The sequence below is a fragment of the Hippocampus zosterae genome, chromosome 15 (assembly GCF_025434085.1).
Source record: "Hippocampus zosterae strain Florida chromosome 15, ASM2543408v3, whole genome shotgun sequence".
NCBI classification, from domain to species: domain Eukaryota; kingdom Metazoa; phylum Chordata; class Actinopteri; order Syngnathiformes; family Syngnathidae; genus Hippocampus; species Hippocampus zosterae.
The window spans coordinates 15,835,637-16,073,506 of record NC_067465.1 but is presented as its reverse complement, the minus strand read 5'-3'; the positions used below and the strand labels follow the sequence as shown (position 1 = coordinate 16,073,506).

The 237,870-nt window shown below is 43.5% G+C and overlaps 6 protein-coding genes and 2 long non-coding RNA genes across 14 annotated transcripts; 5 read left to right on the top strand and 3 right to left on the bottom strand.

Annotated features, from left to right (window-relative positions):
• The first annotated feature begins 829 nt into the window (after positions 1–829).
• On the top strand, positions 830–23,826 carry abhd3 (abhydrolase domain containing 3, phospholipase). Its single transcript, XM_052088527.1, has 9 exons — positions 830–1,235; positions 7,864–8,027; positions 11,185–11,367; positions 14,172–14,217; positions 17,470–17,582; positions 20,567–20,740; positions 21,503–21,551; positions 21,900–22,065; positions 23,100–23,826. The coding sequence occupies exons 1-9, from the start codon at positions 1,074–1,076 to the stop codon at positions 23,279–23,281; spliced, it is 1,239 nt and encodes a 412-aa protein (XP_051944487.1). The 5' UTR covers positions 830–1,073; the 3' UTR covers positions 23,282–23,826.
• A 5,339-nt stretch (positions 23,827–29,165) lies between these two features.
• On the bottom strand, positions 29,166–232,082 carry greb1l (GREB1 like retinoic acid receptor coactivator). 6 transcript variants are annotated; one of them, XM_052088351.1, is made up of 35 exons: positions 231,967–232,082; positions 68,189–68,410; positions 63,387–63,491; positions 63,127–63,310; positions 61,590–61,749; positions 61,336–61,515; positions 60,898–61,074; positions 60,575–60,751; positions 60,381–60,503; positions 54,017–54,139; positions 51,977–52,114; positions 51,713–51,838; positions 51,253–51,372; positions 50,492–50,680; positions 49,000–49,299; positions 47,927–48,055; positions 47,069–47,203; positions 46,638–46,835; positions 46,387–46,564; positions 45,608–45,797; positions 43,678–43,811; positions 42,234–42,576; positions 41,981–42,096; positions 40,382–41,153; positions 39,325–39,442; positions 39,115–39,261; positions 38,684–38,823; positions 38,136–38,297; positions 36,737–36,941; positions 36,449–36,611; positions 35,768–35,995; positions 35,547–35,688; positions 34,889–35,089; positions 32,308–32,446; positions 29,166–31,048 (listed from the first exon to the last, which is right to left on the bottom strand). In XM_052088351.1, the coding sequence occupies exons 4-35, from the start codon at positions 63,193–63,195 to the stop codon at positions 30,885–30,887; spliced, it is 5,886 nt and encodes a 1,961-aa protein (XP_051944311.1). In that variant the 5' UTR covers positions 63,196–63,310; positions 63,387–63,491; positions 68,189–68,410; positions 231,967–232,082; the 3' UTR covers positions 29,166–30,884. The 6 variants fall into 6 exon arrangements, with proteins under 6 accessions (XP_051944311.1, XP_051944314.1, XP_051944313.1 ...); XM_052088354.1 differs by lacking the exon at positions 63,127–63,310; XM_052088353.1 differs by lacking the exons at positions 68,189–68,410; positions 231,967–232,082 and adding an exon at positions 98,727–98,753.
• Positions 33,006–33,589, top strand: LOC127616821 (uncharacterized). The gene is made up of 2 exons (XR_007967208.1): positions 33,006–33,162; positions 33,200–33,589. It is a non-coding gene; the product is annotated as an uncharacterized LOC127616821 (long non-coding RNA).
• On the top strand, positions 40,023–40,239 carry LOC127616820 (uncharacterized). The gene is made up of 2 exons (XR_007967207.1): positions 40,023–40,093; positions 40,130–40,239. It is a non-coding gene; the product is annotated as an uncharacterized LOC127616820 (long non-coding RNA).
• On the top strand, positions 103,713–151,228 carry rock1 (Rho-associated, coiled-coil containing protein kinase 1). 2 transcript variants are annotated; one of them, XM_052088383.1, is made up of 34 exons: positions 103,713–104,597; positions 123,649–123,730; positions 127,331–127,431; positions 129,002–129,139; positions 130,131–130,306; positions 131,159–131,243; positions 131,343–131,487; positions 131,571–131,709; positions 132,177–132,268; positions 132,977–133,136; positions 133,238–133,313; positions 133,383–133,471; positions 135,954–136,002; positions 136,127–136,262; positions 136,347–136,438; positions 137,082–137,328; positions 137,415–137,521; positions 138,042–138,192; positions 138,831–138,991; positions 139,073–139,257; positions 139,825–139,894; positions 139,984–140,087; positions 140,182–140,347; positions 140,420–140,513; positions 141,257–141,345; positions 141,830–142,021; positions 142,103–142,268; positions 145,270–145,340; positions 145,420–145,508; positions 145,591–145,669; positions 146,470–146,728; positions 146,804–147,011; positions 147,997–148,067; positions 149,684–151,228. In XM_052088383.1, the coding sequence occupies exons 1-33, from the start codon at positions 104,505–104,507 to the stop codon at positions 148,046–148,048; spliced, it is 4,143 nt and encodes a 1,380-aa protein (XP_051944343.1). In that variant the 5' UTR covers positions 103,713–104,504; the 3' UTR covers positions 148,049–148,067; positions 149,684–151,228. The 2 variants fall into 2 exon arrangements, with proteins under 2 accessions (XP_051944343.1, XP_051944344.1); XM_052088384.1 differs by lacking the exon at positions 147,997–148,067.
• usp14 (ubiquitin specific peptidase 14 (tRNA-guanine transglycosylase)) lies at positions 158,089–170,248 on the top strand. The gene is made up of 16 exons (XM_052088503.1): positions 158,089–158,226; positions 160,110–160,255; positions 161,218–161,250; positions 161,332–161,436; positions 162,586–162,689; positions 162,756–162,814; positions 163,745–163,875; positions 163,950–164,030; positions 164,097–164,179; positions 164,259–164,373; positions 165,167–165,232; positions 166,041–166,133; positions 166,211–166,339; positions 166,414–166,483; positions 168,723–168,830; positions 169,398–170,248. Exons 1-16 carry the CDS (start codon positions 158,211–158,213, stop codon positions 169,553–169,555), a joined length of 1,497 nt encoding a protein of 498 aa, XP_051944463.1. The 5' UTR covers positions 158,089–158,210; the 3' UTR covers positions 169,556–170,248.
• thoc1 (THO complex 1) lies at positions 170,459–177,492 on the bottom strand. The gene is made up of 21 exons (XM_052088465.1): positions 177,384–177,492; positions 177,117–177,190; positions 176,987–177,047; positions 176,841–176,910; positions 176,352–176,470; positions 176,220–176,268; positions 176,046–176,141; positions 175,786–175,868; positions 175,420–175,493; positions 175,233–175,341; positions 175,015–175,149; positions 172,684–172,784; positions 172,539–172,605; positions 172,218–172,268; positions 172,070–172,140; positions 171,904–171,999; positions 171,741–171,806; positions 171,427–171,510; positions 171,212–171,359; positions 171,049–171,133; positions 170,459–170,828 (listed from the first exon to the last, which is right to left on the bottom strand). Exons 1-21 carry the CDS (start codon positions 177,429–177,431, stop codon positions 170,551–170,553), a joined length of 1,965 nt encoding a protein of 654 aa, XP_051944425.1. The 5' UTR covers positions 177,432–177,492; the 3' UTR covers positions 170,459–170,550.
• On the bottom strand, positions 195,636–198,441 carry LOC127616764 (aquaporin FA-CHIP-like). The gene is made up of 4 exons (XM_052088578.1): positions 197,960–198,441; positions 196,821–196,982; positions 196,581–196,661; positions 195,636–196,155 (listed from the first exon to the last, which is right to left on the bottom strand). The coding sequence occupies exons 1-4, from the start codon at positions 198,314–198,316 to the stop codon at positions 195,976–195,978; spliced, it is 780 nt and encodes a 259-aa protein (XP_051944538.1). The 5' UTR covers positions 198,317–198,441; the 3' UTR covers positions 195,636–195,975.
• Positions 232,083–237,870: the final 5,788 nt, after the last annotated feature.

Genomic DNA, 237,870 nt, shown 5'->3' with positions numbered 1-237,870 from the left:
TATATACCTAGAATTAAAAATGGAGCTGACTGCCACATTTAGGATAAGGTATAAACTGCTCAAAATGAGATAATACAAACAGCAAATAGTGTTTGTAGTTTTCATTATGCAATGGTTGACTTGTTTTTACATGCATATTTCAAAAACTATACTATTATAGTTTATTATAAAAACTATACTATTTTGTGCATGATAGATTTTATGATGATGTCATTGACTTACACTATTTTCGATGTAGTAAAATGGTACCTGTTTTGATATGTGGAAATCATAGATCTGACAAGAATCTTGATGAGTAGATGTAGCCGAAACTGTTTTTCCCCCCAGTTTCCACGACAGTGTAAATAGATCACACGGATTTGTTCAGAAGCACATCTTGTTCTGTAGATTCTACCATAGCCCAATAATAACACTCGATATATTTAAAAAACAAACAAACAAACAAATTAACTAAATAAATAAATAAATACTCCAAAACGAAACATTTTTAACAGATAAAAACAAATACTGTACAAACAAACAAACCGGCAAAAAACAAATTAAATCTAAGTGAATAGAAAAAACCACAAAAGTCAAAAGGAAATAAACACTAAATATAATGACAAATGAAAAGGTATTCTAGGCTAGCTGTGCCTCCCATTGAAGACAAGTGCGAAAGAAAATACCCCTACGGCTTGCCAAGGATATATTCAGCTTTGCAAGGGCATCAAGGGGTCAACGTTATCTGGACAAATAGCGCCATCGCTCGGTCCGCTATATACATACACCCAACACTCCATGCCCTCCCCTCCAACCTCATCAGGTCCCCTTGGCTGTCTCCTGCCTGCAATGCAGGAAGCACACACACACACACACACACACACACACACACACACACACACACACACACACACACACACACACACACACACACACACACACACACACACACGCGCGCACGCACGCTCAACAAGGGCGAGCGCTTACGCGCAATCACGCGCACGCGTACGCGCACCCACGCATAGACCCGGTCTGACTGTCAAGCCGGCCGCTGTTCTCGCTGCCCAGCGTCCCTAGAATCGAGGCGCCTTGCAATGATCTCGCCGCAGCTGAATTTGGATGTTTTGACGCGGGACCTGTCTCATTATCTGGAAAACCAAGTGAAAGTTGGTCTGCTGGGCTCGGGAGTGGGGCTATCTCTAGTGCTCGGTTTCAGCGCGGCGTACACCTGCTACTACCTCATCTCGGTGGCCAAGGTAAAGCCGTGCTGTGTGCTTATTTCTATGAGGGATTATGAAAGTATTCACACGTTTCGTTGCACGGGCGTGCAGCAGCAGCGGCGGCGGCAGCCTCTATGTGGTCGGAATGACGCTCGACGAACTGTCTGCCGCTAAAAACTGTTTTTGTTTTCGTCCTTATTGCACACTTTAATTTGATGATCCCATTCCTGAAGTACATGACATATGCATCCACATGGCTAACGCGGGCGCGCGCACACACACATGCAATCAATGTCAAGGCAATTACAGTTCACCGGATGTCTCAATACTGTAAAGCTAGCTCGAGTCCGCCCTCTAGTGTTCATCATTATTAGTGTAAGTTGAGGGGTTCGTTGTTTGTCAGTGGATGGCTCTTCTTTGGGAATGACAGATGGAGAGATGGAATCCTTGAATGCAGTTTATTATGTAGCCGAGTCTCTGGAAGGACTAGGCTGGACACAAAATAATTTTTATGTGGGCTTTATTCCCGACTGAACAAATTGTACAGCTTTAAGATGAAAGTCTGAGATGTAAACTGAATTTTAAAAGAGTTCGAAAAGGGCCCACATCATTGCCTCCTTTCTCACATCAAATAAACTACTTTTCGGTCTCTCTCTGAGTAGCCTACGCAGTTCACGCCTCAAAGTGGAGTCTCGCACTCCCTCCACGAACTGGTCTCTAAGAGCTATCTGAGCATCAGATACCACATTAGGACTGTTGGAGCGCTGAATTGAGCAGTTGGGAGAGAGCATGGGAAAATTCGCGCAATTCTTCTCCATCAAGTTGTCTGCGAGCATAAAAAGCGTGTAGGATTTGCGGTACCGTACGTTTTTCTTGAAAGGCTTCATGCAAACAAGAAAACACATCACTGGGCGTCTTAGGTTGCCCTCGCATGCAGTTGAATCTCCTCCAGGGCTGAACCTTTTAACAGTGAAAGAATGAAGTCTGGCAGCCCGGTAGTCCAGTGGTTAGCACGTCGGCTTCACAGTGCAGAGGTAACGGGTTCGATTCCAGCTCCGGCCTCCCTGTGTGTTTGCATGTTCTCCCCGGGCTTGCGTGGGTTTTCTTCGGGTGCTCCGGTTTCCTCCCACATTCCAAAAACATGCATGGCAGGCTGATTGGACGCTCTAAATTGTCCCTAGGTGTGAGTGTGGGTGTGGATGGTTGTTCGTCTCTGTGTGCCCTGCGATTGGCTGGCAACTGATTCAGGGTGTCCCCCGCCTACTGCCCGAAGACGGCTGGGACAGGCTCCAGCACCCCCCGCGACCCTAGTGAAGATCAAGCGGTTCGGAAAATGGATGGATGGATTGAGAATTAAGTCTACTTGGTCGTTCGTCCTCCTGTAGACCTCTCTTTCTTATTGCCCGTTCTACTTCCTCTATAAACTCATCAACAGTGTCAACATCTTTCCCAATCTCACCAGAAAAAGGTACAATATGTTCTTCCCTTAGGATGTAAACAATTGATCTGGGCTGAACATTACCCAAATTTGCAAGGCTTGACATGATAGCCTTGTGTTTTTGACTGAGTTCGCTAATTTGCGACTGTAACGCGGTCACGCAGTTACCTTCATCACCCAAATGTAAGGAACTTGGGTAATCCTCGCTGTCCCTGCCAGGATGGCAGCTGCTTGCGCGTCGTCCTCCGACATTTTCAGGTCTCCGTTGCAATGTATTTAACACAGCAGAGTGCAACAGTCACAAAAAGTCAATCCGTTTCTCTTCTGGCAGCTTTGAAGACTCCCTCGCGTCCAGTGATGCATGTCGATGCGAGGCTGTTCCACATTCAGCCACACGAACCACAGGCTGTACACAAAGGCCTTATTCCATCGACACTCCACACTATGGCGTCAGGACTGCTTCACTTCTCACCACTACTGTTGTCTGTTATACTATAGTGCAGTGGTCACCAACATGGTGCCCGCGGGCACCAGGTAGCCCGTGAAGACCACTTGAGTAGCCCGCCAGTGCCTGGACATTGTGATTTGCTAGTAGAAATTATGATTTAAAAATGCAAACATTGGCAGTACTGTGAGACATTTCGAAACACGATCAAAGTCTGACAATTTAAATCATCAAGTATTAAAAATAACACATCCTCATATTATTGAAGGTATTTTGGACAAATATGTTATTTCAGACGTGTATCAATTTGGTAGCCCTTCACACAATCGGTACACATGAAGTTGCTCTCACCCTCAAAAATGTTGGTGACACCTGCTATAGTGTGTCTATTATACACACTATTCACTACAATCTCAGAACTTAATAGGGAATCCCACTTCTGACACCAAAATTGTGTAGCCAAGTCTCTGGAAGGACTAGGCTGGACACAAAATAATTTTTATGTGGGCTTTATTCCCGACTAAACAGTGAGAAATTGTACAGCTTTAAGATGAAAGTCTGAGATGTAAACTGAATTTTAAAAGAGTTTGAAAAGGGATCTAAGAGATCAAAGAAAATCATTTAACACTGGGGTGCTCAAACTTTTTGGATCGAAGATCTACTTTTTGATCAACTAACCTCCCGGGATCTACCCTTACCGGTACGCGCGCGCACGCACATACACACACGCCCTGATGAGAAACAGCCTGAAACTGAGGCATGCGACACACTTTTGCAGCCTGTTAACTATCGTAGCTCACACGTACCGTTTTAAAGTGCTTCCCTGGGCCCTCCTAGATTCCTATTCTTTGCTCGTGACCTCGGTGAATTGTACATGAACTACATCCTGATAGATCCTGATCTACCGGTAGATCAGGATCTACCTAATGAGCACCCCTGATTTAACAGATTAAAGACAATTACGCCACAATAGACAACAGCAATGGCTTGTCGATATGTTCTGGTGTGTTGGGTGTGTACAAAGCATGTGGACAAACACAAATGATCTCCCCTGCTGTACAGCTGTTCACACGACTCACTAGTGGTAGATTTCAAACTCCAAACCAAACCACTCCAGATATTGTGCTCTGAATATCGCCAGGGTTACGATGACGATCATGGGTGTATCAAGTTGGGACAAGCAGTGGGCACAGTTCAGCGACTACGTGCATGTCACCCTTACTGGTCTGATTCTCTTCAGTGCTAGGAGTTCAAGCTTCATGCTGCTATAGTTCTGATCATTCTTCTCAGCACCCTAAGTCTACGACTTGCAAAAGCTATCACCTTCTTCTGACCCGCTTGTTTTTGATAAAGGACTGCACCCAAACCTAAATTGCTGGCATCTGTCTCGAGTATGAAAGGTTAAGTAAAGTCTGCATAACCTATTGTGGGTGCACTTGTGAGCCGTTTTTTTTAACGCTTCAAAAGCCTGTTGACCCTGAGGTGTCCAAGCGGACCTAAACAACTGGCTAGCCCTGGCCCGACTATTTTCTGCTGCACAGGTGCTAACAACGTCATGAAGCGGTCCGGCGATCTTAGAGAAGCCTTCTTATCTCCTATAATAGCTACAAAAGCCTAAGAAAGACCTGAGTTCCTTTACTATAGTAGGAATAGGCCATTGTTTCACTGCACTTATTTTATCCGGGTCTGTTTTTATGCCTTCCGCAGACACCTGGTGACCCAGAAACTTCACTTCCATTTTTAGGAAGTGACATTTCTCAATCTTTACCTTAAGGCCTGTGTCCCACAATCGCTTCAGAACTGTCTCTAGTCTCACGAGGTGGTCATGGAAGGTTGGTGAGAAGACCAGTAGGTCATCCAAATAGACCAATACGATCTGAAACGCCATGTCACTCATTGTAGTCTACATTAGTCGCTGAAAAGTGGCGGGTGCATTACACAACCCAAAAGGCATTCTAAGGTACTCATATAGACCAAAAGGTGTGGTAAATGCCGTTTTGTGTTTATCCTTCTCGTACTGCCACCTGATGGTACCCACTGGTGAGATCAAGTGTGGAAAAGAACTTGGTGCCACTTAGAGCATCAGGCTTTCATCGATATAGAGTTGAGCCTCCTATAATCAACGCAAAGTCTCAAACTGCCATCTGATTTTCTGACCAAGACGACTGGTGAAGCATAGGAACTTGAACCCTCTTGAATAACACCTTTCCTCAACAACTCTGATATATGTTCTTTGACTTCCTGATACTGAGTAGGTGGGATGCGACGGTATGCTTGGTTGACTGGGATTTCATCAACCACGGGAATTTCGTGTTTAACCCTGTCAGTAAATCCCAAGTCCTCGTCTTGTTGAGCAAACACATCCGCATACTTTGTCAGGAGCCCCCTAAACTCTGCCTGTTGGGTCGTTGTACCACCTATGTCCAACCGGTCTAGTAAGCCCTGTACGTCACAGTTTGACTTTAGAACACTTTTCCGACTAATTGTGACTTCCTCGTGGTTGGCCGAAATCTGTCGAAAATTTACTTCTAAGGGATCGCCTTCCCTACACTGACACTGACTTAGAATACCTAGCCGTGTTCTTGGAGCTAACCAGATGTCCTCTGGAGACAAGTTAACGACTTGGACTAGGAAAACATTGCTGTGGGAAGGGACTACTGTTGGTACCACAATCAATCCTCCTGGTAATTGGCTATTTCCAGGTTCAAGCAGCATGCTTACAGCATCATTGGACGACCTCTTTAGGCCCCGTGCGTAGACTGTTGCGATGGAAAAAGACGGTACTCTTAAGATTGCTTGTTCCTATGACCCCAGAAGCTGAAACCTTCTCTACCAACTCTGTTTCTTGCACGCGCTGAAAGGCCTCTTTCCAGGCAAAATCCAATTCACCACCCAAAGTGGTGTCGAACTGTGCCAATGCCAATTGTTGACATCGCTTGGTAATGTTCATTCCAATAATTCCCTGAAAAGATTTGCCAGCCTCATCTGTGCTATCTTGGATAACTAGGAATCCACACTCAGGGATCCTGACTCCCATTACCTGCACGTCCAACTCAACATAACCTAAATTGGGTAGAAGCAAGTCTGAGAGACAGGTATCGACTGGTTAAGCGGAATGCAGCTTCGGTGGTCGCCGAGACAAAAACTCGGGCATGGGAAGAGTTCGATGAGGCCATGGAAGCCGACTTCCGGACGGCTTCGAGGAAATTCTGGTCCACCATCTGACGTCTCAGCAGTGCACCACTAACACTCTGTGCAGTGGGGATGGAGCGCTGCTGACTTCGACTCGGGACTTTGTGAACCGGTGGGTAGAGTACTTCGAAGACCTCCTCAACCCCATCAACACGCTTTACTCTGAGGAAGCAGAGTCTGAGGACCCTGAGGTGGGCTCTCCTATCTCTGTGGTTGAAGTCACCGAGGTGGTTAAAAAGCTCCTCGGTGGCAAGGCCCCAGGGGTGGATGAGATACGCCCGGAGTTCCTGAAGGCTTTGGATGTTGTGGGGCTGTCCTGGTTGCACGCCTCTGCAGCATCGCGTGGTCATCAGGGAGAGTGTCTCTGGATTGGCAGACCGGGGTGGTGGTGCCTCTTTTTAAAAAGGGGGACCGGAGGGTGTGTTCCAACTACAGAGGGATCACACTCCTCAGCCTCCCTGGTAAGGTCTATTCAGGGGTGCTGGAGAGTAGGGTCCGTCAGGAAGTCGAGCCTCAGATTGAGGAGGAGCAGTGTGGTTTTCGTCCCGGCCGTGGAACTGTGGACCATCTCTACACCCTTAGCAGGGTTCTCGAGGGTATGTGGGAACTTGCCCAACCAGTCAACATGTGTTTTGTGGACTTGGAGAAGGCGTTTGACCGTGTCCCTCGGGGAGTTCTGTGGGGGGTGCTTCGGGAGTATGGTGTACCGAGCCCCCTGATTCGGGCAGTTCGGTCCTATACTGCCGATGTCAGAGTTTGGTTCGCATTGCCGGCAATAAGTCGAAATCGTTTCCAGTGAGGGTTGGACTACGCCAAGGCTGCCCTTTGTCGCCGATTCTGTTCATAACCTTTATGGACAGAATTTCTAGGCGCAGCCGAAGCGTTGAGGGGGTCCGTTTTGGTGGCCTCAGTAATGTATCTCTGATTTTTGCAGATGATGTGGTACTGTTGGCTCCTTCAAGCAGGGCTCTCCAACTCTCACTGTAGCGTTTCGCAGCCAAGTGTGAAGAGGTTGGGATGAAGATCAGCACCTCCAAATCTGAAACCATGGTCCTCATTTGGAAAAGGGTGGACTGGCCTCTCCGGGTCGGGGGGGAGATCTTACCCCAAGTGGAGGAGTTTAGGTATCTTGGGGTCTTGTTCACGAGTGAGGGCAGAAGGGAGCGAGAGATCGACAGGCGGATCTGTGCAGCGTCTGCTGAGATGCAGACGTTGTATCGGTCTGTCGTGGTAAAGAAGGAGCTGAGTGAAAGGGCGAAGCTCTCAATTTACCGGTCGATCTACGTCCCAACCCTCATCAATGGTCACGTGCTATGGGTCATGACCGAAAGAACGAGATCCTGGATACAAGCGGCCGAAATGAGTTTTCTCCGCAGGGTGTCCGGGCTCTCCCTTAGAGATAAGGTGAGAAGCTCGGTCATCCAGGAGGGCTCAGAGTAGAGCCGCTTTTCCTCCACATCGAGAGCAGCCAGATGAGGTGGCTCGGACATCTGGGCTTCCCTCCTAAAGCTGCTGCCCCCGCGACCCGACCCCGGATAAGCGGTGGAAAATGGATGGATGGATGGATGTTTGCTTGTATGTTTTTGCAGAAGCCGCAGCTCATTTCAGGAGGCAAGAAGTTCTACCAGTTCCTGCACGAGCAATGCCCCATCGTGTCAGAGACCTACTACCCCACCTTTTGGTGCTGGGAGAGCCGCATCCAAACGCTGCTCAGACCCTTTGTCACGGCCAAGCCTGGAGTGGCCTACAGGAAGTGAGTCCTACACTGGCGTTAACTCTTACACAAGAAACAGATCTGAGATTTCTGTTAAGACTGAACTGAGTGGAGCTGTGTTACACTGGGAGGCATTCTGCCTTTATTCTCTATTTCACAACTAATCGGAGTCTTATCCTTCAGCAAAGCTCAGAGGACAAAAGAGGCCATTTGTGCCTTTACTCTGCCAATGTGCAAAAATACTTACCCTTGTCGGGCGAAAACACAAATTGTGTCCCTCCCTCAAACCGTACTTTAAGGTAAAAAAATGGTGGTAATTATAATTTGGAGATTGACCCAAATGTGCCATCATAAATTCCTAATACCATAAAGTTTCAGATTACTGAAAGTTGTCAAAAGACATCATAGGGAGCATTGACTACTCATTGTCATGCTTCATCTGAAGTCTTTTTTAATGATTTATGTTGTCTTTCTAGTGTTATCATTGGTGATATTACAAGGACATTTGCGGTGGTAATCCACATTGTTCCCGTCCTAATGCTGTTATCAAAAGTGACAGTCACATTTGCTGGAGTTATGTTTCAGAATAGTACAGCCCCCAACCACCACCTTAACACCCCTCCCACCTCCCATAATGAAGTCATTAAGAGTTAACTCGAGGTCAAAGAGGGTGACCAAAGTGCTTTGTCTCTGGTGGTGCAGGTGAAGCAATGCGGCGGATGCGCAGCCTCCCTCCCTTTCCCCCCCTGCTCCCTTTCTTTGGCCTCCAGGTGCATATTTCACAGAGCTTCTGTAATTTCATGCTCCCTGTTCTAAAGGTGTAATGTACTCAGGCCAAGGTGGACCGGAATGAGAATTGATGGAGCATATAAGGATCCGCAAGCCCAGTGCGATTGGTCCCTCTTTTATATTTTACAAAGCACACTCGTGACTTTATGATCGCTGGGGAAATGAGCCAGCTGTCAGCAAAGGTTCTGTGCCGTCATCCATGTCCTCCATTTGGCAGTGCCACAATCATAACGCCCGAGTAATCACTTCCTAAACAGTATGTCAGGTTCATCTGTTGACATTAGTAAAATAAAACACCACTCAGTGAAGGAAGCAGAGACACCAAGTTCATTTTGCTAGCAAGAGAATGAAAGAAGACTGGAGGACAATCTCACCCAACCTTATCCGCAGTCCTCTTGCCCCTCTCGATTTTGTTATTGAGTACAGGAGATCCCTATCATACTTGTTCTGTGAAAGCTCATGTGTCGTGTGCCATGCAAGGCAAAGCATTTTTGCTTAGTCATTTAATTTGCCCTCTTATCAGTGTCATCATGCGTCAGTCGTGGATCTGAAAAAGGTCTCCTGGGCCTCAATGTGTGTCCAAAGTTGTCTCCACCCAAACGTCTTCACTATAAACAGCCTTTAATATGTTCAACAAATGTATCACTTCTCACTGTAAACAGCTCCAACAGAAAAACAAGCAAATGTATGATAATAGAATTGCTTTTCGAGATGAAACAGAATTTAAAGGAAACGTATTCTGCTTTTCTTTCACAATCTAAAACACTTATCAGGTTTATTACTAACATGTCCATGGCATGGCTTGACAGCCAGCGTGGGGAACAGGGCTTCGGTTTGGCATGACTGATTTAGAGTGCCTCGGCGTTGACCGTGAGTGTGCACTACTGGACGGTGTGCACACAGACAACGGTGGATGTGCGTGCAGGGGGAGAGTTGTTTTTTTTTTATTTTAAATGTCCAACTTGACACCCAGCATGTGGAAAAGGGCCTTGTGTGGGCATGGCTGCTTTAGTTGTGGCATTGTGGAAAGCCACACAATGCCGCCGCTTTAGTTGTGGCATTGTGGAAAGCCACACAATGACCTGGTGGGATATAATACAGTCAGTCATGCCTTCTGTCTGATAGGTTGTTTTCTTCAGGTGCAGTGTTTTCTTCAACATCAAAACAGAGGTACATTAGTGGGCTCGCATCATTTTCCTCGTGCACAGCTGTCAGGTCATGATCACAGTATGACCAAAAATTACTGAAAGTGATTACATTTTTTAAAAACTGCACACTCCCACTTTAATTGCGCCTTCTCCATTTGCAGTGAAGTGAACGGCGGCATATTTGTAGCAAGGTACCACTGTACTTTCTTGAAACTAATTACAGTCGAGACCAAGCCTACCCACAAAAAGCGAAAATTAGCATTTAAGTGACACCAACAAAATACATCCTGGGATTCTTTTTTTTTTTAAACTGGCAAAAATTATTCCAAAAAATGTTCATATACATTTAACATACATGTTTAGTATGAAAAACGGGGAGAAAATGGGAGATGAAAAAAAAACTATCCACAAAAACTTTGACAAAAAATTGGTTAAAAAACAGTAGGCGGGGAGGCGGGGTTGGACAGAACTTGTCACAGTTGTGTTTCAGTCTGGCCAGCAGGTGGCATTAGCGGACTTCTGTGCACACCTGCTGCCAATCTATGATTAGTTACACTCTGTATTTAAGGACCCCTCTGCTATGCACATGTTGCTGGAGTATTGCCTTTGCCTTGCTGCTTCCTTGCTCGTAGACTGCTTTTGCTATTTACCTTGTCGTGTTTCGCTTTTTGAACTCTCTGTATCAAGTATTTTGTAAGTATGGTTTTTATTTTGTTATTTGGCTTTCGCTTGCGTGTAGTTGTTACATTTTTTGTTTGCCTTCGCGGTTCTTATTTTCACCCCTTGCCTTTTGTGCAAGTGCTTTTTGTTATTCGTTTTTGTGCCCTCTGGTCCTTGTTTTGACCAGCACTTTGTTACTTGTTTGGCAGTGTGATTTTTGTATATTAAACGCTTTTTGCTACGGAGACCTTGTTTGGTGTCTGCACTTCTGGGATCCCAACTTTGTTTCGGCTTGCCCGAACGTAACGGAACTACTTTTCTATTCGTCAATGCTTTGGCAACATTTTGTGCCATCTTGGGGCATGACAAAAAGAGCAGAATAATAGTCCTAGCCGTGCGGATATGTGTGCTTTCCGCAGCAAAGATTCCACAGAAGAGAATGCAAATTTGTGCATCGCAAACTGCAAATTGGCGAGCAGTGACTGTGTTTCGACGCGTGTCTTACAATGAATGGGCTGGGTAAGCGCAAGACGATCAAGGTATAGGGCAGCGGCCATAAAGATGTGCGATGCTGACTGTTGTGCCTCCTCTCACCGCAGTGAGCTTATTAAGGCGGCAGATGGAGGACAGATCTCCTTGGACTGGTTCGACAACAATGACAGCCTTGCTCATCCCGACCCCACCTCCAGACCCACCGTCCTCCTCCTCCCGGGGCTAACCGGCACCAGCCGGGAGTCCTACATCCTGCACATGGTCGAGCAGAGCCAGGATCTGGGCTATAGGTGGGTGGTCTTGGCCTAATTTGCAATAGGGAGGTACACCAAATGGAAATAATACAGCACACCAGGCCTCATTTTATTTATTCAAGATGCAGATGTTCTGTCCAGAGTACACACAAATGAATCTTTCAGTAGCCCGATCACATAGGGACTTGGCTAAATTACCACATCGGAGCCATAACAGATTTTGCCACATGTAATAGTGACACAAAAAAGAGCCAGTCATTGAAATAAAAAAGTCCCTTGTGTCTTTTAAACAGTTATCCAGCAAAATTGACATATTGGAAATGTAAAATAGCATTAAGGTGGCATTGATCTGCCTTTGGCTTTCACACACAACTTAGGGAAGAGATCCCACAAAATCGCCATAACAGAAAAGATGCCTTGAGCCATTTGTCCTTTTACACCAAAACCAGCAGGAAGTTGGTGTGATTCTACAACTAGTAGCATCTTTCACACAGACTGCAAAACTGCCACATTAAATGCATAACAGAAGATATTGCTGAAAATCGGTGCGATTTCAACTGGAAACACAGAAAATATGCAATCATCGACATAACCTTTACTCCCTAGTCTGTTTCCCACAAAGAGTATGTGAAATTACCGCATTGAAGTCGCTCAAAGTCCGTGAGATCAAACACTCTGACACAAAAGTTAGAAACATGACCCGCTCATGTAAATGGCCCCAAAATAAGCCCACAATCTTTTTCACACAGACAAATAAAAATGTATTATTAAATCACATTTCTTTGACAGAAGACCTGCCATTTATCTACCTTTGCCTTTTACACAGAGCCCAGCAAATTGGAATGTTGATCAGATAATTGGATGCGATCAGCTCCAGTGTCTAAAAGGCTTCTGCATTACTGTGCAAAAGCACACACTATCCTGCCTTCCTGGGTTCTGTATAAAAGGCAAAGCGGCTAATTACAGGACCCTCTGTAGTTGCACGTTCTCTCTGTGTGAGACTCATTCAGGGCTTGGGGTTATTTCCACTTGCCTTGTGTACTTCTGTGAAAAAGGCAAAGGCAGCTTTTTGTAGGATCCTCTGTTACAGTTGTTTTACAGGGTCTCTGTATGAAATGACCTTGGGTTATTGTTGGTGACGGGTACAACTCCACGCATTGCTGATTTTGCCACATTTGGGAAGCTTGGTGAACTCAGCATCTCCCACCCCTCATTCCTGAGTGTGTGTGCGTGTGTGTGTGGCTTAATGACTTGCAGCTTATCCTGCCACAAGCTGTGCAGCTAAGCCCACAGCAGCTTTTGAGTGCATGCTTCAGTATGTTTTTTTTAAAATCAAAACCACCCCCACCTCTTTGCTCGTGTCTTCAAGCCCCACCCCTGCGACTGAGTTACACTTATGCAGTCCCTTCACATAATAGATGACCAGCCAGGGACGATGCTGATGCATGTCCACCACACAAGCAAAGAAGGAACATTTCTATTAGAAAGCGTAAGATGTGCGCCTGTGTTTTGTTTGTGGATCATTTGAAAATTCGATGCAATAAACTTTATCCAAGGCTAGAGCTGCTTATGAAATAAAACGGGATTCACAAACCTAACCTGATTGGTTTCCACTGTCATGAACGTGGTGGTGGTGGACGACCCAAAAATCAGGCAGGATGGACAATGAAACAACAAAGTAAATCTTTTGCGAGTTACCGACTTTTCAGAAGTGTGAGAGTGATCACTTCTGCAATCTGGGCTGACTGTTTCCTCACAGTAAGGCTGAATGCAGAATGTCCTTGCCAGTGACTGGATGCTAGGCTGGGTGAAGATCTGTAACCACTGTCAAACGGCGGCCGGACTACACTGTTACAAAATTTGTTCCTGCCATTGGCCCAGCAGTACGTCCAGTGAGCTGGAGACCCTCCAAAACTATACACCGCATAGTAATCAATTACCTACATAGAGGCAAAAAAATAATTGCAAAAAGTGTGCTATAATTCTTGGTTTATTTTTTATAAAAACGCGTCAAAGTTGTTAAAAGGGGAATTTGCAAATTTAAAAAAAAACACTTTTTTGCGGGGTGAAATTTGTCAGATTGAAACAGTCTATGACTTGACTGTGACATGATTAAAGTTGTCTGTAACTACTCCCACAGTGGCAGAGTCCTCCCTCTTGCAGAACCGCCAGTCTAAACCCATCTGTAAAATTGCCACCATCAAGGCTAACCCAACGCTGTGCAGGATTTGCAGCTGCCACGAAAATAAAGCCCTACAGGTTCTACACAGGTCCTCTTGTCTAAGAGGGAGGAAATTTCATCTGTGCTGTATATAGCACATTTGACAATAAAGTTGGACTTGATACTTGATGTTATGAAAGACATTTTGACAAATGTTTTTTTTCTGTTCCGGTAAAAGTTGTCTTCTTTAACGGAACTGAAAAAAAAATTAAGTCAAAAAATTTAAACCACTACTTACCGGTACTATATATTTAAAATGAATGTCTGATGGTGTCGTTTATACATGCTAGACTTCTGTGCGTGTAGCTTGAGTTCAGTTTTGACCCTGCGAAAGTGAGCGTGAATGATTGCCGCATGTGCTTCATCATTTACTGGTGCCCAGTACATGCAGTAGTCTGCCTCTTCCTGAATATCAGCTGGAATAGATTGCATAGTACTCTCAACCAGGTAAGGTAATTATAGAAAAGGGGTAGATGGCTGTATTACCCAATGTATACATACACCACATAGACATTATGATCATAGCAAATTGTTTCTGTGCTTGTTGGAGCTGTCATTAAAGAGTTAAAAATGATTGGTGCATTAACATTTGTACATGTCTCCATTTTGTGCGTTTCAGAGCCGTGGTTTTCAACAACAGAGGTGTGTCGGGGGAAACTCTTCTGGTAAGAATCCAAAACTGGGTCACAGTTTACATGCAACATTCAAAACCAAATGGTTTCAACCAAACATTTTCTGTTTTATAAAGAAGTCCGACAAATCTCCAAATTAATCATTTCTCCATTATGTTAGTACATCCCCCGAGACTTTAGTTTGATGATCGTTTTAAGGATTACCCCCATCCAAGCACTTTTGTGGCAAAAAGACAAAATGGAACGACAACCGGGCTGCTCAGTACATTACGAGCATTCAATTGTGAATAATGTACTGATACTAGGTAGCCAAAAGTATGGTGGCTACTGCTAATTGGCATGAGTGGTTGAAAACGATGCCTTTGTTCTGCAAGGGGGGCTAGTTTTCAAACATGTTTACTCCTCTCCTCCACTCTTCTCTTCTCGCACAGTTGCATGATCATTTGTGGTAGCTAAAGTACAGTTTTGATCAAGAGGTCAGATGACCATCACTACGAAAAGTGACACACAATTCGAAAAGGCTTCGTTCAAATATAAGCTTTTTTTTTTTTAAAGGAACTTAAAATAATAATTATATTCATTGTATTAAGTTTGGTAGTGCTGTCAGGTGTTATGCGGACGTTGTATCGGTCTGTCGTGGTAAAGGAGCTGAGCCAAAGGGCGAAGCTCTCAATTTACCAGTCGATCTACGTTCCAACCCTCATCTATGGGTCGTGACCGAAAGAACGAGATCCCGGATACAAGCGGCCAAAATGAGTTTTCTCCGCAGGGTGTCGGGCTCTCCCTTAGAGATAAGGTGAGAAGCTCGGTCATCCGGGAGGGGCTCAGAGTAGAGCCGCTTCTCCTCCACATCGAGAGGAGCCAGATGAGGTGGCTTGGGCATCTGATTCGGATGCCTCCTGAGCGCCTCCCTGGTGAGGTGTTCCGGTCATGTCCCACAGGGAGGAGACCCCTCGGAAGACCCATGACATGCTGGAGAGACTGTCACCCAGCTGGCCTGGGAACGCCTCGGGATCCCCCGGGGAGAGCTGGAAGAAGTAGCTAGGGAGAGGGAAGTCTGGGCTTCCCTGCTAAAGCTGATGCCCCCGTGACCCGGCCCTGGATAAGCGGTAGAAGATGGATGGATGTCAGGTATCATGGCTGTATCTGGATTTGAGGTTATAACTGTTTCAGGAAATGTACTTTTAATCTTTGTCGGTCAAGAGACGGTGTCACTGCTACTGGCAATGATTATGTCGGGCATAATGCCGTATTTACTTATGTATTTTAAGAACCAGGGACACAGCTTCATAGGGCCCAGTCCCTAGTGTCACATTGAGTCACCCTGGCCACCCAACTCACAAATATCTGACTAGGCCCCTGTTAAGCACCCACCCTCCAAGAAATGGGAGCCGGCCAAGCTCTGGCGATCCGGACACCTGGCTTAATCCTCTCCTCCTGTATATTTAGCCAACATAAGGGGCTGAGGTGCGATATTGCTGCATCAGAACACAGTTCTTCTTGGCTACATGAGCAACTGCCAGACAGTACTGCCTGTAAAGTCTCACTGAAACCAGGGTTCATGAAGTTTAGTCCAGTTTATTGTGTGCAACCTTGGCACTGTCCATCGGCCACAGTGGGGGGTCTTTTGTCCCTTGTTTCAATTGGTAATTGTGCACCTTTCTGCGCACATGATTTAGCATTGATACGCTCTTGTGCTCATTTTCTGTACGAGTTAGAGCGCCATTGTGCATTGTTTAAACGAGCCAGGCTTTTAGAATGGCCCCGCTGTGTACCACCGGGTCAAATTTCAAGGCCTTGTGAGCCGTTCCGTTACAATTAAATAGAGAAACAATTAACCGGTGTCACTTTGCAACACAAAATTTAGTAAGTATGTCTACCTTGACAGGTTGCTAAAAGTCCCAGGACCCATACCCGAAATTTGGCTCAAAGCCGCTATTGTGGGCAAATTCCAGGACTCATACTTTGATCAATTCACCCAAATGAGCCTCAGGATCGGCTTTTCTTGACAAATGGGAAACCCTAAATCGCAAAGCCTTTTCAACAGTGCCATCTCCTGTGGGTGGAGCATTAGGTCAAGTTTGAATCCCTCTTTAAATATTCCGATCTCCCGTTTTCGCCTCAGAACCACATCCAGAGGAGTTAGCATAGCTCAGCTTCCCATGGCTGATCTTGTCATGTTGTTCAAACAGGCTGAGCAGTTGAATTTTTAATATGGACAAGAGCGTTTATGAACTGAATTAATTGCAGTATTGACCCTTTTTTTTCCTTGAGGGGAAATGGTCAGACTTCTACAGTATTTCAATAGTGTGTACGAAGGCAAGACCACACAAGGGAAGAAGTAAACAAGAATTTAGTGGTTAGCCAGTCTCTACTTGAATTTTAATGACGGGTCCTGAGAACTTCCGCAATATCAGGAGAAACGGAACAAACGGGCGTCCTGCCCATGGAAGGCATTGAATGAATGTGGTACATTGCGACGTAACAAGTCTGACAAGGCGAAACACAAAGAAACAAACCCTTGCATTGACTGTGCTGGCATTATAATTGAGCTCGCTTTGTATTGTGGGAAGAAGTTGTGAGCCCTACGCATGTTACTTTTTACCACCCTCACTGAGGATGGTAAAAAAAAAAAAACTAAAATGTAACAATGCTTCTATTTATTTTTGCTGTCCACGTCGTTCATTAGGGCCGCTACTGGTTGCCGGGCAACATTGACAAAATATTGGCACATTCTCGACATGCCCACAAGTTTGTTTGAATGACAACTGATGGGGTTATAATCCACTTGAGAAACAGCTCAGTCACGTTTTGCCTTTTCATTTGTGAGCAAGTCCAAATGGATGTTTACAGTGTTGCCTACCACGTCCTCACTATGCCACCCATTAACAAAAAAGAGTTTTTGAGATCACCTCTATTTAACCAGGTGATCTCATTGAGATCAGAGCACTCTTGTGTAGGTACGAATGAAAATGCAGCAAAGACCACATGTCTTTTTGGCTTCAAAAGAGAAGTAAGACTTCTGAAATAACATTCCTTTTTAATTTTTTTTTACATAATTGACATGAGGTTTAAAAGAGAATCGTCGAGCAATACACTGAGATACAATTACTTTAATGCCCACAAATGTGGGAAAGTAGAGCTACAGTCACGATGCACTTTTCAGTCGTTTATTTAAGAGAAAATACATACTCTACTTGGTGTCTGGGATGACCATAAAAATCATCGTTTCTGTCCAAAAGATGGTCAAATTGACAACGTTGTCTCAACGCCCTGTACCTGCAGACACCTCGGACCTACTGCGCCGCCAACACGGAGGACCTGGAGACCGTAATCGAGTATATCCACACGACCTACCACATGGCACCTATCATGGCGGCGGGAGTGTCCATGGGCGGGTAATGAAGCCACAATCGCTCTATTTGCTGACAAATGTTGACAAAGGCGACTGAAAACCGCCATCGGATGGATTAGAAAGAGATTAACATTACTAGCTCGACAAAAGGGAAATACAGTGTGCACGGATCACTCACATTTATTTTGTCCAGCTCATTGTGCGCTTTGGCGAAGTCTGAGACATAAGGTACAAATGCATATTTCCTCAAACTGTAGCCTCTACTTCAGTGATGATCCCAACCACTGTTCTATGAGCAATTATCCAATTTTAATGAAAAGTATCATTTATTTACTACAAATAATACAGTATACATGTTCATCTGTCTATCAGTAATAGTGATAAGAAGATAAGAACCTTTATTTGTCTCACAATGGGGAAATTCCCAAGTTACACCAGCAAAAATTATGAAGGGGAGAACTAGAAGAACAAAACGTATACAAGTAAACATAAATAATAAAATATAAATAAAGCATGTTCAGAATGGGTGAGTCCAGGTTTTCAGGTCTGTCTATTCAATAGCCTGACAACAGTCGGCAGCGTGGGTGTATTAGTCTCTGGCTGAAGGAGCTGCCCAGTGCTCTCAGGGTGGCCTGGAGTGGGTCGGTCCTTTTGCTTGGCTAGCATCCTCCTGTTGCCCACCTCCTCCAGAGTGTCCGGCGAGCCAGGAGAGAGCTGGCCCTCCTGATCAGTCAATCCAGTCTCTCTCTGTCCTGGGCTGAGATGCTGCCTGACCAGCAGACTATGCCATAATGAATGGCTGAGGCCACCACAGAGTCATTCATAGAAGGTCTTAAGGAGTGACCCCTGAACTCAACTCAACTGTATTTATAGAGCACTTTCAAACAGCTATTGCTGCATACAAAGTGTTGTACATGGAGCAACATATATCTCCATGTACTCCCCAAACCGCAGTTTTCTGATCAGGAAAATAACATTTTCATAACATTGCCCATTCCTGATAACAGCGTCCGCGTTGGTAGACCAGTCTAGTTTATTGCTGAGCAGAACGCCTAGGTACTTGTTAGACGTCACCCTCTCTATGTCCGTACCCTGGATGTTCATCGGTGCAGGTGAAGTGCTTCCTGCAGAAATCCACAAACCAACTCCTTCGTTTTCCTGGGGTTGATTTGGAGGTGGTTCTGCAGGCAGCAGTCCACGAAGTCCTCCGTCAGGACAGTCCAGGACAGTCCTCTGCAGCGCCCGGGTGCTGCAGAGAAGCCTGTCCGACTCACAGCTCTGTGCCCTCACGTACTGTGGCTGTGAGGATGTATTGTAAAAGAAAAAATAACTTTCACTACATTGCACGAAGTAAAATTAACCAGTGTATATAATGCACACAATCATATCTTTGTGTTCACACTGAACAACTTGAGACATATCATTATTTCAAAATGCAGGATATTTTTTTTGTGAAAATCTTTGTTCTGTGGGGTCAGGCAGGGTAATACGTTTTCGGATTTTTCATGGCAGTAAGATTTCATGATCATTTGACTTCTTTTCATGAATGACATTAGTTGTTAGAGCAAGTTTTATTTTTTCCAGAAAATATTTAATGTTTAAAAATAAGTTTGAGTTTTTGTTTTTTTCTTTTTTAAAGGTGTTTTTTTTAAGGTAATGAAGTAAACTTCTCTTTAACGATTGAACTTCCTTCTTCTCTTCTCTAGCTACAGATGTCCAGCACTACCAAAATAAATGGATTTAAAATCGCATTTTAAAAATGCAGGACATGATTACTCTGATTTGTTTTATTGTTAGCTTTAGTTGGGAGTATAAACGTGAAATGTAGTTTTAGTCGGTCATCATTTTTTAGAAGCATTTTTGTTTTTATTCGTGAACAAGAGTTTTTTTTTCAATTTTAGTTTGTCATTTTGTTAATTTTCATGAACTACAATTACCTTGTGTGGTGCACATGAGATTTTTATTGGTAACTCCACAATGTTGTGTGCGTCCATGTTTGGGACCTTTTGTTTGACATTAATTGTAATGTATTGCTAACATTGTTGATTCGTCCATTGATGCATACAAATGAATTCCTTCCTGTCCAGAGACCTTCTGTGTCTTGAGTTGAGCAAATCAATGCCCATGCTCACTTTTTACCAAAATGACCCTTTGTCACGTTTGTCTTTGCTTGCTATGGCTATGAGATCATATACATAATACAATATAATGCATCATGTTTTATAAAGCGCTTTCACAATGGCTGCAGCTGTAAAAAAGTGCTTAACAAAACTCTCTCCTCATCCTCAACTTCAGCAGCCATCCATCCAGCCGCACCAATGGAGACTGTCTGTGTGTATGTATGTAGGACTGTATATGTATATAGCAGACTATGGTTTTGCTATGGAGTACTCTCTCAGCTTGGTTGCAAGTAGATGATGTTTGGGGTGGGCACATTCAGAGCGGAAAGGTTGAAACAGTTTTATCATTGCATAGCAGATTGTCCATTTTTTTTCTGCTCGGATAACTGCAAAAATTCCAGCAAGTCAATGAAGGCAAAGCCTTTGGTAAGGCTAATAATGGTGAGAAGTTATGTTAAAGCTTCCTGGAAATTACAGTGGAACCTCCTGAGTTTACTGCATGTTTAATTGGTTCCATAAATTCTATTTACCAAGCAGATGCGTACATAAAAAGCATGTTGGTAATGGCTAGGGTAAAAAGACAACAAGTGTGCCAACAAATCTTGCCCACTGTTATCTATGTGGTTGTGGTTCTTCGAAGGCTGCATCATTTTATTTTATTTTGGCTTGTGTTCCCGTCCGTGCAGCATTGCGGTTTACTTACTGCAGGCCCTCAAATCAGATTTTTATTTTAAGTGTTTATGTGTCAGAGGTTCATTGTATATGGTTAACTCATTCACTCCCAAAGACGTTTTTAAACGTCTTTTCAGGGTTGGTCTAGAATTGGCTGGTACTGAATGAGTTAATGTGGATTTACTCTCCTTTTTATATTTGATTTAATTTCAAGTTTTCTTCTTTGTCCCTTCAGGATGATGCTGGCTAACTACTTGGGGCGCAAGGGCCAGGAGACGTGTCTGAGGGGGGTGGTGGTGTTCTCAGCTGGCTGGGACGTGTTTCAGTGCACAGCGTCGCTGGAAAAGCCGCTGGACCGCTTCCTCTTCAACTCCTACCTCACCAGCTGCCTGCAAGCCTCGGTGCACAGGTCAGCCGCTGGGCCAAAGTGGGATTAGCGCGGCCGCTAGCTCACTGCTAATGCTATAAGGCAGCCTTGTGGGGCTTTAGCAGTCTGGAGATGAAATCATAAATGGCCATCACATTTTTTGCTTTTTAAATTTATTCGAATCTGTGACTGCATGTTCACAAAAGGTGTGTGTGTGTGTGTGTGTGTGTGGTTAGAGTTGGGTTTAATTTTCAAATGTTGAGGATAATAGATGAGAAGTTTATTATATTAATAGTCCATTCATCCATCCATTTTCGATCCGCTTTATCCTCACAAGGGTTGCAGGGGGTGCTGGAGCCTATCCCAGCTGTGTTTGGGCAGTAGGCGGGGGATACCCTGACCCGGTTGGCAGCCAATCGCAGGGGACACATGAACGAACAACCATCCACGCTCACAATCACCTAGTGACAATTTAGAGTGTTCCATTAAACTGCCGTGCATGTTTTTGGAATGTGGGAGGAAGCCGGAGTACCTGGTGAAAACCCACCCAGGCACAGGGAGAACATGCAAACTCCACACAGGGAGGACAGAGCCGGAATTGAACCCTGCACCTCTGCACTGTGAGGTGGAGAGAGCGAGAGAGAGGAGAGCTATGTAGCTATACATATGAATATTATGTATGTGTGATTATATGTGTTATCTTATTAGTCATGTATGAATAACTGTACTGTATTCATAATTCATTTATTTTAGTAAGAATGTCATACGTGAAACATTACGCATGTCTGTTCATCTGCCCACCAGACACAGACCAGTGCTTGAAAAGTGTTACGACATCGACCACGTTATGAAGGTTGGTGATTTTTCTTACTCGTCTTTAGCCCCTTTCACATTGCCTGTTAAAAAAAATGTTTGGTCCACCTTATTGTCCAGGCTCAATGAGATTTGTATTTATTTAGAACTTTTCCATGCTGTTATATGGAAGCGCACACAAAGTCAGTGACATGCTAGGAAGGGTCACTGACCATTTTGAGAGTGAGAGCTCCTACATGTCACCTGATTGTGTGAAGGGCAACCAAATTGACTCATGTCTGAAATAACTGGGCTGGGCTACCTGGTGCACCACGTTGATGACCCCTGTGCTAGATTATGATTGTTTTTTTCCGATGAAAGAGGCTTACTGACCCCATTCTCGTCTCAGGCTAGGACCATCCGAGAGTTTGACGAGAGATTCACATCCATCATGTTTGGCTACGCCACCAACGACGACTACTACCACGATGCCAGTCCGGTCCACAGGCTGCAGTCTGTGCAGGTGCCCATGCTGTGCCTCAACGCTGCTGATGACGTCTTTTCCCCGTCTCACGGTAAGAGCCTTTAAAGCTTATAGATCAATTTCAATGTCTTTTAATTTAAAGTTAATGTCCGCTGCTCACAAAAATGCACGATGACCTGAACAGGTGAACTTAATTCGAGGTTTATCCTAAAATTTCACTCAAATGCCGAAGTTCCTTCCTCTGTGTGAGTAACTCATATTATTTCTGTAATATGAAAGGATTTAAAAAATGAATTGCACTGTTAATATTTTTTTTACTGATTTGTTATGAATGATTCTGTGTCAGGAGTCACATAACTAAAAATGTTAAACTCAGAATTCTTCTCAAATAATACTTTCCCAAATTTATAAACATTTCATGAACTACATTTTCATAAATAGTTTTGCCATTAAAAAAAACTGCTATTTCACCTTTCATGCACATACTGCATCATACTGGACGTGCATCTTGTTATAATTGTGATGCACGTCGTACGCACACACACACGCAAGCACATTCTAACAGCAGTGGAAGTCGACACATCGTTCAAATGTCAGGTTTTTGTCTTTAAAAAAATCATTTCAGAACTTTTTTTATTCACCATTAACATGACCCATAACCTGTACAAATCAAACCACTGACAAAAACAGGTTATTTTGTCATAAAATGTGATTGGTTAATTCAGCCAATTCCCAATTGCAGTGGATGTGCACACTTCTGCAACACATTTTTTCAGTTTTAATTTTACTGCTTTACTTGCAAAAACCTCAGGTTTTTTTTTTACATTTTTACACGATTTTGTTCACCATAATGGTGACAAAGGTTTTAAATGATTATTATTTTTGTTTTTTTACATCACAAAGAAATTTTTGAAAAAGGGTGTGTAGGCCTTTTATACCATTGTAATAAGATGTATATTTTATCTTCGTTGAATGAATGATTACCGGTAATTTAATAAACATATTCACATTTGAATTCACTCATTTCAATGATTTATTGAACTGAATTAATAGCACCCAAAATGTAGGGAAAAAAAATCTGCATGCAAATGAGTCTTTTATTTTTGTTGTGGTCGTGTTTATCAGCCATCCCTGTGGAGGCAGTAAAGCAGAACCCCAACCTGGCCATGCTCATTACCTGCCACGGCGGCCATATTGGCTTCCTGGAGGGCCTGTGGCCACGGCGGAGCACCTACATGGACCGCGTCTTCCACCAGTTCGCCCGCGCCGTCATCGAGCAAGGCGGCGGACTCAAAGACCTCTCGTGAGAGCGGAATCAACCACCGCCCAGTCCTTTCTTGCCAAGCTGCATTCCATGCGTCCTTCCATTCCCTCTCCATCCCTCGATTGACATTCTTCCTCATTCCTCCCCATCTCTTTCTTCCGCCATACTCAAAAAAAACATTGTTCTGATCTGAAGGGCACGTCCGATTAGCTGCAGTCATTTGATTCATGTATTCCTCCATACAATTATTGATTGTGACATTGGAAAAAAAGGCTAAGTGTTTCGAACATTGTTAAACATGACAACACATCCTTTTCACATTCAACAGTAGGATGTTAGCCCTCAGGGACTTTTTGTTTTGTCTCATTGGATTATTTTAAGGTTTCCGCTTTCATTTGAAAGGACTTTTTGGGGGGATTTATAATTTTTTTTCTCCCTAAAGCTAAAAACACAAGATTGCTTTCTGGATTGCACAAGGCTTAACTCCATTTCAATGCCTGTCAGCAACTTTGCACAAATTCATCGACCATGTACTTTGAAATACTTATGCAGGTTTTTATGCATTTTAATTATTGTGACACTGTCAAATTTCCCCATTGTGGGACGAATAAAGTATATCTTATCTTAAAAAAAAAAAACTATGGTCACTTTAAAAGAAATGAAGTAAAATGAATTCATGTATTCATTTACACATACATATACACACTGTGTATATATTTATTAATTTATTTGTAAATTTCCCCAGTGTGGGACAAATAAAGGATATCTTAATTAAAATGATTCAATTCAGTTGCATTCGGTGGGCTTATTATTCGATTAAATATGGCTTGGCTGTAGCTTTTGTCATGTTTCTTAATATGCAACACCAAGTAAAAGCTCTCCAAAGCCCTAATTAAGCAACTAATCATCAGCGATGTCAAATTGATTTCAATCTCTTGTGCATCTCCCATAAAAGACAATTCGATATCTGGCCTGTTAAATGTGGTGCGATGTAAAGATTTGAAAATGAGTTGGATCGTCAAATCACAACTTAATTTTCCGAATGGAATTGGGTTTTGTTACCCCCCTAATCTATAGTACATATGATGCATTTTTGCTGATGTGATCCTTTTTATTTCATTCCACTGCTAAATAAATGTGAAGTCAATTAAAAAGGGTTTAAAGTGTGAATTAATTGATTGATTTCTTTTTTTTTTGGGGTGACTAAAACTGTGATTCTCCAACTTCACCACACGGCACACCACATACATGGCACTGCAGGCATGTGTCTTTAGTTTTTTTGTTTTGTTGTTTGTTTTCAGTGAAACTGTAATTCACCTACACTAGCTTTAGGGAAGCTACATAAGGCAGCAAGGCGTGGCAAAACGTCTTAAGATGCCAGACTTGAGATGTGGATATCATCTACAGGCATTCATCTTTTTCATCTATTTAGTTAGTTGTCAGTGAAACTGTGATTCACTGAATACATCTGTGCTTTCATCCACAACCATCAAGGAATGTGTGGTAAAAGTCCACAAGATGGCAGGTGCTTTTGACATTTTAACGTGCAGCAATAAGATTTGAAAGCAAAGGTTTCTGACTTGTACATGCATATAATTGACAATGAGCGTAAGATGTGCAATTGAATAAATGGTTCAAGAGTCTCCATTAGTCTGCCTTTCCCTGTACACTCCAAAGATGGCATTCACTTGTGTTGATGTGACAGTGTTCTCTCGCTTATTGTGGTTAATGGGGAACAGAACCCCCCGCAAAAGAGGAAAATCCGCAAAGTAGGTACCTGTCCAGGTATATGTACATGTGTGTGAGTATATATAATATTTATAAGGCCAAATGTAATGGTATATATGCATGTAGAAGTAAATGTTTGTCGTAATTAACATTACTTAATTCTATGTACTTATAAATATACAGTATATATACAGTACAGTATATATATATATATATATATATATATATATATATATATATATATATATATATATATATGTATATATATACAGTATATAACAGTTTATATACTGTACACATGTATAGGTTTGGTTAGGTTAATGTATAAATAACAAAATACAGTAAACATAAACAGTGACTCGCTGTTGTTTTGCTGACTTTCGCTGCGGACCTTTTGCGGCATTTTCGCAATTTATTTATTTATTTGGATTAATATTTTTGATAAATCCGCGATGCATTGAATCCGCAATAAGTGAACCGCGAAGGAGTGAGGGATCACTGTAGTTCCTCACAATTGACAATGAAATGGTGCGTGACGGGAAAATTCCCTGTCGCCTTCCCCTTTATCTCAAGTGGAAACATGTTTTCTTCAATGGTTTTAATGTTTCTGTATAATAGTGATAATTACAGCTGTATAAATTAGACTAACATTGCCTGAGGACTGAAAGAAATAAAGCCCCCATCTCCCTTTGTTTATTAAAGAGTTTACTGCAGGGGTGCCCAACCTTTTTTGACCCAAGATCTACTTTTCGATCAACCAACCTCCCGCCATCAACCCGTTACAGCACGCCCTGACACAAGCACGCATGCAGTGATGACCAACACCCATAACGAGAGATGAAACAGGTCAACTAAAGTAGACACCAGAGTTTGTTAAAAGGAAATCGCTGGCTAACTTTCATTTTAACTCTTGTAGCTCATGTGTACCGTTTTAAAAATGTTTCTCCAAACACTCCAGATTGCCATTCTTTGCCAGTGCCCTTTGTGAATTATACATGAAAGAAACTCTGAATGATAACAATCATAACAATCAAAGATATTGCACAACAGCTCTGATCGCAAGCTGCAATTGCAGACTGCTGACCGCTAACAACTTTCGGTGATGCAGATCACAGGCCAACGTAGGTTAAAGGTGACATGTGACCTGCTTTTTTATTTTATTTTTTAAATACTGTTTGTTAAAGTGAGACTGATACTATGCACTAACACAAAATACATCATATTAATAACACGCACACAAACACACAAATGTTTTGGGTTGTCCACCTCCCCCCCCCTCGCGATCGACTTAGAACCATCGACGTAATGGGCAACCATGCTTTATAGCTTGCTTTTTCTCTGTCTTTACCACTCATTTATATCATTTATATACACTTATCTTCGCCTAACACTAAACTGAATTGTAGGCTGAAATCATAAAGTATTACAAATTCAAAAAAATTAGTCTATTGGCACCATCATTAAAGATATAGAAATATAATATAATAATCTTTCTATAAACTTAACTTGAATGATTGATATTAACCTTGATCCTATAGTAAATATGTAACGTCCATTTGAAGGTGTCACGTCCCGTGTTTGCCAGCAGGGGGCGGGCTTTCTGCCCGCCGTTTACACACCTGTCACCCATTTGGGAGTAATTGCTCAGCCTTTATTTGGACGCTCTGGCAGTCTACTCACTGCCGGAGAATTCCACGCCGCGCCAATATTCTCTCGCTCAATTTACTATTTGGATTATTCGTTGCCTCTCAGCCTTGTGGCTGTTATTACGCGCCATTGTTCCTCTTACGTACGAAATTTATATAATCGTCTAATCAGACCTTCCTTGCCATTTGTTTTCCGCATGTGTTTTCTGTTGTTCTCTTTATTCTATCCCTGGTCCTTATTTTGACCAGCGTTTTTTGTTATTCTCCCTGTCGGGTATTTTGTGTTCGTCATTAAAGACTCCTTTTGTTCTCTGACAAAATCTCTTTTCGTGTCTGCTATTTCAGGGATCCACCTTTCAGTTATTTTGTTGTGCACGAAGCGATCATTCTATCGCTTCGGGCACAACGTGACAGAAGGCACGTTTACGTAAAATATAATTCCTTTCCACATAAAGTTCTGAAGACTTTATTACAACAGGAGGAAAAGTCTCAACCAAACGGAAAGAACGCAAACGTGACTGAAACTTCAGACTTGTCCAGTTAGTCATGAAAAGCAAGATCCAAAGGTTTGCCAGAGAGCTGGGGGTTTATTTTCCCAAAGAGCAAAAATGAGGAGTGAGCGCGGCCTCTGTCCTCCTCCTCCTTATGTGAACTTCAGCAGGAGCCTGAAAATAGCCCAGTGTTACATCACACAAAGGCTTTAGGTTGATGTGCACTCATATCATACTTTGCCATTGAGACAGCAGAGTTCATATAAAGAAAGGACGGATTCCCTTGTGTCTAAACACACTGTGCGGCTTGAAAGGAGAAGCATCCATTTGTTGTGGTGTGTGTGTGTGTGTGTGTGTGTGTGTGTGTGTGTGTGTGTGTGTGTGTGTGTGTGTGTGTGTGTGTGTGCGTGCATTTCATTTCCTTTATTTGTCCCACACTGGGGAAATTTACAGCCCACAGCAGCAAGAATGTGGGTAGAAAGAAGAAAGAAGAAAAAACAAACAAACACCGTAAATAAATAAAGTAAAATGACGAAAAGAAACTCAAACAGGGATATGTGCTGCTGGAGAAGCAGCCATATAATGTACATTTTACTATGGAGTGGCGGACATTAAGATTTCAATAACCTTGGCAGTATCGTTATTAGTGATTGTACGAGCGGTACGTCTGTTAACGGTACAATTACGATACAAGATGATTCACTCCACAATTCACCCTCACCCTTGTAAGTTAAACATAGTGAATCACATTGCATTTGGAGTGAATCGTATTATTCCTGAAAGGGTATGGCCGGGGGCATATTATTTAGTTCTCCACGTCTGTGTAATGTTGATCATCCACTAAAAAGTGTAAATCTAAGGAAATTCTAGAATCTCTGGAGTCCTGAAAATTACATATTGTGTCTGTAATTAAAACAACACCATATTTTTTTTTAAATAGGCAAGTTGGCTTAGCTTAAAGCTAACAAACAATCCGTGAACACAATAGGTACATAAATACATTCTTTATTCTCTGCAAAAATATTACTGCCATGTGCTTAGTCACTTGAAGCAGTTCTTCGTTTATCTGCATGACTGTATCATACTGCCCCTGGTGCTGGAAAGACACACACAAGAAGAAGCTTGAATGATGAACACACAGTTTCATTAATCATGTTGAATTTAATGACATTAGCAACAACAACAAAAATACATTTTCGAAGAGGCTGAAATGGATTAATGGGATTGCCAAGTGTTTTGAGAGGATTTGTTTATTTCATTTTGCCTTTTATTTTATAAATTCACATCTGATTTCAGAGCAGCTTTGTTAGTTTTTATTGATTCCAAAATGCTTTGTTTTAGTTTAGTTTTTATTAGCCTTATTATAGTTTTTGTGCAACAGAAAAAAATAAATAATTGTTGTTGTTACCCTAGTGAAGTGTCAACATAGAGGACAGAAAAAAACAAAACATTTGAGAAGTCATTTTATTTTTATTATTACATTCATCAGTTTCGCACAACAACAACAACAACAAGGACAACGGCTCTGCTGAGACAACATGAGGTAGATGCCGAAGGCTATCGCCGTGCTGCTTCTCTCTGCAAAATTGCGTGAGCAAGTTGCATATTATTCAACGTTTATTCACGTGGACCTTTTGTGGGGTAGTAGACTTCTGATCACCACATTTTCAGGGGGCTGATTCGATTGGTTTTCATTATTTGGTTTGGCAACTTGTTTAGTGCAAGTTTACTCCATTTCCTTACGCCTCAGTAGATTCACTCGCTCTAGTGTGCATGCAATTAAATACATGATTATCAGTCCAACAAAATGCAGCGTGAAATAAATAACAACTCCATGGTTAGCGCATACAGACGCGTGGTTAAGGACACATCTTAGGTAGATTCTTCCTGCTCACAGAAAGACACCAAAACTGGGTAAAAGTTACAGACACACACACAAAAATCTACAACGGAAACTCTTAGCTAGTGAAGGGGTGTGGGAGGGGGCACGATAGAATATATTATTAATAATAATAATAATATGGTAAATTTTAAACAGTACAGTCGTCTATTTTTCTGGGAGTTTCTTGTTTTGTTTTTTTTTTGCTGCTGTTTGTTTTTGGCTCAAGCGATATTTTCTTTTTTTGCCTGGTTTTCATTGGTCCACGCATGAGCGAGTGTCACTTCTCCTTAAGGTATAGTGTTTGGAAAACCCTGAGCACAAACTCTTAGAAAACACATTCTCCCTTTCCCATAGACAAGGCTAAGTTTAAAAGAGACATATTATGGAAAATTGACTTTTTCATGGCTTGGATACAAATAGTCTGGTTTCTGGAGTGCCTGTCTACCCAGTGTAAATGTGAAATTAAACAACCAAGTAAATCTTTGGTCTGCCTATTTCTGAAAATGTGTCTGAGCGAACCCTTCGGGAGTTCTGCATAAAAGCCAAGCCCACACCAAGTTTGTCCCCAAATGACATGATCGGTTTGGCTGGGGAAAGAAATATCCACAGGTCCCGATGATCCAGCATTGTCAGACCCCAAAGTTACCCTATTTTCCGCACGATGAGGCGCTTCGGCCTATAAGACGCACCATCAATGAATGGCCTATTTGAAAACTGTTTTCGTATATTGGGCGAATCACATTATAAGGAGCATAGAATAGAAGCTACAATAGTGGCTGTGGTTGCATTCTGCATCCACTTGATGAAGCTATGTTAAAGGGAATACAATACAATACAATACAATAAGGCTTTCCACAAACGCTGCAGCTGTAACAAAGCGCTTTACAGAACAGTGAAAATACTACATCCAAGAAATCAGAATATTGATCCATATATATATATATATATATATATATATATATATATGGCGCATGGGATTACAAGGAGCACTGTCAGATTTTGAGAAAATTGAATGCTTTTAAGCGTGCCTTATAGTGCGGAAAATACGGTACGTTAATTAGGATTGGCTAACAGTGATAAGCAGCAAAGTTAATATTGTGACATTAATATAGATAATATGTCTCCTATAAATTCGATCTTGAACAAAAAGCCATTGTTACATGGAATACAACGATATATGCCAAAAAGATTTGTTATAGCCTGTGTGTGCGGCAGTGGGAGCTGAGGTGGGGGTGGGGGCTTGTTAGTGGTGGGTCAACCATAAATCTTTCTGTCTCCCGTCGATGAAAAATGTTACGGGTATTGGTAATGAAGAATGGAGCAGCCCGCCTAAGTAAGTAGACAGTAAGTTTCAAAGTGTTCCGTGGTAGGTAAGCAAACTGAACATTTTGTATTGGATTCCATTACATACTGATAGGAAATATTTTGTGCAGTTCAAAACACACAACAGCTCCATTACAGTATAACATGCTGGGGCTGCAGAAAATGCGCTGGCTCGCTCCTCTATGGCCCACCCTACCAAATAATGCACTTTGAAGACAGCATGTACTGTCATATGTCCACTCGGCAGTGTTTTGTGTGGAGTTGTCAGACAGTGAAAGGCATGACGGGACAAGAAAAAGGTGCAGCTCGACGATGTCTTTGGTGCCAAGAAGAAAAGTAAACAAAGTGAGAACATGTAGTCCCCTCTTATTCCCATAAGTCTAATTTTCCCTTTTAAAAACCCTGAGCTAAACACGTACGTCCACGAATGGGCGCACTGTGGTTTAAAATAAGTCGATGTACAATCATAGCATTGCATAGCGTCCATTTGGCGAGCACACGCGTGTCCTCCCATTGCGCGTTTTGATGGCAAGAATGGCTGGCATTTGCTTTTGCTTTGCTCTTAGGCGAGGTGGTTCAAACGTGGCGTCCAGTGAGAAAGTACAACGGCCGGTCCTCGCTGCAGTTGGCCGTCTGGAACTCGTCGCGCAGGCGGAACTGCCACTCGTCCTCCAGTTCTAGACGCACGATGGTCTGACGCAGGGAGCTGCGGTCCTGGCAGATGACGCACAGTGTGGCGCCTGTAGGATGCCGTCGCAACACACAGGTTTTTTTAGGGCTAATTCCAATCTGGGTGACACACTAATCGTTTGATTCTTTAGGCAAGTGACCAAAATCCAGCGGCAGTGCGCGCATTTGGTACTGAGGCCTTTTGTCAGGGATTTCCTGAATCAACCTCTTTTAGCACCATTATCGCGTCGCATAATATAAACCATCAAAATTATTCAAAAAGCCAATATAACAACACACAACCCTGCCACGTACAGTACATCATCTGGAAAAGGTCAGGAACAATAATAATTAGTACAGCACTAATTATTATTGTTCAAAAAAGCGGTTCAAAAAAATTTTGATTAATTAATTGGGGTCAGTAATTGGTTAGCGGTAATCTAATTAATCAATTTTTTAATCTCATCTAAACATTACTGCAAAAAACCCTATTTTCATTTTAAATTCATTACCTTATTTAGGCAGATCAATAGATAAAAGAAAAAGTGGCATTATAAAGTGATGTTATTGTTTTTCAGCAGACTTGTACAGATGCAGTCCTCGCCATTTAATTCTGCTCATCAACTCGAACACAGGAAGCCAACACATAAAAAGCGCTATTAGAAAAAGGCAAGCCACCTACAAAAATATAAAGGCAGAGATTAAAATTTAGATTATCGAGATTTTTTTTAAAAAGCACTGAGATGTAATTAATTAATCGCAATTAACGTGATAATTTGATACCTCTAATAATAATTGATGAAAAGATTCCAAAATGAAATCAAATATTCAGATTCAGAAAACTTTAAATATGTCAGAGAGATCGTGATTATTGAATGTATTACTGTGTAAAGATTCCCGCAGGTTTTTGGGGTTGCTCAAACAAGCTTTGTTCAGACCATCCAAGAAAAGAACCCCAAACTGGCACCTTAAAATTCTACAACTTGAAGTCAATCAAACACACTGAATCCAATCAAGCAAGAATATTTTGTTTTTATGTAGAGTATATTGCTATGTAGTGCTATATCAAAACTTTCTGTTCAGGCTTTTTCAGATTTCTGGGGTGGTGCATTGCCCCAGTAGACCACCAGAAGAGATCCACCCCATGCACATCTCCACATTCCAAACAAAACAAGAGCAACTTGCAGTAAGCTTTCATTCTTTCATGACAATATATTTTGTATATACATTGTTGCTGACAAACTATATTATGGTCCCATATTTCTGAGACCAAATTAACCAGCAATGTCACAGGAATTTGAAGAATTTTAAAAGATCGTGAATAAATGACCTTTGAGGAAGCGGAACTTCTTGAGGAGTCCAGAGACGACGAAGGAGTCGCAGAGGTACAGCAGGAGGCCGCTGAACACCAGACCCTGGTGGTTAAGGTTGGTGGAGTGTGGACGGGAGTTGATGTAGCACACGGATATCTGACACACACACACAACACAGCAGCGCTAAGTCCAGTGTAAGTGAAACAGTGTTTGTGTTTCAAATAAGTCCCCAACACCCCAAACGGGGCAAAAATGGACTATACTTACCGGTACATTTTCAATTTTTTCTGTGACCATGCCCGTGACGTTCTCCATTGAAATGGATGGAAATGTCATTCATCCATACCAGCCCTCAAGAAATGATCAGGTTTCCCTTAATTGCTAATTTTTGTTTGTGCCATGTTTTTTCCTCACTTTTGCCCGCTTCACCTCCATTTTAGGGACAGAGAGCCAAAGGTTAGACCAGTGGTTCTTAACGTGGATTCGATCGAACCACAGGGGTTCGGTCAATCAATCTCAGAGGTTCAACGGAGCCTCTGCTTTGGAGGTTCAGACACAACCAACTCAACACGCCAATTTGTTATGACTCGCCCGCTTGGCTATCACTGTCCGCAGATGATCACATGACATTGCTTCACCAATCAGTGCTGCGGGAAATTTAGTTCGCTCAGTACCGTATTGGCCTGAATATGAGACAGTCTTTTTTGCATTGAAATGAGAGTTAAAAAGTGGGGGTCATCTTATATCCAGGGTCTAGACATTATACCCATTCACGACGCTAGATGACGCCATATATCATTGTAGCGAATGCAGAACTTGACGCCCCAGGCCAAAGTGAACCCCTGTCACGAAGAATAAAAATAAAAATAGCGGTAGCACAAAGAAAAATAAAAAATAGCGGAAAGAGAGAAAAGAGAAAAAATAATAGAAGAGATAACAGAAAATGAAGAAACGTAGCGACAATCTGGAGAAAAGTGGGTCAAAGATCGGCCAGGTTAACTGGTAGCTGAGGAGAGCTTATGATGTAATTTACATTTAAAAAAACAAAAGCTATTCATTTACGAATGTGATTGCACTTTAGTTTACATATTTAAATGTTCAGATATTAAGATTTGAATGAGGCAAAAAAATATGCTTTTTCACTCAAATATATTGTTAGAATCATTTGTTTCAGATGTACTGTAATTATTTTCTGTATAAAAATTAATTTGGTGTTCAAAAAGTCTTTTTTCAAACGTGAGTCTTGAAAAAGAGGGGGTCGTCTTATAATCAGGGCCGTCTTATATTCGGGCCAATACGGTAATCAATGTGTGACTGTCTTGATAGTACGTCACGTAATTTTATTAAAAAATGTTTTGATACATGTTAACTATGTCGAGCAAAAAAGAAAGTGGTCAGATAAATATGTGCAACATGGATTCACATGCATCACGGAATCTGATGGACCCAGCGTCCTTGCTGCATGATTTGTCATGCCAAGTTGAGCAACTCCAGTCTCACACTGGCAAAACTGAGGGAGTACTTCTTGAAACTGAATGGAGATGGGGAGTACAAGAAAATAATTTATGTACTTTTTTCAGTTTTCATGTCTTGAATTTTAAATCATATTCTTATTTTTCACTAATGAACGGTTCGGTGACTGCGCATATTAACTGGTTGGGTACTGTACCTCTAAAAAGGTTAACAACCACTGGGTTAGACATTATTTGAACACCCTGTGCAGGCATGACAGTCCGACTCCTTCTGTTTGAGGGAAGTACATACTGTTGGAGTAAAATATCCCTCATTGTGGGTTCCGGTTTATGGTTCCGCTATTTCGCCATAATTATATTTTGGTGGTGGGGAGAGGCACTAAGAACGCAATTTTATTTTGAGATTTAGCTCCATTTTTAGCCACTGAGTGAGGGCACATGAAAAAAAGGTGTCACTTCGCACCATTGTTACTTGAAAGTAAGAGATTATTATTGAAATCCTCTCCCATCCTGCCTTTTACACCTACAGAAAGCAATGGCTGCAAGTTATAGTCATGTTATAATAAACATCTTTGGACATGATTATCATTATACAGGTATAGGGTGGCCCAGTCCAGTGGTGAGCGCATCGACCTCAGTGCAGAGGTCGTGGGTTAGACTTCCTTTGTGGAGTTTGCAAGTTCTCCCCGTGTCTGTGCAGGTTTTTTGTGGGTACTACGGTTTCTTCACACATTCCAGAAACATGCATGGCAAATGCATGACAACAAATTGTCTCTAAGTGTGAACGCAAATGGTTGTTCGTCTGCCTGAAGACAGCTGGGATAGGCTCCAGCAAGAAACCTTGTGAGGATAAAGTGGATTGCAAAATTGATGTTTCCATGATTTCAGTCTTAAATTAAATGGACTTCTTACTTTCCAGGGGTCAATTTTACAAAAACTGGAAAAAACAAAACAAATAACAACAAAAAACAAAAACAAGGTAACTCCTTTAAATGATGATGGTGGGATGTTGTGAAGTTCACTGCTGCCATCTAGTGGCGGAATGTATGACGGTCACTAAGTAAAAATTTCGTCTTTGTAAGTTGGGGCACTTGAAAGTCAAGGTACCGCCGAGTTCAGTACTTACCTCCGGGCTGATATTGAGGTAGCTGTCAATGGACAGTACTGGGTTGTTTGGGTTCTGAATTGCTTTGGGGAACAGTCGGTGGCTGCAGCTCTGCAGGAACCTTTCCAGCAGGAACTGGGCCGGCGCATCCAGCAAGGTCTGCTCGCTGTCCGGGGCGCACACATACTGCGAAGGGCTGATGGAGGTCGGGTTTTCGATTTCCTGGAGATGGAGCACAAAACAAGGGAAAACACAAAATTGATAGCAATCACACTAAATCTCAAGGAGGAGTTTGTCTTTGAGGTATCTTTGGAAATGATGAAAATGAACATAAAATGTCACAAACAAGATGGCAGATCTCCTTTGTCTTTCGGGGTATGGTCCCCCGAGCCTTTTTTATAGGTCGACTCCAAATGATAAAGTGATAAACGACCAAATTTCATGGCACGCATAAAACAGGCCGCTGGGGCTACACTTCTCCAGTAAGGCATATTTTAAACCAAAATGTCAGCCATCCTGCGTATTTTCGGGCATAGCTTATTAAGACTTTTTTTTAGGGGGGGAGCAGGGGTCAACTTCTGAGAAGTGTGTCTACCAAAATACACACTACCAATTGAAAATGACTTCCGAGACAGAATTTTTAGAATTTACCACTGCATGGACATATGAAGGCGCGCACCATGAGTTTGGGTTTCACCATGTAGTCTTGGTTACCACCGACTGGAATGTGCTTTTTCATCAAGCTGAAGCAGTTAAAGCGACACAGCAGGAGTCCGCTGCTGTTGACCCGAAGATTGAAGTCCACCTCCTCACAACTGTATCTGACGCAAAAATATATATAGTGTATATATATCAGGAAAATAGATGCCGAACAACCTAAGCAGCTGCCTCAGGTCTTACCGATTGAGGTCGTACTGGACGTTCTGGGTCAGATCCACGTTGAGCAGGACAAAGTCGTGGAGGTGGCCTCTGCTGAAGGGCCGACCAGGAGCCTTGCGGGCCAGGCTGCTGCTCCACTTACGGGCTCCACACATGGCGTAGAGTGAGATCTTGGGCGTGGTCTCCATGTGCTGCAGCACCGCTTTCAGGGACACGTTGGTAAGCGCTGAGCCACCGTCGGATGTCTCGCTGCAAGAGCCGAGCAGTTGACTAAGACTATAACAACAGACTTCTACAAAGGCACAACGGTTGAACTGCTGTCCAGTCCATGGAGGATAACAAAAGACAGACGGTGCTATTTTAAATCTGGAGTGGACTGAACCGTTAACTGCGATTTATAAAATCAAAATACAATTTTATTTGCAGTTTATGGATTTACTCTGTTAACCTATCCTACTTTTTTCGCTGCTTCAGTGCCATCTGGTGACATCTTGATGCCGGGAAACTACACTGGAGCTTCATTTGGACAAAAATAGTACTTTGCCATCATCTGGTTCCATTTGTAGGCAATCATAATCCTCTGTAGGATGCGTCGATTTTTGCAACAGAACTCAGTCCCATTATAACAGACCTCATAGCGTGGAACATTGGACTGCCCCCCCCCCCAAAAAAACAACAAAAAAGTTAATATGTAGGTACCACCTGTTGTCAGCGGGCTGCTGGACGTTCCATAGAACACACGAGTCGTCCATCATGACAATGAAGGGCCAAACTTCCTGCCGCTTAACACCTTGCTCCTCCCACCGGTTCCTCTCCAGCTCCAGGTTGTGGTATGACAGTTCCTTAATCATGAAGCGAGCGGCGCCTGGAACAGACACGAACACTAACATATTACACGTGGATGTCTATTTTTTTTTTTTTTAAAGAGCATCGTTCTCATCTATAGCATTTATATGATTGGCTGTCGTACAAATTGTGACATTCACTTACCAACTCCGGAGTTGTTGAACATGGCGGGCAAGACAAGCAGGATGTGGTTGGGCCAGTGCTTCCGGTAGTGGGGCATCTCAAAGTGCTTGACCACCAGGATGTGCAGGTGAGAGGCGCCCTCCATGGCGTGATAGATGTTGAGCAAGCCGTGCTCCTGGCGCCCCGTCGTTGGTGTGAAAATGGGGCTCTTCAAAAGGTCGGGGTCCTTGAGGCCAAGATGAAAGACCACCGGAACGTTACAATGATTACTTCCTGTATGCTATGAACAAAAACTCACCTGTTTATCTAATTGCAGTTTTGGGGAAAATGAAATATTGTTTATTTATTATGAAATATTGTTTGTGAACCTACACTTTCTTGTACAGGAATGCTGGCTGACTTGCCCTAGAAAGTCAAATAGCCAGGAAGGTTAATTTCCTAATTCGTTAACAAACAAGGTACTTTAACTCCCTTTATAAAGATAACTAATGGGGACAAATTGCTAACGAACATGAAAGAAAGATAGGAGGTATCATTTTAATGTTAGAGTCATGTACTGTACCACAAATGCAAAGTGAGTCTCTTGGCAAAATTCTGCTAAATAACAAGCTAGTTAGCTGGCTAACTTACTAATGACAGTGTTCAATATCAGTATTAAAAAGAATAATAATAATAATAATTCTACCTTCACGTCATGTAAATAAATAGATAAATGTCTATTTGTTATTTAGCAGGATACTCCCAGCTTCATGGACAGATGGTGCCATTTTCTATGATGGCCAATGGCAACATAGTGAAATAAAAGGCAAAAAATTTACAATTTCCCCACATAACAATTGAAGTTTCTTTTAATCAACTTTAGCTAGCTAACTAGCTAACTATACTCAAAGTACTTACAAATGATAGTTTCACAAAAATAACTGCACCATTTTGCTTCTCGACTGGAGTGTACTATTCACACCCCGGAGATGAGAAGTAAGTAACATTTTACTTTTTGCTTTTAATGACTTTTTCGTTGGCTAACGTGAAACAAAAATTAGTTTGGTAGATATGGTGTAATCCTGCTAATTAAGTAATTGCCAATCAAGCTAGCTAAATTGCAAACAAGAAGCAAACTAAGTAAATATGACACTCAGTAAAGCACATGTGAAATGTACAATTCACGTCATAACGACCAATGTGAATGACAAGAATGACTTGTGTAATGCAATAGAAGCTAAGCAAAGTCGAATGTAATAATAGATATAATGTGCAATACTACTACTTAGACTACAATTCCATTCATAAGCTTCTGCATTACCATGTATCTTTTGCTTGAAATGTCTTTTATTCAAAATTTTTCATATTTTGCTGATATAAGGCGAAGTATTGTGCTTCTAAAGGCTGAATGTTTTAATTGGCCCGCGGCTTTTAAACTAACCTTGGTGGAGACCAGAGGCAGGCGCATGCTCTCCAAGTGGCTACCCTGTTGACTGAAGACAAAGTGCTGCTCCTTGTCTTTGGGAATGACAAATTGGAGCTGGACCTCCTCACCGAGCATGGACGAGCAGAAGGTGAAGGCGTGGAAAGTGCACTCGGACAGCTGTCACCCACACACACATTGAAAGCATTGAAAGAGTGATGCACGTGAGGTTGAGGACATGGTCAGCACTTGAAGGCGTGCTTACGGTAGTTACCTCTGTACTCACGATTTTCAATTTGCTTGTCTTATAGATACGGCTTAGAAGTGTTTTTCATAGACATTGATGATCACATCAAGGTTCCAAATGGCACACAATGAACTAAGTTGCTCAACGGTGTCGGAATTTGTGGTCACGCAGCCCAAAAAGACACACTCAGTGCTGTACCTACTGTCTTTCATTGGATTATTTAATATTTCTGGACTATAAGTATGTTTCATACAAATATTTACTGTCATTCTAACTTTAGTACTGCACTATAATAGGTTAGTGATAGACACTCACTCACCTGTGTTGCAGGGCTGGCGTCACAGTAATGGTGACACTGCTCACAGTGATGAAAGGCGTTGTGAGCGGCAAAGCGAGTGAGCCGTATGGACTTGGTCTCCCGCTTGGCTTCCGTTCGGCATCCATCTTCTTTCTTCAGCACTGACACCAAAAAATCCCATATGTGTGAATGCATCACAACATCTGGATTCAATTTATTGACCGTCTCAACGTGACAAAACTCTGACTACACCACTAATAAACACACTCTCTTACATATGTCATTTGACCAAGGCAGAGCATGGCAATGGCTTGAATGGTGAATTTAGCCCATGCCAGTCAAGTACCAAATGTTATGTGAGGTAAATTACTTCCCGCCTGGAAATACCCCCTGCATCTATTGTTGACAAACATTGTGAAAACTAATGTCCATTCAGCCATAGTTGTGCTCACCTCTGGAGCACTTCGGCTTCTTGTTGCAGTGTACGGGGCTGGCCTTCCTGAACTTGGAATCTCGGGGGTTGGGGTCAAAGGGAAGCTTGTGCATGTCCTCGACGTCTGGCCACTGGGCGTTCGCGGGCATCACCACCTCTGATGTCTCTGTAGCGTAAAACTCCTGATTATAGCTGACAGCCTAACGTCCAAGTGTCAATCCTCTGTTACCTTCAACTGCCTCTTCCTCGTCCGATTCCTCCTCATCGAACACGTCAACCTCCAACAGTCTGATGAGCATTCGGAAGAGGATACGAAGGAACTGGAGGTAGGCTCCCGTTTTCCCCACCTGGCAAAAAGGGGTGAGCGGAACTTTCATCAGTTGACAGGCCACACATAACTGCCCACGATATCAGGTACAAGAGCTGTATCCAAAAAATTCTGCCTTCGCAAAGTTTCATTGCCCAGTACAGTTGGAGCAATAATAGTTCATTAACTATCCATTACATGAACAAATGAGGGCAACCCTACGGGAGATGGTCAGCACAACTGCCCTACAGTTTTGAGCTTCTGGGTCGTGCTCTCGGCTCAGGCATGCATGGGTTTGCTCCAGGTACCATGGCACATATACAATACAGTATACGCGTGTGTGTATGTGTGTGTGTGTGTGTGTAAATGTGTAAAAAAAAATCATATTTATGAATTGAGGGTTAGGTTCAGCAAACAGGTGGAATTTTTTTCTGATATTGTACAAGCCTTTGACGGTCAAACCTCATCAAAAAATGAAAATATCTCAAAAATATAATGTGCTTGGAAAAAATACTTTTGAAATCAGCATAAACAGTTTAGGCACACTTAAAGGGATTGCTGATTAAAATTTGCATGGTTTATTTGTGATGTGATTTCAAAAAATAATAATAATAATTTCATGTCGGCAAGAAATTTTGTTCAAAGTCAGCTGTGACAGGCCACTTCACAGCTTTGACCAGACTGAGGATAAGTGCTCAAGAATGCATCAAATCGAATGTGAAATCAGAAGTCTTAGAAGAGCGTTACACTCAAATTTAAATACAGTACTTTTGTCCAAATTAAAGAGTTGGATAATGGTGTGTAAAAAGGCAAAACAAATGACAATCTATACACTTACAGTAAATAAATTCATTTGACAATGATCATGACACAGAAAGAGCAATACTGTACCCTAAGTGGGCCACAAAATATTGTTTGACATGTGTGCCCTATTGGGTCAAAATTGGAACAACCGAAGGGAGTCTGTTCAACTTCCTACCTGTGGCGGTCCGCTGAGCAGGAGGCGTCGAGGGTGCGGCGTGGACGGTGCCTCGTAGTCAGCGTGGTGCTGTTTGGCGACGGTCCACTGGCGATAGTAGGCGCTCTGCTCCTGGCCGTGCAGGCCTGAGGTGACGGGGGGCCTCAGCGGGCTGCTCCAGGCCACGTCGGCGTGGGGCAACAGCGAGAAGGAGCTGAGCTGGCCTCCCGAGTCGGCAGACAGCAGATTGTACGCCGGCCGCGACATGATAACGGTACGCGGCGACACGCGCAACGGCTTGGATTGGCGGCCGCACTGCGTGGACTGGCTGGGACGCTGCGTAGACGAGGAGGAGGGCGACGGCGAGGAAGATGAGGAGCTGGAGTAGAGCGACGGAGGGGCCTTGGAGGCTTTGGGAGGGTTGGATGGGAGCTGGATTCCCACTGAGTCGCACTCCTGCTTGAGGCCCGACGTGTCCACACCCTCCGGCGCGCAGGCTGGAGGTTTGAGGGCGGCCTCGGCGTTGTCGGATGAACTGACCCCGTTCTCCACCAAGGAGCCCGAGGTTCTGGTGGCCGCACTGCCATTGCTCTGAGGCCGCTCCAGCTCCTCTCCGTCGTTCACGACAGCGACAATCTTCTCCCCGTCTGACTCCCGAGGGCCAGCTACTTTGGTCGGTTCCTGGACCACGCCCACGGACACGTAGGTGCAGGCCAGGCCTACCTCCTGCTCCAGGGCCGTACGCGTCAGGTAACTGGAGTCAATCAGACGCAGATCGCTGTATTTCAGAGACCTAGAGAGGAAGAAGGGGAAGATTGTAGTTTAAACTGATAGCGTTTGGAGCCACAAACAATATTTTGTGGCCCACTTAGGATACAAATCAAAAAAAGTATGTGCATATGTTTACACATTGATGTGGCCAAGACTCTCTTTACCTTTCACTTACAACCCAGGCTACACTTAGCTCCTCCCCAACATTCAAAGCTTGTCAATCGGTCGAGATGGATCAATTCAACATTCTTCCTTGCCACCAATTACCGTGTTATCCGCACTATAAGGCGCACCTTCAATGAATGGCCTTTTTAAAAACTGTGTTTCATATATAGGGCGCAATGCATTGTAAGGCGCATAGAATAGAAGCTACAATGGTGGTTACAGTTTCATTATGCATCCAGTAGATGGAGCTACGCAAAAGGAATACAATACAATACAGCTTTATTTATATAGCACTTTCACACCTGCTGCAGCTGTAACAAAGCACTTTATTTAACATTTAAAATACAGATACTATGTCCAAGAAATCAGAATATAGATCCATATATAGGGCACATGGGATTATAAGGCGCGCTGTTGGTTTTTGAGAAAATTGAATGCTTTAAGATGCGCTTTATAGTGCGGAAAATACGGTATTCTTTGGAAAAGGTTTTGCTCCTTTCTAGTCACTTTCAGAAAAGAGAACACAACATGAGTGGAGTAAGTTCCACAAGGGAAATCATGTGGGATGCTCATGTTAAGAATGATTTTTGCCATGAAACTTCAGTATTGGAAGCGCTGTCATGAGATCCCGCAAAACTTCATCGAATTGTAATGTATGTAGAAAAGGTAACAAGATCAAATTGCCTAGGGAAGGTCTCTCCAAGGGGGTCTTTCCCCGTGAGAATGACGATGCAAGGAAGACCCTCCAGATCCTCGTAGGTGAGGGGCACCCAGTCTTCGTTCTCACATCCACGCCAGGCCTGCAACAAAACACAATTGACAGCTAGGATTTTGACTTCCAGTTCGTGGTGGCCGTGCGGACCTGGTTTGGGATGGACACAGCTGAAAGAATCTTGCAATTTCCTTGGTGGAGGTAAAGATGAGAACTGCATCTCACCCGCAGGCGACAAGTGAAGTTCCTGTGCAGAATGATCTCCGAGGCGGGGCTCCCCAGCAGCACGGCGAAGCACAGCTGGAGGCCCAGCTTGTCGCGCACGTCCTCCAGCCGCTCCTGCGCCAACATGGCCAGCTGTAGCGAAGGCACGCGCACCAGCAGCATGTGTCCGCGACCTTGCGAGCCCTCCCGGCCGGGCGCGTTGATTAGGTCTTCCACCATGGCCAGGGTCTCGGGCGTGATGTGGTCTCTCAGCGACGGCGAAGAGGTCAGCGCCATCATGGCCTCCGTGTACTGCTGGATGAGCAGGTAGCTGCGGATCACCATGCTGTGCAGGTGGGGGTGTCTGTCGCCACAAAACAATCTTTATTAGCACATCAGGTTGTACTTCAAGCAACAGTTCTCAAACTGTCCGCAAGCTGTAGCTTGAGGTCACCAAAATCACTTGCAATGTTTCCCCTCTAAATCACAAATTTTCAAGACGACTTTTAAGCATTTATGTTTGTGTATGTAAATATGAACACTTCTCTGTTTTGTAAAAAATTTACAAATATTTATCAAAAATCTCTCTCTCTCTCTGAATCTCAATCTAAAAACATTGTGGGGTGGTCCGGGAGTCGACTGGTTCGCGCGTCGGCGTCACAGTGCAGAGGCGCAGGATTGGATTCTGGCTCCGGCCTTCCTGTGTGGAGTTTGCATGTTCTCTTCATGGGTTTTTTCCAGGTGCTCAGGTTTCCTTCCACATTCCAAAAACATGCTTGGCAGCTTCATGGAATACTCTAAATTGATCCGAGGTGTGAGTGTAGCGCGGATGGTTGTTCATCTTTATGTGCCCTGCGATTGGCTGGCAACCAGTTGAGGGTGTACCCCGCCTATTCCCCGAATACAGCTGGGATAGGCTCCAGCATGCCCCGTGACCCTTGTGCGGATAAGCAGGTCAGAGGATGGATGGGTAAATGGGATGGGGATAAAAATATTCTTGCAAGCCTGAATTTAGAGTTGCGCAACTTTGTTATAGTACCACAGCACGGAGGTCTCCTGGAAGCGATATAGGGTAATTAAAAGCAAGAGGAAGAGGCATAGAAGGTCCTCCATTCATGTAGGCTGCAGTAACGGTCATTCCCACAGAGCACAGAATGTGAGAAGGCATACACTGATGCCGAGGACAAGTACCGATACTTGATCATGCATCTCATGAAGTCTTCCAGTAGCGATGAAAATGTATTTGCAAATACTCTTCAAACACACACACATTTAATGTGAATTTGGTTAAGTTCTTTTCTATTAATCAGGTCATGAATAGGTAGGCTAAAATTTTAAGAAAAAAAAATTCCCACAGGATTTAGAAATGAATGTCGTCATTTGTTTAGGATGACCAGAGAGTCAAATTTTGGGAGCCAAAACTTAGGAGGACCCCTAATTGAAGTTATTTTGAGAGCTGTTGGACCTGTGCAGAAGTGTGTGGACCATTTTCTCAAAGGCATCGTCACAGCGCAGTATAGGGCTGGCAACGCCCCACTGCAGGGACCTGCTGTAGTCGCCCAGGCCAAAGTAGGCCAACTCGCCAGGAGAGAGCGACCCCTGTTGGAAGATAAAACAGACAACATAACCTCTCAGCCCCTTCCACATTGGCCCTTTAAAGATAGATACACACATGCTAATCATTTAGCCTACTTGAAGGATTTTTCCCCCTTTCCCATCAAAGTCAGAAAAAGGCTCAATAGTTAGATATGTCTTCAAAATGGAGGTTCTCAAACAGGAGGTCCTGGACCCCATGAGTCCACAGACCTAGCATGGGGGTCCACAATTGCAATTTGTGTGTGTGTGTGTGTGTGCGCGTGTGTGTGTGTGTGTGTGCGTGTGTGTGTGTGTGTGGCAGGGGTTAGGGGTTGTCACACACATACACAGAGTCTGGGTTGGAAGTTGGTCTCCAAGTGGCCACTTTACATCATCTGCAAGTGGAGATTCACAAGCAGTTCCTTATTAACGTAATTTACTCACGCCTATCTCTTGCATGGACTCCAAAAAGCGAGTCTGTTATACTTCTGCCATGTAGACCACACGTCTCACCTGCACTGAATTTAACACTGAGAGGGAATGAGAGGAACCACTTTGAGTGGCTGGGAATCAAGTTGACTGGATTCACTCCCACAACGGCGCTAACTGTGCCTATCTACGCAAATACCAAAACGATTAACAGACAGCAATTTACGCTAAACTTGCCATGCACTAAAAAAAGTCCAATCCCATAATTTAGACACTTTTTTTCCTCTAAAAATATGATTTTTTTTCCCTTAAAATGGCGACTTCTGTCCTCCAAAGCAGCGGCCCCCAACCTTTTTTGACCCACGGACTGGTTTAATGTCCAACAATATTTTCAGGGACCGGCCTGAATCTAGTATGATGGATAAATACAACAAAATAATATGATATGAACTGCATGAAAACTGGTATTTTCTAAACACAATAATAAACACCAATCCTGACAGAGGAACGTCCTATCTGGCCGCAACAGTCTCTGCTCGCAGCGATACATGCCTTCAAAATCAGATACACCCCAACTACAAGGTGCATAAAAACTACGACTCACCATCGCCACATATTACACAGAGTGTGCATGGTGCGTGGGAATTTCCCATTGAGATAAATCCGAATTTTAAGTAGGATTCCTGATACTGTCTATTAAATGTAGCCTTCTTTTTCTTGAAAGTCACAGGCTCCTCTTCTGTCTCCTGGCTGGACCTTTTCACCTTCCCAATGAAACTTTCCAGAGACGTTTGTTTTTTACTCATTTTGCTAGCTCCTGGGTTTCATTTTAGCGGTAACCTATCACGTGACTACTAGTGTAGACGGATGTAACAGAGAATCCAATAATTTTTCAAAATAAAACATATTTCAGATTCGAAAATTTAAAAAACGGAAGTAATGCAAATTCTTTATTCTTTCTGTGTTGCCCAGTACTAAATGACCTACGGCCTGGGAGTTGGGGACTGCTGCTCCAAAATACTCAATTTATTAATTCCTGTGATATTTAGGAGGTCACATGCCATTTATGATTAATTGTCATTAGGATTATGAAGGCGTGCCTGGGAGAAAAAAAATCCCGCTTGGAAGTGTTCCCTGGACCCAAAATGTTTGAGAACTCCATCGAGGCTTGAAAAATCATCCGTTTGCATCTAAATCAGGATCATTTGGACCTGGCAAACTTGTGCTCAGCATGTCTGCCTCACAGTCAGGAGGTCCCATGTACAGGGATAAAATGCCCACTAGGAGGCGCGGTTGACTACCACAGAGCTGCAGTTGGCATCCAACCATGTAATCCTAATCCATCAAGAAAGAAACGAGTTTTTAACAAATATATATTTGCAGACACTCACCAGGCTTTCATTGGAGGGCCAGTGCACCTCATTGTGCATGCTGATGCGGGACTGGTGCGTCTGCAGCGTGTACGGGAAGCAGCTGACCTGCAGCACCAGCAGGTTGACCGCATCCAGGACCTCCTGGCAGTTAACCACCCGGTCAGCCAGACCCTGCAGCTCTCCATGGCATACAGAGCCTGACAGAGCACTGGTTCAGTGGGAAGAAGAAAGTCCGATGATTTTTAGCATCGTCAAAATGAATGATACACAATGACACATCCCACATGATATCCTCTTGATTTTCCCATCTAGTTTTAGCATCATCCAGCTAAATTAGAAATTAGTAAAGCAAAAAGCCAATTTTCTAGCTAATGAGCAGGATAAATGTATATTTAGACAAACTTCTTAAAAACGTCAGTCGTCATGGAGAAAATTGTACTTGGCCGAATTTAGAACAAAAACTTGAAAAATTGTGTTTGTTTGATAGTAGCAGCTTACTTCCTGACCACTTCTTACTTTATGAATTAATCTCTGTCTGCATATGTTCCTAATGCTTGCTACTTGAAACCATTATCTGATCCACTTTATCCTCATGAGCTATGCATACGGTGTCTGCCCTTGATGCATTTGAGATGATTTACTCATGTGCAGCTGGAGATAAAATACAACTTCAAGTGACCTGGCCCACATATATGCAAACTTCAAGGTTCTCCCTCCTCCTCCTTTTGTTTTCATCAAAAAACAGACCAAGGCCAGACAGTCAGTCAAAATTATTTCTCAAATATTGTGTCTGGTACCTGGTGAGGTCGACATGAGAGTTGTCGTGGATTAGGACAAACAGCGTGTATGGGTTCTGTTTGACTTTCCTCATAAAGGCCTCCATCTTGGCATGCACATCGGTATCCAGTCGCACTACGTACTTGTCGCACTTCTGGGGTGGGCACGACTCTTCCATCCCCAAGTCTAACAAGACGCCTACGGGGGAAAAAATGAATGCATAGTGTTCTGCAAGATGATTTTCATGTATTTTATATATTTTTGGACGTACCTGATTGTCGGATGCGCTGTGCCGTCTGGTTGACCAGGATGTAAGAAGGCGGTACCAGAACCAGGAAGTCCACTTTGCAGAAGCGGCCCAAGTCCAGGTTCTGGCTGCCCGAGTCGGCGATGGAGCAGACCTGCGAGAGGAGGCGGCGCGCCACACTCAACTGCGTCGGAAAGATCTGGAAGATCTTGCTGAACACTTCTGACCCAAAGAAACAAGAACAATTCTGACATTATGTGGAGTGGGCATCTTTCAACAATGATTAGCGCTCTAGTAGTGTCTCGCTCTCTCACTCCTTCTCTCTTTCTACACATGTATGTATATTTGTATTTGTAGAGCTTTTAGCCAGCTGAATGATGCAATTGTTGTCTCCTGTCAAGTCAAATACTGACGCAAACATTGTTGCGGTTTTTTCGGTGTGGTTCGAGAGTCACCTCTGTCCGAAGGTGGTGACATGCTGGCGGCCTCCTGCGAGTGGATGTGGTCAGTGACATCGCCCTGTAAGGGCTGTATGACCTGGCCCTTCCGTCGCCGCTGATACCGCACCAGCTGCTTGTCCAGATTGTCCCCTGCCAGCACAAGCCGTTGGCATGGAAACACACGAGCGCGCACGCACACACAAACAAGCATGGGAACATGAGCAAATGCCAAACGGCATACAGCGGTACTCATGTATAATGATGCAGAGTTGATTCGCAAACAATTTGAAGAAACATTTTACTTATTTTACTATTATCCATTGTAAATTAGTTAGTTAGTCAGTAAGTAGCTATCTAGCTAACTAGCTAGCTGGATGTTTTTTTTAATGATATTCTGCAAATATACTTCCGCTTATTGTGACGATCCATCAATGAATTATGTCATGAAATTGACCAAATCCCAACTCCCCTATTTTTTTCACAGAGAATATTGAAAATATAATAATAAAATAAGAAGAAAAAGAAAAAACACAGACAATAAATCTCTGTCAATTGTAACATGACTTTTATCCCAGTAAGATTTCATCAGATCATCAGTTAGCATTTCCTTACATTTTGCCTTCACCTTAAACTGTTTAAGTGACTGTTCACTCATTCATTTAATATGATCAGATGCTATGAGTATTTCCTCTCATTTTGTTCTAATATTTACTTTCCTCTGTAATCGTTCACGGATTCATTTTGGAGACAGATGCAAATATTTCAGGCAATTCTTTTTTAACATGTTGTGCTTGAGAATTATATTAGCACAAAAAAAAAGTACAGAACTTGTCCATGCTCTTTCAAGCTACATTTGGTCAAATCAACGCTTACCTAGAGAGGTGGTTTTGAAGTGTGACACCAACACGCTGACTTTGCCAGTGATGAGTTCGTAGCTGATCTCCTTCAGGAACTCGTTGGTAGTCAGCATGCCCTCCGCTAAAGCCCGTGCTTGGAACTTTCCTGTGGCGAATACATTGCGCTCTTAGTTGTGAGCCATGTCAATCTCATCTGCTCAGTTCATCAAATAAAATAACATCAAATAAAATAAGAAAAAATACAACAAAATAAAAATAATAGCTTTATGATCTGAGTGAATAGGCTTGTCTAAACCGATGTGTTTTGAGGCTGGATTTGAAATTTGTTCATGAGTCTGTATTACGTAGGTCAGCGGGGAGTGTGTTCAAACATTTGCTAGGGGACTGCTTCCTAAACGAAGCAGATTTCATATTTGCCTCACAAGTTGGCCCCAGTGACATAAGCATTTTTTTCTGATCCCTGAATGGTTGGTCAGAGCTCGTTTGACCAGCCAAACGTGTCGCAAACTGCACATAATATTTGGTGAGTATGATGTATTTCATTTTGGACATTTCTGAAGTGTTTTAGAATCTATATGCGGCACAATTACTGTATATGCTGTAATACAATGTTGCCCTGCTATTCATGGTTGAAAGGAACCTGCCACATACAGCAAAAATAAGCAAGTAATTCACGCACACGCAAAAAGGCTTGTAAGATGGCGGCGAAGCATTTTTTCTCTCTTCAAAGATGCTACGACCTGACGAAATGAAGCGCCTCCAGTCACCTCAACATTGTTCGCAGAATTTGTGAATAGGCACATTTGCGAACCATGATGATGCTGGGCTTGACTGTGATGCTTTTTTTTGTGTCATATTTTTTTTTCCCTCTCCCGACCCAGTGTTTTCCTTTCTGAACTCTGACTGTAAATTTCGTCATTGCGGGACAAATAAAGAATATCTTAATCCTAATCTTAATCGTATTGATGGGAGTTTGATATGATAGTGCTGGTATTAAGAGGTGCAGCCCACACTGTAGCCTGGTACCAAATGTATAGCCCGCCACTATTTGATGCAGAGTGTGAGATGCTCATAATGTTGTAAATATACCTAAAACCATCACGCAGAACTCGTTGCCACTCGTCTTGGAGGAGTATATGATGACCACGTAGGTGGGAAGAGACTGCTGGAGGTGGGGACCCTCGCTGAGGGAGCGCAGAGACTCACAAATACCCTCGCCCAGTGAATTATGGGTTAACACCACTTGGACGGCGCCCCCGGAAACGCTGGCCTCCAAGCGAGCCAGCCAAGGCAGCTGCGACGGGGAGATGGCGGGACCACCGGGACAGCAGAGCATGGCTTTCAGGACAATCTGCTCCAGCTCCTCCCGAAGGGGGATTTGCTCTGGACCTGCACAACAGGCATGTACACCGGCTGTTAGTGTATTTGTTTATCTGGAGTCATGTTTCTGTTCATCGCTTAAGGGTCATTTGATCTTGTGACCCTTACAGCTTGTTCATAGCCACTTTTAAAGACGTAGTGCTCTTTTTCTATCAACGCCATACATCCTGTGTGGTGCGCAGCGGAACAGAGGCTGGTTAGACCCGGGAGTTGCTCATTCCTCAGAGAAGTACAAGCCGGCGGACCAGAGCAGGGGTCCCCAAACTACAGCCCGCCGGCCGGATACTGCCCGTCAGCACATTTGGCCCGGCCCGCTAACCCTCCTGTTGTCCTCAGGTCAAAATGACCCGTCACTGTGTTAAAAACGCCCCCAAAACCCCCCTAACTGCAAACAGCGGTGTCTACAAGCCTACTGGAACTTACAAAAGGTTTATAAGGAAGGAACACAAGAACTTTAAGAGACTGCTCATATGTATGTGTCAGAGAGATTCTGCTCTGACAACTGAGCTGAACTTTTATCTGTTAAGATAAGTGCATGGCACAACAGAAAGTTAATGTTCCATGGCTTTTTTTTCTATGAAGAACCCAGAGAGAGTTATTTAGTTATTATTTATTTCCTGTTTTTTTCTGTGAAGAACTCAGAGAGGGTTATTTAGTTATTATTTATTTCATTAATAGTGTTATTATTTGTTTCCTGACTTTTTTTCTGTAAAGAACCTGGAAAGGGTTATTTGGTTATGTGTGGCTTTCTGGAAAACAATATATTTTTTAAGCTCCCCTACGATCGTCACACTTTTTCTGTTACAAATTGACACCGGCCCCCCATCAGAGAAGGGAAAAGTTATGTGGCCCTCACAGGAAAAAAGTTTGGGGACCCCTGGATCAGACTGAGGGAGGTCTGTGCCATGGTGGGAATGTTCACAGCCAGTCATGCGCAATCAAATGGCTCTTCTCATTCACTTTAAATGCTGTGCGCCTGTCGCGCACTGACCGTCTCGACATGGCGGACAGATGACAACCGGATTTTAACATGGGCAAAGCAGGCACATGGGGGTCCAAACCAGAAACCAGAGTACCTGGAGAAAACTCATGCAGGCACGAGGAGGAAGGCCGGAACCAGAATTGAACCCCGCACCTCTGCACTGTGAGGTTGATGTGCTAACGTTGTTGTTGTTGTTGTTGCATGGATTTCACAGCTTACCTAGACGTGCCAAGTACTGTAATGTGAGCAGAATCAAGGTCTCCACGCTGAGCTGCTGGCAGTTGCTGCTAAGGCCAAGGGTCTCCAATGTCTTCTCACTCAGCTGGACGTTCTTGTAGCAGCCCACCAGCAGGGGGCTCACCACCACTTCCCCCACATTGCCGTAGAAATAAGGTAAGGAGCCATGCCCTGGATGGACAACAATATAGAGTAACAATGAATCAAAGAGGGAAGGAAATCTGTTCAATTGAAATTACATTCCTGCATTGTATAAAGTAAATTATTGATGAAGGACCCTGAAATGCTAACAAAGATCAATCTCGCAACTTTTATTTATTAACCTCTTCAAATTTGAACTAGTGGAAGAAATTCCTCTGCATTTTGTTGCAGATGCTGTTTACCTTACAAACAAATTGGACAACATCCTTAACAACACAGCGGGTAATTCAGGCAAATACAGGAGCTGTGTATATACAGTATATACATATACAAGTGTAAAACGTGATGCTGTTTGGCCTTGGTGGAGGTCAGATGCCTTATTACTGTTTAGGCGAGCAAGATCAACCTTCACCACCTAATTTTACAGCCTTTATCCACTGCGGCCTCGACTGTGAAAGGACGAAAACCAAGCCACGGCTGTGTGAACGAGACATGCTGACAAACAACAGACATGGCAGAGAGTGGGTGTCTTCTCTTCATTCCGGAAGCATTTTGCTGGATTTTAGTAGTAGTAGAGAGGACAAAGAAGAGGAGTCTGGTACCAATGAGAATGACGGGGCGAACCCCTGCACAGTTGAATAGGTTGTCTGGGATGATGACAGGCTGAGGCTGGATGACGCCCGGCCCCGGGGGCTGAGGAGAAGCCCCGCCTAAAACAGAACCTGAATAGTAAAGAGGGGAATGAAAACACAGTGATTAGCTAATATTCTCTTCAGGTCAAAGACATTTTGGCAAGCAGGTTACATTTAATCAGAGCAGAATCACATGGGAGATTTTTTTTTTTTCCCAGTACTTCTATCTCCATGGAGATAAGAGGGTGACTCATCCCTAAACGACCCCAGAAGGTCAATAATGTTGTTTTGTCATCCTCAAAGCAGATTTGGAGAGATTATTAGAAAAAAGCCTCCGTAAACATGTCCGCTAAGGCAGACAACAGACTTTGAGTCGGATTCACGGGTCTTAGTGCAAAGCCACCGCCCCCCGATAATATTCCAAACCGACCTGCAGGGCAGACGGCGGGTCGGATGGCCGGCACGGGGACAGCCATGGGCGGAACCGGAACGTTTGAAGTGGGATGCCAGCTCCGATGGCGCTTCTTGGGAGGGCCAGAGTTCATGGCGGATGACACTGAGAGACATACACACGTACACACACACACACACACACGCGCGCGCGCACACACACAAACCCCCACCCCAACAAAACGCCATCAAAATTGTCGCATGTTGAACGTGGAACACAAGCGACAGAGGAAGGAAGTCTTACCTGGACTGTCTCCCAAGTCGGCGGCTCGATATGCTTGGCCCTGAGTTCCTAAGGTGATCTGGGAGGGGTTGAGTAAGGCGGGACGCCCGTCCACGGCCAGGCCATTTGTCGGCCCGTTTACCCTCAGCGCAGTGGGAACTGGAAAATTGCGAGGAATATGTTCTTAATACAGCATACCATATTTTGATGGCCCCAAACCAGCACAATAAAATGAGATCCAATACATCTGCCCTTTTGTTTACGTCACTGCTGTCAAACTCAAGGCCCGGGGCCAGATCTGGCCGGCCATATCATTTTATGTGGACTCCCGAAAAAAAATCATGTTTCAACTTGCATGATCCTTGCTAAAAAAATGTACTGAAATGTCAATTTGTCATGTGTAATAAATGACATTTATATTTTGCAATAATTTGGTTATTCTTACAAGTAATAATGCAATAATAAGATTAAACATCATAACGGCCCTCCGAGGGAAGACGCAACTCAAAATTGGTCAAAGTGACAAAAGTGAGTTTGACACCCCAGGTTTACATCATAAAGAAGCACAGTTTAACATGAATTGAACATTTCTCCATGAATTATGATTTTATTTGTTTTAAAAACAAGTAAAAGAAAAAATAATCAATGTTTTTACAGGTTATACATTTAATTGAAAATGTTTCATTTCACTTTTCTTTTACATTTTGTTTACACTGACAGAAAATATTTTTTGACACTTTCGTAGACCATTTCCTTTTTGTCCCTTCAGAATTTAGTTAGTAGTTGTGTTGAGTGTAATTTGTCATTCATTCCAATGAGTTTTGACTATTGGTTACATTGCCATTTTTGCCATTTGCCATTTGATATTTTTGTTGAACATTTCTGATTAAATGGTTCCCCCCAGCCCCACCTTCTTCAAGTCATTAATTTATTTTAAAGTTCATTTATAAATTTCTCGATTGTTCACCAGAGAACATTTCTTTACCTTTAAACACTTCTCAGTGAGTAACAATTTTGATTTTTTTTCCTCCCGTGTTTCTTAATCTAGTTTAACTCAAGTAAATGCTTCATTCATTTCACTTTCAGTTGAATAAGTTTTAATTGCCAGAACGCATTTATGAACATTTTAATTGGTAATTTTAACAATGAATAATAAATCTTTCCTCTGCCCAACAGGATTTTACCTCAGATTTTTAAATTAACATTTTCATTTATTCCCAGACATTTTCATTCAATCAATGTTATGTATTTTCATTTATTTTATTTGACATTTTTCACACATTTGTAAAATACTTTTTCATTCATTTGACATGTGGGTTTTTTTTTAATTTTTCTTTACATTTCCGGAAAGACTCATTTTCATTCAACCGAGGAATACATAAATCTTTATGACATATTTCAGGCCCATACAGGATGTTAGCATATAAAGGAGGTACATACTTGAAATTAACTGTATTTAATGGTTCGGCCTTGGCAGAGGTCTGTTCTTGACTGCGTGTCGCTGTAGTTAGTTATCATCAAGCACATTATTTGTATTCGAGCTGTCATAATCGATCAGTGTGCGTATAGTAATTAAAGAGGCAGGCGCAACAAGCTAAAGCTGGTGGTCAATAATATGAAAGCATTTTAAAATGATCCCTCTGAGTTCCAATCCTTGAGCATCGATTACCAGTGAACCAAGAGGACCCGTTGCACGCTCATATTCACCGCATGCACAACAGACCAAAACATCCACGCCCTCCATCACCTTTTGCCTGTCAATAACACACAACCTTGTGAAGGTAGTGAATAATGGATAGCCAAACCGAACAAGTCATTACAGCTTCCCTTCCTTTGCTATTGATTGCCGCACACGTGTGTGTGTGTGTGTGTGTGTGTGTGTGTGTGTGTGTGAGTGTGTGTGTGTGTGTGTGTGTTAATCTCCATGGTCAGCCATGGCTCCATCTGCCTTTCGCATGAATTGAGAAAAAAAAACAGCAACCTGTAGCTCGGCAACCTTTGACAACCTAAATCTTTCTCGACTTTCTAGGAATGACGTGAGAGCACAGTTGGCTTCTTCACCTATCGGAAGTGTCTTGTTTCCAGGTGTGGAGGCCAGAGGTTTGATGAAGCTGCACTCTCTGCTCAGGTCAGAACTGCCGAAAAAGACAGACGAGGCTGGTGTCATTCTGGTGGGTGGAGAATCTGGTGGTGATGAGGGAAAAAAAATCAAGAAGAAAGCACGGTTAATAAAGGAGGTGTCTTATTGGTCAGTGAAAGACAGTTGCATTTTTGTTTACAATGCCAGAAAGCGTTTTTAATAATTTTTCATAGAATGATTTTACACGATTTTTTTTTCTTACAGTGAGGATTTTTCCACCCACTTTGTTACTGTAGTTTTTTAAAGTTGCTTTTGAAATTTTTGAATTTGAGTTTTACATTGCCAGGGAATATTTTTTTTAATCATTAAAAAAATCCAGTGATGGAGATTTAAGAATCATGTTTAAGCACTTACAATCCTTCTAAAAAATCATGTAACAAACTAAATAAATAAATAAAGTCATTCATCGCTGAGAATTGTTCAATGACAATGTTTTCAAATGTTTTCTCAACTCAACTCAACTGTATTTATAAAGCACTTTAAAACAACCACTGCTGTACACAAAGTGCTGCACATGAAGCTAATATCATATATACAACAATAAACAATAAAACAATAAATTACTAAGGTAATTAATAATTTTCTAGCAATGTAAACAAAAATTATAATAATATAAATTGGAATCGTAAATATAACATTTTGTAGCGCAAGCATCATGAATGAAATTAAATGGGGAAATTTCTTGATGGATAATTCTTGAATATCAGGAAATATGCCAGAAATTATACTTGTCTACAGGATCAATAAAGGAGTCAGAGTTGCGTTGTATCAGGAACCATATTTTATATTCAATGTATCCTGAGCCATATAGTAAGAATATTTGGTACCATAAAGATGAGGAACATATTTAGTACCTTGTATAAAGGGAAGCATATTTGGTATCTTAAACATCAGAAAACAAACAATACTTGAAACTTTAAGCATTAGGAAATGATCATATTTGATACTGAATGTATCAGGAACCATAGCTGGAATCCTAAGGATCTTAAACTATATGTGTTCCCTTGTATGTCATAAGATGTATGTATAAAAAATATTGAATAGTTTAAAAAGGTACCATATTTGGTACCATGCTTATGGGGAATCATGCATGATCCTCTAAGAATCAGGAAAAGAACCATATTTTTTACCCTATGTATCAGGAACCATATTTGGTCTCCTGGGGATCATATTTCATACCATAAGTGTCAGAAAAGGAACTGTATATGGCACCGTATGTATGAGGAGTGGAACCAAATCTTGTACCATATGTATTGTGAAAGCAACCATGTGGTACCTTTGTGTCAGAATGGCAACCATATTTGGTACCTTTCATCAGTAATGAAAGGGAAGCATATTTGGGACCTTCAATATATATATATATATATATATATATATATATATATATATATATATATATATATATATATATTAGGGATGTGAATCTCAGCACTGAGGACGATTCGATACACATCACGATCCACTGCCAGCGATGCGATACTTAAACGATACATGGAATTTTCTGGCGATACGATGTGATACGTTTCACCGTCGTCACGATTGCGATACGATTCGATACACATTAAGTTCAAATCAATGCGATACGATACAATGCAATTTGTTGCGATAATGTGCAATTAAACATGATGCAAATAAGCAAAGAAAAAAAGCTTTTGAAAAGATGGAATTCAGTATGGTATTACAAAAAGGATACCACTTTATTCCTTATAAAGAGTAGAACTTGTAAAACAACTTATTTAAGCCCTTTCACAATTGGGTTTTGTGCAAAGAAAATGTAAACAATTTGGCACCTGAGACTCACAGCTATTGCTATAGTGTAAACACAAACAGACTATTCTCACTGAGTGTCTTATATGAAATATAATAATAATATATATATGTATATGAATCTATAGCGCAAGATGACCACCCATCCACTGTAAGTGCAACTCTTTGCGCACTGTTCAGCGACACAGTAATCTCACTTCTCACTTTGTTGTACACATCGGGAATATGTTTGTAAGTGAACACAGACCTGTCTGGTATATACCTGGGTTCCAAAACGTGCACGAGCTGTCTGAAACCCTCGTTGTCCACCACGCTAAGGCTGGAGGTCTTTGCATATGAAATAAGCAGTGGCCTTAGTTATAGCCATTGCGCGGTCACAGTGAGTTGCAAGGGGACTCCCAAAATAAGAGGCAATTTTTTTCTGATCCTGACCTGGTTTACCAAGAGTTTCTCCGGTGTCCGACGAGGAACTGGGCGGGGAAGCGGGAGGGAAACTTGTCGGTGATCTGGTGCCATCGGTTTAAGTGGGTCTGCATATTTGTGGTGCTGCCGTTGTATGGCTTCTTAGTGCGACATTCCTTGCAAATTACGGAGGTTTTATCAAGCTTTCCGTCTTTCTTTTCGAAGCCGTAGTATTTCCAAACATAAGATTTGAATGTTGCGGCTGCATTAAATATAGTAGTTTCCTTGCTGCTGCGTGCGCTAACTTCCATAATGTTTCGCTAGTTGTGTACTGGACTGTATGTGACGCACGGCTACCGTCCGTATTCAACACAAAACGCAAAGCAATGATGGTGCATTCATTGCGCCTAGGAAAGGGCAGATATGTGACGTTTAACATGAATAAAACGGCGCTTGAATCCGATTTTACCGATACCCATCAATGCATCGTGATGAATCGCGATTTCACCCGTCAATCGCGTCGTACCCAGTGAATGAGCCGATGCACTCGGATCGCGCACGTGCGCATCGATATATCGATTATTTTCCACACCCTTAATATATAATAATAATTCAAAAAAAAAAATTCCTCATCTCACCCCTCGGGTGGTGTCCGTCCCTCATTCAGCTCGGGTCCTCTACCAGAGGCCAGGAAGCTTGAGGGTTCTGCGCAGTATCCTTGCTGTTCCCAGCACTGCACATTTCTGGACTGAGATGTCCGATGTTGTTCCCGGGATCTGTTGCAACCACTCATCTAGTTTGGGGGTCACTGCCCCGAGTGCTCCGACCACCACAGGCACGACTGTCACCTTTACCTTCCAGGCTCTCTCCAGCTCCTCTCTGAGCCCTTGGTATTTCTCGTGTTTCTCATGTTCCTTCTTCCTGATGTTTCCATCACTTGGGACCGCTACATCCACTACAACGGCTTTCCTCTGCCTTTTATCTATGATCACGATATCTGGTTGGTTCGCCATTGCCATCTTGTCAGTCTGGATCTGGAAGTCCCACAGGATCTTCGCTCTGTCATTCTCCACCACCTTCGGAGGTGTTTCCCATTTTGACCTTGGGGTTTCCAGTCCATACTCCGCACAGATGTTTCGGTAGACTATGCCAGCCACCTGGTTATGGCGTTCCATGTAGGCTTTCCCTGCCAGCATCTTACACCCTGCAGTTATGTGTTGGATCGTCTCAGGTGCCTCTTTGCACAGCCTACACCTTGGGTCTTGTCTGGTGTGGTATATCTGGGCCTCGATGGCTCTGGTGCTCAAGGCCTGTTCCTGAGCAGCGAGGATGAGTGCCTCTGTGCTGTCCTTCAGGCCAGCCATCTCTAGCCACTGATAGGACTTCTTGAGATCAGCCACTTCAGTTATGGTCCTGTGGTACATCCCGTGTAGGGGCTTGTCCTCCCATGATGGTCCCTCTTCCAGCGCCTCATCTTCTGTTCCCCATTGTCTGAGACATTCTCTGAGTACGTCATCCGTTGGAGCCTTCTCCTTGATGTATTCATGGAGCTTGGATGTTTCATCCTGGACAGTGGCTCTCACACTCACTAGTCCCCGGCCTCCTTCCTTTCGGCTTGCGTACAGTCTCAGGGTGCTGGATTTGGGATGGAACCCTCCATGCATGGTTAGGAGCTTTCGGGTCTTAACGTCCGTGGTCTGAATCTCTTCCTTTGGCCACCTTATTATTTCTGCAGGGTATCTGATCACTGGCAGGGCATAGCTGTTTATTGCCCGGGTCTTATTCTTGCCATTGAGCTGGCTTCTTAGGACTTGCCTCACTCGCTGGAGGTATTTGGCCGTGGCCGCTTTCCTTGTTGCCAGTTCGAGGTTGCCATTGGCTTGCGGTATACCAAGGTACTTGTAGCTGTCCTCAATGTCTGCTATTGTTCCTTCAGGGAGTGAGACCCCTTCAGTGCGGACTACCTTTCCTCTCTTAGTCACCATCCGACTACATTTCTCAAGCCCGAATGACATCCCGATGTCGCTGCTGTAGATCCTGGTTGTGTGGATCAGGGAATCTATGTCCCTTTCGCTCTTAGCATACAGCTTTATGTCATCCATGTAGAGGAGGTGACTGATTGTAGCTCCATTTCTGAGGCGGTATCCATAGCCTGTCTTGGTGATTACTTGGCTTAGGGGGTTCAGTCCTATGCAGAACAGCAGTGGGGAGAGTGCATCACCTTGCTATATGCCACATTTGATGGACACTTGGGTAAGTGGCTTGCCATTGGCTTCAAGTGTGGTTTTCCACATCCTCATCGAGTTCGCAACGAAGGCTCTTAGGGTCCTGTTCACCTTGTACAACTCCAAGCATTCAGTGATCCATGTATGTGGCATCGAGTCATAGGCTTTCTTGTAATCAATCCAAGCTGTGCACAGGTTGGTACGTCGGGACCTGCAGTCTTGTGCGACTGTTCTGTCAACCAGGAGTTGATGTTTGGCTCCTCAAGTATCTCTACCAATGCCCTTCTGTGCTTCGCTCATGTATTGATCCATGTGTCCACTTATCTTAGCCGCAATGATGCCTGACATGAGCTTCCATGTTGTGGAGAGACAGGTTATTGGCCGATAGTTGGATGGAACTGCACCCTTCATGATCAGGATCGTTCGCCCTTCGGTTAGCCATTCTGGGTGAGTCCCATCCCTCAGCAGCTGGTTCATTTGTACTGCTAGGCGCTCATGGAGTGCTGTGAGTTTCTTTAGCCAGTAGGTGTGGACCATGTCCGGGCCTGGTGCTGTCCAGTTCTTCATATCTGAGACTCTTTCCTGTATGTCTGCCACTGTTATGGTAACCGGGTTCTGTTCAGGGAGGTTGCTGTGCTCCTCTCTCAGGGTCACCAGCCATTGTGCACTGCTGTTATGTGCAACCTCCTTCTCCCATATGCCTTTCCAGTACCTTTCAGTTTCCAGTCTTGGTGGGTCGGCTCTGTTGTTAGGAACCTGCCAGTGAGCGTACACTTTCGCAGGTTGTGTTGCGAACAGCCTGTTTATGCGTCTGGCCTCATTCTCTTTCGTGTACCGCTTTAGGCGACTGGACAAGGCTTGGAGCCTTTGTTTGGCAGTTTCGAGTGCTTCAGGTATGGTCATCTGGATGTACCTCTCGGGTATCGGCCTTTTCATCACACCTCTCTGGGCCTCCGTCAATTGACTCACATCTTTCCGGGCCGCCTTGATCTTAGCCTGCAACCGTCTTTTCCATGGTGGGTAACGTATCTAATATATATATATATATATATATATATATATATATATATATATATATATATATATATATATATATATATATATATATTCATTCATTCATTTTCCGTACCGCTTGATCCTCACGAGGGTCGCAGGGGGTGCTGGAGCCTATCCCAGCTGTCTCTGGGCAGTAGGCGGGGGACACCCTGAATCGGTTGCCAGCCAATCGCAGGGCACACAGAAACAAACAACTATTCGCACTCACACTCACACCTAGGGACAATTTAGAGTGTTCAATCAGCCTGCCACGCATGTTTTTGGAATGTGGGAGGAAACCGGAGCACCCGGAGAAAACCCACGCAGGCCCGGGGAGAACATGCAAACTCCACACAGGGAGGCCGGAGCTGGAATCGAACCCGGTACCTCTGCACTGTGAAGCCGACGTGCTAACCACTGGGCTACCGGGCCGCCCTATATATATATATATATATTGCGCGTCGTCCCGCACGCTGTCTGTCCTTCCGTCTGTCCCTTTTCAAAACGTACCTACTTCACCGCGCCGCTGCGCGCCGCCACTGCGCCGCTCAGGCAGTGGCTCACTACGATCGCGCGGGCATCTTAGCGAAAAAATGTTGTCTACCCACAAGCATTGCAATGAAATTGTTAGTTATTTAGTAGAGCTAAACATCTCTTTATTTTCGCGATAAGCAATGAAGATGAACAAAAAGTTGAACCAAGCAACAACACATTTGTGGGCCGAAGGCCGAAGGCCCACCTTACCAGCCTTCCGCAGCTAGCTGATGAGCCGCCCGGAGGCTAGTATATATATATATGTGTGTATATATATATATATATATATATATATATATATATAGGCAGCATTTTAGCTCACCGGAAAGGGAGAAAGGAGACGATCCGTTTCCACCAGTTCCTCCATTTTCTTTGCTGCTGACCGAAGATGACGAGCTGGGTTTGGATGTGGACGCCCCACTGGAGACAGGCCGCGTTTTAGAATCTGGAGAGAAGATGACAGGAGCCGTTTGCGACACGGAAAAAAGGCCGCTGTCGGATTGTGGTGTTTGCTACCTTTCCAACAGATGAGGGGTCCTTTGCACAAAGCACCCTGAGAGTTCTTCACCAGGTAATACTTTAAGTGCTTCTGCTTCTTGGGCTGCGTGGATAGCTTCAGATTGATGTGGTTGGAGAACTCAGTGAAGTACCTGAAGCCCTTCTCGCCGCAGCCCACGCAGTTTCCAGAAAAACCTGCTTGCAATCCAGAGGAAATTGTTCCCGCACTCAAAACAAGACGTCGGCAGTGTGAAGTCAGTGGTGGGACACACAAAATTGCTGCCAAGCTATACCAGTCAGATGATGCGACAGGCTGTCCAAACAGGGAACAACACACTGACCTAAAAGTGCATTTTTGCCATTGTCATCTGGCAAAAAGCGGCGGTCCACGGCGCACACCAGGATGTGATCGGCCACGCTGGGGGACTTGGCGCCAACCAGCTCGAAGCCCGTGGGGACGTCAATGGACTCTGTCGCCATGGATACCAGGCGCAGGTCCTTGCCGGCTTGGCAGAATCCTGTGAGTGGAATGTTATTTTGGTAATTATTCTTACTTTAATCACGGAAATAAACAGCTGTGCATGATGCCTTGACTTACAAAGCCCTTCAATTGAAACTATATTTGCTCGTTTTAGATGCAACCTTGCATGTTAGTCGTCATAAAGCATTTTGTTCCTGAAGTATCACTATATTAGTGATCAAGGGCCCATTTGTTTCCAAAATAGCCGAGTTAAATAGAGTTAGAAAGAGTGATCTTCTTTGTGGGTGTGGATTATAACCTTCCATGGTGCAGCAGCCCTCTGGCACAGGGGTCTGCATGTAGGGTAACGGGGGGCTGTTGCTGTCTGAGTCGTCTTCTTCCTCCAGCTCCTGGGCATCATTGGACGAGTGGCTGTGGGTCAGGAGCTCCTGGCCAGGCAGCTCACCGCCGTGGAGCTCCACTTTGGGTTTGATATCCGCTAAAGGATTATCATCATTATATCAGATTACACCTGCTCATGTCTACCTGTGAGAGAGTACGCCGTTGACTGACCATCCATGTTGCCAGGATAGGGCTCGGGCTTAAGGTAGAGCTGCGTGAAGATGGGCTGCGGGTCTCCGCTGTTGGAGCGTAGTGACGCCTCGATGGAATTGTGAAGAGCCTCTTCGAAGCGAGCAGATTTCAGCTGCCCGGCATAGGAATTCCCCATGATCTGGCCGAAGGACAACATTGGGTGAACCAATCACGCAGAAACAATGTAAATTTATCATTTGTGGAAAGTGAATGGTATGAGGTTCCCCATGGTTGGCGTATATCTGCATCGATTGTTAAATATTGCAAAACTGTGTAGCGCTACAACACAGATTTGTGTCAAATGAATTGAGCGAGGTTTCTTATGTTGTGCAAGTCAGCACAGCAATGCATTTATAAGTGAATGAGTTTGCTGTGGCTAGCAAATATAGCAAGTCAACATGTCTACCAGTACAGTTTTCATCGGAAATACTTAATATAGATGCAAGACTGAGCTGTGTTTCAGTATTTACCCCCCCCCCCCCCCATAAATAAATAAATAAAATTGGACGGTCTTTGCAGCAACAGGCAGAGGGAGCAAATACTTCAAACCTGATCAGTAGCCTGCCAAAACTGGATGCAGACGACATCAAAACAGGAAGCGCGTGTTCTGTTGTGGTACCATTTGTGCGAATGCTAAATCGTGCAGGAGCACTGTAAACTAGGAAATAACAAAAATATTGTGATATAGCTACAATACAAAGTGGTGGAAAATGAATGGAGTGCCCGCAACACTGATCAGTGAAAAGTGGATAAGTGGAAATAGGTCATTGCTTCAAATTGTTTCATAAAAGCAAAAGTTGGCGCATGTATGGATTTATGTTGTTTATTGTCAACCTTGGAATTATGTATAGAGCAGAAAAGTGGAAAGTGAGTGGCATCACATTGACTATGTCAGTGAAGCTTGCACAAAAATCTCACACCATCATTCATGTTTAATGCACCACCAGTTTAACTTTCAACACAGAGCGGTGGGCAGGGAACGGAGTGAACTTCCTCCTCCTGCCAGACTTATCATGTCAATACATCTGCTTTGGCCATTGTATACAGTGCGATAATGTTGAAAGGTACCACACATTTGTGGTAGGTAGATCGAGTGAGGTTCCCAATGTTGGCCAAGTTAGCACGCATCTGTGCGTTATGCATCTATGCATTATTTGTCGTAAAAACTAAAATATTGTATAACAAAACCTGGCACAAAGCAAATGGAGTGGCCAAGTTAGCACGCCAATCTATAAATGTTCAATGTAAACTCTCTGAATCGGTTGAGCGCAATTCGGACTGAGATTCATGACTAATGGCTGAGTCTGTCCATCAAGAAGTATGTGTTGTGCATGGGAATGATTGCACAGCATTATACGTCGAAAAAAAATATTTGCGGAAAGTGAAGGGAGTCATGTTCCAAATGTTAGCCAAATTAGCGCTTCATTCCATCTGCGTCATCCTTCGGTGAAATACTTGAGGGAGGGGAATAGAGTGAGGTGATCCTAGGCTTGTGAAGTTAGTGCAGCCTCTCAACTTTGTTAGGTTCAGTGTGTGTTTGGACATGGTGGATGGCCTTCACTGTTGTTACAGTTGCCTTGCGCATCTGGATGCAAATAGCTTTGGCTCTGAGTCTCCACCGGTCTCTGGCCCAGTCACCGTTTTGCTTGAGTTGCCCCGAGGCCTGCTTCTTAGGACAAGCTGTTGTGACGTCTTGTAATCTTTTAACAACGGACTCGCATTCATGGGCGGTGGAGGAAGGAGACGACGAAGAAGTCGTAGAAGGCGGCGACTCACGTGATCAGTGTTGGCAGGCGTGAAGCAACTTGTTCACCGCAGCTTCATGCTGGGTCGCCGCCGCTCAGCGCTTCAGTAAAGACATTTTATTCACAGCTCTGACACCTGAGGGAGGACCACACTATGCATTAGCTGAGAAAAACATTGGACAGACAAAGGACTAAGAATACAGTATATACCATTTTGGGTCGAATAAATAAATAAATAAACAAACAAATGAATGAATGAATGAATGAAATGAATAAATAAATACATATTTAAATGAGGTCTGGGGTTTGATTCTGGCCTCGGCTTTCCTGTGTGGAGTTTGTATGTTTCTCACCATGCCTGCGTGGAGTTTTCTCTGGGTACATTCCAAAAAACATTCATGGTCGGTTGATTGAATGCTCTAAATTGTCAGTAGGTGTGATTGTGGGTGAAAGGATTGTGCCCTGCAACTGGTTAGCAACCAGTTGAGGGTGTACCCCACCTACGGCCCGAAAACAGCTGGGATATGCTCCAGCATGCCTGCGACCCTTGTGAGAATAAGCAGCTTGGATCATGGATGCATGGATAAATGAATGAAGAAGAATGTTATTTTCTATGATTCCATTATCTAATATTTACATACACTTTATGCTCGCAATATTACAGCGCCATTAAAAATGAATTGCCCCCTTCTAAAGTTCTCCAATTTTTTTGCAGTTTCCCCGCATGATCATCAAACAAATGTAAATATAAGATAACCTAAGTCAACATAGAAAACAGTTTTTGAATGGTGAGTTGATTTATTAATGTGTCAAAAAATATATTCAAAGCTATATGACCCTGTGTGAAAAATTACTTGTCGCCTTATTAAGTCATGAATTTACCATTTTAAAATTCATTTTCACTGACCATGCCAAGCTCGACCTTTTCAATTAAGGAATCAACTCAGCCAAAAGGTATCCAAAAAGCTGCAGTAAAATGTCATGATCCGATTCCAGAAGAGCTGAGAAATAAAGTAATTGACATCTCTCAGTCTGGAAAGGTCTACAAAGTCATTCCAAAGGCATTAGGACTCCAGCGAATGTGAGCCTTTATGCACACAATGAGAAAGTGTGGACAGGCCACAGAAATGACTCCAAGACCGCAACTACAGCTCATCCAGGAGGCCACAAAGGAATCCTGGACAATGTCGTAAGCGTTCACAACTCAACAATGAGGAAGAGACTGGGAAAACATGACATTAATCAGCGATGGCTGTTCGAAAGTGCTCTATAAATACAATTGAATTGAATCGAATTAATAGCAGAGTTCTGCCGCTAAAACCACTTCTGACCATAAAGGCTAACCTTACTTTTTCAAAAGACATTTGAATGATTCCAAAGACTTTTGGGAGAATATTCTATGGACTGGCAAATTGAGAGTTGAACTTTTTGGAAGGAACTGTACATGCCTCATTACAGCAGGCATAAATGCAACATACCATTTCAGAAAAACAAAATCATACAAAAAGTCAAACATGGTGGTGATCGTGTGATGGTCTGGGAATGCTTTGCGGCTTCAGGACCTGGACAGGTTGCTATGATTGATGGAATCATAAATTCTGCGCTTTACCAGAAAGCCCAGAGGAAAAATGTTTAGCCTTAAGTTTGTGACCTCAAACTGAAGCCCATTTGTCTTGAACAAAACAAAAGGTCAAAGTCCAGACTTGAATCTGATTGAAATGCTGTGGCCTAAAAGGCTGTTCATGCTAGAAAATCCCTAGAGCAAGGGTGGGCAATTCCAGTCCTGGATGGCCGCTGTCCGACATGTTTTCCATCTCTCCCTGTTGCAACACACCTGACTGAAATGATCAGATCATCATCCAGCTCTGCGGAAGCCTGATATTGAAACTGTTCATTTGAATCAGGCGTGTTGCAACAGGGAGAGAAGGAGGATGCACGCAGGATCGCGGGCCTCCACAACAGGAATTGCTTACCCCTGCCCTAGAGTGTTGCAGAATGGAAGCAATTGTGGAAGGAAGGGATGGGTCAACATATCGAATAACGAATAAAGGATATCTTATCTTATCTTATATCTCCACAGAAATGTGAAAGACTCATTAGTAATTATAGAAAGCACTTGATTTAATTTATTGCCAATGAGAGTGGCCCAACCAGATATTAGCTTTAGTGGGCTATCACTTTTTCATACAGGCCATGTACGATTCTTTTTTCCTCCCTTAATGACAAATTATTTCATATAAAATGTGGTTGTCAGTGAAAACGTGTAAAAGCCTGTAACTCAAAGTGTTCAGCGACATAAGAACTCTAAGTGCATAAATGAACTCAATCACATTATCAAAGAAAACAAATGTTCCAACGAGATTGTTTTTCAGAAGCGTCCAGCCCTACTCTGCACCCATTAGAGATTATTTTCCATGCGGGTTATCATGATCATTGTTTTGGAATGGCGGTCCAGCAAGGAGAGAGAACACACTTGCGAACACCTCGACCGTGATCGGAGAGTCGAAAGGAACTGCTGTGCAATACCTCAGCCCGCCTCTGGGCTATTTCCACATGACAGGGATGTTTTAGTTTGCGTTGGCTGCACATAATCGACCTATGCTGCTACTTTGACCCCTTGCCGCAGTATTGTTTAACCACTCAGCCTGTGACATAACACAAAGCAAAGTCCCCCCAGTCCTCCTACACTGTCCCGATTGACCCCGTCATCACCAAAGCGGGGTCCAAGTCCTTCAAGTGTACACACGTTTTGCACGGGAGCTTGTCTTTGTCAATGATTAGCTGGCTTTGATACAGCCAATCAAGTCAATGTGTCAGCCAGGAAGCTCCTCTGTGGTCACATTCTTCTCCTTCTTATGTCCTCACTTGATCTTGTGTCTAACCAAGTGGCTGCAAGTTCAAGCTACGCCAGCGCACCGTATGTGCGGACCTGTTCAGACTGTTATCCGACAAAGCACGTGGAGATAGCTCCAAAGAGATGACCGGGCCATAAAATCAGAACAAAAGCCCCCAAAAATCTTGCCCGAAGCGCCTAGAGACGTCCAGTTTTTCCAGTCATGACCCCAGGACGAACTGTACTTAGGAGCGCAGCAGGAATGCTGTGGCGTAAATGGGCCCACCGACCAAATAGTCTTCATTCCAGTTCAAGTCAGGACCACGATCCTTCAGCCGACTTTTCCTTTTCCTTTCAAACTGAGCATTGCCCCTTTATTGTGTTTCATCAGGGTAACACTTGGTATCATGCACCTGTATGTTAAATGAAATGCAGGGAACTGTGTGTTCAATCTCTATTTAAAAGAATATTTTGATGTAAAACACATACTTATGTAATTCACTTATTTGTCAACTTATTATTTACGTATGAGTCATTCACCCAAAATAAAGTAAGCAAACATTTGATTCATTCGTGCTGTTTGGTTCAAAAGCCACAGAAATAATAAATACTATTTTGAAATATTTACAAAATCAATTGTAAGATATAACATACATTTGTTTTTGTTTTTTTAATTCTGATAAGCCACTTTGCTTATTCATGGAAATAATGAATAAGTGAAACAGACATAAATAATGAAAAATATATAAGGTTTTAAACTCATACAAGTCGTGATAAATACAATAAACAAATAATGAAGTAAAGATATTTAGATCTGAAAAGTTAGATATTAAGATAATGATGATGATGATGATGATAACGACAACGATAATATTTTAGTGATTAGCCTGCTTTTAAGTTGATAGTCATCATAGTTATCATCATCATCATCATCATCATTAAAAATTTTTAAAGATTTCAAAATATATCTTAGCGACAGGCACAATTTTAAATCTCTGAAAAATAATAACATGCTCACAAATATTTTGCGAAACAGGACTCTCATAAGTGGTAAATTTGGATTGAAATGAATGAGTGAGAACAAATAGAATCAAAAATCGTCTGTCGAAAATTTGATTTGTGATGAGCCTGGTTATAAAATAATTTAAATATTCATAAGAAAATTGAATACAACCATTTTTAAATTTTGACAAAGGAAAAAAAATTGATAAAAAAATAAATAATTTATTTAATTAATTTAATTTAAAATAATTTATAATCCATAAAATGTTTGGCTCTTTTGAGCTGAGTTGCAAATGAATGAAAATATGTAGCTGGATTAAAAAATCTAAAATAAGAAACATATTTAGACTAAAACAGAATAATCGCTAACTTCATTTAAATGTGCACAACCAAGACTAAGAATTTCTTCAACTACAGGTTTCTCATCCTAAATGTATGAAATGCTATTGGAAGTTAGGTGAAATGGGAAATTGATTGAAGGGTTTTAAGACTGATGCATGTGTGACATTAAAAAAAAAATCTGCCATCGTTAACCTCAAGCTAATGTTTCAATACAAACACTTTGCATGAATGCTTTTCTTTTTGTACACACGCAGTCCTCTTTTTCTTTCTCCCTTATAATTGCATTAAACAGGAGCAGGGAGGTTGCTCACTTAAGTTGAATTGCAGCTTTCCCATCTAAACCGGCACACTTTCACATTTTTTGATATGAACAAAATAGAGTAAGAAGTAAAAAGGGGGAGCTTCACTGCACCGTTGGACTTTGCTCGTTGCAACATTGGCCCTGGATAAGATGTCACACGCATATTAAATAAAGCTGGATAAGCATCAGGAGTGTTCATTGTCATGCAGGAAAGAGGCTGCTGTTAACATCAGAAAAGCAGAGGAGGGGGGGAAGGTGGAGGGGGGAGAGAAAAAGGACTAACATCTCACCCCGTCCTCTCTATGAGGCGCTAAAAGCCTCTCTCATTAGAGCTGTTCACAATAGTTTGCTCTACCTTGCATGACTTTTTGAGGCTTCCGAAATCTCAACGTGTGCCGCAGAAATCCCCCAAAAACTGCTCCTCTGAAGTGTTAGTCCATTGGAAGTAAATCCTTGTGGAAAGTCCAGGCAGGCATGTGGAGGAGCTGTGTGCCGTCTCATGACACACACACAGTCAGTCAGTCAGTCAGTCAGTCAGGCAGTAGGAATCTTCCTTTTTCTCTCTCTCTCTCTCTCTCTCTCTCTCTCTCTCTCTCTCCCTCTCTTGCATGCAAACAAACACAGATAGACCCCTCCCCCCACCCTACTCCCCCGAGGTGCCCTCCTCTCTGTCCTGCATGTGCCATTTGCCAAGGAGGAGGAGGAGAATGCATTCATCTGATCTCCTGTGGTGACAGATGCTCTGCTAAGGCATTGAAGGGGTGGGGGGTGTCTTAATGGAAATAAAGATGGTTAAAAGAGGGGAAGGATGGGAGTGGGGGGGGGGGGGTCCTTCACCTTCCTGTGGTCTGCCACGCGTGACCACCCAGCACGCTGGCGTAGGCCACTGTGTCAAGTTTGGTGAATTAAAGAGCACGGCATTGGGAGTGGGGGGCGGAGGGATTGACTTTGGATCGAAACACTTTAACATTTTATTTAGTGTGGGGGTGGGGTGGAGAGTCAGGGGTAGGTGCAGTTGAATCTGCCGGCAGGCAGCATTTTGTCACAGCGGCCAGGATTGACCCCCACGTCAAACATACAGGGATTGGGATTTTGGAGGGGGCTGGGTGGGGTGTGGGAGGCGGGGGGGGGGGGGGGGAACTTTCACTCTACTGCTATAAATACCAGTGAGTCATCCTCTGCAAAATAAATACACAGAAACGAGCGACAGGCGGATGTTGATGTCAGAATGAGGGATTTGGTGCCGTTATCTCGCCATGTCCAGGAAATAGCCCTCACCAATGACATGCAGGGTTCACCCGCAAATACTGCTTGTTTCAGGATTATACAATTCAGTGGCACTCGGTAGACCTCCGCCTAGGTCCAGCATTCTTATTTGTCCCCTTTTATAGATGCATTCCTCCTACATGTCTGATTTTCATTACAGTGAACCCCTGCTGTCTCAGTTCATCTTTTGTTTCAGCCTCCATTAAGAAAAAAGCAGGAGGTAATGTCTCTAAAAGTGGTTGGAAGTTTTTTAAAGGAGCAGTTAAATGACAGGGTGGACAGCGATTTCAGGGGCATATGTGAAATATTATTCAGAAAATAGAATGTACATAATTTAAAATTTTCATCGAATCACTTTTGTGGAGGGTAATACCGTGTTAATAAAACATTTTGCATAATTTCCCCCTTGATGATATATACTCTAGTTAGCTGAGGAGTGTGTCGGACATGCGCAAAGAAGGTCTAAAATGAAAGAAACCACCATTATTACTACCATTATTCTGGTTTTAACCACTGGGAAGTAATTTTAGAAAATCCCAAATGAAATATTTTTAGGTCACAAGTAATTAAACAAAATACATTTCATTAAGTATGACAAAAGTCATTTGTATTACTTCAATTCGACAAAGTAATCGTTTTCCCAAAGTGAGATGCTGACGAACAAAAGTGTGACATAATTAAAAGACAACAAGAGTGGGGCTCACTCTGGAAAGTGTACAACACCAGTCAGAAATCGATTAGGAGAGTTGGAGGAAGAGGAGTTTGTTGGCAAGATTTATATTGGACCATACATGTACGAGCCAGATGCTCAGGATGCGGAAAATGTGACCGAACGACCGGACATCGTGATTGGATGAATGGTAAGCTATTTCGGCTATTCGCTATTAGCCTAGCGTTGTTGTTTGCAATTTGTTTCCATCCATCATTTTCTAATACACTTATCCTCACGAAGCCCACGGGCGTGCTGGAGCCTATCCCAGCTGATATCAGGTAGGTGGCGGGGCACACCCTGAACTGGTTGCCAGCCAATCACAGGGCACCCAGAGACGAACAACCATTCACGCTCACACTCACATCTAGGGACAATTTGGAGTGTTCAATCAGCCTGCCATGCATGTTTTTTTCTGAATGTGGGAAGAAACCGGAGTACCCGGAGAAAACCCACGCAGGCACGGGGAGAACAAACTTCACACAGGAAAGCCAAAGCCAGAATCGAATCCTGTGAAGCCGACGTGCTAACCAGTCGCCCATCGTGCTGCCCATGTTTTACACTTTGAATCAAATATTTTCATAAACAATAGCGTTATTGTAAGTCATTGAATATCACACTTATTTTTTATGCAAATCCAGTTGGAAAACAGAGGTCTTCGAAGTGCTTGTAATAAAAATGCACGTCGAAACCAGCGTGAAATTAATTCGCTTTGCGTATCGTTCCAATGTCCATTTACATGCCCTATTTTTTATTTTATTTTAGCATCTCAACCGTTTGCCTGAATGTGAACAGTGTCTCCCCACAAAGCTCCAAATAACTCAATAACAATTGCAAAGAGCAGTTTACGGGAAAATCAACAGTACAACGACTGACTGGAATTTTGTAAATGACATCACTCGCCGGAGATTGCCGAACCAAAGCATTTTTGTGAAGCACGTTGCTATGGGTCTAACTAAGAATCTGGGTGGTTTACGTCAAAAAATAACGATAAAAAAATGAACAAACGTATGCTTGAAATCGTTTTCGCTCGAAGTATGACTCAAAAGATGGTTGGACAAGTTTACTTCACTCTTGACCTTGAACAGTTGTGTTATTGTGCTCCAGTCTCAAGATGACCGACTGATTCTGAGGTCACCAAATGCACTTTGTAGTGACCCTGTTGAGAGTAGTGTTGCAAAGTTCCCATTGTGCAATATTTTGGACCACTTTTGAACACTAAAAGGCCTCTTTGTGTGCGCTTTTCCTGTCCGCTAATGAGCCGAGCCAAGAATTTGTCGGGTAAACAGAAATTCCGGATGGCGGGGAAGCACAGTTTATAGCTTTGTGCCAATATTTACCCGTACACATCAGCCAATGACAAGAATCTTTGATAGAACTGAATGCATCCCGGATTGTGTACAGTAAATGCCGTTAGCCCCCATGTTCCAGTTCATTACCGCAGACGCTCTCAAAGAGTTGTTTTAATCAAGTTGTCCGCAGTTCTTCGCACCTCGCCTCCAATGGTTATACGAGGGGCAAAGTCAGCGTGAGGGGGAACAGCTGTAAATGCCTCGCCAGCCAATGGCTGCCTCCATTAGGGAGGCTTTCACACGCTTGTTTTTTTTTTTTAACCGCCACAGTTGTCCAAACATCGGGCTTTGGTTGGACTGTGAAAGAGTGTCAGGACTGTGGCGTTTTTCTGCTAATAACAAGTGCATATACAGTATCACAGAGGAAAAGTGAGCCGACGTTAAAGCGATGGGAAAAGAGCTGACAGTCCCTGACTTTGACAAGCATCCTAAATAAACCATTTAAAACACAGATAATGAGTAGGCCTTTAAAAAAAACAACAAAAGAGTGCGGATTGAATGGCTTCCCGCCCCTAGAGCCGTCCCTCAGCGCCGGTCGCATTGAGCCCCCTTTCCCAGCTTGCGGCCTGCACAAAAGGTGAAGGATCTCCGTCGCCAACTGAGGAATGATGAGTCACATGACGCCACCAGGGGGGAGGGGCATGGGGAGAAAGGCTTCTTCCTCTCGGGGATTCCCAGGGGAGCGCCGAGTGTTTTTGTTTTTAGCTGACTCAGCAGCCGCCCAACAAATGAAAGAGCACTTTAGTGGCCCATTATCGAAAAAAAAAATCATTCATCCATTTGTTCAGAGTGATGGAACACACACACACACACACACACACACACACACACACACACATACGCACAGGGAAAAGTTGAAGCACGAGCTGCTGATTATAGGCTGTGTTCAGAAATGAACGTAACTGTAGCGCCTCCCGCGGCACAAGAGGACAACAAAACATCTGATTAGTAACTACATTAAAGTTTTTCTTTATAGATTAAAATGGCTTCCTTTAACCAGATTCCCACCTCACATTGTAGCCAAAGGTACAATCCTGGTGGGTTCATGTGCCTTTTGGTGATGTAAATCCTGGAACGTAAAAGTGAGCTGCCATGTCTACTGTCCTTATTTTTATTATTACAAAGTATTGTTTAAATAAATATGGATTGTATATGGATTGTATTGTATGGTATTATTCACCATCTTCTAAATGGAAGACAAAGATAGCGAAAAAAACTGTCATGGGATTGAGTTTATTTATTTGTAGGAAAGGAGATCTCTGTTCAAAATTTGACTTGAAAAGAGGGTCGAAGGTCAAAGGTTTCCTCCTCTGCATTAGTTTCCCTCCATGTTCAGCTCAGATCATTTTAACAATATGCACAAAATATTTTACATTATCAACTTTTTTTAAAAAATATTAGATTACATAAACCATAGGGGGGTTGGACGTGTCGAGGTGGTTGTGAGGTTGACTTAAAGTCGAATTATTAGCCATATAGGTTGACCATTTTACTGTAGCCCTCTCTGAAAAATGTGTGTGGATGGGGGGGTGTCTTGGTCTAACAGCTGTGGCGACACGTGGCGACTCTGACACTGCACTATGAGGAGCATGAGGTTCAACTGACAAATCCACAGATGAGCAATGAGCATCAGGTGGGGAGAGGAAGTACAGCGAGCGAGCAAGGTGCCAATTAACACATCTCCCCTCACGTACCGTCACCAAAAACCAAAGCGCAACAACAGCAAGCAAAACAAAAACAGCCGCCCATGCCCAAATTCTCGCGTTGGGACGTGTGAGGACTCGCGCATTGCGATCCTCGGATCTCATTTCCTTATAAAAAAGCCTTTGCGGATGCCGCCCCGCCTTCGTTCTTACACCCCTGACCCGACACCGCCTGCTGGGCCCTGAAGTGCAAATGTGCGCTAGTGAGGATAGCGGTTGAGCTAAGGTCATGCCAAACAAAGGCATACATTCCCAGTGAATGCCATTGCTGAAGTCGTCAATGACACAGAGTGGAGATAATAGCCTCGGGCCTTCTCTCTCTCTCTCTCTGTATCTAATGGGGTGAAGCAAGTTTTAAAAGCTGCTGTGGCCAGAAGGAGTGGGGGTCAGAGAGTTGTGGGCAGCGGTGGGGGTGGGTGCAGGACTTAAGCCCGAACAAAAGGAGCATTTGGACACATGAAGAAGTCATCATCATTAAGCCACTGGAAGTTTACTGTCCAGTTATAAAGCTGATTTCAAAACCAGGGGGTGAGCTAAGGGGAGGGTGGAAGGAGGGCTGAGTGGGAGCAAGGGGCGGGGGAGGGAGGGGGTTGCTAATTCTTAAGCCTTTGTGGCCGGATTGGAAGAGGTGACCTTGCCACACGCGGGAGCCTAATTATTATATCAAAGTGGATTTCCATTTTTCTTACATGTTATGAAAAACTGAAGTGGTCGTAAGCCACTCGCAGGGCATCATTTAATTATGCATGTATTGATTCTTACTTTTTTTTATACTTAAGCTCTCTTTTTATGATTTACTTTTTTGCAGATCATAGAGGAACTTTGTACTGTAATTTTATTTATTCACTGTATTTATTTACTTATTTGAGTTGGTGCAACAAAGCCGATTTAAAAAAAAAAGTGTAATTCTGCCTTTTGAATTGAAGAAGAAGAAGAAGAAGAAGAAAACCTTTATTAGTCTCACAATGGAGAAATTCCAGCTTCACAGCAGCAAAGTTATGAAAGGAAGAAGTAGAACAACAAAAAAATAGGAGCTGCTGGAAAGGCAGCCACTCTCGCGGCGCCATTTTGAAGTCAAAATAACAAAAATAACAACACAACACATAGGACAGAGACAGTCGTGCAATCTTCACCACTTTTCTGCATACACTTTGTTGTCTGAAGCAGTTATAGATGAAAGAGGGAGGATCAAAGTGTCCTTTTTCCAGTGGATCAGAGACGTCATGCTGAAAATGTGCACACGTCTGCTACAAGCTAAGTTTTGAAAGCTGTAGCATCCATTGACGAAAAGAGATTAGTTCACTTCTCCTGTCCCACATAATCCGCTTCAAACTCCAAGCCGCGACTCCCAGCTCCAAATCCGCATCGGCACTCCGCGCCAACGCTCCTTTCTTCTCATCGTCGGCTCCTCAAGACCTCCATCCATCCAGCCGCAGACCGTTCAACAGCACCGATCTCTCCGCTGAACAAAGCGGGGCTGTGAAAAATGCTGCCCATTACAGGCGCAAGACACAAGCGCCCCGGGACTGTCCAGCAACGACAGTCAAATGGCGCCGACATTCCTCCAGTCAAAAACAGTGCTGGTATACCCATGCTGCCGAGAAGGCGCAACCACCAAGCACAGAGTCTCCTCCTTGATCAATGTCATGGCCAAAAAATGCTGAAAAAGGTCCACATCAAGTCCACACGACGTAACAACAAACACAAAGTGACAAAAGAAACACAAGAACAACAACAAAAAAAAAACTTGGGTCGTCATTTTTATTTTGCAGAACAAGTGTAGTTTATTTTTCATTTAATTGATGTACAAAGGGGCGGCCCGGTAGTCCAGTGGTTAGCACGTCGGCTTCACAGTGCAGAGGTACCGGGTTCTATTCCAGCTCCGGCCTCCCTGTGTGGAGTTTGCATGTTCTCCCCGGGCCTGCGTGGGTTTTCTCCGGGTGCTCCGGTTTCCTCCCACATTCCAAAAATCTGCATGGCACGCTGACTGAACACTCTAAGTCAGTGGTCACCAACATGGTGCCCGCGGGCACCAGGTAGCCCGTGAAGACCACTTGAGTAGCCCGCCAGTGCCTGGACATTGTGATTTGCTAGTAGAAATTATGATTTAAAAATGCAAACATTGGCAGTACTGTGAGACATTTCGAAACACGATCAAAGTCTGACAATTTAAATCATCAAGTATTAAAAATAACACATCCTCATATTATTGAAGGTATTTTGGACAAATATGTTATTTCAGACGTGTATCAATTTGGTAGCCCTTCACACAATCGGTACACATGAAGTTGCTCTCACCTTCAAAAATGTTGGTGACACCTGCTCTAAGTTGTCCCTAGGTGTGAGTGTGAGTGCGAATGGTTGTTCGTTTCTGTGTGCCCTGCGATTGGCTGGCAACCGATTCAGGGTGTCCCCCGCCTACTGCCCGGAGACAGCTGGGATAGGCTCCAGCACCCCCCGCGACCCTAGTGAGGATCAAGCGGTTAGGAAGATGAATGAATGATGTACAAAGATTGGAATTCATTTTTTTCTAGTTTACAAATGATTCGCTTTTCGACGATTTTTCGCTCACTAAAACAAGCACAAAGCTGTTTGAGAACAACCCCTAAATAAGCCACCATGTGGTCAAAGAAGAAGTGTTCAATGTGTAATTAGCCTGAAATGCTTTTATTTTGAAGGCCAGACTTAACAGTACTGAGATCCATCGCAACTTCGTGGTTCACTTATCGTGGTTTCAGTGCATCGCGGATTTTTCGAAAGTATTCATCAAAAAAAAAAAAGATTGCGAAAATGCCACAAAAGGTCCGCGAGAGGCAGCGAAAGTCGTTATGTGTTGTGTTTATTATTTTACTTTATGTTAACTGTTTTGTTAAGCGCTTTGTTACAGCTGCCGCTGTTGTGAAAGCGCTATATAAATCAGCATGTATTGAATTGTATTGTATTGTAAAACATAGAGCAACATAAACAGTACTAGGTCTATTTCATGTTTATGTTTGCTGTATTTACTGCACATTCCTTTTTTTAATAATTTTGAGCATGCAAATACTTGTTTTCTACTTTGTTCCACTTCTTCCCTGCACACTTTGCTGCTGTAAATTGTAAATTTCTTCATTGTGAGTGAATCAAGGTTTTTCTTATATTATGTTATTTTGTAATTTATATACTAACCTAACCTAACTTATACATCTTATATGTATATATTAGTATATAGCATTAAGTAATGTTAATTATGACAAACATTTACTTCTACATGCATGTATACCATTACATTTGGCCTTATAAATATTATTTATACTCATACACATGTACAAATACCTGTACGGGAGGGATACCTCCTTGATGGATTTTCCTGTTTCGCGGGGATCTCGGTCCCCATTAACCGCAATAAGTGACGGATCACTGTTTGTAACATGGTGATGTTGCCTCAACTTGTGTAATGTCGCCATGTAGACTGGGAAGCTTGTTATTGCCCTGAGTTGTTATTAGAAGGCTGAATTGTGGAATACGCCTTGCCGTCTGTTGTGGCTTCTTAATTCCACAAGAAATTCTGAGATGTTGTGATTAAGAAGGCAGAAAACATGCTAGAATTCAAGAGTGAACTTGGCTGCTTCTTAGATTCTCATCCTCGGTATATAGACCATGAAGAGTCTGCAAAAAACATAAAAGTGGAGATTAACATTCATTTCTCCACTGCATTAGTTACTTTAATTCATTCATGAAATCAATTTATTTTGTAGCTATTCTCTATAAAAAATGTGTCTTTTGTTCATACATTTGGGTCCCTGGAATGGATGAATTGGATTTACCGTGCAGTCTGTCCTATGGAAATAATTTCTTTAGTTTTCGGACTATTCATCCTACTTGATGGAAGGGGCTAATCACAAAAATTGAGCTTCACTTACATTTTGCAGAGCAAAGCGAAATCCTTTCCTTAATTTACATTTAACTGATTTTATTTGGTGGATCAAAGATGATTTTTAAAAAGTGTTTCATACTTGTCAATTTTGATTTTGCAGCCCAAAGTATATTTTTCAAATGTTTTAAATATAATTTTTAAATGCCATTTAATTTTATTTGTGTAGTCATTTCCATTTTAGATGTCAAAGTGAAAAGCTTATCTCCTGTATATTTGGATGTATATTTTTTTTGTGTGTGTATATTTTGAATTGTATTCATGCACTGATTCTGAAGCCCAAATGAGAATTTTACAAATGTATTTTTATTTTTTTTGCAGATCACTGTGGCTTGAATTTGAGTTATTTTGAATTATTATTATTATCATTATCAACAAGCCATTTAGAATTATTATTTTGACTTCGTTTTAGCAAACATTTCCAAAGATGGAAGCCGAGTATTTTCCTGCAGTTTTTGCGTGTGCATGAGAGCATGCGTGCATGACTGTGACGCTGCCTTACAATGCTGATCATGACTGTGCAATAAGAAGCAAGAAGGCTTGTCAGTGAACCCCATCTGCATTTTACAACACTGACGGGTTGAATTCCAGTTCAGGCCAAGCCAGGACAACACACACACGCACGCACACACACACACACACACACACACACACACACACACACACACACACACACACACACACACACAGGACCTTAATGCCTTTATGGACTCATTCAGGGCTGCCATATTGAACTGAGTTCTATTTCATACAGTAAACCTGTCAGTGGTCGTGGTCAAATGTCGGTCAATGGTAAAGGGTGAGGTGGGTTGAGCAGAAAATGTCATTTGAGGAGAGGGGGTGCAAGGGTTAAATGGACAAATGAGGTTCTTTTTTTTTTCTTTTAACCAACAAGTTTTAGGGTGATATTTTACTCAAACAGCAGATATCTGTTGACGCTTGACTAGGCCTTGCCTCCTCCTCGTTCCCCAGGGCTGTAAAATGTCACTGGTATTTGTTAGAGGGTGTAAAAGGAGAGCAGTGCATCACATTGAGTGTGCCAAGACTATCAAAACATTGCCTCTTATCAGATGACTGAAGAGCTCACGTAGGGGTCAGGTTCCAGTTTGCAAGGGAGGCCATGCTCGAGCTATGACAAGCAAGGATGTGCGAGGGGGTGCTGTGGATTCCTGGACACATGCCTCTTTTCCCTTGATGCCCAAAGTGTCCCTTTGCCACATCCCCCAATTTGTGATTTTATTTTATTTTATTAGTATGCTTGTTTGTGAAAGTCGGTCTATTTACCTGTAACAGCACAGTTGATCCTCGCATACCTGTGGTTTGGCACCTGAGGATTTGCATATTCATATTGTTTTTTGGGGTTTTTTTAACCCCCCCCCCCCACACCCCCAAAAAAGATATTTTGGATTTTTTTTTTTTTTGGAGAATATAACACATTTCCGCTCCATCTGGCCAGTCTTTCTCTTCTATGTAACTGAGGTGGCTGAAATATTGCAATGAATCGACTTGGATGGTCTCAGTAGCCTTAGTGGGGCAAAGGTGGTCTTCTCTGTGAAACGACTTGGATTCAATTTTGTTGTTTGGCTTATTAAGCCGCCCTTCACAATGTCCATCTGTCTGCGGGATGAAGAGGTCGACAGCCAGCCCTTCATTCAGGTTTACTGTCACTTTGCCCTATCAGCCAGGTATTGTATGTGTGTGTGTGTGTGTGTGTGTGTGTGTGTGTGTGTGTGTGTGTGTGTGTGTGTGTGTGTGTGTGTGCGCGCTTCACCAACAACAAAAGCCTTGGATCCACATGCCCATTGTCCGATCAAGACAAAAAGAGTCCTGCTGATGCATGACGGGAATGAAGCACGTCACCGGGGGCAACTGGGGCTTATGAGTCAGGCCGTAGTGTATCCGTGCGTGTGCCTGGTAAAGATGAAATGGGTGGGTGGGTGGGTTGTTTGTTGGTGGTGGTGGGGCGTGGGGGTGGTGATTGGGGTGTAGCGGGGGCAGGTGGCTGCTGACGCAGCACTGCCGCACGCCCGGGGTCAGGAAGAGGGACATGATGGATCCGGCTGACTGCTCCGCTGAAGGAAGTCGGTGGGGAAGGGGGAGGAGGGTCCGCGCGTCGAGATGCTGAGAGGCCTCTTTGTCCACGCGTCACTCACAAACGATTCAAGGTGGCCCAGGGAGGAACAAGAAAGGAGATGCGCTATTGTGGAAGACGCTTAAGACACACAACAGACTTCTTTCTTCCCACCCTCACAGACAGTTTGAGTGTGGACTGCAACGAATGGGACCACTTTTAATACAAAAAGTATTGGGACACCAATGTGAAAATGGAGGAAAAGAAGCAGTTTGATGCAAGTACATTTCTTTTAAATCAAAATGCACTTCGGGGTGGGCGGGAAGTGACATTGATCTGCAAGATTTTGCATTTGTAAATTAGAACAACCAATTCCCAATGTGGAATTACATTTTTTTTTTTAAATCTCAGATTGTTCCGCAGGTGGGCGGCCTGGTAGTCCAGTGGTTAGCACGTCGGCTTCACAGTGCAGAGGTATATCTGCTATATTAGAAATTGTTTGAAAAAAAAAACCTTTATTGATTTCCTTTACTTTGTGTTTAAAGGAAAAATTTGCCCAGTTCTGATCCCAGTTCTGTACTTCCTGTGTGGAGTTTGCATGTTCTCACGTGCCTGTGTGGGTTTTCTCCGGGTATTCCGGTTTCCTCCCACATTCCAAAAACATGCATGGCAGGCTGATTGGGCGCTCTCAATTGTCCCTCGGTGTGAGTGTGGGCGAGGATGGTTGTTCGTCTCTGTGTGCCCTGCGATTGGCTGGCAACTGATTCAGGGTGTCCCCAGCCTACTGCCCGAAGACGGCTGGGATAGGCTCCGGCACCCCCCGCGACCCTAGTGAGGATCAAGCGGTTCGGAAAATGGATGGATGGATGTTCCGCAGGAAACTAATATTCGTGAATATATTATTTCCCCTGCGATTGGCTGGCAACTGATCCAGGGTGTCCCCCGCCTACTGCCCGAAGACGGCTGGGATAGGCTCCAGCACCCCCCGCGACCCTAGTGAGGATTAAGCGGTTCAGAAAATGGATGGATGGATGGATATTATTTCCCTTTGTCCATGGCATTAAAATAAGTCAAATCTCTAAAAATTAACATCAACTTTGGTCTGTCATTTGAAAATAAAACGTAGGTCCACGATAGAAATTCCCCTTTTAACCGTCTGAAAATATATCAACCAAAAAGCTATATCAATTCAACTTTTAAAGGCAAAATAAACTACAATTGACTGTCAAATGCCTTTCAAAATGAGTCCAATTATTTCCCCGACACATTGGCTTCCTGCTTACTTCAGCGCGTGTCAGTCGCTGCTTTAGTTCCACCGGATTTGTCACGCGAAAAAGCTGGCACGTGGGTTTGAGGCGCATTGACCCTATCCATCAAGTCAATAGACTGATCCGCACATATATCAATACCGAATTATTTTCCATGTTTTCCTTTGTCTGCGCTTGACCTGCAAGCACTCACCCGGGGAGGAGAATGAAAGGAAGAGAGAGAGAAAGGGAGAGAGCCAGAAAGAGATAATGACCTCCCCCCGGCTCAGCGGAACATTGAGTCCTCGCAGCGTGCGGGCCTGGGTCTTGGTCACCGTAGCCTTGGGCGATCTGTGAGTGCTGACGGGGAGACAAAAAAAAAGTGCGCAGGCGGGCGAGCCTCTCCCACGCAAACGCTGGCAGCACAAATACGCGCTGACCTTCGGTTCCATTAGGAGGCTGAGTAAATGTCCTGTTTGGGGACGCCATATTTTTGAATGTATGATTCTGTGTGTTTGTGTGTGAATACAGCGGGCTGTGGTGACAATGGTGTTGCCTTGAGAGTGTGTGCAGCTGCTGTAAGCCTGACACAGCTGGGCGGAATCATTTTCCATAACTTCAAGACCTGGTGGAACTATTACAGCTCGCAGGGCCAAAAAGATTGGGTCGCACCGTACTCTGCTGACAAACACTAGCATTAAATCATGAAAGGATAAGCTAGCGGTAGACTGGAGCGAGTACTGCCAAGCCATTCAGCAGACATCTACATCTACAACAAGGCCGAAATTGCACTAACATGGTTACCAAGAGTATTGACAGGAGAAGACGCGGTAATGTTACCGCTGCTGCTGAGTTGGGCGCTCTGGAGCGGATGAAACGCGTGACCGCCATCTCAAAGTGATTGCATGCTGTGTTTGCAAACATTTTTGCATATTGGTCGCGCTTCCTCCCTGAGACTAAATTCCTTTGTGCATTATTGACACCGCATACCCTGTAAAGTAGCGGTGCCCAATACGCCGATCGTGATCGACCGGTAGCTCGCGGATTAGTCCCAAGTCGATCGCGAGGGGTGTCGAGGAAAAAAAAACGACAACAAAAAAACATTTTGTGTGCGTTATTAATATGACATATTTTTCTGCTAGTGCACACTGCACCCTTAGCATCGCATCAGTCTCACATTCACAAATGTATTTAAAAAATAAAATAAAAATGCAAGTCATCTTTAACTTACCTTTAACCTGGCCCATAACCTACATCACACGAAGTTAGCGGTCAGCAGTCTGCAATTGCAGCTTACGATCAGATCTGTTGCGCTATATTTGTTATTGTTATTACAGTCAAGACTCGGTTTTCGAACGTCTCCGTTCTCGACCAAATCGGGTTTTGACTAAAAAGTTCAAGTTTTTTATGCCTCGGAAAATGACCGAAAATCGGTTCTCGACCAAACTGAGCACACTTGAATGCGCCACTTGACTTCTCTCGCCTTCCTTACACGAGGAAGTGATGCTTTTATTTTTCAGTTTCGTTCATCTTGGGGGCCATTATGGCTGTTGCTCATCAGGGCATTTGTGTGTAAGTGCATGAGTACGCATACGTGCGCGGTAAGGGGTCGATCGCGGCAGGTTGGTTGATCGAAAAGTCAATCTTAAAAAAAAGGTTGGGCACCCCTGCAATAAGAGTTGGGGGGTGATGGAGCCGATGCCAGGTGACTTTTGGCGTAAGTTGGACTACACCCTGAACTGGTTGCCAGTCAGTCACAAACAAAAGTTCCCACCCACATCCACACCGTCACTGAGTGCTACCCGCAAACAGGCGAGAGTGCACCGCCACACCATTAGCAACCCTTAGACGGAAATTTATGTACCGTAATTTGCGAGTTTTGCAAGTTGCCCTGTTGTTATCCTTTCTTGTAAAATGTCAACAAACTTTTGCGTGCCATGTTTCTTCCGCGCTAGTAAATAACATCGCTATGCAATGTGTGTGATGACGTCATTTGTCTCACGCAGGAATTGATAAGGGAATCGTTTAAAAAAAATGGCAAACGATGTCAAGGAAATCTCGGAATGGGTTTTCAACAGGAGACGATTTTCGATTCACATCCCGAGTTCTATGGCACGGTTGAACCTGTTTTGTTTTGCATAACATCAATTTATTTTCAACAAAATCTAAAAATCAGGAAGTTGTCAGTTTGATTTGACACTTTTGTTAATTTATTACAAAAGACTCTTACATTCATGGGCGACCTGGTATCCAGTGGTTAGCACGTCTGCTTCACAGTGCAGAGGTAGCGGGTTCGATTCCAGCTCCGGCCTCCCTGTGTGGAGTTTGCATGTTCTCCCCGGGCCTGCGTGGGTTTTCTCCGGGTGCTCCGGTTTCCTCCCACTTTCCAAAAACATGCATGGCAGGCTGATTGAACACTCTAAATCATCCCTAGGTGTGAGTGTGAGTGCGAATGGTTGTTCGTCTCTGTGTGCCCTGTGATTGGCTGGCAACCAATTCAGGGTGTCCCCTGCCTACTGCCCGAAGACAACTGGGATAGGCTCCAGCGACCCCAGTGAGGATCAAGCGGCTCGGAAGATGAATGAATGACTCTTACATTCAGAGTCAGTTGTATGTGATTTATTTTGGACTTAAATTCTCTTCTACACTGTGATTGTGCCTTTTTGTCAGAAATGAACAACAGGTCTTTCTTTAAAATTAGCAGTCATTGGTTAAATAAAAATTGTATGTATCAAAACTAAATGTCACCACTATTTGACGATCGCCGCTGGACAGCTCCGGAGCGCTTGTTTTTTGCGCTTGTAATGAATGGGGCAACATTTTTCACAGGCCCGTGTTGTTTAGCAGCTATATCGGCACTGCTGGACAGTCTGCGCTAGTGCGGTTGGATGGACGGCTCATGGAGCCAAGGATTAGAGAGGAGCGTCGGCGCTGAGTGTGGATGCGCAATTGGAATTGAGGGTCGCCGCTATGGATTTGAAACGGATTTACATGGGACAGGAGAAGTGAACCAATCACTTTTTTGTCACTGGACGCGACAGCTACTCATTTACTGTCAAACTTAGCTTGTAGCAGATGTGTGCGCATTTTGAGGATGACGTCTCTGATGCACTGGTGAAAGGACACTTTGATTCTCTCCACTTTCGTCGAGAACTGCTTCAAACAACAAAGTGTGCGCAGGAAAAGCTTTCATGACATTTTCATGTTATGGTAATTGTGTTATATTAATTTGTTCTTTTAAGTTCACTTATTTGTAAAGCATTTTGTTACATCAATAAAAATGCATTGTATTAGATTGTATTTTATGTATACATACTGTATGCATATTACATTATATCATTTCTTTCAACTACCGGTAATACTCGTTTCCAGCTATTGAGGTAGGTTAGGAAAAACATTTGGTTCATAACTGAGAGAAAAGCAACCACAATCAGCTCACCTCCAATATGTTCTACCCCTTTTTATTGTTGACGTTTTTACACTAAATGTGCTCTCTTTAGACATGAAGTGCCAGTCCATCCAACAGAGAGGAAGGCCTCCACCAAATTCAAAATGGTTTATCTTGGAGGGGAAAATACAATAGTGGCAGCCAAAACAATGAGCATCCACCTGACAGACTTTCCGACACAGCCGGCGGCACAGCACACAGTGTACTCGCTTCCTGGCCACTGTGTCTGGGGTTGGCATCTGTGCGAGGGGGGAGGAGGAGGGTGGCCTTGTGGGGGGGCGGGGGGGGGGGGGAGTCGGAGTAGTGGATAAACGGTGGATGGAACAGCCTGTGAGAACACACTGTTCTAAAACAGAACATTGCGAGAGGCAGATCCGCCGCTGGATGCTTTCCAGGTCTCAATGGCAAGTGTGAGGATAACATTACTAAGTGCTCGAGTTCACATCGGAGGCCCGAAGAAATGCACACACAATCCTCAACAGTTGATATCATTAGCCAGTGGCCCCCAACATTTTTTTTGTGCCTCACAAAGCAGTACCTTTCGCCGACCGACGTAGAGACAAAACACAACTCACCATAATTGAATGTAGTTGTATTTAGTTGTTAGGCTTCAATGAGCAAGGTCCCATCGAGAAGGAATGAAAGAAAATGACACCCTAAGTGTCATACTTAAGCCCACTCTATCATTCCTTTGTTTCAAATAACAATTGAAAATCAAAAAGAGACTTTTTGTTATGTGCTTTACAATGACAGACTTTTCGCAATTCTATTTTAGGCTCAGATCAAAACTACTACAGTGAAAAATGGGCCGCGGGGCTGAGTTTAAGTTTAATAGTTCATTGGTCACGTTTACATGAGGGGACAAGCAGATTGGAAAATGGATGGACATTGAGTCCAGCTACAAAACTGCACCCCTGATATGGTGTATTTTTGCCAGAAAAGCAATGTTGCAATACTTTTCTACCAGCCCAAGTGTAAATAAAATGTGACCCTTGTAGGATTTTTTTTGCATTAATTAAAAAGCCTGCTTGTCACGATCAGGTTTTCCTCATACCACTAAGTCAGCCATTTGTGGTATGTAGCTCAAATGTGGCCAGCAAGGTCAAGAGTAGATTGGGGTTGTTTTCAAAGATTTGGATTCATTTTGAATAAAAGAGTCCAACCAAACCAAATGACATTTTTTTTCAATAAAATAATTTTTGTTAAGTCTCCCTGCGTGGCCCGGTACCAGATGGCTCACGGCATAGCGCAGTGACTCGGGACCGCTTCCATGTGTGCGTGTGAGGCCTACTTCGCCTGGTTATGCCATCACACGCTCGACCCATTGACTTTTGTTGTGGACACGCTCCCTGATGAACGAGACAGGGCGTCATTGCGGTAAAAGCTTGACTCGTTTCTTTCACTCAGGGAGTTATCTCATCTTTGATCCCGGTAATAAGGGTGCACTGCACAGCTGGACAAAGTACAGTGGAAGCTCAAAGACTCTCTTTCCAAAGGAAATTGAATTCATTGGAGCCAAATCATCACTGACAATATTCTAAGTAACCAATGTGTAAAAGCACTTTTAATGGTAATGTAAAAAACAATGGAACACTAAATCTGAACAATAATGTTTATATCTTTTAAGTGTAAAGAGAAGTTAACCACCGTTTATATTAAAACATAAAACTGATCCAAGAAACAGTTTCAAGAAGATTGTATTTTCCCAAGAAAACAAGTTCCCTGGTGCTCTCATCTCATGTATGCCAAGTCAAGTCAAGTCAACAGTATTTATAGAGCACTTTCAAACAGCCATCGTTGCATACAAAGTGGGGGGTTCAAATAAATGGTCCGTGCAGACACTCCCTTGAAATCCAATTTTTGGTATTTCGGTATGTCATCTCATCGCCAACTATTCAATCAAATAGCTGGATCTTGCTGAGATTGCAACTCAAGATGTACATGGAGAACACTGTGCTCCCCCTGCTCCACCCATCACTTGAACATCATAACATCTCCCTGACTGCGTTTGCAAAATGACAAACAGCTGCTCAAAAAGGATGAATTGGCTGATAATCGTGGCTCTAAACAATGGGCGGCTGATGGAATCAAATCAAGCCGCTTCCTGCAGGTGAAAGGAAGATATAACAGCTGATGGTGGTGCTGCTGCTTTCGGGAGAGTAGCCCCCACCCCCGAGGGATCAATGCACATAAATGGAAAGGGTCACAGACCTTTGACATCTCCTTTCAGCCGGGGGAGGGGTTTGGGCCTTTGTGGAACTGCCTTGAAAGATCCAATTGTCGACTGCGTCAGGGGTCTTCATACAGTACAACACGCTTTGGCTCAAAGAGCGTCAGCTCAACTGGATGCCAGCCCGCATCCAGCTGCCCAGCTTCGTCTCTCCCACGTGTTTTAACCTTCAGTCCATTGTGCTCACTCCTCATCCTCCCCTTGGAAACCTTATCGTCGCCTCGCCTCCACTTTCATGCTTCAACGGATGGCCTTGGACAACCGGTGTGGTATATCGGCCAATTTTGCAGCGAAGGAAAACTTGCAGGAGCCGTCAATCCCATTTGAATGCTTGGCTCCATGTGAGGGGAAAACGTTAACATCGGACACTTCTATCAACAACGTCTGTCTGTCGGATTAGCGTAGCGTCGGGACATGAGGAACGCGGTGTTCCTTGCATTCTTGACCTCTGGTTAAAAGTTTACAAGTGTGTTGATCCAGGTGGAAAACATCACACACATCAGCAGTGACATGCTCCACTAAACCAGAAAGCAAATGTCAATGCTCGACAACTAATGGACAACACGGCATGACTGAAAACAGTGCTTTTTAAGTTCATATCAATATGCACCATATATGGTTCCATGACCCAAAATACATCGGCCTGTCTGCTCCCTCCCTCCTCCGAAAAACACAACATATTGTAGAATACTGTACAAACACCAATATTCCGATCAGTTACCAATTTACGCTTTGTTAAAAGAAAAAAAAACACAACTTGTACTTTTTGTGTCCTAAACAGTCATTGACGCTGGAAAACAACATTACAGACATATATCAAGTCAAGTCAAGTACAACTTTATTGTCAAATGTGCTGACATTTCTTCCCTCTCAACCAGACAACAAGACAACTAGAGGTAACAATCTTAGTGGCACAAAGCAAGCTATGGTAGTTGTTTTTACTTAGATCACAGGTGTGAAGCTCAAGGCCCGGAGAGATATTGTAAGCATTTTATTGTTACCGAACTCTCATGAGAGTAAATTAAGCAAGAGTTGAATAAACCATTATTCTTGACTTTTTTATATGCTTTCACAGTCATAACGGCCCTCCAAGGGAAAAGGTAACTAGAGTGTGGCCCACAACAAAACCGTGTCTCACACCCCTGACATATATTTTTAACGATTATATTTTGTTACGGGTCAATTTGACCCATTTCAGTTTTTGCATTGACTGCCAGAGACCCAAGTGCGTATAGAGCAGGAAGTTTCTCTCATTCGACTCGTCACTATTCTCATGTCATTTCTTTGACCAACATACCAAAAATGAGCTCCAGAGGATTTACAGCTGAAGAAGCTTCATCACAGAGTTTGAACTTGGATAGTGATGCAGAGGAAGAGATTTCTGGCAATTTTGGCATTAAAATGTGGGCAGCCTGTGATGCAAAATCGAGTTTGGCAGGGAATATGCTAGTGCATCCTGGAACGCTACCTGGAGGAGCATCTGAGAAGAATCAGATGATGCATGTGGTGTTGAAGATGAGTGAAAGACTGCAAAGTCATAACTTTGTTACAATGTACGGTCTTTGAGATGAAGTTCAGGGGAGAAAGCTGACTATGTTGGCAAAAGTCAGAAGAAATTCCCAGTGAAATTCTGAAGATGCAGGGCACACCTCTGCATTACTTAATATTTGTTTTCCCTGAGAAAGCAGCAGTTGTTTCATACTGCCCAAAGAAAAACAAAAATGTTCTTGTAATGAGCACAATGCACACTGATGCATCTCTGAGCTCAAGAGAAGACATGAAGCCACAAATGATCCAGGACTACAACTCCATCAAAGGGGGGCTCGGCAATCTGACAGCACACATCCAACTGCCAGTGCAATACTTTGTAGATAAAACATTGAAAATCACAGAAAAGTTAAATGAAAAAAAGAAATTTGACATTGAAAAACTTTCACTAAACAGTTCTTAAATATACTGTTAGGATTAAAAATCAGTTGTCGGTCTCTTTTCTAAATGTTTTCATCATCTTAAAGTTGTTACAGGTATAACCTGTGGGGTTGTGTGGATTTTTACAGTATGGGTCAAAATGACCCACAAAGTAATCAATGTGATTTTTTTTTCAATATAATATGAGGGTTACGTTGGGGTCCCATATTTGGAGCAACCTTTCTCTTCTGTAAAAAGCAGAACCACCAAATTTCACCACCACAAAACTTAATCAATATTTTGTTGAATTGCCCAAATGAAAATGTGATCAGGGTGGCACGGTGGACAACTAGTTAGTGCGTCGACCTCACAGTGCAGTGGTCGTGGGTTCGATGCATGGGAGGTTGACTGAACAAATAGTTAACGGGTTTACCCTGCCTACTGCGCAAAGACAGGTGATATCCCTTTTCCACCCCCCCCCCCCCCTAAATACTTGGTGCTCATTTGGTGCCAGGGCCAGTACTGTGCTTAGTTGGAGCTTAACAAGTTCTTACAAACATGTTTGGTTTTCCAAATAGCAAAGTAGGAGCTATGTCATTATGTCATCGTAAAGTGTCCAAACGTCACTGCTTACGTCAACGTTTATCCAAGATGTCTGCGCTATTAATAATAATAACAATAATACGGCAGCCCGAGTGTTTAGCGTGCCAACCTCACTGTCTAGAGGACGAGAATTGATCCTGGCTCCGGCCTTCCTGTGTGGAGTTTGCATGTTCTCCCCCTGGCTGCGTCGGTTTTCTCCGGGTACTTCGGTTTCCTCCCACATTCCAAAAACATGCATGGCAAGCTGATTGAACACTCTAAATTGTCCCTGGGCGTGAGTGTGAGTGTGGATGGTTGTTCGTCTGTGTGTGCCCTGTGATTGGTTGGCAACCCGTTCAGGGTGTCCCCCGCCTACTGCCTGAAGACTGGTGGGATAGGCTCCAGCATGCCCCGCGACCCTTGTGAGGATAAAGTGGTTCAGAAAATGGATGGAAGGATGGATAATAATAATGCGTTATTAGCATCTGCTAGGCTATTTAGCAAGGCATTGATTATACTTGTATGTGTGTATGTTGTACACACAAGTCAGGGACATACAATCAGCAAATGTGTCTATCTTTCTTAATCATTGAAAATGATCATGAGGCTGGCTGCGAATCACAGATCGCAGGCTATCTGGGAACACTCTTCTAGTGGAACACAACTGTGCTGGCGTTCACAGCTCAACAGTTTGTGCAGGTAGTCATTCCTCTCCATCTGCGATCGTCTTAACCCCTAATGTAGTTGGTGCCAGAGTATGGCTCAACAAATAATTGTGGCCATATTCAGTACTGGTTTCAAGTGCCATAGCTAGAGCTGGAGCCAATTTTGGTGGTGGGAAAAAGAAAAAAACTCTTGCTAACCTGGGCACTGGCCCCGGAATAGCACTAGCACAAGCGTGGTGGAAAAGGGCCACGGGATAGGCCTGCAACCTTTGTGAGGATAAACAGATTAGAAAACGGATGGATGGATGAAAAAGTTATCAGAGCATTGACTTTTGAGTTCACCCAACATTCAAAGGCTAATGTATTGAAATACGGATTTAAGCTACCAGTTATGGTTGTCTGGCCAGCTAAAAGATAACGTTGGTCAACAGCAAACTTGAATCAAAGCTACCTTTACGTGTCCCGAAATTACATTGATTTTAAAAATGTATGTATCTTGTATCACATCAGGTTTTCTAGATAGTCATATATTTTTTGTTTTGAATTTTGGCCTATAAAAGCTTGTGGAATACAGATTTTACCATGTGTTGTAATTTATAGTCATGACATATCAGAAAACAATTCCACCTGTTGCTGAACAGAACCCCCAATTCATAAATATTTACAAAATATATCATTACATACATCATGTGTTACATTATTGTTATCATATTGTATTATCAAAACCTGACGGAATAGAGAAGAAAAAAAACGAGAACAAATTTGGAATTATTTGAATCTCTGATAAAAAGAATTTTGGGTCAAAATGTGTCATGTGTACTTTTGAATCGACACTGGGTGACCAAATATGGTTCATTGCTCAATCGAGGGGAAAAAAAAGCTAACGTCTTCATATAAACTTTTGAATACTGACTTAAGTTACCAAATGCGGTTGGTTCCTTGTTCCAAAAAAGGCAAATGCCTTGCCGGATTTGCATGAACACTCATTTGTGACCAAATATGGTTCCTCACTGCTGATTTTAAATTAGAGTATTATAAACATGCCGAGAGATAAAGATTTTTGGAATTTTGGTGGAGGAACAATACTAATAAAAATGTCCAAAGCTCAAGCAGACTGATGAATGAGGAGTTGAAGGGCCGCCTGTTTTGTTCATTCTCTCCAAAAAAAAAAAACCCTGAAACAATCGCGCTAATCCCTCCGGCTGGCCCTCATACCATCTGAAGCGAGGGTCAGCGCAGCACTAAGTGTCTCTGAAAGGATCAAGAGGAGCATCTGCCCGCCTCCCTCGAGCTTGTTTTGCCATCTAATGATCAGCGAGGGTGTTGGGAGTAATAGATTTGCCCTTTATGGATCAATATGCTAAAATGTCTGTATCCCCCAGCGATCCAGTCACCCAATTCCCTTGCTGACGATACGAGTGGTAATCCATCCCTATGCCTGGCTGGCTTTTATTATGACACCAAATACACATCCAAGTGATCGCTTGCATGTGTCACAGTAAATTGTGTGCCGTTTGTGGGACGCCGATGTGTTCTTCACGATGTGAGCTGGAGAACAATAAAGGGATAATAAACAAAGCCGTTCCCTTGGAGACAATTACCGAGAACGGATGTCACAGAGTCATTTGAAGCTTTTCCTGGGAGAATTATGAAACTGTGAACTGAAGTCTCGCTAAATTGAGAAGAAAAATCATGAGGGAGCTCATTATCATAAGAAAAAAAAAATCTTTTCCACCACGTTAAACAAGACTGGACAAGAATAGACGGCCCTTCGATACTTGGAAATAACAATTGAACAGAACAGTATCCATCCATCCATCAATTTTCTGAACCGCTTTATCCTCACAAGGACCGCGTCTTTGGGCAGTAGGACACTCTGAACCGGTTGCCAGCAATCGGAGGGCACACAGAGACGAACAACCATCCTCGCCCACACTCACACCGAGGGACAATTGAGAGCGCCCAATCAGCCTGCCATGCATGTTTTTGGAATGTGGGAGGAAACCGCAATACCCGGAGAAAACCCACACAGGCACGTGAGAACATGCAAACTCCACACAGGAAGGACAGAACTGGGATCGAAACCGATAACTCTGCACTGTGAGGTCAGCGTGCCAACCACTCTATCACCGGGCCCGCCCAGAACAGTATCAAGGTATGGAATTTAACTTCTATGCCTATACTAGTGGGCGGCCCGGTAGTCCAGTGGTTCGCACGTCGGCTTCACAGTGCAGAGGTACCGGGTTCGATTGCAGCTCCGGCCTCCCTGTGTGGAGTTTGCATGTTCTCCCCGGGCCTGCGTGGGCTTTCTCCGGGTGCTCCGGTTTCCTCCCACATTCCAAAAAATATGCATGGCAGGCTGATTGAACACTCTGAATTGTCCCTAGGTGTGAGTGTGAGCGTGGATGATTGTTTGTCTATGTGTGCCCTGCGATTGGCTGGCAACCGATTCAGGGTGTCCCCCGCCTACTGCCCGGAGACAGCTGGGATAGGCTCCAGCACCCGCCGCGACCCTAGTGAGGATCAAGCGGTACGGAAGAATGAATGAATGCCTATACTAGTGGTTCTCAACCTGGGTTCAATTGAACCCCATGGGTTCGGTGAATCGGACTCGGGGTTCAATGGAGCCTCCGCCATGGAAGTTGAGACACACCCGACTCCACGTGTGAATTAGTTGCCCGCTGCAGATGCTCGCATTACATCGCTTGTTCAATCAGTGCTGCGCGAAATTTAGTTCGCTCAGTCGGCAATGTGTGACTGTCGTGATTGTACGGCGTGTGATTTTTTTTGGAGGGGATTTTTTAAAATACATGCTATGTCGAGCAAAAAAAGAAAGTGGTCGGACAAATTTGCACAACATGAATACATATGCATCACGGAACGTGATGGAACTCAGCGTCCTATCTGCATGATTTGTCATGCCAAGTTGAGCAACTTAAAACTGAAGGAACACTTCTTGAGTCATTTTTATGTTTCGCTAATGAAGGGTTCGGTGAATGTGCATATGAACTGGTTGGGCTCTAACAAGATTCAGAACCACTGGCTTATACGGTATTCTCAAGGCATAGCTTTCCAACTGCACCATCCTTGTCCTTCCTTGCAGCCGAAAAGTTGGAAATATGCTTTCAACAGTATGACACAAAAGGATGAATTTAAATTAAATTTCTTCTACAATCTTCTACAACAAAAAAAGTGTCTGAGTCAGGGTTTTGCTTATTTCGACATGACCTACAGGGACGACTTAAATATCTTACTTTTGTTCTTGAGGGTGAGCAATCCAACGCTATCACCCAAGTCTTCGTACAAAGTCAGGAAGTGTCAGACAGGATTTTTGTCTGCTTCCACAGATCACTTTCCTATGCAAGGTCCAGTAATTACCATTGGGTTCCAAGGAGTGGTCTTATACAAACGGTACCTCCTGTGTCATTCTATGACATCGAGAAGTATCCAGAAGGGGATTTGATCTTTTTCTGTGGATCGTCGAAGTTTGAACAAACTTTGAAAAAGAATGTCATACAGGGAGAAAATCTCTTTCTACCACTGTATCTCTAGCATTGAGCTTTGCAACTGTGTCCCAAATATCTTTGTACAACATCAGGAAGTGTGCCAGCCAGGATTCTGTCAAACTCAAAGAACCTCAGATCTTTCGTAATCAAATGGCTGATGTATAAAAACGATTAAACAGGCCTTTTCTCGTTTCAGTAAAAGACTCATGTTTTAAAAATGAAGATTAAAGATGAATGATGGGAAGAGACGCACCTCATCCCGCCCACCTTCCCCGTACTACCGAGCAACACCGCTAAAAGAGATGTCTCCATCAAGGCTAAAAACACAAAAGCTGCCACGGTAAGCGATTTCACGGGGACCCTTACTTATCTCTGCCCAGATTAAGTCCCAATTGTTTGCCGGGAACAAAGACGGCCAGTGAGGCAATGAAGGAACCCACCCCCCATCAATGGGCCAGATGGTCCGCGTTCACAGCCTCTGACCCCCCCAGCCCTTGTCCTCTATGACGGCGTGTTCTTGATGTAGATAGGCCAACCAACGAGCGCTCAATTGGCCCTTCTACAAGCGTGTGCTCACATGACATTGCTAACCTTCATAGAATCACTTAACCCCATGACTCTCTCTAGTTTTTGCTCTTACAGTCATTTGTTGGCCATTCAAGAATAATTTCCAAGGTTAATCAGTTCAGGTCATATTTTTGGATAAGTGTCCAGCTTTTTGGGCCAGTTTCATTGAAGTTCGCGCTAACTGTCGTCGGAATGCTCATTTGTGGAATGTTCATTTGGAACAGGAAAACAACAAAAGGAACCTTTCAGAGAAATAGAAGGGATTGCAATGCTTAGTCATGTTAGCTAACAAACAGCAGCTGTTGGAGCATGCAATTACGCTATCATCCCATTAATGGCATCCTGCAAGGGAAAACTCGGGAATTCCACTCAATTTTCTGACCAGTTAAGTGAGACAATCACTGACTGATTGTTTTGGATTATTCATATTTGATTGGTGAGAGTTGTGCTACCCGAAAGTATTCATAGAGTAGATTTAGCTCTTCTTCCGCTACACTTCACACTTGTTGAGACTCAAGAGCACTTCTGTTAATTGCAGCAAAGGACTGCGCTCCGCTATTAATTGATTCAATACATGGTTCATTTCACATTGTCAATGACAACTAACATTTAGGCTGATATTACGCCCAAAGCAAATCCAATATGGATTATTAATGATCTTAACCTTAGCATGGTTAATAAAAGTGAACCTGGAATAATTGTATCTGGAAAACTTACATTTATAGCTAGCAAAAAGTACAGGACAATGATTTTTGCCACGCAGCACAATTTGCATTGAGTGCATGGGTTGTAGAAAATCACAAACGATGTGACATTGCGACGGTCGATGAACCGGAAAAAAAAATGGTTTAAATGACGCTGAATTAACTGTTGTAAATGGTCTCTGTCACGTTGCGTGGTGGTGGAGGACCCCAAAAAGGAAGCAGGAGGGAGGAGCAGGGTGTAGTTGACGAATTGTATTAAAATACAGCAACTAAATCCAGGACAAAGTCCTAGGAACAAAACGAATCCAAAGTAACAAACAAAAACCATGACTGAAACAAAAACTATCAATAACCGAAACATGACCGGAACAAACATGACAGCAGCAAACATACAGCCACAGTGACCCGACACCGAGTGCTCGTGCCGGGAGTCCTTTTAAAGCAATAATTATGTAACAACCAACAGGTGTGCAGCTGCAGGGAGTGCCCTACAGTGCCACCTGTTGGTCACAAACAGAATCATGACAGTCACGATCACCATCCATGATAGATTTTAAAAGGGCTTCTGTGATTTTACTGTTCACAAAAAATTGACTCAAGGTAAGATTTAACTGTTTATATATTTGCATTAAAATCTTTCATTACGTACAGAGAGGTGTACAAAGTTTCCACACGAAAGATTTTAGGTATGGAAAGGAAGTGTAATGTGCGATTGCCACATGTTGAGTTTGTAAACAAATGCAGTGCAGCTCAACCTTTGGCAAGTTTTTTCAGACTCACTAAGACACAAATATATGAAGGGAGTAGACAAGACCCAAGATTGCCTTATAAATAAAAGTCGACCAGTGACAAGCCCTTCAAGTGGCCAGAACAGGCCTTCCCATTTGTAGGTATGATTCACACTGGTGAGTGGACAACCTTACCATTAGTAATGAACCACAAAGACATAAACGTGACCTTCGCACCGAAGGATGAACCGACCCTTGATTTTGAGCATATTATTACCCACGGCCAGAAGGCACTGCCATACCAATGAGTGATGCCTAAAGGGGGTACTAATCAGTCTTTTTTTATGGCCTTCCCTTTTAACAATGGCAACGCAAAGAATTGCAAACCAAAGTCAAACCAAACTGTAATGCTTGCGAAGCACATTTACAACTGCAGCAGACAAAACATGTTGCTATCACGCAACATGTTTTGACCGCTCCGTTTTTGCTTGATCAAAAATGATGACCAAATTGAACAGTGCGCATCATCTGCAGCAATTTGCCTCAAACTTGCCCTGTGTGCACACTTAAGCCCCTGAGGTATTCACAAAGTGCAGACAGGAGGAGGAGGAGAAGTGGGGGAGGCCGGGAAGACATGAGGAATGTAACCTTTAAGACAACAGCCACGAGGAATGGCAGATTAGGCTTGGTGAAGACGGACTGGTTTGCCTGTAATTACAGTGACAGCCCATCTTGCTCGGTCTTATCTGATATGACTTTATCTGAGTTGGCCAAGCCTGTTTCAACACCAAAGCCTGCGGGGCAGCCACAGGAACGCTCGGCGTGTAAATCAAGACCTTTGAGAGCACACGTGTCAAACTCAAGGCCTTCGGGCCACATACAGACTCTCGATGTCAAGTTAGATCTTTGTTGTAGACTTCAAGATCTGTTTGCCTCTTTTCTTGCCTCACTGAACCAGGGATAGACCAGGTCGTCAGCACATTGATTCAGAGATGGCTTTGTTGTGACCCTAATTGTATTTTTGACGTAGACTCTAAAAAATGCCTTTTTTCAAAACTTTTTTCTAGCACATGAGGTTTTTGAGGGTTTTTTTTTTCTTTTTAACTTTGACCGATAAAAACTTGCGCGGTTCGGATTTTACCATGCATTGTCATTTCTAGCTATTCCAGTTTCGAAAGAAATTCCACCTGTTGCTGAAGCGAACCCTTAATTCATAAACATTATTAAATATATGATTATAATATAGACTATAACCTGATGTGCTAGAGGGGAAAAAGGGATTCGGAATCAGCACCAAAAAAAATAAAAACATCCAGAAATATTTATTCGCATCCTTGATTAAAAAAAATGAAAAAAATGTGATGACCAATAATATTGGTCGGGTTGATTATCTGTGTTGAAATTCGGCAATTTTTTGTATTTTATTTTTTTTAATCTGACATCTCTTAATTTTATGAGAGATGTCGCTGAGCCTGGGAGCGCTATACTTTGTTTTTTAGTTGGAAAGTAATCGAAAGATAAAGTAAACTTAAACATTTACCTTATTTTGGAAAACAATTTACTGTAGAAAACTAGAGGGAACTACTGTCACTTCAGCCATCCATTATGGCAATGGTCCCCAATCGCCGGTCCGCGGACCGGTACCGGTCCACAGGGCATTTGGTACCGGGCCACACAATAAGAACTTACATTAATTCAGTTGTATTTTTTTTGGAATACGAAAGATATTTTATTTTAAAAAATTACCCGATTCTCCGTTACATCTGTCTGTGTCACTCTTGACGCACGTCAAACCACGCTTCTCCGTCACGTGACTACGCGAAAAACAAAACGCCGGAGCTTGCTAAATGAGTAAAATAAACTTTTTGGAGATCACAAATGAAGGCGGCCTTAAAACTATGTTCGAGACAACAACTCTGCTGGTGTTCTGGATTCAAGTTATGGCTGAATACTCTGAGATCGCCACAATAGCACTGTTGCTATTTCCAACATGCTACCTGTGTGAAGCAGAGGTTTTGTGCAGCAACGGCGACTAAAACAAAATTACGAAGTACACTCAACATAGAGCACACACTTGAGGTGTCATTGTCTCCTATTACCTCGAGATGGGACCGCCTGGTTGCAGAAAATCAAGCTCAGGGCTCACACTGGTTCAGCATTGTGGTGAGTTGACGTTTTCATGCACTTTGAATTATATTAATTATATTATATTATTATTTTGTAGTAATTATCCGCCACACCTTAAATGCCGGTCCGTGAAAATATTGTCTGACATAAACCGGTCCGTGGGGCAACAAAGGTTGGGAACCCCTGCATTATGGCATAGTCTGTTGGTCAGCCAGCATCTCAGCCCAGTACAGAGAGAGACTGGACCGACTGGTCAGGACCGCCAGCTCTGTCCTGGGATGCTCCCTGGACACTCTGGAGGAGGTGGGCATCAGGAGAATGCTAGCTGAGCTCACAGCTATGATGGGCAGACCCTCCCACACCCTCCAGACCACCCTGACAGCACTGGGCAACTCCTTCAGCCAGAAACTGTTACACCTGTGCTGCAAGTGGGAGCGGTACCACCGCTTGTTCCTGCCGACTACTGTCAGGCTGCTGAATAAACACACGTGAAAACCTGGACCCCCCGCCCGCCCCCCCCCCCCCCCCCCCGCCCCACTCACCCATTGTAAATAGCACAGCCACCTTGTGCAGCATATACGAAGTTGCATATATGCTGATATCTTAGATTTTATATTGGATTCTGTACTGTATACGGTTCATTAAAAAAAATTGTCCATGCAAAAACTTTTTTTCTACTTTCTTCACTCCAAATTTTGTTGCTATAGATTGCAAATTTCTCCACTGTCGGGCAAATAAAGGTTTACTTATCTTGGCAACTGCATGGGGGAGATCAGCACAAAGGTTTGTGCTGCTTGTGCGAAAATACAGGAATATTGACAAATTTGGAGATCATTTTACACACACAAAAAAAAGAAACCAGCGGAATAGGTATGATAAATAACTAATATACAACCAAATCATATCCACAGTCGGCAACAAAAATGTATAATGTTTTATATTAAGGCATGCTTATGATTATGTATTGTATATTAGATGTACCGGTAATCTCTTTTCACAGGGACATTGAAATCACACTCGACTGACTATATTTAGCATTGGACACCACACACAGAACCAAATCACACACATCCAACACTAAGTAGAGATCAGAGTTTAAGGGCATGCAAATAGTGTTGCATTGTTTCAGCTGAAATGTGAGCACTTTTCCAAGATGGCGCCGGAGTAGGCAGCCGTCGGCAAGTGCTCTTCAAGAGCCTTGCTTTTGTGTTGTTTTTGTGTTTTGTTTTGTTACATGGTGGTTGTTGTTACATCGTGTGGACCTGATGCGGAATGTTTGCACATTTTCAGCAGAAAAGTGGTTGAGATCGCATGACTGTCTGACTGTGTCTTATGTGTTGTGTTGTATTACTCATTTTGTGTTAACTGTTCTGTTGATGGTGCGCGGGTACCCGCAGTGGCTCCTTTCTCTCCTGTGTTTGCACTGTGGTTGAGAGGAAAGAAATCTCATCTGTACTGTATGTTTGAAATATTCACATCTGACCATATTTGACAATAAAGTTGACTTGGCTTGACTGTGACTTGCGAAAGGGCACATTGACACTAACCAAGAAGCCTTCTCTTCAACAACCAGTTGCCATTTTTACACTTTGGGCACAACAAGACTTGACCCTGTGGTTTCAAAGCTCAATTCCTGATGGATGAGCTACTGCTGTCAATTCATCAAATGAATAGAGCACGGCAGAACACACAAACTCAATAAAGGAAAGCAGCACAGGAAGATCGGCGATTCCAATTTCGTACCTCAGAACGGCAAGGCAACCCACTGTCACACCAATGCAAGACAAACTCCCCATGACACCAGTCATAATGTGTCGTTGAATTCGGAGCTAGGGTCAGGGGGATGCGGGAAGGGGTGGGGGGGCTCCTCTCAACCACAAACACATTAAACTGCATTAGGAAAAATGTTAAACCCACGCACTAAAGCATACTAATATATGTTATCGTAATGCGAGCGGGTCTAATTTGAGTTATACTTTGCGAGCATATCTCATATCTTCGGCACTGATCACCGTGCACAACAGGTAGCGGCGAGCACCCGTAAACGCTTCAGGACACCAAACGAGACGAGTTGAACGCTGGATTCACTGGAGCGGTAGTGGAACGAAAGTGCGTGTGCGTGCGCGCGTGCGTGTGCGTGCAAGTGTGTGCGCGCGCGCACGCCTACTTTGCTCCACGCGACGATGCAATCGTGATAACTAATATAAAACCAAATCATATCCACAGTCGGCAACAAAAATGTATAATGTTTTTATATTAAGGCATTCTGATGATTATGTATTGTATATTAGATGTACTGTTAATCTCTTTTCACAGGTACATTGAAATCACACTCGACTGACTATATTTTGCGTGTTCCTGGCGCAAGTTGTCCCATCTGATCAGGAGAAGTGACGTCACTAAGACGCTGTACATCTTCAACCGTGCATAAGCGGACACTGAGTTTGAATTGTATTTAAAGAACATCGTGTGCGTGAAGTGGGCGCGCGCGCGCGTGTGTGTGCAATGCAAAGACACATTAAACAGATAGGCGTAAAGTGTAGGAGCGCGTATTTATTGATCGAGCAGGCACACATATTTTCTCACATAGTGCAATGGTTACGCATGAGTATTTATATTCGATTATCGTTTTACCATCAGTACCAAGAGGCACATGACGTCCTCCAAGAACACGAATGGGCACAAATGGCTTGAGGTAAATTGCACGACATCGTCCTCTGGTGGTGAAAATATTCAATTTACAGACGTCCTAATGTTTCAAGAAAAAAAATCGTTTTATGTTGAGAGAGACATTTAGTCTGTGCTACACATACAGCACATTTGACAATGAAGTTGTATTCAATCCAATTCAATTCAATAATGAAAGAGTGAGAAAAGATATTCTAACAAAAGAGAAAAGTGAGAATAAACTCATCAAGTTAGAGGACCTCAGTTCAGTATCATTTAATACGTTTCAATAATGTGAAAATTATGTGAATGAGGATGCTTGGTGGCTTTGTCTTCACAAATATTTATTTAGAAAAAGAAGATGCTCCAGTGTTTGGAATTTCAGTCTGTTGCTATTTTTACATGCAATTTCCCCTGCTGTGGAGAACACACACTCACATGGCACAGATGAGGCCGGCGTACAGAGTAACTCCTTTGTGAGGTGGGAGAGGTTTGGAAAATAAGTGTGTGGGTCCTTCCAATACAACAGCGGGTCTTGATTGTGTGCAATATTCCCCTCTACCAGGTATCGCTGGACCTCAGATATAACATCTGCTGTTGCACTTCTTCCCAGTCTCCCCACCTCATCATCCAGATGCTGCCACAGGTCATCTTAAAAACAGAACCCAACAAAATTGGCATTTAGAAAATTGTGTTTCCAAAAACAAACTAATACAGATAAGTAACATGCCATATGTAGTTGCAGAAGTGCTATTGTTGGTGTATGATATTTCTGTATGACAAATTCGACATTTCACCTGCAAAAGAATATCCATCCATCCATCAATCTTCTACCGCTTATCCGGGGCCGGGTCGCGGGGGCAACAGCTTTAGCAGGGAAGCCCAGACTTCCCTCTCCCTAGCTACTTCTTTCAGCTCTCCCCGGGGGATCCCGAGGCGTTCCCAGGCCAGCTGGCTGACATAGTCTCTCCAGCGTGTCCTGGGTCTTCCTCGGGGTCTCCTCCCAGTGGGACATGCCCGGAACACCTCACCAGGGAGGCGTTCAGGAGGCATCCGAATCAGATGCCCAAGCCACCTCATATGGCTCCTTTCGATGTGGAGGAGAAGCGGCTCGACTCGGAGCCCCTCCCGGATGACCGAGCTTCTCACTTTATCTCTAAGGGAGAGCCCGGACACCCTGCGGAGAAAACTTATTTCGGCCACTTGTATTCGGGATCTCGTTCTTTCGGTCACAACCCATAGCTCGTGACCATAGATGAGGGTTGGAACGTAGATCGACCGGTAAATTGAGAGCTTCGCCCTTTGGCTCAGCTCCTTCTTCACCACGACAGACTGATACAACGTCCGCATCACAGCAGACGCTGCACCGATCCGCCTGTCGATCTCTCACTCCCTCCTCCCCTCACTCGTGAACAAGACCCCAAGATACTTAAACTCCTCCACTTGGGGCAATATCCCCCCCCCCCCCCCCCCGACCCGGAGGGGGCACTCCACCCTTTTCCGACTGAGGGCCATGGTTTCAGATTTGGAGGTGCTGATTTTCATCCCAACCGCTTCACACTTGGCTGTGAAATGCTCCAGTGAGAGTTGGAAAGCCCTGTTTGAAGGAGCCAACAGCACCACATCATCTGCAAAAAGCAGGGATGCAATACTGAGGCCACCAAAACGGACCCCCTCAACGCTTCGACTGCGCCTAGACATTCTGTCCATAAAGGTTATGAACAGAATCGGTGACAAAGGGCAGCCTTGGCGGAGTCCTACCCTCACTGGAAACGATTCCGACTTACTGCCGGCAATGCGAACCAAACTCTGACATCGGTGGTATAGTGACCGAACAGCCCGTATCAGGGGGTTCGGTACTCCATACCCACGAAGCACCCCCCACAGAACTCCCCGAGGGACACGGTCAAACGCCTTCTCCAAGTTCACAAAACACATGTAGACTGGTTGGGCGAATTCCCACATACCCTCGAGAACCCTGCTAAGGGTGTAGAGCTGGTCCACTGTTCCACGGCCGGGACGAAAACCACACTGCTCCTCCTCAATCTGAGGCTCGATTTCCTGACGGACCCTCCTCTCCAGCACCCCACCACGTGATGTTGCAGAGGCGTGTCAACCAGGACAGCCCCACAACATCCAGAACCTTGAGGAACTCCGGGCGGATCTCATCCACCCCTGGGGCCTTGCCACCGAGGAGCTTTTTAACCACATCGGTGACTTCAACCACAGAGATAGGAGAGCCCACCTCAGAGTCCCCAGGCTCTGCTTCCTCCAAGGAAGGCGTATTGGTGAAGTACTCTGCCCACCGGTTCACAACGTCCCGAGTCGAAGTCAGCAGCGCCCCATCCCCACTGTACACAGTGTTAGTGGTGCACTGCTTCCTCCTCCTGAGACGTCGGAGAGTGGACCAGAATTTCCTCGAAGCCGTCCGGAAGTCGGCTTCCATGGCCTCACCGAACTCTTCCCATGCTCGGGTTTTTGCCTCGGCGACCACAAAAGCAGCGTTCCGCTTGGCCAGTCGATACCCGTTAGCTGCCTCTGGGGTCCCACAGGCCATAAAGGCTCTATAGGACTCCTTCTTCAGCTTGACGGCATCCCTTACTGCTGGTGTCCACCAGCGAGTACGAGAGTTGCCGCCACGACAGGCACCAACCACCTTACGGCCACAACTCAGATTGGCCGCCTCAACTATAGAGGCACGGAACATGGTCCACTCGGACTCAATGTCCCCCGTCTCCCCCGGAACATGGGAAAAGCTCTGTCGGAGGTGGGAGTTCAAACTCCTTCTGACAGGGGATTCCGCCAGACGCTCCCAACAAACCCTCACAATACGTTTGGGTCTGCCAGGACGGAACGGTATAACACGATGCACTAGTATCATCGTAAACAACAAAATCATTGAACCATTTTAGAGTAACCAGTAGTTTTGTAGTACCATTTTGTAGTACAAGAAGAGTGACTACGCCAGTGACTGTTTAAGGAGTTAATGGCTAGAGGGAAGAAGCTGTTTAAGTGTCTACTGGATTTGGTGCGCATGGATCTGTAGCGTCTGCCTGAGGGGAGTGGCTGGAAAAGATGGTGGGCAGGATGCGGGGGATCCAGGAGGATTTTCCGTGCCCTTGTCTTGATTCTTGCAGTGTGCAAGTCCTCAAGAGTGGGTAGGGCGGTGCCAACGATTTTCTCTGCCGTCCTAACTGTCCGTTGAAGTCGGATTTTGTCCTTTTTTGTGGCGGCCCCAAACCAAACCGTGATGGAAGAACACAGGATTGATTCGATGACTGCCGTGTAGAACTGTCGTAGCACCTCCTGTGGCAGGCCATGCTTCCTCAGCAGCCTCAGGAAGTACATCCGCTGCTGGGCCCTTTTCACGATGGAGATGGTGTTGACTTCCCACTTCATGTCCTGGGAGACTGTGATTCCCAGGAACTTGAAGGTCTCGACGGTTGACACAGGGCAGTTGGATAGTGTGAGGGGCAACTGTGGAGAAGAATGTTTCCTGAAGTCCATGATCATCTCTACAGTCTTGAGCATGTTCAGCCGGAGGCTGTGTCGGCTGCACCAGAGCTCCAGCTGCTTCACTTGTTGGCCTTACGAAGACTCATCGCCATCTTTGATGAGACCGATGACCGTGGTGTCGTCTGCGAACTTTATGAGTTTGACAGCTGGATCTGTCGAGGTGCAATCGTTTGTGTAGAGAGAGAAGAGCAGTGGAGAGAGGACACATCCCTGTGGGGCTCCAGTGCTGGTGGTGCGTATTGATGATGTTGTTGCTCTCAGTCTCACCTGTTGTGTCTGCCCCGTCAGGAAGCTGAGGATCCACTGGCAGATCGTAGGGGACACACCGAGGTGGAGAAGTTTGATTGAATTGATTTCAAAACTAGTAATCCATCCATTTTTTGTGTACAATATATATATATATATATATATATATATATATATATATATATATATATATATATATATATATATATATATATATATATATATATATATATATATATATATATATAAATAAATAAATAAAAGAGAGTTAACCCTTTCAGGGACAGCAGTTACTACAGTGGACAGTTTACCATTTCATCAGGTTACAGAGCGCATGAAAGGATAATACATTGTTCAATTAACCTGCCACGCATGTTTTTGGAATGTGGTAAGAAGAAAACCTACACAGGCACGGGGAGAACATGCAAACCCCACACTGGAAGGCCAGAGCCGGAATCTGCCCCTGCCCGCTGCACTGTGAAGTCGACATGCTAACCAGCCTCTTTCCTATATGGAAAATCAATATTGATAGTTTAACGAATTGTTTTGATTTTATGTCAATTATTTAAAAAATACAGTTTTGCTTATCCATCGTTCATAGTCTAGTTTTTCCCTGTGGCTTCCCATCAAACAGCAACAAGGAGGCAGCAACATGTTGTTCGCTGACGGCAGCAGCAGCAGCATGGGGGACTCCAGTGCGCCTGCCTGGGTAAGGCGCATGCGTACTGTTTGACATTTTGAAGGGGCTCCTCTCCGGAGTGTTTGAACAGGAAGGCGGACATGTTGACTAGCCTGTGGGACAAAATCGGGGCATCGTCTGCAGCTTTCCCCACATCGGTGACTAAAAACACATCGGAATTCAGCTCGTGCCCGAGCTGGATCGGAGGGATCACGTCGCTGGGACCAGGATACGATTGACATTCGTTGACAGCGGTGGCGGAGTGTTTATTTAGTTTCTAACCGTTAAAAGACTTCCTCGACATTTGGAAAGAAGCAGAAGTTCCCCCCCCCCCTTTCCCCAACACTTCTTCTTTTGAGCTGTCACGTTAGTTTTTGTCGCCCTCTCTTGCGAGGACCCGGCACGGACATGGGAACGGGCCCGGACTAACTCCGCCGATGTTTTAAATGCATTTGCTGTTGTTCGGATGCAGCGACTTTTGAAGTCCTTCTCCGCTGTTGGCATCCTGCGGAGGCTGACTAATCTTCGACGGTCGCGCTGCTCCTGAAAGTTGTTTGCCAGCCACATTTGGAGGGGGACTCTACTGTACTGTATAAAACATGTGGCTTTTGTACATCCAACTGAACCTCAAACGTTTTATCTCGTGTGCAAGATCGAGGAGAACGATGTATTGTCTTTAAAAGTTCCCCCAAGAACGACAAAAAACCAAACGGACATCGGGCTAGCGAGCTAGCGAGGTATCGCTGGCGGCTAACGCTAGCTCGCCACTCAGTTTGCCTCCCTCTTTTTTTATTCCCTTGAAAACAACATACGAGGGGACTTCATTCCACGTTAAAAATGTCTTCCGGGGAAAGTATGGAGGCTCGGTTTGGAAAAATCGACGCTATGTTGAAGGACCCCAAGTCGGAGATCAACACGGATTGTCTCCTGGTAAGTTTGTAGTCCGCTAGCTGGCTAAAGCAAAGCGAGGCAGCCATTCGGGCTACAGCTCAAAATTCTTCTCCAACAAGTCGCCTCGCCTCTGGCATAAAAAAGTGATGTTTATGCTTAGTAGCTCACATTTGTACAGCTTTCTCACTGAACATTGATCTTTTCTTGAATTCGATCGAAACCAAGCGCCTGATTCACCTTTTGGTTGCAGTTAATAAGCATATAGACAAGTTGCCACTTTGGGAAAATTCTTCAGTTTGATCAATAGAGACATTTTGTTGCAAAAGTAAATTGTAAATACAAATTGGGCACATGCTGAGACACACATCTACTATAGACCGCTTTGAACAACAAATCACGATCACAACTCATAGTGGTGTGTGATGTCATGATCAGCACGTCTAAGTATCTTTGTCATGTGGCCTGGCTTGCTTGCAATCGAGTCTCCAAAAACTTGATGACATTCTTTTGTAACCCCTATATAAGACGCAGCTGCACAACCAAGTGACATCCAACACAAAATTGGTCAACTTTGTTTTGGTATCCCTATAATTGCATGGTTGTAGATGAATACAATATATCCCAATGGGGCACCTTTTGGGTTTCCTCGCATGGATTAACCACCCTGCAAATGGCACAAACAGTAGGCTATACAGCATGGATGTGTGCCTATAGTTGCATTTATGTGCATCTCGTGATATCACCCAACTGCCTCTGCTTTTTTTTTTACAGTTCTTTTGTACACGATTAAATTGACATCATGAGGTACTATTCTGATGACGCCATAATCTGCTTTTTGCTGCACAGCCCCTAGCCTCCTATTGAATCTTCTTGTGTATGAGGCAGATTGACTATGATATTTAATCCAGGTGGTTTTACAGCCACATTTCTTATCCAGGTGGGGCTTTGGTTTTGGGAAATAATGTCAGCTGATTTGGTTTTAGAGTTTCTTCACATCCGCTGCTCCGGGCTTATTTATGGACAAAGAAGATCCATGAAGGACTGCAGCATGGCCTCTTTGATAAAATTAGTCAAGAAGTCAATATAGAAGAGATGTTTTACACCACTTTTTTAGACTGATATCAGTATGAGTATTCACTCTTGGAGTATGCACAGATAGCAAGTACTGATACCTTTAGTATTTTTGCTATATATGTTGTGAAAAAAGACCTTCCTTTCTGACGCAGATGTTAATTTGCTGTGTGTCAAACTGACAGAGTATAGCGTCAACTATTGTAGAGGATGACATATTCAATGTTAACTTAAGTTCCAGTGGATGGTATCCACAGCGTCAAAGACTACTCGATACCATAAAATAAAGCCGGTATCGATCCACATCTATACCTGGTATTGGTAATCAACCATCCCTACTTAAAAGTCATGTACAGTAATGTACCACAGTCTATGACATGTTCTGTTGTTATATTATAAAAAGGGTGTCCTTTGTTGAGGATGTGATCTATGTTTTAAGGATGGATAGTTCCTAATTAACTACTTTGGACAACAGTGTTCATGCACTTGATCACCTAGGGAAAATAAGAGACACTCTGTTTTTGCCACTTTTGCTGTTTTTCACCTGAATTTTTTTCTTTTCATTTTTATGATGTAGAAATGTTTTTCGTTCAAATATTTACACTTGTTCTGACTTAACTGCCACATTAGCATCACTGTAATTGTAATAATTTAGACGGCCTCAGGTGTGTCTAAGACCGGTAAGTGTTCACACTTGAGCTTTCTGCTGCTTGTTGGGGTGGCATGAAAGAGTTCCCATTTCGCCAAACAAGCGGTACAAAAAGTGTGAGCACAGCCTTTAACTTTTAGCTCACCACAAGAATGCCTTGTGGTTATGTAACTTCCTATGTATTATAGTGCCATTGACTCATTCATCCGCAGAGGCTATCTGATTAATGGGCTTATTTAGGCCAGTAGTGCCAAGTATGTAGTCCAGCACATTAAAGGAATATCAGGAGCTTCTTTTACACATGCCACCTTCTTTTCACTCATGCGCCTTTCAGACAGAACTTAGCAAAGCAGGCGCGTTGACGCGGCAGATGCATTAGCATTAACAACTGCATAGTGATGTCAGCGGAAAAGGTTGAAACGAAAGACCCAGCTCATGCGATAGTCCAGGAATATTGATTGGAGCAAACACATTTGGATATCATTTTATCCCCCCAAAATGAAGCTAGTGCAATGTGTATTATAACTCATGTACCAAAACAGCATATCAACATTTGTCAACAAAGGTATTGATTTTAGTTAATTTGATATTGCCTATCACCGCTGCTTCTTACTTAGGTGTCATACCACTACAGGTGGTAAAGGATAGACACAGACACTGGTGCACTTTTAATTGCTTTATTAAACAAACTTAACAACATAAATAATTAATAAGCAGCTTTATACACAAAGTGTTCTGACCACAATTGACAGCCATTCACTTAACGGGCTAGCGGTTAGCCAGTTGGCAGCCAGCCGCTTACCTGAGCTCACAACAGCCAACTTGACATTCTCAGTTGCTTACCAGGCCAGGCCCTACCTCTTAAAGCCACGCCCACTCAGCGGTTAGTGTGTGGAACGTGAGGATGGTGACAATAAGTGGGCAGCAATAATCATGTGCCCATTTTGTTTCTGAAATAACGGAAATAAATTTTTAATTGATAAACAGGTGGGATAATTGATAGAGAACTTGGTTCTCAAAATTTGATGGCTCAGGCCCTAGTCCCAAAACCGAAATGTGGCGTAGAAGTGAATAGCTATATTTTGGTTTACGACATTTGTACAGCAGTGACACAAAACAAATGTGTACATACTCTTAAGTCACAGCGTGTCATCAATAATGACATATGCTCAAGCAGTCGAAAAGTAATAATTCCAGTAAATATACTTGATGTATGAAAACCACTTGTTGGGCGTTCAAATCAAAGAATCAATGGAAAATCAGCAAGTGCTCAGCGGGCTAAGAAAACACAACGTGGCAAAAGGCACACTTGGTCACATCCACGGTGGTACATTTTTTTTTCATTTGATTAATGAAAAAATAGTTTGTCATAGATCTACTTGGATCTACTTGGGACCTGTCTTAGATCTACCGGTAGATCAGGATCTACCTAATGGGCACCCCTGTTTTAGAACTACTACGTGAGCATAATTTAGTGATAGACTACGGCGCGTTGACTTGCGGCCAAATTCTGATAAGGAATGGGCCCCTCTGCACAGTTTAGTGGATATCACAACCTCTTGGTCTCTGTGACCGCCCATCCTGTTCAGACAGAACCAATTAAAGTCACCTAAAAGTGTACACACTCTGCATTTTTAATGCACCAAAGCTGTGGGGACTGCTCCCACTGGCAGCTTTGCACACAAGCGTGTTGTTCCTTTTTTTTCCCCCCTCCCTGTTACTTTTTCTTTTTCACCCCCTCCCCACAATCTGCCTTGATCAATGAATGGAGGCCTTTTGGTGAGCTGCCGCAATACTCCACCCACCGTTTAATAAAATTCCATCCTAATCAAATAAACTCTTGTCTTTGGGCTTGTGTGTCCCAGAGCCTTTCTGCACGCCTGGCGATGGTCGACGCAAGGCAGGCTGCTCTGAGGTAGCAGGGTGTGGGCTCGAGCGCTATTCGCCATAAACCAAAATTATGTGCACTGAAGACTCATGTTTCTGAAGGCAGCAGCGAAACAGGACGTTCGGCTCATAAAGCAGCCAAGCATGCTTGGTTATGAGTAATAGATTCCACGGGAATCCTCGATGCTGGCCTGTTAGCCCGCACTTTCTCTACCTTGTGTGTCTTTGTTGAAAGCACAACACTGTTGTGACTTTTCTTCTCACAAAAGCTACGGGCTTTGGGCCTATTTAGGCCTGTGTTCCAACATTGTCAGCCTTTATCCTCTAACCCCCGAAATAAATCCCGCGTGGGTGGAAGAGGGCCTTATCTGGATGGGCAGCAGCCCCCTCCTCAATCTTGTTCCAGGCACGCTCCTAAAAGAGGAATCGCAATGGACAGAATTCCTGACATTGTGACGTGGAAGCTCCCTGACATTGGGGTGCTGATCATTGTCCACCTGTTGCTTTTATCTGTCCAACGCCAGGAACGTCAGGCCTGTGCAAAGGGGTTGTCCAGTTGTGTATAAACCGGTTCAACAAAAGGATACATTTATACGACAAAAGCAAAGTTAATACTGATTGGGAAACGTTTAACATTTATTCACTGGGAAATAAATGCTATGATTCTTTTACAGAAAATTCTGTGGCCACAATAATCATCACCCCTAATGTTAATTACCGTATTTTCCACACCAAAAGACGCACTGGATTATGAGGTGCACCTTCAATGAATGGCTATTTTGTAATTTTTTTTCATACATTGGACACTTCGCATTATACGGTGCAATCTACAATGCTTCCACCAGATGGTGGTACACTCCTTCGATTCAACTCGAGAGGCGTCCGTTCAACTTGAGAGGCGTTCATAACCGCCTCCGAAAAAGGTGAATTATTACTGTACTTAAAAGAAACTACGAAAATTGAAAATAATGCATCAAAACAGAAAATCAAGCAAGGAAATCACAAAATAAATTCCCTATCCCCCCTACAGAATTTATTTTGTGATTTACTTGCTTGATTTTTTTGTGGTTTCATTGAAGTAATAATTAATTTACATTTTTCGGAGGCGGCTATGAATGCCTCTTTGAGTGGAACGGAAGAGAAGGCACGGAGGTGCACGGAGACGAACAAAGATGTACACTACCTGTATTTGTTTAGACTGTGAAAACCATTAATAAACTCCTGCGTTTAAAAAAAAATAAAACCACAACCACAGCTCTCGTTTTATCAACAAATACAGGTGCGTCGCCGTGCCTTCTTTTCTACCGGTCAACTCGAGAGGCGTTCATGACAGCCTCTGAAAAATGCATTGACATTTCCTTGATCGTCGCTCCAACAGTACGATCAGATGTCAGTCGTAGTTATTTATTCCTTTGTTGTGTCTTCACAAATGATGAAATCACAATATAAATTATGTAGGGGAGGCTATAGAATTTACTTTGCGATATCCTTGCTTGCTTCTCAGTTTTGATGTATTATTTTCAATTTTTGTAGTTTCATTGAAGTAATCGTTAGTTTATGTTTTTCGGAGGCGGTCTTGAAAAATTAACACCACAGCTCTCCTTTTTCCGGAGCTGCAACACAAACTTATTGAATAAAGCAGCGACACAGTTCACTGAACCAACAGCAAGTTATAACATTGGAAGCATGTCTCCAGGAAGGAGTCGACGTATTACCGTAATGACGCACAAGACGCACCGGATTTTAAGGCGCTTGGTGAGTCTTTAAGAAAATGAAAGACTTTTTGGTGCGCGCTATAGTGCGGAAAATCCGGTACTGCAAACCCTCCTTTTGCCAGCAAAACGACACTTCATCTTTTCATATAATGGTTCCCTGGATTGGAGAATACAGAAAGCTGTATCGTCATCATCATTCCGCAACCCGTCTCCTCTTCTGTGCACTCTCCTCTTTAGCTTACACCACAAGTTTTCGGTGGGGTTGAGATGGCCATGGGAGGAGCTTGATTCTGTGTCTGGTCGACCATTTCTACAATTGTCAATATGAGAGCATATTCCTACAATTAAAAAAAAATCCTTTATTTGAAGTCGTTTTGACAGATCTTAGCCCTGGGTGCCAATAATTATGGAGGATACTTTAGCTGCCTTTGCGCCACCTTTGTTGCATCATCGGTGTAAGCAGGGTTCGTACGGGTCCATAAAAAATAACCCTTGGTGTTCATTTCATTTGTGTATGTCATTTTCCTCACCCTTCCAATTCATAGTTTTGTCGGAACATGCAGGACCTGGTATCCGCTCTGCTTTTTCGCCGTCTCCGATTAGTTCCGACGATGATCACGTGATCACTTCGGGTCATTCCGGGAAACAACAATAGATTGACACCATCCTGGGGCAGTGAATGGATGGTTTGGTTGCCGGCTCTGCAAACAATTACTGTATTTTCTGGAAAAATCTATTCATCGAGTTTATCAATCTCAACAAGTGACGGACAAATATGTAGCGACACCACTTGAGCAAAGTGCGCCTCAGCAGTCGATAGTCCGCTGCTCTCTGCTGTGTGTGCGTCAGCTAAGCTTAGCTGTTGTTTCGGCTAGGCTAGCTTTTGGTTGTCGTAGATCAAACCATATTTGATTTGTGACGTCGTTTGCATGGTTGAAACCAAAAGACGTGCGCGTGCGTACATGTTGGCGCGAACGCACACACAGCAGAGAGCAGCGGACTTTCGACTGCTGAGGCGCGCTTCGCTCAAGTGGTGTCGCTACAAATATTCCGGGACAATGCTATTTTTAAGTGGCGTGGCTGGAGAAGCCATAGTTCTGTGTGTGGGTCGGAAAAATTGCTGGCGATTCTACATCGGCCTACTGCCGAGTGTGCAAGAAAGGGCATCTCCGTGAGAGGTAAAAGTTGTCATAGCCTCCTGGTCAAGTCAAATGCATTGAGGCACACAACAAAACAGAAGAAAATTGATCGCCAAGAACTTGCAAAAGAGATTGAGGAGAAAACTAAGTCACTGTCTGCTATTCCCTAATTGTCATATCAGTTTCATATTTGTCATTATAAAACATGTCTGATCATTGAAGGTGATATGAGGGAAAATAATAGTATTAAATAGTATAGTATATAGTAGTAAATAATAGAGTTGGACCATTTGGGATTTAGACTTCTGACATGCATTTCAGCTGTTCAAGTAGACGGGATACTGCTTTGATGGGCAATCGATACTATCGGTTAGTGAAACCGGATTTTTCTAAACCCTGTCCAGGTGACCCATATGACCATTAGCTCTGTTCCTAGAGTTGTTTATTTGAAAATAAATTTAAGTTTTATATTTTTTCAATTAAAATTTTTCTTTGTGTGTTTTATTTGAGAATTAATTAAAACGTTTTTTTCTTCAGTTTCCTACCTGTGATACAGGTAGGAAAGTGAAAATTTGACATACAGTATGTCTAATAAAGGGTTAAGTGATTGCCCCTAAAAATAAAGATGTGCCCCTCCTTTGGCAGCAATGATTTGAACTCCAACTCAGTGATATGTGGCTTTCTGTTCAGTATTGTTTCGTTGTTATTGTTTGTTGTTGTTTTGTATTGTATTGCTGAGCGGGCATTAAATCCACCGCAAATCCCCCGCTGAATGGAGAAAAAGTCCTTAAAAATGGCTAAATTGGTCCACAGAAGTCATGAAAAGGTCCATAAATTAAAAGCAAGTGGAAGAGTGCGAACCCTGGTAAGGGTAGAGATTTTTTTCACTGGGCCTTTTCAAACAGGACTCACTAAAACGGGATATTGCAGAGCTGTTGCGGCTTTGTGCATTCAGAAAAATACATGTGTGTGTTCCTTGCAGGGCAAAAAGTTGTGGCCAGTGGGTTTCAGGTGTTGGTCGTCACATTGCCTTACACACTGGCAATGTTGCCCATCGGATACTGCCTTTGAAAATGTCAAATTCGCTTGGTGACTTCAACCCGCCACCCATATCAGCACTTTATACTCGGCCCAGCAAGCCAGAGAAGACTGCTTAGATTGTCAACGTGAAAGCAGCGTTTGAATTTGGATGCCCGGTCAACTGAAAGTGTTTTCCTGGGTACTGTGTAAAGTGCAATAATTATTGGGGGATTTTTTTTTTAACTTTTTATTTTTGCACGATATATGTCTAAAAGGCTACTATTGTCCAAAACATAGGCTATTGAAAAAGGTTTGCAATTACAGGAGACAAAAATTCATTTGACAAAACATTGATTGTTTAAAAAACAAAACAAAACAAAAACAGCAGTGTTTTCTTTCATAACACTTCTAAGTGCAGTTTTTGGGTGGTGTATTTATCTTTTGGAACATTAGCATATCATTATTTGCTTTCACATTTTCATTTCAATTTCATTATCTGTATTATGCAATAATCTGGTTGTACATGTTTTTGGCTTTATTGCATAGCCTTTTTTGTGTACTCCACAGACCAACTTTTCCATGTCAAGGCTGGAGAATCTTGTTTTTCGCAAAAATGAGTTAAACTCCATATCTGTGTCACAGCCTGCACTTCAACGTGGCATATCACTGCCGTAGAATGCAGCAAGTTAAAAAAAAACCCCTCTACCACATCCTTTGCGTGAGAATAGAAAAAAAAATCTGGTTGCCTGAAACGCTGAACTGCAGAGTAGTGCAGCACACTTGCTAAAAAAAGACAACTAATGTGATGTCATTTTTGTTGAGTTCACATCTTCCAATAGTTTCTTTCTGTGAGCCACTGAACAAATGACAGGCTACACTCACCTTATTGAATGACCGGCATAACTGGTGTATGCATTACCTTGGGAGTTGACCAAATGAAGTCGATGCTTATAATGCGTGCATGCGCTAATAATAATTATTAGAGTGGTGTGAAAAAGCATGCAATACAACCTTCGAAGCAACAAACCATGACTCCCTAAAATACCCAAATGTCTATTTGTAAACCTTTCCGAGGGCTCATACATGGTAATGTAATGCGGCTCTTGCTCAGATGCGAGCATTGCTGCTGTTTTCAGTCTGCAAAAAAAGGAGGTGCTGCAAACAAAATGGAACCCGTTCTTGTTGAAATGAGTTTTAAACACTCTGCAATTTCTAATTAGATGGCAACCCTTTGAACTGTCTACCGTAATTTACGGACGATAGAGCACACCTGATTATTAGCCGCACCCACTACATTTTTAAAGGAAAAAACATTTTATACACACACAAGCTGCACCCGTCTATAAGACGCAGGGACCAATATTGTAACATGAGATATTTGCAAAGAAAGACGGTTCACAGAAAGAGTTTTCAATGTTTAATTCAATACTTTTCTTATGCCTTTAACGCAGCACGACGGCAGAAAACAGAACTCACACGGCTGTTAAAAAAAAGAAGCATAGTTCCCTGTGGAGTAATGCTTTGTTTTAAAATGAAAAAAAAAAATCCTCCCTTGCCATAACACTCAGTCAACCATTCCTTCATTAGGCTTTCTACCACACTTTGACGACAATGTATTTCGGGAGGTTTTATTTATTTATTTTTTTGGCATATGTAACCAGGCGAACAATACTATGACTGTTGTAGTGAATGCTGCCTTGTTTAATAAATGGAGCACTGTCACTTTAAAAGGAGCGTTGGATAAACTCGTGGGAAATCTCGTGAGACTTGGACCATGAAGTGAAGTGAGATGAATGCTGAGCTGTGCTTGTTCAGACTGACGTATCTGCAGTCTGCATTGTAACCCGGCTGATATTAAGAGTAAAATATCGTCGTTTTGGAGTTTGAACGGTGTTGCATGGTGGGTCGTGTGAACAGCCATGAAGCAGGGGATATTACCGGTAATTGTTTTCCGCGTGTTTTGGGCACATACACCATGCCAGAAAGTGCTCACAAGCCACTACAGTTGTCTATTTTTGGATATTTTTCTATTTGTTAGTCCCATTTGACATATCTCAGGCTTTTATTTTATTAATGCTGTTCAGTCGTGAATAAAGTCTTCATAAAAAATATTTTGTGTTTGGGCAAGTCTGTCATAGACATGGCCACACAGCTTTCGGATTGCAGTCCAGCTCAAAACAAAGGTGAAATGCACCCTCTCATGGCCTGTTATTTTCACTGTGTCACATGATAGCGACTCACTGTTACCTTTTCTGCTCGAGTGCTCCATGGCGGCCGTTGGAAAAACCTTTAAACAGGCCGCATCATTTAATAAGCCGCAGGTTTGAAAATGTGTGACAAAAGTAGCGGTTTATAGTCCGAAAATTACGGTACACTTTTCTGCATGTACCGTATTTTCAGCACTATAAGGAGCAAATAAATTTATTTTTCTTACAAGCCGAGAGTATGCGCCTTATAATCCAATGTGCCTTATATATGGGTCAATATTCTGATATCTTGGATGTAGTATTTTAAATGTACTTTAAAGCACCCATAGATGAACAGTTTTAAAATAGGCCATTTGTTGAAGGTGCGCCTTCTACTCCAAAGCGCCTTATTACGCTGAAAATACAGTAATTGGTAATGGTTTCTATGAAACATCCACATTTTCAAATGTTTCAATTTTTGATGGTTCTTACATAAAAGTTTTGAGCCATTTTCAGTTAAAAACAAAGCTTAATTGCGCGTGTCCCCGATTCCTACCCAGGGTGCAAGCATTCCATTTTCACTGGCTGCGTTCGGCATGCGCATTGAAAGTGGAACTCTGTTGCTTTTCCGAAATGTACATTTCGAGAAATTATTTTGAATATTTGCCTTTTTAGTCTTCCAAAACATTTTCACTTAAGAGGAGTCCCTTATTTCTAGTCACATGGCAACACCCAAAGAGCTGGCCATAATCAACCACTTGACTCACAGTCAAAGTGCCTATTTTAATTTTCGCGAGGTTCTTCATTTGTGAGTAACTTTTCTGTGTAATGTGTTGTCTGCACTGATAATACAAAACAATAGACTTGTCAGAGGGAGCTAGTTGTGGCCATTTTTGACAATTTTTTAAAAACTGAAATGAAACATGATTGTTCATCTCTTCTGTGCATATTCAAAGATGACTTTACAGTCCTGCATTAAGGTTGATGTGTTTTTTTTTCTCAAAACGCTGTTTTCCCACTGTATGGTATGCCGCTGTTTGTGTTCATGCAAACAGTACAGTATGACCTAAATGTGGATCTAAGTTGAGCTGGTATAGCGATTGTTGGAAGAACAATTTGGTCTCCCGTCCAAGTGGAAAAAGCTTGCTGAACATAGTTACTTGACATTGAGCGCTGACTGTTGTAAGCAATTCCTGGAGCTATTTGTAGCTTTGCATTCCCTCAACTGACCAATGATGTGAAAGAATGCATACTGAAATGAAAGAGGCTTTAAATAAGGGCGCAAATCTTCCTGATCTGCCCACTGAACTTAGATGGGATGCAATCCTCTGACCTCCACCTTGGTTTTTGTTTGTAGTTTGCCGGATTATGCAAAAACTCCCACTTTTTGCCCGACTGCCGAGCTCAGTTAGTGAAAACGCGTGAGCTATCTTCACCGTTGGAGTTGAACAATTCTATTTTGACGCGCACGCATTTGTGACAGTGATTGTGTCTGGCTGGGAGCTCGTAAGGAAGCCGAGTGCCCCCGGTTTTTGCCACCACGAGGTCGACTGTCAGTACCGTTTATCCGCTGGAGTTGTAAACCATGCAGTGTTTCTAGGCAAGCAGGATGTCCTGTCTGTTGTTATGTACAGTATGAGTGTGTTAACTAACTTTGGCGATTTTTCCATGAAACACTTTTTCTATTTTTTTTTAATTAATTTATTGGGGTGTTTTTTTTCAATTCTTTTTTTATTGTGGTCCATACAGTCAATGAAAGAACAAAGCATACAATTCCTTTGTACATCTGCTCTTACACTAGAGTACCGTATTTTCACGACTATTAGGCGCCATTAAAAGTCTTACATTTTCTCCAAAATGGACAGGGTGCCTTATAATGCGGAGCGTCTAGTGTAAGCGCCAAGTTCCAAAGCCTGACTGAGAGCACCTCTGGCCGACACGCTGTTTAGACAGAGAAAAGGCAGACGTGAGTGACGACAGGCATGCGGAAGTCCGCCATTGAGTGAAGGTTGGCCGTGTAAGAGGACGCTAAAGGCACATCCCTAGGAGGTACCAGTCGCCAATGAATGAAGAGTGGGCGTGTAAGAGGACGCTAAAGGCACGCCCCTAGCAGGTACCAGTCGCGTGAGTACATTGTAAAATGGCTAAATAAAGTCGAACCGAACTCAGTTTTGCTTCCGTTGCCTTTTTAAAAACGTGTTTTTCGCGCCTGTCCGTATGCCTTAGCTGTATGCTTCAAGGTAACATACCTGGTATGTTTTAGCGTGCATGCATGCTACCGTATGCTTCAAGCTAACGTGTTTTTAGCGTCTGCGCATGCATGCCGTATGTTTAAACTGGCGTATGTTTTACCATGCCTGGCTGCGCCCAATAATACAGTGCGTTTTGTGTATGTGTCAAATACAGAAATAGCACCCCTTACTGAGACTGCGGCCAACAATACGGTGCGCCGAATGATCGTGAAAATACGGTAGCTCAATTTAAAATAACCATAACTGAGTAAGCAATACATTAATGTGCAAGGAACAAAAAAGGAGTATAACTATATAACATTTTTTTTACAATAGTAAAATGGAATCTCTTTATTTTTTCCTGAACAGCGTAGAAGCATTGTGGCACTGGCTTCATGTGTTTGCTTGATCTCGTGTTTCCCCGAGACAGACAGTCTGCGCAACGGCTCACATGTGGAAAGCATATTGTCTTGGAGAGGTGGCAGAAAAGGAAGTGACAAGTCGGGTCCGCATGCCTGGTGCTGGCATGCAGAACGGGGATGATGTGGCTGAATCTCCCGTGGAAAACTTACTCTCGCACTTAAATGTCTGGAAAAGAGCTTGTGTCGTGTGCAAATTCCTCCCTCCGAAAGCTTAATAGAAATAATTGCCATATGTAATGTCAACCAACCGCTGAATACTGCATTCCGCGCTGATGTTCGCATTTTTTTAGCGATCTCTATTACTGAATCATATTTTACTTTCTTCACATTCTTTCAATCACCCGAAAGATGTCGCGAGGATGGAACACCACTGAATGCTGTCACAGTTGCTCAATTCGGTCAGATCCAACGCAGGAATATTCTGCTTACGAGGGTCTCTGCATGGGGCGTATTCATTTTATTGACATGGCAGTGAACTAGTGTGGCAGCAGAGTGAAGAATGCACGCGTGCTTACCGATATGTATTTTATTTTTCATACGATGGGGTAATATTACTGTCATTTTTATTTTTACTGATGCCCGAGCATCGGTTCCAAATGGCGTGTAAACTCGGGTAATGTCACCCCCATAGAAATGGGACGCAGTCACACACCTTGGGATCCGTGCATATAGCCTTTATATAATCCTCCTATAACAACATGTACCTCCTTTGAACCTTAGCAGGCTTTTGGCATTTAAGTTGCCACTCCTGTTTCATGCCTAGTCAATCAATGTCTCGTTATCAGGCTCCTATAGATTTTAATGGCCACCCATCATTCATACTGAAGGTGTGTTTGTTTGGTGTACAGTGCAATACAAACTCACAGTCAATATTTGAACTGAGCTTTCACATGAAGATTGTGAGAAATTAGCTCATCAAGTAAGGGTGAGAGTAGAACTCTGCAGCACTAAGTAGAGGGCCTCAGCCCTTCAAGTAAGAAATCGACAGCTGTGACAGAGGGGCTAGGATATTAAAAGAAGTGATGTGTACCATGCCAGGAGGGCTACCAAGCCAACTGTTTGGTAGACATTTTGGTATGATGGCTGTAATGTCACTGATTGTACTGAATCAACTCTGCTAAAGATAAAAAAAAACTGCTTTTGTGTTTGGGTACAAACTGTTCATTAGATACCCCCACATCCTGGACTCTGTCTTGATGTGATGACACGGATGTGAGTTTAACGCAGTGCCCGGTTTACTGTGGCTGACAGTGTCACCGCACAGACAGGGCGGTGTGATTCTGCAATGAGTTCACATACCGGGTAACGTCCTAGTACATCCTTTTTTTTCTTTCTTTTAATTTTAATTTGGACCTGAGATTTGCCTGAGCGTAATCCTCTGAATCCCCCGCAGCAGCGCAGACTTCATCGTGGTGGGTCTGTTTACTCACTGTACGTTGTTGTATCGTGCACTCCTAGACCGGGGCTACATAAACTTACATCATTCAACTACGGGCCACTAGGATTGTCAATATCAGGTCAGACAGGGTTTTGATTTTATAGCCACTCGAGCATTAGTCACTATCTAAGCTACCTTTCTGGGGATCTTATTTTTCTCATCAGACAGCGGAACTCAACCTTTTTTGCCCCACGGACTGGTTTAATGTTAGACAATATTTTCAGGGACTGGCCTTATAAATACAACAAAATAATATATAAAATATTTGACCTGCATGAAAACTGTGGTATTTTCTAAACATAATAATAAACATGAATAATGACACGAGGAACATCCTATCTGGCCGCAACGCTCTCTGGGCGCTATGGTAACGTTGAAACGTGCCTTCAAAATAAGATACGTCGCAAATACAAAGGGCATAAAAAATATGACTCACCATCACCGCATATTACGCAGAGCGTGCTTAGTGCGTGGGAATCTCCGGTTGAGAGAAATCCGTATTTTAAGTAGGATTCCTGATACGGTCTATTAAATGTAGCTGTCTTTTTCTTGGAAGTCATAGGCTCCTCTTCTGTCTCCGAACTGGGCCTTTTCCCCTTCCCAAAGAAACTTTCCAAAGACGTTTTTTTTTTTTTAACTCATTTTACTAGCTCCTGCTGTTTCATTTAAGTGGTAATCTATCACGTGACCGAGAAGCCGCCTTGACCTGCATCAAGGGTGACATACTGTAAACGGATGTCACAGAGAATCTGGTAATTTTTCAAAATAAAACATCTTTCAGATTCCGAAATGAATAAAACGAAACGAACGCAAGTTATTTATTCTTTCTGTGTGGACCGGTACCAAATGGCCCACGGACCGGTATCGGTCCCTGGCCCCAGAAGTTGGCGACCACTGATTGAAGCTACCTTTTTTGGGATCTTATTGTTGTCATCTGTATCTGTTTTTTCTGCTCTATTTATTTATTTATGTATTTATTTTTTAAGACATGAAACAAACAATATCGCAGAGAATCCCCTTTTTGGCATTTAGCTTTGCTTCCTCATTGTTCATGTCTCGGGGCAGTCTTCATAGAAAGCATGTCTGGAGCTGAGCAAGCATGACAACATTTGTACACCGTGTTGTCTGAAGGCAAGACTGTGGTAGGTCTAGTGCATCAAATAGATATGTTGAAAATCCTTCACGCCAAATGCTGATCTGACGAAAATCCATTCTTTCAGGGTACACTAACTCACAAAAAGTTCGGGATATTTGAGTTTTGGCTGAAATTTCAGGACGAGTTTGAAATGCATTCAAACCTTCTCGAAGCTTTAGAATGCACACATCCAACTGATAAATGTTTCAGAGTGTCATCAGCAGGTTTTAACAGCGATATAAAGACACTGGAAGAGTCACAGAAAGATGTAGAAGTAGACGTCCTTTGCCCACATCCAATAAAGATGACCACTACATTGTTAACAATGCCCCGAGGAACCGGGTGATGAATGCCACTCTACTCAGGGCATGTTTAAGGGAGGTGAGAGGCACCCAAGTGTCACGTCAGACCATTCGGAATCGTTTACTTCAGCGTGGCCTGCATGCTAGATGACCTTTGAGGGTACCTGACCACACCACCAGGCACAGGCGTCATCGTCTTTCATGGGCCAGGGAGCATTTTCGCTGGACGAGGAACTAGTGGGCCACAGTGCTGTTCTCCGTTGAAATTCGATTCACGTTGAGTGGAAATTATGGCCACCAACAGTGTTTGAGACGTCAAGGAGAGCACTATGCGCCAGCCCCTGTTTTCACCAGACAAGCTTTTGGTGGTTGGCGGTGTTTCAGTTTGGGCATGTCTGCACTTTATGAATTGGTACAGTGACACATACACAGTGAGCCCATACTACTTGAATAACATTATTAATCAAGCGATTGTGCCCCTACATTGAACAACATGGGCCTAATTTCATCTTCATGGACGACAATCGTAAAGTCTGTTGTTGACTGGTGTTGCTCAAATGGAATGGCTTGCACTTTCCCCAGACCTGAGTCCTTGAAACCTGTGGGATCAGCTGAATCGCCGTGTAGAGGCTCGAAACTCTCCCCCAACCTCTGTGACCTCCGGGTTAGAAGAGCTTGATGCCATGCCTCAGCAGACAACAAGTCGACTTGTGAATAGCATGAGACGTCATCGTCAAGCTGTAATTGATGCTCAAGGGAACATGATGAGTTATTGAGACATGGGCATTTTTTATTGTGGTGTACCCATCGTTAACTTTTGTCTCAAGGAATTGTTTGAAACCTGCATCCTTCTATTTAAATGTCCGACTTTCATGATGTTTTACCGTTATGTGAATTTTTTATATTGTCCATAAATTTTACCTAAGCCCAAATATCCCGAACTTTTTGTGAGTGGTGTAATAATTGATTCTCGTTACACTGGCCTTCCTTACCTGCGGACCGAAAGGCAGACTTTGAACCTTCACTTCTACCACACCAACTCTGAGTTGCCGTTTCAAATGTGTCAGATTCAATGTATTTCTTTGTTTTGCCCTGAAATGAATGGACCACGCTCGGTTCTTGTACTCTACCTGCAATACCTGCTCCTTTAGTCACGCTGGTGTTTCAGTGGCCTGCTTGTGATTTTCTTAGTTTTTCCTCTCACTGGACCACATGCACAGCCCCGCACTCCCCACCTCTTTTCCGTCACAGCATTTATGTGCTGGCATGGAGTGAAAACAAGCCTCACTTATGTGATTCTACTCAACGGGACGGGCTCCCCCCCCTTCATCTTCTTCTCCTCCTTCTCCCCTTCCTTCACTTTTTTCGTCAAGAACTTGTTTGGCTGCATACCTAAAATAGCTTCTCTGACGTGTACAATCCTGTTATGGAATGTTACTGTGGCTGTCCAGAGTTCTCTGCGGCAGGAAGTTATGCAAATATAACTTTGCTGAGCACAGCCTTGCGATTAGGGTCCTGAAGGATTTGGTTCTACACTTTTAATTATTATTATTTTTTGCCCCTTCTGTGCAGAATGGCACAATTCCTTGTGGCCTCGAATAGGTCGACCTTTTATCCTTTGTTTCCTAGAGTCTCATGATTTTACATCACAACAGGCAACGGCCGAGTTATGTCTTTACCCTTATGTATGTGGAACCTCATCATTCAAATCATGCAGAATTGAGACAAAACATCAGGGAACGAGACCCACAAAATAAAACTCTTGCCCCACAGAAATGGAGTTAGTCTGCTTTCATTCCTAAATCAAATCTGGAATTAAATTTGAATGTCTACAATACAATCTCATGTTGATTGTTCAATTTTACATTTTTTGTGGGTTAGATGAAAAGCAAAATGGTTGTCCCGGAGGACTTAAATGCCTGTTACTTGGCATCATTCTGACGAGGAAAAGCCTGTGCCTCACATTTTCCGCCTTTTCCCTACATCCCTCCAAACCTGAATGCCTCCAAACCTGAATGCCCCCCTCCCCTTTAGCTTCCAGCCGCTCCGGAGAGGCTTTGCTTGTTTTGTCTCCTGGTGTGGGGGGTATGGCCCTGTGTTGAGCTCCAAGCAGCAGCACTATTTAAGTGGCTTCCTTGTTTTGTCTGAGCCCCCCCCCCATGCGCCAATGTGTCATCGCTAAAGTAATCTCTTATTGTTTAGAAAGGTTTCCCCACCTCCAAAAAAATCTAACGAAATGTGTGCATTATTTCATGAAAATATTAGTTATCGCACTGATGGGAATGCTGTCTAGACTTGAACATTTGTGTGCCTATCTTGTTACAGTCATTCTGGATAATGGCAGACTAGACTAAATCCCGTTGCTGACGTTTATGCCCATGCCTCGTCTGACGCAGGATAATGTGGCTGTCACCCACCCCCCCCCCCACCCCAAAAGAAATAGGAAACATTACTCTTAGTGACACAATCAACCTAATTTCTGCAACCGAATGATGGTCGGGAAACTGCTGATCCGGAGTTGCCGCTGTACTTTTGATACGCGTCACAGCCCTTGCATTGTGAAGCGCGCATAGTCGAGCTGCATTGAATGGCAACACCCTGCTTCCTCAGTCATCAAAAGGTACTCGCTTGCTTCACATGCTTAAATGGGAAACCCTGTGACCATGGTGGGAACTGAAGCTGTCTTTTGAATGCAATTCTATTCAAAGTTTTTCCACTTGGTAAACATTTTTGCCTTATTTTATGAATCCTCACGCTCCGGCATCTGACCGCAGACATCAAGTACTTGAGGCACAGTAGCAGAATTAAACACTGAAGCCAGAGCTATTCTGATATAGTGTTCATAAAATGCCCTTGTGACGTAGGTCAGAATCCCCCGGCCCTTTGAAAGTAATATTTGAAAAAAAGAATGGCTTTGTTTTGAGTTAGTTCTTCCCTTTTGATCAAATACCCAGACTCTGGCTGTAGAAACTGAGCCTTTTCACCATTATTCCTTACCAGAAGTGGGCTAGGAAATGTCCGACCCAGCAATTCTGTGTCAGGTAATTTTGCTTTGCCAGGCCAGCAGTGTGAAATTTAAGGCACTCCGCTGATTTACATCGCACTCTGCCGCTGACCTGATGTAATTATCTGACGTTTTTATCTGTAAATGTGTCCTCACAGTCGGGGCAATCACACAAGACCAATAACTGAAGATAGTGTACGGTGTGAAAAAAACTGTGGTCATCTCCAAACGACATGACTATCGCCTCTCTTGGATAAAATAGAATACAAAAAAAATAAAAATAAATCATGTTCGTCATCGGTTCCTTCATAAAATGCTCTGGCACTTTGAACATGTAGCTTCAGCATGTGTTGTTGAAATATTGATAGCCCATCTGTTTTGAAAGGGTATTTTTAAACAGTATTTTTTTCATAATTGTTCTTCAAATCTGTTGAAGTGTGTCACGCCTTAGCCACAAAACGAAAAGACAGGGCCATTTTTGATAACAGTTGAGAACCAATAAGTGGGGTAAAAAGTAGATTTGGTATACTGTATTTACAACTTCAGGCAACAAGGATGGGCAGAATTGGAACAGCATTGTATGTCAAACAACATGTATAAGAAAGGCAGCACTGTATATTGACAGATGTGAATGTTACTGCATTAGTAGTTGATAGCATTATATGTAACAAACAAATACATGCATCAATTTAAAAGTCGATTTAGCATATGAAATTCTATGCACTTGCGTGAAGACGGCAATCACGTGTAATGAACAAGTGTTGTCTACCATCTTTCAGTGGAGACTTATCACATTTAAGCAAGCTATTGTTTTTGCCGTTGACCCTCTTCCTTCATCATGTCGCTCTGCATGCATGCATTGCCTGCTAAGCTCCCTCTTCTGCCTCGCAGGACGGCCTAGATGCGCTGGTGTACGACCTGGACTTTCCTGCCCTGAGGAAAAACAAGAGCATTGACAACTTCTTGAATAGATGTGAGTAGTATTCCATCTCGAGTCCATCGGCGCTTAACAGGCCCCGGCTGTACATGTATGACGCGTTTTAGCCTCAGAAATTGAAGGCTGTTTTGGGGTCACTGCCTCAATGTAAACTTGGACACAATAGGCGTCTGCTGCCTAGTGTGCCCAACAAAGGGGCCTTCATTAATGGCCGGTGATGTGACCCACATGATGCCTAATACTATGGCGTGTTATTATTATTATTTTTTGTGTGCCATCAAACACAGGAGACATCGGGAATGACTATTTTCACATCATATTAGCAGAAACCTTTGGTAAACCACATAATTCTTAGCATGTTATCACAATATTCCATTATTTACTAGGGGTGGTTTCTGTATTCTGAAACTCCAAAAATGTTACCTTTTTTTCCCACAGAGATGAAAGTCCTTTGGATTTTCCCGGAATTCCGGGTACTTCAAATTTTTATGAAAATCTCAGGAGAATTGAGGAAAAATTGCCTCAAATTAATCCGGATATTAGTTGACAACATTGAATGAAGACGCGTTTGAGTTCGTTGTTTTGCTTTCACGAGCGTAGCCATGTTGAGACACTAACACTAGTAACGGTGTCATCTCGGCTAGCTTAGCTTAGCTGTTGTTGTGTGTGACGTCGGTTGTGTGACGTCGTTGCGTTGGCGCTGATTGGTTGAAATCAAAAGACGCGCTTGTTTACATGTTCGCGTTGAAGCACGCACAGCAGAGAGCGCGGCGGACTACCTACTGCCGAGGCTCGCTTAGCTTGTGTGGCGTTGCCACAACAGTAATACCCTCGCCTAGGCATATCTCTGAGATTTCGAAATTTCGGCAAGAACAGAATCCACAAAGGGTGCACGTGTACACACAAAAGGAAGATTAATCATTGAATGTCGGGTATTTGAATCGCGTTTTGTGTAAACTAATTCATGCGTGATCGGCCTGTGTGTGTGCGTGCGCGTGTGTGTGTGTGTGTATATATATATAAATATCCTTCAATGAGTGGCTATTTTGTCAATTTTTTTCATGCATTAGACGCTTCGCATTAAAAGCCACAGTCTGCAATGTCTCCACTAGATGGTGCTACGCTCCTTCCATTCAACTTGAGAGGCGTTCACGACCACCTCTGAAAAATGTAAATTAACTATTACTGTACTGAAATGAAACTACGAAAATTGAAAATAATGCATCAAAACAGAAAATCAACTGAGGAAATCACAAAATAAATTCTATATCCCCCCTACAGAATTTATTTTGTGATTTCCTCACTTGATTTTCTTTGTGGTTTCATTGACGCAATAATTAATTTACGTTTTTACGAGGCGGTGATGAACACCTCTCGAGTGGAACGGAAGAAGGCACGGAGACGGACAAATATGTGCAGTACCTGTATTTGCTGAGACTGTGAAAACCATTAATAAAGTCTGCGTTTAAAAAAAAATTAAATCACAACCAGAGCTCTCCTTTTTTTAACAATTACAGGTGCGTCTTTGTCCATCTCCTTCCCTTCTTTTCTTCCCGTCAACTCAAGGCGTTCACGACCGCCTCCGAAAAACGCATAGGCATTTCCTTTATTATAGCTCCAACAGTACGATCAGATAAGATAACATAAGTAAACCTTTAATAGTCTCACAATGGAGAAATTCCCACTTCACAGCACCAAAGATATGAGAGGAAGAAGTAGAAGAAATAAATAAATAAGAGCTGCTGGAAAGGCAGCCACTCTCGCGGCGCCATCTTGAAGTCAAAATAACACAAGATGTCAGTCGTAGTTATTTATTCCTTTGTTGTGTATTCACAAATGATGAAATCACAATATCAATTCTGTAGGGGGGGGTATCGAATTTATTTTGTGATATCCTTGCTTGCTTTTCAGTTTTGATGTATTATTTTCAATTTTTGTAGTTTCATTGAAGTAATCGTTAATTTACGTTTTTTGGAGGCGGTCTTGAACGCCCTCGAGTCGAACAGAAGAAGGCACAGAGACAGACAAAGACGTACATGTATTTGTTGAGACTGTTTTAAAAAGTTAACACCACAGCTCTCCTTTTTTCGGCGCTGCAACACAATCTTATTTAATAAAGCAGTGACACAGCAGCAAGTTATAACATTGAAAGCATGTCTCCAGGAAGGAACCATTTTGGAGTCGACTTATTACCGTAATGACCATAAAAAGACGCACCGGATTTTAAGGCGCTCCGTGAGCTTTTAAGAAAATGGAAGATTTTTTGGTGCGCCCTATAGTGCGGAAAATACGGTAGTAAAATTCAAGTTATTTTTTTGCCCCGTTTTTAATGAACTCTCAGAATGAAGTTATTTTGACCAGTAGCCAGACAACTGCAGAAGTTGCGATTAATATTATAATCTCCCCTTTTAAAACGGCACTAAAAACCCACCATGTAGGCCTAAAAATACAGAAACAAAAATTCATAGTGGCCTCATTGTGTGAAGGCCATCACTTGGCCGCGCTCTGGCCTTTAAGCATTTGATCAGGCTGAGTGCAATTGGATGTTTCCCATTTGAATTTCAAGTCAAGTTTCTCCAAACCCTTAGGCAAGGACTGTCGTTAGTCATCCCATCAATTCTCTTTGCGCCATAACTGTTGTAAGCATCCGAGTGTGTGGCGACATCGTTCATGGATAAGGACAAATGGGCTGATGTGTCTTGTGTTGCCTAAGGGGCTGTCTTCTATTAAATTTGCTTCCCGTTCTTTCCGCACTGATCACATTAGTCTGATTGCTCTGTTCTGTACAGCTAAACGCATTTCCCGTCACACATTCGGAGCATAATTCTTACAACACCTGCTGGGATTTCATCAGTGGTGGGAAATGAGTCATTCAAAAATATTTTTGTGCAATAGCCCAGACATTTAATTTGGCTTGCCAGGCTCCCATTAATAACAGACCTAAAAATGTCTATTCTCTACCCAACCTAGCAATGTTTTCTTCTTACCCGGTGCATGCCTACCAACAAGTGAGTCAAATTTGAGCATTTCCGCTCTTTTCAAGTTAAAGTCAACAAAGGCCATAATCTTGGAAATCATAGCCATGCACTCATGGTGTTTCTGTGGCTCTTCTTGTTGAGAAAACCATCGAGGCTGATTATCATAAAATGTGAATATTTTTATTGGCAAATCCTTGTGTGTGGTCAACACACGGACTTGGGCCAAGCCACAGACTCTGTTACTGTGACCTAAATCGGAACGATAGCCAATTGGGAAGCTCTTGTTGCTGGACACAAATCTCTTAAGCTATTCACCGCAAAAAAAATTGACAGGAAGAAAAGTTTACCAACGCACTGTTATTACCAGGTAAGCCAACAGTTTGCTTGGCTTCTTTGTTTGCTTCTTGTACCACTGCAGCACCTTGCTGCCTTTGACTGAGATTTTGTCCACTCTGCCATGTTGGTGATCTCCAGTACATTTCACACTACAACAGCAGTAAGCACAAGCATATTTATCAAAAATAAATAAATAAATAAGCCTTTGAGGATTATGTCTAACCTGCCATTGATCATTGTTGAGCAACGAGCACAGCAGCCTAATGTAATGAATCCAACTGCGCATCTTGAAATTGTTAATCTGTTATTTTTCTTCCCACAGATAAGGATACCATTAGTAAAATCCGTGACCTACGGATGAAAGCGGAAGACTATGAGGTGGTCAAAGTCATTGGGAGAGGTGCATTCGGGGAGGTGCAGCTGGTAAATTTACATTCTTATTCATATCTTTGACTACGCAGTGGAACATCAAAATGTCGATATGGTACATTTTGGCTGTCGGCCTGAATTAAACCAAAATAATAATTCAAAAACTGAAAAGTAGGATGATAATTGAGCAGGAAATGAACTGTGTTATAACATGAAAATCAAGTGAAGTCAACTACAACTTTGTCAAATGCGCTGTATGTGCAGCATACAACACAGATGAAATTTCTTCCCCCTCAACCAGACAACAAGAGTGGAATGGATCTGGATGTCCATATTGCATATGAGCAATATCGGGATGTGCAATGTGCATCTCTCAACAAAAGATAGGATATGCAGGTTATGAAACAATTCAAGGATGTTTTAATTTGAACGGGGAACGATTAAATTTGGTTTGACTGTAGGATTATTATTTGATTCAATATGGTAGTATGGTATGGTAGTTGCGTGTATGATGCAATGACACTTACATTTTACATTAATTTGAATGAATTTGTCAATACTGTAAATCGGGGCGCCCAACCTTTTTGACCCAAGATCTACTTTTCGATCAACCAACCTACAGTGATCGACCCGTTAGCCCCCATGCCCTTACACACGCATGCATGACATGATGAACAACAGCCATAACGGCCCCTAAGACGAACTAAACAGAAAAATAAAAAGTAGACACAAAAGTTTGTGAAAAGAAAATCACTGCCTACCTGTCAGAAATGCAGACCTGACAGAAATGCATGGGACGCCATTTTGCCAGGTGTTAACGATCGTAGCCCACGGGTACCGTTTTAAAATGCTTCTGCCGGCCCTCCAGATTCCCATTCTTTGATAGTGCCCTCGGTGAATTGTCCATGAAACCAACACTGAATGAGAATAATAAGAACAATAAAAGAAGAGAGCACAACAGCTCTGATCACGAGCTGCAATTGCTGACCGCTAGAAACGCACAACAGCTCTGATCACAAGCTGCAATTGCTGACCGCTAGAAACGCACAACAGCTCTGATCACAAGCTGCAATTGCTGACCGCTAGAAACATCCGGTGATGCGGAGGTCATGCGGCATTGTCGGTTAAAGGTGACCTGCTTTTTAAATTATTTTTACGATCGATTTGGGACTAGTCCACGAGCTAACGGTTGATCGACGTATTGGGCTCCCCTGTTGTAAATGTACCGTTTCCTTCCAAGATAAGTAAAAGACACATCACGATTCGATTTCAAAGTGGAATGATGCAATTGGGTTACATGTGCATCTTTTTAATGAGATGTGCCCACTCTGGTTCTCAAAGTGTTAAGAAAATAAGAAAAGTGAAAATATGCGGAATAGGATGTTCTGAATGAGATGAACATTTGAACATTTTGAAGTTGAAGTGGTTTGAATCGTTTCAGAAAATGTAATGTTTTGGAAATCAAACATGTAAACAGTAATAGCATTGTGGTGCACATTGTTTTGTTTTTTTTTGCCCCTGATGCATCATGTTCAACTTTGGAAGTTATGCAAGATGATGATTTTACATTGTGCCGCTTTTTTTTGGTGTGATTTTTATTCTTCACCCCTTATATCTACACCAGGTGAGGCACAAAGCCACATGCAAAGTGTATGCCATGAAGTTGCTGAGCAAGTTTGAGATGATCAAAAGGTCAGACTCTGCTTTCTTTTGGGAGGAGAGGGACATCATGGCTTTTGCCAACAGCTCCTGGGTGGTGCAGGTAGGTCCCGACTGCCCAACACCACTTGTTTATACCCGCTCGCTGGCAAAAATAAGCATTCTCTCACACAAGCTGACATTTCATTTAAGAAAGAAAACCTTTATTAGTCTCGCAATGGAGAAATTCCAGATTCACAGCAGCAAAGTTATGAAAGGAAGAAGTAGAACAACAAAAAATAGGAGCTGCTGGAAAGGCAGCCACTCTCGCTGCGCCATTTTGAAGTCAAAATAACAGAAATAACACAAGACAACACATAGGACAGAGACAGTCGTGCAATCTTCACCACTTTTCTGCATACACTTTGTTGTCTGAAGCAGTTATAGATGAAAGAGGAGAGGATCAAAGTGTCCTTTCACCAGTGGATCAGAGACGTCATGCTGAAAATGTGCACACGTCTGCTACAAGCAAAGTTTTGAAAGCAAACACGAAGCTGTAGCGTCCATTGACGAAAAGAGATTAGTTCACTTCTCCTGTCCCACATAATCCGCTTCAAACTCCAAGCCGCGACTCCCAGCTCCAAATCCGCATCGGCACTCCGCGCCAACGCTCCTTTCTTCTCATCGTCGGCTCCTCAAGACCTCCATCCATCCAGCCGCAGACCGTTCAACAGCACCGATCTCTCCGCTGAACAAAGCGGGGCTGTGAAAAATGCTGCCCATTACAGGCGCAAGACACAAGCGCCCCGGACTGTCCAGCAACGACAGTCAAATGGCGCCGACATTCCTCCAGTCAAAAACAGTGCTGGTATACCCATGCTGCCGAGAAGGCGCAACCACCAAGCACAGAGTCTCCTCCTTGATGAATGTCGTGGCCAAAAAATGCTGAAAAAGGTCCACATCAAGTCCACACGACGTAACAACAAACACAAAGTGACAAAAGAAACACAAGAACAACAAAAAAAAAGCAAGGCTCATGAGAGCACTTGCTGATGGCTGCCTACTCGGGCGCCATCTTGACTTCAAAGATCTTCAAAGATTCGTCCTTCTTTCAGCTTTTCTTCGCGTTCCAAGATGACCGCTACCTCTACATGGTGATGGAATACATGCCCGGTGGGGACTTGGTCAACCTGATGAGCAATTACGACGTCCCGGAGAAGTGGGCTCGCTTTTATACAGCTGAGGTGGTGCTGGCGCTGGATGGTATCCATGCCATGGGCTTCATTCATAGGTATCGACAGCTCTTGGTCTTTATTTTCCATCAACAATAGAAATGATTATGAACGACGGCATTTCAACGCATTTTGTATATCGGAAAGAACAGAAAAAAATTGTTGTCAGCGGTTGAAGTTGGCAGCATTAGCAGGTTGTGAAATCAAAAGCTATTTCGATCAAACACATCTTCAAGGTCGAGGAACATTTTAATGGAGGACAAGAGGCACAAATGAATTTGAGTGTCTGACCTTATGTTGTTTATGAGTACTACTGATGGTCTTCCGTTATTTTGGCACAACGTCTGTCCCAATGTTTTACATTCAATTTGACTCTGACTTATCACTCAGTGTTGTGCCTTTTTTATTTTTACCGTGAGCTCCACCACTGCAGAGGGTACTATTTTTGTGAAACAAGGACCAAGCCCAATGTTGTTAATCATCAATTCTTTGCAAATTCCACAAATAATTGGCACTCCATTTTACGTGATTATAATTACCCATAATAATAGTTCAAGCCGCTGCTTTGTTATCCTCACAATGAGAGGCGCTACGAGAGGGTGGCTACATGTTGAGCAATTCGGATTCTCGCCCTTTTAATGACAGTAAAAGTGCATGTTGTATTTTCACTCTTGGAGGCAGTGCTTAATCCCCAGGCTGCTGAATTACACTTGTCATTTTGTGTACGGATCTACGTAAGATACGGATGCAGTGGACACTTCGTCAAAAACATTTACTTTTTTGTCAAACACAAATACCTTTGTGACTCAAATGGTGGTTAGGCACTGCAGATACTCAACTCTAGGAATACAAACAATGAAAACACCCACTTTTCACATTATGCCCCCTTTAAATAAACATTTATTTTGCAGGGATGTGAAGCCTGACAATATGTTGTTGGATAAAGCCGGCCACTTGAAACTGGCAGATTTTGGCACCTGCATGAAAATGAACAAGGTATTTGTTGTATGAATAAGGAATTTGTGTCCTTCTGAATCATATACTGGATTTAGTTCGCAAAGAAACCTGTTAAATATGTACCGCTTGGTCTTTTAGGATGGTATGGTACGATGCGACACGGCGGTAGGAACACCAGACTACATTTCGCCTGAGGTACTGAAATCCCAAGGAGGAGATGGCTACTATGGCAGGGAGTGCGACTGGTGGTCGGTGGGAGTGTTCCTGTATGAAATGCTAGTTGGTGAGTCACTGTGATGGCCCAGTGCCGGCAAGAAGAATACCCATAGCATTTTTAAATTGTAATTTACCAATTTGCTCTTTCAGGCGACACGCCGTTTTACGCAGACTCTCTGGTCGGCACCTACAGCAAAATAATGAACCACAAAAATGCACTGACCTTCCCCGATGACAGCGACATCTCCAATGATGCCAAGAACCTTATTTGTGCCTTCCTGACGGACAGGTACTGTCTCAGAGCACCCAGGGAACGGGACCCAGTTCTGAGACAATTGGGCACACATCCCTCCCTGTTTCCGTTCATGGAATACATTAAAAAAATCCACTCGGACAACCGCCCAATTTCAAATTTCAACACTGACAACGTAGAAAGCAATAATACACAACACGAAAGGTTGAGTTGACCTGAGATGTCTCTTCCCACCGTTGATTTTGATAACTGTAATCTCTGTATTTCTTACATGCCATGGGAAACTATTTTGCTCGTTAGTTTTGGAAACGTTTTAAACATTTAAGGCATTTTGGCAAGATACAGTATTCCAGGCATTTGTTTGTTATTCACGCTACCATGACTGTAGCAATTGAGGGCAAAAGATGTCAATAGTATTACTTGAATCGTGCTCTGAAAATCTAGCCTAATCGTGCTCTGAAAATCTAGCCTAAGGTCTAAATGGGACCGAACAATGTCAACAGGGAGGTCCGCCTAGGCCGGAACGGTGTGGATGAGATCAAGAGGCACCCTTTCTTCAAGAATGATCAGTGGACGTGGGAGAACATCAGAGACAGTAAGGACTATCATTACCACTTATAAGGTACAGTCGGTCTTCAGACTGATCATTGACAGCGCATAGGCAAATAAAGGGCAGACAAAACATTAACTGACTCCAGAGCAGGCGGAGATTCAAACTGTAGCAAATTCTGCAGCTGTAGTGCACTCTGAACTGGGTTTATATTTAATTCTTTTAAAAAGTCAGCACTTTGCCGCAACTTTTCCGAAAAGGCTGACCGGCTTCACTCCCCGCCGGTTAAGATTGAGATTTATGAACCAGGACTGAAGGGTTGCAAAATTCAAAACAAACATTTACCTATTGTGTCTGAGCTCTTGGTGTGTATATAAAAAAATATTGTTCTTGGCCTTGATTTGAAAGTCTTGTTCTGTTCACATATCGGGTACAATGTTAACAAAAAGAAAAAAAAACTACTGCTGTAGAACTAATTCACCGTTTAAATGAAGCAAACTATTAGCTTCGAATTCTCAAATAAATTAAATCTTTTCAAACAAATGTGAAGGAAAAAAAGGAATAATAAAAAAACTTTAAATATTTTCTTTGTATTAAAGTGCAACATTGTTGTTTTCACAACTGAACTATGCAGCTTAGTTCAACAGCTTTAACTCTGTCCGCCTCTGTACTGTACTGAATGTACCTTGTACGTCGAACGTTGGCTTACTTTAGACAAACGGCAAAAGAAAAGAAAATCTTCTGTCTTTTTAGCGGCTGCCCCAGTGGTGCCCGAGCTGAGCAGTGATGTTGACACCAGTAACTTTGATGACATAGAAGAGGACCGTGGCGAAGAAGAGACTTTTCCAATACCAAAGGCCTTTGTGGGCAACCAGCTGCCCTTTGTGGGCTTCACTTACTACAGCAATCAGCAGTAAGTCCTCCAGAGGCTTCTTACTTTACATGTATTACAAATATTGTGCATCAGGACAAGCATTAACTTGTATTAATTGCGGAATGTGTTTTGCTTTGAAGTCCTCTGCGCAGCTCCACTTCTGCCTCAAAGGCAAGTGACAAACGTAGCAGCTCCACAAAGGAGGACAAAAGTCATGTAAGTTGCGCAGCTATGCTTGTATGTACTCCGTCTCCAACATTCTATGACGTGTATTTATCCGTTTAGTTGGAGAACCTGCAGAAAAGAGTCTACCAGCTGGAAGAGCAGCTCCACAGTGAGATGCAGCTGAAGGATGAGTTGGAGCAAAAATGCAGGTGAGTCGTAATGGTTTTTGCCCAGGTTACACACAACTACAGTGGCACCTTGACTTGGGAGTACCCTACTTGGTTTATTTAAATTTTAAAAAAGTGGTATTGCGGGTTATGTGAAAGCTTGATAGGCGTCCCTCAAATAAAGTGAAAATAAAAAGGAACCACAGTCAAAAATGTACATTCAGCCATTCATTGAGCGGGAGAAAGTTGCACACACATACAAAATGGAGACATTCGCAAGGAGCAATGAACAGATGCACAAAACTAAGTGCATGCTAACTGGGGCAACGTGACTGACTCCAGCTTCTGACATCACTCACCATGCCAAAAATGTTTTTACTGTCATACCTCGGTTTTCGACCATAATCCGTTCCAGAAGGCTGTTCGAAAAGCGATTTGTTCGAAATCCGAAACTATTTTATTAGCCCATGATTTGGGGCTAATACACTATGCAGAAATAACATAAAAACAGTCAGATTTGCGTAAATCACAACAAACACGTCTGCTCAAAATGAACGCTACACGAGGAGGCGTCACTTCCTCACGAGGATGCGTCACTTCCTCGTGTAAGCAAGCCGAGGGGAGTCAAGTGGCGTATTCGGGTTTGCTCAGTTTGGTCGAAAACCGGTTTTCGGTCGTAATCCAAGGCATGAAAAAACAGATGTTCAAAAACCGAGGTTTGACTGTATAAAGAATTCATAATAATAATCATATGTCACAATAATATTGTATGTAATATTCGTAAAACAAGTGTTAGGTTCAGAAAACAGTTGTTTGAGTGGCCAAAAGAAAATAATATAGAACACGTATATGGACCAGAAAATTGGAACGATACAGTTTCGTTCTCGCAGTGCGGATATATTTCATGCAGGTGTCGATGAGCCTTCTTGTTGTTAGCACTTAGAATACCTCTGTTTTCTCAACCGGATTTGCAAAAAAGCTCGGTGTGATAATCAAATAATAACTGGGGCGGCCCTGTAGTAGAGTGGTTAGCACCTCAACTTCACAGTGCAGAGGTACCGGGTTCAATTTCAGCTCCGGCCTTCCTGTGTGGAGTTTGCATGTTTTCCCCGTGCTTGCGTGGGTTTTTTGTCGGTCCTCTGATTTCCTCCCACATTCCAAAAAACATGAATGGCAGGCTGATTGAACATTCTAAATTGTCCCTAGGTGTGAGTGTGAAGGGTTGTTTGTTTCTGTGTGCCCTGTGATTGGCTGGCAACCAGGTCAGGGTGTCTCCCGCCTACTACCCGAAGACAGCTGGGATAGACTCCAGCACCCACCGTGACCCTAGTGAGGATAAAGCGGAAAATGAATGAATGAATGTTTTTGAAAACATTTGATTCAAAGTATTACCGGTATATATGTCATGGATGTGATCCTGTACGAAAATACTTCAAACTACATCAGAATCAGAATCAGAATCATCTTTATTGGCCAAGTATGTAGAACACACAAGGAATTTGTCTCCGGTATAACACGCTGTATTAGTATCATCGTAAACGACAAAATAATTGAACCAACCTACATGAGTTAATGGATGGAATCATCTTTAATGATTTGCAACTAACAATGCTGCCGATACAATATGCGGGACGACCAACAATGCAACAGAATTACTGAGCAATGACAATGTAGGACACCAACACACTATAATGTGTGCTAGCGGGAATGCATGAACCAAGTAGGTAATCCCATCCTGCGCAATTTACAGTACAGCATCGAATTGCAAACAATAACGCTAGGCTAATAACCATAACCTATACGGTTTACCATTCTTACCATCCTGATGGGTCTCATCTCTACTCCGTGTCCGGACATTCGGGCACAACATTTTCCAAATCCTGAGCATCTGACCCATACATGTATGGTCCAACATAAATATTGCCAACAACCTCTTCCTCCAACTCTTCAAACACATGGATCCACTCAGGTTTGAAAAATTTGCTATTTGAATCACTTACTCGGACAGGCTTTGTACACTTTCCAGATTGAGCTGCACCATTGTTCTTGTATTCACATCCCACTTGAAAGTTTGTTGTTCTCAAGAGTGTCACTTCGGGAAAACGATTACTTTGTCAAAATAACAAAAGAGGGAATATTTTCATGCTTTATTTTGTCTAATTACTTTACTGGTGACATAAAAATATTTTATTTGGGATTTTCTGAAATTACTTAACAGTTGGCCTTTCAATGACTTTAAAAATAAACAAAAATGAAAATCAAGAAAAATGCATACAATAGAATTTGAGTTCAAAGGTTCCTATGGTTCCTATGTTGTTTTGTAGCATTTTTGTGTGATATTTCTTGTTTACGTTCCATTGTTAACTCTGTGATAACACTGGTGATCATTTTCATCTTGGTAATTATGTAATTTCATACCGTTTGATTGTACGTTGTGTCAATGGTTTCATCAAAAATGTAATCAACTGCCAATATAGTCATGATTAATTTGACCATGAATTCGGCTCTCTGCTCTCTTCACCAGGACCACAAACACCAAGATTGAAAAGATCATGAAAGAACTGGATGAGGAGGTTAAAGTTTGCTATTTTGCCCCTTCACATGCATTTCATCACCTCACCACGATATTAAAAAAGAAGACTTTCACCTTCTTGGATTTGTCCTGCCTTCCATAATCATGCTTTTTGTCTTCCACAGGCCAACTTGAGGAAGAGTGTGGAGACGAGTATGTCCCTGCTTGAGAAGGATAAGATTATGCTGCAGCATCGATTTACAGAGTCCCAAAGGAAAGCCGACCAGGAGGCAGAGAAGAGACGCAATCTGGAGAACGAGGGTGAGGTCAACCCCCCAAACAGTGCTGTTGTGATGTCATGGATAATATCTTGGGATTTCACGTGACATATCGTATTCCTCGCAGTGTCGACTCTGAAGGAGCAACTTGAAGACATGAGGAAGATTAGCCAGAACTCGCAGGCCTCAAACGACAAGATTGCCCAGCTTCAGAGTCAGGTAACATGCCGCCAAAAAATGAGTAGTTGCTGATACTATTCAGTTCATATATGGTACATATATGACATAGGGTCATTTGCACCCATTTGAGCTCTCTTGCGAACCAAAAACACAACCCTGATCTGAACTGTCTGTCAGTCAGATGAAATAAATCGTGCAGTTTCACCACATTATAAGAAAGACATGAAAGAATTTTGTTTGGAGCCGATTCGAACTAGGAGCAGCACCGTACCATGCTACATATCAATTACAGCCTTAGGTTTTGAGTTCCGTCTGTAGAACTGTAGATTATTTTACAGTACTGTATGTGGAGATGGCGTTCTGGTAGATGTGATCGCTGTGCATCCATGGTTGCGTTTTGGGGCGCTAGGTGACATTTTTGCCTCTCGTTCCTCTTTGTTTCTTGTTGTTTTGCTCTATTTTCCCAAGATAAAAAAAAAGGAAAATCCAGTTTAACTATACATGTACCAGTAGTGTTTAATGTCCAAAAGTTTGTTTGCACAAAACATAGTGTCCTCCCATCTGTAGCTGTGTAACTAAATGCGCATATTGCTCTTTGCGGAAATGGAGTACATGTGTGTGCAAACAATAAATAAATAAATAAATAAAACCGATTGAATTTTGTTGTTCCCTTTGGTCCTAGCTGGAGGAGGCTAATGACCTCCTGCGTGCCGAGTCAGACACGGCGGCGAGGCTGCGGAAGAATCACACAGAGGTGGCCAAGTCCATGAGCCAGCTGGAAAGCTTGAACCGCGAGCTGCAGGAGAGGAGCCGCGCCGCAGACGGCGAGAAGGCCCAGTTGGAGAAGGAACTCCTGCTACTCCAGAGCACCTTGGACTCGGAGAGGAGGAACTACAGCCAAGACTCGGAGGAGATCCGTGAGCTGCAGGGTAACCCGCTGAAGCCGCCAATTGTGATCGCAAACATACTTCCTTACGGTAACTTAATATTTTGTTTTATTTTGTTACCCTCCTAGCGAGGATGCTGGGGTTGCAGGAGGACAACAAAAACTTGAAACTCACTGTCTCCAAAGTTGAGACGGAGCGCAAACAGGCCCAGGAGAGAAGCAATAACTTGGAGAAGGTACACTAACACAACATATTACGGTCTTTTTTTAACAAAATAATACAGGCTAGTAAGGATTAATTGCAAGAAACACATATGTTGATGCACGAGGAACCTGTTTTAGGAGATGCTCAGACTCCACACTTGAATTCATCCAATAGACATTTAACATAACTACGTAGATGCCACTGCTTTGGTTATCAGTGAAGTTGAAATGGACTCAACAGTTAAGTCTTCATCTATCTCTGTTCATGTGTAAATAGTAGTGCAATTAAATTGAGGCAACTTCTAAGTACTGTTCATTTTTTTTTCTATTTAAGTGAGGATTTTTTTCTTGTCTGAGTATTTAGGACACTACTACACCACATTACCGAATGATCATTTCTACTGAAACATTAATTATCAAAGATATCCCCGCCTACATATAATGTAAGCTCGACCACTCAGTCATTACTGCGGTAGCTAAAATCGGAAGGAACGATGGCTTTGGTTTTGAAGTTCAGTACCGAAGATTGTCCTGTGTCCCTAAACCACTCAGGATAAGAACAACCTAGAGATAGACCTGAACTACAAACTGAAGACCCTGCAACAGCGACTGGAGCAGGAGCAGACTGAACACCGGGTGACACGTGCACAACTGACTGACAAATATGAGTCCATCGAGGAGGCCAAATCGGCCGCTATGAACGGTATGTCACAGTGCCTCGTTGTCTCTATCAGCTACCGCACATATTGAATTAAAAGCTTAGTCTGTGTGTGCTTACTGCTTTGATAATGTGTGGTGTAGATGGGTTAATCAACAACAACAAAGACGAGTAGAGGCAGGAATAGAAGCTCGGCTAGGTGTCAGCTTGTTTGGGAATTGTTTTGTGTTTGCAAAGTCTCTGTCATTTTTATTGTGGTGAATAAATTGTAAAATGTGTTTGACCAGTTTCTTATGTCCATTAAGAAGAGAAGCTTTCGGTTGCTTTATAATTATTTCAGGACACAATCACATACTCAGTGGGTCAGCCCAACTTGGTTTACTGTTGAACACACACACACACGCACACACACAGATTTGTGTAAATGTTGAGGTGATTTACTATTTAAAATTTTGACTAACAAAAACCATGACTGTTTTATCTGCGTATTGAGAAAGAAAAATGTATCTTCACACTCCCCATAACACCAGATAATTGCTAAGGATAGTCTTACAGAGAACTACAATCGTCAAGCCTTTGCCAAATTTGATTGCAAATGAGAGAAAAAAAAGACTCAAATTAGTCTGTGTATAACACGCTTCTCTGTCTGTATTTCTAATGGTGTAAATGTGCTTCCACCCCAGCTGTTCAGGTGAAGATGTCGGAGGAGAACGGGGCGAGGATGCGAGCGGAAAGCCGGGTGGTGGAGGTGGAGAAGCAGTGCTCCATGCTGGAGTTTGACCTCAAGCAGTCGGTGCAGAAAATGGAGCAGCTGATGAAGCAGAAGGAAAGGCTAGAGGATGATGTGAGTGAACGCTTTCCAGAGTGATGCAATTAGTTACGACATCCTTTTTTGAAACATTCACCTGCCTTCCTGGTGGTTCAGGTAAAGAATCTACGGATACAGGCGGAACAGGAGTCGAGCAAGCGCGTGCTGGCTCAGAATGAGCTGAAGAGCCGGCTACAGGAGGTAGATCGGCTGCGCTGTTCTGAGAAGCAGCTCAAGCAGGAGATCAACACGGCGCTGGAGAGCAAACGCTCTTTGGAGTTTCAACTTGCGCAGCTGACAAAGTGAGTCACCCTGAAACAACATGGTAGAATAAAGTTAGTGGTGGAGATAATAATGGCCATCCATTTTCTATGGCTCGTGTTGTCATTAGATTATTTTGAGCCTGTCCTACTTGATTGAGTGTGCCGGGCACCAGCCACTCATATTGCACATACAGACAGACAAGCATTCACACCCGACATTCAAACTCAGGCAATCATGAGGAGAACTCCACGTAAAAGGGTCGCAGCTGAGATTCGAACCTAAGCACCGTAAAGCAAATGTGCAAACCACCATCCTGCCGCAATGGACCGTGTTATAGTTTGTCATTTTCTCATTTGTTGCCCTCGCCGTAATGCGCTTTGCAAGTCAAGCTGCCATTCCCAAATAAGTGCTATTATTTCGGCTTATAGTGCAACTGCGCCAAAGCTGATCTGCGACAGTGTTCACTGGGATTAGACTTTAATCTGAGTGTGATTACTTGATTGCTAATTCCTTATCTGATGACAGCCGTATTTTGCTCGTGGAGCTCACAAATTGGCCCTGATGTGGGACCACTGATTAAAAAATGATTTGGTTGTGTTTACCAGGCAATACAGAGGCAATGAAGGACAGATGAGGGAACTTCAGGACCAGCTCGAGGCCGAACAGTATTTTTCTGTAAGTATCAGATCACTCTGAGCTCCTGGTACATAGATTGTGGGAGTGGGGGGAGTACCCCAGACTGATAATCTGCCCTTCCGCTGCAGACGCTTTACAAAACTCAGGTCAAAGAGCTCAAGGAGGAAATAGAAGAAAGGAACCGGCAGGTCCAAGAAGCTCATAAAAAGGTGCAGGAGCTGATAAGTGAAAGGTAAGTGAGCGTGCGTCACATATCACCAAGGCCTGCGGTCGCATGTAAAAATCTCATTAAAAGGTTCAATTGCTTTATTTCCCTCCACACAAAGGGAGTCCCTGTCTGCCCAGTTGGATCTGACAGAGACAAAGGCGGAGTCGGAGCAGCTGGCGCGAGCGCTGCAGGAAGAGCAGTACTTTGAGCTCAGCCAAGAAAGCAAAAAGACCGTCACGAGACACAAGCAGGAACTCATCGATAAGGATGCCACGATCGCACGAGTAAGCAAAACACAATATTAGTTTACCTTGTGTTTTGTAGGATGCGGTATGGATGATATTCTTACTCTGCAGCTTGAGGAGTCCTGTAAAACTCTGACCAAAGATGTGGAGGGTCTCGCCAAAGACAAGGCAGAGTTGAGCGAGAAGCTCAGCACTCAGGAGGAAGGTACTTATTTTTTTTTTCTATCACATGCGGGGTGTTATCGATTCTTTAAAATGTCTTAAAGGAGAGATGATGCATTTCTATAATTTAAAACTGATCCCATCCATGTGTATGATTAAATCTCTTTGTGAATTGTAATTCTCTTTGTGTTTCTAACATGCGTAGAATTCACTTTTGGTTGAAATCAAAGACATTTTGAATTGAGGTTCTGTGCCAAATTAGCGACAAATTTGACTTTTAGAACTTTATATGGAATGGCTGGTGTGTGATGCCGCCACTGGCCATTTTAACCATATGCGCAACATTTACGTGGTTCTTTAATTTCACATTTCATAGTTAGACAGACTCACTAAAGACCCAACTATCAGCATCATTTCTTCACATTTTGTCCCCTTTAAATTAGATTTTTATCATTCAGTTTGCAAACATCACAAGACCGTGATTGGTTGTCACGTGTGCCTAGCTTATTTGACACACAATCACTAATAACTGATGAGGTGATTTTAGGTCGTTTCGTTACTGTTTTGTACAAAGTATCCAAAATAAGAACATAACTCAACTTCTAGTGCGTTAATATTGTGAATGAGAGGGCTAAAGTTGAGCAATGTGGACCCTATAAGAGCTGTCATTTTGCCGGTTTTCAAACTTTGATGTGTTGTTACTCAATGTATGCAATGTATTGACAATGCTCCTGGCCTCTTGCGAATTACAAATCAACATACATGTGCGGCCCGCTATGCTTTCAGAGTATGCCGCTCAGAAGGAGGAGATTACAAATGCAATCAAGGCCAACTATGAGAAGGTCCTCCACACAGAGCGTACGCTGAAGACGCAGGCAAGCATGGATCTTTTTATTTATTTTATTTTATTTTTTTTGAGGGGGTAAGGGGGGGTTGCACATGAAACAAGAGCCATGACGTTTCATTCAGACTGTGGTGAAAGACTTGTGGAACCCTCTATCCAAACACTCAGCGCAACCAGTTGCCCCTCTATTTGTGATGCAGAGATTCATGCCCCTCCCTAAACCACAGATCGGCCAAATTCGGCGTTGACCAAACACACGTAAGGATCAGAAATATCGAGTAGGTTAACATTCCCAATTGTTGGCCTGGACTGTTTTCCACATAGATTAGGGTGAGGGGGAAAAATCATTCAAGACACACATTGGTCGCTGAGTATAATTTCTGAAATTGGGCCTTTGATCAGGAGGATTGGGAAAAGGATCAATTTGTCAGTGTGTGCGCGTGTGTACCTGTCCGTAATGTTAACACAATTATTTGGACATTCCCAACCTGTTTTCCTGTCTCATAATCCATCAGGCGGTGAACAAGCTGGCAGAGATCATGAACCGCAAGGACATGAAGCTAGACCAGAAAAAGAAGGGCAGCACGGCCGACCTGCGTAAGAAGGAGAAGGAGAACCGCAAGCTGCAGCTGGAACTCAACCAGGAGAAGGAGAAGTTCAACCACATGGCCATCAAGTATCAGAAGGAGCTGAGTGAGATGCAGGCAGTCAGTTCACGATTTCATTGTACTATTCTCTTGAAGACAGGAAATATTATTAAAGTGCGCCGTCACTCTCCTCCCCCGCAGCAACTGGCCGAGGAGTGCACGTACCGCAACGAGCTACAGATGCAGCTAGATAGCAAGGAGAGCGACATCGAGCAGCTGCGCGAGAAGCTGAACGACCTGCAGCAGCGCATGGACAACTCCAGCATCACAAGCTTGCTGACGGACGAAACGGACAGCAACATTGTGGGTAAGTACGCGTGCGGGTAAGCCAGCTGGAAGGCTCTACCGTGAAGCATTGAAGCCAAGTGCAAAACTCCATTGCTGTTTGTTTGTTTGTTTGTTTGTTTGTTTTTGTGGGAAGTGTGGATCTTTGAATTTGACCAAACCTTTAAAAGTCCAGAGCCAAACCCCAATCAGCAATCCCAAAAAACAAAGAAAAGTTATACAAGACAAGGCAAAATCAATATTTTGCTTTTTCTTTGGATTTCTGAACCCATTATCATTTCACAAGTTTATCAGCTGTGATAAAGGAAAGAGGAAACGGTGAACAACGGCTAGAACTAAAACACGAATTCATCAAAGGTTAGGTTTACTTTATTCACTTGATTGGTTTTCGTTTTTCCCTTTGCAAACTTGTATAAATTCTTGTTGCCCATAGTATGTTCAGTTTTATGCTGAACAAAATCATTTCCATAATGTGAATTTTAAAAAATAAATATGAAGTAGCACGCTAGTGTACCAGACGAAAAAGCCAAAGAAAAAGCTAGTTTGTACAAGGGTCATTCAATTGGTATAAGGACTTCTAATACAGGTTGAAGCTTCCTTTTTTGTTTTTGTTTTTTCCTTGCACCGTGGTCTCTCAGCACTGTCACACACTTTTCCCATCTGTGCACAAGCTACCCCATTATAAATGAAATGTATTATTATTATTATTATTATTATTGACTTGATTTAGCATTTCACAGTATTTATCACAAAGTTTGAAAGTGATGATGACGTCAAAAGTGTTCTAAGCGACTGGCTGAGGCATCAAGTCAAAAGATTTTTACACTGAGGGAATATGGGAGCTTGTGCACAGATGGTAAAAGTGTGTGACAGTGCTGGGAGACTACGTTGAAAAAAGTAAGCTTTTATTTGTATTTTAAGTCGTTATACTGAAAAATTCACCTTATTTATTGAATGACCCTCATAGTTTATCTTCTAGATGCTCATTGAATTTGGGTCTCAATTTACTGAAATCCCGTGTGAACTTTGTCTGCATTCGACTATTTATTAGTCATGTTGGGTGTAAACGAAGAGATCTCTGTTTATCAAGCAGTGGGCTTAGATTGGATAAAAAGAAATGACAAGTTCTCTACGCGTTTACTTTTCCAGTATGGTGTTCTTTCCACCAGTGTAATGAGCGACGACAGATTCCGTCTCAGTTTTCCTTGAAATGATGCCTGTGGTTAAATCCCTCTCTCTCCATTTCCCCTTCACGTCTAGTCCGCGCTCTTCCTCTCTTTGTAACTTCTATTCCTTTCCCTCTGTGAGTAACCGAGCGGACGAGCTCCCCCTCTTGCCTGGCCTGTACGTGCTGCAGCTGCTGTTCTGTTGTGGTGCTGTTTCGTTGGTTTCCATTTTAGTGCTCTTTAGAAACCTTTGAATTGAATCCTGAATGACGAGAAAAATGTTTCTGAGTAGGCTTCAAGGTGAAGTCAACCGCAACATTTTCTTGACGATTTTCTGTTTTGTGCATCTCCACTGGTGTAAACGCCCCACACTGATGAATATTGCATTTGTGGGATATGAGTTAAGCAGTAAAATCCAGCCCTTTTGGTCCATCTCAGGGGGCGGCCAGTTTGCCATTTGCTGTTAACTGAAAATGACATCACAGTTGCTCAGGGCACAGGTAACGAGAAATCATGCCTCAGCTTCAGAAAAGAGGTGAGCCGTGATTGGTTGTTACCTGAGACCTGAACAACTGTGATGTCATTTTCAGTCAACGGAAGGAACAAAATGGCCGCCCCCTGATAGACGAAAACGGGTGGATTTGACTGCGTAATTGATATTCCAAAAAAAGCAATATTCACCAGAATGCCATGTTAGACTTGCGGAGGCGTATGGAACATACTACTGTTAACAAAAATTGGCGGTTGGCTTCCCCTTTTAAAGTAAGTGGGATTGTTCCGATATGTGATGATCACCCAGATTTTCAAATCCAGCACACTGGCTCATGAGCCTTCAGGGGGTTTATTTATTTATTTACTTTTTTTTTTAAATAAAAAGCACTGTTTTATTCAAGCACTTAACACTTTGGTTTTCATCGGCATGCTGAAACAGAAATGTTACTTGAGCTGGAAGAGTTCCCCCACATATAATACAACTCAGAATTTCGGATGGATTTACAGTGCAGGTCCACCTGCCCAATTCCCACTTACCGTTAATAGCACTGGTATAAGATGTTTTTTTCTTTATACTATTTCTGTGTACATTTCTAGTGACATACAACCAATCATGTGCATCGACCTGTGTGTGCAAACACCCAATTGCACATGAGCACTTCCACAAATATAGTGAAGACATGGAAGTAGACCACACTCTATAAATAAGAAAATGTTAAATGTTGCACAGCATTTAGTTGACCTGAGTTGACTCTTTTTCCCCGCATTGATTTAAATGAGGCTAACATCCACATCATTGACCACTAGTTGCAATTTTTTTTTCCTTATTTAATGAGGAACGCACATCTAATGGTCCATAGTTAGACCATATTTGTTCTTTTGGTATAGTTTTATGGCTCTCGAAGAACTAGACTTCCCTACCCCTGCTTTAGAGCAAACCATCTTATTTGTGTAGCTTAAACCATGCAGTGTAAATCCAGCCTCAGTCCTGTTACTTTCCTATACCTTTGCAGTTTGTGACTTGTCAGCTGCATGCCCTGTCTTATGCTCATTTATGTTTCCAATTCACAGCCTGAACAATCCAGCAAGTCAACGGAAATCGTGTACTAATGACAACTGTAGCCACTGTAGCATTTGTTTTGCGACATGCTGTATTTCGTAACCTGCCGATTGCCTTCTCTTGCATGGGGTATCTTAACTCCTCTCTTCTTACCGCCTAAAATGGGGAAAAGCTAAAGCTGACATTTAATTAACCTTTTTTTTGTTTCTTCCACCCAATTTAAGTTTTGCATGGCCCGCTTCAACGCCGCCTCTTAATCCGTACGTTTGGCGTGTAACTTTCTTCCATGTGCGCTCCTTTTACAGAATCCAGACTGGAGGGCTGGTTGTCTATTCCTAACCGCACAAATATCAAGCGATACGGATGGAAGAAGCAGGTATTTGCACTCGCGCCACCTCCAAGGAGTCGTTCCCCGTCTTGAGCCGTCTCATTGCCTTGGCACTGTTGTGTTGCAGTATGTTGTGGTGAGCAGCAAGAAGATTTTGTTTTACAATGATGAGCAAGATAAGGAGCAGTCCAACCCTTCCATGGTACTAGATATCGAGTGAGTCACTTTGAGAGTAACTAAACATATGTAGAAAGTTAACAGTGGTCTGGAGTTCTGATTGTTGGCTGTTTCTCTGCAGCAAACTTTTTCACGTGAGACCAGTGACACAAGGAGACGTGTACCGGGCCGAGACTGAAGAGATTCCAAGAATATTCCAAGTAAGAGGAGCCCTTTCCTTTAATTTTTTTCCCCTATTTTTTCCCAGCCTTCGTCGTCCGTCTTTTTTTGTTTTGTTTTGTTTTCTTTTTTTAATCAATTTGCAAGTTATTTTTATCCATGAGGTGATGTTTATTTATTCCTGACTTTGCAAAATCAATTGGAATTGATGCTATTTTATTGAATTATTGTATTTATATTTTTTAACATTTTAAAATATATTGTTTTCTGATATAATTATTTTTTTACTTTGATATAGTTTAACATCATATTCATTGTGTGTTGTTATCATCAATCGGGTTCCCCGTTTTAGGGGAGGACACAGTCTGACTCACAGGCCACGTGTGATCTACTCTGTTTCTTTAATTCGTTTTTCCCTAATGTTGGCTAGTTAAAAAATACTTATTTTCTTGCATTAAGTAATGTTATTAATTTATTTCTTGCAAATATTGAACTAAAAATGTCATTAAAATAATAGATTTTTACAAGGCGCCCCATAAGTCTCCATATATTCCGCACATATATGGTTCTAACATTTATTTCTTGATATTTCGGATCACCCAGAGAATGCATTTGAATAAAAAGCAATTGAAATCATCCATACAAAGCATATTATGTAAATAAAAATGGTATATGACAAGAGACGTTTATTTTTCCGATGTCTGGAGACTTAAGGGACACCCTTAATATACTTTTCACAAATATGTAAGGTTATTTTGTGACCTAATTACAATCCCTAAAATAATAAAGAAAAAAAAAAGATTTATTTATACAACCATTTTTCATATACATCTGCTTTCAGATTCTGTACGCCAACGAGGGCGAGTGCCGGAAAGAGGCCGACATGGAGACGGTCCCTCAGGGTGACAGGAACTGCCTGCCACACAAGGGCCATGAGTTCATCCCCACCTTGTACCACTTCCCCTCCAACTGTGAGGCGTGTTCCAAGCCGCTGTGGCACGTCTTCAAGCCGCCGCCGGCGCTCGAGTGCCGTCGATGCCACGTCAAGTGCCACAAGGACCACCTGGACAAGAAGGAGGATGTCATCGCCCCTTGCAAAGGTAAAGTCGCGGGTGTACCGCAAACATTTGATGGTTTGGTTCCTGGGTAAACGCAACTCTTTTTGGGTTTTGCAGTAAACTACGACGTGACCTCAGCCCGGGACATGCTCTTGTTGGCGCTGACCCAAGATGAGCAGAAGAAGTGGATCGGCCATCTTGTGAAGAAAATACCTAAAACCCCACCGACCACGTTTTCCAGAGCTTCACCTCGCTCCATGTCCACTCGTCCTGGACCCAACCAGTCCTTCCGCAAAAACCCTAAAAGCAGTTCGACAAAACTGAGGTAACGGTTGAGCGGTTTTGTTTCGATTAGTCCTGTGAATCCCGAACATGTTGGTGTCCTCTAGTGGGCTCCCAAATGAAATAATTTTATTTTTATTTCTTTTAACTTTATTTCTTCATAGTTAGTATGAGCAAGTTAGTAAAAAAAAGTGCTGTAAAAAACTTCAAAATATCACTTTTTAGCAACCACATTTTGGTAAATTCTTTCAAACCTGCCATACATGTTTATTATTTCAGTAACCATAGTGACCATGTAAGTTTATTTCCTCAACTGTAGTGTCTGTTAAGTGTCTGTTATTTTCTCTTTATATTCCAGCTTATACGTCAACTTTCCAGATGCCACACACACAATGATAGCTCCTGCCACACATGGTGGTGCCTGTGGCATTTTCGTAATGATAATGAACAATATTGGATGTTATCATTTTCCACCCACAAATAATCCTTGTTGGGTTACATTTTTTTGCACGCTCTCGTTAAATTCCACCATTGACCTCAGCTTTACGGAAATACTGTGGTACCGCAACACTTGGTATTGATCATCGTAAAGGTTATTACAGCTCCTTGCTGGCACCTGAATTTTTTTTCTTCACGTTGTCTGTTTAAGGCATTTATTTTGGCCATAATTTGACGTATCACGGTATTCACTAGTGTGTAGGTTGCACATTTTGTCAATGTCACAACTTGTAAAACTACAGATTTCTAGTGTACCTTTTTAGCCTTTTATTACAGTTTTGACTCTGGAACATTGATACTTGCAAACAGCTCTTTAAATACTCAAACTTCTTGTACTTTTTGTTTTGGGGGTTATTTGAATGGACTATCCTTTTCAAACCTGCTGTTGTTTGTTCTTACCTACGCATTGAATGTGTGACGAAGCGAGTGAGTGCAACCGCCGTGTCTTTTCCTCTTCGCGTTGGGCTGCGATGAAGTGCTGGAGTCAAGTCACGTGATCTGCTTGCTGTCTGTCTCCTCCTGTGTTGTAGCCGAGCGCAGTCCAACCTCCATGCGGCAGACGCAACATCCAGCACTTGTTGACAGGAGATGCTTCGCGAAAGTGCGGATGTGTGTGTGTGTGTGTGTTTTTTTTAGTCTATTTATTATTATTATTAACAGACATTTGGTGCTCGCTTTGTTGGTCGGTTGGTTGCGGGCTTGGGCTCACAACTGGGATTCTTCTGCGCTTGACACCAAGGCTGAATTTACACTGGAGGTCCAAGTGTCCGATTCTGATTTAATGCCTGTAACATTTTTTTGTTCTTTCGGGAGTCGGCTGGAATTTATCCCGAATGCACCCGGAACTGCCCGCCAGCCAATCAAAGGGCGCATACCAACAATAATTCACATTGATGACTATGGACAGTTAAGAGTCGCTGCTTCAATTTGCACTGATTTTTATAGTCATACCTCGGTTTTTGACCATAATGCGTTCCAGAAGGCTGTTCGAAAACCGATTTGTTCAAAAACCGAAACCACAAAATCTTTATTGAACATGTCTGCTCAGTAATGGGACACTACACGAGGAAGCGTCACTTCCTCATCTACCCGAGGAAGCGTCACTTCCTCTTGCTAAGGAAGGCGAGAGGAGTCAAGTGGCGCGTTTAAGTGCGTTCAGTTTGTTTGATAACCAATTTTCGGTCGCCATCCGAGGCAAATTTTCGAAATTTTTGGTCGAAAACCGACGTGGTTGAGAACAGAGACGTTCAAAAACCGAGGTTTGACTGTATTTCCATTGCTGAAATAAGGCATTGAAGCAAACGGGAAACGGACTTAGAGGGACTTTATGTTGCGACATCACACAAATGCGACATTCATACCATTCATTCATTCATTCATCTTCCGTACCGCTTGATCCTCACTAGGGTCGCGGGGGGTGCTGGAGCCCATCCCAGCCGTCTCCGGGCAGTAGGCGGGGGACACCCTGAATCGGTTGTCAGCCAATCGCAGGGCACACATAGACGAACAACCATCCACGCTCACACTCAAACCTAGGGACAATTTAGAGTGTTCAATCAGCCTGCCATGCATATTTTTGGAATGTGGGAGGAAACCGGAGCACCCGGAGAAAACCCACGCAGGCCCAGGGAGAACATGCAAACTCCACACAGGGAGGCCGGAGCTGGAATCGAACCCGGTACCTCTGCACTGTGAAGCCGACGTGCTAACCACTGGACTACCGGGCCGCCACACATTCATACCAGTTCATTGATTTTAGAGGAAACGAAGCGGCGACTGAATGTTGCTGACGTACATTATGTCAACGAACATGCATGTAAATGATGATTTAGCAAGTGCAGAAAAACTATCACGTCCGTTTTATTTGTGGAACAAGAACTTCATCTTGTAAAGGCCTATTTATATTCACATTTGGAAGAAGCCAACCTGGCAATATCAGCCGTGGCAAACATCTGAATTGTGCCACTTGAGAGCAAAAAACGACGAGGGATTGGGTCACTTGAGCAATTTGGTGTAAAATTAGCTGCGTGTTAAGTGAGACTAACTGGTGCACTTAAAAAAAAAATGTTTGTTTTTTGGTTTTTAAAGTTGCCTATTACAGTGAGACAGAAAAGCTGTTGAAGGGTGTTGCTCTTGTATGGGCTACTAACCACGTTCAGGGGTTGGTTTTTTTTTTGTCTCCTTTACTGGACACCTGTCTCTGCTCTTTCTTTGCAGCTAACCGTCTCAACCGTCGGACTTGTTTTTCCCTGGACTATTCTGTACTTTCCCCTCCTTGTTCATCTTCAAACATGGACAAAATGTTGATGGTGATATTATTAAACAAGACGTTATGGACCCGCCGCCCTATCTACTCTGCAGCTCGTCATCACCACGTTGCTAAAAGACAAAGGCGTCCTCGGCCCAAAAGCGGGAGGTGACACATGGAGATTTCTTTTTAGGGGCTTTTGCCGGGGCAGTGTTGAGTTTTCAGGTACTGTCATCCAGGTGTTTCAGATGTGCCATGAGGGCTTTTATCTTCAGGGCTGGAAAAATAGAAGGAAAACAATTGCCTGACAAGATCCTTAAATGCAAGCAGACTTCTGTTTCCGTTGGATAAATACGACTGATGCCTTCATCTAATCCTATCTGGCCTTTTTTCCCCCTTTTTTGAATTCTTATTACTCTCCAAGTCAGTTTATCAGGTTTGGAAATGAGTATTGGGACACGAGTATTAGATGTATTGAGTAAGATCATTTTAAATCTATGCATTATTTTATTATTATTCTAATTATTTTTATTGCTCCAAGCCATGAGGAAACTTCCATTGTAATGGCGTATAGGAGTCTCTCAAACTTCCATCATTTTTTTTCTGTTTATTTGGTACAATGTCTTTTGTGATATATATATTTTTCTGGCTTGTATTTTTTTTTATAATGTATTGCCTTACATTGATTGATTCCTAGATAAATGGTTCAAAAAGGAAAAACATTAAGTTAACAAATGTAAAACTGCACTGTTTGAATTGTACATTATTTAAAGAAGACTAAACAGGTGTAGCATTTGGCCCACCTAGTGCCTTAATAACCGTTGAATATTGATTTTACTGCCATATCTTTTTTTTTCTTCCTCCTCCTTCCAAAACCAGACAAATGCTTCCATCTTTCAATTTTTTTTATTTTTAATTTTTTTTTTACTAAATTAAATTGCCATATGTGGTTTTATTGCAACTTTTTTTTGTTTGAGTATGTAGAGGGATGGGGAAATTATTTGATCCGGCCACAAAACATTTTAACAAACAAATGCTTGTAATATATAATATTAATAAACATTTGTTTAAATGTCATAAATTTATTGAAAGGGTTCCCCACCGCTGATATAAAGTGTATATATTACATCACCTGTTTTTGAATGTGTTGCAATGAAGTTGGCATGTTAAAAAAAAAAAAAAAGAATTACAAAAAATGCGCCCCATAATCAACTAATTTGACAAATTTTGGGATCATGTAGTTAAACTAACACAAAGTGGTCCAGATCCTGTTAATCCACCACCATCTGCAATGTAAATAATGAGAGACATATGCATTATGGAATTACCTCTGCAATCTTTTTTTCTATATTTTTAAATTCCCCCCCCCCCCCCCCCCCCCCCCCCATTCAGTTGAAAGAAGAAAAAAGCACTGGAACTCTGATATACTCTGGTCTTGGATAATAGGTTGCATGGTTTATTTGCATTGGAGTCCGCACTGATGGATATGTCAATAAACATATCTTTATCATTCACTGGAGACTATTTTCAATGGCAATGAGGCTTATAATTTGCTTTTCTTGTGTATACAGCATACTTAAAAAGACAAAAACAGACATCCTAATGAAGTGGCCCTGTAGGACTCTGTTTTCCTATCTACAGTTATATCTGGCCGTGACATAATACAATCATCATTCACTGCAACTTTTGATTTATTTTTTTAAATATTTGCATTTTTGAGGGAGCGGAGATTAAGATTAAGATATCCTTTATTTGTCCCGTAATGGGGAAATTACAATCAGAATTCAGAAAGGAAAATTCAGAAAGGCCGCGACGCACCCGAAATGACGTCACCGTTGCGCTCCGCATATCGAACCACGTCACGGGGGGAAAAAGAAACGGAGCGATGAAGACGGCGATAACAAGGATGTGTATGCGCGTGTGGTTGTCCAGTTGTGTATGTGTATGCACGTACAGGTCATAGCTGCTTCGTCGAGGTCTCCTCATCATGAAGACAGTCCCGGCTTATCAGTCCATGGCCGAGAAGGAGGGTGGTGGTGGTGGTGGAGGCCCTAGACTCCATGCGTACTTCCATCCAGGGGAAAGGCCAGATAGCGTGACCGGCAGCTTCTTCACTTCCAATAGAGCCGCCCCGTCGGTTGAATTTTGCGATAGAACAGAAAGCTGCCAACACCAAACAGCAGTTATCAAAAGGCCAGTAATGTCTTCCACATCCTCCACGGACAGTACTGCCTTGGACACTGGTCTCCACTTTCTCCATGGATCCAAGGCGTATCCGGCAGCAAGTGTCCCCAGAGGGCAAGCAGGCTCCCCACTGCCCGCTCTTTTCGTCGAAAAAAATGTTGCCGATTACATCGAGAGACCAGCCAACTAATTCCATGGTTAGTTTTTCGGATGAAAAATACGGTAGGAGAAAAAGTTAGACAAAGACAGCACAAGGACTAAGTGGCGAGCACGGAAAGGGTGGGGTGAGGGCAGGAGGAGCAGTGCAAAAAGCGTCCGCCTTCGTCGAGAGCCAAGCAAAAAGGATCATTTTAATGGTAGATTATATTTTACCCCCCAAATTAAACTTTTTGAGAAAGAAATGGCAATAGTAGCTTTTTTTTAGTTGGTGTATATTAAAGAAAAAGTAGCGCATTTTGAGGGGGTAAACTGTTGTGTGTGGCAAATGTCGAAGAAAGGGCTAGTGCCATTAGCCTCAGGCCCCATTATCTCCCGAGGGAATTCTCTCACGTCATAGCTGTGACAGTGTACATCCCCCGTCAGCTAATAGTGATGCAGCGTGTGATGCCCTGATGACTGTTGTGAGCAGGCTGCAAACACAGTCCCCCAACTCCCTGCTGATCATCTCTGGGGACTTCAACCATGTCTCTCTGTCGTCCTCCCTTTCAACCTTCACGCAGTATGTAACCTGTGCCACTAGAGACAATAATATTTTGGACTTGTTTTATGCCAATACCAAGGAGGCATATAAACCTCTCCCCTTCCCCCCTCTTGGAAGAGCAGACCACAACTTGGTATTTCTCGAGCCTGTGTACAAACCCCTGGTGCACAGGCAGCCAACTGTGACCAGAATGGTCAAGAAATGGTCATCGGAAGCTGAAGATGCTCTGCGGGACAACCAGGTGGGAACTCTTCACCGAGGTTCAAGGGGAGGACATTGATGCACTCACTGACACCATCACGGACTACATAAACTTCTGTGAGGAGAACACCGTACCCACCAGAACTCTGCGGTGTTTTTCCAACAACAAACCATGTATTAATCCCGACATAAAGGCCCTCCTGAAGGAGAAGAAGAGAGCTTTTCTGTCGAGAAACCGAGAGGAGCTGAAGGCCGTGCAGATTCGGCTGAGAAGAAAGATCAGGGAGGGGAAGAAGATATACAGGATGAAATTGGAGGACCAGTTACAGACCAGCAATGTCACTGGTGTCTGGAGGGGCCTGAAAACCATCTCAGGCCATGACAGCCCAAAGACATTGACTGAGAAGGACGAGGACTGGGCAGATGGACTGAACCTTTTTTTCAACCGTCGCCTGTCCCTTCCCCCAACTGCAACCACTCTCACTGAGGACTTCTTGTCCTCCCCCTTCTCTTTCGACCAGATCTAATAACCCAGTCCGTCACCTGGTTCCTGCCTGTCCGTCACAACAGAGCAGGTGAGGAACCAACTGAGGAAGATGAATGTGAGGAAGGCAGCAGGTCCGGACAAGATCAGTTCCTGGCTCCTCAGGACCTGCTCTGACCAGCTGTGTATCATTGTCCAGCACATGTTCAACCTGAGCCTGAACCTGGGCAGAGCTCCACAGCTGTGGAAAACTTCGTGCCTGGTCCCAGTGCCCAAGACCCCCCACCCTAAGGAGCTGAACAGCTACAGACCGGTGGCGCTGACGTCTCACCTGATGAAGACGCTGGAGAGACTCGTCCTCGCCCACCTTCGACCGCTGGTGAGCCCAGCACTGGACCTGCTGCAGTTTGGCTATCAGCCTGGCATCGGCGTGGAAGACGCCATTCACTACCTCCTCCACTCAGTGCTGTCACACTTGGAGAAGGCTGGGAGCACTGTGAGAATCATGTTCTTTGATTTCTCCAGTGCCTTCAACACCATCCAGCCCAACTTACTGGGAGGCAAACTGCAGAACGCTGGAGTGGATCACCATCTCACAGCATGGATCATAGACTGACTCACAAATTGGCCGCAGTAGTAGTTGCAGAGCTGTGAGTCGGACAGGCTTCTCTGCAGCACTGGAGCGCCGCAGGGGACTGTTCTGGCTCCATTCCTGTTCATCCTCTACACCTCGGACTTCAGACACGCTACTCCAAATTGCCACCTACAGAGGTTCTCCGATGACTCTGCGATTGTTGGCCTCATTATAGAGGGGACGATCGGGAGTACAGGGGACTGACAAAGGACTTTGTGGACTGGTGCCAGCAGAATCTCCTCCAGATCAACCCAAGGAAAACTAAGAAGTTGGTTGTGGATTTCTGCATGAAACAGTCCTCACCAGCACCGATGAACATCCAGGGTATGGACATAGAGAGGGTGACCTCCTACAAGTACCTAGGTGTTCTTCTGAACAACAAACTGGACTGGTCTACAAACACGGACACCCTGATTAGGAAAGGACAGAGCCGACTCTTCCTACTCAGGAAACTGAGGTCTTTTGGGGTTCAGGGGTCGCTCCTTAAGACTTTCTATAACTCGGTGGTGGCCTCGGCCATCCATTATGGCATTGTCTGCTGGTCAGGCAGCATCTCAGCCCGGCACAGAAAGAGACTGGAGCGACTGGGCAGGAAGGCCAGTTCTGTCCTGGGTTGCTCCCTTGACACTTTAGAGGAGGTGGGCAACAGAAGGATGCTAACTAAGCTAAGAGCTATGATGGCCAGTTCCTCCCACCCCCTCAAGCCCGCCCTGACAGCACTTGGTTCAGCCAGAGACTGTTACACCCGCGCTGTAAGTAGGAGAGATACCGACCCTCGTTCCTACCGACTACTGTCAGGCTGCTGAATAAAAATAACAATAAGAATAATAATAATTAAATGATGTGAAAGACAATTGTAAATAGCACTGCAATTTATCCATTTTGTGTTTATATTGCACTTAATTGAACTGTGTTTGTTTGGGGGGGGTTTCTCTTCTTTCTACCTACATTCTTGCTGCTGGAGGCTGTAAATTTCCCCAGTGTGGGACAAATAAAGGATATCTTATCTTAGTGTATATTTTCACGGAGGTAGTGCACTTTGTGGGGTGGGAGGAGCTCCTTAGCCTTGGTCGGCAATCTTCCTTCGGGAGTAAACCCAGAGGCCAAATCCAGAGTTGGAGTCCCTAAGGCCGGTGCGTTGTGAAACTCTCTCAGCATCCCGGCAACTCTTGCGACGACGTCGATGCCAAGCTGCTTGGGCCCCGCCCTTCCCTTGGACAACATCAACGGCGTGGAGAGGAGGTATCTAGGGCATAGGCAAAGCCAGGTCCTCCATACAAACCTGCCCAGGCTTGTGCCCTGGAGAGGACACTCCAGCGTCGTCGTGTGACAACACAACACGAGGAGTGGCAGATACCAGTGATAAGTCAGTGCTTAATTGGCGTAGAGCTAGGCACTAGGGGTCACTCCTGACAGTGGGATGGGGCCTCTTACCCACTGGGTACCTACCGCCAGCTGCAAGCGGGGCAGCCCACGGACAGTAAGGTGCTACCCCGCCACAGTTCACTTTCCTTACTGGGTGCGTAGGGATTAAGACCAGGAATAGTTTGAAAGGTGGACTGTAAAACCGATGCACCAGGAAACAACAAAAGAAACACAACAAGGAGCAAGCCCTTGTCAAAACTTGCAACATGGAATGTCAGGACAATGACAACCGGTCTGACGTCAGACCTAATGGACATCAGCGATGCCCGCAAGACAGCAGTGATCAACAACGAGCTGCTGAGAGTCAGCATTGACATTGCTGCGCTACAAGAAACCCGCGTCGCCGAAACTGGATCTCTCCGGGAGAAAGACTACACCTTCTACTGGTGCGGGAAAGCTGCCGACGAGACCAGAGAGCACGGCGATGGTTTCGCTGTCAACAACTCCCTGCTGAGCATGATAGAGCCTGGTGGAGAAGGGACTGAGAGGATTCTCACCTTGCAACTTCACACTACAGTCAGCACTGTCACCCTGTTCAGCTACTACACTATACTCCACGCAGGTGGCGAAAAACAAATTTTATGACCAGCTGTTGGCAGCCATCCAGAAAGTTCCAACCACCAACCAACTTGTTCTTCTTGGGGACTTCAACACCCGCGTTGGATCCGACCACACATCATGGCCCAGTTGCCTCGGCCCTTGGGGAGTGGGTGACATGAACAACAACGGACAACGTCTCCTGGAACTGTGCACACTGCAAGACCTGTCTGTCACCAACAGCTTCTTCCAGAGCAAACTGCAGCACAAGGTGTCGTGGCGCACCCCCGCTCAAAGCACTGGCACCAACTGGACCTCATCTTGACCCGCCGCAAGCAGCTAAGCAGCATTCTCACTACACGCTCCTACCACAGCGTTGACTGCGACACAGACCACTCCTTGGTCTGCTGCAAGATCCGACTTCAGCACAAGAAGCTGCACCGAGCCAAGCCACCAAGCAAGCCCCGCATCGACACAGCCAAGGCAAACCATGTGGACAAGGTGAATGCACTCGCCAGGCACTTGAAAGACGCTCTGGAGAAGAAACCACCAGAAGGAAACGCGGAATAGAGGTTGGACCTCCTCCTCATTGCCTATTCCATCTTCGGCAAGAGAACAAGGAAAAGCCAGGACTGGTTTGAGATAAACGTAATGGAACTCAGTGCCATAATGGAAGCGAAGCGCACAGCACTGCTGAAACATCACCAGCATCCCTCCCAGTCCACACTGCAGGCTCTCCGAGGTACCAGAAGACTTTCAGCTGATCATCAGTCTCAAGTAGACCAACATCTTGAGTCAGGACATGGAGAGCCAACCCACCATCTCCATTAACAACTACCAGCTGGATGTGGTCAAGGAGTTTACTTACCTTGGCTCCACGGTGACAAACTCGCTTGACTTGGACCCTGAACTGAACAGAAGGATCGGTTGAGCCACCACAACTCTTGCCCGGCTCACCAAACGCGTGTGGGAGAACAGCAAGTTGGCGACCAACACCAGGATGGCAGTCTACACGGCCTGTGTTCTCAGCACCCTACTGTATGGCAGCGAGTCCTGGACCCTGTGTGCACGCCAAGAAAAGAGGCTCAACACCTTCCACATGCAAAACCTCAGGCGAATCCTTGGTATTAAGTGGTCCGACTTCACCAACATAGACATCTTGGAACTTGCCAACATCCCCAGCATGTACACCCTCCTCCGTCAGCGTCACCTTCGGTGGCTCGGCCACGTCCGCAGGGTGGAGGACGGTAGGATCCCCAAAGATCTGCTCTATGGAGAACTCGCAGTTGGAAAGAGAACACAGGGCCGCCCACAGCTTCGTTTCAAAGACGTTTGCAAGAGGGACATGAAGGCTGTTGAGTTAGATGTGAAGGGATGGGAGTCACTGGCCCAGAACCGCCCAAACTGGAAACAATAACTGGCACATGGTCTGTGCCGAGGGGAGAAGAAGATGAGAGCATCGGCAGAAGACAAGAGAGCCAGGAGAAAGAACAGCCAGGACAAACAAGCGCCCCCCTCCAACTGTGTGTTCAGGTGCATCCACTGCAACAGGGACTGTCACTCCCGGACACAAACAGATAATCACACTGTGATTGAAATGCCAATGAGGAGTGAACTTTCAAAGTAAGTGCGGTATTTTCTTGAAAAGGACTGCAATTTCAAGAAAAAAAAGTAGCGTATAAATGTCACGTTTTGCTGAAACTACAGTCGTGTATGTTTGAGACAAAAGGCTATGGACGGGGGGGGGGGGGAGTTGCATTTTTTAAAAGTAATTTCAAGGAGAAAGCTGTCTTACGTTTAAAAAGAAACATGTATTTTCGAGAACATATCAAGATGAATTGAGGTAAAGTAACGTTTTTTCAAGAACAAAATTTCGTATTTGACGAGATGGCCTAAGTCAGGAAAAAGGCGGTGTGTTGTGGTTTTTAAATATGTTTGCATTGTTTGAATCGTTTAAGAAATACTGGTAGCATGTTTTGGTCTGTTTTCAGGGAAAAATTGCGAACATGTCGATAATTACTACATTTTGGAGTTTTAAAAAATACGTTTTTTTCCAGTAACGGCATAGTTTTTGAAAACGTATATTCTTGTCGCATGAGTTGACTTTCGTTTGTAATTCAAAATTGTTCCAAGTATTTTTACATGTTGAGTGCGTCCCCCGGCATGGCAAGTGGAAGCCAGAGCTCATCGATAATTTCCCATGTTGCAGCGTCATTCTACTTGAATGAAGTTCAGACTGCGCTCAACTAGAAGCCAAGTCAACTCATTGGCATCCCGGCTGACTGGAAACAGGACGAAAACAACAATTTGGGACTTTGCAGGTTGGCAAGTATGCCGGTGTTTTCAGGTACGTACATGTTGTGAGCACGGATTGTGAAATAAAACCAAAAAACTTGAAACAAGTCCTCGGGCTTTAGCGCTTCATTTAATTTAGCATGTTAGCTCGGCTAGCTTCATGTGTAGTAAGCGTGCTAACGGCTATAGATTGTCTTCTACACTTTAGGGCGGTAACGTTGAGCTAATACTCAAAAGGCACGACGGTAAACGATGCGTGTAACTAATAATAAGCACATACTTGTGTGATGTTTGATGGTAAGTGTCGAGCTCTCGTGCTGGCTATTTAGGGAAACGAGCTTGTTCCTGCTAACTCAGCTGGTTGGGCTAAGCAGGTGTCAATTTATCACCACTTTTAGCATATTCGTGAGAAACAATGATTCTTGATGATGTGCTGTTTCGTGAGATCCTAAAAGGCATGCATTGAAACGTGACTGACTCAAACTGGGCTGTACACAAGTCCGAGTAGCGATGCTAACAAAGCCAGCCGGGCCATGAGTTCACACGTCGAGCTCATCATTTTGGGTTAAAACACTAAAAATTACAAGGTGTATTGATTTAATAAATGGGGCGAATTGATAGTTTAGGTTTCAAATCAAGCAACACCATTACTAGCACTACCTGTCACACACTAGCTTAACATGTCAACAGCTAGCCCCTCCTGCCGCCCTCCCAGACAGGTACTGACTCTTGCTCACTTTTTTTTCCTGCTGGGGTATTCACCAGGGGAGCGCTACCGCGGTGTGCTCCATCTTTCACGGAGACTAACCTTTGACACTGGCAGTTTTTTTTCTCACAAGCACATACATTTAATTTTGTTCAGTTAATGAATAAGAGTGACATGTTTTCATATAAGGCCCTTATGTTAAGCCTCTGTGTAAATATGATCATCCCTGTGGTATTGAATGTTGTCTTTTGGAGCGTACAAAGCTGCAGATAACGCAGAATTTTTGTGCATAATTGACAGCATTTGTAAAAATTGTAATCAAGTGTAGAGGGCGACAAAGCACTTAAATCATAGCGGATCAAAGTATCAACACCATGCATCTTGTAAGTATTGAAGCAAAAACAGAGTATCATAAAGTATCATCCATCACCATGCATCTTGCAGGGATTGAAGCAAACACATAGAGGATCATAAAGTATCAACAACATGCATCTTGCAGGAATTGAAGCATGAACCCATGGTGCATAAACATGAGACGTCGGTAAACTTAATCAACACAAATATTCAGCCTTCTCAATGGTATTAGCGAGGTTAAATAACACGCTTGCACATGGACAAAAAAATATGCATGCTAGTACTTCATGTAAACAATGACATTAAGTCATGAAAACACCTAAGTATTTTTGTGGAGAAAAGAGAAAATAAGGTGGTGTGTTATTCAGGAAAAAAGTGTCTTGGGAGTAAAAAAAAAGTGGCATATTTTCAAGAAAACTATTTTGAGGGGGAAAATGAATTTTGATGTAATGAAGGCATATTTTCTAGGAACAGAGGTGCATAGGATAAAGTGTTGCAGGAAAACTGTATTTTCAATCTTTGAGGGGGCAAATGTTGAAATTTTTTTCGAAAAGGGTGACATTTTTTCAAAAACATTGCCTTTTTCCTCCCAAAATTTTTGTTTGGTGGGGGACTATATTCTAGGCAATGGTCGTGTACTTTCAAGGTGGCAATCAGAAAAGGACTCTTTTCAGATGCCCCCGCCCACCAATTCTAACTAGTACCTGTCACAAACTTCCAGAGCATGTCACCAGCTACTCGCCGAGTGCCTTCAGACAGGGGCGAGCTATTCCTAACTTTATTTCCCGCTGTTTCATACGCCGCCGGAGGACTGTGACTGCATATTTTGAGTTCCATCATTATTCATGTGGAGACCCCTTTACCTTTTCACACAGTCAATGTGAAATGGGGCAAAGAGAAGTTTGACGCTGTGGAGCTGAACACAGAGGAGCCACCCATGGTGTTCAAGGCTCAGCTTTTTGCTCTGACGGGAGTGCAGCCGGACCGACAGAAGGTGATGGTGAAGGGAGGCACGCTCAAGGTAAATCGCGTTGGCTTTTGTTTATAAAATGACAAGGCTAGCACTGATTTCAGATCACAATTGGAACTTTAAATAGTCAGTGTCAATCCAGCCTTAGTGCTTTGTATGTTGTGCTTCTTGTTCTTGGAAGACTTGTTGAGGCTGCTTCAGCTTTTGGAAAGAGCAAAAGGATGAAGAAACATGTGCATACTGTATTTTACGGCTTATAAATCGCTGTTTTTTTCTCATAATTTGGCCAAGGGTGTGTGATTTATACTCTGAAGCAATTTATGTGTGAAATGATTAACACATTACAGTGGTCATTTCACATGTTATTTTCCCATTAACCCGCAAGAGGGCGCTCCAGGCCTGTATTGATACTTTCCACATTGGCAACATCTTTTACCTGCGGGATTCCTTAAAAGTGACACGTAGGATGAAGATTTGCTTGGATATCATGATTTGGAGTGACACTGGTGGTTTAGCAAATTTGTGAGCTTGTTCTTTATGCTCTTGTTATATGAATAACTCTTAATATTTTACGTGACATTACCAGGCACGTTTTTCAGTTTGTTGTTTATGTGTCATCATACCCTTATTCAGCCTGTTGTTCTATATTTTTATTTGCCTTTCAAATTGACACGTGTGTTCTTGGGGTTGGATTTTATCAAATACATTTCCCCCAAAATGAGACTTGTACTCCAATGCGACTTACATTTTTTCCCGTTCTTTATTATGCATTTTATGTCTGGTGCGACTTGTACTCAGGAGCGACTTATAGTCCGGAAAATACGGTAATTAATCTTTTGATTGATGTGCTAGTTCCAACTCCAGAGTTTTTGTGCCAATTTCCCAGCCGATTCTGGTCAAGTGTCATATTGCACAAGCTCGGGGACAGGGTTGCTTCATCCAGTTGTACTTAAGTCTGTGGTGAATTCATTGTGGTTCTTCATCTATGCATCCACGCTTGTGCTCCATTTCAGGATGACGAGTGGGGGAACATCAAGTTGAAAAATGTGAGTGTTCCAGCGCTTAAAATGAGAATGCGAGGAGCTGAGTGCGAGACAAGGATACATTTCAATGCAACGTGTGTTTAGGGAATGACTCTGTTGATGATGGGTTCAGCGGAAGCTCTGCCTGAGGAGCCTGCTGTCAGGCCCATGTTTGTGGAAGACATGACTGATGAGCAGCTGGCCTCAGCCGTGAGTATACTGAACGGTAGAGCAGGGCGGGCAACGTATGCCACTTAAATTTGGCCCACTGAGCATTTACTTTATCAGCAGTCCTTAAGTTGTTGGGAATTTAGCCATTTTCTTATTTTAAAAAAAGTTAATGTTTTTATTAATTTTGTCTAATGTTGGATTCATCTCATTCGATTGAGTTTTTGTGAATCATGTGATAAATACAACAGTTTTACATGTAATTCAACATTATAGTATTTTATGGAATAATAGGTGAGTAAATTCTAATGACATCATTTATAAATACAATTTTAAATGAACAAGAATTATTCGTCAAACTCCTGTTTGTTTCATTACTTTAGCAAATTTCTACCCTAAAATAATATATTTAGAAATAATGCTTTTGTTTTGAATTCAATGTTATTTCATTGTGAATAATAAAATGCAAAGTAAAAGTGATTAGTTGGTTAGTTCATTATTTTACATTAAATTATTTTTTCGTATTTGATTAAGTAGTGGATTAATACATTCGAATTTAAGATAATAATTTGTAATAAAAATGTTTAAAAATAGGGCAAGCCGCTGCTCCTCCACATCTAGAGGAGCCACATGAGATGGCTCAGTCACCTTGTCAGGAGGCCTCCCCGGTGAGGTGTTTTGGGCATGCCCAAACGGCAGGAGGCCCCAAGGACGATCTCGGAGACACCGGAGAGACTCTGTCTCTCGGCAGGCCTGGGAACGCCTTGGGATCCCTGCAAACTGCTGATTGACTGGTGGTTGGCCCCGAGGACGATCTCGGAGACACCGGAGAGACTCTGTCTCTCGGCAGGCCTGGGAACGCCTTGGGATCCCTGCAAACTGCTGATTGACTGGTGGTTTATTATTTAACAAGAAAATAAAAAAAAATACATACTGTATTTTATGTATACTTTTGAACTTTTTTGTCTTTACCTCATCTTCAAATCACATGGCCCAGTTTCAGTTTAAAAAATCAAATGTGGTCCTTGGCAAAAGTTGGCCTTGTTGTCACAATGCCTTACTGCGCGAACACAGTACTAATGCCTGAGTTACATGCAGCACTTGTGCGGCATAAATATTAAGCCATCAAATGAAAAGCTGCGCATACTGAGTGTATGAAGACATCCGAGTGAGTTTGCGATTCCTCTTCAGATGGATGTTCCCTGCGGACTGACCAACCTGGGCAACACCTGCTACATGAACGCCACCGTGCAGTGTCTGCGATCTGTGCCCGAGCTCAAAACTGCACTTCGAAAGTCAGTTTGTGATCACGTGGCTCCTTGCGGCTACATTCACTTGACGACCACTGTCTCCCTCTGCAGGTATACCGGCGCGCTGCGATCCTCGGGGCCCAATGCGTCGTCACAGTACATCACAGCAGGTAAGAAGAAGGTGGGTGGGGTGCGGCAAGCACATCAGCCATCCATTTATGTGCAGCAGCGTTTGCCCTCATCGGGTTCACTGGGGGGCAGGGGCATAGCCTACCCCAGCCGACTGGTCGCCAGTCAATTGCAGAGAGTGACAAAGAAGCAACCCACATGTGGACAAATTCAAGTTTTTGAATGAACCGAACGTGCGTGTTTTTTTGGGAACTGGAGTACTCTGAAGAAAGCCCATACAAGCATGTGCTAAGCATGTGTAGATTTAAATCCAGATACCCAGACTGCTCAGACGCAGGTGTGATAACCACTAGTCGGCTGCGCAGTGGAACGTTGTCATTGTTGCACCATGCGCTACAGTTGGAGCTTTGTACGTGGTGTGAAGCACTGCGTTTCTGGAAGCAACCACTGAATTCAGAAAAATTGGGAAACATTTGACTCAAAATAGCTAGTCACTCGTCATTAACAAATGAATAAATAAATGGACAATAATAATCATATTAAGATTTTTTTTAAGATATCTTCTAAAAATGACTACACAGCTGAAAAGTTACATTGCAGTTTAAAAAAAAAAAGAATTTGGAATGTTCAAGAAAAGTTTAGTAACATTTGTTTTAATTAGCAGTATTTCATACCACTCTTTCAGAGATGTCACTGCAATAGTCCCTCTATATATATCGTGTCGGACTATTTTTGGCTCAAGTATCAATGGCTGGTCTTGGTTGCCTCCATGAGTACCCGATACGTTAAATTAAGCCTGGCATTGGCCCAAAACCAACACTCGGTATCGATGTAGCCCACTTCATGTTAAGCTGCACTTGCGCTGGATGGCCAATTCCCGTTTTCCGCCATGCCGTTTCCTCCATTTTGTTGCCCCAAATTGATTCTTCACAAAAGACGAGATGATTTTGGCCTCCCGCTTGTGTCCTCAGCTCTGCGCGACTTATACGAGACCATGGACAAGACCTCGTCCAGCCTGCCTCCCATCATCCTTCTGCAGTTCCTCCACATGGCCTTCCCACAGTTTGCTGAGAAGGGGGAGCAGGGACTATACCTCCAGCAGGTTGGGAAAATGCACTGACCCATACAGCAACGACACATCTCACTCTTGTTAATTCCCTTCTTTGTACTCTTCAGGACGCTAACGAATGCTGGCTACAGATGATGAGAGTTCTTCAGCAGAAGCTGGAGCCACTAGAGCCAGAGACTCCCATGGAGGTGGAATGCGCACACGCGCAAAGCATTGTTGAAACGGAACGTGATTAACAATCCATTTCATCTTAGACTGACGCTGAGAGAGGAGCCGCCTCTGCCTCCTCAAAGAAGAACTTTATTGACCAGTATTTTGGTGTCGAGTTTGAAACGACGTATCCTTTCTTAACTTTTGAACTCGTAATACCGTCCAGTCCGATTTAGGATTTTTTTTTCCCCTTAAGTCTTGTTCAGCATGAAATGCACAGAGTCAGAGGAGGAGGAGCCAATCAAGGGCAAAGAAAGTCAACTCCAACTCAGCTGCTTCATCAACCAGGAAGTCAAGTATCTGGCTACGGGACTGAGGCTGGTATGTACATGATGCTGCCCACCGCGTCGTCTCTTCACTTTTCCACATGTCAAATGGGGAATTGTGGGTAAATGTTAGAGGAATCTACGAACAGAGTGATATCATGTTTAAAGTTCCATTTAATTTGGGCCTGTGTAGACGGGTTGTGTATTTAGCAGACCCCAGAATGTCTGTGCGCAAGGGTGTCGGGCTCGAGCGCTCTTTGAAGTCCACAGGGAGTCGCCTTACAACTTGGTTGGAAACAGTTTATGAGCAAAGTGTTTTAGAACATCAAAAGACGGTTTGGGAGCTGGTAATAAGTGTCGCGGCCCAGGCGAACATTTGTCATCTGCGAAGTCTGCGACTTGCTTATTCGTGGCAGACCAGACATCATTCAGTGGATCTGTGGTTCAAAGCTTGACAAAAGTAATCGAATCAGCAACTTGGGGTGTGGTATGCAAATATCGTGAGCCAGTGTTTTTCTTGTATTTTGTATATATAAACAATAAAAGACCGACGAGGAGCACGAGGAACTTTGAGTGTGATTGCTTGAGCAACTGCCGTCGTTCGCTCTTGGAAATCGGACTCTCGCCGGCTGCACCAACAATCGAGTTCTTTTATTTAAACTTGTCCAGGTATAATTCTGCCAGTAATGCGGCCATTTGGGCAAAATGAAAACGAGCCACGTAAACATATTGCGCTGGAATGATTGGATTGGTGGAGAGAAGTGTGATGTTCAGCGTTGACCTTTTATATGGGTGCATGGCTCGGGCGCTTTCCAATGTTATCTAACCACCGTTGCTTATGTCTGCAGAGACTTCAGGAAGAAATCACCAAAATGTCAACGAGCTTGGAAAGAAATGCTCTCTACATCAAATCTGTAAGCAACCGACAATGAGGCCACTCCATGGATGACGTGGACATGGATGGACTCTCGCTCCTCCCTCTACTTCCGCCAATCCTTTCCGCTCCTCTTCTGCCTCCTTCCGTTCTGCGTCTGCCTCTTCTTCCTTTTCGTCCACTTTTTCTTCTTCATTCTTCTGCTACTTTTTTCTTCCCCTCCTCCCATTATTGCAACGCCTCTCTATCTCGTCCTTAAATTCTTCATCTTCACCCTACTGTTTTTTTTCTTCCTTCTCATCTTCTTTGTCCTTTGGCTCTTCTTGGACTCATTTTCGCTTCTCTCCCACTTGGCTTTTTCCTTCTCCACATCAATCTTCTTTGTCCATGTTTTCCCTCTTGCTCTTTTTCTTCCTTTCTCTTCTTGTCCTCCTTTTCATATTCTTCCTTTTTACCTGTTATCAATCATGGATATCATGGAAATATTTTACTTGTTTCCTATGTGTTTGGTGCATGTAAAAAATTGAACTCTTTTGACAAGTTACACTTTTTTGGTGCGGTTTTGGCTGACCCTGTTCATTTGCGGGCTCGGGAAGGAAGACGCATTTTAATGCCGCCTTGAAATTCTTTCAAAAATGTTTTTTTTAATTGGAGAAAGTCAAATTGCCAATAAAGAGACAAATGACGATTGTATTTTATGCAGTGTGCATCAAAATAAAACAAAAAAAAAATCAGGACTAAGTTAGCTTGTCTTGGTCAGGTTTTCTCAACTTTATTTTGGAAGTAGTGTTTTTAAAAAATGAAAAATCTGCCTTACTCTGTCCTTGTCTTCTTGTGCCTGTCCTCAGTCAAAGTTGAGTCGCCTCCCCGCCTACCTGACGATACAGATGGTTCGTTTCTACTACAAGGAGAAAGAATCTGTGAACGCCAAAGTGCTGAAGGTGGCTCATGACCACGCACGGCCGTCTCTTTAACCGTGCGTCCGTTTTTTTTCTAACACTGCGTTTGCTGCTTTCAGGATGTGAAGTTTCCCCTGATGCTTGACGTGTACGAGCTTTGCACGGCCGAGGTGCAGGAAAGCATGCTGGCTACCAGGTCGAAGTTCAAGGAAGTGGAGGACAAGAAGCTGGAGAAGCAACAGCAGAAGGTGAAGTCGCGACAGCCCGCTTAATGTACGCATCGACATTTGATCATATGTGATTTAATATCACATTGTTGTAGGCCAAACAGGAGACCAAGAAAGAAGTCTCGGTCAAGGAAGTGAAATATGAGCCCTTCTCCTTTCCTCATGGTGAGTACGAGCATCACTGATAATCTTTCTCTCCAAATTGGCATCGCATACATCACGTTTGCCTGGGAACCAGTTCACGGTGTATGCCGACAGCAACCCCAAGACAGCTGGGATAGCCCCCAGCACACCCGCGACCCTTGTGACAATAAAGCAGTTCCAATAATGGATGGCAAAATATATGGTTTAGCCTGATCTATGGAAACACTGTTTTTATTTATTTATTATTAGTAATACAATTCTGTGTCAAAGTTAAGTGTTTCATAGAGTACATACAGTGCCGTGAAAAAGTATTCCCGCCCATCATCATTTTTTTTTTTGTGCACATCAATCACACACCCAGGTTTCAAATCATCAAACCAATTTTAATATCACTCACAGGAAAAGCAAAATGACAGTTGAATTCATTTAAACCCCAAAAATATCTCACCCTACCTGTCTCTCTGTGAAAAGGTAATTGCCCCCTGAACATAACGGGTTGTGCCACCCTGAAATCAAGCGTTTGCGATAATTGACGATGAGTCTTTCACATTGGTCTGGAGGAATTTTGTCGCACTCTTCTTTGCAGAATCTAACATGACTACAACACAGCATCTCAATTGGATAGAAATCTGGACTTTGATTTGGCCACTCCCCCCCCCCCCTTTTTTTTAATCCATTCTGAGGTGAACTTGCTGTTGTATTGTGTGTTGATCGTTGTTTTGCTGTCAGATCCAAGAGCACTTGAGTGTGAAGGCACAAACTGATGGCTGCACGTTTGACCCTTCTCATTGTTCCATCAATCACATCAATTTGTCCTGGTCCTGAGGTAGCGAAGTAGCCCCAGACGGACACGCTGCCACCACCATGCTTCACTGTTGGCTTAATTTGTTCTTTTTATCAAATGCTGCTGCCATTTTTACGCCAGATGTAATGGGCCACACACTGTCAAAAAAGTTACATTTTTGACTGCTCAATCCACAGAATGTTTATCCGAAAGTCTTGAGGATCATTAAGATGTTTGTGGACAAATGTGAGACCAGCCTTTGTATTCTTTGCTGACAGCTTGGGGTCTCGCATGGCAACTCTCCTAAGGAGGCAATTTTTAGCCATTTTCTTATGTTCGAGTCATGAATACTGACCTGAACTGAGGCTAACGAGGCCTGCAGGTCTTAGATGTTGTTCGAGGTTCTTTTGTCATTTTAATATACTTGTATAATTGTATCCATCCATTTTCTGATCCGCTTTATCCTCACAAGGGTCGCGGTGGGTGCTGGAGCCTATCCCAGTTTTCTTTGGGCAGTTGTAACCCTGAACTGGTTGCCAGCCAATCGCGGGGCACTCGGAGACGAAAAACCCTCTGCGCTCACAATCACACCTAGGGACAATTTAGAGCAGGGGTGCCCATTACGTCGATCGCGATCGACCACTTGATCGCGGACTGGTCCCAAGTCCACGATCCGAGGTAGAGAGGGGAAAAAAAACAAAACATTTGTGTCTCTGTGCATGTTAGTAATATATTTTTTGTGTTAATGCACACTGAACCCTAATCATTCTATCAGTCTCACTTTCACAAACATTTAAAGAAATAAAATAAAGCAGCATCATCTTTAACGTGTAATGCGTTAGCAGTTGTTGGCGCTCAACAGTCTGCAGTTGCAGCTTGGGATCAGAGTTGTTGCACTATATCTTTGATCGTTATCACTATTCTCATTCAGTTTGTTTTGTACAATTCACAGAGGGGACGGGCAAAGAATGGGAATCTGGAGGGCTGAGAGAAGCATTTTAAAATTGTACGTGTGAGCTACCATTGTTAGCAGGCTGCAAACGTCCGTCGTGTGCCTCAGCGTCAGACTATTGCTCATCACGGCATGCGTGTGTAGGCGTGCCTGCGCGGTAACGGGTCGATCACGGGAGGTTGGTTGATCGAAAAGTAGATCTTTGGTCAAAAAAGTTTGGCTACCCCTGATTTAGTGTGTTCAATCGGCATGCCATGCATATTTTTGGAATATGGGAAGCAACCGGAGAACCTGGAGAACACTCACGCAGGAGCCAGGTGAACATGCAAACTCCACACAGGAGGGCCAGACCCGGAATTGAACCCTGCACCTCTTCACTGTGAGGCTTATGTGTTAACCACTTGATCATAGTGCCGCCCGTATATTTTTATATACCAATATATCTTGATGAAAACTTGTGACAAACATAATGAATATTCCTGTCAATGTAATATCTTTAAGGTGAACGAATGTCTTGTTTCCAGATGTGGGTTCCAACAACAGTGGCTACTATGATCTGCAGGCGGTGCTGACGCATCAAGGCCGCTCCAGCTCGTCGGGGCACTACGTGGGCTGGGTCAAGAGGAAAGAAGGTCGTGTTGCCACATTCATATGACAAACAAAATTAATGTCATCACTGGTACAAAAATTGGAAAAAAGTTTTCATTAACGAAATGAGAAAAAAAGGGGGGTGCCACGGCAACTGCTGGACTTTCAGCTCTGTGAAGGAGTAAGAAAGACCTCTGCTCACATTGAAAGACGTGGCCAGACAGAATATGAAATGGAACGGCATAGACGGAAAATTCTGGGAGACAGAACAGCTAAAAAATTTCTTTTGTGGAGGTCTGTCATCAAATAGATGTTGAAAACACAGGAAGTCTGTTGCGTCGATTGACTGTGACAGAGACTTTCAACGTATTTTTGTATTGCTGTCCAAAAACGGTAGCAGTCGTTAAAGAATTTCAGCTGCCTTTTTGCACAAACCATAGTTGCACAAACCATTTTTCCCCCCGCATTCTTGTAATATGCCATAAAAACTAAAACAAAGTGTCTCTCATGAAAAAAAATCTCAAACTCTTGTAACCCTGGTATTCTATTTGCATTGTTGCCTTGTGAAGTTGCATCTAATCATCCAAGCTTTTCCCTTTGTTTCTCTGCAGATGAGTGGGTGAAATTCGACGACGACAAAGTGAGCGTGGTGTCACCGGAGGACATCCTGCGGCTGTCGGGCGGCGGTGACTGGCACATTGCCTACGTTCTACTCTATGGTCCGCGGAGACTGGAGATACTTGAGGCAGCAGACAAGGAGGAACATTAACGTTCCCGTGTTGGGACAGAGGGCACCTTCCTCCAAATTTGAACCCCCTCCACAAAAATGCACTGTCTGCAGAAGCCGTGCAATAAAACTGGTGTCTTTACTTAATGGATCACCTCAATTTTTTTTCCCCTGTTAGGTGTTAAAATTTCAACCATCGTGAGCTTACAAGGAAAAAAAGGACTGGATCAAAATGCGAGGCTGTTAATGTTTTATACGCGTCATCTGGTTTTTAAGGTGCAACTGTGTACACTCACTTGGCTTTCATTCCTCTTCTGTTAAACAGCAGGGGTGGGCAACCTGCACAAACATGAAGCCCCCCCCCCCCCCCCCCCCATGTTCTCTGTGCAGTATTTGCAGATTTTACGTGTGGTTGGGCCAGGAAATGTTTTTGTCACTTGTTTTTGTCATCAAGCCAAAGCCATGTCTGATATCAACCTATTGCCTCAGTGCCATTTTCGTCCCAAGGAATTACGTTGGAATGACGGGAGGAGCTTCATTTAGTTTGTCAAATAAAAATGTGTGAGGAAGTCTTTCGTACATCGACAAATAACGCCACACAGGAAGGCCAGACTCAAACACAGAATTACGAACCTCTAATAGGCTGCCACAGATGCAGATTACAGTAAGTGGAAAATGGTTCGGGTATTTTCATAAATGCCCTTGGGAGTGCTTGTGTAAAATGCAACCCTCCCCCCAATAAACAAAACGTTGCCCACTGCTGCTTGAGAAAACATCTGCCAAATGCTCACTTCTGACAGTCAAGACCAGTTAACTGTTGGAAGTTTCAAGTCTTATGTACTAAAAACTGAGCACATTTTTTTTGCTTCATCTCCATTCTTGTTCTAAGTTATTGACTGATGGCTTTTCATAAGTGCTGCAAATAAAAAAGTGTATGCCACTATGTATCAAAAGGCATCTTTAATATGAACCTAAGAAACACAAAAAGTTTCTCCACTCTTAGTACAAAACAGAACAAAACAAAAAGTCTGCCTGATTCAAGCCTCGCTGAGGTCGTCTGCCATTTTAGCAAAGCCGGCTGCGTTGAGTGCCGCCACCAGGCTCTCCACGGTTGCCTGCGCTCCTTCCCGGTCCTGCCAGGTGACCAGCAGCAGCTTGGCCCGAATGTCTGCGTCCTCGCTTTCAGCCTCAATCTCACGCAGCTCGGCCGCCCGCATCTCCAAGTGCGAGGCCAGCGACTTCCAGCGGCCACCCAGCTTGGCCGCCACATCATCCATCTGCTGGTTGCTCACCATCTTGCTTGGCATACTTGGGCCTGGGCAAGCAAAAGATGGTCAGTTCATGGGAAGAATAACTGAAGTATTTTTGTACTTTTTATTTTATACTCAACACAAGTATTTAAGTACGGTATTTTTGTGTTGAGGCAAAGGAGTTATTTGATTCATGTGTGTCTCTCAAGAAGAATTTTTCTCTAAGATTTAATCATTGGTAAGTTAGTTGTTGTTACTTATAGCAATAATAAAATGGCGTCTCACTGTCATTGCTGTCTTTGAGCAGATTGTCTTCATTTTCGTCATCCTCTTCCTCGCCGGTTTTGATCTCCTCCGAGGGGATGTCCTTCTGTACGGTCACATGACATTGTCATGTTAGTGACCATTTTGTTTTCAAACACCATTCAAACTTGGGACGGTTCCTTACAGGCAACTCCTTGGCCAGCTTGCTGACCATGCTGTCCAAGTAGTCGGCCAGACTGTTGAATTTCTGGTTGGTGGGCTGAAAAAAGTGTGGACTTCTTCTGGAGAGCAGCCGTAATGCCCGCCAGCCATAGTTTGGGTTCCGGACAACCCTAGGAGGAGGAATGCAGCGGTGGAAAACTTTGTTTTTTTCCCCCCACCAGGCGGAGGGAAACTTACTTGTACTCTTCTTCCACCATGTTGACTGGGTTGGCCTGTTCGATGGCTTCGGCGAAGAATTCATCCAGCGAGGGCATGAATTCTCTGCCATAAAATAATGAGAAATAAAGCAGATTTGTCAGAGACCCTGAAAACATGTCCAGTGTTGACCAAAACATACACGAATGAAAAACGTGGTGACTTTTTGACTATGTCAAATCCCTCAAAGAAGTTGGTTTACTTGCCGTAAAAATGAGGCACAAATCTGAACCTCAAAATGAAAACATTGAACACGTCATCAAAACCAAAAGATTTTAAGTAGTGAACGGTTTTACCTGCTGTCTGACTTGCAGGCTTCCGTGTTGTCCAAGTTCAAGTTCCACAAGCGAGTAAGCTCATCACTTAATATGTTAAAAAAAAAATAATAATAATAATCAATCAATAAATCTAAAAAGGAAGCTATTCTGAAGCAGATAATCAAATAAAAACAATTCTCACTTTCCCATGAAGATCTTTCTGTCAGGGCCTTTTCCCAGGAAATCTTCTGGAGCAGCTCGTTTCCTGGAGGGCCGCTTGGGCTTGTCGTCGGCTGGCCTGACAAATGGGAAAAAGGTTGCAGACAAAAATCGAAAGAAGCGCAGAATTCGTTGCACTTTTGGCGTACCGTTCCTTGACAAAGCTGGGGCATCCTTCGTTTTTCCAAGAGATCCAGTTTTCCTCTGTATTGAGGATGCGCTGTCGCAAGTGAGGCACAGATGGTTATTAACACGTTACGTCACGTTAGCTTCAGCAATACTGGGGTGATGACTTACTTCCACCATGGTGGCAAACTTGTCACCATCTGGCGGAATCTCTCTTAGAAGCTATGAAAGGCCGGGGGGGGGGGGGGGGGGGGGCAAAATGTGAAAAATTGTAGTAGTATGATGACAGTTGACAAAACACTCAGTAATATAGAGTAAGATGGCAACTAAGTGGAATGACAAATTGATTTTTACATTCATTACATTAGAAAATAGATCACATTGCATTTTAAAAATAGGTTTTTTTCCATGCATTCCTTCATATGATTTGGAAAATGTTTTTATATATGCAGTACATATATACAGTATATTTACACTCACACACATACACACCTGGTAAACTAGTTTCGTGGTTTCCTCTATCCACGCAGCTTGGTCGTCGTTTAGCAAGCAGTTTGAGCTTAGAGAAGAGCACATTTTTAAAAAAAATCTATTTTAGTCATTCAAATTCATTTTCCCCAATGTTACAAATCCTTACCTTTTGAATTTGACTTGTCCTTTGAGGTACTGGAAGAGGATCAAGTATTGCAACAGAATGTGGCGTCGAAAGTTGCTATCACTCAGCTGCAAGTCCATCAGCTGCACAGGTTGACAATAACATACATGAATACGTCTTGGCATTAAAAAATAAAAATAAAGAAAACATGATGAGGCTTTTGCTTTTTTTTCACATCCAAGTGTAAACAGTGACCCGCCAAGCTTCCTGTTCTGTCTCCCTCTGGTGGCTATTGTTTTTGTTTAGGTTTCTTTGGACAGGTTGTAACTGGGTAAGTACATTTCTTGTGTGTGTTTTAAATACTTGGCCAACAAATCTGATTCTGATTCTATGTGAAATGAAGTTTGTAACTCTCGATCTGTCTCTTCCACTGTCTGCCACTAGATGGGGGCACACCATTGTGTTCATCCATCCATTTTCCGATCCGCTTTATCCTCACAAGGGTTGCGGGGCGTGCTGGAGCCTATCCCAGCTGTCTTCGGGCAGTAGGCAGGGGACACCCTGAATCGGTTGCCAGACAATCGCAGTGGCCACAGAGACGAACAACCATCCTCGCTCACACGCACACCTGGGGACAATTTGAGTGTTCAATCAGCCTGCCATGCATATTTTTGGAATGTGAGAGGAACCCGGAGGACCCAGAGAAAACCCATGCAGGCATGGGGAAAACATGCAAACTCCACACAGGAAGGCCGGAGCCGGGATCGAACCCACAACATCTGCACTGTGAGGTTCGAGGCGCGAACCACTGGACAACTACCATTTTGTTTGACATTGTAAATGAAAAAGAAAAAAGAAAATCAGGAAGTATTTCAGATCATCAGTCTGCTGCCTGAATGTGAGACTCTTGAATCCTGCTTTTTACACCTCCAGTAGTTTGTTTGCTTAGGGTGTATTTAAAAAAGGTCTTACTTTCGCGTTGACTTCACTTTTTGCAGGACTGGGCTAGAATGTCTCCGCCCCCAAGGCCATTACCGAATACAGTGGTAAATGATCGCTTTCTATTATTTTTACAAACCAAATTGCTGTACTTCCAATTATTTCTACAACAAGTCCCTTTTTTTCTTTTGTAACCTGGTGAAATGAAAATGGACCGATTTTAGGGTGTCGGACGCTACAGCAACCGCACTATAGGGCGCACCAAAAAGTATTTTCTTAAAAGCTCACCGAGCGCCTTAAAATCCAGTGCGTCTGGTCATCAGTTTGTATGGTCATTACGGTAATACATCAACTCCAGGATGGCTCCTTTCTGGAGACATGCTTCCAATGTTATAACTTGCTGTTGGTTCAGTTTTCATAGTTTCATTTAAGTACAATAATAGTTAATTTACATTTTTCAGAGGCGGTCATGAACGCCTCTCAAGTTGAACATACACCTCTTGAGTTGAATGGAAGGAGAGTAGCACCATTTAGTGGGGGCACTGTAGATTTCGCCTTATAATGTGAAGCGTCCAATGTATGAAAAACATTTACAAAATAGCCATTCATTCATAATCCAGTGCGTCTTTACGTGTAGAAAATAGGGTAATTAGTTTTACAAAACAAATTCCTCTTTTTGATTTTATATACATCTTCCTTCCTAACCGCTTGATCCTCACTGGGGTCGCGGGGGGTGCTGGAGCCTATCCCAGCTGTCTCCGGGCAGTAGGCGGGGGACACCCTGAATCGGTTGCCAGCCAATCGCAGGGCACACAGAGACGAACAACCATTCGCACTCACACTCACACCTAGGGACAATTTAGAGTGTTCAATCAGCCTGCCATGCATATTTTTGGAATGTGGGAGGAAACCGGAGCACCCGGAGAAAACCCACGCAGGCCCGGGGAGAACATGCAAACTCCACACAGGGAGGCCGGAGCTGGAATCGAACCCGGTACCTCTGCACTGTGAAGCCGACGTGCTAACCACTGGACTACCGGGCCGCCCGATTATATATATATATATATATATATATATATATATATATATATATATATATATATATATATATATATATATATTTTAAACATCAAATTATTTTATCTTTTTGGAACCTCAACATTTTCAGTCACAAATAATGGACTCATACTCATAAAATCAAATACAAACAAATTAAATACTAAAAAAATACTCGCTAGGTATGAAAACGTAAGCTAAAATATACAATTATAAATAAACCAGTATAAATGAGGATTTGAAATAAATTAAAACAATAAATAAATAACCACAAATGTTAAATATAAATATGTAAACCTGTGTAAAATACAAACAATATAAAAAAAATAAAACACAAAAATACACACTTCAAGCCAATCAATGAATAAAAGGTGTCACCTTCTCACTGGTGAGGAACTTGGCAAAGTAGACGTGCTCCCCGCCGGATGCCCGCAGCTCCTCCAGCTTCCTCTTGGACGCTTGCATGTCGTCCAGCTTGAAGCTCTTGAACACAGCCAGCGTCTCGTCCGAGTACTGCGGCATAAACCACGTCTGTGTGTTTCATGTTCAACAGCGCCCATGCGACGCCTCGAGCGGAATCTGCCATAGTTCCGTACCTTGAGGAAGGTCATCCAAGAGACTTTGTCATAGCACTGCACCGGGTTCCGGAAGTAGTCCTGCAGCGTCCAGAACTTTCTGTACAGGTTGTAGTCGATGGGGATGGAGCTAAAAAGCGCACCAACAATGCTGGTGAGCAGCTACATTCTTTGGGTGCCGTTTTTGGCACGTGTGTGACGGACGTACCACGACGCTGGCGCTTCCTCCTCGCCCATCTCTCCTTCCTCCACCTCCATGCCGTCTTCCTTATCGTCCGTGTGCTGCCACGACAAGAATGACAATGTCATTGAAGCACTCCACCTCCAAACGGCAAACGATACAAAGCTTTTTTTTTAAAAAAAAAAATTTAAATGCAAGAAAAATCATATAGAGCACTTCAAACCACCGCCATGTTCAGATCAGATGTGAGAATTTAGCCGTTTTTGTGAAACCGCGCCGGACGGGAAAGAGTGATGTTCATTATAGGACAGGAATTGTAGCAGTCATGTGTCGTATTAATTTAAACAAAAACAGTCGGTAGTTGAATGTGTGACAGCTCAGACGCTAACTAACCTTGAGTCCAAAAGTGCTTTCATCTTCATTTTTGTTGAACACCGTGATGTTGTCCAGGTTGAACTGACTCTGGAGATTCAGACCTAGCAACACCACCACACAACAGAAGCGCTATTCTCGCATGAAATCAATGAACACTACTTGACTTTAATGCGGAAAATGTTACAATGATACGCTGTAAATGAGAGCAATAAATGTGATGACGACGTTCAATAGAAGAAATAATTTCAATGTGCTTTATACACAGGAGTTGTCCTTACCAGATTTTTCTGACAGCGGGAAGAGGCGAGCCAAGAAGAGTTGGATCCGTCCACAGAACACAGTGTTCTGAGACTTGGACAGACGCCGTAGAAGATCTAGAAATTTGAACAAGAGTGTGTAACTTTGACTTCAACAATTCTAAAAGAAGATAAAATAAAGAAATAATAGCTTACCATTACACATTCTTAACAGGTAGTTCTTACCAGCAGTGTAGAATGAGTTCTGTGAGAGGGACAGAGTTTTTAGGAAGGGAGCATTAAAAAAAGACAAAACAAAGAGAGGTTGTTGTTGGTTTTTGTATTTACGGATTTCCACGTGGAGACGTTCTTCTCCACAAAGGTAAAGATGTTGTCACACTGGTCCAGCGGAAGACTGTCCAGCACGTCTCCCAGCAACACGAAAGGCGTCGTCGCAGAGCAGACACCTGCATGGATACGAAATGGCTTTTACCAGTGGCATTGTACAGCTGCACCACGATTGTTGTTTGGAAGACACAATTCTGGTGTGCTTGATTAAAATCAATAAACATTCAGCCATTCTTTTCCATACTTCATATCCACATTACAGTCAGGGTTGAGCCGGAGCCAATTTCAGCTGGCAAAACATTTAACGGATGTAATTATTTTGTTTTTGTTCAAGATAGAAGGAAACTAAAATTAAGTGTTTCTAGATTCAACGGTTCATCCAAGCAAAAATATTACAGGTATTTTCATGGAGATGGAATGGCACCAAGAAAAAGTCAGGAATGAGTCACAGTAGTGTATGTACTGCGGAAACACGTTGGTTATCATTACCTTCAGTGACTGCATCGATGCTCATGTAGATAAGAGACAAGTAGTCCTCACAGCTCGACGCCTGGTCCACCTGTATGCAAACACAAACATTAGCTCCACTACAAGTGCATGGGTAACGAATATATATGCAAGTTGACATGGCTTACAATCTGCTCCCCGAGGACCCCTCTAAAAGCCTGGTCCAGTGTGGTCTTCTTTTCGGTCTCACTGCAAAGCGCAGTTAGCGCAAGTTTAGCATGCACGCGGTGTTGTCGGGGTTGTTTAGTTATCACTTACTTTCCAGGGATGTGATGAAAAGCTTGTATTATCGCTTTACTGCTTTTGTCACCCAGCGCTTGCTTGGTCGATTCCTACGAGTTTACGACAGGAACATTTAACGTGAGATAACACCAAACTGTTAGCAGAGGCTAAATTAGCAAATAGGTAGTGGAAAATAAAGCACGGCAGGTCACACACTTTCAGACAGGCGTAATTTGTGATGATACAACACAGCACTGAATGGTGTACTTTTCCATAAATAAATACTATTTGACGTTTTCCCACCGTGAGCTTGTCTTTGGCCTCAATAAAATCAAACAAGGGAGGCGACATCTTTGGCGACAACGAGCCAGAAGTTGAATTAAACTGCTTCCGGGTTGTTGGTCATTGACTGGTGGTGCATTCAGGGTTATCGGAAATGCCAAGTGCATTTTGTTCAGTTCGTTGCGGTCACAGGTCAATATTAATAATTACCAGACTTATGGACCCAAACGTTCAAATGAAACATTCATGAAATTCACGTTTTTTGTTTTATTAGACGTTCAGCTTCGAGTGGCAATGCATTCTGGGATTCCTCAGACGTTTATGTATGTATGTAGTTATTTATTTGTTTGTTCCTTTGTTTATAGCTTCCTGGTCCTATTTATTGATAACTTCCTTGGTTCCCGGTCGTTCAATGAAGTGGAGATATGTTCAATGAAATTTCACAAAACCGTACACACATCTCTCTCTCTCTCTCTCTCTCTCTCTCTCTCTCTCTCTCTCTCTCTCTCTCTCTCTCTCTCTCTCTCTCACTCTCTCTCTCTCTATATATATATATATATTCATTCATTCATTCATTCATCTTCCGTACCGCTCGATCCTCACTAGGGTCGCGGGGGGTGCTGGAGCCCATCCCAGCCGTCTCCGGGCAGTAGGCGGGGGACACCCTGGATCGGTTGCCAGCCAATCGCAGGGCACACAGAGACGAACAACCATTCGCACTCACACTCACACCTAGGGACAATTTAGAGTGTTCAATCAGCCTGCCACGCATGTTTTTGGAATGTGGGAGGAAACCGGAGCACCCGGAGAAAACCCACGCAGGCCCGGGGAGAACATGCAAACTCCACACAGGGAGGCCGGAGCTGGAATCGAACCCGGTACCTCTGCACTGTGAAGCCGACGTGCTAACCACTGGACTACCGGGCCGCCCATATATATATATATATATATATGCTATATATAAATGCTCTAAAATGGCTACACACTAAGTTTTCCACACATTCACCATACAGTATGTGATGTTTGACATCTTTCAAAATATCAAGGTTAAAAGGGATTACTTAAAGTTTTGGAGCAACATTGTTGAAAATCAGCGTGAAACAAACTATTTCATGTCACATATCAAATTAAAGCCCCTGACAAAGACATACGTGTTAACTCATACGGTTTAGCCATAGTTAATACGGATTTTGTGATGAATCTTACGTATATGGCCGTATCGCACAAATCATACGGATTCTGAAAATGTCCGGGTTTTTTTCACCAACTCCAAATCATTTGTGTCACGTTGCGCCCGAGGCGATGAAAAATCGCCTCGTGCACAACAAAAATAACGAGGTGGATCCCAGGAAAAAGCAGACACGAAAAGATCTTGTATGAAACACAAAGGGTTTTAATAACGAACAGAAAGAGCCCGACAGGGAAAACGGTAACAGAAAACGCTGGTCAAATAAGGACCAGGAAATAAGGAAAACAACCGAAAACGCTCGCGAAAAAACAAAGAGCGAGGGAGTACAGAGATCAGTAAACTAGAGCAATAACAATTTGGATGCAACGCGAATAACAATAGTAGTGGCCGTAAGGCAAAAAGGCAGCGAGTAATATCGAACGATGAAATAGCGAGAGAGAGCAATGGCACGGTAAGGAATTCTCCGGCAGTGAGAGGACTGCCGGAGTCTCTTAATAAAGAAGGGTAATCAGCCCGAAATTACGGACAGGTGTGCAGATGGCGGAGGAAAAAACCCGCCACCTGCTGGCGGGCACGCGACGTGACAGTACCCCCCCCTCAATGGACGACTCCCGGCGGACTACCCGGTTTGGATGGATGAGCAGTGTGGAAGTCGCGCAAAAGGGACGGATCAAGGATCCAGGAGCGGGGCACCCATTGCCGCTCCTCCGGCCCGTAGCCCTCCCAGTCGACCAGGTACTGGAAACCCCTGCCCCTGCGCCGAGAGTCCAGGATGGCACGTACCGCGTACACCGGGCCACCATCGACCACCCGCGGAGGTGGCGGCGGAGCGGGAGGAGGCGCCAAGGTGCTGGAAGACACAGGCTTGAGCAGGGAGACGTGGAACACGGGGTGAACCTTCATGGAGGCCGGTAGCCGGAGCCTGACTGCGACGGGGCTGATGACGGCCTCGACCTCGAATGGTCCAGTGAATCGGGTTTCGCAGTTTTGCAGACGTGCCGGCCAGGCGAAGATCCCTCGTTGCCAGCCACACCTTCTGTCCCACCACATATGAGGGCGCCGGGCGCCGACGACGATCTGCCGGTTCCGGGTCGCAGTGCGGGACAACGCAGCCCGGGCCTCCTTCCACACGTGATGGGCCCGCTTAAGGTGGTGCTGTACAGAAGGGACCTCCACCTGCCCCTCCTGGGATGGAAACAACGGTGGCTGGTACCCGTAAGCCGTCATGAACGGTGATCTGTCTGTGGCGGAGGAGACGAGGGTGTTGTGGGCATATTCTACCCAGGGTAAGTGGTCGACCCAGGATGCGGGACGGTGGAGGCACACACAGCGGAGGGCCGCCCCCAGGTCCTGATTGGCACGCTCAGCCTGTCCATTGGACTGGGGGTGGTATCCCGAGGTCAGGCTGGCCATAGCTCCGAGGGACCGGCAGAACCGCTTCCAGACGCGAGACACAAACTGGGGCCCCCGATCTGACACAATGTCCGCCGGAATGCCGTGGAGACGGAAGACGTGTCTGATGAGGAGGTTGGCGGTCTCTAGCGCCGACGGCAACCTGGACAAAGGCACAAAATGAGCAGCCTTGGAGAAGCGGTCCACGATCGTGAGCACGACAGTTCGACCCCGGCGGGAGGCCCGTGACAAAGTCCAGGGCGATGTGGGACCACGGGCGAGGAGGAATGGGCAACGGCTGGAGCAGTCCCGCCGGAGGTTGATGGGACGACTTGCCGCAGGCGCAGGAGGTGCAGGCCTTGATGTACTCCGTCACGTCGCTACGGAGCTCCGGCCACCAGAAACGCTGGGCGACGAGTTGCACAGTCCGGTTCACCCCGGGATGACACGCCACCTTGGACCCATGTCCCCACTGCAGAACCTCAGATCGGAGGGAAGGAGGTACGAACAGCCTCCCCGCTGGGCACTCCGCCGGCACCTGAACCCCCTCCAGGGCTGCCTGGATCCGCTGCTCAATCTCCCACTGGATGGCCCCCACGATGCACTGGGTCGGGAGGATGGTCTCCGGGGATCGGTCCCTCCCCGCAGGTTCGTGGAGACGGGAAAGGGCGTCGGGCTCAGTGTTCTTCGACCCGGGAGAGTAGGTAAGGACGAAGTCGAACCTGGTGAGGAAGAGGGCCCACCGGGCCTGACGGGCGTTTAGTCTTTTGGCGGAGCGGAGATAAACGAGGTTTTTATGATCCGTGTAAACGGTAAAAGGCTCCTTTGCCCCCTCGAGCCAGTGCCGCCACTCCTGCAAGGCGGTCACAACTGCCAACAGTTCACGGTTGCCCACGTCGTAGTTGGATTCGGCGGCACTGAGTCGACGGGAGAAGAAGGCGCAGGGATGCAGCCTCTGGTCGACTGGCGAGCGTTGGGACAGCACCGCACCCACCCCTGAATCCGAGGCGTCCACCTCTACGATGAAAGGATAGTCAGGATCAGGATGTTGAAGTACAGGGGGACTAGTAAACGCCGCCTTCAGGTTAGCAAACACCACATCCGCAGTAGGATCCCACTTAAATGGGATCTTAACAGAAGTAAGGCGGGTTAAGGGAAGCGCCATCTGGCTGTATCCGCGGATAAAACGTCTGTAGAAGTTGGCGAACCCCAAGAAGCGCTGCAGTTCCTTGCGACTGGTAGGAACCGGCCAGTTAGTGACCGCACGCGTCTCAATGGGGTCCGCTCGTAACCTGCCCTGTTCTATAATGAACCCCAGGAAGGAGATGACGGGGACATGGAACTCACACTTTTCTGCCTTGACAAAGAGCCGGTTCTCCAGTAGACGTTGTAGCACCAGCCTAACATGTTGCCGGCGCTCGTGTAATGATCGGGAAAAAATCAAAATGTCGTCAAGATAAACGAAACAGAAAAGGTTAATCATGTCCCGTAACACGTCGTTAATAAGGTTCTGGAATACGGCAGGGGCGTTTGTGAGTCCAAAAGGCATAACTAAATATTCAAAATGGCCCAGGGGGGTCTTAAAAGCGGTTTTCCATTCGTCGCCCTCCCGGATGCGAACCAAATGGTAAGCGCTGCGCAAGTCTAGTTTCGAGAAGACAGTGGCCGATTGCAGTGGGGCGAAGGCGGAGTCTATCAAGGGTAAGGGGTATTTATTCTTGATCGTGATCTCGTTCAATCCCCGATAGTCTACGCAGGGTCGCAGGGTCTTACCTTTCTTCCCCACGAAGAAAAAACCCGCCCCTAACGGTGAGCGTGATGGTCTGATGAGACCTGCAGCGAGCGAGCTGTTGATGTATTTCGTCAACGCCTCACGCTCGGGTTGGGATACCTGATACAGCCGCGAGGTTGGCAACGGGGCGCCCGCCTGCAGGTCTATAGCGCAATCGAAGGGGCGGTGTGGGGGCAAGGAGCGCGCGCGATCCTCGCTGAATACTTCCCTAAGATAGCACTCCGGCACTCCATCAAGGCAGATCTCCTCGGGGGGCGTGACGCGTTCGTGCTTCCCGACGGCTGATTGTAAGCAGTGCTGATAACAATATTGGCTCCAGCTATCGATTGCTGGGCGCGCCCACGAAATCACGGGGTTATGCATCTGAAGCCAGGGTAATCCGAGGATGATCGGAGCGTTGCGGGACCGCATTACGTAAAAACGGCGATGCTCAATATGATTGCCGGATAGTAGAAGCTTTAGCGGCTCCGTTCGATGCGTTACTACCGCCAGGAGACGCCAATCAAGATCACGCACCCGCTTCTTTTCAATCAATTCCTCCAAAAAGCAACCCAGCTCGGACGCGAGATTGGTGTCCATCAAACAGTCATCCGCTCCTGAATCTACCAGGGCCCGAACCCGCCTTGACCGGGACCCACCGAATACCTCCCCCTCGAGCTCAAGTCTGTTGGGGTGTCCCGGTCGCTTGTCGACTCGCCTAGACTCGGGGGGTGACGCGCAAGGTCGTAACTCACAGTACTTGGGGTGGACATGGAAGGACGACCCCGGATAGCTGGTTGCGGCGTGAGGAGGTGGTTGGGCGCTGTCTGTCGTAGCACGGTCGCGGAGACGGCGCCTTCCTTCCTCCGCACCAACGTCCTTGCCGCCCAGCTGCATCGGTTCCTCCGTGGTTGCTGTCTCCCGGCCCCGGGAGTGCTCACCGAACCCACGATGTTCCTCACGGTACGTGGTGCGTCGAGACGGATACCGATCACTTCCACGCTCCCGGCCTCGCTCCCTCAGGCGATTGTCCATGAGGAGGGAGAGGTCGATCAGCTCCTCCAAATCGGTGCTGTGGTCGCGGGTCGCCAGCTCGTCCTTGAGTTGAGAGTTTAGGCCACGGCGAAACAGTCCACACAGGGCTCGATCGTCGTATCCACTCTGTGCGGCCAGGATCCGGAACTCAATGGAGTAGTCCGCGATCGACCGCCTTCCCTGGTGAAGGGCGAGTAGCCGACCCTCCGCCTCTCTGCCCCGCACGGGATGTTGGAACACCCGACGAAAGGCTGCCACGAAGTCAGGGAATGATGAACGGAGATTCGGCTTAGCGTCACTGGTCGCAATCGCCCACGACGCCGCCGGACCTGTTAACAGACTCATGACATAAGCCACCTTGGCGGCGTCATTAGCGTAGGCAGACGGCTGTTGGTCAAATATGAGAGAGTACTGGTGTAGGAAGTGTCCACACTGCCCGTGCTCACCCCCGTAACGAGGGGGGTGTGGAAGCGAGGGCACCCTCGACATAGTGGGATATGAGGAGGGCGCTTCCAGGGTGGTAGGACGAACCCCGGGAGGTGGTGGTCTCCGTTCCTCCACCCGAACTAAGCGAGGTTCGAATTCATCGAACCGATGAGCCAGCATGGAGACCGCGCCGCGGAGTTCCGTAATGGCTTGGCCGTGCTGACTCATTTGTTGCTCTTGTCGGGAAAGAGCGGACAATATCTTTTCGATGTCTGCGGGATCCATGGTGGCCGGAGAATTCTGTCACGTTGCGCCCGAGGCGATGAAAAATCGCCTCGTGCACAACAAAAATAACGAGGTGGATCCCAGGAAAAAGCAGACACGAAAAGATCTTGTATGAAACACAAAGGGTTTTAATAACGAACAGAAAGAGCCCGACAGGGAAAACGGTAACAGAAAACGCTGGTCAAATAAGGACCAGGAAATAAGGAAAACAACCGAAAACGCTCGCGAAAAAACAAAGAGCGAGGGAGTACAGAGATCAGTAAACTAGAGCAATAACAATTTGGATGCAACGCGAATAACAATAGTAGTGGCCGTAAGGCAAAAAGGCAGCGAGTAATATCGAACGATGAAATAGCGAGAGAGAGCAATGGCACAGTAAGGAATTCTCCGGCAGTGAGAGGACTGCCGGAGTCTCTTAATAAAGGAGGGTAATCAGCCCGAAATTACGGACAGGTGTGCAGATGGCGGAGGAAAAAACCCGCCACCTGCTGGCGGGCACGCGACGTGACAGTACCCCCCCTCAATGGACGCCTCCCGGCGGACTACCCGGTTTGGATGGATGAGCAGTGTGAAAGTCGCGCAAAAGGGACGGATCAAGGATCCAGGAGCGGGGCACCCATTGCCGCTCCTCCGGCCCGTAGCCCTCCCAGTCGACCAGGTACTGGAAACCCCTGCCCCTGCGCCGAGAGTCCAGGATGTGACAATTTGGAGTTGGTGAAAAAGGTAACGCAGGAATACAACTCTGAACACAGTAATGCCACTAAGTAGAATGATGATTAGACATTAACCAGACATTGTATTATGGAGATGTACAATAAATATTGAAAAATTCGTGGGGGGGCGGGGGGGGGGGGGTGTTCTGCCGTTATTTTGACATATAAAATGCTTTGGTATGTTATAAGGGGGTTTTTTTGCTCTTTATAAGGATTTGTTTGGTAGTTTATACAGGTTGGCGTTACGAAAAGTTGACACGTATGCAAGGAAGTTGGAATTATGTGATCGTTTTGCCAAGGTGAGTTTGCATAATGATGCAGTGACCAACAAAATGTGTTTTTTTTTTTGTTTTGTTTTTTGTCCGAAAAAATCAAAATGTAGCATTTTCTGGTGGTCAAGAGGATTTACAATGGACCTGGTTGAACATTGTGGGCTCAAACTACAATAGCATCCCTGCGCCCCTGCCTCTTTTGGTCTCTCTCTCTTTCTGTTTTCTCACTCCTTTGTTATTTCTAGATTCATATAATGAGAGCATCTCCCAACACTCTCCCATGTTTCCCCAGGCCTGGAAATAATCAAGCCCTGCAGTCCCGAGGGCCAAATCATTTGCGGCACAAAAACGAGCGTGGGGCAACAAAAAGAGCATTGTGCACTCTATGGAGGACAAACTGCAAAACAAGTTTGCGTACACAATGCTGCGACCTCCACCGGGTTTAAGCACACTGAGGAAATAGACGTCGGTCACACGGCGCCCATAAAACATCACGTGAGGACGTTTTGTGTCATATCAGGGCCATAATGTTTTATTGAGGATATAACATTCCTAAAGTCCAATGCAGTTTGTTTGGTTTATGAAGATTGAAATGCGGAATGAAGAAGCATTTCCATTTTGCAGGAGCAAAATAGTGATTCACTGGACACTTCAGCTCAGCAAGCATCTAAAGAGTTAACACTCCTAGTGAGTTTTGTATTTTTCTTTGATTTTTTTTAATGTTGAAAAGGTGTCATATGGTTGACGGTACAAGCCAAAAGTGTGATAATGCAACTGGAAATGGTGCCTTCGGGTAAAATAGGGAGCAGATTGTACAGGATGTTCACCAAATTTAATGTCCTTCCAGCCTGTGAGTAATTTTCCATGTTGAAGGAGGCACTAAACGGAAATTGGACTTGGACATCAAACTCCTATAGTGACACGTAAAAAGATTCGGGACACTGACAACAACACGTTAATGATCACCTGGCACAACATCACAATGATGTGCGGATGTGCACCCGAGCACGGAGCACCTCAGGGCCCTGATTGCCTCACTAAAAAAAGCCCATTGGAATCTATTGGTTCAATTTCAACAACCTTGACGAGATTAACAGTCGAGCATAACGTGTTGAGAAATGATCCCAAAGTCATTGGAAAGTTATTCAATGATTAGCTCAGCATGTGTGAACACATCATACACTCAAAAGTCACCGTGTGCACCGGTGGAGGAAGGACACTTTCACAAAACACCCAGGAAAAAATTAATCATTGCTCTTTCTTACAATTCGTTTATACTCAGCATCGTCAACATCGTCATCATTGCAATCAATTAGTTTTCTGAACCGCTTAACTTCATGAGGTTTGCGCGGCGTGCTGGAGCCCATCCCAGCTGTCTTTGGGCAATAGGCAGGGGACACCCTGAACTGGTTGCCAGACAATCGCAGGGCACAAATAGACACAACCATTCACGCTCACAATCTCTTCTAGGGGCAATTTGGAGCTCCCAATTAACCTGCCATGCATGTTTTTGGATCGTGGGACGAAACCCGGAGTACCCAGAGAAAATCCACGCAGACACGGGGACAACATGCTTCATACAGGAAAGCCGGGGCCCGGAATCAAACCCACAACTTCTGATCTGTGAGCCGTATGTGCTAACCAGTTGACACCATGCTACCTACACACAAAAACAAACCAAAAATTCAGTAAACTACTTGAGTGCTCGAGCATGACAAATATTATGGAGAACATACGGTGTCTGTACATAAATAGTGGGAAATTCCATCCAAAATGCATATGATGAAATTCAAAGAAGCTTGAAATACAGGAAAAACATCATCCTTTTATGATCTTCTGCAACCTTTGAGTGATTTTGTGTTTTATAAAAAAGAAGTACACTTTGTGAATCGATTACATAACCACAACTACCAAAAATGCGGGGGGGGGGGGGGGGGGGTTCCATGAAAGAAATCCTCATTTTGTGCTTCTTCAGCCGTGTGCAGAGGCAGTGGTAAAAAAAAAAAAAACATCCTTTCAAATGTAATGATAAATAAGTTGCTGAAAGTCATATTATGTAAACGGCAACTTGTAGGCTGCTTGCACATTTTGAATCGTGACTCAACAATGACAAATGACAGAAATGGGCTTTTGGAAGGTTAAAATGTGACATGTGCTTCACTGTTCTTGACTCAACAGTGTGTTAATATTCTGCACCATTAAGCAGGACAACTATCAGGAGTAAAGTCTTGTTGTCGGGGTAACAGAAGCAACCTAAAGTACAAAATGAATGAATGGATGAAAGCCTGCCTCAGTCTTTTCCTTTTCCGCCACTTTGCGTCCACGTCTCCTGGCCAGCCGTACGTCCCACATTGCACAGTAAATACTGTAAATCTCTTTCAAAGTGTCCACAATGCAACAGTAGATTTACAGGATTGCTTTGTTCATATTGTTGCTCTTTAAAGCCAAAACGCAAGCGTCAAAAACTCCTTTTGAGTGCACAAAGAAGCAGCGGCATGCAGCTGAGCAACACTCGCCTCATCTTCTTGCCAAATGGAGAATTTGTAAAAACAAACGTGTTTTATTTCCTGCACCTGTGGTTGACCGATTCGCATGTCACCGTCACAGTACAGAGGTCATGGGTTTGACTGCGACAGCGGCCTCCCTTTGCGGAGTTTTGCATGTTCTCCCAGTGCCTGCGTGGGTTTTCTCCGGGTGCTCCCACATTCCAAAAACATGCATTGGTCGATCGGTCATCCGCGGACTGGTTCCAAGTCAACTGCATCCTATCAGTTTAACTTTCACAGAAAGGACAGTAAAGAAATGACAACTAAAAAAGTATCGGTAGGTCACCTTTAACCTATGATGGCGCATGACCTATATCTTAGGAAGTTGTTTACATTTAACAGTCTGCAAAATTGCAGCTAGCGATCAGAGCCGTTGAGATATATCTCTTTGTTTTGTTTAGTCTCATTTCAAGTTTGTTTGATCTGCAATTCACCAAAGGCATTGTTAAAGAATGGAAATCTGGAGCACCAGGAGAATGATTTTAAAATGGTACACGTGAGCTAGGCTCCTGATGTTTGTGCGCTTAACTCGCGACTAAAATCTGCCACTGTTTCCGTTTTCCAGGTCTCCTACAAATGTAGGCAATGATTTCCTTTTCACAAACTCACAAAATCTTTTATCTACTTTATTTTTCTCTTTCGACCATGTTTGCGGCCATTCTGGCTATTGCTTGTCATGGCATGCATATGTGTGTGTGTGTGTGTGTGTGTGTGTGTGTGTGTGTGTGTGTGCGTGTGTGTGTGTGTGTGTGTGTGTGCAAGTGCGTGTGTGTGTGTATGCGTGCATGTGCAGGAGGTTGGCTGCTTGAATAGAACATCTTCGGTCAAAAACATTTGGTTGGGCATACTTGCTCATATTGTCCCTCGGTGTCATTGTGATTGTGACTGTGTGCGTTTGTTTGTCTCTGCGTGCCCTGCGATTGGCTGGCAACCGGTTCGGGTTGTCCCCCGTCTACTGCCTGAAGAGGGCTGGGAAAAGCTCCAACACGCCCATGATCCTTCCTGAGGATAAGCGGATTAGCAAATGGACAGATGGATGGATATTACACAAAAAACACCAAAACCAAATAATAGGAAACCCAAATGTCAGGCCTTCAAAATAAAAGCTTGCCAGAATAATCACCATTTGGCCACACTATCTTTGGCCACATGGTGGCTTATTTAGCAGGGGCAAACAAATGACAGATTTTGTGCTTGTTCACCCACCCCACCATCCCCACAAGCTTTGAAAGAATAAAAGGCATGACATAAATGAAGTCGTATTTTTGAAATATCTTTCTTCCCTAATTCTACTTTGACTTCAATGTTTGATCTTTCCATCTTGGAAAAATAGCCTCTTACTTGTGCCCTGGAAGATTACGTTTTTCTTCCAGACAAAATACATCTTTGTTCTTGCAAAGATAACCATTTTTTTGACTGCAGTCTATAAAAAATAAATTTGTTAACATATTCCGATGCTATTTAGGGTACATACAGTAACTGTCTTTAGTTGCCTTTTGAGATTGCAAAGGGATTGACAACCCTTGATTGGATGTTGACTGGCAAGCTTGAGGCAGGCCTGCGCGTGTGCCGTCTTGAACAGTGGGACCTTGCGAGACTTCAACATTTCTGTCCATTATGGCGCAGTGTGTTACCAAGTGTTTTCTCGGTACCCAGGTACCAATTGCAATCAGATCATGATGCGCAGGTTCCTACCGTCTACTTGATTGATTCCAAGAACTTGTGTTGAGATCAGGAGTGTTAGTAATTGGTTGGATTGTTGATTGCGCGCGTCTGTGTGGGCTCTGACACTTGCAGGATCAAATTACGCCTAATAAAATGCACAACATTTCGTAACCTTTGTTTGTGTTTTTAATGCTTTTTGAGTTATATTCTATTACTATCCATCCATCCATCCATCCATTTATTAATCCGCTTATCCTCACAAGGGGGGTGGGGTGTGCTGGTGAGGTATCCCAGCTGTCTTCAGGCAGTAGGCGGGGGACACCCAGAACCAGTTGCCAGCCAATCGCAGGGCAAACAGAGACGACCAACTATTCGCACTCACACTCACACCTAGAGACAATTAAGAGTGTTCCATTAGCCTGCCACGCTTGTTTTTGGAATGTGGAAGGAAACCGGAGTACCCGGAGAAAACCCACACAGGCAGGGGCAGAACATGCAAACGCCTCACAGGAAGGCCGTAGCCGGAATCGAACCCTGCACCTCTGCAGTGTGAGCCCAGGGTGCTAGCCAGTCTCCCACAGTGCCGCCCCTATTCTGTCAATAACCACAACAATTGGAGACTGAATTTGTTGAAAGTGAGCAAACTATACACACCATACACGGCGGCTGAACATTTTCATCATCTTGCTGTTTTACTTGAAAACATATGGTATTATATTTTATCATCATATAAAAATAAGTTACACATTAGCTGTAAAAATGGACTTTTTGAGTAAGTATTATGAGAAGTTCAGCTAACCTTTACTAAGTACAAATAACTGCTACTGATTCTATAGCCAGACAGTAGACATAAACATGCGCAAAAAAAACCTCTGGCCATCCATCAATAAGGACTTCCCTGGTGGAGGTACCGATTGACAAATGCTTGGCGAGTAGTATTTTCTCAAAGGTTGTCTTTCTAAACTTGAAGTGGACACAACAGTGGCATTCTGTTGTGAAGGAAGTGGAGGCTTTTGAATTCATCACAAGGAAAACGGCCTCCATTTGTCTTTTCTGGGGCAAAGTAGTGGGGGGTGGAGGTCAAAAGTACATTGAGCATTTTTGGGAACAAAGGCAAAATACCGCCCTACACCCTTTGTTTGCTATTTGAAAACAGCTGTTATTTCCACTGCTAAGTTTTCATCCATCAGATTTTTTAACGATGCATCTAACATGAATACAATTAAAAATTCATTTGAGAATTCTCTTGTTTTTACTTTATTTTTATTACTGATGTAAACCTGATCTATTGACAAAAATATGCCTTTGTAGAAACTAGAATGGTACAAACGAACAAAAAAATCAGGACCAAAACCTGACTTCAACTGGACTGAAACAGATTTTGCAGTTCAACCAAAATTTTCGAAGGATATGCCTCTGAAGTCAGAATCATGGAATCATGCAATGTATAGCAAAAAAGGTCAAAAAATAAACACTAAAAAGAGTCTGAAGTTCAACCAAAACTATCGTAATGAATAAGTCACAGTCAGTCAGTCAGTGTTACATTTCAGTGTTCAAACAAAATGTGGAAAAATATGCAAACTAGAGTGATAATAAATGGTACACCTTTTAAATTGTTCACTTCAATTTTCAAACAAAATGATCACGAAATATATGCCTCGGAGGTTGTACACTGGGATCTTCAACCTAGGACCATTTTCACAAAATAATAAGCTTCGAAAGTCAGTGTTCAACCAAAATTGGGGGGAAAAAAAGTCCAAGGTTTCCAAGTTCCACCAAAATCGCCTGGAAAAATGCGGCTCTAAAACCTTACGAGAGTTGTACAACAAAGAATTCAAATGGATTAATATTCAGTAACATTTGGATGTTCAACTAAACAACATTTTCAAGAAGAATAACCCTCTGAAGTTGTACATTTTGGAGTTCAACCAACCAATTTTTTTGAAGAATAATCCACCCCCAAATGTCCACAGAACATCCATACATCCATTTTCAATAGCCCTTATCCTGACTACAGTAGTGGGAGGTGATGTAACCAGTCCCAGTAGACTTCGGGCGGAAGGGGGACGACACCCTGAACTGGTCGGCAGTCAGTCGCAGGGCACACATTGAGACAAACATTCATTCACACCCCCGTCCACACCGTCACTGAGTGAGAAACTAATCCACACTGCCCACAGACAAAGTCAGGCGGGTAGACCATGGCACCATTCACGACTCCCTGCAGAACAATATACTGTATTGGCCCGAATAAAAGACTGTGTTTTTTGCATTGAAATAAGACTGAAAAAGTGGGTGTCGTCTTATATTTGGCGTCTAGGCATTATACCCATTCATGACGCTAGATGGCGCCAGATATCATTGAAGCGAATTCTGAACTTGACTCCCCAGGCCAAATGAACCCCTGCCACGAAGAATAAAAATAAAAAATAGCGGCAGCACGAAGAAGAAAAATAAAAAATAGCGGTAAGAAAGAAAAGAGAAGAAAATCATAGGAGGTAACAGAAAACTGAGAAACGTAGTGACAATCTGAAGAAAAGTGGGTCGAAGATCGGCCAGGTTAACCAGCAGCTGCGGAGAAGTTATGATGTAATTTACATTTCAAAAACCAGAAGCCATTCATTTACGAATGTGATTGCACTTTAAATTTGAATGAGGCAAAATAACATGCTTTTTATCTCAAATTTATTGTTATAATCATTTGTTTCAGATGTACTGTAATTATTTTTTGTATAAAAATTAATTTGGTGGTCAAAAAGTCTTTTTTCAAACTTGGGTCTTGAAAAAGAGGGGATCGTCTTATAATTAGTGTCGTCCTATATTTGGGCCAATTTGGTACTTCACCTCAAAAGTAATATATAATAATAATATAGTAATATAAAAAATAATATATACTAAAAAGTAATATCTCTCGGAATTCAACTAATATGTTCACAAAAATAGACAATAACACCGTACAATTTGTAGTACTGTACCGTCCCACAGTTTTCCAAAAATAGGTGTGTAAAGTCAAGCATCCTTATTATTAAAACAAAAACAACAACAAAAAAGCCCCCCCACCCCCCCACACACACACACACTATTTTTATCATACTGTCCCCAGAATCCATAAGAGCCGAAGACCCAGTACAAATGAAAAAAATGGACATTGGAAGTGGAGGCTGGAGGCTGGCCAGGGCTTCCGAGAACTGTCAAATGGACCCCCCATGTGAGCGCCCTATTACTCTGTGCATGATGCATTCAGGCGAGAGTGCAAGTACAAAACCGAAGAGCAAAAGGTTTCTGTTTGCGAATTTTTCATCACTATTTTGAACTCAAATCAGCACGGTGTCAAACCATCACCAGCGCCTGAGGTGACCATGAGAGGGCCTTCCCTGGGGTACGCTACTTTGAAAGCCGGCCAGTGGAACAGACACTGGCTCCACAAGTCCCTCTCCATGCTGGGGCAATGCCAATATAAGATCCTGTACACTGCGGGCGGGAAAGCAGTCGCTCGGTCCAACTCCCTCCAATAGCTATTCTGGGGCAAGTGCCTCAATGGGCTTTGTTGTTACGCGCTCATCTGCTGACTGGCTTTTGTTGTTGTTGTTTTTTTTTTTTAAATTCGTTATTTTTGTTTTTAACGGGAAGGGAAGAAACACAGCACATTCACAGTCCTCTCAAAGATTCAAGGCCATGCCCGAAGACAGCAGGCTGGGATATGTTCCAGCACGCCCCGTAATCCTTGTGAGGATAAAGCGATTCAGGAAATGGATGGATGGATAAGCGAAGGCAGCAAAAGTCATAAAGATGGAGAAAAAAGAATGTATAGGAGAAGTTCTGGAAAACATCATAAGGGGGAAAAAACCTTCACCTTAAATCAGGGGTGTTAAACTCATTTCGAATTGTGGACCACATACGGCCTCGGTAGATGTCAAGTGGGGCGGACAATGAAAATTATACCATTATTATACCATACTCTGCTCTAAATAACCAAAACACGTCTTTCCTTTGTTTTGGTCTAAAGAAGCAAGGACATTCGGAAAATTTTGACATTTAATGAACATATATTTTACAAAACATTTCATGAAGCACCTTAGATTTCCTTAGAAAAATGTGCAATTTACTTTTATCATGCATATGATATATGCATTGCAACTGATACCAACGATTGTACAAAGGTACAAAACGAACAAGTACCGGTAATTGGTATCGAAAAATATAGTAATGCACTTTAAGATTAAACAAGATTTATAAAGAAAGGAATTTTGAAACCATTTACACATGTGCATAAAAATCTAAATTTAATCCCTGCCAAATTAAAGAGAGTGCTATTAAATGTGTAAAGAAAAAGTATTCACATGTCCTTGATAGCGACTGCTCTGTTGGGCCTGTCTCAGTGACAGACTGAGGCTGTTGTTGTCTTTTTCTCTAATCAAAACAATGTTGTCTTCCACTCTGATCAAAACAGTGTGTCCCACTAGCGGATACTCCATGAATTGCACCCATTTAAAATATTCATTCCATGTCTTTTATGCATTTTTCACTTTGAAATTATCATGTGGGCCTGGTCAAAATCTCCTTGGGGACGGTTCCGCCCCGCGGGCCTTATATCTGACACCAATGTCTTAAATTAACTCAAACTCAGTTTTAGAGTGAGTACCTCACCTTCCATAGTCATGAGGCCTTCAAGACGTTTTGAAGGGCAACAAAAATAAATTAATTGCTAACAATGAACATATACTTTTATCATGAATAAAATTGGTCATTTGCAAATGTAAACCCCATAATGGGTTTTTGTGTCCCTTAATGTATTTTTGAAAGATTAAACAAATATATTTTCAGTTTTTAAATTGGACCTGTAAAAACTTGTGCAATACGTATTATACCATGTGTTTTAATTTTGATGTTGCGGGAAAGAAAATAGCGTGTTGCTGAACTTAAGTCATAAATATCACTCAATCTATGACAGTATTATCATTATTATATTGTTTTTATTTTTATGAAATTGATGTGCTGGGTTAAACACAAGTGCAGATCCAGAATCAGCGCTTAAAAAAACCTAACACATATACAAGTTTATTTACATCTGAGTAGAAAACATTTAGTAAAAGAAAAAAATGCAGACAATTGTAATTTAAAAGTCTGCTGCAAAAGTCTTCAAAGTCTGCCTTTAAAGACTTGAACTTGTCCTGGACAAAGTTTTCTATTATGGCCAACTTTCAGAGATATGTCATGCAAAATCAAACAATACATGGTGATCAACCTACTGAGCATGTTTATGTAAATTTCGTGAGCAGGATTAGCAATTTATGAGCCCATTCAAGTGTGGTGTAATAATGGACTGTTGATTATCACTTAAGGACTGCAGCGGGGACATTCATATCAGTGGCAGATATGACACGTATGTGGATCAAATACTCAGAGACCCCATATCAGTCCAATTAGAGGCCCATTTGATATACAGTGTTTTTATGGCTTTAATTGTTTTCAATATCACATATACAGTGAACTCTGATCATAAAAGCGTGATTGAAAAAAAAGTAAGCACGATAGCACTGTGCGCTTTCGGTTGAGCCGAGAATGAGGAGGATCCGGCAGAAAAGGTTCCCCCGAGGGGCCCCCCCGCTAAAAGGCTTAATCTGGCCCGTGATGAATTTGTGTTGCGAACTGGAAATATTCCAGGAAGCCTCCTCCCCCTCCTTCCCTGCCCCCATCGTGACCACCATCATAGGAAACCGTAACCCAAAAGAACAATAGCAATGCTTCAACTCGGGTTGACAATGATGCAAACGTTAAGAGAGGTGGCATGTGGAGCAAAGTAATATTAATTCAAGGACGACTTGGATGTGCTTTTCCTGACTCGCGTATCTTGTTGAAATGCAGAAATGAACTTGGCATGATTCTGATGCAGGAGTTGAAAACAAATGATAATAATCAGATTCAAAGACTGACTTGTGACGTGCACGCAAGTACAACAAAAAGAAAAAGAAAAGCTTGGCTTGCATGTAATTCTACTATTGCACACACCATGTAGACGTGCAGTGGATTAATTGTGTCATGTGTGTTTGTTTTGTTTTCAGCCCCAGCTGGAGTGAAGGGAGTTTCCCTCCAGCAGGTGAACCTGTTGCCATGTATTGAGGGACTGCAGAGCTGCCTAGTCTCTTGTCAGATTATTGACCTTGTTTGCTGTTTATGCGCATGTGTTGTTTTCCCAAACCTCTCCATTTCATTCATAGTCATTTTGCTCTCTTGGTTCCTCTTTTTGTAGGAATTGGTACTATTTCGGCCTTTTGATCTTGTTTTTCCTGTCAGTTGGACTCGTGTCATTTTGTTTGTATTCCTGGTGTTACTTTACCTTGCCTTTTGCAAGCCCTTTTGTTTATGCCCTGTTTTTTTCTGGCTCCTTGTGACCATGATTTCTGTTTTGACGTTGTAGATTGTGCATTTTTTATCATAAACATTTTTGTTGTTTGCATTTTGTCTGTGTCTCCATTATTCAATTTGTTCTTGAACCTAGTAAATTGTGGTCCGTACAGGACTTCCAAAAAGCAAAGGCTACTAATAAGAATTCAAGTTTGACTTGATACATGCAGAACACATTAGTTTACTATCGGACATAACCCAGTGAACCTGCAGTGGAATGAATAGCTGGGCTTGATTCCCAGGTAGGGTATTCAAACAGTTGAAAGTATAACAAAATACTGTCATAATGATTAAAGAGGAAGTTAACACAATTTTCTTTACAACAAATTCCATGCAGCCCCTCTAGTCTAAACACGTCATTCTGATGAAGATTGTGTTTGTAGAATATGAATTTAACGGCAAAATCCACCCGCTTTTAGCCATCTCAGGGGGCGGCCATTTTGTGTTTGTGATGGAGACTGTAAAATATTCCATCACAAGCACACAATCCAATACAATGCCTCTTTATTTATATCACGCTTTCACAAAAGCTACAGCGGTGTAGTCCTAAAATGCCATAAAAATAAAAAAGCGCTTTAAGTGAAACAAGTGTTTTATTTCTTTTTTTAAAAAGTGACATTTCAATACCATAGACACAAAAGTGATGAAAGCACAAACTTGTATGCAAAAATGACACACCATACAGAATACTGATAATGAGAGAACATTTTAACACATGTCGATACACTTGCTGCAACCTTGAAGATGAGCAGCGTATGTGTGTGCGTGTGCATGTGTGTGTGTGTGTGTGTGTTTACGTGAGCTACAAAAATACATTTGCAGCTTCTAGAAACAATGACGCTGAAACAAATAGCTTTTTTTTTTCTTTTCACAAGAGCGTATAGACATACACGGCAAGCTATGTGCTCGACCGACTATTTGGGGGCCATTTCCACGGTGGAGGTGTCGTTGGCGCCGTTGACATCGTAGTCGCCCACGGGGCCGTTCACCAGCACCCTCATGCGTTCTGGGAAGTCGTCAAATTTGGGCGACAGCAGGAAGTCATAAACCAGGGCCGCCGCCACGCCACCACACATGGGCCCAACCCAGTACACCTGCAGTGGATTCACTCGGTTCAATTCTGATGCAAAAGTCGCTAGCGTCACAAAGTAATAAATTAAAGCTTGATTTGCAATGTGGAATTTTTTGACTATCTCACGTACCAAGGAGCTCTACAGTGGATTAACTGAGGTTGACTCCAATAAAGGCATTAAAAAAGTTGCAGGCATAAAAATATCAACAGTAAGAACTAAAGCTCGTAAGTTGTCTCCAGACATTAGGTTTTCAGATGCAGAAGTTTAAAAGTTGCAAATGTTATCAAGCAATCATGAGAATTAAAGCTTGACAGTGTACACATGTTGAGTGTGATTTTATCCCACGTCATGGGTAAACATGTAGTTGCTTGTACAACAAAATAATAGGAAGAGTTAAAGCTTGACTTGTGATGTGCATTTTTAAAGATTTGAATCGCTCTCCATACCCAGTGGTCGGTGAAGTCATTCAGGATCATAGCCGGACCGAAGGTACGCGCGGGATTGATGCCGCAGCCCGTGTAGCTGATCTGGAATCACACACACACACACACACACACACACACACACACACACACACACACACACACACACACACACACACACACACACACACACACACAAAAACCTTCAGGGTCCAACTTTTTCCCCTCCAGGAGAGCAATGCATGCTGGGTAATGTCATCTCACCGCCGCCAAATGTCCGAGGCACACGGAGAGGCCTATGGCCAAGGGCGCCGAACCGGTGACATCGCGCCTCCGTTTATCAGTCACGGCAATGACACACAGCACCAGCTGGAAAGTTGCCAGGAGCTCGATGCCCACGCCCTGGCTGGGGGTGATGCCGTTCAGCTGAAAAAAAAGCCCGTTGGTAGGTTTCTAAAGTTGTGACTAATGTACGCAGTAGGGCAGCTATCTTGCCGTGCCAGATGCTGATATTGGAGGCTGCAGAAGCCGGGGGACTTTAACACAGTTGTTTAATGAATAACAGCAGAGTTGGGGAACCGAGAGGGAGCGGGGGGGGGGGGGGGGGGGGGGGTGTGGAGGTGCACTGAATGTTATTTATGTCACATTTTGAGAATTGCACGTTGGGCCGAATCAAATAGTCTGGCCAGGCCATCTGTAGCCCAAGAGCTGTAGCTTGCAAGTCTGCAACATTCTTGAAAAGTTTAAATAAATTAAAAAAATAATAATAATACAATTCTCAGAATATGATTTTATTCTCAAAAATTCTGACTAATTGCTGGTAAAGTGTCACTTTCTTTTTCCTTGAAATGAAAAATGAATGAAAACATATTGTAACACCTTTTTCTTGTAATATTTTTTAAAAGTATCATAAAATCACAACTTTGTCTCGTAAAAACAACTTGACACCACTATAAAAAAGTTGTTACAGTCCAAGACATATTTTTTTCCTCTCCTAAGATTACAAGTGACAATTCATTAAATCTTTTGGTCAGTTTTCTTCAAGAAACATTTGAAAGTTAAACACCTGGAATTGTATAAACATCCTCTTTTTTTCTGATTTTAAGATATTACTTTTTGTCTTTGGTACATATTTTCCTCATCAAAGCCAAAAGTCTCTTCCTTCTCGTAATATGAAGACTTAATTTTTAACATTTTGAAGATCTTTTTAATTTCTACAAAAATAATTGACATATTTTACATAGTTGGCTCCATCTGCAGCGATCAACTTTTTGTATCCACAACGCGGAAAGCGACCAAAAAACAAATTGACTATCAAGGATGTTCGTGAAGACCAACAGGTCACCCTTCCCTCGAGCACTACATGTTTTAAAACAGAACAGAAAGAGGCTTGGGGCTCTTACCTTATTGAGGCCCAGCTCAGCCGTGGTGGCGGGCCGCGCCCCGTAAAGAATGCCGCTGGCGAGGCTGGAGCCCAGCAACTGGGCCACCACGTACGCAACGGCCCGGAACACGCTGATCTGGCAGCTGGCAAGCATGCCCAGCGTGACGGCCGGGTTTAGGTGGGCGCCGCTGATGTGGCCCAGGCTCTGCGCCAGCGTGGCGATGGCCAGCCCGAAGGCCAGCGACACCTTGACCTCTTGACCCGGTGCGCTCGGATGGCCGATGGCCGCCGCGATGCTGAGGAAGATGAACAGGGTCATGCCCACCAGCTCGGCCAGGACGGCCCTCCAGAACGCCTTGCTCTTGAACTCCCTCATGTGGGTGCCCGGAAAGCGTACGCGCGTGTGTATCTGTGTGTGTGTATGTGTGTTTGTGAGTGAGTGCACAGACCAAAAGCAAGCGGCGTATTTAAGGCCCAAAGGCTGATAATGGTCAGTGGGCGGGCCTCAGAAAACTGAAAGGGCCACACTGAATTAATGAGAAATTGAAAAGACCTCCTCCTCCGGCCCCTCACCCAGCGCCTCCCAATAAACTTCACAACTTGAAGAGAATCCTGCCCTGTGAAAGCGAGTTTGAACCCCCACCCACTGACACCGTCTCTAAAAGTCCAAAACAGAACAGTAATGTGTTAATAATAAATTTCGGTGACAGTTGTTTCAAGTGAAAACGAAAATCAATTGGCAGGAGTCGCAGAACAAAGGTAGTCACTCATTAACCGCAGGGACGAGCGCTAAATCAGTATTCGATGTTGCGTGAGTCGCGTAAGCAGAGCGAAACGAGGTGAAACATCAACGCTTGAGAAAGTCGCAGCCGCATGCACCTGGAGCCCCGGACTCTGACGCGGGGCGGAGGGAGCGAGCGTAAGATTTTCGACAGGACAGCAACCAACAATTTGGTGCAAGCACATGTCATGGATTTGAGTGGCACGTGCGCAGGTGTGTGGTCATACTTCAAGGAGGTCGTGTCAGACATGTCTTTATGACTCGGGCTTTGATACAAGTTGTCACCTTCCAACTTCAGAGTCGAAGTCAAACCTGACTCCAAAGTGCGTTTTTATTTCAACCGCTTGCCTGCTGTCACCTTTAATTTTTTTCATTTTCTTTCTTTTAAACGCTCTGTTGCCCATTGAGATTTCGTTGAACTGTGAAGTCCATTACAAATAAAATCAATTATGACTATTATTGTATTCAGCTCCGTACAAACAAAAGAAACATCAACTAGCTCAAAAAATTCCGCCAAAAAATTAGATCTACTCAAGTTGTAGTATACTAGGGAAGTTCTCAACCCAATCAAGCACAACAATTCTGCTATTTTGTGGTGATTGTTTATCTGAGAAGAAGAACAACAAATATAAACACTACAGTTATTTACAGGTCGGCACACACGGGAAAAAACAAAACAAAACAAAACATGAATATGAATATGTGCAATTTATGTTTTCATTCTTTGGATTCTTCCTGTATTATCATTAAGATTATTTCCTGTATATTTTTTATGTTGTCAGCATTTTTGGGGAAAAAAGTATTAGATACACACACTCACACACACACACACACACATACACAGTACTGTAAACAGTATTTGCCCCCTTCCTGAGTTCTGTGTTCTTATTTATCACAAAGGTTGTCAGTTCATTAAACGAAATTTAATATCACACAGAGGAAATAAAAAATTCAGTTTCTAAATGATGATTTCATTTACCTAGGGGGAAAACATTTAAAATCAATTTCACAGGCAACACTGTCACACCACATTTATTGAATAAAAAAAAATCACAAATAGAATCTGTCAGACAAAGTGAAGTAGGCTACAAGTTCTCAAGCAACAAACGCATCACGCCACGATCCAATGAAATTCAATAAGAAAAAAAAATCATCTAAATCAAATTACAAAGCCATTTCCAAGATGAACCACTATCAGAGCCATTCTCCACAAATGGAGGAAAATGTGAACATTGGCAAACATTCCCACTAGTGGTTGACGAATTAAAATTACTCCAAGTGCGATGACGACTCATTCAGGAGGTTGCAAAAGAACCTAGAACCACATCCAAAGAACCCTCAACCTCACTGGCCCCAGTTCAGGTCAGTGTTCACAACTGTACCAAAAGAAAGACACTGACCAAAAATGGCATCCATGGGAGAGGTCCGAAGCATAAAACCACTGCTGTCCAAAAGGAACACAAAGGGTTGTGTCACATTTGCCAAAATACATCTTGATAATCGTCAAGACTTGGAAAAACATTCTGTTGACTGATGAGTCAAAAATGGAACTTTTTGAAGGATGCGGAACCCCTTACCTCTGGTCTAGAAATAGCACAGCATTGGATTGAAAAGAACATGATGCCAACAGTGAAGCATGGTCATAGTGTGATGGTCTGGGCTGCTTCACTACCTCAGGACCAAGACAACTTGCTGTGATTGATGAGATGAATTCTGCTGTCTACCAGGAAATCCTGAAGGAGAATGTCCAACCATCAACCATCGATTTGCGCCCTTTAACGCAAGTGCTCTTAGATCATGCAGTAGAACGACGATCCAAAGCACACCGGCAAGTCCACATCTGAATGGCTCAAAAAAGGTTTTGTTTTTTTTGGTGTGTCCAACTCAAAGTCTTGAGTTGAATTCAATTGAGATGCTGCGGTGTGACGGTGTGTTCATTCAAGAAAACCCTCCAGTATGGCGGAATAGAAGCAATCCTGGGAAGAAGAGTGTGCCAAAATTCCTCCACTACGATGTGAATGACTTATCACAAATTAAAGCAAACTCTTGATTTCAGTGACAACAACCCAGGACAGATAGGTTTGTATTTTTTTTTAAACTTCATTTTGCATGCATGTGTGTGTATATCTATATCTATCTATCTATCTATCTATCTATCTATCTATCTATCTATCTATCTATCTATCTATCTATCTATCTATCTATCTATCTACAGTATCTATCTATCTATCTATCTATCTATCTATCTATCTATCTATCTATCTATCTATCTATCTATCTATCTATCTATCTATCTATCTATCTATCTATATACAGTATATATATATATATATATATATATATATATATATATATATATATATATATATATATATATATATATATATATACATATAATGTTTAAAAAACATATTCTTGAGACGTATTTGAGGAAAATAGAGAAGACCACATCCGTGCTAACTAAAAGTGACACCATGCCACGTTTTATAAGCTTCTCCATGTATGTCCAAGTGACCCTGCAGTGGTCAGATCAGAAAAAATGAAGTGATGTCTTGTAAATTTTTCTGCCCATGCAGCGACGGGTGAGCGAAGAGAGTGGAGGGTTAGAAGCGGTAGAGGCCGACCACTCTAATGTGCAGCGACCCGCAAAACTGCCTGTGACAGACGGGGACTCATTGTACTAATTGCTCCAATGTGTTTCTCACTAATAACAAATACTGGACAGTATGTCTTCCGTCTCTCCTGGCAGAAAAATAAAACACAAACAACATAGAGGATTGAAAGAGATGAGAAAGAGATGAGAGAAAATAACCTGTGTCACAACTCTCAACTCACTGGCGGGAGAGACTTCATAGCAAGGATTTCATGAATTGGCTTTGGCGCCACCTTGTGGCACACTGGTTCTGAAGATCAACGTTGAATTGGGTTGTGAAGATTTGTTTCGACAAAAGTAAGCACTACTTTTGTCGAAACAAATCTGCCATTGTAAATACTTCAAAATACTTCTCTATACATTCAAAGCCATCCATAACCTTGCGCCCCCCTATCTGTCAGATCTTCTTCAAATCTCCATTCCCTCTCGCTCACTCAGGTCCTCATCCTCCCTCCACCTTTTTCTACCCTCTGCCCGTCTCAGTACAATGGGGTGCAGAGCCTTCAGTCGCTCTGCCCCCAAACTCTGGAACTCACTTCCTCCCAACATTCGTAATATTGACTCTCTTTCCTTATTCAAAACCCAGCTCAAAACCCACCTATTCAGACTTGCCTACCCGCCTTAAATCTTTCTTTCTTTATTATTTTATCTGTGTTTTACTATTGGTCTTGGCTGTACAGTGTCCTTGAGTGTTGTGAAAGGCGCTTACAAATGTGATGTATTATTATTATTATTATCATCGTGTAGCATCTTGCTGCCTGAGGAACCATGCTGAAGTGAGCTGAGGAGCTTCATTGTGACAAAAGTAAAATACAACCATAATTTTATCATTTTACATGAATAAAGCGGTCAAGAGAATAAATACAACACATTTCATGTGGGTGAAAAAAAATATTAAGAGAATTAAGTTGACAATGTTTTAAAGACTTAATATGCGGTTTATGAGAAAAAAATCTGCATTTTTTCCTGACAAAGTTATTGTCAAGTTACAGAGAATTTGCAATTGTTCTAATTTTGTATTAGATTGTAAAAACAAAAAAAAATCATTGTTTGACAAATCTGCAATTTCATGGTAAAATTTGAAATGTTACCATAATTGTATAAACTTGATAACAAGGTGTCATCCTAAAATGAAAATGACATGATGACATTAGCAGAATAAATGTAAACATAATTTTATAAGCAATGAAAAATAAAATCTGACTTTTACAAGAAAAAGTTTGAGTTAAAAATATTTTCCTTTCAAGAAGAAAAACTTCTCGTGAAACATCGTAGGGCCCCACAAAAAAACTTTTCCCCTGAGCAAGAAACTCATACTGACAAGAATAAAATGTATGAAGAAAGTTCTTTCCAAGAATAAATATGTATAATAATGAGAACAAGTTCTTATTAAATATTAAATAAAAAGAATCTTTAAAGAAAGAAGTTGACAAAAAAAATTGAAGTTATTTTTTGTCATTTGAACAAAAAGAAATGCCTTTGTAGATGATGAAAAATATTCCACAATTTTTTGGCATCCTTTTGTACTGTAATGAGAATAAAGTCCACACAAGGTGGGAGCACAATCACGTGCCAGACCATCTTTTGTACTGCACAAGGAAGTCTTTGACAACATGTGCGAAGGCAGAAGATGCGATTTCCTTGCTTTGGGCGCAACTGCTGTTTTGGCGAGCAACCGAGTTCAAATGGGTTCACGAGACGCACTATGTTGCTTCCCTCTCCTTGCCAGGGATGAAATGTCTGTTGTCACGTGGCGCCCGCTGATAGTCGTTCCTTCTGTTGTTGTTTCCTCATCGCCAACGCACGTCGACCGGCAAAAGGTGCGCTCGCATCCTGCCAAAGGGCATCGGGGTTCTTCTTGTTGTCTCCCCCCCAACCCCCGTCCTGCTCCGCCAGCCCTCCATAGGTTGCTCGTGAGCCCTGCCCTGCCTGAGTGCGCTCCTCACCACTCCCTCCCTCTAACATCGCTCTCCTGAATACACAAATCCTCTTCCCATCCTCCACTGGAGGTAACCTCAGTCAAGGACTCCCCGCTCAAGGGAACCCCCTCCAATGAGTTAAACTCCCACAATGCCTAAACTTGCCCCCTGAGGTTTACACTAAACCCTGTAAAAAGATTAGAGATGTCAAGTAAAACGTGATGGAATTGGGGAAAAGCCCACTAATGGACCTACAAGTAGCCCAGCATTTCCCCCCAAAAATGTTCTGACTTGTTAAATGCAAAACTTCAACTGGCAATGGACAACTAATGTTTTGCATCTAACACTTGTAAGAGCCAAAGTGTAATTCACAATTACAAAAACAAAAAGAAAAAAAAAGACGAGTTAAGAGCTAGAAATCAGTAGATGTAGGCAAGACCTTTGGAAGACTTCTCAGTCTCATCTGTAGCACCTCAGACATGCCGAGTTGTAAAAAGATTTCAAACGTATTCAAGATCGATGGTGTTTTCAAACTACTGGCTAACAAACATGCTCTTACAGCACTGTATTTAACTGTTGAGCCCATTTGAACACTGTTGCTAACTAAAACCAAGGACCCTATTGGTAGATTATTTTTTGAACCACCTATTCAGTGGAAGCTCAACGATTTGCTGTGTTTTCCTTTGGCCAAAACACTGGCAATATTGCTTTTGCATCATCTGGTGGCATGCTAATGCTAGGTCAAGTCAAGTCAACAGTATTTATAGAGCACTTTCAAACAGCCATCGCTGCATACAAAGTGCTGTACATGGAGCGATTTAACATACACAATAAACAGTAAGACGAAATGGTAATAAAGGCGGTAGAAAGCACCAAGCAGTAAAATCATGCTGAGTCGAACGCCAAAGAATACAAGTGGGTTTTGAGGAGGGCTTTAAAGATGGGCAGGGAGGAGGCTTGCCGAGTGTTCAGTGGGAGGTCATTCCAGAGAGAGGGACCAGCAACAGAAAAGGCTCTATCCCCTCTGAGCCTCAGTTTAGTTCTCGGTACTTCTAACAAAGACTGGTCCACAGACCTGAGGCGCCGGGCAGGTGTGTAGGGGCGGATGAGCTCAGAGAGGTAATCTGTTGCAACCACTCATCTAGTTTGGGGGTCACTGCCCCGAGTGCTCCTACCACCACAGGCACGACTGTCACTTTTACCTTCCAGGCTCTCTCCAGCTCCTCTCTGAGCCCTTGGTATTTCTCGAGTTTCTCATGTTCCTCCTTCCTGATGTTTCCATCACTTGGGATCGCTACATCCACTATGACGGCTTTCCTCTGCCCTTTATCTATGATCACGATATCTGGTTGGTTCGCCATTACCATCTTGTCAGTCTGGATCTGGAAGTCCCACAGGATCTTCGCTCTGTCATTCTCCACCACCTTCGGAGGTGTTTCCCATTTTGACCTTGTGGTTTCCAGTCCATACTCCGCACAGATGTTTCGGTAGACTATGCCATCCACCTGGTTATGGCGTTCCATGTAGGCTTTCCCTGCCAGCATCTTACACCCTGCAGTTATGTGTTGGATCGTCTCAGGTGCCTGTTTGCACAACCTACACCGTGGGTCTCGTCTGGTGTGGTATATCTGGGCCTCGATGGCTCTGGTGCTCAAGGCCTGCTCCTGAGCAGCCAGGATGAGTGCCTCTGTGCTGTCCTTCAGGCCAGCCCTCTCTAGCCACTGATGGGACTTCTTGAGATCAGCCACTTCAGTTATGGTCCGGTGGTACATCCCGTGTAGGGGCTTGTCCTCCCATGATGGTCCCTCTTCCAGCGCCTCATCTTCTGTTCCCCGTTGTCTGAGACATTCTCTGAGTACGTCATCCATTGGAGCCTTCTCCTTGATGTATTCATGGAGCTTGGATGTTTCATCCTGGACAGTGGCTCTCACACTCACTAGTCCCCGGCCTCCTTCCTTTCGGCTTGCGTACAGTCTCAGGGTGCTGGATTTGGGATGGAACCCTCCATGCATGGTTAGGAGCTTTCGGTTCTTAACGTCCGTGGTCTGAATCTCTTCCTTTGGCCACCTTATTATTCCTGCAGGGTATCTGATCACTGGCAGGGCATAGCTGTTTATTGCCCGGGTCTTATTTTTGCCATTGAGCTGGCTTCTTAGGACTTGCCTCACTCGCTGGAGGTATTTGGCCGTAGCCGCTTTCCTTGTTGCCAGTTTGAGGTTGCCATTGGCTTGTGGTATACCAAGGTACTTGTAGCTGTCCTCAATGTCTGCTATAGTTCCTTCAGGGACTGAGACCCCTTCAGTGCGGACTACCTTTCCTCTCTTAGTCACCATCCGACTACATTTCTCAAGCCCGAATGACATCCCGATGTCGCTGCTGTAAATCCTGGTTGTGTGGATCAGGGAATCTATGTCCCTTTCGCTCTTAGCATACAGCTTTATGTCATCCATGTAGAGGAGGTGACTGATTGTAGCTCCATTTCTGAGGCGGTATCCATAGCCTGTCTTGGTGATTACTTGGCTTAGGGGGTTCAGTCCTATGCAGAACAGCAGTGGGGAGAGTGCATCACCTTGGTATGTGCCACATTTGATGGACACTTGGGTAAGTGGCTTGCCATTGGCTTCAAGTGTGGTTTTCCACATCCTCATTGAGTTCGCAACGAAGGCTCTTAGGGTCCTGTTCACCTTATACAACTCCAAGCATTCAGTGATCCATGTATATGGCATCGAGTCATAGGCTTTCTTGTAACCAATCCAAGTATGTCGGGATCTGCAGTCTTGTGCGACTGTTCTGTCAACCAGGTGCTGATGTTTGGCTCCTCTGGTATATATATGCGCGGCTAAGATAAGTGGACACATGGATCAATACATGAACGAAGCACAGAAGGGCATTGGTAGAGATACCAGAGGAGCCAAACATCAGCACCTATGTTTATATATATATATATATATATATATATATATATATATATATATATTTCCCTCCTCCACATATTCCCTCCACAAATTCATTTCAATGGCCGTTAATTATAATTGTACTTTCGCAGGTCGCAGGGGTCCACTGGAATCCTTAGCTGAAATCTTGTGCCATCAACAGGCAATAACTGTACGGTATACTATAAATCCTCGACAGGGTGTCAATTATTGCAGATTTTCATTATCGGCGGCATGGGTCAGGTCGTATAGCCACTAATTGGAGTGGTTCACTGCAATTATAGCAAATAATGATAGTCATCATTTCAGAGCCTTGTAAACAGGTGAAAACATGGGTAGTGACCGTGCTGCTTCCCAAATGGGAGAGCACAGCACATTCTTATCAGCTAGCACACCGTTGCTTTTTATTCGTTTATCAAATACTTTCCATTCCAAAGAGGTTAATGTTATCCCAATTCCTCAGGGGGATGGCAGCCTAGCCATAAAAAACCGAATCAAGTCTGGTTATCTCGAAACAATTGGCTCCTTTTATTATCTCGCTGCGTGGATGTCGCAATACTATGCAGGGCGCTGAGATTTTATGATGTGTGAAAACATCATAAAAACAGGCCGGATGGTGGGTGATCACCACAGTGGAAACTGTGGCAAACGGAATCTGACACAGCCGCTCTGGGGTGTCTCTCACTGTGGCTCAAATATGGCGGTCTCTGTTGTCGTGCTGCCCAAGACGACTGACGAGGCTTTTCACCGTTTTGTGTGTGCGTATGGGTGTGTTAACATTTGTGGTGGCTGCAATAAAAGGGCTTTACAATGCTTATAAATTGGCAATGAAGCACATGCAACAATGGCTGATTTTCCAACCAAAGCTCTTCAGCTTAATCGGCTTGTGAGACTGCTGCTCTTTAAACAGCAGCCGCAGATGTCAAGCCTTCGGCGACATGAGCGCAGGAGCATTTCTTCATGCATTTGGAGTCCCTCCATAGACACATTACCGGTAGTTAATGTTTAAAACACCAATATTGTTGTAAAACCCTTGGCTTTGAGAAAGTTCGAAGGGTGCTTTCACACCTGTAGTTTGCGGTTTCTGGTCCCACTAGACTGTATGCGTCCACGACCCCCTAAGACGATTTCAGTGGCATTCATGCAGTCAAAACTCCAAGCCTACCAAAATGCGATGTGGCGTCACTGTCCTCTCTTATGCGAGGTAGGCACATGCCGACAATGAGGCCAAAGTTGAGCATTTCAACCCCCTTCCTCAACATTAGCAAAGGTCTGGCAGTGTGGGGTGTGTTGGAAATGATCTGCGAAAATACTGGAGCCAGCAACTTTTTGAACACTAAATTAATTTTTATACGGAAAATAATTACAGTACGTCTGAAGCAAATGATTGTAATGATATATTTGTGAGAAAAAGCATGTTATTTTGCCTCATTCAAATCTTAATATCTGAATATCTAAATATGTAAACTAAAGTGCAATCACGTTCGTAAATGAATGGCTTCTGGGTTTTTAAATGTAAATGACATCATAACTTCTCCTCGTCTGCCGGTTAACCAGGCTGATCTTCGACCCACTTTTCTCCAGATTGTCGCTACGTTTCTCCATTTTCTGTGATCGCTTTGATTATTTTCTTCTCTTTTTTTTCTTACCGATATTTTTATTTTTCTTCTTCGTGCTACCGCTATTTTTATTCTTCGTGACAGGGGTTCACGCTGGCCTGGGGAGTCAAGTTCAGCATTCGCTTCAATGATATCTGGTGCCATCTAGCGCCGTGAATGGGTATAATATCTAGACCCCGAAGATAAGACGACCCCCACTTTTTAAATCTTATTTCAATGCAAAAAAAACAGTCTTATATTCAGGCCAATACGGTATGTGATGAGCCACGTTGGCCATCTGGAGTGTGCCACACGCTAGAAAAGTAGAAAGTTGTGTTGTCCAGGGAAACCAAGACAACGAAGGTATCTATAAAAAATGATGAGATTTATTTAAAAAAGAAAAAGAAAAGAAAAAAAAACATGGAGGGACACCGTTCACAGATCTGCCAAGGGAGCCTTCTCCCCCTCCGCGTCTTGCACTCTCATTTTATCTTATTGGGAGGTGGTGAAGGTCAGCGCAATCAGCATTTTGAGCAGCTACATAGCGTACAGACTAGTGCATGTGCAGAAAATTTGCTTATCTGCAAAATAACTGGTCAACATTCAATAGTACGAACAGTTACTTCGATTTTGCGCTGTGAGTGTTCTAATTCCCATTACAAAGTACACACTTACTAAATTGTTCCTTGTTTTGCGTGGTCTCACATTTTAAACATTGGTGAACTAATCACTACATGTTTGTGTTTGTGCTTGTGTGTCTTTATACAAAACTCTGTAGAAAGAACAGATAGACAGTCGATCTCGAGGCAAGAGTAAATCTCTCCACATTAAAAAAGCTGAATGTCACAGTCTAGCGTTAGCCATCGAACTAATAGACGTGGTGGGAATCGGACCATCCTGTATGAGTAGGAAGGACCCTGTCACACCAGCTTGTGGTGTGCATGTCAAAAATGGGTTGTGAAAAAAAAAACAGCCTAAGTGTGCTTTTCTTTAATGGTCAAAAGAAGATAAGCAGGATGACCGTGAAGACGAGTGAGTACTAAGCGAATGAAACAACCCTAATAAACACATAGTGTTTTTTTTAATGTCCTGATAATCCAATCTGTTCAAACCGTGTGTGCATCGATCATTTCCAAAAAAGAAGACAAATTACTGATGTTGCCCCTTGCTAAAAATAAATAAACACATAAATAAAAAGGCTGATGTGGTAATATATCAATAAAATGTTTTTGTACCTTATCTTTTACTTGATCGTTCACATTATTTTGTTGATTTGAGAATCTTACATTTATTGGAAAATTTCGATTCGCTAGGTGACTTTTTAAACGCGTTCCTGTTTACGCTACAGATGAACATGTTTCCGTTTGTATTTTGCGCCTCCGATGCATACGATTTCGATCACAATAGGAGCACGACTTCACTCTGACTTTTGACTTAGTGTTACACCTCTAGAAAGCACCCGCATTATCTGACAATAGCTGAGACCACCGCATGGATTCTGAAATGCGGCCATTTACTTGTAAAAGGCCACCCAAACTCATTGAGAATGGCGTGGAGAGGTGAAGAAATATGCCCTTCCTCCGCCATGTCACACTGCAGAATACGAGGATGTTGCCAAACTAAACAAGCTTCTTCCCTGATAAGGCGACAGGCATTTGTTAACGCGTCTTCAGAGAATTCCCGACACTTCCTAGTCCGAGACGAATCACGACGAAACACCATTGCTTGGATTTTTTCCAAATGAGCCTCAAGTGGCGCAAAAGTTGTGGGGAATTTCAAGGTTGCCGTAATATCGAAACTTTGAACAATGCGTGCATCAAACGGCAAGGTTGGCGGGAAACTGATTTATCATGGTTCAAAAGAAAATCGCAAGCACTTGTGAAAAGTGTTTACTCGCTGAGTGAGTTTGTTTGTTTAAAAACCCGACCAAAGAAGTATATGAGGATGTCAGGCTATGGTGCAGGTTGGCAAACAAAAATGCTGGGAAATGACAAGAAACTAAATACACTTGTATCATGCTAATCGCAAGACAATTCAAATTTGATGGACTGAAAATCGACAAGGGTGTCACGGTGGACGATTGGTTTGCCCGCCCGCCTCACAGTGCAGCAATGCAGGGTTCAAATCCGGCTCCGGTCTTTCTGTGTGGAGTTCGCATGTTCTCAGCATGCCTGCATGGGTTTTCTGCGGGTCGTCCGATTTCCTCCCACATTTCAAAAACATGCATGGTAGGTTGATTGAAACGCTCTAAATTGTCCGTAGGTGTGATTGTAAGAGCAATTTATTTATTTATATTTTGTCTATGTGTACCCTGCGATTGGCTGGCAACCAGTTCTGGGGTTCCCCCACCTGCTGCTTGATAAACTCCAGAGTGTGCTGGGATAAGCTCCAGCACGCCCGCAACCCTCCCGAGGATAAAGCGGATTCAAGTCAGGTCAAATGTATTATTTATTTATACAGCCCTTAATTAACAAAACGTCTCAAAGGCAGTAATGTTTCACACGTCATTACTGAGTTTGAGGTGTGGGGTGGGTGGGGGGAACAATGCGAGGAAGATGTTAATGATGTGACACGAGATCCATTTGCACAATAGCGAATGACGTCAGAGCCTCATCCCACTGATTTTAATTCATTTCCGAAACATGGGTGGGGGGGCGGTCTGGGGGGGGGGGGGGGAGAACATTTACTTGGAACATTCAGTAGCTTTGCCAAAAGTAAGCAAAAATGCTGCTTTCAAAGGTGGAGTTCATCTTAGCCATGCAGAAATACTTTGACGTTAACCCATCGATAATATAGCGCCTCAAAGAAATGTAATGGTTAGGAAAGGGTTCGAAAACAAATAGACAAACCGAACGGTGGCTAGGATAAAGCGCCTGTTTGTGTTGGCCCTTTCCAACCACCGCCCTGGCTCGGCTGCGGCTTCGCCTTTGGCCTCACCGCTGTGATAATGTGTCGCTCCTGACCTGCGGTCTTCCAGGACATGACGTGGGGTCATGTAATCACTCTTTTTCATTTCAGGCAAGGGTCTATATATTGTGCAAAAGAACACATCACAGTGATGAAAGGTTTTACAGTGTCAGTGACTGATGCGTCGTTGTGCTGCTTGCGTGCTTTCTTCACAAACGCTGCCTGTGCGGGAGGTGAGAACGGATCCCTCTGTGACTTCCCAAGAACAGCCTCTTTCAGAGATTCCTGTCTGTGTCAAATTCACTGGCTTTGATGTGCTTCAAGTTGCTGAACGGGAGGTTCAACAACACTTGGGCCTACACAGCATCCGCCATATATTATAGGATGTGCTTGTTCCAGGGTGTTCCGCTCGCCTGAAAGCAGTGTGGGGCAACGGCGTGAAGTCTAACATGATGCAACGCTCCCTTTCTCCTGCCCTCCTGTGTCCAAGGCAATTGTCACTCTCCGAAAGTGCAAGCAGTTCCAGTAAAGTCCCTCGGCTCTGCTCAGTGTAAAAGCAGAAGATAGATCAAAGGTCTTGCTCCTCTTTTGTTCGGCTAATGTCAGTTCAGATTGTCCATGGTTGCCGAAAATGGCTGGACGAGTTTAAACGGTGTCCCACAGGGCACTAAAAGGTAAAAATGGTCCAATTCTGAAGCTACTTCACCTATCTTGGGTCAGATAACACCCAACATCAACGTGGTTCTTGATCTGATATGCTCACAAAATGTGCCAAATATCCGCTTTCATAACAAGTGCAGTTGAGAATTGTGGAGCGGTGCGGTAAAATCGGAAACATACTGCTTTGATATTTGACTAAAGTGACTTCCATCTTGTGGCATCGGGAATTAAAATTGGCCGGGTATTTACTGTAATACTAAACACTGTGATACTGGTTGTAGATTGAGGAGGGGAATAAGTGATTGCATGAACAGAGTCATACCCAGTTTGAGATTTGACACTGTGCTAAATTGGGACCTCAGTCAAAATCAATCAAGGTTTTTTTGCTCCAACACAGAACAACTTGAAATGAGTGCGATACACCGACAATAGACTGGAACTTTTAGTTGGTATTCCACTGGAATGAGCTTGCTCTGATACTAAATTTGGATATCACCAAAATAAAAAGTGGCTTTGCTCTGAGTACAGGTCAGTAATTTTGTTCTTTGATTTCCAAAAAGTGCGTCGAAATGATTCCTCGATAACGACAATGAATTTACTCATCCTTCGCGGTAGTTGGTATTTGACATTCTGCTACATTCCGATTGGAAAAAAAGATCAGATTCATGATACAGAAAAGCAACTTGCTTTGTTGTTTGACAAGAATTGCGTGCCAGGCAAGTATAATGAGTTGACGTTTCACAATGTGTTGGATAGCAATCTCATACCGTATCAATGGGATTATTGCTAATATTTTGACTGGAAGGGTTTTGTGACCTCTTTGACACCAATAGGAAACGACAAACTCGCCAAGCGAGCCGGGTGGCCATTGAACTGCTCGGTTAAATTACCCAGCAGACAGAATTGTGTGGGTTTTGTTCAGCATTGGTATTACGTAACAAGTAAACATTGCGGCTGCGTCAAATTATGACAGCCCCCTCCCAGACACATACAGACAGACAATAAGGGCTATTTCCTCAAGGCACGAGAGCGGGCATTAAATCTTGAAACACAAAGCAACGTCAGCTGATAATCAGTGGGGGGTCCCATTGCAGGAAGAGGGCAAGGGTCGCGGCTCCTAGCGGGCCAGGTGTCGGCAGGATCTTCTCACAGAACACCGGTGCCCGAGACGCGACGTGACTCTCACGTCTCCTGTTCCCCCTGAGCCGCCAGCTTCATTACGGGAAGGAAACAATTGGATAACGGCTTCCCTGCATTGTGTGGGCAAATGGGTGCATATCAGGGAGTTGGAACTCTCTTGGGGCGCTCTCGAGGAATACCCTTCCAAAGACACAAATGATTACTCGGTTGATGTCAGAAATGTTACAGGACTGGTACCACAAAACATAGATTTGAAATCCAAAATATGACTTTTCCCCTTCAATGTAGTCATTGTGGACTATGCAAAATGTGACAGCCATAACACAGCCATTCAATGTTTTCCCCACATTCTTTCATTCACCCATCTGGTCATCAAGCAACGAGCAGAGTGAGTGATGATGACACCAGACTCGTTAGGGAGAGCCATGCATATGCAAACGCAACCTCAAGACCGCATCAGAGCTTTCAGCAGAAGTGTTGGTAAAACAAAACAAAAGTCAAAAAATAAAATAAAAAGAAAAGCTCTTGAAGAGCACTTGCCCATTGCGGCTTACTAGGCCGCCATCTTGAAAAGAAAAAGATCACATTTATTATTATTTGATCATATACTTGTTATTCTGTCATTAACTGGCTACCAGTGCAGCATGTAGTGTAGGTGGAATAGATGAGTTGTGACCACAAACAGCATAAGAAGTGTAGAAGAGAGACAAAATGATTGCCAGCATTTCACACTTTCCTGCATTTCGCGCTAAATTTCATTCAAGTTGTTCTTGTTTGGACAAAAGAAACACTTTTAGCTTATGCTGTCTTACTGTACCCAATATGAGCTGAAATGTCATCTTAAAAGTAAGATACATGCCAAATTGCGATATTTGGCATACCATTCCACTCCAACTACCTTGCCTTTGCCATTTGTTTGAAACTTTGTAGACAGTCAGGGATTAAGGAATAATTCGTGATTTTCTTAATGGCAGATCCCACAAGGATCAGCAGGCAAATTAACACTCACAGGTGTTCTGTGCCTTTTGGTCGACAGTTCAGCCTTGGAAGAGGTCTGTGGTCTCTAGCGTGCCACGTTGATCATACGGAGAAGCAATTTCCTCCAGTGCAACTTTAACTCATTTAATGAGAGTAGGTCAAAATGTGAATATTACAAAGTCTAATTATACTATTGCCTGGTATTTGAAAAGGGCAGCTCTACTCGTTCCTTCTTTTGAGGAACCTCCTTATGAGTCATTGACTCTTTGTCTTCAGTGCTGAAAAAAGCTGCTCCCCACCCCCACAGTGAGGAATTAAATAATTACTGAGGCACGCCAGGTTTCAGAATGAAAAGGGAGCACAAAAAATGCCTCTCGGTGATGTGGATGCTAATTGGGAAGATGTTTTTTCAAGGTTTCAAATTCTCAGGACATGGAGACAGCTGAAACCCAGGAGACTAACTTCACTTAAAACAAGGGCCCAAGCCTTTTTTCCCCCCCACAAAGCATGACACAATGAACTAAATACTGAGAATAGTACATTTCAGGGATGGGCAGCTTGAATGATGGAGAATGTCACAATTTTTTCATCAGAGCTACAGTAAGTCGAAAGCCAAGGAATAAAGGTGCTTCTTGAAACATAAACACATTTTAAAAATGAATAGGGAGCCTAAAATTGAACAAAATGCAACAGAAAACGTTTGATCTCCTCTGAGGGTCCGCTTAGTTCTCGGCACCTCCAGTAGCATCTCGTCCATAGACCTGAGGCACTGGGCAGGTATGCAGGGGTTGAGGAGCTCAGAGAGGTACGATGGGGCAAAGATTTAAATACAAATACACTATAATTTTAATATGAACTCTAAAATGTACGAGGAGCCAACAAAGGGAGGTCAGAATTGGGATTAGTGCTCCCTCTTACGAGCTCCAGTTAGAAGGCAATATTTTGGACCAACTGAAGAATCTTGGTGGAGGACTGCATGTCTAACTCCAAAATAAAGTGCATTATAGTAATCCAGCCAAGATATAATGAAGGCATGGATTACTGTTGTGCTGTTGGGAAAGGAAGGGCTTTATCTTAACCAGCTGACAAAGATGAAAGAAGCTGGATTTATCAACAGCACCGGATTTGCTGGTCCAATTTGAAATCACTGACCAATTTAAAGGTCAGAGTCAAGTAATTTTAGAAAATCCCAAAATAATATTTTTATGTCACAAGTAAAGTCATTTAACAAAATACACTAAATAAAGCATGAACAAATAATTTGTATTTGGTAAATTTGACAAAGCAATCGTTTTCCCAAAGTGAGATCGTGACTGTCACGTCGTGCCCGAAGCGACAGAATAATCGCTTCTTGCGCAACTAACTGGAGATAAGTGGATCCCCGAAATAGCAGACACAGAAAGGAATTTTGTCACAAAAGAGGAGATTTATTTTAACACAAAAATCCCCGTCTAAACGGACAACTGAAAACACTGGTCAAAAAGAGGACCAGGAAATAATAACGAGGCAATAGAAAACGCTTGCGAAAAAACGGCAAGGAGAAAGTTCTTAAGCAAAGCTAATAAAGCTAAAAGCTATGATGGCCAGTCCCTCCCACCCCCTCCAGCCCGCCCTGACAGCACTTGGTAGCTCCTTCAGCCAGAGACTGTTACACCCGCGCTGCAAGAAGGAGAGATACCGACGCTCGTTCCTACCGACTGCTGTCAGGCTGATGAATAAAAAATAACAATCATAATAATAATAATCATTAAATGATGTGAAGGAAAATTGTAAATAGTACTGCGATTTATCCATTTGTGTTCATATTGTATTTAATTGAAAGATGGTTGTTGGTTTTTTTTTTCTCTTTCTCCTTTCTTCTTTCTACATACATTCTTGCTGCTGGAGGCTGTAAATTTCCCCATTGTGGGACGAATAAAGGATATCTTATCTTATCTTATCAAAATACTATAATCACTCACCAGAGCAATATCAAGGAACGCAATAATAGACAATAGTCATTTAAGGTAGTATCAAGCAAGAATGAATAGGCGATAGCACTGACATGGCGTGGAATACTCCGGCAGTGAGTCGACTGCCGGAGCGCCTAAATATAGCAGGTGCAATCACCAACAAAAGGGTGGCAGGTGTGCAGGCGGCAAGCAAGAACGCCTGCCCCCTGCTGTCAAATACGGAACGTGACAGTGACGAGCGACAAACCCATAAATGTGACGTCATGCATTGTCGCTAGTACTGAAAGCACACGTTATAGTGTGTTGTATTCTACATTGTCATTGCTAAGTAGTTCTATTGCGTTGTCGGGGACTCTGCACATTATATTGGATGCATTGTTAGTTGCAAACTATTAAAGGTGATTCCATCCATGCTCTCATATAGTTTGAAATATTTTTGGACAAGATTACATCCATGTGCATGCATAATACAGTACTTGGAATCAAATGTTTTCATAAACAACAGCCAGTTATTAATTGATTATCACACCTACCTTTTTTTCAAATCCAGTTGAGAAAACATATGTCTTCAAAGTGCCTGGAACAATGAATGCTCATCGACACCGACGTGAAAATCGTTCCCTTGGCGAGAATGAATGTATCGTCCAATTTTCTGGTCCATTTACCAGCCCTATATTCATTTTTTTTTGGCCACCCAACAACTGTTTGCCTGAATGTGAAGAGTGCATCGCCACACAGCGACGAGGCATAACTCGATAACAATCGCAAAGAGCAGTTAACAGGTCAATCAACAATGCATTACAATGCCTGACTGGCGACTTGTCCTTCTGTAAATGACGTTACTCACTGGAGATTGCTGCACAAAAGCATTTTTGTTGTTAAGCGCGTTGCTATGGGTCGAAGTGATGGGTCCAGCGACACCGATGCGTTGATGCATGCGCCGGGCTCACAGAGCAAACCACGTGTCGGTGCATGTGCCGCTTCATTACGTCACGTGATTGACACATGAACTGCACCGGCGCAGTTTAGACTGCATCGGCTGCGTTGACACAGTCCAGGCTGCTAATTGACACATCGGCTGCGTTGACAGAGTCCAGGCTGCCAATTGACACATCGGCTGTGTTGACACAGTCCAGGCTGCTAATTGACACGTGAACTGCACCGGTGCAGTTGAGACTGCATCGGCTGCTTGGCACAGTCCAACCTGCGGCACTTAGTCCAGGGGGCGTCGACTCAGTGCAGGGGGCGTTGACGCAGCAAAAGCCCGCACAGTGTATCCTAAGCAAGTGCGTCTGGCGACACGATGCCGATTGCCGAAACAAGCTAGACCTTGTTTGCGTTATTAATGACACCAGTCATTAATATGTTAGGGAGGGGCCAGCCAGGCAGCCTCCTCAGCCAGGGTGCTCTGCACCTCCCACCTGAGACTCATCAGCTCATCACCCACCTGTTGCTCTGCTCGTTTGGACTGGTACAAATTGACTCACAGACCATTCCCCAGTGCTAGTTCGTGCCGTCGCCACACCAGTGGACTCTGTTGCCATCTCCTGCAGCTTCTTGTTCCTTGTGCGGACATTTTCTTGTGGACTCCTCGTGCTTCTCCCTGAGTGATTTTCTGAAGACTCTTAAATAAACTACGCCAAGTGTTGGCTTCACGATACCTGCCTGTTGTTGTGCTATTGGGGTCACATCCAAACCCTAACAGAATATGCTAATTGTTTTAGCCCTAAGTATAGTTTATGTTTGGCCAAGTGTACTGGACCCTTGACCTTTAAAACCCAAGTTCAAGACTGTTGGCTTCAGATGAGACATTAGGGTGCCCTGGTCAACACAGTGGGATGCACAAGAGCCACTGGAACCATGTTCCGTAACTTCTGTTTTCTTTTCATTGAAATTTAAGAAAGTCTTTGACATCCCCTAGACAAGACAAAAGTGGTCTTCAGAAGAACACATCCTTTTTTCACAGAGGGACATAGATCTGACTGTGATCCTCTAAGCAGTGCAAGGAAATATCATGTTTTCTTAGGATGGAAACAAAGGGCAACAAATACAGTGAAAGCAGCAGGGGACCCAAAATAGAACCCTGTGGAACACTATGTGAAAAAGGGGCAGAGTGGGGCAATCAAGGTTAACACAAAAAATCCTGTCAGCCAAATAGGATCGAAACTACTCTAGATCGACTTCGAATAGCCACCTGGTGCTGCAAACGTGTTGTTTTCTTCTCTCGAGTCAACAACAATTAGAATGACATTTGGAATACATATTTTGCCAAAGTTATGATGCAAGCTGGAACTCCTTCATTCCGCACATTGACAGCGATGCTCACTCATACATAGCTAGACAAGGAGTAGCTGCCTTCCAAATACGACTCCAACAAATTACTCAACAGACTCCAGAGAAATAACCTTGGGGTCGAATATGACATTTGTTTATTTATGAACGTCTAACAGTCGTGGTCAGACGAGCCTGACAAAAGGGGCATGTGTCTCCGAGTTGAACGGTTATGACACAAGGACCTTTCCAGATGCTTTTAGTGGGCGTCTTTATCAGCTGTGGGAAAGCGCTAGGAGAAACCTTGAACTATAATTTGAACATAGTACTGTGGGAGTTGCAGTGTGCTGCATACTCTGTTCTGACTAGTAATCACTCTCTGCCCACATTCTGACATCTCTGATGGTATTGTGATTGCTCATTTGGCAACAGGGGAAAATGTACTGTACTTTGCGATGACAAAACGGCACACTTGAGAGTAAGCGAGAGTGATCAGTCGGCCTTCCGCCAGCTGGCAGAACCATTTGGAGTTTGCCTATAGCGGCAAGGTGGGGTCCGGTGTACAAATTGGGCGGGATACAGTAGCATTATGCTATACGTGATCACGTGCACAAGGCAGTTTCCCAAAATAGACCGCATTGTTGACGATAGCGCTCAGGCTTCCTTTGTAATATGTTCTTTGAATGAACTGGGCTTCAAAACATGTACACACATTTCCCCAAAGGCTTTCCCTCCCCTCCCACATGGACAATAAAAGCAATCAAAAGATGACTTGAATTCATCAAAGTTCTACGTATTAACAACGCAATCTGCACTCGGGTATGTTCCTGCACTATGTCATGAATGTATCAAACTCCAAACCGCGCTTGACTACCCCGAGCTCCATAATCGCAAAATCTCACTTCTGAGCCTCAGCGGACACTTGCTGAAAACATTCATTTAGTTGGCAGTTACTTCAATAAATCACAAACAAGACAAAACGATTCTGGCTCTTTGGACTTGACGCAATAAGCTTTACTTTAAGTGAGTGGCCCGGGGAAAGTACTTTTGATGTGCAAAATGGAAGAGTTGCCTTTATGCTGGAGCCCCAGGTTCACCCTTAGCTTGATGGAAAGGTTTAAACCTTGTTACTGGAATAGTCCCAACCAGTACCAGGCACCTCTTTACAGGGGATTCTTCATTCACTGAGATTTCAGTTTTGGGAGAGTTTTACATTGATCTCATGCTCAGGAAATTCCGACTTCACTCTTAGGCTGGATTTAGAAGAAGTCTAAGTGCCCAATTTTGACATTTAATGCCAAGATCAGATTTAAGATCCATGTCTACTTATGTATCTACAGTATATATATGGGCCAAAGGCCCACCTTACCAGCCTTCCGCAGGAACTAGCTGATGAGCCGCCCGGATATATATATAGCTAGTATATATATATATATATATATATATATATATATATATATATATATATATATATATATATATATAATCGCCCATTTCAGCTTTGTTCCAGTAGCCCATTTTTCATCAAGGTGCTCTGGTTCCCCAGCACCTGACGCAGACCTTGTTTGGCCGGGCGACGTGTGAGCCGGCATGTCATTCATTTTATTGTCTCGCATCATTGTATGAGGTAGGCATTAGCATGAAGGATCTTGTCCAGATCGCAGTCCAGAAATGTCCAGTGCTGGGAGCAGCAAGGATACTGCGGAGAACCCTCAAGCTTCCTGGCCTCTGTTAGAGGACCCGAGCTGAATGAGTGACAGACACCACCCGAGGGGGGGTGAGAGGAGGACTTTTTAAATATATATATATATATATATATATATATATATATATATATATATATATATATATATATATATATATATATATATATATAATCAGCCTGCCATGCATGTTTTTAGAATGTGGGAGGAAACCGGAGGACCCAGAGAAAACCCACGCAAGCATGGGGAGAATATGCAAACTCCACACAGGAAGGCCGGAGCTGGAATTGAACCCGGTGTGTGTGTGTGTGTATAACCTTCAGAGTATATAAAAGGTCAACTATAAAAGGAATGAATGAATCATAAGAGCCACCTTCACTCAATGACAGTCAGTGAAATGGTTGTGTTGATAAATGGAACAATGATGTCCAGCAGAGGGCAGTAATGGATCATCATTCAAATAAGGTCTCCATTTGAAAGGTCAAGCATTGTTGGGGCCCTCCCACAGGCAGTAGTCATTTACAACCCTGCTTTTATGAATCCACTTTTATTTCCCATCTTGAGATTCAAAAGAATAAAATTCTACTGTGACTTCAAAGGCAAGGGGAACAGAAAGATTCGATCAAGCCTGTGGAATACCTGCTTGAAAATATTTTTTTTCCAACAGCGGCACTGTTTCCATGAAATAAAAATCATGCAAATTTGTCATCTCTTACTAACATATGCGCATATATTGCATCATATCTCAACAGAGGACAAGAATCAAAGAGGACACACATCAATTATTATTAAATGCACGTAACATTGAAGAGTATACACCTGTATCATAAAGCTATACAACAGATTAAGAGTCACCCATAGTAGTAGTGTTGGTATAGTCAGTTGGGATAGGCTCCAGCACCCCTGTTCAGGATAAGCGCTGTTGAAAATGGATGGATGAATGAGAAAAAATACTGTCTGCAGGGCGGCATGGAGGTGACTGGTCCGTATGTTCAAGGTTCAAGTCAACTTTATTGTCAAATGTGCTATATGTGCAACACACAGCACAGATGAAATCTTTCCTCTCAACCACAGGAGAGAAAGGAGCTGCTGCGGGTGCCCACGCCGCCATCAACAGAACAGTTAACATAAAAATTACAAAATAATACAACACAACACATAAGACAGGGACAGTCATGCAATCATAACCACATTTTCTGCATACATTGTGTTGTTTGAAGCAGTTATAGATGAAAGAAGAGAGAATCAAATTATCTTTTCACTAGTGGATCAAAGACGTCATGCTGAAAATGTGCATGTCTGCTACGAGCTAAGTTTGACAGCAAAAAAGAAGCTGTCTGGCTCATTGTTGAAAAAGATTGGCTCACATCTCCTGTCCCATGTAAATCCGCTTCAGTTCCAAGCAGCAACTCCCAGTACCACATACGAATCTGCGTGCTGAGCTGACGCTCCTTTATTCTCATCGTCGGCTCCAAAAAAACATCTATCCATCCAGCCACAGACTGTCCAACAGCACTGACATTTCCGCTGTACAAAACGGGTGTGAACAATGCTACCCATTACAGGCCCAAAAACACAAACACCCCAGGGCTGTTAAGCACCGAGTCAAATGGCGCCGACATTCCTCCCGATCAAAATCTCCACCTCATAGTGCAGAGGTGCAGCATTTGATTCCGGACTCCGGAGTTGATATGTTGTCAGGGTACCCTGGTTTCTCTATATTCCCTCATACTATAAGCACAATTTGTTTATTATTCTGGCTGCAATTTGTAGTTGCGTAGAACTGCACTAAATCTGAAGTCACATTTCCACCCTCCAGTTTCAGGAACTTTAACCGGTAATTCTGTGGGAACATAAAGGCTACAATCAGATAAAGTGTGTTCAGTCCGGCAGAGTCCCACTTCAAAGGTTCCTGGGCCTCTCTAAAGTAAAGTAAAATAAAATTTAAAAAAAAAACAGGACAATAGCTTTCTTGGGGCTACAAAGGGGCCGCAGGGCCTCAAGTGGGCGCTTAATTTCCAGACTGTACGTCTCTGGCTCCCGTAGTCCAACATAAGACACAATAGTGATTCTTCTAAAGTTCCTCGTTTAGGGGGAAATCTGTATGACTGTCCGTCAGTCCTTCTATCCGTCCACATATCTACATACACTAGGCGTGTAACTCATTTCACATTGTGGGCCACATACGGCCTTGGTAGATGTGAAGTGGGCCGGACCATTAAAAATTATACCATACCCTGCTATAAATAACCAAAATAATATGTCTTTCCTTTGTTTTGGTGTAAAGAAGCACAAGAACACGAGGAAAATGTTGAAATTTAATGAACATATCTTTCACAAAACATTTCATGAAGCACTTAAGATTTCCTTAGACAAATGTGCAATTTATTTTTATCATTCATATATGCATTGCAACTGATCCCACTGACTGTACAAAGGTACAAAACCTTAACAAGTAATTGGTATATAGTATAGTAATACACTTATAGTAATACACTTTTAAGGTTAAACGAGATTTATAAAGAAAATAATTTTAAAATCATTTACACAAGCATAGAAAGTCTAAATGTAATCCCTGCCTACACCTTACAAACTAAGGAGAGTGCTACATGTGGAAAGAATAAAGTATTCACATGTCCTTGATAGCCGTCTGCTGTGTTGGGTCTGTCTTAGTGACAGACTGAGGCTGCTGTTGTCTTCTTCTCTGATCAAAACAATGTTGTCTTTTCCTCTGATCAAAACAATTCCTTGACTTGCACCGTATTAAAAATATTCATTCCATGTCTTTCATGCATTTTTTCCCCACTTTTAAATTATCCTGCGGGCCTGATGAAACCTCCTCGCTGGATGGCTCCGGCCCGCGGGCTGTATGTTTGACACATCTGACACACAATACGCGGAGAATAAACACCGTATAGTTTCAGACACAGTACACTGTGCCATCAGAAGCAAAGTTCAGGCACAGAAAAAAAAAGAACAAAAACAAAAACATAGGTGAAGCGAGGACCTCCACTGTCATAGCTGTTTCTACACGGTACAGACTGACTTTTGAGCTTTTAATAAGATGTTCACAAAGGCTGTACATCAGGAAATGGAATGTGGGTTAATCTTTCTGATGAACACAGATCTGAAATCTATTTCTATTATTTTTCTTCTTATTATTATTTTATTACTATTATAGAGAGACATTCTCCCTCAAAATGTTGGTCAATGTCAATTTTGGAGGTTTCACTGTGCATTTGCACAGAAGAAAAAGCCCCCAAACCTTTCTGTTACTCAGTGAGCAATGTCGACTTTAAAGGTTTTTTTCCCCCCCACAGAAATATGCTTGAAGTGTGTTGACAGGATGCATTTCTGGCTCATACAATTCGTCACCTCACCCCAAGGAATTATGATACAAAAAAAGTCTAAAGAGATTAATTTTCTACAGGCTTAGCAGAATAACATTATTATTAAGACCCACATTCATTTTGCACTACTTGCAGGGGAGTCAAAGGGAAAACTCAGAATTGCTGTGATGTGCAGGATGCAGGAAACTGAAGCAGCAATTTAGTTTATTATAGACAGTCTTGAGAAAAAAGATGGTGACAGACTCTGGATAATTGTACAGGCAGAAACTACATTTGGCCATCTATCACCTGTGTGCCCGCCGTTCTGTTTAAAAAGTGCAGGAGACTGACAAGTTTTGAAGCAATTGAGGCAACTGATGAACTATTTGGCTGTGACGAGACTTGATTCCATCTCAACTTGGTTGCTCTCCAAAGCAGTTGTTCGCAAACATTTTTGAAAATCAGACTGCAATACAAACAAACAAACAATACAAACAAATCTGGGGCTTCATCAATTTATCATTTTTCATGAAAAGATGATATAAACATGTGGACAGCAGTTCTTTAGCACTCTATAAATTAAACAAAAAACACATAGATACTATCCATTCATCCATTTTCTGATGTGCTTCTCCTCATGAGGGTAGCAGGGTGTTCTGGAGCCAATCCTAGCTGTCTTTGGGCAGTAGGTGGGGTGCACCATGAACTGGTTGCCAGCCAATCGCAGGACACGCAGAGACGAACAACCATCCATGCTCACTCTCACACCTCGGGACAATTTAGAGGATTCAATCAGCCTGTCGTGCATGTTTTTGGAATTTGGGAGGAAACCAGAGTACCCGTAGATAACCCGCATAGGTTTTCGCACAGGGCGAACATTCAAATTCCACACAGGAAGGCCGGAGCCGGGATCGAACCCTTGACCTCTGCACTGTGAGGTCGATGTGCTAACCACTGGACCACCGGGCAGGTATACTTTCATCTCAGATATGAAGAACTGGACAGCACCAGGCAAGGACATGGTCCACACCTACTGGCTAAAGAAACTCAGAGCACTCCATGAGCGCCTAGCAGCACAAATGAACCAGCTGCTGAGGGATGGGACTCACCCAGGATGGCTAACCGAATGGCGAACGATCCTGATCATGAAGGATCCCTCAAAGGGTGCAGTTCCATCCAACTATTGGCCAATAACCTGTCTTTCCACAACATGGAAGCTCATGTCAGGCTTCATTGTGGCTAAGATAAGTGGACACATGGATCAATACACGAGCGAAGCACAGAAGGGCATTGGTATAGATATAAGAGGAGCCAAACATCAGCTCCTGGTTGACAGAACAGTCACACAAGACTGCAGGTCCCGGCGTACCAACCTGTGCACAGCCTGGATTGATTACATGAAAGCCTATGACTCAATACCACATAGATCAGGGGTGTCCAAACTTTTTGCCAAGGGGGCCAGATTTTATGTGGTAAAATGTCGGGGGGCCGACCTTGGCTGACATTCTTTACATTGAACAACAATATTGTTCAGCAAATTTTAGTAAGCCAGTCTGTTTCACATTTCCATTTTTATTTTAATTTCAACAATCTTAAGAATTTCTTTTGGTTCATTTGAAACGGGTATATCACATGCAACTGCTTATTCACTTGACTTTTTCTTAAACAGAAGTCTCCTGAGTGCAAATTGATTGATTTGAAACATAAAATGTATCACCATGACTTTTCAATAGTCACAAAACCTTTGACTCGAACAACAGGGAAATGAACAAGCAATACACATATCCACAACTGCAAGGATCATTTGAAATATGACATATCAGTCAATATAAACATGGAGTGATGTCTTGTTAACTAGTGAGTGATGCCCTCTAGTGTCTAAATGCTATTACTCATTTAGTGAATGCTATTACTTATTTAGCCACTTGAGGGAAGCAGTACTCTATGAAACATCACTCACCAGTCTACGAGACCTCAGTCAATGCAACACGTGTTCCATTGCGCCCAATCTGCGGGCCAGACGGCACTGATTTTATGACAGGGGCTGAGGGCCGGATGAAATTCGACCGCGGGCCGGATTTGGCCCGCGGGGCGGACTTTGGACATGCCTGACATAGATGGATCACTGAATGCTTGGAGTTGTATAAGGTGAACAGGACCCTAAGAGCCTTCGTTGCGAACTCGATGAGGATGTGGAAAACCACACTTGAAGCCAATGGCAAGCCACTTACCCAAGTGTCCATCAAATGTGGCATATACCAAGGTGATGCACTCTCCCACTGCTGTTCTGCATAGGACTGAACCCCCTAAGCCAAGTATTCACCAAGACAGGCTATGGATACCGCCTCAGAAATGGAGCTACAATCAGTCACCTCCTCTACATGGATGACATAAAGCTGTATGCTAAGAGCGAAAGGGACATAGACTCCCTGATCCACACAACCAGGATCTACAGCAGCGACATCAGGATGTCATTCAGGCTTGAGAAATCGGATGGTGACTAAGAGAGGAAAGGTAGTCCACACTGAAGGGGTCTCACTCCCTGAAGGAACAATAGCAGACATTGAGGACAGCTACAAGTACCTTGGTATACCACAAGCCAATGGCAACCTCGAACTGGCAACAAGGAAAGCGGCTACGGCCAAATACCTCCAGCGAGTGAGGCAAGTCCTAAGAAGCCAGCTCAATGGCAAGAATAAGACCCGGGTAATAAACAGCTATGCCCTGCCAGTGATCAGATACCCTGCAGGAATAGTAAGGTGGCCAAAGGAAGCGATCCAGACCACGGACGTTAAGACCTGAAAGCTCCTAACCATGCACGGAGGGTTCCATCCCAAAGTAATCCTTTATATATATATATATATATATATATATATATATAGAGAGAGAGAGAGAGAGAGAGAGAGAGAGAGAGAGAGAGAGAGAGAGAGAGAGAGAGAGAGAGAGAGAAAGAGAAAGAGAAAGAGAAAGAGAAAGAGAAGAGAGAGAGAGAGAGAGAGAGAGAGAGAGAGAGAGAGAGAGAGAGAGAGAGAGAGAGAGAGAGAGAGAGAGAGAAAGAGAAAGAGAGAGAAAGATTAGCAAGTTTCGCTAAGTTTGCACTCAATACAGCATCAAATCCAGCTGAGTCCATAACAACAGCTCAGTGGAATATTGTTGAACACATCTATGACTGCCAATTTGTGTTGTCACTTCATGGATCCAGCGATTTTAGGTCAGTAAACACCGAAGCGCCAGTCATCGCTGCTGTGTTGTTACATTTGAGCCACCTGACAGCGAATCCCATCAATAAAAGCCACCACAGGAGCATAAGTCCTGAGCTCCACTGTGCAGTCAAATGTTCACTGGTTGACATTGGATCGCACGTCTACAGCGATTTTTCACCATCACCGAAAGCATGGAAACAGAATTGATTGAATAAGTCACTGTACAGGATGGTGTGCACTTAGCAATGCATTGGCTTAATTTGTGAGGCATGCAGCTTCTCGCAGGATCAGTTTATGCTTTACTATAAGCTGTTCATCACTTTTAGGGGTGTGTTAATTGTTTCCCGAAATTTGTGGCCTTACTGGATCCTCATCCCTCGCAAATAGAAGATGGCGTTTCCCAACAAGAACAGTGGTAGTCACCGTTTTTCTGTTGCTGTTATTTGGTTGGATGTTCGAGGTGAATGGCCTGATGTGTGGTGAGAAATCGCCACCTGGAATTTAGGATTTTTTTTTTTGTCAGTCGCTTTGTATGTGGCGGGCATTAGTGCCTAAAATGTAAAACTAATTCTCTACAACCAATGACAAACAAACAACAATGTGTTTTAAATGATGAAAAGGTACCAATACATCCACCTGGACCTGTGCAAAATACTCAAAGCAATTTTTATACCTTCAGTCTTGACATCTGGAATCCTAAGAGTAAAGAGAGAAAGCCATATGAATAAACAGTACACAGTGTTGCTCTATCTCAGAGCCAAGGAGGACCAGTCGACATTCTGGCACAGCAGACAGTAATGGGTCATAAACCCATCACTAGTAATAAATCTAAATGCAGCGTATCAAATGGTTTTAGAAGGGTCCAAAAGTACAGCATGAGCGATCGTGTAAATGGTTTATTTGTATCAAATGAAAGGTGACACAATCAAGTTTGTTTTCCAAAGAGTGTGCGAGATCCTTTATATCCTTCAAGGTTGCTGCCCGGGTCTAAAACCTGACTGGGAAATGTTGAGCAAGAACGAACAAACTTATCAGATGTTCACACCGAGGAATTTTGAAAGTGGCCTGTAATTAGTCACTTCATTTTACTGACCTCCTTTAGGAAGAGGAGCTACTCCACATAAGCTGTGCTTCATCGTGTGCATATCCATTCGGTTGAAAAGGGTCAAATTCAAACTGTGCACTAAGGCAGCAACAATAATTGTTGGAGTAAGTGCTACAAGCTGTAAAATCAGTCAGCCTTGATTGCCTTCCGAGATGTTTACATAAAATAAAAAGAGAGCATCAATACACACTAAACTATTGTGTCCCGTGTTTATTGACATAAATATAGAATTGTGCATCCGGGCCAAGGCTCTGGGAGCCAATAGGTGCAGGATTAAATGTTGGAAATGGGTAAATGTGGTTCAGGATGAGGATGGGCTCTTTAAGTTAGAATTCTTTGTTGTCCAGAACTTTGATGTACGTCCGCAGTATGATACAAGAAAAAAAAGGATCATAGTGAGATGGTTTAGCTTTCCGGATTTAAAGAATCGTCAATGTGTCTTGTGGCAAAAGCCTTGTTCCAGGCAAATTTCCCAAATGTGCAACACAGAGCAATTTCAGGCAAGCACCATTTTTTCCCCTTTCTTTATGCTTAAGTGTTTTGAAAGTGCATTCACTTTCAAGCCGTAGAGTTACAGGCATTAACAACATAATTTAAAGCTATATTCGGAATCATTGAATGGATATCACTCAGGGTCAAGTTATATAAAAAGCTCTGATCCACCAAGTTCTCAAATGTCATTTTAGCCATAAAACACAGTTTCCATATTTCTTGCTCAATATTCCTGATACAGGCAATTGGGCAGTGGTCACTAAGATTTAAGGGGAAGAACTCAGGAGGATTTAAAGTTACGTGGCGTCTTGGTTAAAATGAGGTCCAATCAAGTGGCCTTTGCAGGCTTAGCTGGATGGCCCTCGTTGGGGCAGAAATCACTTTTGTGAGCTTTGGGTCAGAACACAGGCAACCATCAGACACTTTGCGAAGCCAACCAAGGCTCTATCATTATAATAATTGTTCAAGGTGGCACGGTGGTCGACTGGTTAGCACGTCCACCTCACAGTGCAGAGCTACAGAGTGTATGGAGTTTGCATGTTCTCCCCATGCCTGCGTGGGTTTTGTCCGGGTACTCCGGTTTTCTCCCACATTTCAAAAACATGCATAGTAGGTTGATTGAATGCTCTAAATTGTCCCAAGGTCTGATTGTGAGCGCAAATGGTCGTTTGTGTGCCCTGCGATTGGCTGGAAACCAATTCAGGATGCCCCCTGCTGACTGCCCGTAGAAAGCTGGGATGGGCTCCAGCACACCCGAGACCCAAGATAAACAGATTAGAAACTGGACTGATGAATCAATTACTGTTCATTTTACCTGTAGTTAATTCCAGACGAATGCTCAACTACATCGTCTGGTATCCACTGCCGTTTTTAATTTTAAAGACGTTGAGAAACAATATTCATTCGGAAAGAAAAATGAAGTGCCACTTCTTTGATTTGGTAAATACCCGCTTTTGTCCGAGTGCACACAGATTTTGTCCTGAAAGCCTTTAAAGAGAAGCACTTCACACGCGCGCGCACACACACACACACACACACACTCACGCCAAGAATGGACTGGCGCGCCGAAAAGAAACACAAGTGGTTCTTCTCCAGTGACGTAGCATTGAAAATTGACAAGTGCCCCGTTCCATCCGTGGAGATATCGCACGTCATATTCATGTGATGCGGGCAAACAATGGGCCTGTAGACGTTGCGCCATTGTTTGTGTAAATCTCTTCAGATTTATTTGGGGATATGTCGGGCCCTAATTGGTCTGAGCGGGACTGAAGCCCTTTATTGTATCGTGAAAAAATAGACCAACAGTGGTCCCACACATAAGACCAACTGTACATCCAACAAAGGGGGGAAACAAGCTTTTAAATGTCGTGACGGCGTCCTTTGTTAAGTTTTGCGATGAGTGTGCGGCCTAAGGTGATCTCAAAGGGAGTGATCGTGTGACAAAACTCCGTTCCAATGCAAGAATATTGATCCAGCTAAGGTCGGGCTGCAGCCTGTTTATTGGTATCATTACGGCGCTAGATGATGATGAATTCGAGGGGAACATTTCATTGTATGTTCACTCTCGTTTGTTATGGCTCCTTTGTCCTTTGTTTGCAGTGCATTTTATGACTCCCTTGGTCCAGGTGTCCTTCACACAGATCCTATCACTTCTGAAAACTTGTAGTGCTCGTCATTAAAGTGGCTAAATTTGTTCGCAGGGGTGCTATTAAAACCCTATCAAGGTTGCAAAAATTTATTCACACCCCTGATGGTCTCATTTTAACCTTAAAAAGCCTGAAGCTGAAAATAGTTTGATAGATTTTTGCCCATTGGTATTGCTTTACTGTGTATGTTTCACATTGCCCTTTGCCTCTAAATCTAAATGTACAAACTACGGTACATGGAAGCGACATAGAACTATCAATTCTGCTTTTACAAAAATAATAAGTCTCAGGTGCAATTGACAATGTCATGAAGGTAATTAACGCTTTCAGGGACAGCGGTTACTTCAGTGGACATCTTATCATGTTATCAGATTACAGGGTGCATGAAAGAGTTGATTGAACAACACTCCCTGTGTTGAGGAGACAAACTTCGCAATTTGGCGAATTCAGATCCGTGAGTCCCCCAGGATGGGATTCACGGCTGACTCTGCCATGACCCTGAACCTTTTCAAATGGCTCTAAATACTTCCATGATGACATTTTTAGGCCATATGTCATGAACAAATTCAGTGTTGTGACTAGTCATCTGGGAGTCCGAGGAACATCTTTGTAGGTCACTTACATGAGTCATAAAGTTGCATCATCCAGGTTTTAACCACAACTGCAGAAAAGGGATGTGAAGCAAAACTCTCTCAAGGCAGAAATCCTGCAGAAACAACGGTCGCAGGAGGCAGGGGGTGCTACAGCCGATACCAGCTGAATTCAGGCGGAAGGAGGACTACACCTCTTGACCTGGTCACCAGTCAGTCACAGGGCACAGACAGAGACGAACAACCGCTCACACCCACATCCACACTGTCACTAAGTGCGAACCGATTACACGCTGCCCGCAACACAAGTCAGGCGAGTGGACCACCAAACCATCAGCGAGACAATAAAACTCAGAAGAATTTTCAACTGTTACCAAACAAGTAAGCTAAAATTAGTTTATCTTCTTCTATTGCTTCTTTCATGACTATGCTTTCATTTTTTTTTTTTTTTGGTATTGTTTTGTATCAAGGCGGCGGTCGAGTGGTTAGCGGGTTGACCTCACAGTACAGAGGTCGTGGGTTCGATCCTGGCTCCGGCCTCGCTGTGTGGAGTTTGCATGTTCTCCCCGTGCCTGCGTTGGTTTTCTCCGGGTACTCCGGTTTCCTCCCACATTCCAAAAACATGCATGGCAGGCTGTTTAAACACTCCAAATTGTCCCTTGGTATGAGTGTGGATGGTTGTTCGTCTGTGTGTGCCCAGCAATTGGCTGGCAACTGATTCAGGGTGTCCCCCGCCGACTGCCCGAAGACCCTTGTCAGGATAAAGAGGATCAGAAAATGAATGGATGGATGTTTTGTATCATATTGCCTTGCACTATATCTGACATCCGGTTTGGAGGAACAGAGTCTTGATTGTCGGTGAACATACGTTTTTTTTTTTTTTGTGCAGACAGCTGTATTGCTCATCTGAAATACACTACAGACACACACACACACACACACACACACACACACACACACATTACGCAAGAGCGGTCAGAACACACGGATGGCTTTTCACACATGAACAAAATTGGTTCCTCTTTAACTGCGTAGCGCACGTGAGGCAATTACTCAAAGACAAAAGCAATAGCAATGATTTGTGATATATATTTATTCCTTTACTGGAAGCAGTTCCATCATCTGCATGTGCCAACATCTGTTGTGGAATTCCATCCACTTACTTTGTCACATGTAGAATCCTTGTCAGATCTCGAGTGGAATACACATGGTCACAAAGTGGAATTAATCAGTTGAGCGTCTCCTAAAGTGGGCTGCGCCCGCTGCCGTGCCATCAGCTGTGCCCAAGTGGGTGATGATTTCCACTGCAATCAATTTGACTTGCCTGGCTAAGATAGAGAAAGGATCAACTAAAGTCCGGCAGTTTGAAATGCTTGGAGAAATCAGAACGTATAGCACAACAATATGGGTGCAATGAAAGTGATGCGCTGCGGAGCGATCAACGGCTTCAGTCATCAGTGCCAGCGGGTCAGCCAAGACAATTTGTCCCAACCTCTGTTCCGGAATGAGTTACGATTACCGCACAATGGAAGCACATATGTTGATTAAGGGCAGTCGGAGGTGAGTGCCCCCTGGTGATCTCATTTAGAAGTTAGATCATAAAATTAGATCTAAGCAAACATCTCATTAAAGATGTCTTCTCTCAAACAATCACAGCGGTAATGAATTGGTAATTGCTTGACACAATAAATCCCAGAGCGCTTTTGCCAGCAGCTTTTGAAGGCGATTAAATCCTTGAACAATGACACCCGCTATCTGGGAGTACTTGAGGTGGGCTCCAAACCTCTTGCCATAAAGTATGCGAAGTCATTCAAAAATCGGTGTACATCTGCAAGTGAAATAATAAAGAGTTGTATGGCACAATTGTGAGGGGGCATCAGGTAAGGACTGCAAAAAAATGTCTTCCAAGAAAGTAAAAATAAAACAAAAACAAAACTTGCTTTTGGGAAACAGTAATTTTTAGTTTAAATTAAAAATGAATATTGATAAGCATGTTTTTCACGAGAAAGCGAGTTAACATTTGAGAAGGTTACTTAGGTAACTGCGCGTTGGAATTGCGCCATATCACCATAGATGGAAATGCAGGCACTCAAGGTCTTATACAGTGGAGGGAGGGGCACGTCATGGCAGGCGTATCACCGGATGCCATCTCAGCCACGCCCCAACAACACACACACACACACACACACACACACACACACACACACACACACACACACACACACACACACACACACACACACACACACACACACGCACACACACACACACACACACACATGCATGGTAGGCTGATTGTACAGTCTAAATTGTCCCCTAGGTGTGAGTGTGGGCGTAAATGGTTGTTTGTCTCTGTATGCCCTGCAATTGGCTGGCAACCGATTGACGGTGTCCCCCGCCTACTGCCCGAAGACAGCTGGGATAGGCTCCAGCACCCCCGCGACCCTAGTGAGGATAAAGCGGTTTGGAAAATGGATGGATGGATTATTATTATTATTATTATTTTAACCCATTTAATCACACCAGTCACATTTGTGAAGGACAACAATGATTTAATTTACAGGGCTCTAACTTTTTTTTACTGATTACTTAAAAGGGCTACCAATGACACCTGATTTTGACTTTTAAATGTCTGGGAAAAAAATGGGATTAAATGGGTTAAGAGATTCAGTCAATGGAGCTGGTATAATTGTCTACTTGAGCTTGTTGAAGCAACACATCTTGTACTGTCAAATGTCACCTTGCAGAACGTTCATCTGATGGATAACATCTGCTCTAGCTGGGTTAGGGTAACCCTAAACCCTGCCGCCCAAAACTGTTTCATCTCTATCAAAGGGGGCATGAGTGGATCCTAAGTCATCCATGTTCTGGATTGTTTTCCTTTCGCCATCGCGATTGGTCACCCATGTCATTACTTGTTTGCATATTAATACGTCACAGAACCGAGATAAGTATAATGTGCCTTTTTGGAATGCTTGGAATCTATATTCTGGCTTAGGTGCACTCTGCGTACAGGCGTTCCTATCGGTGATGCCTTCAGAACAGCTCTTACAGACTTGCTGATTAGAGATGAACTTCCTACGTCGAGCCTGGTAAAATTTCTATCTATTAATCTCATGAGAGTACAATCCGTTCTCAAGAAGGAATTACTTACTGCCGGGGGAGTGACATTTAAATTCAGGGCCGCCTTCTTCCAGAGATTCTGTAAATATTTCCCTCACAGCTGAAGATGAAGCAATTCTTCACCTTTGCCTTTTTCACAGAACCCAGCAAAGCGGGGAAAATGCAGCAAATGTATTTGCTCAGTGCTCTCACGCTGTGTTAACCAGACACGGGTGGGATGTACAGTATGAGATCTGTCAGAAAAACTTCAGGACTGTCACAAAAGATACACTTTGTGTTTTTTCTCACAGTCAGGTGGGGGAGGGGAGGGGTTATTTTAATCATAGGCATTCTCCCAAGATGGTTTTATATTTCTGACTGAAATATGATGACATATGTCCACAAACATCAGCCTGCATGCACCACGATCACATCCACCAAAATTGTGTTACAGCACCAGCGCTGCAAATTAAACATTTGCTTCACATTTGGTCATGAATTGCTCGTTGCGCCTTGGGCTTGAAATACACTGTCACACCTATATTTTGTAGCGCGGCCTGCTGAAATTACCCCCCCCCCCCAAAAAAAAGAAGCTATACTGGACCTGCCCTGCCACAAAAATGACGATGCACTCCTTTTTGTGTAGAGTGCAGTCTAATCCCTGTCACTAAATTGTTAGGTGCGTCGTGGAGAGGCGACATCTCTCTGCGCCAGAATGTCCAAATAGGTGCAACGTGGGTTTGCCGAATTCACAAACCTGTTAAATTTGACTTGCCCTGGCATGAATTTGCGCCCGTTTATACACTGGGCCTTGTGTTGAAAAATGCAACCTGATATGCTGTTTTTACTCCACATGGATGAACCCTACCTAATTGAATTGGAGAGAAAACATAATTGCCTGTGTAAGGCATAAAATCTGATTAGTAAATCACCAGTGGCGCAATTAGGGATTTTTCACGTATACAAATGCAGAACGTCAAACTGAGACGCCGATACGTCGCGCTTATCCACACGCAAACGCTTGCCATGGGATTTCAAGGGCAATACATTCAGCCTACCAATGCAAATAATCCTCTTATGTGTGTGAGTAAACAACTGATAGGAGTGTTGAACACGTTAGCGGATCCACACAGGGCAAATCGATGTTAACATGAGCATGCCAGGATGGTATTAGAAAATTCCTCACAGGAATAGGACGTCGTATGTCACGCTTTTGTGATAAAAGATGGAGCTGATCATAAGAACACGTTGAAGGAAGGTGACTCATCCTCATTACGTGGCACATACTGTATGTTGGAACTGACATACGTGACCATTATTCAGGGGCCAATCGCCAAACGGCAAGGCAATAAAAAAGGTAAAACACAAGGGAACACAACAGATGGAAGTTGTGGGCCGAGAGTAATTGCATCAACGCAATGTATTGATCAAAGCTTGTACCTGCCTTCAGATGAGCGACATTTTCCATTTGGAGAGCATCCAGAATATATGCAGATGATTTACCCCTTTGTCTTTCAGATACAAATACGGTACTTTTCTGACAGGTAATCTCCTAAAAGTGATTTCACGAAGGAGACTTTGTCTTAACGACTTGACCGCACCAATCATATTTGGGGGGGGGGGGGGGGGACACCGGTTATTACAGTGGCCAGCTTATCATGTTATTGGGTTACAGGGTGCATGAATGATTAAGTGTGATAGCAAGACACATGAAATTAAGACAGATAGAAAGAATGTTGTACATTGCAAAGATTGAGGTCAAACAGCATGTGGGTTTCGGAAATTGGGTAGATAATGGATGGTATAGAAAACGAATGGTTGTTGGAAAAATTTATCTTTCAGGGAGCCATCGGTCATCAGCAAAGCAGTCAGAAGTGGAAAGGATTCTTGTTTTCAGCGAAAAAAGACAAAAAAGATACTATTTCTCAAGACTGAAAAATGTTTGGTTATAATTAACGAGTGTCTGGCTTCCAATACTATTCATCCATGTACAAGACTTCACCGCAGTGTTTAGGTGTTGTCGACACGTTGTTTTCATCGCAGCAGCTACCTAATGAGGGAACCTTTCAGTGTTGTTTCAGAGAACTACTGATCGTGTCTGACTTACGTGGCTTGACCTGTTTTTGGGAGTCAGAAAACAATAGCCCTTCAAATACACATTCACGCAGCAAATTAGTATCTTACTTTAGCATAACGTGCGGCCATGTTTCTGGAATGCGACAGGAAGCATAAACACCGCGCACATAAAGGCTAGCTAATAATTGAACCTGGATCTTTTGGCCCTGAGGCAGACACTCCAACCACACCGAAGACTTTAACTTAAATGTACACTTAGCATTTTAAAAAGTAAACCCCCCCAAAAAATTCCAGACTCTCTCATAGTACCGGCACATCACATCCTCAGCATGCACTGGTTTTAATGGATATGGTTGTTTTTCATTTCCAAGGATTTTATGCTTTCATGCCCCCTTTCATTACATTCCAGTTGTACGTTGGCACGGCACGCTCATTGGAGCTGTCGCTTGAATTCCACCCTCCACCCTTCACTCACATGACTACCTTAAAAAAACATAACAGCAGTCTAGCAACCCCACGGGAGACATTAAAGATGTGACACACTAATTCCATTTGTCAATCTGATCCCGCATCGTACATTCAACTGAAAAACCCGCCACACATAGCTGCCTTCACTGTGTGTACTTTGCTGGGGTGTGCGTTCCGAACTAGAGGAACACAAAGTCGAGGATGCAGAGTAGGGATAGAGGCAAAGAAGCAAATTCGAATTACAAATTGCTGTCGACAATTTCTTGGGGGGGTTGGGAGGGTGATAGCATTTGTGCGTGTGTTTTCTTTGTGGGTAATAGCTGGGCTCATGTGGCAATGTCAGGATCAGTGTCAGCAGCGGTGAGGCATCTTGTTGCCACAGCTACAAGGCTGGCCTTAATGCAGAGCGACTGTGCGGGTGGGTGGATGACACCTAAAAGGCATTTGAACTAACAGGGATTAACAAGCGGATTAAAAACAAACGGGAAGATTTCGTGATAAAGGAAAAGCCTGCAAGTCTCTCAGACAATTGTATATTTGTTTACCGAGTAAATATGTGGCTTAGGGCACACGCCAATTTCACTTCCCGTCTCTTCCAACAACTTTCATGTGGGGACATTTTTTTTTCAGAAGGCAAATACTGTATTGGCGCTAATATAAGACTATATAAGGTTAAGGTTAAGATATCCTTTATTCGTCCCGCAATGGGGAAATTACAATCAGAATTCAGAAAGGAAAAATGCTGGGTAGGGAGAGGAAAAAAAAAAACACGCTCAAACTATCCTCTTCCGAGGATAATTTAAGTCCAGAATAAAAAAAAAGACCCTTTATATAATAATATAAAAGACTTTTTGAACACAATTTTTTTTTAAACAGAAAATAATTCCAGCACATCTGAAACAAACGATTGTAACAATATATTTGAGAAAAAAGCATGTTATTTTGCCTCATTCAAATCTTAATAACTGAACATTTAAATACGTAAACTAAAGTGCAATCACATTCGTAAATGAATGGCTTCTCGTTTTTGAAATGTAAATTACATCATCACTCAGCTTTTTATTTTTCTTCTTTGTTCTATCGCTATTTGTATTTTTATTCTTCGTGACAGGGGTTCGCTTTGACTGGGGAGTCAAGTTCAGCATTCGCTTCAATGATATCTGGCGCCATCTAGCGTCGTAAATTGGTATAATGACTAGACCCCCGACTGTAAGACGACCCCCGCTTCTTATTTCAATGCAAAAAAACTCCGTTTTATATTCGTGCCAATACGGTACCACCACCGTTAACCGTACTCAAAATTGGTCATTAGCTGGCTGTCTGGACACAAGCCGGGACTTGATCAACCCCGGCTGGGTCACCTGGAGGAGGGTGTCTGATAGTTGAAAGACCCGAAACGTCCAGTGAATCCAGGAACATCACTGATGATGTGTCCAGACGAGGCATCAGTAGATGTATGTACACAGCGAATACCCTGAGAGATCAGTGATAGCCAGGAAAGACTGGATGACAACCATGAAGAGCGTGGTGACGACTGGAGAGTCAGTGACAGCCCGGAGAGACGGCAACCGGGGCAGAACGGGTCAGCAACCCAATCTGCATCCTCTGAGAGGAGGGACCCAACCAAGCTACGATGAACTCAATGGAAAAATACCCCCAGGGGTGCCAGAGAGTGGGGGAGGATGAGCACCCCAGTCGGACGGACACAACGGCTACAGACCCAGGCAACGGACAATCGACTTTGAGTAAAACGTGTACATGCGGCAAAGTCTGCAAGAACATCCATGGCTTGAAGATCCACCGAGCGAGGATGAAGTGCCCGTTGGGAGCAGAAACAACACAACGCACAGGTGTTACACCTGGTGAGACGCAGGAGGTGCCAGGCCCGGAGTCACCCCACAGTGCCCAGAACCTCCACGTGTTGCAAACTAATCCCTCGAGCATCAAGTCTGAAATGAGGCGGATCAAATGGCCTGCAGCTAGCATGACCTCTCTCTGGAAGCAATTCGACGACGATGTCGACCAAATTCTGGAGGCTATGGCGAAGGGACACGCCGATGGGAAGCTACAAGCTATGACAGCAGTCATTGTCAGCTTCGCAGCAGAAAGGTTTTGGCGAGGAGGAGAAGAAAAGTTCCCGGAACAACGTACGCAAAGAATCAAAGAGCGGTAAGGATCCACAACATCAGGCAGGAGATGAAAACGCTGAAGTCCCAGTACAAGGCGGCAGGACAAGAGGAACGCACTGGCCTGGCCCAGCTAATGTGCATCCTACGGAAAAAGATTAGAGTTCTCCGCCGTGCAGAGTGGCACCGGAGGCGGCGACGCGAGAGGGCATGGAAGCGTGCTGCTTTCATCGCTAACCCCTTCAAGTTCACGAAGGATTTGCTGGGGCAGAAGCGGAGTGGCAATCTGGTCTCCTCG

Coding starts and splice junctions, on each gene's coding strand:
- abhd3 (XM_052088527.1), top strand. CDS start 1,074: ATGATCTCGCCGCAGCTGAATTTGGATGTTTTGACGCGGGACCTGTCT. Junction 11,368..14,171: donor AGCCAGGATCTGGGCTATAG/GTGGGTGGTCTT, acceptor TGTGCGTTTCAG/AGCCGTGGTTTTCAACAACA. Junction 21,552..21,899: donor ACATCGACCACGTTATGAAG/GTTGGTGATTTT, acceptor TTCTCGTCTCAG/GCTAGGACCATCCGAGAGTT.
- greb1l (XM_052088351.1), bottom strand. CDS start 63,195: ATGCGCAAGGCAACTGTAACAACAGTGAAGGCCATCCACCATGTCCAA. Junction 36,942..38,135: donor TGCCTCTGGTCTCCACCAAG/GTTAGTTTAAAA, acceptor CTTGGCCTCAAG/GACCCCGACCTTTTGAAGAG. Junction 31,049..32,307: donor GAAGTTCCGCTTCCTCAAAG/GTCATTTATTCA, acceptor GGCATCCTACAG/GCGCCACACTGTGCGTCATC.
- rock1 (XM_052088383.1), top strand. CDS start 104,505: ATGTCTTCCGGGGAAAGTATGGAGGCTCGGTTTGGAAAAATCGACGCT. Junction 138,193..138,830: donor CAAATCGGCCGCTATGAACG/GTATGTCACAGT, acceptor CTTCCACCCCAG/CTGTTCAGGTGAAGATGTCG. Junction 146,729..146,803: donor TGTCATCGCCCCTTGCAAAG/GTAAAGTCGCGG, acceptor TGGGTTTTGCAG/TAAACTACGACGTGACCTCA.
- usp14 (XM_052088503.1), top strand. Junction 164,180..164,258: donor GGTGTCGAGTTTGAAACGAC/GTATCCTTTCTT, acceptor AGTCTTGTTCAG/CATGAAATGCACAGAGTCAG. Junction 166,134..166,210: donor TGAACGCCAAAGTGCTGAAG/GTGGCTCATGAC, acceptor TGCTGCTTTCAG/GATGTGAAGTTTCCCCTGAT.
- thoc1 (XM_052088465.1), bottom strand. CDS start 177,431: ATGTCGCCTCCCTTGTTTGATTTTATTGAGGCCAAAGACAAGCTCACG. Junction 175,494..175,785: donor AAAGCACTTTTGGACTCAAG/GTTAGTTAGCGT, acceptor TTGTCGTGGCAG/CACACGGACGATAAGGAAGA. Junction 172,141..172,217: donor AGTTTGCCACCATGGTGGAA/GTAAGTCATCAC, acceptor CACTTGCGACAG/CGCATCCTCAATACAGAGGA.
- LOC127616764 (XM_052088578.1), bottom strand. CDS start 198,316: ATGAGGGAGTTCAAGAGCAAGGCGTTCTGGAGGGCCGTCCTGGCCGAG. Junction 196,662..196,820: donor GCCTCGGACATTTGGCGGCG/GTGAGATGACAT, acceptor GTGTGATTCCAG/ATCAGCTACACGGGCTGCGG. Junction 196,156..196,580: donor ATGACTTCACCGACCACTGG/GTATGGAGAGCG, acceptor AATCCACTGCAG/GTGTACTGGGTTGGGCCCAT.